Source organism: Mesoplodon bidens (genome assembly GCF_964165515.1).
Source record: "Mesoplodon bidens genome assembly, chromosome: 3".
Classification (NCBI taxonomy): Eukaryota; Metazoa; Chordata; class Mammalia; order Artiodactyla; family Ziphiidae; genus Mesoplodon; species Mesoplodon bidens.
The window spans coordinates 51874460-52162817 of record NC_138178.1 but is presented as its reverse complement, the minus strand read 5'-3'; the positions used below and the strand labels follow the sequence as shown (position 1 = coordinate 52162817).

Sequence of the window (288358 nt, the reverse complement as noted above, 5' to 3'; positions counted from 1 at the left end):
GGTTTTTCATCACAGAGAGTTTGAGAAGCTTTGGTTTAAACCAATTTTTCCAGACCTATTTGACCAAAGAAACCCTATTATAGGTCACCCTCTTAGTAGCCTGAGGAACTAGAGTTTTGCAAACTGTATTTTGGGAAATGCTCTGCAGAAATTTAACCATACATAATTTAATCTTTAATAATTTCAAAAGCACTTCAGGATTTTGAGTGTTTCAAGTTCATAATTCAGACATAATTTTTACCCTGCTGTATACAGCTGGGTTATAGTTTTAATTACTAAACATGTGTACTGCACAGATGACCAGGCTGCGGTATTTGCTGTGTGAAGAGCTTATAGGGCACATTAAGGGTTAGAGACAGTTCCTGACAGCCTGAGCAAGGGGTGAAATTTGCAAAAGGTAAAAACATTAAAAAAAAGGAGAGACATGAGATGAAGTACTTAGTGTAGTTAAAATTTCATGCTTAGTCAAATCAAGTGCTCACATTTTAAAGAAATTTAAGACTGCAATACGTTATGAAAATTCTATTTCATTTTATCATTCCTTCAAATCTGAGTTGAAAGGATTTTCTCTTTTTAAGATGTCCTTGTTTCCCCCAAATTACCTTAGTTCAATGCTAATTTAATGTATTCTAATTTTTTTTTCTTTTGGCGGTACGCGGGCCTCTCACTGCTGTGGCCTCTCCCGTTGCGGAGCACAGGCTCTGGACGCGCAGGCTCAGCGGCGATGGCTCACGGGCCCAGCCACTCCGCGGCATGTGGGATCTTCCCGGACCGGGGCACGAACCCGTGTCCCCTGCATCGGCAGGCGGACTCTCAACCACTGCATCACCAAGGAAGCCCTAATGTCTTCATTTTTAATTCAAATTTGCAAAGTTAAAGGAAACCAGTTTCTGTGTTGCTGATGAAAGGAAAAAGAAACGGCTTTACTTAAGTAAAGTACGTATACATACATACATATAAGTATATACTAATATACAATATATCTATATAGTATGTATGTGTATATATAATAATTATACAATATAATGTATTATATATGTACATATATATTACATATAGTATATAATATATTATATTATATTTTAATATCCATTAAAGACCACCCTTGAATATATTTTAAAATCCACTGACAAGACCTCCCTCTGCCAAAATTTGTACAAAGATTCAATTGATCACAAACTAATGAAATAGACAGACAAAATAAAGGTAGCTAAAGGTGGTAGGTGGATGGGAGTGAAAAATCTTCATTTCATAAAACATATAATAATAGACATTGGGTTTTAAAATGTATTTCACTTCTGAATGGGTTGAATAAGAGTTTCCCAAAATGTGTTCCAGAGAACAGTCAGTCTTTACGTAGGAAAAAAGGGATTCTATGTTCATATGAGTCTGGCATTTAGAGGACATTATACCACTCCTCTCTAAGATTCACAAGACTCACGGTGTCTTATCTATTGGGGCTGCTATAACAAAATACCATAGACTAAATAGCTTGTAATCAACAGAAATTTATTTCTCACAGTTCTGGAGGCTGCAAGTCCAATGTTGGGGAGGAAGAAAACTTTCCTCTACCCTTCTAGGTTCTTCCGGCTGATCTAAGAATTGAATTGACATGAGACAGATTAACGGGAGAAAATCAAATTTAATTTTGTGTATATAGGAACCCCATATACACGAGAGGTTCAGAGACTGAGAGGTAAAATGAGGTGTACATGCCACCCTGAGCTAAGGAATGGGATAGGGGCCTGGGGCTTCCAAGGACAGAAGGGTCATTCACAGGACGATAAGAAGAAGAGCAGATGTTCGGTAATTAGCTGTTTGCCCTGCCATATAGATGGGGCCATTTAGATAAAAAATTATCTCTAGAAATAATGATTTTCTGAGAAAAATCCCCCATTTAAGTTCTTCTAGGTTGCTAAGGGAGGGACAGTAGTTTCCCTGGAACCGCAGGGTCTTTATTGTCTTTAGCTCAAAATAATCCTCATGCAAAAGTGACACATTTGGGGGAGGCTTGTTCTGAACCTCTACACCAATATCAAGGTGCTAGCATGGTCAGGTTCTGGCTAAGTCCCCTTCCAGATTGCAGACTGCCAACTTCTGGCTGTGTCCTCACTTGGTGGAAGGGGCTAGGGAGCTGCGTGTGGTCTCTTTCATAAGAACAATAATCGCATTCATGAGGGCTGCACCCTCATGGCCCAATCATCCCTCAATGGCTCCACTTCCTAACACTATCTCATTGGGCGTTATGATTTCATCAGTAAATGTGGGGACAATACAGACGTTCAGCTGATAGGAATTAGCATATAAATGGCTCTGAGACACACTGCAGTAAAGATACCTGCTTAATTTTGTTTAAATAAAACTTTGCAAAATTTAATTGACCATGGGATTTAAAAAATTTTTATCTGTAGTTAACTACCATATTTTAGAACTTATTGTGGCCCAGGCATTTTGCAAGAATTATTTTCTTCAATCCATTGCTTCAAACACACACACACACACAATTTCTTTTTTTAAATTGATATATAATTGACATATAACATTGTGTAAGTTTGAGGTGTATAGCATGATGATTTGATACACATATATTGCAAAATGATTACCACAGTAAGCTAACCTCCATCACCTCATATAATTACCTTTTTCTTCTTTTTGTGGTGAGAACATTTAAGATCTACTCTCTTAGCAACTTTCAAATATGTAATACAATATTGTTAACTATGGTCACCGTGCTGTATGTTAGATTCCCCAGAACTTATTCATCTTATAACTGGAAGTTTATACCCTTTGATCAACATCTTGCCATTTCTCCACATGCCAGTCCATGGAAACCACCATTCTACTCTCCGTTTCTATGAGTTCGGTTATTTTAGATCACACATATAAGGGAGATCATACAGTATTTATCTTTGTCTGTCTGACTTATTTTGCTTAACATAATGCCCTCAAGGTCTGTGTATGCTGTCGTGAATGGCAGGATTTCCTTCTATTTCATGACTGAATAATATTCCATTGTATGTACATATATCACATTTTCTTTACTCATCCACTGATGGACACTTGTTTCCATGTCTTGGCTATTGTGAATAATGCTGCAATGAACATGGGAGTACAGATACTTCTTTGAGATAGTAGTTTCATTTCCTTTGGATATATATCCAGAAGTGAAATTGCTGGACCACATGGTAGTTCTATCTTTAATTTTTTGAGAAACCTCAGTACTGTTTTCCATAGTGGCTGCACCAATTTACATTCCCACCAACAGTGCACAAAGGTTTCCTTTTGTCCACATCCTTCCCAGCATTTGTCTTCTCTTGTCTATTTGGTAACAGCCATCCTAACAGGTGTGAGTGATATCTCATTGTGGTTTTTACTTGCATTTCCCTGACGACTAGTTATGTTGAGTGTCTATTCACTTACCTGTTAGCCATTTGGATGTCTTCTTTGGAAAAATATCTATTCAGGTCTTCTGCCCTTTTAAATTGGATTATTTGGTTTTCTGTTATTGAGTTGTATGAGTTCCTCGAATATCAGATAGATATATATTTGCACATATTTTCTCCCACTCCATAGGTTGCCTTTTCATTTTGTTGATTGCTTCTTTTGCTGTGCAGAAGCTTTTTAATTTGATGTGGTCCCACTTGCTTATTTTTGTTTCTGTTGCTTGTGTTTTTGGTGTCATATTAAACAAAATCATTGCCAAGACCCAAGTCAAGGAGATTTCCCCTATGTTTTTTTCTAGGAGTTTTACGGTTTCAGGTCTTACATTTAAGCCTTTAATTCACTTCGACTTAATTTTTGTGAGTGGTGTAAAATAGCGGCCCAATTTTGTTCTTTTGCAGATGATTATCCAGTTTTCCCAACACCATTTATTGAAGAGACTGTCCTTTCCCCATTGACTATTCTTGGCTCCCTGGTCAAATATTAGTTGACTGTACATAGTTACTCACACTCAGTTTCATCACTATCCCTACAAAGCCAGTGCTGGTTCTTTGGATCAAAAGAAATGTTAGGTGAAAAGATAAATATTTCATCACATATTATGCCTATCTCCTTATACATTTTACTCTATAATGTATTTGACTTCTTGATATTTTAATTATAAACATTTCCTTGTGCAGTATAAATTGCATAAGTAGCAAGTATATGGTTTCCCTTAGCCAATGCTGGCAACACAACGCAATTAATAGCATCTACCCCAGAAACTGCTTTTCTTCACAAACTGTCTTGGGATTAAACCACAGAAAGAGGTAGGAGTAAAGAATTCTTTGGTGCTTTCTATGTTTGTATTTAAATGCTCATCCTAATGTGATAAATAAAAATAACCAGAGTCCTTCAGGAAATAAAAGGAAAGCACAGCATAAAGTCTTTGTGCTTTTGAAACCATGCACCTCGGGTTGGGACTTGAACCCACATGGCCGGGACTTGAACCCGGCCAAAACCCAGACTGGGACTTGAACTGTGGGACAAAACCCACAGTCTTCCAACTGAGATCACACACCTGGTTTCAGGACTTAATGAAGCTCAGGTTCTTGATGTTTCATTGCAGAAAGAATTCAGTGAGAGACAAAGTGATAGGTAAGAAGTGGATTTATTTAGAGAGAAACACACTCCACAGACAGAGTGTGGGCCATCTCAGAAGGTGAGAGCGGCCCCAGGGTATGGGGTTGTCAGTTTTTATAGGGCTGAGTAATTTCATAGGCTCATGAGTGGGAGGAGTATTCCAGCTATTTCGGGAAGGGGTGGGGATATCCAGGAATTGGGCCACTGCCCACTTTTGGATCCTTATGGTTGGTCTTGGAACTATCATGGAGCCTGTGGGTGTGCCATTTAGCTTGCTGATGTATTAACAGTGAGTGTATACTAGGCTCGAGGTCTAGTGGAAGTCGACTTGTCCGCCATCTTGGACCCATAGGTTTTAATCCGTTTATGTCATGTCCTCAGGCTATGTTATTCTTTCAAAGGTTGTGCCCTGCCCCCTTCCCTCCTGCAGGGTAATAACCGAAGCAGTACAACATCCTGTGTGCCAAACGGCCTCCTGAGTATCCAGCAAAGCTAAGCCAGTTTCCACTCTGATCTCAGGACTTCTGTAACATTTCTAGGGTAAGGTATAGAACCACAGCCCCATCAGGGGAAAGGTTGCTTTCTTTTTTCCTCTTTTTTTCTTTTTTTTTTTATGTTGAAGTTAAATCAGCTGTTGGAAAGAGGATTTTAAAATTTCGTTCATGTAGGAACAAGCTTTAGCACATTCTGAAGCTCCAGAAATGTAAACACAACTTGGAATTTGTATCTGTATGATTCCTAACAGGACCCATGATTTGGATTTGGCTGAAAATTCTCAGTCTGATTTTCCAGGACAGGCTGATGACGGCTGCTGGCCCACACTCAGGCCCAGCCTGGCAGGGCCTGCTCCTAACCCCTCCTGTTGCCCTCCCTTTGCTCGAGCGTTTGAAATGCCCACAAGCTAACAGCTGCTGGAGGCGCAGAAGGGCCTGGCAGGGACAGGTGGCCCCACCTGTGTCTCCATGGTGCCAGCTCCAACAGCTGGTCACCCGGCTGGGAGAAGGGCAGAGGGATGGAAAGACAAAAACGAGAGTGGGAGGACGGGGGAGCCACGGTGACAGAGTGGGAGATAGAGGCAGGGGAGAGGAATGAACGTGGGGCGAAGCCTGTTCAGCAGCTTTAGCGTGAGGGGCTTCGCTCCTCTCAGGGATTTGCTGGAATCACTTAGCACCAGTGAAATCAGGAAGCCTCACGCAAAAGTGAAAGTGAACAATAATTCTCTTTGAAAAATATGGCCACCTAGGTAGTATTCTTAAATCCTCTGATCCTGCAATCCCAAGCAGGGTTTGAAACTTGATGACCTTTACTGACTCCACCAGAGGTAAACAGACCACACGCAGGCTCCAGGCTGGGAGGTGAAGCTCCACTTGGTGCTCCCCTCAGGTGGGCAGAGCATCCCAGGAAGCCCAGGCTTCCGAAAGCCATGCCGAAGGCCTTGGGGGGGAAGCCACACAGCCAGGGGCGGCATCACAACTGAGGGGCAGTCTGAGCAGACTCAGGCTTTTCAGGGTCCCCAGCCCAATCACCTAGAATTCTCCTACCACTTCTTTTTTTTTTTTTTTTTTTTTGCTGTACGCGGGCCTCTCACTGTTGTGGCCTCTCCCGTTGCAGAGCACAGGCTCTGGACGCGCAGGCTCAGTGCCCATGGCTCACGGGCCCAGCCACTCCGCAGCATGTGGGATCTTCCCGGACCGGGGCACGAACCCGTGTCCCCTGCATCGGCAGGCGGACTCTCAATCACTGCGCCACCAGGGAAGCCCTCTCCTACCACTTCTTTTCAGGTAAGGCCCTGTAGGGCAGGGTGGCACACCTCTGGTGCTCCCCTGTAATGCTTTTGCGAGCCCCTCCCCCAGGCTCCGGGAGCTATGACTTCAGGTACCTGTGACTCACATGTGATTCTTCTTTGGAGGACTGCCCTGGGCTACCGGAGACACCTGGCCACCTGCTCACAGAGTCTGAAAGGCCTGGAAATTTCTGCCTGTGCAGCCCTTAGCCAATGACACTGGAACCCGGTTCCCTTGCCTCAGATCTGGACAGACTCTGTCCAGACTGAAGCCACCTTCTGTAGGATTTTGTTTGAGCTAGCACCTGTAGGGCAGGAGATATAATTTTCCCTCTATCCTTCTAGTTTCTTGGCTGAGACTTCCCTGTAATAAAATACAGATTAATGGGAGAAAAAACAGTTTAAAGTACATATGGACATATATACCTATGGGAGCCCCACAAAGATATGAGACTCAAAGAAGTGAACAGACCAGGAAGCTTTTATACCTTTTAGACAAAGAAACGATGAATTTGTGAAGAATTGACAAGGGCTTCGGGCTAGGGATAGTAATGTGGTGAAGAGGTAACAGTGGTTTGTTTAGATAGACTTCTTGGCCCTAAATTCCCTGTCTCTGGTGATAAGGATGCCTCCCTCCCTCCCGGCACAGGGAGGGCACCTTTCACATGGGAGATTTATCTCCTGCTTTCAGGGAAGAAGGGTGAGTTCAGAGCGACCTTCCTGTTTCTGCCGGGTTCTCAAATTCCTTTATCTTAAGGTAGTCAGTGTGCTAAGATGCCATATTTGGGAATAGCGTGTCCTGAACCCCACCCATACCTTTCCCTCTCCTGCTTCCCCATCTCTTTACCAGTTTCTTCTGGAAGCCCTTTGTTCATAAAGAATTTGCATCTGAATTCTCCTCTTGGCGTCTGCTTCTGAGGAAACCGACTTAAAACGGGCAGGTTTTTTTTTTTTCTGCTCAATTTTTATTATCAATGCTTTATTGATTTATTTTTTTAATTAATTAATTTATTTTTGGGGCTGCATTGGGTCTTCGTTGCTGCGCGCGGGCTTTCTCTGGTTGTGGCAAGCAGGGGCTACTCTTCGTTGTGGTGCACAGGCTTCTCATTGCAGTGGCTTCTCTTGTTGCAGAGCACGGGCTCTAGGCGCGCGGTCTTCAGTAGTTGTGGCACATAGGCTCAGCAGTTGTGGCTTGCAGGCTCTAGAGCGCAGGCTCAGTAGTTGTGGTACGAGGGCTTAGTTGCTCCACGGCATGTGGGATCTTCCCAGACCAGGGCTCGAACCCGTGTCCCCTGCATCGGCAGTCAGACTCTCAACCACTGCGCCACCAGGGAAGCCCGGCAGGCGGATTCTTAACCACTGCACCACCAGGGAAGTCCAACGGACAGTTTTAAAAATCTGGGTGTCCCTGAGAAGAGTAGCGCCTTTAAGACATGAACGGGCTAGCTCTGATTATTTAATAAGGGCAGTCCCATTAAAAAGCTTCCCTTGATAAAACTGAGCTTCATATGGGTGAGTTTCAGCCATTCGTTTACCCTTCTCTAGTCTTGCTGGGGTGGGGCATTCTCTCAGGAACAGCCAGAGGCTCTGATGGCTTTGTGGACTGGAGGCTAAAAGGACACCTTTGCCTAGGCTTGCCTCTCCCCAGGGGCACTGAACACAGGCAGTATCCCTGGTACAGGGGAAGGGCTCAATCAATTATCTGGGGACCACTGGGCTGGCCAGTCAGGGTTCTAAGCTATGACTTCAAAGAAAAAGGGCTGCCCGCATTTCTGGCTGTCTTTTACCATGACTCTGATTCTCTGTATAATGAGAATGCAAACTGGGAGAAGTTGAAGGCTGTACCATCTGTACTATTTTAATGATTTTAGCAATGTTTTACGCTGTCTTAAAAGCGTAGTCTATAGCAGTCAATCAAAAAAGAGAAATCCTTGCAAATGGTGTTTTCCTCTAGACACCCAGGTATTTGGTTTTTAACTATATGATATTGCTCTGTTATATATGTGTAAAAGTTATGTATAAGCAGGCACCATTTACTGAATATAAAGGGAAACCATTTGATTTGAGCAGGACAGGAAATATAAACAATTTATACCTTGAGGCACAAGTGAGAAAGAATGGTAGAAATTGTAAAGTCGGAGTAAATGGAATCAATTCATGTTGATGGTGAGTAGCCTGGGACCAAAGCATAAAGAATGGGATATGAATTTAACGTAAGTCGGTCCTAGGGCTGAAAATATAGATTATTGCTTCAACATTTCAAATTCTCCTAGGCTGTTCTAAATGGAAAGAAATGGGTAAACCTCAGCTGAGCTAGTTCTTTTTAAAGCAAGTAATGAGTGAACAGGTAAGGAAAACCGTTTGTCTGTAATGAGTTGTTCTATATGAATATCTGGATTTTCCACACAGCTGAAGTTCAGACCAATTAAAGGTCTAAAATTTAAAAATAATTAACTGATTTCTCTCCCTATCCTTTTATTTTGAAAAATTTCAAACCTATATATATTTGAAAGACTAGTACAATGAAAACACATAGAACATTTACACCCTTCTTCCAAATTCACCAGTTAATGCTTTGCCAAATCTGCCTCCCCATCTCCCTACATATATATATATATATATATATATATATATATATATATATACATATATGTATATATATAATTTTTTTTTTTTTCGGTACGCAGACCTCTCACTGTTGTGGCCTCTCCCGTTGCTGAGCACAGGCTCTGGACACGCAGGCTCAGCGGCCATGGCTCACGGGCCTAGCCGCTCTGCTGCATGTGGGATCCTCCTGGACCGGGGCACGAACCCGTGTCCCCTGCACCGGCAGGCGGACTCTCAACCACTGCGCCACCAGGGAAGCCCCCCTACATATATTTTTTTAGTTGAACCATTGGAAAGTAAATTGCAGACATCATAACACTTCACCTGTATATGTTTTAGCATGTGTCTCCTAAGAACAAAGATATTTTCCTAAAGAACCACAACACCATTATGACATTGAAAAATTTAATATTCATTCAACAGAATTACCTAGGATATAGTCATATTAAAATTTTTTCATATGAAACCCCAAATGTCCTTGGTTAGTCATTTTTTATTTTAAAAATTAGTATTAAAGTTCCCATTGCATTTGGTTGTCATGTTTCTTTAGACACCTTTTCTTTTGAACAGCTCCGCCCTCCCGTCCTTTTTTTGGTCTTTCAATATGTTGACATTTTCAGAATTCGGGCCCCTTGTCTTGTAGAATGTCCCATTAGCTGGATTTGTCAGATTGTTTCCCAATGGTTAGATGTAGGTTATTTTTATTCTTATTTATTTTTTTAGAATAAATTTAGTTATTTATTTTTGGCTGCATTGGGTCTTCGTTGCTGCGCGCGGGCTTTCTCTAGTTGTGGAGAGAGGGGGCTACTCTTCGTTGTGGTGTGCGGGCTTCTCATTATGGTGGCTTCTCTTGTTGTAGACCACAGGGCTATAGGCGTGCAGGCTTCAGTAGTTGTGGTTCGCGGGCTCTAGAGCGCGGGCTCTAGAACACAAGCTCAGTAGTTTTGGCGCACGGGCTTAGTTGCTCTGCAGCATGTGGGATCTTCCCGGACCAGGGATCGAACCCATGTACCCTGCATTGGCAGGTGGATTCTTAACCACTGCGCCACCAGAGAAGTCCAAGATGTAGGTTATTTTTAGCAAAAATACTACAGAGGTGATATTTCCTATACTTCACATCAGGAAGCACATGATATCATTTTCCCACAGTTATTGGTGATGCTAATTCTTTGGTTAGGTTTATTAAAGTATAATATACGTACAGTACAATTCACCCTTTTTAGTATAAATGTATACATGAGTTTTGAATAAATGTATACAGTTACATAACCATCACTTCAATCTGGATATAGTGTTTCCATCATCCCCCAAATTTCCCTCATGCCCCTTTGTACTCCCTCTCTTCCACCATCCCCAAATCCATGAATATAAAATAAATGGAATCATACAGTATATAGGCTTTTGTGTCTGGCTTCTTTCATTTGGCCTTGTCAATAGTTTGTTACTTTGTAATGTTGATTAGCATTTCATTGTATGGATGTAGCAAACTTTGTTTATCCGTTAACCAGCTGATGGATACTTGGGTTATTTCTAACTTTTAGCTATTAGGAATAAAGCTGCTGTGAACATTTGTGTGGACTTGTTTATATTTCTCTTAAGTAAATACCCAAGGAATACCACAGTATGGGACTGCTGGGTTGTCTGTTAAGTGTATGCTTAGGTTTATAAGAATCTGCCCAACTGTTTCCCAAGTGACTGTATCATTTTGCACTCCCACCAGTAATGTATGAGAATTTTAGTTGCATTACATCGTGGGCAGCACTGGGTATTGTCAGTCTTTTTAATTTTAGCTATTTTAGTAGATGTGTAGCAGAATCTCCTGGTAGGGTGATGCTAACTTAAATTACATGGTAAGGCAATGTCCATCACATCTCTCCGTTGTAATTATTCCTTTTTTCCTTTGTCATTGATAGGTAATTTGTAGGTGAAACTTAGAGATCATGCACATGTTTTCTTTCACTCAACAGTTTTGGCATTTATTGATGAAATTTTCCTGAATTGGTTCATGATTATTAATTATTACATCAGTGATACGTTGGCAAAATAGTGATTTAAGAAAATTTTATGGTTTTTCTACATTTATTAATGGATATTCTCTTGTACAAAAGAGTTTCTCCCCTTTTCCTCACCCTCTCTATCTCTCTGGTTCAGTATCTACACAAGTGGATTCTTTTTTATATAGTCTATTATAATCCATTACTGTCACTATTCATTTTGATGCTCAAACGGTCCTGGGTTTGACCACGGGAGCTCTCCAAGCTGGTTCCTGCGTCCTTCTGACATGCCTCCATCAATCTTTGAGCATGTCCTCGCTTTCTGGAGCAATAAGCTTTCCTAGGCTCATCTCTACTTCCCTGGAATCAGCTGTTTTTCTAAAGAGCCCTGATTCCTTTTAGTGAGGAATGATATTTAAACAACAAATTCTGGGCATCCAGTTACTGGAGTGTCATGATTTCTAAGCCCATTTAGTGGGCAGACCTGGAACATATATTTTTAAAAACAATATTGAGTTTTTATAGATGTCTCCAATTCAAATTCATTACAATATTTTTTCTCAACTTCTCACATTTCAAATTCTCCCACAGCAAGAGTCGTGGTTCCAAAAACATCAATACATTTACTTATTTGCTCTCCCATACAAATATACACAAAATAGTTTCAGAAGTTGTAAAACTGGTTGCTTTACTAAAACAAACCTACTGAGTAAATTCAAGATTTTTTGCAGTTCTTTTTGTCCTCGGGATGTTTTCAACTCAGATTACATTGTTTTCAATAATTACTTGAATTAATTATTTTTCTCTGGTGTTATGTTAGCAGTTTGATATACAGTTATTATTTATTTGTTTAATTTACTTTTGGCTGCGTCAGGTCTTAGTTGTGGCACGCGGGATCTTTCATTGCCATACGTGGGCTCTTGGTTGTGGTGCGCGGGCTTCTCTCTAGTTGTGGCATGCAGGTTTTCTCTTCTCTAGTTGTGGCGCACGGGCTCCAGAGCACATGGGCTCTGTAGTTTGCGACATGCAGGCTCTAGTTGAGGTGTGTGGGCTCAGTAGTTGTGGCACGCAGGCTTAGTTGCCCCATGGCAAGTGGGGTCTTAGTTCCCTGACCAGGGAATGAACCCACGTCCCCTGCATTGTAAGGCGGATTCTTTACCACTGGACCACCAGGGAAGTCCCTGATATACAGTTAAATGATTTCTGTCTGGATTTAATTTTAGGGTTTGATTCATCCTTTTTAATTTAATTTTTGAATGTGGAAGGCATTTTCCTGGTTTAATAATGTAGGCCTTATCTTGTTTTCAACAGGGCACCTGATAAATTTTGGGAAAGTTATCATCTGATAGGACCATCCCAACCAAACAAGGTTGGGGTATGGGTCAATTCAATTTTGGAGGAGGATTTCTAATGACAATCGTAAGGCCCTGTGATACTATGAAAACAATAATCAACGTCCTCCCATTAGACAGTGAGCTCCCATGGAACAGGGACAATGTTTCTGAATTTGTGGAACCTAACAAATGATCAACACATAAAAGTTGTTCAATACATCTTTATTGAACAAATGGAGGGATGAACAAAGAGGTGGGTGGAAGAAAGAGAAGAGTATCTCAATTGGCTAAAATGATGGGCTAACACCAGCTAAATTAAACTTACTGGGACTGAATAAAGTGTGATGTTCATGTTATAAAAGAAAAAACAACACATATACAAAGGTATAGATTGTGGGGATCTTGTTTTTTTTTAAATGTATTATTTATGTATTTATTTGGTTGCATTGGGTTTTCATTGCAGCGAGTGGGGGCTACTCTTCACTGTGGGGTGCAGGCTTCTCATTGCGGTGGCTTCTCTTGTTGCGGAGCACGGGCTCAAGGCGCGCAGGCTTCAATAGTTGTGGCTCGTGGGCTCTAGAGTTCAGGCTCAGTAGTTGTGGCACATGGGCTTAGTTGCTCTGTGGTATGTGGGATCTTCCCGGACCAGGGCTTGAACCCGTGTCCCCTGCCTTGGCAGGTGGATTCTTAACCACTGCACCACCAGGGAAGTCCAACAACATTGTTTTTTGTTGTCTTTTTGACCTGAGAGATTTCACTGACTCAGGATATTACTGTTCAGAAAGCTCAAAACCCCCAATAAATTTTTAGACTTCATTAACATAAATATTTTTTGTATTTGTACAATATCCAGATTGTCCTATTGCGTATTGCTCTGGTCAAATGACCCCTGAAGTGCTGTATCCAATTCCAAGCTGCAGACCCTTTTTTTTTTTTTTTTTGGCTGCGTTGGGTCTTCATTGCTGCGTGCAGGCTTTTCTCTGGTTGCAGTGAGCGGGGTCTACTCTTCATTACGGTGCATGGGCTTCTCTTTGCAGTGGCCTCCCTAGTTGTGTAGCACTAGCTCTAGGTGCGCAGGCTTCAGTAGTTGTGGTGCACGGGCTTAGTTGCTCCGCGGCATGTGGGATCTTCCCAGACCAGGGCTCGAACTCGTGTGCCCTGCATTGGCAGGCGGATTCTTAACCACTGTGCCACCAGAGAAACCCCAAGCTGCACACTCTTGAAACAGGACATTGATACAAAGGAAGGATTTTTAGGATGGTGACTATGAGCCTGAGGGGTCTGAAAACCACCTCGAGTTACCAGATGGTGGAAGGTACTAGGGAAGCTTCGCTTGGAAGAGATTTCCAGATGAAATAACAACTCTGCAAATATGTGAGAAACTGTCATGGAGAAAAAAGATCAGGCACTATGAGGAACTACAAATAGCAGAACTAAGACCAATTCACGGAAGGTACAGAGGCTAACTTCAGCCCAGTATAAGAAAATATTTTCTAAAAATAGAACTACCATATGATCCAGCAATCCCACTCCTGGGTGTATGTCCAGAGAAAACCATAATTTGAAAAGATACATGCACCCCAGTTCATTGCAACACTATTTACAATAGCCAAGACATGGAAGCAACCTAAATGTCAATCAACAGAGGAATAAAGAAGTGGTACATATATACAGTGGAATATTACTCAGCCATAAAAAAGAGTGAAGTCATGACATTTGCAGCAATGTGGTTGGACCTAGAGATTATCATCCTAAGTGATGTATGTCAGACAGAGAAAGACAAATATCATATGATACTGCTTATATATGGAATCTAAAAAAGTGATACAAATTAACTTATTTACAAAACAGAAACCAACTCCTAGACTTAGAAAGCAAACTTATGGTTACCAAAGGGGAAAGGTAGGGGGAAGGGATAAATTAGGAGTTTGGGATTAACATATACACACTAATATTTATAAAATAGATAATCAACAAGGACCTACTGTATAGCACAGGGAACTCTACTTAATATTCTGTAATAACCTAAACGGGAAAAGAATATGAAAAAGAATGGATATTTGTATAACTGAATCACTTTGCTGTACATCTGAAACTAATATAACATTGTAAATCAAATATACTGCAGAATAAAATAAAATTTCAATTAAAAATTAAAGAAAAAAAAAAGAGGGGCTTCCCTGGTGGCGCAGTGGTTGAGAGTCCGCCTGCCCATGCAGGGGACATGTGTTCGTGCCCAGGTCTGGGAGGATCCCACATGCCGCGGAGCGGCTGGGCCTGTGAGCCATGGCCGCTGAGCCTGTGTGTCCAGAGCCCGTGCTCCTCAGCGGGAGAGGCCACAAGAGTGAGAAGCCCGCGTACCGAAAAAAATAAAATAAAATAAATTTTTTAAAAAAGGAAAATATTTTCTTACAGAGTTGAACGGAAAGGGAACAAGTTACCTCAACTTGGTGAGCTCCAAAGATGGTGAGGTCCAAGGCATGTCAAACACAGACTGGGACCATCTTTCAGGCATGTTTGAAGGGAATGCCTTGCTTTGAGGTATTCCAAATGTGCTTGAAGGAACTGTCCAACTGAAGGATTCCACACCCTGATACTTTGAGTTAGTGTTATCATTAAAGACCGTTGTTGTTCTCTAATAATTAGATTTCTCTAAGATTGGAGGAATACTCTCACATATAGATAGGTGTGATTTCTTCTCATTCGCCATGTGGCTCTAAACTGTTTATCAGATTTAAGTCATAAGATATGAATCCTTGAGACACTTCGTATAAAAAAATGGCTCCCTGATCAAATCCTTTTTAATTGAAGTAGAGTTAATTTACAATGTTGTGTTAGTTTCAAGTGTACAGCAAAGTGATTCAGATGTATATATATATACACACACATATATATGTGTGTGTATATACATGTATGTGTGTGTGTGTGTGTGTGTGTGTGTGTGTGTATGGTTGGCTAAAAAGTTCGTTCGGGTATTTTCCATAAGATCTTACGGGAGAACCTGAATGAAGTTTTTGGCCAACCCAATATATATATATATATATATATGTATATATTCTTTTCTAGATTCTTTTACATTATAGGTTTTACAAGATATTGGGTACAGTTCCCTGTGCTAGACAGTAGGTCCTTGTTGTTTACCTATTTTATATACGGTAGTGGGTATATGTTAATCCCAAACTCCTAATTTATCTCTGCACCCCTCAAATCAATTTTTAAATACTGCCTGATTTACTACTCTGAGAGAGGACACACTAGAGGGTCAGAGAAGATATTTGTTTTAACTTTAACTCAGCATTTAAACTTAGTTGCCAATGGAACCCTACCCTTTTTTTGGAAACACAATAAATATCTCTTCTCCCAAGCTTCCTTGATACTGGGTCCTGCTTTCCAGTCTTTATTCTCTCTCCTGCCTCCAGGGTCATCCTCATTTAACGTTTTTTCTTCAAGACCGCAGCCTCAAACACAATTTTCTAAATCGACCACAAGGTGGCTCTGCTTGTCTTACAAAAACTTCTGCTGGGCAGGGCCTTAACACAGGAAGGGTTTAAGTCTGTGCTACACAGGGTAGTCAGGACTTGGGAAACCTGGGGTGTTACCTGTGTGCACGGGTTAAGTTAGAACTATTGTCTTCTGATCCAGATGGGGCAAGTTTTCAGAAGAATGTTGTACGAACTGGAGTTTTCTGGTTGTCCCTTCCAAGTTTCTGGTTTGAGGGTACATTTCCATAGAGTTCATGAATGGGACGCCCTCCTTCCAGGTCAGTGACGAGCAGAGCACCTGAAATCTGGGAAGAGACTTTTCCTGCTAAGCCACTGTTTTCAACTAAGCATATTTTCATTTGCTTTTAGGTCTTTGAGAACAAAGCCATGATGGAACAGGAAGATGTTAGCACTGAGCTCTTTTGCATCCTAACCTCCATCCAGCTTAACCCTCAGTGCTGAGGAATTCATTTTAATTAGCAGCAGCAGGAGCAATTCAATGGTGCTTCTGTCCTGATTGCGTCGTTTCCGAAGAATTGCTTTTTGCAGGTGTATACCTTTTTAATGAACGGGAAAAATAATTATTGTCCTTAAGGCCAAGAAAGGGATATTTCTCACTGAGTTGAAAGAGCTTATAAGGTAAGCTGTGCTGTGGGTGGACAAGAAGTGTTAGTGATTTCCACGGGCTGGCAGTATCCTTGTGGTCACCAATTCTAAGAACATCTGTGTCCATAGATGTTACCTTCAGGTATCTTTAGGAAAAAACTCTTTATATCAGCTTGTTCTCAGTTACCCACTCTGTTCTTTTTTAAGTCCTCGCTCACTTCAGGTTTTCATTCATTCACTCATTCACTCATTCATGCAAAAGATTTAGGGCTTCCCTGGTGGCGCAGTGGTTGAGAGTCCGCCTGCCGATGCGGGGGACACGGGTTCGTGCCCCGGTCTGGGAAGATCCCACATGCCGCGGAGCGGCTGGGCCCGTGAGCCATGGCCGCTGAGCCTGCGCGTCCGGAGCCTGTGCTCTGCAACGGGAGAGGCCACAACAGTGAGAGGCCTGTGTACCGCAAAAAAAACAAAAAACAAAAAACTGAAGGAGCAAATACCCTATTACTAGCTAGTCTATTCCTAGAGATGTACTCTAGAAAACCTTTGCACGGTGACTAAGAAGACCTGTATACCAGTGCTCATACCAGCAGTGGAAAAACTGGAAATAATCCAAGCATCCATCAGCAAGAGAAGGAAGTATGTTTACACAATGGAATGCTATACATCAGTGAAAATAAATGAACTAGAGCTATACATGCACACATAAATGAATCTTACAAACAATGTAGAGTGAAGAAAAGCAAATTGTGAAAGAATATTTACAGTATTATCATTTTTATAAACATCAAAAATAGAGAATGAACAATAATTTTTAGGGAGATATATGTATATTTGTAGTAAAACTAATATTTAAAGGGGGGAGAGAGAGAGAAGAGGTGTGAGAACAATAATATGTTCACTATATTATGCTTTGAGTTTTTTTCAGATATAAAATGTAACATATTTTTTTAAAAAAACCTAAAAAAGAAAAATTGAAGAAAATGTGAATGGAGTGTAGATACCGTGGACAGAGAACAAAAATAAGCATTCAACAGGAATGTTGCTTTTGGTCAACGTTAAAGTAGTTAGTGATGGGAAGGAGAATGGAATACTTAAAACTTTGGTTGTTATTCACAGAGAAAAGACAAATAAATCAGTGACCAACTAGGATCAAGCATTTGGCTGGGAATCAAGACTAGAGCAGTTCATTTTCTAGACAGCCCATAAGGAAGTATAAGCTGCTAATTACTGTGTTCATCAATTTCATGTCATATCAAGTACTTGATTTAATATGAAGGTATCATAATTAATCACTTCCATAACATAAATGTACCTACATGGTTGAAATTTTAAAAGACTATTTATTTGACTTAAGGAGATTCAAATAACATTAATGACACTGTACATAACTTGGATTAAGCAATACTTAAGACAAGCACCACAGGAAAGAATATACTAACTTCCTTAGAGTGGAAATTAAAAGTTAATACTACAACAAGGTCCTACTGTATAGCACAGGGAACTATATGCAATATCCTGTAATAACCCATAATGGAAAAGAATCTGAAAAAGAATAAAGAATATATATATATATATATATATATATATATATATATATATATATATACATATATATATATATACATATATATATAAAATATAGGGACTTCCCTGGTGGTCCAGTGGTTAAGACTCCACACTCCCAACGCAGTGGGCCCGGGTTCGATCCCTGGTCAGGGAACTAGATCCCACATGCCACTACTAAAAGAAAGATCCTGTATGCCACAATGAAGATCCTGCATGCCACAACTAAACCCGGCCCAGATGAATAAATAAATCAATCAATATTTTAAAAAAGAATATATATATATACATATATCTGAATCACTTTGCTGTACTCCTGAAACTAACACAACATTGTAAAACAACTATTTTTCAATTGAAAAAAAATATTATCCCCAGCCTTCCCACTAGAGCTTCTTTAACTGCTTCCACACCTTGTTCTTCTCATCCTGGGGGCATAGGTATTGGTATGTGTCAATTTGTGACCTCACTCCGGGTTCTTTACTTAGCTAAGTGCACTTCTTATCCATCTTCACCGTGTCAGGCTCTAGCTGACAATAAATTCCCTGAGTCTTTATTATGTAAATCACCTCAAGTCCTGTTTTGGAACAAGGTATGGTATAAACAAAGAGAATCAGTACACTTCCTGAGAGGACAAAGATTCTGTCTACAAACAGTACAGCACTACTATGCATAACCAGTAATTTTCTGCTTATGACAATTGCATGCTTTAATCATTTAGGTGCTGGTATAATCAATAAGGTGTACAGTTTCAATTCAAGGCCTTGCGACAAGGGTCTCTTTTTCTTTTATCTAACCACCTAAAGAGGAGATGGAGTCAGGAGAAGTAGCTTTGAGGCAGGCACTGTGGGGAAGTGGTTATAAGCACACAAAATAATGAGCCAGATGGATATGGGTTTGAGTCCCAGCTCTGCTCTCACTGGATGGGAGACTTTGGACAAGTTGTTTATTCTCTGAGCTTCACTGTCTACATCTCTGCCTTCTTTAGGGAGTTGTTTAGAGATTAAATAAGACCCCAGTATATAGTGAGGGATCAGTAAACATTATTAATGGTGTAGTTTCTTTAAAATAACGGTTTCAGAGCTTGAATACAAACGAGATGATAGTGAACCTTTTGTGGTCATAAGGCACAAAATAATGAAACAACTGGTGTGATCAGAGTTTCCACTGAGGGGGTTGCTTTTCACTTTTTCCTATTGTGATTTAAGAATCAGGAGGGACACCAGGCCTCTGACGGTGGTTACAGCCTGCAGCTATGAGTTTAGATGAATGAATGACTGGAGTGTATCCCTGCGTAAGTAAGTTAAGTTCCCTGTATCTTATTTCTCTTCTGTAGAATATTGATCCATGGAAAACTAATAGTTTTGGAAAACCCTCTGCATAGAGATTGCGTTTATAGCCATGCTTATGGTCTTCTGTGAACATGGATGTGGTGGGAGCACAGTTTCTCAAATCCCATGTCCTGCTTCCAGTGGATTTACTCACTGCTGAAATGTTTGTGTGTTCGTGTCACGAAGGCCCTTTTCACTGAGGTCTCGCTGGAAGTGGGCTGGCACATGAGCAGGATATAATGCTAGTTGCTCTGCTTCAGAGAAGACCATTGGCCCACGGATTTGCAGACCAGCCTGCAGAAGCAATAGGAAAGGATCCAGTCCGAGACCCCCTGGGGACTCCTCCAGTTGCAGGTGTGGCTGCAGCGGGTCTGGTTGCTGCTCCCTGGCTGCATAGGGATTCATGCTTGCCGTATCAGAAAGCACACAATAGAGGGCAGCAGTGATCAACTTAAAAAGAAAGTATTACTTATGAATCCATGGAAAACACTCATTCTCCTTACCTTTAAATATTTGGAAATTATGGTACTTATTCCAAAGCAGAGATAATGGAAAATACTTAGCACACTGAGTTGCTTTAAGAATTAACATTCTGGGTGTCAAGTGCAATACAAACCATGCACACATGCCCTGACACACAGTGAACTCAGTGAATGATATTGCACTGAGTGGAAGGATGGAGGGAGGAAGGCAGGAAAGAGAGAAGGAAGGAAGAAATAAGCAAAAAGCTAGGACTTACAATACATGGGCTGTGACTCATAATTTGAACGACCTTAGACAAGTCTCTTAACCTGAGCTTCAGCTTCTTATATCGTAAACAGAAGCAATGTCCACTGCACTGGTTTGTTGTGAGAAAGACATTGAATAAAGCAGTTAGACAGATGTGGTTAAAAGCACATGACAGTCATAAGACCTGGATTGTAGATCAGGCTGAATTCAACACAGTATAATTCATGAAATATTTACTGAGCAATTATTATTTGCCCAGCACTGTATCTCCAGGTGCTGAAACTGGAGGAGTTGAATAAGACAGCCAGGCTTGTCCCTTAGAGAGGTCTGCTTTGGGATGGAGGCAGACCCAGGTTCTGGATCACAGCACTTCTATTTATTTTACATGTATTCATAGTAGGTCTGCCAGACTCCTCTCCGGTTGCGTTACTGCAGTCCTTGCCCTCAAGAAACTCACAGTCTAGTAGGGGAGACAAACCTGTAAACCCAAAATTCCAGAGCAGCCTGCTAAATGCAGCAATGGTGGTCCATAGAATGTGTATAAAGGGAATGAGAAGCGGCTGAGAACTGTAGTGGGGGAGTTGAGTAAATGTTCTGAAGGGGATGATGTCTGGCTGAACTAAAAAAAAGGAGTTCCTATAGAGAAAAAAAGCAGAGGAGGGCATTTCAGATAACAGGAAGCATCACATACAAAGCCAAATAGACAGGAAATTGCTAGTTCCAGCTTCTGCCATTTACTAGCTCTATTGAACTTTTATGGAATTTCCTCAAGTCCCACTGGACTTCAGTATTCTCATCTTGGAAAATGAAGGTTGGGGGCGGGGGTGGGGAGAGAGGCCACCTGGGTTTTCTGTGAAGTGCTTTCTAGCTGGATACCTCCATGCTAGAGCAGAGAGAAAGGGGTAGCTTTGGAAATACCAAGTGTCATTTTTAGGGCGTGAGCTGGAAACCCCACCTTTTGTGACCATCAAGATGATAGGCAGAGCCTGTAGTCATTCAGAAATTTTTGCATACATTAATTCACCCACTCCACCAATACATATGGCACTGACTGAGCCAGGCCCTATACTATTAAGAAGGCCACTGTCTAGCCGAGGGGGACAGATGCATAAGTAAGTACACGAGTACCATGGGAACTATATGTGTCTACATACTGCAGGTTCGTGGGGGCACTAAAACAGAAAACGCTAGTGCGTGTAGGTCACCTCCGGGGGGGCGGGGGGGCAGGATTTAGCTCCCAGCAAAAGGGAAATTCTTATTTCCGTATCCAGCTGCATCTTCTCCAAGAAACCTCCAACATTTTCAGCCGCCGATTCTCCCTTGGCAGGCCGACGAGGCAGCCTCCCCACCGGCAACCTTTCACGGGCGATTCCCTGCACGCACAGCGGATGAAGGTCCCAGGGCTGAGCAGAGAGTGCCGGCTCTCGCCACAGCTTCGCTCCCACGAGAGCCCCCGCAACAGGGACCGGCGCTGGCGAGAAGAGGCGGCCGGGAGGGCGGGCCGTCCAGCGACTCCAAGGGTTTGGCTCCGGGCCAGCTGGGCGGGGCTCAAACTCCGATATAAGCAAGAAGCGCCCATCTCGCGGCTACAGTGCAGAAGCTGGCGCGCCTGTCTGGACCGCGAGGTGACGGCCACTGAACTTGCAACTCAGGAACCAGAGGGACTGAAGAAGAGGCAAAGGTCTAATTTCTACTTCTTCGTTTATTTAGTAACAATGAACGGAAGGCGGGTGGCTTTGTGGGCGCGCGAGAGCTCGGCCCGAACTGGCAGGGGGTCGTAGGCGCATTGGCACTCCCAGAGGGCTCCGGGGAGAGTCCAGGCACTCCCGAGAGGCCCCCGGGCGTCCAAACTTAGCAGCTTCTCTCCCTCGCAGGAGCGCTTCTCCCCCCCACTCCCAGCCTCAGCCTCGGAAGATGCGGCTCCTCGGGAAACTCCGCGCCTCGGCCGCGGGCCGCGCGGCTCTGGAGCCTGCCTTCTCCAACGTGCTCACCCCGGACCGCATTCCCGAGTTCTGCATCCCGCCGCGGCTGCCCGCGCCCTGCGCGCCCGTGTCCTCTCCCCAGGCCGCCGCCCTGCCCCGGCGGTGCGCTGCAGAGACGGACCTTTGGCCTCGAGGAGCCTACGACGGCGCGGGGCACACGGACTGGGACCCACGCTCGCAGGCCGCGCTCTCGCTGCCGCACCTGCCCCGGGCGCGCACCGCCTACGGCTTCTGCGCGCTACTCGAGAGCCCGCACACCCGCCGCAAGGAGTCGCTCTTCCTCGGGGGCTCGGGCACCGCCCCGCTCCTTCCCGCGCCCCGACCCCGGGCCCGCACCTACGGCGGCGGCGGAGACACCCCCCTCGCGCCCCCGGGAGGAGTCCCTGCTGCGCCTCCCGCGGCCCCCGGCGGCCCCCGCCCGACCCCGGTTGCGCTCGCCCCGCGGCCCCACGGCCGCCGCCTCCTGCGCGCTCCCGAGGGGCTGCTGCGCCGCGCGCTGCGGGCCGGGAGGAGCCGAGGCTTGGCCCGCGCCCGCTCGGTCTCCAGCGGGGACGGGGATGACGACGACGACGACGGGCGCCGCGCCGGCTCCTGGTCCCCGGCCCGGGCCCCCGCCACGTCCCCTCCGCCGCCCCCCGACCCTCGGCCCGAGCGCCTGGAGGCCGAGGGCACCGTGACTCTGGACCGCGCCGGCAGCGCCCTGCGCCTGGCCGTCGAGTACAGTCGGGACAGCGGGCGCCTCCGCGTCCGGCTGCTCCGCGCCGAGGGCCCGGCCGGAGGGGCCGCCGAGCCCCGCGCCCCCGTCGGCTGCCGTGTCAGCTTCGTCCTGCAGCCGCCGGGCCAGACGCGCCGGCCGCGGGGCGCCGTAGTCCGGCGGAGCCGCCGGGCGGTCTTGGAGCAGGACTTGTGCTTGGACGGGCTCTCGGAGGACGAGGTGCGCCGCCTGGCCGTGCGCGTCAAGGCTGAGAACCGGGGCCGCGGGCTGGAGCGGGGCCGCCTGCTGGGCCAGGGCGAGCTGCTGCTGGGCCCCCTCCTGTTCCTCTGAGGGCGCGCGCCCTGCCCCTGGGGCCTCTCGGACACTGCCAGCCGCTTTGTACCAAATAAATGTTATTTATTCATTTTTCTAATCATGTTCTCGCTTTGTTGCCATTTTAGTTCTTAGGTATCTGCTTTTGTCATCGTTTATTGGTAGGGAAGGATAAAATAATGACTCCCTCCTCTATTCAAAACACTCAATCCTTTTTTCCAGACCATTTTTTACATAAAAAGGTTGTCTTGTGTCTGAAAGAGAGAAGAAAGAAGTACACCCCGTCTGCGTTGTTTTCCCATTCCTGATTTATATCAATGCCAAACGGCTTATGGGTTTAAAAAAATGTCATTGCTTCAGAATCATGCCCAGCGCTAAGATGCGTATAGACAGCTTTCCATATTTGATGTGGTGTGGATTCATATCCTCATTTGTGCACACGCACATCAGGGTGGGAACCTTCCTGTAACACGGATACCTTGATGGGAAAATAATTCCTTTCCCATGAAGAAAGAACAAGATTCTTTTGAAAGTGAAGTCTTCAAAAATTGCGGAGGAAAAAGAAAACGAAGTGAAGGATCTTCCAATGGATTGTATGTGGGGAGTATATTCCTGGCCTCTCCCTCTACCTTCTCCAGAAGGAGCCCTGGGAAATCTTGCTATTTCAGAAGGGAAATCATTCCTATCTCTGTAAACAAGGTGATATTTTTTGTGGCTTTATTTCTACTCAGCTATGTATATGTACATAGTAATTAATGACTTAGCAATAGGATTTCTCAGATGAGTTGAAACGTAAACTGTCAGTTTTTTGAACACGGGGTTATGAGAGAGTGTTTCTTAATCCAACTTATTTTCATTTGTTGATTCAACAAATAGACCTGAGTCCACTGGAAACTGATTATACCCAAGGGGGTATGCCCTTTATTAGAGGCATCTATGATGTGGTGGAGAGCGCAAGGAGGGTGGGGGGAGATATAGATTCCAACCTTTTATCTGCCACTTGTCACTTGTCTGAACCATGGCAAATCAGTTCATCTCCCTGAACCTCATTTCCTATATCAGTGAAAAGGGGGGTATTAATACCCACCTCACCCGGTTTTGTGAAGATATGCCTTAATACCCAAATAACCCTTAAATACATGTGAAATATGCTAGCATCCCTGAAAAGGCTTGAACTGGGCTAGTGAGCAGGTGCTCAATAATGTTCCAGAAAATGAACTCCTTCACTTATTCTCCTTCCTTTCCAATTGTTTCTCCCTGGTCTTGGAGGCTAACAAAATGGATGGCTACCTGAGACTGAGGACTTCCGGTGGCCCGGAGTGGGATTACAGACCCTTCAGGATCTCTGTGGTGAATTTCCCCAGAAGCAGTAGTTTGCACTCATGCTACTTCAAAAAGCCCTTCAGCATTGTTATTACCAGAATGAAGTTCTGGGTACAAATTTGGTTAGAGTAAATACATAAAAATCCTGGATTTTAAACATAATTTCAAAGTGGACAAATTAACCCTTAGAAATCATCTAATCAAACGACTTCTGAAACTGAGAAAGTACCACAGAAGTGACTGGTCCAAAGCCACATATCTAGTGACTAGCTGGGCTCAGACAAGAACGAGGTTGTCCTGACTTCTCCAGAGGACTGACCTACCCTTTGTTTTTTCATTCAACAATTAGTTGTTGAGTTCTTCCATTGTGACAAGCACAGTACTAAGGCCTGGGGATAAAGCTATGAATAAGGCAGACAACATTCCTGTTCCCCCCAGCACTTAACTTTTGTGAGGGTAGCCAAACAATAGCCAAGTTTTGTTATTACAGATTGAGGTGACTATAATGAAGACAATAAACTAAGGAAGGTGCTAGAGATTCTGTGGGCTAGGGAGGTGGCCAGTAGGATGTTCTCAGAGACAGAGTGGTCAGGAAAGGTCTCTCTAAGACCTGAGGAAGGAATCATCCACATCAGGAAATTAATCTATCCAAATAACCACTTAATGTGTCCCTATGACCTATCGATGCATCCAAACCAGAATTCTTGATTTTCCCCTCCCAAATCCCTTCCTCCCCTAGGCTTCCTTATTTCAATAAATGGCACCATCATTCTTTCTTTCACTCAGACAAAAAACCTGCAATCATCTTTAACTTTTCTCTCTCACACTCCACTTTCCACAGATGTAAATGTTACCTCCTTATCACATCCTCCCCTGGCCATCCTATTTTTAAAAAGCATCATTGTCACTGGCACTGCTTTATTCTTCTCCCTATCACTTATCACTACTGGACATTATATTATACACTTATTGTTGTTTTTGGTTTGTTATCTCTTCCACTAGAATATATGCTTTATAAAGGCAGGGATTTGTTTGTTTATTCATTGCTCTATTTCCAGTGCCTAGAACAGAGTCTGGCATATAGTAGATATTCGATAATTATTGATTTAGTGTTGAATGAATATAGGAAGAGATGGAGTAAGTAGAGGAGAGTAAAGGACCTAGGACAAAGCCTTGAGACAGTCCAACATTTAGAAATTTAATAGAGGAGGAAAAGTCAGTCTAGGGGACAGAGAAGCAGCAGCCAGTGAGGTAGGAGAGAGGCCAGGGTAGTGTGGAGTCCTGGAAGCCAAGATAGGAACATATTCCAAGAAAGAGGGGATGTTCAATTCATTTATATCCTGCTGGAAAGTCTAGATAAATGAAAACAGAGAAATGCCCATTGGCTTTGGGAATGTGAATGTCAGTGATGAACTTGACAGGAACAGGTCTAGGAGAAGAGTGACGTCAGGAATCAGACTAGAATGGGTTAAAACATGAGTGGGAGGTGAGAGAGTTCAAAGTTTTGGTAGAGGGAAGGAGAGAAAAAGGGCTGTAGCGGGAAGAGAATACAGAGTCAAAGGATAATCATTTTGTTTTAATATGAAAGAATCCAACACGTTTGGAATATCCAGAATGGAGGGAGACATTGATAATAAAGCGAAAGAAAATCAACAATAATTATAGGAGCACAGTCTTTGGAAAAGCAAGAGAGGGTCCAGAACACAAGTGAGTAGACGCAGGATAAAGAACCCACATTCCTGATGCATATCTTTTTTCCATCGCTCCATCTATGCATCATTCCATCCTGGGATGGCTCACACTTGTAGTCCTAGGATGTCCTCCCCCTACAGTTTCTCATCAGAGACCAGGCTGGAGAGAAGACCTTGCTTCTACAAACATTCCCGTAAGACCGAGAAAGAATTTCCCTGGAAAATCCCAGCGAACTTCTCCATGTATTTTACTAGCGCAAATTGCATCTGTAGCTGAGTGTGAGGTCAGCGTCTGCTGAGGCCCATGCTTCTTCCTGTTAGGAAGTAAGATGGGAAATGATGTGGAGTCTGATGCCGGAAAGACATAGCTTCAAATCTTGGCTCTGCTGCCAACTAATTGTATGACTTGGGGCAAATGTTTAACTTCTTTGAACCGAGGTTTTGTCTTTTCTAAAATATCGGGTGTGAAGATGGCCAGGGTTAAATACGAGAATTGCATTTAGTCCCAGCAAGCTTCATATTAACAGGGGAGGTGCCCTCCTGTTTTCAAATATGATGTGAACACCCTTCTTTAGTGCATGCAGATGAATATCATTTTGCCGAATGGCTTTATGCTCACCTGTGGTTCTAGTCTTAAGTCTGTACAAAGGGCAGGCTACTGAGAACTTGTCTGGGTGGCTGCACTAAATGACACAAACAAAAATTGCATCTTTCCTTTCCACTGGTTATGCCCTTCAGACTCCATCTGCCGTGTTCCTGAGAGGGGAGCTACAGCTCAGCTGATGTGTGCTTCTAAAATCCAGCCATTACCATGAGGAGGTTTTCATCATCTGTGAACATGAAGGCCTTGATAAATATCCCTGAGTGATCACAGTAGTGTTTGTGCTGACAGGGAAAATCCATACTTTACTTGGCAAAAAGAATAGGATTTATTTTGCAGATTGATAACAACTCGATGTAAAAAAGAACCAGTGTCTCCTGTCTTCACCTGTCTGTCAGGAGACGGTGCCTCGTTTGTCAGCACTGTCCTCACAGCACTCAGGACCCTTGTCTGTTCCTCCTCCCGGTCCCCGGGCTGGAGCCACCCTATCTTCGCCTGCTTAGTCTGCTCTACACTGCCTCTTCACCATCATCAAATTTTTAATTTTAATTTTGAAATAATTTCACATTTACAGAACAGTTGCAAAAACAGTACTAAGAATTCCCATATACCCTTCACTCAGATTCTCCAAGTGTTAACATTCTCCATATTTTTTATCATTATCTATCTATATCTCTATATATCTACGTATCCATCTGTCTATCTTTTTTTTTTCATGAAGGATTTGGGAATAAGTTGCAGATATGTGCCCTTTCCCCCTAAAAGCTATTTTAAGGGCATAATATGCTGAGAGCTAAGTGCTGAGGAGGCTCCCACGCAGCCCCTCTGTGTACAGAACCCATGTTCTTTCCTGAGAACCTCTGACACCTGGACCAACGCCAGGCACCAGTGACAGTGCTTACAGTTCATGTTGGTAAAACTTTATTTCTTGCTTTTAAGATGAAAATATAAACAAGTGTATTGATATCTTCCTCCCTGCAATGGATTATCATGCCCCTAGGGCAGGGGTCCCCAACCCCTGGGCCACAGATGGATACCGACCTGCCTGTTAGGAACCGGGCCTCACGGCAGGAGGTGAGTGGCGGGCAAGCGAGCGAAGCTTCATCTGCCGCTCCCCATCGCTCTCATTACCGCCTGAACCATCCCCACTGTCCCCGCCCCCGCCCCGGTCCGTGGAAATATAGTCTTCCAGGAAACCAGTCCCTGGTGCCAAAAACGTTGGGGACCGCTGCCCTAGGGTGCATAGAATACATTTTGAAGACCAGTACTCTAGATTTTCAATTATCAAGGAGACCAAGTACTGTCATTAGGGAGATAAATCTATCTACTCCTTGAAAGAAATGAATTTGATCTTTAATAGAGAAATTGAAGAATTTGAATATGAGCAGATGAATTCCTAGAGAATGAGCAGATACTTAGTGTAAATGTTGGCCCTTTTTGAGGCTGCTAAACATGGTAATTGTTTGAGACCTTGTACTTGTGACTTGCCTGACAAGTGGTCCCTGGCCATTCTCTTCTTTTTTTTTTTTTTTTTTTTTGTGGTACGCAGGTCTCACTGCCGTGGCCCCTCCCGTTGTGGAGCACAGGCTCCGGATGCGCAGCCTCAGCGGCCATGGCTCACGGGCCCAGCAGCTCCGCGGCATGTGGGATCTTCCCAGACCAGGGCACAAACCCGTGTCCCCTGCATCGGCAGGCGGACTCTCAACCACTGCGCCACCAGGGAAGCCCCATTCTCTTCTAATGAGCACTCTGTCCTTTATTTGAATCAGTAATGGATATTTACTGGTCTTGATCACCTGGTAAGTAATTACTCCTTGTAGCAGCAACATCTTGATTTTCTTAAGTGGAATCACTCTATCAATTCGCTCAGTTGATACGTTTCAGATGATAGTGATTCCGTATCATTTCAGGGACGGGTCTAACTCAGGCCTGGCCAATGAGGATATTTCATACTCTTGGCCACAGTGATTGGTTCAAGGATGTAATTGTGATCCAGTGAGATTCACGTTCGGTTCAGTGAGATTCAGACCCGGTAGTTGTATTGAGAAAGAGACAAACTTTTCTGCTGAATTTGAACCTGACGGGTGCAGTCCTGAAGCTCTTGTTTGCTATCTTGCCAGTACATGGAACCCAAGGAACCAAAGCCAACATGGAGAAGAGCGGAGTGATAAATGGACTCAGTGTCCCAGCGACATCACTTGCATTCTGAAGCTAACTGTGACTGTAGTCGGGTTACCCTAATCTCTTTTCAGTTGAGCTGGGTTTGAATTGGACTTTCTGTCACTGAATCAAAAAAGAGCCTTGGGCTTCCCTGGTGGTGCAGTGGTTGAGAGTCCGCCTGCTGATGCAGGGGACACGGGTTCGTGCCCAGGTCCGGGAGGATCCCACATGCCACGGAGTGGCTGGGCCCGTGAGCCATGGCCGCTGACCCCGCGCATCTGGAGCTTGTGCTCCGCAGCGGGAGAGGCCACAGCAGTGAGAGGCCCGGGTACCGCGAAAAAAAAAAAAAAAAAAAAGAGCCTTGATTGGAGCCTTCACGAGAACCTGAGCTCACTTTATTTCCTGTCTCCTACCCATTGTGGATGGCACTCGTATCCTTGATTTCTAACCCAGGAAGTCAGCAATGGAGTGCGGTGAAGGATAGAGCAAGACTCAAGGATGGGGTAAGTATGTATATTTCATGCATTGATTAGTCACTAAAAAAAACGTCTAGAAGCTTAAAGATTTGTTTTGTGGGCCAGGTCAAAACATGCCCACATCAAGATGGCTGTCAAAATAGCAAATACTTTACAGGTAAGACTGCACCTGGCAGCAGCTTACCTGAATTACATGCATCACATCTTGTAGGAAACAGGTCTCTGAAAGGATAATCTTGGAAAATTCGACTTGCAAAGTGACAAAAACCTGAGAGGTGCTGTTTTGAGTTATGAAAACATTTTGTATGAATAATAATAATAATTTTCTGAGTATCACTTTCTAGTCTGTAAAGTGCTTTCACAGAATTTATTCCTTTTGATCTGAACAGCAACCCTTTAAGTCAGGTATAGGTGCTATTATTATTATTGCTATTTGCCCTATTTTACAGGTAAAGAATTGTAATAAATTACTGCTGCAGACCCAGTGAGTAAGTGAGGGAGCCAGGAATCAGTCCCAGGTCATCTTATTATTACCACCGTGTTGCAGTGGAATTGTAAGTTCCTTGAATCAGGGTCCACTTCTTATACATCTTTATATGTTCCTACCAACACCCCCCAACCCAGCTGTATGTGCAGGAGGTAAGCCTGCAATGAGTACCGATGAAATGTTTCAGTGCTGGGCATTTGGTGACTAAATCAAAGAAGGCTAGAATAGAGAAAGATCACATGGAGCTTCAGGTAAACAACAAAACTACCCCAAAAAACAAACCCCACCCCACCCCCCAAAAAAACAGACTTGATATGTTTGGTTAATAATACAGGGGAGAGCTTCCCTGGTGGCGCAGTGGTTGAGAGTCTGCCTGTCCATTCAGCGGACACGGGTTCGTGCCCCGGTCGGGGAAGATCCCGCATGCCGCAGAGCGGCTGGGCCCGTGAGCCATGGCCGCTGAGCCTGCGCGTCCGGAGCCTGTGCTCCGCAACGGGAGAGGCCACAACAGTGAGAGGCCTGCGTACCACACAAAAAATAAATAAATAAACAGGGGGAAAAAGAAAGAGAATTAAAGTTCATATTTTAACTTTGGTTTTGAGTTACTGAATACATTAGTAAATATATCACTGGATTATATGCTTACATAATTTTAGCAGTTCACATAGAGCCTTTGGCTACAGTGTAGTTCAGATTAAAAAAATAACGGCTCAAGGACTTCCCTGGTGACACAGTGGTTAAGAATCCACCTGCCAATGCAGGGGACACGGGTTCGATCCCTGGTCCGGGAAGATCCCACATGCCGCGGAACAACTAAGCCCGTGTTCCACAAGTACTGAGCCTGCGCTCTAGAGCCCGCGTGCTACAACTACTGAGCCCGCGTGCTGAGAGCCCATGCTCTGCCACAAGAGAAGCCACCGCAATGAGAAGCCGGCGCACCACAACGAAGAGTAGTCCCCACTTGCCGCAACTAGAGAAAGCCCGTGCACAGCAACAAAGACCCAACGCAGCCAAAAATAAACAAATAAATTTATTTAAAAAAATAATGGCTCAGAGATATTGATCATAGGGTACAACTTTCAGTTATAAGATGAATAAATTCTGCAATCCTAATGTACAGCATGGTGACTGTAGTTAACAGTAATATATTACACACTAGAAATTTGGGAAGAGAGTAGATCTCAAGTGGTTTCACCACACACACACACAATAACTGTGGGAGGTGATAGGTATGTTAATTAGTTTGATTGTGGTAATTATTGCACAATGCATACATGCATCAAAACATCACCTTAGGGCTTCCCTGGTGGCACAGTGGTTGAGAGTCCGCCTGCTGATGCAGGGGACGCGGGTTCGTGCCCCGGTCCGGGAAGATCCCACATGCCGCGGAGCTGCTGGGCCCGTGAGCCATGGCCGCTGAGCCTGCGTGTCCGGAGCCTGTACTCCGCAACGGGAGAGGCCACAACAGTGAGAGGCCCGCGTACCGCAAAAAAACAAAAACAAAACCAAAAAAACCCCCATCACTTTATAGGGAATTCCCTGGCGGTCTAGTGGTTAGGACTTTGGGCTTTCAGTGCTGGGGCCCAGGTTCGATCACTGGTCAGGGAACTAAGATCCTGCCTGCCACACGGTGAGGCCAAATTAAAAAAAAAAAAAGAAATCACTGTATATACCTTAGATATATACAATTCTTATTTGTCAAAAAATAAATTAATTAAAATACTTTTTAAATTAATGGCTCAAAGAGACTGATTTGTATCTAAAGGGCCGCTTGCTTGATTCAATTATATATCCATGTTTGATTATATATTTTTTTCTCCCAGGGTCAAACTGGAGTCATTCTGGATTTATTCCATGGTCACTCTTAGAATCCTCAGGGAGTCTTTCTGGGCCAACCCAACACTGCAGTGAGCAGTGCTCTGAGCTGCTCCACGGAGACAGTGAATCAGGAGAAAAGTCAGTCTTTGCAGAGATGGACAAAACTTGGTGAGTAATGCATAACATGAATATCACTGCTATTAGGAAAGTGGCATTGTGGTCATGCTGTTCTTTATTCATAATACTTTTTCAAAGCTGAGTTTATAATTAAAAAACAATTAAATCAACTATACGTCCACAAAAAAATAAAATTATTAATAAAAAAACAAAGCACTCCACTCGATTTTAGAGATGTCTTAGAACCTGAAAGAATGATCTTGAGCAACGTACTTTTAATCTTGCTAAGCTTCAGCTCGACTTACGTTCATAATAGCCTGAAAACTAAGGTGGAGGCAGCCTGGGAGTAACTGTGAGCTGTCAGAGGCATACCTTAGTGCAGGGAAACAGGCAAACCTGGCAACATGGACCTGTGGGCATTTGGCACTTAGTAATAGTAATGATGATGATGTTGTTGATAGCTCACATTGGTTGTGTTTACCAGTAAGGCATCATGCTGAGGACTCTACATGCTGAGACTTATTTAATTCTCACAACAAACTATGAAGTATGGGTGTGAAGAGAAAACTAAGCCTCAGAAATAAAAGCCTAGATTTTCAAGCGAGGCAACTGCAGGGCTGGGCCTCTGAGCCAGGTTGTACAAGGTAGTGGTTAAGAGCATGGATTTTGGATTTCAACCCTCTCTCTTCTACTTATAAGCCATGTGACCTTCAGAGGTTTACTTTTTCCCCTGTGCCTCGGTTTCCTCATTTTGAAATAGAGATGTAATATCACCTACTCTGGAGACTTCTTGGGAGGATTATATCAATTAATATGTAAAGTACTCACCTATTCAGAGCACCTGTCAGATGGTTCCCGTTATACCAGGGCTGAAATGAAAGGACGTCTGCAGACTGAGAGTCCCAGCGGGCCCTCCTTCTTAGCTGCAAGTCTAGAAGCTCAGCTCTGCTAGCTGACTCTGCCCACGGTGGACTTGTGTTTTGGCACCCAGCCCTGTCCTGATGTATCCCCCATCCTCTGACTCTGGTACCTCTGGCGTGCTCTACCTGATCCCAGCCTGTTGTGGAGATGCTGAGGCTGACTCTGCATATCCTGTCAAGTCCCTGCCCCTGTAGTGATCACCAGGGACTACAGGTGTCAATCACGTGGGTGCCTGTGCCTGCCTTTGGGAGAACAGAGTGTGGGGAGAGAACCCCTGTGTGCTCCCCACACCACCTGCATCAGGACCTTAGGCACTGGATGGGGATGGGGAACAATGCTGGGAGAAGAGACGCTGTTACTGGACAAAACCCTGAGCTGGGTGCGGGGCAGATTTTCATCTATGGAGGGGTGTGATGAAGAGATAGAGAACATTTTCCCCTTTGGGGTGTCCTGGGCTGTGCCCTCCTCAAAGCCAGGAGAAAAAAGTCAGTGATGAGGGATCTCATGCACTGGGATGATCTAGTTTCTCCCCAGCATCTGAGCAAGGAGGGCTTGGACTCTGTCCCACTTGGCAAAGGCCAAAACTTTTACCTCTGGAAGTGAGGTTCTCTAGGTAGGAGAAAAAGGGCAGTGCTGGGGAATCTCTCAGACTCCCAGAGCAGAACCAACCTTGGCTTCAGAGGATCAGGCTTCCAGCTTACCTCATTCCCCTCTGCCAGCTAGCAAGCCTGTCCTGAGACCTTATCAAACCCCCTGGGGATGAAAGCCTTCTGTGGTGGGTACCTCTTGGGATGGGCTGCAAGCTTCCTGGTGAGCCTGGCAGGAGAGGCCCAGCTGTGGCTGGTGCGTGTAGCCCTTACCCAGAGCTGCCTGGGAGCAAAGAAAGACAAGGGAGCGAGGGAGCCGAGGGCAGTAGCAAAGGAGTGGGTGGTGCCAGTGCACAGGGACGTGAAAAGGGGAGGGTTGATGGGCAGAATACAGCAGCCCTGGAGCCGCTGTGTCCTTCTCCAGCTGCCAGAGCGTGATTGGAGGAAGGGTGAGAAAGGAAGGAGAGGAAAGTGTGATCAGGGGTGGGAAGATCAGGACTCTGTCGAGATGGACAATTTTTGGCACTGCTTTGAGAGGTTTTATTTGTTTGTTTGTTTGTTTTGCGGTACCCGGGCCTCTCACTGCTGTGGCCTCTCCCGGTGTGGAGCACAGGCTCCGGACGCGCAGGCTCAGCGGCCATGGCTCACGGGCCCAGCCGCTCCGCGGCATGTGGGATCTTCCCGGACCGGGGCACGAACCCGCGTCCCCTGCATCGGCAGGCGGACTCTCAACCACTGTGCCACCAGGGAAGCCCCCTTTGAGAGGTTTTATTTGGGTGGAGGGTCACAGTTTTTAAAAGTAGTATTATTTATCAACTCATTCAGAGTACAAGGCATTGTTCTAGGTGCTTGAAATTTATTCAGATATTTCATGATCGTTGGCAACCTATTATTATTTTTTTTTGGTTTTTTTATTAGTTTCTGCTTTATAACAAAGTGAATCAGTCATACATATACATCTGTTCCCACATCCCTTCCCTCATGCATCTCCCTCCCTCCCACCCTCCCCATCCCACCCCTCCAGGCGGTCACAAAGCACCGAGCTGATCTCCCTGTGCTCTGCGGCTGCTTCCCACTATCTATCTACCTTACGTTTGGTAGTGTATATATGTCCATGCCTCTCTTTCGCTTTGTCACAGCTTACCCTTCCCCCTCCCCATATCCTCAGGTCCATTCTCAAGTAGCAACCTATTATTGTTCCTGCTTTGCAGATGAGCAGACTGAGTGACAGTGGAATCTAGTAACTTGCCCAAGGTCACACGACTAGGAAGGGGTAGAGCTTGGCTTTGAACCCAGGATGGCTGGCATGAGAGGTCAAGCTCTTAACCCTAGTTCCTCTCTATGGAAGACTCCAGACGTGGGCTAGGTTGCCTGCTGCCAGCAGGGACAGTGGTTTGGCAAAGGAGAGAGCATTTGAAAACAAACTTGACCCACCTCCCAACTTTCTTCCTGGCACTAACCTGAAAAAGTAAATCCTGCAGAAATCAAGGCTTAGAGAGAACGTCCTAACGCAATTTACCCTGAGATATTAGTGCTATAACTACACCAGGAATCAAACATATGTCCACATTCCAGAAATTTTTTCTGAAGATGGATATCCTAAGGACGCTTTAAAAGAAATAAAAAGTAGATACATTCTTTGAAAGGGGGACAAATAAAAATAATTATTAAAATAACTAACGTGCTGAAGAGGAGGCTAAAAAACTTCAAGAGGCGTGAATGGAACATTTGATGTGGATTTGTTTCCATGTACATCATTTGACAGGAAACTCCAAACAGTTTAATCAATTCTGTTCTTTGTGTTTCCATTCACTGTAATGTGGTCATGGTCACAATGTCATTTCTGTTCCAAGGAACAGAAATCCAGAAAGGGAAAGGATCAGGTGAGGAAAAGAGGAGAGGGTGAGGGCAGAGAAGAGGGAGGTTTCCTGACACCCTGAGCTTACCCTAAAGTGCGTTAGTCTGAACTGAGTTTTCCTTTGACAACAGGCCACTGTTGGTTCCTCCTCTTCTAAAGAGAACATGTTTATGGAAACTTAGAGGTTTATGGAGCGCTTCCTCTGAGCTGCCTTCAAGAAATTTATAATCTTATGGAAGAGAAGGCATGTCTACAAGGCAAGACAAAGGGAAGGTCCAACAGGGGCAGAGGCCAAGATGCTGAAGGGCTAATTAGCTCCAAGGCCCCCTCAAGGGCGGAGCTGGTCTATGCTCTTACCTTCTGCTTTCTCCCTCGGGGCTTCCCAAGTGGGAACACAGCACCCAGGACTGGCCCCCATGGAGTTTAACTCAGTTCCCAGGGTACTTTCCTTGCACACACTGGAGGGCACCACAAAGGAAGGGAATACAGGTGGAGAGTTTGATTTTCATAGAGCTTAACCCAGGACATGGGGAGGCCTGGGCTAGTGAAATAGCCTGGGGTAACCTGCATGTGCCTGGGGGGCTGAGACCAGGGCCAAGACCAAGGATGAAGGGACAGAGGTTGCCATCTTTTTGGGACGCTGACTTCCTGGGAGCTGGAGAGGACACACTCAGTTTTGGGGTGTGAGGAACAATGGAAGAGAGCATGGTGTGGACAAGGGTTGTGAGGTAAGGCCTGGTGCAGGATCTATGACCACACAAAGGTTGCCCTGGGTCAACTTTCTTATCTCCTCTCCCACCTCCTCAAGATCTGGTCCCAGAAGCTTATATGGGAACTGAATATTTGCAAAATGGATTCTATTTTTACGCCTTCCCGTATTATGCTTCCTAAGATGTTTTACCATTTCTGTTTCATTCTCAGTTGTCAGTGTTTCCACAAACTTCAGCTTTAACAAACTTTATTTCATCCTCTCCTCTCCAAGCCAAACGTCTCCCTAATACTTCCAGTTCACATGTACACGCTCTAAAATATAAAGGCACGGTTTTGTTTAAAGGAACACTCCAAGAATTCCTACTTAGAATTTTGCCTTTCTTTTTATGCATTTCCCTACTATTTGTATGGAGGCAGAGTGATGTCAGACCATCTGAGTCCCATTAAGGCTCATCCACTTAATACCTGAGTGACCTCAGGTAATTTACTTAACTCGTATCAGCCTCAGTTTTCTCATTGGCAAAGTGGGGCTACTAATAATAACAATACCCACTTAATTTAGGATTGCACTGAGAATTAGAGATAATACATGCAAAGACCCTGGCATCGTGCCTGGTACATAGCAAGCAGTCAGTAACGGATAACTATGTTATCTCAAAAGAGGTCATTTCTGTACTTTTAATACCTTGGTAGATAATCCACAGCACAATCCTGGGAATTTGTAACTCTTACATCGTGAGAATTGCTCAAAACTTACAGAGCTTTTAGGCATGTCCTGTTTGGGGGGAAGTATAATATTTCATGGGTTGTTTAGACGTAAGAATTAAAATAAGCTCTATTTTCACTGTGGAATGAAATCCTGTTTATTGTCTCTCTTGACACATTAGAATCTAATTTCCATGAGATCAGGATTTATGTCTTGTCTTGATTATTACTCTATCCCTGGTACCTAGAATAGTCCTTGGCACATAGTAGGCACTCAAAATATTAGCTGAAAGATGCATGTCAGGCTATTTCCAGGAAACTGTTTAGGGGAGCAAGGAGACGTGTCTATATCTGTATATCTATATGGCCTTCCTTTTTCGATCTCTGACAACATCGGTCATCACTTTAAATGTTACTGGATGAATGCCTCATCTTGGGGCCTGCTTGGGAGGACGGCAGAAGCTGATAGAGGAGTGCCAGCCTGTGGAATTGGGGAAAGCTCACTCTGTGTGAAAAGGCACAAGAAAACACATAGAATTCCCCAGGGCACCCAAAGAGGGGCTCAGCAGTGACTGAGGGCCATCCAGTCCACCCAGAAAGGCCTGGTATTGGAACCAGGAAGAAGCAGAGTGAGTGGGCCCAGTGAGCAGAGGCCATGGTGAGGCATGACCATCTATAGAGAGGTCAGTTCATAAAAACAAGGACCAGCTGAGGACCACGAAGCCACCACTCAGCACAGCCAGCCACCCCTGACAACAATTCTCGGTGCAGATAACTCCCTGTGGGAAAGAGGAATGAAGGGTAGAAAAAGGTGGGAAATTTTGAACTGATGGAGTTTAAACTCCGAATTCACCATGTTTAAACATGGAATTGTGGAGTTATCTTCAGCCCAACACACATGTACACGCACTATGCAGGAATCCCACCAGACAAAAAGCTTTCATGGTATCTAAAGTCAAGTGTTTAAAATCATGTGATTTTGAAAATAACAGGAGTAACAAAAGAAAATCTCAAAACACGAGCTTTCTAAAATCCTTGTGAATTGGTTGGGCCAGGCAGGTGTCAGGGTCACAGTTAATTTGATAACTAATTATTTATTGGAAATGCAGCTGCTTTTGGGAATTATAAACTGAACTTTGGTCTGAGTTGGCAGTTTCTAAAGAAACAGGTGGCTGAGGTGAAAACCTAGGGTTGGGTTACACAAGCCAATGTCTGGCTTTACTCTCTTTTTTTTCAAATTGAAGTATAATTGATTTACAATATTGTGTTAGTTTCAGGTGCACAGCAAAGTGATTCAGATATCACTTTGTGTTATATATATATAGACACACAATATATATATTTGTGTATATATATATATACATTTTTCCAGATTATTTTCCATTATAGGTTATTACAAAATATTCAATATAGTTCCCTGTGCTGTACAGTAAATCTTTGTTGTTTATCAATTTTATGTATAGTAGTTTGTATTTGTTAAACCCATACTCTTAATTTATCCCTCCCCCATCCCTTTCCCCTTTGGTAACCATGTTTGTTTTCTATGTCTGTGAGTCTGTTTCTGTTTCGTATATAGATTCATTTGCATTATTTTTTAGATTCCATATATAAGTGGTATCATATAATATTTGTCTTTCTCTGACTTACTTCACTTAGTATGATAATCTCTAGGCCCATCCAAGTTGCTGCAAATGGCATTATTTTGTTATTTTTTATGTCTGAGTAGTATTCCATTATATATATGTACCACATCATTTTTATCCATTCATCTGTCAATGGACATTTAGGTTGCTTCCATGTCTTGGCTATTGTAAACAGTGCTGCAGTGAACATTGGGGTGCACGTATCCTTTCGAACCATGGTTTTCTCAGGGTATATGCCCAGGAGTGGGATTGTTGCACCCTATGGTAGCTCTATTTTTAGTTTTTTAAGGAACCTCCATACGTTTTCCATAGTGGCTACACCAGTTTAAATCCCCCCCAACAGTGTAGGAGGGTTCCTTTTTCTCTACTCCCTCTCCAGCATTTATTATTTTTAGACTTTTGATGATTGGTTTTACTTTCAGTGGAATATTATGATTCTGAGGGCAATGCCCTGCAGCTCTGCAGGTGTTATGATGCTCACATGGGTGACATGAGACCCTTGAGGTTCAATAGCTACTATATCTTATCATTTTGTTGCTCTTGCTTTTCCACAAGAGCCCCACAAAATTCATTGTTCAGCTGTAGATAAAACATGTGGACTGGGAATCTGGGTTGGGGGACACTCAGGAGGCCACAAGGACAAGTGGATGGTATGAATAGGGGCCTGGAAATGGAGGAAACTTCCATGCCTTAGAGTAGAATGGGAAATACACAAGAAATGAGGGCTGAGTAAGAATTGGGGTGTTCCAAAAGGAGACTGGTTGACACCAACAGTAACCCAGTTATCAAACCTGGGGCTAAACTAGTTGCCAGGAAGACTTGGTGCTGAACTCCACAATGTGTGGCTGGTCTGATTAAATCTTTTTGCATTGGATCAAGATAGGGCCCGGGATCTGGAGGAAGGGTGACCCTGCTGGTGCAGATCCTGCAGCTTTGGCCAGGAAGCAAGCTGTGTCCAAGAGTCTGTACCAGCATCTGCTGCCTTGAATTGCAGTGTAACAATGTGATAAGAGTCCTGCAGGCCTGTGTCCTATCACCCCAGCTAGACTGGAAGGCAGGGACCATGCTGCATACTTCTTTCCATGAAGCCCACCGCTCATCTTGTCGTTGATGCTCAGTGAATGTGTGCTATGGATTGATGGGTCTTGGTTCCTTCAAGTTACAAAAGAAGATTGAAAAATCACCTTCTAGGTAGCTTGGCTCTGGTTAAAGAAGTTGTTTTTCTGGTTTCCTGCATGGCAAATGACGAGACAAGAATCATGGAGCTGGAAGCAGGGTCTAGGAGGCCTCCCTGGGGAGGGGAAGTATGTGAGGCAGCGAGGCTCACAGTCAAGCCAGGGACACTTTGCAGATGCTCTTAGTGTTTCCTGCCACAGACCCCCATGGGCTGTATTCCTCTGGAAGTTGGATCTACAGCCCCTGCTGGACTTCAGACTCTGCCTCACTTCTCAAGTCTCCAACATTTACAGTCTTGGCACACGTGCCTTTCATTTTAGGTTTTGCTCACCGAACACTTCATGTCCCCTGTCTCCCAGAATCCTCATGCTCAAGGACCCTCCCTCCTCCCCTGAAACTTCTGGGTCCCACCAGTTTGATTGCATAGAACAAGGCCCAGGCGTCCTTGATTCCCCATGATTGTCATTGTAAGGGAGGTCTAAACTCGGGCTTGGTGTGATTCAGAGATAATGGGAGAGAAGGCAAGATTCTCCATCCAGGCCCAGGAAGTCCAAAGAATTTGGTGCTGCCCTCTCCTCGGAAGCCCCTTGAAGGGGCCACGGCCAGAAATTCCAGAGCAGAGTTGGGGAGGTCAAGAGAAGCTGATGGGCCCTGAAGTGCTGGAGGCAGAAGGAATCAGGGAATGGATGTGGGTCTTAGGGAGAGCCTGAGGTCAGACCAAAATCGGGACAAGGGTTGGAATGGAGGGTGGAGTTGGTCAGGTGGGTTGGCTTGATTCAAAGGCAAAGGTGCAAAGAGACACCAAAGCTCTGACAAGATCACGGTTGACTTTTGAAACACTTCTGTCCTTGGAAGGTGGAAAGAAACTATATGAAAGTCCCAGTGGAGAATATTTAGAAATAGTTGAGATTTACACCTGCATCGATTCTTTTACTGTTTGTAGCCTCCATGTTATTGCCATGATAATGCCTAACTATGCCCAGTGTGGCAGTGTGGAAACAGTCCTAGCCAGGTTTTGGGGGGGCCTGGTCTCTTTAACAGAAAGCCACTTATCTTTCTGAGCCTCAGTCTACTTATCTGTAAAATAGGACAATAATAATGCTTTCAGGGGCTTCCCTGGTGGCGCAGTGGTTGAGAGTCTGCCTGCCGATGCAGGGGACACGGGTTTGTGCCCTGGTCTGGGAAGATCCCACGTGCCATAGAGCGGCTAGGCCCGTGAGCCATGGCCGATGAGCCTGCGCGTCCGGAGCCTGTGCTCCACAATGGGAGAGGCCGCAACAGTGAGAGGCCCACATACTGCAAAATAATAATAATAATAATAATAATAATAATAATAATGCTTTCAATGTGCTGTCAGAATTGGAGGTAATTAAAGTTATTTCTTAAGAAACCCAAGGGCCAATACCATTGAAAGAGAAACAGTTTTAATTATTTATTACCCCAGCTATGGAAAGATGTGGATTGAGAGGGGCTGTTATGCATGGAGATCATGGACAAAATACTAAAATTTTAAATTTATTTCACATGTTTGGTTTTTCTTTTTTGTGTCAGATACTAGTTGGGGCCTCTGAGGCCAAATTTTAAAAGGTAGAGAAGGACATCAATAAAATGTCTGATAGGCCGTGAGCACAGCCCAGTCTCCTGATAAGATATTTACATTTCCACTGGATATTAATGGACATGTGTTTTAACAGAAAAAAAAAAAGTGCTTTTCCAGATCTTAATAACAGGCTACTTGAACCGTATTTCTTTTTTTTTTTTGCGGTACGCGGGCCTCTCACTGCTGTGGCCTCTCCCATTGCAGAGCATAGGCTCCGGACGCGCGGGCCCAGTGGCCATGGCTCACGGGCCCAGCCGCTCCGCAGCATGTGGGATCCTCCTGGACTGGGGCACAAACCCGTGTCCCCTGCATCGGCAGGCGGACTCCCAACCACTGCACCACCAGGGAAGCCCTGAACCGTATTTCTTAACCAACTGTATTTCTGCTTGCCCAGAGAAACAAGATCTCTGTTCTTGTTGGTTGTTATTGATTTTTTGCTAACTTTGTTGATAATCCTGTTACAATTTCACCTCTTTTTAGTATTTTGTAAATAGTATCTTTATGGCATATTTTACACTACAAAGGTTTCAAAGAATTCTGATGACATCGTTGTGCAGCCAGTGTTTACAGTGTGGACCTGTATCAAAATGAGGATTTGTGATGGAATACAGGGTTTAGGGGCTTAATCATAAATTGTCAAAATGCAAAAGAGAGTGAAAAAAATTGTCTATTAATTAAAATAAAAATAGTTCTTAAAGAGCTGGTTTAACCCTAATGAGAAAAATTTTTAATGTGACACCAGGGGGAGATCTGGTAAAAACACGAGGAATCCTAGTAAAAATTTGAAGAATTAAGAGAGCAAGAGTGGGAATGATGCCCAGTAGAAAAGCTTACGAAATGGGATCAGAAGTTTCAAGGCCCCCAGCTGTAAATAATATGCCTTTGTCTGTACTGTTTTATCAGAAGTAACTTATTGAAATTATTTTAATCTGAAGTCTGGGCTAACATTTCAGGAAGTTCGAAAACAAAGAGGCGATATCAGCCACAATTCTACCACCTCATCACAACAGTTAGAATCTTTTCATATTTCTTTCCCTCTCTATTTGCTTACAACAAAATTACAGTTGTACACTTCCTACAGTGTTGTACATTTCCGCATTTTACAGTCTTCATAATTATAGTTTTCATGGGCATGTTTTGCTTTTTTTGTTTTCTTCACTGTTTTCTTTTCCTTGTCCCACAAACATATTCAGATTTCTTTTTTTTTGTTGTTGAAGTATAGTTGATTTACAATGTTGTGTTAATTTCTGGTATACAGCAAAGTGATTCAGTTATACATACATATATATATATTCTTTTTCATGTTCTTTTCCATTATGGTTTATTATAATGGTTTATTAAATATAGTTCCCTGTGCTATCCTCAGATTTGTTCATCATAAAAAGAAAAAAAAAGGTATTCCTTAACTCTTTACTTTAAATAGAAAGATTCAACATACAGTATATTGCCAGGTGAAAAAAAGCAAAGCTCAGGAAAAAAAAAATGTGTAAGGAATGCTCCTTGCCCCTTAGAAGTAAGACATCCTCTTTGATTATAGCCAGTATTGATTTTTGAGATTCCTCTAGATAGGAAGGGTTATAATTCTACCAACAGCAAAGCTTTTATGCTCTTTTTAGCAATTCTTTGGCAGCTTTCTCTTCCCCCTAGGAATTCCTATGTTTCCTATATTGCTTCTTAATTTAATGAAATATTATTTCTACCTGGGGAGCCAGATCCATAAAGTCACAGCCTCAACTTCCTGATTCAACATCTAGTAGGTACCCATTGTTAAAAGATAAAGTGAGGCATATTAAAACTTTGAAGAGTTTATTTGAGCAAAAGTCTATTCCAACTGGGCAGTGCCAGACCGGAAGTGGTTAGGAACCCTCTACCGACAGGAGCTCAGGGAGAGGATTTTATAGAGAAAAGGCGGAAGCAAAGTAAGGAAATCATTGATCGGCTCTAACTGAAAGCCTCCGTGGCTGTTTGTGATTGGTTGTCCTTAGGTTTCAGTTTTGTAACCTGGAGACGTTCACCCGCGTAGACTTCGGTTTGCTTACATAGGCTGCCGTGGCATTAGAGCCACCTCAGTCTGATGGTCTCCCAGTTTAATTAGCTTAACACCATTTAGAGGACCCAAGGGATATAAACCCCTTAGACCTGAGCCCAGAACTTCACCTTACTACGGTACTTCTGTGTACTAAATTGCTTCCAGACTGCAATCATCGCTCTGCCTGAGTCCCTTTAAGCCTCAGAATTACTCTCTACAAACGTCTAAGCCATGACAATACTTTGCATTTAAATTTCTGTATCCTATTAGTACGTATACTCAGGCCAAAATTTCTTTCTTTTTTTTTTTAAACATCTTTATTGGAGTGTAATTGCTTTACAATGGCGTGTTAGTTTCTGCTGTATAACAAAGTGAATCAGCTATACATAGGCCAAAATTTCTTGAAAAGCAGAGATGAGCCAAGTATTTTAATGAGATACCCCCACCAGTTAGATCAAGTATCATCAGTACTTGATAGAATCAACCAGGTATGGCTTCACTTTTCTGAACCATTTTTCCAGCTCCAGAACCTACTCCTTTAGAACAGCCAAAGCCCTTGCTCTCTCCTGCCTTCCCCTCTATTTAGCAATGTGTATTTCAGCACTCTGAACGCTGCCTGGGACAGAGTAAGTATTTAACAAATTTATCAAGTGAGAGAATGAAAAGTATGAATTCTTACAAAGCACTTACTGAGGTGCTATACAGTGTTTCACATCAGACCTCCTTTAAGTCCTGTAATCTTGTAAAATAGGTATTATTATCCCCATTTACAGAGGAAAAAATGATTCAGAAAATAAATTAACTTTTTTCAGGTTCACTTGTCTGCTTGTGGTAGGCTGGATAAGGGCCCCTCAGAGATGTCCACATCCCAATTCCTGGAACTTATGAATATGTTCAGGGGTCTCCAACCCCCCGGGCCACAGACCAGTACTGGTCTGTGTCCTGTTAGGAACCGGGCCGAACAGCAGGAGGTGAGCGGCGGGCAAGCGAGCGAAGCTTCATCTGTATTTACAGCCGCTCCGCATCGCTCGCATTACCGCCTGAGCTCCGCCTCCTGTCAGATCAGCGGTGGCATTAGATTCTCATAGGAGCGCGAACCCTACTGTGAACTGCGTGTGCCAGGGATCTAGGTTGCGCGCTCCTTATGAGAATCTAATACCTGATGATCTGAGATGGAGCTGAGGCGGTGATGCTAGCGCTGGGAAGTGGCTGCAAATACAGATTATCATTAGCAGAGAGGTTTGACTACACAGAGACCATAATAAATCAACTGCTTGTAGACTCATATCAAAACCCTATCAGGGAGTGGCAAGTGAAAACACGCTCAGGGCTCCCACTGATTCTGCATTATGGTGAGTCATATAATTATTTCATTATATATTACATTGTAATAATAATAGAGATAGGGACTTCCCTGGTGGCGCAGTGGTTAAGAATCCGCCTGCCAAAGCAGGGGACACGGGTTTGAGCCCTGGTCCGGGAAGATCCCTCATGCCACGGAGCAACTAAGCCCGTGCACCACAACCACTGAGCCTGTGCTCTAGAGCCTGCGAGCCACAACTACTGAGCTCACGCACCTAGAGCCCGTGCTCTGCAACAAAAGAAGCCACCACAATGAGAAGCCCGTGCACCGCAACAAAGAGTAGCCCCCGCTCACTGCAATGAAGACCCAGCACAGCCAAAAATAAAAAAATGTAAAAAAAATAATAATGGTAATAGAAATAAAGTGCGCAATAAACATAATACGCTTGAATCATCCCAAAACCATCCCTCCACCTCCGGTCCGTGGAAAAATTGTCTTCCATGAAACTGGTCCCTGGTGCCAAAAAGTTTGGGGGCCGCTGACTATGTTACCTTACAAGGTAAAGGAGACTTTGCAGAAGATTTACATGAAGGGTATTGAGATGGGGAGATTATCCTGGATTATTTGGGGGTCAATGGAATCACAAGGGTCCTTTTAAGAGGGAGGCAGGAGGGCCAGCTAGATGGAAGGCAACATAATGATGGAAGCAGAGAAAGAACCAGAAGCGGTGATGTGATTTGAGACCACAAGCCAAGGAATGTGGGCAGCCTCTAGAAGCTGGAAAGGGTAAGCAGACAGATTCCCTAGAACCTCCAGAAGGAACATGGCCTTGAGTTTAGCTTGTAAAACCCACTTTGGACTTCCAGTGTCCAGAATGGTAAGATAATACATTTGTGTTGTTTTAAGACACTAAGTTTGCAGTCATTTGTTACAGCAGTCGTAGGAAACTAGTACACTGCTGTATCTGGTCATCAAAACGGCAGGACTCATAAGAACAATGCTACAGCAACTTAGTCTTTTCTCACCACACATGAGATAAATCTCATGCCAGTGCCATAACTTCTCCTTTGTAATAAAAGTCCCCAGTCACCTTAGCCCTTTAAATGGTCTCAGATAATAATTAAAATGTCCAGTGCTATGTAATTTAATTATTAAAACACAAACCCTAAACTTTGAACATGAGTCTTCTCCCTTTCCCCAGCCAGGACCTACAGTGGGTGCAAAGCCTGCTGTGGACGCTGGCTGTCCTGATGTCACGCTTCTTCCCGCATCAGACTTGCTCCAAGTTCTGATGACTGCAGAGTTGCAGTGGCGAGAAGAAGGAAAGGCAAAGGACAGGAAGGGTCTTATTTGACCAGCACTTGTCTCATCTCAGTTTCCTCTGACCTGGCAAGTGTTTAAGGATGATTTTCTCTTTGGTGGATTTCTTGGAGATAGGCTTCCAGGCTGAAAATCCTTTCCCTGCCATTCCCTTGTTGGCAGTGGATATGTCTCTTCTGGCTGGTCGCTTAGTAACTCTTTCCTCCACCCCTCTGTTGCTCAGTGCAACTTTGGCCTTTGTTCTTCCAAGGTGAACCCCTGGGGTGGAACCCCAAGGTCTCCAGGCAAGGTCTTTCTGCCAGGGCCCCCATCTGATCCTGGGCAGATGCCAACACATCTGGGGCCTCCAGGAGTGCACTGACACCATGACAGCAGCCCCTTCTGCTGCCCCAGGCTGCTTTCAACACCTTTCCTCTTTCGCTGTCTGTCTCCCTGGCAAATGCAGCCCTCTGAGCAAGCCTGTCAAGCCCCTCTCCGCCGCCCGCCGTCACACACACACCCCTTCCTCTTTGGCGTGAGGGCTGGGACTCACAGCACACTGGCAGTTCTCCAAAGAGATGCTCCAATCTCCAAGTTCCCTCCAGCTCTCCCATGTTAACTTTTTGGTTTTGCAAGTGGTAACAGAATTTGAGCTCCCTCCTTTAAAAGCAATATTGACACTTAGCCCTGCTGACATTTTAAGTAGTGTGTACCTCATTTTTTCCACAACCCAGGAGGGAAAAAAGTACAAATCAGGTTGCACTGGGAGATAAAACAAAAATAAATAGGTCACCTCCAGTTCTGCTCCCCTAAATAAAAGAAGCCTTGACCTTCTCCAGTAAAGACAGGTTTCCAGCCTCTGTAATCCCTTCCTCTCCCAACAGAGGTAGGGCTGTCATTTGATTCTTACCTGACTTGAACAAAAACTTTACTCTGCTGACATCTGACCATAAGCTATGACTTTTGAGGATATGACAATCACGTGAGAAAGCTGCTGCTTTTCCATCATGACAGCTAATGTAAGCTAGGTAACTTTGCTGATACTGAGGGGTTTTTTCTCCTTAACTATCTATACGTATTTTTTAAAATTTTTTATTTTTGCCAGCCTGTCCTTCTGAAGCCTGACTCCCTTGAATTCTTTTTAAAATAAACTTCTTTCTTAAATGCTTTTGCTCTGAATTTTTTCTCAAATCCTGCATAGGCTGTGTATGCAGCGTATGTGATGGGCACCTATTCTCTTGGACAAACTGTCTTGTCTTAACCGGAACCGAGACTGACATTATTGCATTGTTAAATCGGCCCACGAGTCGGGTGCAAGCCTGGAGTTCATAGCTGGGTCATCTGAAGCCAGTCCATTTTCTCCCACACTTTGGTCTCCTGGGCATCATGGAGAGCAAGTGCCCAAGTCTGTCTCCTCGGTCTAATTGGGTTTAGACTTTCATCCCTCCTGGTGCTGGACAAGGTGGGCTGTTGTCCCCAATGCGTCCGTTTCCCTTAGGTGACCTAATAGCTTCATCGGAAACACACATTTGCTTTTCGAGCTCTGGGCTGAAGGGGGCAAGGCAACTTCGGGATGATGTGCGGTAAGAACGGACCAGAGAGAACCCTCCCCTGCTGAAGGGTCACCCACGGGACCTTAGTGGATGCAGGCAGACTGCCTGGCATGGTGTCTTCCAGGTGCTGTCATACCACTGCCCTCTCAGCATCGCCCACCAGTGCTGCCATTGTGCAGTTTGGGCCTCTCCCCTGTGTCTTCCAAGATGTCTCCTGTTGAACTTCCTGTCTCAGGACTGGCTTTGCCCCCTGCCCGCCTCCCCACCCTCCGCTTGGCACCCAGTCCCCCGATGCCCCTGCTCTTCTCTCTGTCTCCGCTCACCTGCTCAACGCACCTCCATCATACTGGCCTGACCTGAGGGGCTGTGAGTGTGCTGTTAACTGGGCAGCATTAGCATTAGCACAATAGCCTGAGCAAGGTGACCGAAGCGGTGGCAGTTTACCTGTCCTCATGCCTTTCGTTCTCATAACTTTTTTTTTTTTTTAATGTGTTTTTAGGATCAGTGGTGTGCTGGGAACTGTGGAGACCTGAGTAGCTCACAGCCTGGTGAGGGGAGCTGACCTGCAGACAGATAACTGCCATTCAGTGTGATAAAATATACTGTCAAGTTCATTTGTAAAAAATTGATGGTGATCTTAGGGTGGTCTCCTTCCCAGATGAAGGCACTGTGCTCAGTTCTTTGGCTCATTCAATATGAGGGTTTGTGTTTTTTTTAAGATTTTTTTTCTTTTGTTTGATGTGGACCACCCTTAAAGTCTTTATTGAATTCACCACATTGCTTCTGTTTCATGCCTTGGTCCCTTGGCTGCGAGGCATGTGGTATCCCAGCTCCCCGACCAGGGATCGGACCCGCATCCCCTGCACTGGAAGGCGAAGTCTCAACCACTGGACCACCAGGGAAGTCCCCAGTATGAGGTTCTTTTTTTTTTTTTTTCTTTTTGTGGTATGCGGGCCTCTCACTGTTGTGGCCTCTCCCGTTGCGGAGCACAGGCTCCGGATGTGCAGGCCCAGCGGCCATGGCTCACGGGCCCAGCCGCTCCGCGGCATATGGGATCCTCCCAGACCGGGGCACGAACCCGTATCCCCTGCATCGGCAGGCGGACTCTCAACCACTGCGCCACCAGGGAGGCCCTGAGGTTCTTAAAGTGGAACAGGTACCATGATAGTTGTGAGTGTGTGTGTGTGTGTGTGTGTGTGTGTGCCACACGTCTCCTGGGGCTTCTCAAAGCCCTCCATCCTCTCTGTGATGCCAAGGGTAGGGCAACGCCCACAGGATTTAGGCAAAAGTCATAAATGCAGGTCATCTGCATTTAGCCAGATGACCTGGGGAAAGCCATTTAAACACTCTGAGTTTCGGTTTCCTCACCTTTGAAACAAAAATCGGATCCTGCCTGGCAGGGTTGTTGTGAGGATAAAGAGAGGTAATGTATATGACGAGAGCTTTGTAAACTCTGAAGCGTTGAACACATACGACTTGCAGTGACTCCAGCCAAGGTTGGAAGTGTTTATTTAGAGTAGGCCGCAGGCTGGCTCCCCAGGCCGGCCTTGTAAATGCCTCTGGCTCTTGGAGAGCTGGGAAGAGCCCTGCTATGCCCGCCAGGGTGTCTCCTCCCACACGCCTCGTCCTGCACACACCTGGGTAGAACCCGCCTGCTTTGCTGCTCAGGTTGCCAGGGATATTGGCCGCTGCTGGGAAACCGAGGTGAAAAAGAACAGACAGCAGGCCAGGGAGAATAGGAAGTTGGCGCATTTGAACAATGATGGGGATTTTTTTTGGGGGGGCTGGGAGATAAGGGTGTTTTTGTTAGTTTAAGAGGGGCTGGGGGCTCATGGCCATGATGTGAACGGAATTTGTTTGTGATGGCTCTAGGCTCCAGAGCTGGCAAGTGCTGGCACCAAGTGAAACTGAAGTGTTTTGAACCCAGAGGAAAACCCCCGAAGTCTCCTGATTATTGCTACAGCACTGAAGTCTGCAGAGGGCACCAACACTCAGGACAGGTTATACCCACTGCGGAGGTCGCAGAGATGCTGCAGAGGCCCTGGCACTTGTGTTGGGCTTTTGCTAAGATGAAACCAGAAGTTGTGGGGAGCCCGGAGAGTGTCAGGGTTGAGGCCTCTCCTCTCTCTAGTCTGCAGTGAATGAGCTGCAGTAGCTAACTGGGGGACCAGGTAAGCATTTCCCGAGGCCCCAAGGCTTCAAGGGTGAATTCCTAGACACGGGTACCCCTTTGCTGACTAGTTCTGCAGTCCAGGGTCAAAGCCCTCTGAGAGCTGGCACAGTCTAGCCCACTCTCAACCTCACATTGGCCCTCTCAGCTACATACCCTTCACTCTGAAATTCCCCGATCTTGCACGTGCCCTTCTGTATCCCCGTAACTTTGCCCCTGCTTGACATCCCCTCCCACCTCTCCTGAGCCTGTTGACTTTCTCATTTGCAGCCCAGAGGGGCTGTGAGGCCTTCGTGTTCTCAGGCAGAGCTGATACTCCCTACTGGGTTCCCGTGGGGCTTTGTAGCCTTTGCTGCAGCCCACACATAGGCGTCTGTCTCCCCCAGTAAGGCTGAAGGCACAGCCTGTGTCCCCTTATTTTTCTATTATTTCTCCAATAAATTAAATCTCTGATACATTAAACCTCTGAAGAAGTATTCTTATAAACAGTTAGAGATATGGATAGAATTTTATCTTTTTTCCATATGGCTATCCAGTTATCCCCAGTACTAGAATATTAACAAGCCCAGCTCATCCTCACTGACTTGGTATGCCTCTCTGCTAATTACAAAAGGATATTTAATTAACAAACAGATTCTAACGTTTACATGAAAGAGAAAATGTGTACACTAGTTTCCCCCTCCCGAGAATTTTTGCCAGAAAAGAACAACAAAGGAGGACTTACTAAATATCAAAATGAAATGAAAAATTATAGCACGTAAAACCATATGATATTGATATTGGGCTAGAATTAGAGATCAAAGAATCTAAAAACGAAACAGAGTCCCGCATAGTTGAAAATTACGTGTGTTTTTTTTAAATAAATTTTTTATTTTTGGCTGCGTTGGGTCTTCGTTGCTGTGCACAGGCTTTCTCTAGTTGCTGTGAGCGGGGGCTACTCTTTGTTGCGGTGCGCGGGCTTCTCATTGCGATGGCTTCTCTTGTTGCGGAGCACGGGCTCTAGGCGCGCGGGCTTCAGTAGTTGTGGCACGCGGGCTCAGTAGTTGTGGCTCGTGGGCTCTAGAGCGCAGGCTCAGTAGTTGTGGCTCACAGGCTTAGTTGCTCCACAGCATGTGGGATTTTCCCAGACCAGGGATCGAACCCGTGTCCCCTTCCTTGACAGGCGGATTCTTAACCACTGCGCCGCCAGGGAAACCCTGAAAATGAGGTTTTTGATGAAGGTAATATTTTAAATCTTTGGGAGAAGGATGCGTAACATTTATTAAATTTTGTCAAGACAACTGGCTATCCTTTTTCTTTTTTTTTCATTTTTATTGGGGTATAGTTGATTTACAGTGCTGTGTTAGTTTCAGGTGTACAGCAAAGTGAATCTGTTATACATATACATATATCCACCCTTTTTTAGATTCTTTTCCCATAGAGGCCATTACAGAGTATTGAGTAGAGTTCCCTGTGCTATACAGGAGGTCCTTATTAGTAATCTATTTTATGTAGTAGAGTGTAAGTGTCAATCCCAATCTTCCAGTCTATCCCTCTACCCTCTTACCCCCCGGTAACCATGAGTTTATTTTCTATTTCTGTAACTCTACTTCTGTTTTGTAGATAAGTAACCTTTTTTAAGATTCCACATATAAGCAATATCTCATGATATTTGTCTTTCTCTGTCTGACTTAACTTCACTTAGTATGATAATCTCGAGGTCCATCCATGTTGCTGCAAATGGCATTATTTTGTTCTTTTTTTATGGCTGAGTAATATTCCATTGTATATATGTACCACATCTTCTTTATCCATTCCTCTGTTGATGGTCATTTAGGTTGCTTCCATGTCCTGCCTATTGTAAATAGCGCTGCAGTGAACATTGGGATGCAGGTATCCTTTCGAATTATGGTTTTCTCTGGATATATGCCCAGGAGGGGGATTGCTGGATCATATGGTAGCTCTATTTTTAGTTTCTTTAAGGAACTTCCAGACTGTTCTCCATAGTGGCTGTACCAGTTTACATTACCACCAACAGTGTAGGAAGGTTCCCTTTTCTCCACACCCTCTCCAGCATTTATTGTTTGCAGATTTTTTGATGATGGCCATTCTGAACGGTGTGAGGTGATACTCATTGTAGTTTTGATTTGCATTTCTCTAATAATTAGTGATGTTGAGCATCTTTTCATGTGCTTTTTAACCATCTGTATGTCTTCTTTTGACGCACCTCCCAGAGTAATGAAAATAAAAACAAAAATAAATAAATGGGACCAAATTAAACTTAAAAGCTTTTGCACACCAAAGGAAACCATAAAGAAAATGAAAAGACAACTTTCAGAATGGGAGAAAACATTTGAAAACAAAGCAACCAACAAGGGATTAATCTCCAAAATATACAAACAGCTCATGCAACTCAATGTCAGAAAAACAAACAACCCAATCAAAAAATGGGCGAAAGGTCTAAGTAGACATTTCTGGCTATCCTTTTATAAAGAGAATTTCTTTCTGATTTTTTTTTGTGTACATACATAACAATACAATCAGAGGAAATTTGGGGCCTTCCCTTTTGGTCCAGGGATTTACTGGCTTAATGTGTCATATTGAGACTCCTTTTAGAGGGTCACCAGAATAAATGAGAAGGATATTAGGCTTAAAAATACAAACAATTTTTTATGATGATATATGATGTAAGAGTGAACACATAAGTATGATTGGTTGACCAGGATGGAGTAGAAAAGTGAGCTTGCTGGGCATGTCTGGTAGTAATCACAGTTATACCCTGACAAGCTCTTGACAAAACAAGTGTTTACCTTGGCAATGACCAGCTCTCTAGCTGTGCTGAGTGCTCGGGGGAGCACTGCCCATCCTGGGAGCTCCAGACATGAATGCTCCATGTCCCCCTGGCAGGAAGGAGCTGCTCCTTACATTTAGGGGGCCCTAAATTGGTCTGGCTGGGAACACAGCAGAATGGGTATAACTGTACAGGTGGCTTCTAGTTTCCTTGCTCCTACTTGCAGCTCTCTGGATCAAGGGTAGTAGAAGGCAACAATAAAATACACTTGGGTTTTTATTGACACACTTGGTGTAAATATGTGCTCTTCGTGTTAGGTCTAACCCACATAAACAAAAGCAAGACACGTTGTAGTGGAACTGCAGAAGTTAGAGGATACAGAGAAAACCTTAAAAGGAGTGAATGGGAGGAGAGGAAGGAAAGAGGCAGGTGGTAACTGGAGAAATATTTAGGAAAAGGGGAGATTTTTTTGGCTTGTTTTCTTGATTTTGTTTCTGAAGATGAGGCTATTTATGCTGAGGGGAAGAAACTGTTTTTACAAGGGTTTAAGATAGAGGAGAAAATTCTCTCTAGAATCTCATCGATGGTCATGTCTTCAATGACCACTTAAGCTATTATTCCCGGTCCCCTCCTTCAAAATCCATATTCTCAACTACCATCCTGACTTTAGCCTTATCTGTAATATCTTAATTTCTTAAATGGAGAATCCATTAGTGTAGTTAATGAATAATTGGAAATTAATTAAAAACCCCCAATTCAGGAGGGAGGCAAGTTCTTTTAAAGGATGAGGTCCAGAGCATAGGGGACACAAAGTTTAGTCTTGGGTAGAGAGGAGTCAATGCGGTATTGATGAATAAAGATAGAAGAAAACTAACATACAAAATACAACAAAAGATAGCATCTTTCTGTGGGAAGCAAAATGCACCTCCTTTCACACACTGGGCACCAGTGGGAATGCCTTTCTCTAACCTTGGCAGGTTGGGGGAGGGTGCTTCTCAGGTTTCCATGAAAGGAAATGTGACCGGGTCCCATGTCCCACCTATTGGTCGGTTAAATTTGGGGAAACTGGTCCTTTATAGCCATCTCTGGTAATTCATTGTGCTAAATGGTGTGAAGCCTCTTCTGAGCTGAGCCGAGAGAAGATGCTAGCAGGTGAGGCTTGCCTTGATGGGCTGACTGACAGGGTCGTAATGCATGGGTGAGTCTACTTGGCCTAAAGGACTAGGAACAAAGTGAGCAAATTAGAGTGGGGATCATCTGCTGAGAGTCACGGAGTGTGGAACAGAGAGGGGCTGAGGATGGTGTGTCAAGGAAGTTGCTAAAAGAATTACCTAATAGCATGCAAGCGCCAAGTGAAGTTCTTAACCCTTCTCTCCATATGTAAAAGGGAGATAAGGAATGATTTCCTGTTTCATTTTACCTAAAATATCATCACTTCTTTCACTCACTAGTACTACTGCAAAATGATTATGTGTCTGAATCTTCCCAGAGACTCATGCATTTCAAACAGCTGGCCTGTAATATCAGGGATTCAGGAACAGTCAATATTTGTACAGCCTTGTGTTACTTAAGGTTGCAAATCATTGCCTCTCAGTAGAATACAAGCAGTTTCCTAATCTCTGAATGGGCTTATTTTTTTCTTATTGCAGACTTTATCTTAGTCTTTTGTTGAGAAAGAAGCTAAAGTGGAAAGGCCCCCTTGACTTAGTGATTAAGAACACAGTTTCTGGAGAGAGACTCTCGGAGTGTGAATCCTGATTTCACTATTACAGCCCTGGGATCTTGCAAGCCACTCAGCTTCTTTGGGTCTCAGTTTCCTCATCCTGCATAATGTGAATAATAATAGCATGGGCCCCATCACATTGTTGTGGGAATAAAATGACATAATCTAGACAAAGTGCCTTGCACAGTGCCAGGATCTAGTAAACACTGAATATATCCTGGCTGTATGTAACATGTGTATTATTAATGTTAAAAGATTCGGGGTAGTCTATGAATTACTAAAAAATAAATCAGAAGTTTAGAGCTTGAGAGAAGAGATGCTTGAGATCATTTATATGAGGATGGTAAATATCTAGCTTACTTTCCACCGGCAACACACAGCAGATATCTCTAATCAATCCTGAAATTCTTTCCTGCAGAACTCAATTAGGAGTTCAGAATCCTCCAACCTGATATTTTATGTGATCGCTACCAACTGATTAGAGTTGACCCTTAAAATGAAACCTATTTGCCACCCCTAGTTGTACTCAACAGGTGAGGAAGTGACCTTCCTAGTGTGACCCAGGTGTTTAGTGTCAGAGCCTGGACAAAAATAGAGCCTCTTCTTGCGTTGTTGACTACAGCCATCATTGTATAATTTACAGCCTTATATAATACAAAATCTTAAAAGGATCTAAAGAACCTCTTTGAAGGAAAAGAGCAGTTGGAAGAAAATTTGGGGGCTGAAGGAAATGGGAAATGGGAAGTTATTATTGTCTATACTTGAACTCTTTTCAAACTTCATTATTGGTTGCAGTTTGGATAATGGAAAAAATTAAGGTGGCTGCAGAAACCATACATTCTGCACCATTCCAAGAAACTTTGTTTACTAATTCAACAAACATATATTTGGTAGAAATGAGATTGCATGGAGATAGAGGTTCCTCTCTATCCTGGACAGAGAGAAAGAGAAATAATTCCTACAAGAGAGATATGGACAAAACTGGGTACATCAGTAATGTTCATTTCAGTAAAGGCATGTACAGGGTACCATGTGGAACAAAGTGGTCAGTTCTACCCAGGGGAATGGGAATCAGGAAGACTGTTTGACCTGAAACTTCAAGGAAAAACTAACCTCATAACCAAGAGATCCTGGAAAATGTTAGCAACCGTTACTGGCAAGACAGAAGTTACATTTTTAGGTGATGAAATATTTGTGGACTTGAATTTACTTTGTTAAAAGTGACTCGTAATAGTCCATGTGGTTTTGTTAAGGAGAGGTCATAGTGACTGCTGCTGCCTGCCGTAAGACTAATATCACAAAGCAATGTTTGCCACGCTCACATCTTCAGGAGCAGATTTTTTTGCATATTTGCCTGAGGGGCAAATACACTTCCTAGTCTAACTGACTCTCCTTGCGTGTCTGTAGGGCTGATGTCAAGGAGTTCACAATCTGACACAGCGTGGTGTCGGGGTTCACATAGGTTTGAACCCTGTAGGCTCAAACCTATGTGAACCCTGTAGGCTCAAAGCTGCAAGACCAAACTGCTGCTTTACCCTGTTTGACGTCATGGTCTTAAAATCAAATTTGCTTACCCTCATTCTTTCATTGTTAAACACTCTCTGGTTATTGTTCTGCTGTTTACATAAGGGAAGAAGATAAAGAGCCTCTATCCTGAAAATCCTGGTCTATAAACAAACTCATGGTGGCTGCAGACCAGCCATCCAGATGCCCTTGGTCAACTGGTGGACAATGAAACCTAGGGCCAAGTAGGTTACCCAACCTGTTAAGGCTAAAATTGTTGGACTGACTTCTAAAAGTGTTTTTCCATTCTCTTTGCCAGGGATAAGGGGAAATGCATTCATTTAGAGAGGTCGAGAAAATCAAGCTTGCCTAGAGCTTCATGGCTAATGAAAGGCTCTACCCCAATGTGGACCATGGCCAAATATCATTGACCCAAATCCTATGCTGAATCAACACCACTGAGGGATGCTGACCTAGCTTCCACGTGGCCTTTACTTTCTCCTTTTACATTTGGATTTAGGTTGCTGCAGATGCCAAGAGACAAAGGTTCCTCTGGGTCAAAGACTTGGTGTGAAATGTACAATCACTCCATTAGGAGCCATTTACATGAAATTTGAGGCTGAGCCTGGGATGCCCTTGGATAGAATCAGATGTAGATTGGACTCTTTCAGAGGAAATTTAGCTAAGACAAGTGTCAGTTTTACCCAGTGGTAGCTCTGAGTGCTTGAGACCACCATGGGGTTGGGGCCAAGATTGGAAGTTAAGATAGATTAGGAGGAATGGCGCGTTTCAGGGTACAGTATGAGGGAGGGGGCAGGAATGGACAGAGGTGCATGGATACCGTGAGCAGGACAACAGTCTAGAGTCCCTTCAAGTGTTGTTGAACACTTATTTGGAGGAACAGCCTGCCTCGGGGAAGAGCAAAGAGGCAGGTCTGTCACCACCTAAAGCCTCTCCTCTCTATTCTGGGCAACGCAGATGTGCATCCAATTTTTTTTTTTTTTTTTTTTTTTTTTTTTTTTTGCGGTACGCGGGCCTCTCACTGCTGTGGCCTCTCCCGTTGCAGAGCACAGGCTCCGGACGCGCAGGCTCAGCGGCCATGGCTCACGGGCCCAGCCGCTCGGCGGCATGTGGGATCTTCCCGGACCGGGGCATGAACCCGTGTCCCCTGCATTGGCAGGCAGACTCTCAACCACTGCGCCACCAGGAAAGCCCTGCATCCAAATTTGTAGACCCCTCTCAGCAAAACAAAACTCTAAGGCAGCCGAGGTATTTACTGCCTGTTGTTACCAGAGCACACCTCTTGGGGCTCTACATCCTACATCAAGCAGTTTATAACGACATACAGTACAATGCTGCAGTAACTATAATGTTATTCGCATCACTGCGTTTCTGGTGGGCCTTCAGTACCTTGTATAAAGGGCTGCCCTGGGGGGACGACTGGCTGGCAATTCCTATTAGAGAGAACCAGTAGTGCCCGGGAAGAAAAGCCAGGATGGTTGCTCTGAGCCCGCACGCTGGCCCAGCTGCCAGAGAGGAGGGGTCTCTGAGGCCCCTTTCATCCAGCTGAGCATGGGTGGGCAGGGCTGAGAGCTGAGTCCTGAGAACAGAAGAGCAGCCAGGAGGCTGAAGCAGCCAACTCTGGCTGCAGGGCTGGGCTCACCAAACGATGGTCCTATTGTGCTAAGTGTCCTGAAGTAGAACATCTTAAAACGTGATAAAAATATAATTTTTAAAGAAATATGAGTCTCAGTATTCAGAGCTTCTCATATTAGTGACAAACTCTTCTGTGTTCCATTTTGGCCTTTGACCTCATGCCACTTTTCTATGTTCCTGACTCTCTCTTCTCTGTTTATTCAACACATTCATACAGCATCTAATTTGTTTAGGCACAGTTCTAGGCACTGGAGGTGAGACCAACTCTCCACTCTCTTGGATACTATGTTCTAGTGGAGGAACAGACAAAAACAAAGACATAAGTATATACTACATATATTATGTTACACCATATCGCATCACATTGTATCATATCATATCACACCACATCACATCATATCATATCATATACACAGTTTTTAAAAAGGTGTTGCTGAGTCTCTCCTCCCCTGGGGAGGAGAGAAGGAGGGGTCAGAGAGAGGTGTCCCTTGCACATTGCACCTTCTCTGGCCTAGAGCATGAATTTCTTCCTATGGATGAAAACTTGGCCTGGGGAATAAGTGTTCCCTTCAATAGGAGCAACACAGGAGGCAGGAAATGTGGGTGGGTCCCGTGAGTGATACTTCTGCCCTAGGCAAGGGGCACTGCCGTGTTCATATTCCCTGAGGCTGACTTGACGGATGCTGGAGAGTCCATTTCTTGAGTGTGGTTGGGTGGCAGAGAACCATGTCAGTAGTCAGGGCCAGCTCATGCTCTGGGCTTCCCATCCTGCTCTGACTGCTTCTCTATCTGTTCACCTGAATACCAGTTGTAGCAAGGTGGTGGAGGTTCTCTGCCGTCAGGGATGACATTGTGCTAGACAGCAGAGCCATCCTTATGGTTAGTGAAATGACAATGATCCTGGCCCTGTGCTCAGCCAGAGGGACTTCATCCCTGGTGACCTGGCAGGTGATGACAGGGGGGATTCAGGGACAGAGGGCCAGAGAGAGAAGGTGAGGGGTGCGAGCAAGTCTAGGTGGTGTTGGCACACAGTAAAGGGCATGGGGAGTGACTACTAATGAGAGTATGTGACTACTAATGATGAGAAAATGGTCTGGAATTAGAGAGGGCTGTTGGTTGGATGTATTAAAAACCATCCATAAAGGGTGAATTTCATGGTGTGTGAACTATATCTAATTTTTTTTACATTTTATTTTATTTATTTATTTTTAAAAATTTTATTGGAGTATAGTTGATTTATGATTTTGTGTTAGTTTCAGGTGTACAGCAAAGAGACTCAGTTATACATATAGTGTGACTGTTTCTTAATTAACAAAAACAACTTCACATTCAGTAGAAAGAGGGGAGGAGACCTGGTCTCCTGACTTCAGCTTTTATATTCTTCCCATCAGGCTGCAGCCACCTCTTAATTATATTATTATGTTACCTTATTTTCCATCAAAGGAAAACATCATAAATTCAAAACCATCTGACCAATTCTGCCTCAGGGTTGCCAGGGACTTTTAGTTCCACTTTTGCTATAAGCAAAGTCATTTAATCCCAGTTCAGGCAAAAATAAAAGCAGTGCACTAACAGGAAGTCACGGCCAACCCCTGTACACGACAGCACAAGCATGAATTACCATAAGAACAGCATGTTTCTGATCACTGGTGTGATGAGTAAGTGGAAAAAAGGCAAATGGGGTCACAGTATTGCTGGAGGTGAGGGCTGAATTACGTTTCCTAAACTGTTGAATTCTGGAGAGGCCTGGGGTGGGGCTATGATTAAAATCAGTAACCCCGTATTCTAAACACAAACGGACAGCACCGGCTTGACAGGAGACAGAAAGGTAGCACACTGTGCAGAAGGTGAAAGCTTTTTGGGGAGAATGAAAGGGTCTTCCCACTGCTTCCTACAACCATAGTAACACCTAGAATCCAGCGGGGGTGGGGAGCCTCACAACCATTACCCCTCGACTTACTGGGAAATTCAGCAAAGGATTATCCCGCTTATGCCACTTACACCTTTAAGACCTAAGGGATGTCACATGCCCTTCCTGAGCCTCAGTTTCCTTATCTGTAGAGTGGGGATATTAATTGCTCATCCCTGGTAAGGTTGATATGAGGGTTAAATGAGATACTGTCTGTGCACCCTGCCTGCACACAGTAAGATGTCAAAAATAAGGTAGCTCTTCTTGGCTAGGAGGTAGCTGAGGAGGTATTGTGGCCTGATTTAACAGACAGAGAAACTGCAGCCAGAAAGAGTGATTCACAGCTTTTCAGGGACAGAACTGAATAAATTCCTGTTTTATGACCTAGCCTAACAAGACTGCCCATGTTATCTTAAAGGTAATATACAAAAAAGGTATAACAGAAGCAAAGCAGAACATGGAGCCTCCCAGAGCCACTCCCCAGAGAACTCATGTTGCAAACTGTCCTCTGCCTTGTCTTTTGAAATCACAAGTCAGCTCAAGACATACTACCCAGAAGGCTCACAAATCAAGTTAGTTCCCCTCTCCTTTCAGGAGAAATTCTAGGCTCCCTTCTGGGACATTTGAGGCCCTTCCAAGATGGGCCCAATTCCACTGCCTGGCCTTCCCTCGGGCTGCTCCTTCCCTGGGTCAGCTCTTGGCGTTTCTGTGCCATGTGGGTTACCCTACATGCCTTAGCACCGGCCAGGGCCTCTGCCCAGATCACCCCTTCATCTCCCGCTCACCCGTGAAAGTCCATTTTGAATGCTGCTGCCCCGAGAAGCTTCTTCACTCACTGGGCTCTCATCAGTTTCTCCAACTCCCGTGCCCACATGGCTTCGATGCATCAGTGACTCCTTACACCCAAGGACTAGGGCCTGAAACCCCTGGGATGGGATAGGATGGGACAATTTTGCTGTTAAATAACTTAAGGCCTTAAGTGAAACGTAGAATTGGAGACACTGAGGTCACAGATCTATATGACAACCTTATCTTAATTTTTATGGTTAACTAACCAAAATAACAAGAAGTAATATTATTACTAAACCATCGGTAATATTTTTGCACATATGAAGTAATAATTCCTTAGAAATGTTTCAGAATCTACCTCTATTGCAGTTTCAGTGAGAAGCTTGTGTATGCATTTACTTTACACGCATGCCTAGAGGTATTTTGTTTTTCTCGTCTGATTTTATGACTTGAAACTGGTGATTCTTGTCATCCACCAGAAGAAATCCACTTAAATGCCAGCTTTAACTCTCTTCCTTCTCACGAATGGGGGAATGTGGTTTAAATGCTAGGGTTTACTTTCCTTGTCATTCTTAGTCTCTCCCCAGGAGGCATTGTAAATACCTTTGCTCCTGCCCTGCCATATGGACTATACTTCTTTTTTTCTCCAGCAACCTTTTTTCCCCCTAATTATATCCAAAGGAGTGACATGTGATATTCTGGGTGCTGAGAAAGTGTGTAGAAGCAAATAATGCAAATACCAAAATTTGGCAAAAAGAGAATGTGTCACTAGGATGTAATTACTTTAAGTATCTTACTTGGGGGCAAGATATAGATTTCCTAATAAAAGTTCATCCAATGGATGAATGAATGACTAAATTTGTAAAGATAGAGGCAGGACGAATAAAGTGCAGCGTGAACTTAGGGTTGAAGAACTAGAATAATGACTGTTTTTATTTGGTTCAGAGCAGGAAGAACTACAAACGCATGAGCCTATTGTTTGGGGTAGATGATGTCATGTTTACAGATGACAAAGAGAAAATGCAACTGTTTTTTAACTTTGCCATTGTATCAAGGTTAATGATCAACACAGTGAAGAACATGGAGACCAGGAAATGGAAGCCCAAGATAGGGGAAGGAATGGGGAAAAAAAAAACCTAACTGTTTTGAATAAGTTCATATCCTCATTTACCCGCAAATTGTGGGTAAATGGACTAGAATGCCTGTCAGTCATCTCTGAGGAATTATGGAAAACAGGAAAGTACTAAAAGACTGAAGTTCAGAAAACAGTGCCCTAATTGTCAAAAAAGGAAAGAAGGTGGAATCTAGAAACTCTCTAGGTAATTGTTAAATGAATGTTTTGTGAATTCTTGGTAGAAATTCACCAAGAGACAGCAGTGGCTCGCTGTAAATCATGCTCAGTGATCATTTCCCCTTTCAAAAGAACTATTGGCCAGTCAGATTGGGGGTGTGCAGCAGGTATGGTGTATCTGGATTGTAAGTAGGCATTAAATGGACAAGATGAAGAAATGCTGATTGAGTTACGAGAGAGTTAATCTGTGACTTTTTTGAAAGATGGATCCTAAGGCATTATTGATTGAAGAATGAGTGACAGACTGGAAGAAAGTTTCTAAATACACTCTGTAGAGCTTTGGTCTTGAACAGTCACGTTCAATGTTCATATCAATGACTCGGGTGCACACAGTATGTCTTATCAAATATGAGGTTTATATAAAGATAAATGATAGTGAGTTTAACAGTAGAATTAGGACCCAAAATAATTTCAGCAAGGTGGAACAGCAGCCTGATGTCAACAAAGTGGAATGTCATGGATGGAAATGTAAAGTTTTGCATCGATTGGTGAGTGGCTCTGTGAGAGCCAACAGTACGTTCTGGATACCAGAAAACTGAATACAAGCCTTGGAATCTTGTTGGAAGTATTTGTATCCAATAACCAGAAAATAATTGATAATATATATTTTTTTAAATAGGAATATGGTGTTTGGGTGAAAAATATTCCATCCTTCATTTGCAGGGCAAACAACGTCTGGAGCACAGGGTTCAGTTTTGGGTGCTGAAAGTTAAAAGGGACTTTGATACACTGGAGGATATCCCAGAAGAGACACTGGGATGTCCCGGGGCCCTGAAAACACCCTGCGAGGGAATACTGAAGGTCCCGGGAATGCTTAGCTTCTAAAGGAGAAGACCTATGGGAACATGAAGAGTCATTTTCATAAATCTAGGTAAGAAGGTCAGGACTACAGGTGGGTGAGAACGTTGGTGTGGTCTTTCTGGCAGTGGAAAGAGGTAGTAAAGCTCCCTGTCACTGGAGCTATCAGATCAGCAGGGCTGAAGAACCCCTCACAGATGATATGGCAAAGTGATTTCCTGGACTGAATAGGGGTTGTGCTCTGTGGCCTCTAAGGGGCACCAGGGCCAGGCTCTATAGACAGACAGGGAGTCGTCTCCCACACAGGCTGAACGGGCCCCAGCCATGGGGGAGGAAGTCAGCGGAGAAAGCTGGGAAGACAGACTTCTTGGGCTCCAGGCCCTCTCCTCACTGTAGGTGCTGTCCCGCCATGGGCGGGCCTCTTAGTTCCCACGGATTTCTGGGGTGCTGACAGTTTTGTTCACTGTGTATTTCTTGTACCTTTAGCTGTCTTCTTTGGCTCTCGGGAGTCCAGTGGAGGTGGGACCAGAGCAAAAGCGAGTGGGAGCCAGAGGTCATGGGGATGGCCTGGGTCATCTTATGGGTGGAATGGATGGGATGCGCAGGTGGTGTGCTGACCTAGAGGACCAATAGTGGCGCAGCCATCGGCAGGGGGTGACTGCTGACCATAGGCTGGCAGAGCCTGATCTGTGTTGCTGTGTGAGGGTGATGGTAATGGAAAGAATGAGACGTGAGGGAATTGCAAGGTCTCCTTGACAGCCAGACAAGAAAGACGAGATAATGCCCAGGAGTGGGGACAGTGATGAGTGTTCACGAGCTTTAAAGTCAGAGAGCCTCAGGGTGGAATCCTGGCACTGCCACTAGTCAACTGTGTGTCCCTGGGCAAGTCATTTAACTCCTTGAGCCTCTCTTTCCTCTCCAGTCTGAAGGGCAGAGTAATACCAACTGCCATGTTGTCGGGACAGTCGTGGATTCTCAGGTGCCTGATGGGAAGCATGTGCCTGGCACAAAGGGAGTCTTGAAAGGAAGTTCATCTACGCTCTCCTCCTTTCCCTGGTTTCTTTGTTCTCCTTTTTTTTCTTTTTCATTTACTTTTCTTAACAACGATAGGCTGGCCGAAGCCAGATGCAGTGCCCCATTTCTAAGCAGGGTTGGGGCAAACACTCCTGTGAAAACCTGACAAAGAGGGTGGGTCCAGGGTTGACAGCTCCATGGCTGGCGGGTCAAAGCCACCAGGTGTCCTTCCAGGGCCATTACTTCAATAGAATATTCCCTTGTGCAAGAGATGAAATACCATCTCCAGCAACATGGTGGTTGTACCTAACAACCCCCCTACCCCTCAAGGAAACCACCTGGAGCTCCAGGGGTATTAGTTCAAATGAGATGTGTCTGTCTTTCCTATTCACATGGCAAGTCGTGCTTAGACACTAGCCATCTTCCTTGTGGCGGCAGCCATTTAAGCCAAATTTCTTGCTCTTCCCATGTCCCCTTTCTTTTCAAACTACCCCCATATCCCTCGCCCATCAGACATCTAGCCAACTACTCCACTCTCTTCCACTCATGAACATTGTCCATCTATATTTTTAGTAGTATCTTGGAAAAATGCACCCATCTTTTGAAGAAACACAACCTGAAATCCAAATGTAAACATGGGGTATCCCTCCAAGCATGAGGGAACATGCCACAACAGCACTGGTGTGTGCTGCATTAATGATGGAAAGCTTCCTTTTCATCCTATACAAGCCTTAGGTCTTCCATTTTGGGGGCAATCATAGAGCAAGACTACTTGTACATGAAGTCATAAAATTGCCCCCCAAAATGAGCAGGACATGGCAAGCTAATAAGAAACGATTGAGAAAAGTAAAGAGAGAAGCTAACTGGATTCTAGGCAGTTTGGGGGTTTCTGGGGACCAGAGTGTAGCCACAGTCTAACCCTGGGGAGCATTAAAACATCAATAAGCCTGGCACTGAGTGTCTGATGGTGAGCTTGGGGCCTGGCTGAGTGTAGGCCCTGAAGTGCTGGTGGGTGGATGTAGGTACATTGTGTACCACTGTTTGACCACCTTCTCTACAAGCCACAGGTTTGACCATTGGCATGTCAGTTGTTAGACAGTATTTTGTTGTTCATGGTGTTTTTTGGCCTTTTTTAACACAAACTTCTCCAACAGATTTTTTTTTTCTTTAAAGTAATGGGTTTTGAAGAGAAAAAAATGTGTGTCAGAACAGTATAGAATAGAAAATAAATACAAATGTAAGCTGTTTTGTTAATTGCTTTATAACCACAACAAATTAGTACAGAGAATGCCCTGTACAAAGCAACACAATAGGGACTTCCCTGGTGGTCCAGTGGTAAAGAATCTGCCTTCCAATGCAGGGGACACAGGTTCGATCGCTGGTCAGGGAACTAAGGTCCCACATGCCATGGGGCAACTAAGCTCACATGCCATAACTCCTGAGCCCACGCACCTCAACTAGAGAGCCCACGTGCCACAAACTACAGAGCCCACATGCCCTGGAGCCTGCGCGCCACAACTAGAGAGAGAAAACCCACATGCCACAACTAGAGAGAAGCCTGTGCACCACAACGAAAGATCCCACATGCCCCAACGATGATACCGTGTGCCGCAACTCAGACCCGATGCAACCAAATAAATTTAAAGAAAACAAAAAAAACCCAAACCACAATAAAGGTTCGAGGATCGAGCTGTTCTCTTAGGCAAAGCTGAAGATTTCAGTCTCTGGTATTTGGAATTTAGGCTGCAGTCCTTGTGTTTGGATGGATCACTGGGTGTGTGGCACAGTCCATGCTTTTAACCAGATTTGAACAGAAGAATGGCCACGTGGCACAGGTGGAAGTAGATGAAGTGTTGATTTCACGTGTCACATAACTACCTCCCCATGATGCAGTGCCAGGTGGGGTTGTACTCCTTGTCAAACTCTTTCTTGATATCACACTTTTTCCTCTAACCTTCCAACACAAGCTCAGTGACCCTCCTACCAACAGGTCTCCTTAAATTGTTGAAAAGGTACCTCTTTAGGGAAGGAACTCTTGCTCCCCCAGGTATGCCCTGTCTTCTCACGAGCTCAGCTTCCCGAGAGAACTCCAGTTTCCTTCCAACACAGTCCCTGTCTTTTGTTGAGCTAGTTGGAGAGGGTTTCTGTTCTTTTGGCCTGAAGGAAGGGGAGTCTGAACAAAGTGGAAGGTGCCCAGTTGCTTCCTGAGCCTGGGGCGGCAAGAAGATGCCTGTGGGTAGGAGGGAAAATTGGCTTCACTGAGGCGGCACCAGAAAGGCCTTTGCCATAGTTGAGGTGTGGACAGAGGTGGAATTTCTTTATTAATTCCAAGTTTGGTCATCGTTCCTTTGTTCCATGATTAGAAAGTGTAGGTTGACCCTTTAACCACAGGGCTTCATAACCATCGTTGGAAACGCTTTGCATTTTATTCTCATGTTTACCATGTCTCAGCTCAGCTGAGAGAAAACAGAGCCCATCGGTGACATTAATATTCACATGGTCAAAGAGACACATGAATAATGTTTGTCTCTGGGAGAGAACATACAATAATGATGAGAGAGATGTGAGTAAATTATTCTGACAGTGACTTAGTCATTCTGCTGCCCCACATGAATCACTTGTAGAGGCCAAACAAGTATTAATACAGAGATGTGTCCCAAACAGAGGGACAGATTTGACATTCTGTAATAGCTCTCTTTGTCATTTATGGTCCAAAACAAATGAGCTTTGGAACATGTTATTTTATTGCTGAAATCAATCAAGGCTGGCCTCAGGCCAGTGCTTAGAATAGCTGTTGCAACTGTCTGACAGATGGAGAGATTGCTGCCCCAGGCCTCCTGGGCTTGCCCTTCTGTTGGCCCAAACTCAAAACCAGCCCCCAACCCCCCACCTTCTGCTCCAATCCACAGTGGTTGCATCCCCTCCCCACATTTACTGAGGGGCCCAGCGCAGACCCAGCATGACCACACCTTGGCATGATGTAACTTGGTTCCCTCTCTTTCTCAAAAACTAAACCAAACCAAACAAACCATGCTCTTTCCATACTCCACAGGACAGGCTGAGTCATAAAAGCCACGGGTCATTTCGAGAATTTTCTCTCCCCTATGGGAAAGGATTTCACGCTTGGCTACAGGCTGTTGTCTACCGCTGGCCTTACTGTGGGACACAGGGAGCCTCCCAGGACTCTGGTGTCGTGCTAAGAGCACTGACCGCCAAGGAGCCTGAAATTTCAGGTTCTTGTTGTAGTTGTGCCACTAATGGGCTGTGTGAGCCGGGCAACACCCTGTGCTTCTCTGGGCCTGGTTCCTCCAACTGTATTGGACTCAGCTTGGGCCGGGATTGGGGTCCTACAGAGATGCTTAGGGGACTCTGCAAACTCTTGAGTCAAATTTCATTAAAAAATGAAAGTGCCTTTAAACAGTAATAAAAGACAACAATCAAACAAATTTATTGTCATTTTAACCATAAGAGGTATAAGCACATTAATTTATAGTTCCATGTGAACTTCTTCTGTGGCCTTGGAAAAATCTTGTTGGAACGTCTCCGCTGTGCATATATATATATATATTTTTTCAATTTTATTTATTTATTTATTTTTGGCTGTGTTGGGTTTTTGTTGCTGCGCACGGGCTTTCTCTAGTTGCTGCTAGCAGGGGGGCTACTCTTCCCTGGGGTGCACGGGCTTCCCATTGCGGTGGCTTCTCTTGTTGCGGAGCATGGGCTCTAGGCACGTGGGGTTCAGTAGCTGTGGTGTGCGGGCTCAGTCGTTGTAGCTCGTGCACTCTAGAGCGCAGGCTCAGTAGTTGTGGTGCACGGGCTTAGTTGCTCTGCGGCATGTGGGATCTTCCCGGACCAGGGATTGAACCCGTGTCTCCTGCATTGGCAGGTGGATCCTTAACCACTGCTCCACCAGGGAAGTCCCCTTGGCTGTGCATATATTGAAATCTCTTGTCGATGTGTATTGACCTGGAATTGTGTATTGACCAGCCACTCCTCACTGGTCTTGTGTGAAAGTCAAGGCTATGCATGTGTCTTAGCACAGCCCCATGGACCATGCTGGATTCAAGGCTGGACCAAGCTCAGATGCATCATTACAGAGTAATTCTCACTTGTGGGATAACTAGTGAATTGCAAACATGTGGCAATGGGAAAATATTATGTTATAGATAATTTAAGCAATTACTGTGCTTTCTGGGTGCTTTTTGCTATATAGGTATTTATGTCTTCAAGCTTTAGGGACAGTTTTCTCAAAGGGTCTCCCAAGATTGCCAGAAGAGCTGTTAAAAGCCTGGGACCATTAACAGTGTGCAGCAGGGTTTCCTTGATACTGAGCAACCTAAACAACAAGTTACTGAAGATGATAGAAAATGTAACTGTCATCTAATGTCCTAATTTGAATACAGTCTCCTGTTCATACATTTTTGGGTTATAATGAGCAAAGCTTATACATTTGCACAGAAATTTTTTATATTAATGAAATAGGATACATTTCTGTTTCATAAATATCAGTATCTAGGGTAAGATTTAATTTGAAAGAAGAGAGATGTTTCCTACTGGAAATGTTTGCAGTCCCCTGGGGTGATGACCCTTCCTATTTCTACTGCCATTCCATCTGCAGCCACCCTTGTATGAGGGGGACGCCTATTTGATGTGATTTGAGGCCACTAGAAAGGTCCTTGCTATTGATGTGGTTTTCTTTACCAAGAGGTAAAGCCTTTCTTTTCTCTGATGAGGCTAAATAGTTATCATGCCATGCTTCTGGAAGGAATGTCCAGAGAAGTAGAAATTCACATGAGGTTGAAAAGATCGACATTAGGACCTTCCCGGAGAGTAGGTTTTGGCTGCTATGGAATCTCCCAGCTATATAAATGGGGTAAAAAAGGGAGAATTTCAAGGACAGTGGAAACTGGAGTTTTCTGATTTCCCCAGTGGTTTTGACAAGAGAATTTTTGTTCTAACTCTAGAGAAAATAATTTTCTGATGATTGGGGTGGGGGGCTCAGTATTCATAAAGTACCAACTATGAACTCACTGGGGTAGGAGACATTCTTACCTGTGTGATCTCTTTAATTCTCACAACAACAACTTTGCAAGGTAGTTACTATTACTTCCAAATTACAGGTGAGGAAATTGAGATGTTGAGAGAGCAAATAATTTGCTCCAAGGGGTCTGCCTGGTAAAAGGCAAAACGGGACTGAAAAGCCTGGTGTTTCCTTCACGTTCCACGTCAGGGCAGAGGCTAGAGGCTGTAGCCTTTCTTCCCTTTGCTATAAATAGGAGGGGAATGTGCTTCCATGACATTGGAGATTTGTGAACATGGCCAAGATGGTAGCCACCAGATGAAGCTGGAGGGCAGCTGGGGACGCACTGTAGGAATGAACATGTTGGTACTGGGGTTTCGCCTTTGCAGGGAATCACACGGCAATCTGAGTTGAGTCATTTCTCCTGGTTTCAGCTGGAAGAAGTATAGATTAAGCTCGCGGCAAGGGAGAACTGAGGGAGAAAGCAGGATGAGCGTGAGCCTCTGAACTTATCCTCTTGGGACTTTATATTTGTTACTGATTGATAAGTCATAACAAGTCTTTCTTGCCTCCAGCTGATTCTAGTTACTGATTTAACCAGGGCATGGTAATGTGGCTGCTATTCTGTGCACGAGGCTTTTAAAGATGTCACTTTCATCCACTGGCCCAGAGCTCCTAGTGGGCAAAGGCTGTCCTATTCAGCACCCTCCTCACACCAGCTCTCAAGCTCAGTGACCCCCTGCAGAGATGGGGCCCAGAAAAATGCACTGGAAAACAAAATCTCCACTGCTAATTTTGTTGTCATGTAATCAGGGTTGAGACTCACTCACCTAGTACCTAATAGGTGGTCAATTTATTTTTCTTGAGCAATTTAGTAAATGAAGATTGAAGGTCGCAGTGACCATGGAAATGAGCCACAGATCTCCTGCCAGCAGGGGGATATTTAACTGACGGCCCCAGCTGCAGCCTCTTTGAATCCACCATGGTGTTTGCACAAGGCCAAGCTTCCTGTGGGCTGCTTCCAGCCAAGGACAGAACATGGTGGGGATATTCATGGAGTCCCATTGCTGTGAGATGCATGGCTCCTCTAATGGGCAACTTTGGCTTGAGGACACCCTACCTGTCTGTTACAGAGTGAATTGTGTCCCCCCAAATTCATGTGTTGAAGTCCTAACCCCAGTACCTCAGAATGTGACTTCTTAAGAGGTAATTAAATTAAAATGAGATCATGATGGTGGGCCCTAACCCAATATGACTGGTGTTCTTATCAGAAGAGGAGATTAGGGAACAGGACTATAATGCCCTGCCCAAGATTTCTACAATTCCTGGGTAGGTTCTTCTATACTCATGGCAGTTATTTTAGGGTAGCACAACATCTATTCACCCTATTTCTAGTGACAGTATTTTTGGTCTTTCCTCTCTTCTCCCTTTATTAGTCTGTATAGTGGAATGGGACCTACCTCCAAAATTCAGGGTTGGAGTACCTGTCCCATATCCAAGACCTCCTGGCCACCACCTTTGGCTCTGGGATGGACACGAGACTCAGTCAGAATTCATGATATTCAATTAGTCTTTTGTTGAAACTTTTGGGAAAGAGATGTAGGTGTGAGGTCTGATAAAGTATTAAAAGTGTCCAAGGGATTGCAGCACCGTGTGACCTAGTTCAGAGAGAGGGAGAAAACTTGGCTAAATTCAGCCTTCTTTGCTCCTTCGTAATATGTGGGAAAAGGGAATTCATGTTCCATTGTTCAATTGAAAGACATCAAGATTACTACCAAAGGAAAGAAGACACCAGAAAGGGAAATGAGGAGGATGAATAAAAAACTGAATTTGATTCTCTTAAAAAGGGGAAAACATCCAGCTTGTTGACCTTTAAGAGTAAATAATGAGCCCAGCCAAGGGCAAGACAAGCCAGTCTCTTTATAGCAAAAAAGGTTCATAAACCTTAACCCAGTGACCCATCTATTTCGAGTCACATTTAATACATAGAATGTTTGAGTTGGGAGGGACCTTCTTATGAGGCAAGGCTTGGAAATACTAGGATTTCATTACTAAAAAATAAAGTTCATATTCAATAGGAGTCTGGCTTGTAATTTTTCACTTTTTTTTTTTTTTTTTTTTTTTTTTGCGGTACACGGGCCTCTCACTGTTGTGGCCCCTCCCGTTGTGGAGCACAGGCTCCGGACACACAGGCTCAGCGGCCGTGGCTCAGGGGCCTAGCCGCTCCGCGGCATGTGGGATCCTCCCGGACCGGGACACGAACCCATGTCCCCTGCATAGGCAGGCGGACTCTCAACCACTGTGCCACCAGGGAAGCCCTGGCTTGTAATTTTTATTAATCTTGCTTCTCAAACCTCTCACAACACCAAGAATCCCTATATATAAATAGAGACAGAGAGAGAGAGAGAGAAAGAGAAAGCACAAAAACTCATGACAGAATTAGTCATTTGGACTTTTGATCTCCCACACTACTTTGCCCATTCCATATTCATGAGAGCTCTTTTTTTAGTCTATGTCAGTGTGTTTACGGACCTATCTCCTCCTCCACTAGACTTCAAAGTCCTTCAAAAGTTCTTTTTATATTGCATGTTCCCCAACAATGCCTGGCCACATAATGGGCTCTCAAAATAAGCAAGACAGACTTAGAATCTCAGTTCTTTCATTGGCTGACTAGATATCCTTGGAGAAATTATTTTAACCTTTATGTAAGCTCTCAGCACATGCTTGGTGCAGAATATATGCTCTTCCCTCTGAATGAATGAAGCTGAGGAAAAAACTGATGATTCCCAGAAAACTGTTAAGGATATGTGTGACAAGAATCCATGACTTTTGCACTCTTGGCCCAAGAGTCTTACCTGCGAATCTTTCTTCAGTTAAGAGGAAGCCATTGCTGGAACTCATCTCCCAAATCCAGCTTTTTCATGTTTGACAGGAGAGCTGTAACCCATAGCAACTCCTCGCCATGGTGGATAGAATGCTATACAGAAGGAACCATGTGGCTGGGATTTATGCACAGCTGATTAAATATTTGAGCAACTCATTTTATAATGTGACTTCACTAAGTGTGTACTTATCGCACCAAACCTATTGGCAATTAGGGGGCTCAGAAATCACCTTGAATGCAAAGGCAAATCCTTCACTGCTTAAAACAGAAAAATCACTAACACGCTCCTGGTGGATGCAAATAGAGATGTTGGGACATATGCCATTTTTAATGACTCAGCCAGAGACAAGTCCTTGTCAATGGGACTCCTCCAAGCTTGCCCAAATGTTACATGACAAGCAGTTGTAAAGTGTGATTTAGAACTTGTATTCTGGTAGTAAAACCCAGTGAATGTAGCTAAGGTTGGGGTTTACATTCATGTTAAGCCCCTGGCGAGCAATAACTTCCTTTTGAGTTGTCCATGGCTGCTTGACTTCCTCTGACTTCAAAGAATCAGGCAGACTTCCTTCTAAACACATTTTTTAAAAAGAATGCATAGAATAGAAAACATCAGCATCCTTCACATGTAGTAAGAGTAGGAATGTTCCATGTAGTATTTATTTTAGTTTTCATGCATGAAATATATTATGATATAAATGTATTATTTATTGTGGGTCATGATAAGAAAAAAAATTGAAAGCCACTGGGTTTGACAATACAGGATCTTAGGTCCCCGACCAGGGATTGAACCCGTCTACACTGCAGTGGAAGTGTGGAGTCTTAACCACTGGGTCGCCAGGGAAGTCCCAGGACTCTTCTGTTTTTAAGATGGTTTTACCAATATTTGTTTTCAGCTAGTGCCACAAATCTTTCAGTGAAAATTAAATACTGTCACAGATCATTTTGGTAATAACACCTACTATTTGTTGGATACCCACTATATCCCTGACATTGTCGTAGAAGTTGCTTCCCATAACTTATTTGCAACGTAAGCTTTAATATCCCTATTTTAGCACTGAGGAATCTAAGGTTTAAAACTATTCATTGGTGTGCCCACCATAACACCACTTGCAAATATCTCACTTTAGGACTCACCTCCTTTTACTTATGCATAGCATTTTAATGAAAAAATAATAAAATAATAGTTAAAGTGCTCCAAAAATCTGTTAATTTGGGTTTGGAAGAGATCTGAAACTCTTTGGATGCAGTTGTTTGGGAATTTGCCCTGCACACACAAAATCTGGATCTATTGGGAGAATACTGGGAAAGAGAGAGGCAAAAGAATGGATGTCCAGCTGCCTACGCTTCCTAGAAACTGACTCAGATGATCTAAGGAAGATAAAAATAGAAGACACTCTGCATCAACTCTGAAACCACAGAAAGTGTCCTCTGTACTGTCAGCTTGGAGGAATTTCTGTCACATGTAATCATCCAGGGCCAAGTCACAGCTCTGTTTACTGAGAAAGTAGTACTAAGTCATGGAAAATCCTAGTAGTATCCCTGGTCCCTGGCTCAGACATCCTTAAATTTAGAGGGTTGATAAACTGTCATCTCTAGCTCTAATCTCTCTTACTCTTCCTCCCAGATCTTCTTCTTCCAATGCTTATCAACATATGCAAAGAGATACCAGGGTGGGTTTGCCTCTCCTGAGCTTGCTTGTTCTTAGACCACTTTCTTCTGTTGGCTCCTTGCTTTCCCAACACCTGTGTAATTTTTTCCTTGCCTTAAAGTCCTGTGATTTTAAGTACTCAGGGTTGTTTCTGTTTTCCTGGTTAGACCCTGACTGAATCAGTGGGGTGGGTGGGGCACTGGCCCACCGCCATTCTCTGAATCCCAGTTAGGTTCAGCTGGAAATCCTTGCTACATGTTTACCTGAAGACAAATAAGTATGGCTGAGTGAGTGGGTAAACAATCAAGTGTCTCAGAAACTACCGACATGCAGGTGAGATGGAGAATTCAGGCTCTGGATCTCAGGTAACCTATTTCTTACTTGTTTTTAATTTTTTTTTTTTTTTTTAATTAGAGGCTTCCCTGGTGGCACAGTGGTTAAGAATCCACCTGCCAATGCAGGGGACACGGGTTCGATCCCTGGTCTGGGAAGATCCCACATGCTGCGGAGCTATTTATTTATTCGCTCATTCATTCATTCATTTATGGCTGCATTGGGTCTTTGTTGCTGTGTGCGGGCTTTCTCTAGTTGCGGCGATCGGGGCCTACTCTTCGTTGTGGTGCGCGGGCTTCTCATTGCGGTGGCTTCTCGTTGCGGAGCACGGGCTCTAGGCGTGCAGGCTTAGTAGTTGTGGCACAAGGGCTCAGTAGTTGTGGCTCATGGGCTCTAGAGCGCAGGTTCAGTAGTTGTGGCGCATGGGCTTAGTTGCTCCGTGGCATGTGGGATCTTCCCAGACCAGGGATCGAACCCGTGTCCCCTGCATTGGCAGGCAGATTTTAACCACTGCACCACCAGGGAAGTCCTCAGGTAACCTATTTCTAAAGAAGCATCATGACTGCTCTCCAGGTCCGACTTTGCAGTAGACTCCCATCTACTGCCTGCAGCACTAGCTGGACCTCGCTAACCATGGGGAAGGAAGGAAGTACTCTACCACCACCTCCACTGCCCCATACTTAATTCCTGTCCAGTGACTGTGGGCCAAATAAAGGTCTTGCCTGGTTGTAAGAAGGACAAGGATCCAAGATACTCTGGGATTTCCAGCCAAAGTGTATTCTTCACCTGGCCTTGGCAGTTCATATCTTTAGATTTTATAGCAACTAAAATAGGTCCTGAGGGCTTCCCTGGTGGCGCAGTGGATAGGAGTCTGCCTGACAATGCAGGGGACACAGGTTCGATCCCTGGTCTGGGAGGATCCCACATGCTGCGGAGCAACTAAGCCCGTGTGCCACAACTACTGAGCCTGCGCTCTAGAGCCCACGAGCCACAACTACTGAGCCTGCGCGCCTAGAGCCCATGCTCCACAACAAGAGAAGCCACCGCAATGAGAAGCCCGTGAACCGCAACTAAGAGTAGCCCCCACTCACTGCAACTAGAGAAAGCCCGCAGCAACGAAGACCCAACACAGCCAAAAATTTTAAAAAATTAAGAACTCTTTTAAATAGGTCCTGAAATAAAATTCATAAATAATAAGACCTACCTATACTTATAACTTTAAAAAAGTAATATAATACCACAACTATAATAGAGAAATAAATGTAATAATGATAAAATTTATTTCAACATTGAAATGGTAAGGAACAATTTCACTAAAAGACATAGTGAATTGGTCAGATGGTTGCACCTATGCTTGATAAATGAGTCAGGCTTTAAGAGAAGGAAACAGATAAGATACCACCCAATATACAAGATATAAGGGAGAATGAAAGAGCAATAGTAGCTGGGCAGGACGCTGAAGGAGGAACTAGTGTGAGGATACATAGTAGCAGACCAGAGTCATTTGTCTGTGATAAGAGAAAGCAGGAGGTAACCTTAACTGAAGTAGGGATAACATGCCAAGATAAACTACATACTAATATAGTGCAGAAAATGAAGAAGTGTGACACCATCTCCCTAGTAAGCTGGGACTTATTCATAAACGTAGTATCAATTGTTGCTTTTGTTATGAGATGAACTGAGGAGGGACAGAGTTTTATGGAAACCTTCCTATTTTGAAATCCTGCCACATGGTGAGTTGTTTTGTTTTTTGGGGTTTTTTTTTGCGGTACGCGGGCCTCTCACTGTTGTGGCCTCTCCTGTTGTGGAGCACAGGCTCCGGATGTGCAGGCTCAGCGGCCATGGCTCACGGGCCCAGCCGCTCCGTGGCATGTGGGATCCTCCCGGACCGGGGCACGAACCTGCGTCCCCTGCATCGGCAGGCGGACTCTCAACCACTGCGCCACCAGGGAAGCCCTTTTTTTGTTTTTTATAGATTCCATCTCTAGTATGTGAGAACAACTTTGAGGACGATATACTTCAATAGTGTTGGAGGGTAAAATACTGGAAGAAGAACAGTCATTCAAGGGTAGACATTGAAGGTCCTTGTAGAGTAAGATGGAAAAGAACGCAGGCAACCCTAAATGTATAATTGCAATACTAGGTTTCTTATCATTGTTCTAAAAAATTATAAATAAGTGATAGTAAAACTGTAAATATTAAGAAAAACTTTTATTAAGGAAATTCCATGATGTTTGTGCATTTAATATATATCCATATGTTAATAATATTTGGATCTAAATCTGCTTAAGAATCTACTAAATTCTGCAAAAGGGAGTCTCAAATGTCTTCTGTTACATTTTTACATGAGACAGTTTTAAGTACAAACTAACACAGCTGTGTGCAGTACAAAGCCAGCAAGTGGAGTGATTCTCCACAGTGATGAACAACTTTTGATATATTTCCAAACAAAACAAAGCACGGATTTGCGTGGTAGTTGTACTCTTGGAAGAATCAGTGTTTCTATTAAAACAAAGCAAAACCTACTTCATGTTGGATGGACCTAGAGTTTGTCATACTGAGTGAAGTAAGTCAGACAGAGAAAGAGAAATATTGTATGATATCGCTTATATGTGGAATCTAAAAAGAAATGATACAAATGAACTTATTTACAAAACAGAAACAGACTCACAGACTTAGAGGAAGAACTTATGGCTACCAGGGGGAAGGGTGGAGGGAGGTCTAGTTAGGGAATTGGGGATTGACATGTACACACTGCTATATTTAAAATGGATAACCAACAAGGAACTACTGTGTGTAGCACAGGGAACTCTGCTCAGTATTATGTAACAACCTAAATGGGAAAAGAAAAAGGATAAAAAACAAACAAAAAACCTACTTCATGTTATATGTAAAAACAGAGGTAGGTTCTAGGCTTGTATAATGATAAAGAGGTTTTTTCAGTATGTGAATACCTGGTGGAACATTCAAACGTCATGCCAGACTTGGGAAAATTCTTCGTTGTCTGGGACTGTCAAATTGCAGGTCATTTAGCATCCCCAGTTTATCCACCACATGTGGACAGTGTTCCTATAATCATCGGGCTGACCAAAAGCCCTTCTTCAAATTACCAAAATGCCCCCTGAGATATATCACCCCATTAAGAACCACTGCTTGAAGCCATGAAATGATCTAATCTGCCTGTTCCCCAGCTGTTCTGTCAAGAGCCCGTCTTCCCTCCCCACGCTGATGCGGGTGCGACCTCAGGGCCTGAGCTGAAGGCTGTTGACCAGTGCCTGCCCGGATGATGTGGCTTTCCTGGGCTGTGACCCAGCTGCTGTGGTTCTGAGCGTCACTAACATCCCACTCTCTCACCTATCCCCTCCTTCTAGAGGCAAGTGGCACAGAGTCCACTGACTGGGATGTGAGCCAGGGAGAGTGAGGAACAGAGGTTTCTATCACGTACCCCACGAGAGGATGAATATTGATTGACTCCTAAACTTTTCACCGCAAGTGTAACAACTGCTTATTCAGCAGGATTCCTCTTGCTGTTCCTCCCACTTGCAGTGATTTAAAGATTCAAGATCTCTTCAAGGTTGAATGCCCATCCATCAGTTCCTCTGTCCAGGGCCTTGCTAACCCATACGATGGTGATGATGGTGCCTTCCTGTAAATTACTAATAGGCACCCCCTAGACACTTCTGTAGGAAAATGCCGTAACATGCTGATTTTGTCCTAATAAATCCACAGATCTGTACTGTCTACAGTGTGAATGTTCCCCTCCCCCACCCCCAGTACACAATAGGCTCAAACCTAGAGGCAGTCCTGGACTTTTTGGTCTGTATGATTCAGGCCATAGCCACCTCCTGGTCACTGCTGATTGTAATCATTCTGACTCTGAATTAAATCAGCAAATGCTGGGACTTCCCTGGTGGTCCAGTGGTTAAGACTACCCGCTCCCAATGCAGGGGGCCCAGGTTTGATCCCTGGTCGTGGAAGTAGATCCTGAGTGCTGCAATGAAGACCCAGCGCAACCAAATAAATCAATCAGCAAACAACTATTAATCACCTATTATGTGGAAGGAGGGAAATATAAAAGGGATTAGGACATGGCCCCTTGAGACACTCATAATTTAAGTTTGTGAAAAGAAAGTGTGCTGTATATTTCCCTGGCTGCTGCTTTTGGATTAGCAACTTGTAGATAATTTACTTAACTTTATTGCATATGGTTTTCCAATAGGGATTCAACTGGTCTCCTACCAATATCATAGTAATCATGTGAGTTATGAGGATTTGGAGAAAGATGCACGCACCTTAGACACTTGAAAAATTGGGGCTTACATGATTTTCTCCTACATGAACATGACTGCTTTGGAATCAGAATCTTGCTCTTGCCTTGAAAGAGACTCAATTTTATCTTGAGGCCAGTTGAAAGATATATCACTTTTTAGAGTGACTACTGAGCATTTTTTTTCTAGTGATTTCCTGGTGAGATGCTTTTATTTTTCAGCTGACAATGCACATAGGATGTGACCTTCTCAGAAACTAAGAAAAAAAACTATGGCTTTAATTAGTTCTTTGACATAAATACAACAATCATATTTTCCTTTAGGAGCACTTCAATACTGTTCTCATGATTAAAGTGCACTAATAAAGTCAAAGGACCACTCAGAAAGTCATAAGAGTTCAAGGGTTAGAACAGTACTGACTTGTTCACATTCCAGACTCCAAATGATGTCATTTAAATTGGTGAAAACAACATAGTATAACTTCAAGAAAAATGCACTGAATCAAGCAATACAAATTCGACAAAAGGTATGAGATATATTTCAAATAGCCTGCACATCATTATCATTTACCCAAGATCATCAAAAAGAGAAATTGAAATTATCTGTAAATGTGCTACGATAGCATTACATATCGTGAAACAAGGGCAAGGTTTTTTTTTTTTTTTTTTTTTTTTTTTTTTTTTTTTTGCTGTACGCGGGCCTCTCACTGCCGCGGCCTCTCCCGTTGCGGAGCACAGGCTCCGGACGCGCAGGCTCCGCGGCCATGGCTCACGGGCCCAGCCGCTGCGCGGCACGTGGGATCCTCCGGGACAGGGGCACGAACCCGTGTCCCCTGCATCGGCAGGCGGACTCCCAACCACTGCGCCACCAGGGAAGCCCAGGGCAAGGTTTTTTGAAGCATATTCTTTGCAAGTTTTATTTTTGACAACTTGCATTACTAGCAGAATAGTTTCCTTCTTCCCAAATAAAAATTCTTTAAGGAACTCTGGAGGACAAGAAAATTTAACAAGTTACCGCAACTTAGAATTAAAAGCTAGGCAGCTGAAAAAAGGAAGTTAGAAAATTATCAGTGATCTGATTCACATTTTAAAGTTTGTTTTGTATTGACAGAATATCTTCTTTACTTTTTGCTGCTGTTGGTTTCAAGCTTCCAAGTTGACAAACATAGTAATTTTTCCTTCACCACAAATAATGATATTTGGTTATTAATAAAGTTATGTTCCCATGTGTGGCAAAGTAAGCCTATTTTTAGGTACTAGGGGTGGGTGTGGGAGGACTAACATCTGTTGTTTTTGCTTCGCATCCCTGTGCTCTCTCTCCTGAGATAACACCCCCTTCCTTGGAGGAACTGCCCCTCCACTACTCCGTGAGGTTCTTGGTTCTACTGCCAACAGTGGTACCCTTCCTTGGCCATGGTGATTGGCCCAGGGAGGGTCCCATGACTATGCTGAGCCAATCAGAGGCTTCCTTGGGGACTGTGTTGCTCTTCTTTCCTCTGGGGTCATTAGGCTAGTTGAATATATGCTGAAAATGTTGGCATCCATGGCCTCTACCCATCATTTTCTCCACTCCATGGAAGAAACCTGATCACAGTAGGAGAGTTGGAGATGGAGAGACAGAGAGAACCACAGACTGTGGTTGCTGTGGCCAAATATCTTTTGAAGATCCAAGTTCCCATCCTGCTTGACAATACCCTGTGCACCCTTCTTGCCAGCATAAGGCAAAAGTTATCTGAACCCTGTACCTAACTGTAAACAATAATAGTAATAGCAATAACAGTGAATACTCCCTAAGCTTGTATGATGTTTAAAGCTATGCTAAGCCCTTTACTCCCAGTGTCACATTTTGTTCTTACAACCACTCCAGAATTTGTATAGCCTAATAGAAATAGTACCCCCAGTTTATAGCTGAGGAAACAGACACAGAGAAGTTAAGAAGTGTGTCCAAGGTCACAAAGCTAGTAAGAGGTAGAGCTAACATTCGAAGTTAGGAAATTGCACCCCAGAGCCTCAGTCAGGTTTCCAGGATTCCAATATGAGAGATGCAGACATAGGAATTCATGCCTCCTCCTTGAAGCCCTCCTGCATTACACAGGCTACATTAAATTCCCCATTGTCTCAGCTTTATTTACCCTTCTGGCCACTTCATCAAGCAGGTAACATAAGAGGCAACACAGAGTGTGGTTAAGAGTCTGGGTTCAAATTCTAGCTTGACCTCTGCTAGCAGTGTGACCTCAGCCTCAGTTTCCTTGTTTGTAAAATGGGGATAAAAAATAGTACCTAGCTCTTGATGTTGTTGCATGTATTAACCTGTTAATATATGTAAGGCTTTTAGAGCAGGATCTGTCTCTTACTGTATAGTGTTAGTTGTTATCAACCTGATGTTCTCCAAATGTTTTCGGTGTCCATGTTGCCTCTCCGGGTAGAGTTTAAGGTCTGTAAATCCTGGGTCCTTTGTCCCCCTTGCAACCTCTAAAGAGGCTGATGACTACATCACACAGCGTGTGAGGAAGAGCACATAGTAGGCATTTATGGGTTAAATGCTTGTGGGTGAAGCCTGCTATATTTTGACTCCGTGACCCCTCTCACAAGCTTTATTAAAGATGTGTAAGGCAAAAGTACTCATTTGGAATTTTGCTTTTTATGCCCTAAATTCATATTATCTGTGACAGTGGAAACCTGCAATTAAATGTTTCTGCCCTATAAAATCAGAACTGTAGACCTGAATATCAGGCACACTTTCTGGGAAATTTCCCAGTCCTGGCTCAGCATCTGGAAACCTGACCTTCTTCCCAGCAACCATCCAACAGGTGGTGGCTTGGGGAGGAGTGGGGAAGGGAGGGGACCCGAGAGGAAATATGAGCTCTGAGAAAACAGTCATCTCTTTCAAGATATCACCAGCAGAATGAGGTGCGTCACATCCAGCTGACATTTCCATTTTATTGAAGGATGCAAACAAATGATTGGGTAAGGGCTTCAGCATTTATTGAATCAGTGTTAACAGCCCTTGGGGCTTTACTTAGTGAAATCAAAAAGATCATCAGGCTTATGCTACTAGAGTCATCTTTGAGATGAACAACTTCGTCATTTTGTCAGCTGGTGACATCCATTAGTAGATAATTTGCCTCTGCAAATTATGTGCATGAGCTCATAGTGCCAATTTCAAATTTGAAAAGAAAGAGCAAAGCGTTGGAGGTGGGTTCAGAACCTTTATCTGCCACCTGTACCTGTGTGACCATCCAGAGTCTTCTCTGTAAAACAGACATAAGTCACATCTACTTTGCTGGATTGTGGTGAGAATTTGAGATAATATATGGAAAGTACCTAAATCGTGCCTTGAAAACACTGGGTGCTCAAAAAGTAACTTCTGTGAAAGATATGATGCCAAAAGGCAATAGACAAAACAGCTGGGTTGAATGTTATCAGATTTGCATTCAACAATTATTTCCTAATCAAGCAGATTTGGGCCAGGCTACATCCAATTTAAGGATTCAGATACATACTTAAGAAATGGAGTTTACGCCTCAAAACATACATAACATGTGAATGGATGTTCAACTGGTTTCATTACTAGTAATTTTTTTCTGTCCATTTCTATTTTAAATGGTACCTTCTAAATATAGGGCTTTTGTTTGTTTGTTTGTTTGTTTGTTTTTGCGGTACACGGGCCTCTCACTGTTGTGGCCTCTCCCGTTGCGGAGCACAGGCTCCGGACGCGCAGGCTCAGAGGCCATGGCTCACGGGCCCAGCCGCTCCGCGGCATGTGGGATCTTCCCAGACCGGGGCACGAACCCGTGTCCCCTGCATCGGCAGGCGGACTCTCAACCACTGTTCCACCAGGGAAGCCCTAAATATAGGGCTTTTGAACATAAGAGAAAGGCTTAAAATAGGAATAAAATATGTAACAATACCTTCTTACCACATCCATGGCAGACACTATTAATCAATTACAGTTCTTTTTTACTTCTTGTTGTTGAACCTGGATGTGGCTTCACTATCCTTCTCAACACATTGCTCCAGATAATCTTTACTAATTGATCACATTTGATATTTGAGATAAATTCTATCTGTCATTCTGGCTTAAATTTGGATAATTGTAGAAATAATAGAAGCCTATGGGATAAATAATTTAGCCAGGTGGGCCCTATGTGCTCCTCAGATCAATTCACAAGCAGCTTATAAGGTTCGACTAAAGTGGACAGAACCCAAAACTCCATCCTCCTTTATGACTCTGCAATTTTGCTGCTTATAATGTTGTTTTTATATGGAGCCACTGGTATGGATTTGAGTCAACACAACCTATTTCCTTTGAGAACTTTCTGTATGTAATACATGGAGTTATTACCAATATGACAGTGCAGAAAGCCCAGAGGCCATCTGCAGAGGGATCTGGGTCTTGAGTGCATGAGGGTCCCTTTCTGTCATTCACAGGAGGAGGAAAGATGGAACACATACATGAGGGCCTACTGCACATTTGAGGCCCTCATTGGAATTCTTGCCTGCAGTGAGGCACACGAGGCTGTCCTCCAAGCCAGAAGGGCTGGTGTGGAGGCTTGAGGTAGACTCCAGTGATGACTTATAAGCCAAAATATTTCTCATTATCCAGAATTTAAATGTTTGGGCTAGAGAAAAAGTTAGGTCCAGCAGATCACACCATTCCCTGGGCAGCTCTTTGAACATTCGTGATTAGTGCTCTGGCTCTTTTGGAGATAGGAGCCAGGGCCAGTAGGGAAGCTGGCAGGTCAGGACGCCCATGGATTTGCAAACTGTGCTCTAGAAGTCCAAGGGATTCCAGGAGGACCTCAGAAGCAGCTATGGGAGTGAGTAGGAGGCTAAGGGGTGGGGCCTTGAAACTATGTCCAGACCCCGGACATATTTCTCACCATCTCCAATGCTACCGCCCTGATCTGGGCCACCTCATTTCTGACCTGAATTAGTCTCTTTGCTTTCATCCTCATTGCCATCTAGCTTATTTTCAACGCAACAGCTACAGTGAGCCTGTTAAAACAGAAGTCACATTAGGCAATTCCTCAGTTCAAAACCCTGCCGTGGTTCCCCATTTCACTCAGTGTAAAAGCCAGATTCCTGGCCAGACTCTTCAAGGCCTTGCACAGTCTAGTCCCCTTTACCTCTCCAATCTCTTCTCCTGCTCCTCTCCTCATCACTCACTGCCCTCCTGCCACCCTGGCATCGTTGTTGTTGCTCCACTGTGCAGGTGTGCTTCCATGCAGGGCCTTTGCTCAGGCTGCTCTCTCTCCTGGATGCTCTTCTCCCAGACACCTTCTTGGTGGTCTCCTCGCTCCCTTCTCAAATCTTTGTTCAAACCTCACTTTCTCTGTGAGAACTTCCCTGAGTACCTTCTGTATTGCAGTTTTCCCCATATCAGCTGGGCACTCTGGATTCCCCTTCCTCTGGTATACTTTTCTGTTTCCTGTTATATTTATCACCTTCTAACATACCATACATATTTACTATATGTTGATTTACTCTGTTTATTGTCTAAACAATTTACTCCCCTTGCTAAAAAGTAAGTTTCATAAGGGCAGGGATATTTATCTGTTTTGCTCACTGATGTTTTCCAGGCAGCTAGAACACTGCCTGACACATAATAGGATTTCAAAAAATATCTGTTGAATTAGTGTCTGCATGAACAAATGGGTTTCTGGGTCCATCACTTCTTCATCAACCAGAGCAACTCCATCTTTAAAATTGTCATTGATGTTAGGTTTCTGCATAAGATTATATTTGAAGAAAAGATTCAGCAGCTAAAAAGTCCATTTAGAAACCACTGCTCTGGTCCAGTGCTCCATTTACGTATATTAGGGGGCCTGGGCCCAGAGGACTCACACATCCAGCTGGAGCAGAACCAGAAGAGGAATCATCTCTCCTGATTTATGATCTCAGCCTTCTTCAGTCTCTTTCACCCTCACCATGCCCGCCTAAAACCTTTCCTACTTCTTCCTTAAATTTTTACCCCTGCTTTGAAAGAAGAATCATTTCACAGTTATTACAATCAAAGAGTTTCACTGCTAAGAAAGAGTAACAGGAGCTGCTCTCTGAAAAGCTTTCGCCTTCCCCCACCTTCTTTTTTAAGCTCTGGTTACCACAAGTGACAGGTTTACAAGTATGTGATAGCTGGGTTTTCTGCTTCCAGCTCAAGCACCTCAGGTGTGGTTAGGTTTATTGATGCTGTTATTACTAGCAATTAGCTTATATATATATTTTTTTCTTCTGGCAATGCCCGGTTCCAAGAAATTTCGCAAGCACTTCTCACATATGCAAAGGTTAATGAAGTAATAAACACCACCATCTGTTCTGTATTTTCCTCCCCAGGATTTTTTTTGGTTGCTTTTTTTTTTTTTCCCCTTCTCTTCTCCTTTATGGTATCTTATGGGAAAAACAGTTGGCTAATCAGCCAGCCAGACACTTTCCAGGCTTTGTCCTGTTTCCAACTTTAAAGAAAAAGAAAAAAAAAATCCACAAAGGAATTGTTAATGCTTATCTCAGTGAGATTTTGACGTTTTGGAGTGAACAATTTGACCCAGAGGGACATCATGCTGCTGGTGGCACAGCATTATAATGGTAGTAGGGTTGGCCTGAGCTGCCTCAGCCTCTGTATTATCACCTTCACCTGAGGCAGGGCTTCCCTGACCCCAATCTATCACATCACTCCGTTGTGTCATTTCATGTTACTTCCCGTACCTTGTTTAGCTATTTTTAAAAACTCATTCACTGTTCGTTCTCAATCCCACGGGAGCTGGGATCTCTCTTCCTTGCTCCTTTCTGTATTCCAGTGCCTGGAAGAAGGGTTGGCATGAGTTACATTCATGTAACCAATCTTTTAGAAGCTTGTACCTCATCTAGAATTATTCATCTCTGGGTCATCTCAACATCCTTTTTTTGCAGACGCAATCCTTCCCACCCCGTGGAAGCAATCCTCTGTATTTTCTTACCTTTGTTTGAAATATCCAAAGCGGCTTTGTTTTGACTGGACCTCGTCAACAAGTGATGAGACCACCACTCAGTATCTGAAATAAAGAACAAAGCCGAGGGCTTCCCTGGTGGCGCGGTGGTTAAGAATCTGCCTGCCAATGCAGGAGGCAGGTTCGAGCCCTGGTCCGGGAAGATCCCACATGCCGTGGAGCAACTAAGCCCGTGCGCCACAACTACTGAGCCTGTGCTCTAAAGCCTGCGAGCCACAACTACTGAAGCCCTCGCGCCTAGAGCCTGTGCTCCACAACAAGAGAAGCCGCCGCAATGAGAAGCCTGCGCGCCGCAACGAAGAGTGGCTCCCGCTCGCCACAACTAGAGAAAGCCCACATGCAGCAACAAAGATCCAACACTGCCATAAATAAATAAACAAACAAACCAAAGCTGAGATTATTGCTTACTATAGTAAGGGAGGGATATGCTGGTCAGGCACATTCATTTTGAGCTAGAAGTCTGCTAATATCTTTTAGGGGTTTGGAGAAGCACGGAGCTCAGGAAATTGGAGGAATTTTAAAGGCAAAACTGATGACGTTCTCCGCAGCAGCTTGGTTACTCAGCTGAGACTGTTGTTGATTGGCTGTCACTCAGAGGTAGGCTTAGTGAGGTGAGTCCATCTCTCATTGGCTGGCTTCCAGAAGTGAAGGTTGACACTGATTGGTTGGCTTGCAGAAGCATGTTCAGTGAGGCAAGTTGCTTCGAAAAAAGACGTTTTTGCGACTTCTCATTACCGTAGTTACGTACCAGTCTTTTCCTGAGTTAAGGGGGAATTTTTTTTTTTTTTTAAATGCTCAGCCCTAATCAGTACACCTCCCTTAGTCTAGTTCTAAACTGTGGGTAAGGTAGGTTTGTTTCCCACTATACCCCTTATTAACTTTGTGACATTTCTTGAAAAGTCACTTAACTTTACTAAATGTCAGGCTCCTCATTTGTAAGTTATGGCTAATGATACCTACTTCTAGGATTATTGTGAAGATTAAATGTTACAATGGTTGTGAAAACTCTGTAAATTATCAAACATCCTGAAAATATGAAACACACTTGGAATCTTCTCAAAATCTGATAATATATGCCAAGGTGATGTGTAAATTCTAAAGTGCTAGAATCATAAATATATGATGTTTTTTAGTATTTATGTTAGTATTATCTTTCCCTGTTCAAGACCCAGTGCAAGTGTTCTTTCCTCCAAGAAAATACCCCTAACTACACGAGTCTGAATTGATAAACTGATCTTTGTATTCTCTGAATTTTGACATTTATCATCTGTGCCACACAAATTAGCCTTCATATTTATTCCACCTCGATTTATTCAATTTATTTAATTTCTGGTTGTGGGTCTTACTTCTACAAACAGATTTTAACTTACTTAGGGCAAGAATCTTATCTTCATTAACATCAAAGAATATCAGAGTTGGAGAGCTCATGAGCCCAGGGTCGATAAGTAGTAGCACATGTGTCCATACTTCAATGTGAACCTATACAGACATAGCTAATCAGTGAACCTATACAGACGTAGCTAATCAATCACAGAGCTCTCTCCCCGTAAGCCCAGATGTTGTCTTAGCATTCTTTTCACTATAGCACTCCAGACCACCACTATAAGTTCAGTGGAGCTTACACCTGAGATAAAATCCACTTGCTATCCTGGATCTACTCCAAGCCTCTCATTTTCCAAATGAGGAAATTAGGACCCAAAGAGGGAGTGACTTACTCATGGTGTGCAGAGCCAGAACTAGAACCAGTGTCTCCTGTTTCTTGTCATCTTCTTTCTTCAGCATCACTAAGCATGCTGTGTTGTTAATATCCCCAATGGTGCCCAACACAGTTGCTGGGTTCATACCGGGTGCTCAACAAACACTATGACCATCTTTATTAGGGCTGAGTTTACTCAGGTATTTGGAAAGCAGAATATTTCACAATGCTATTGACATTGTAATTGAATATCATTGGGTCTGCCTGGGGTGGCAGCTTAATTCATGACTGTGAATTATCTGACATTTCAGTTCAAATTTGTAGTTTTCAAACTCTTTTCCTTCTGTAATGAGATCCACAGAGGATATCCCAAACCTATTAAAGTATATGCCCCTCTCACCACTTGCCATAGTCTATACCAGTCATACACATGGAAAGAGTCTGTAGTTGTACAAAACCTTCCTGGTTAAATATGGCAGGTTAGATATAAAAAAAATACATCAATCACATTCATAATGAAAATTAGATTTAAAAAGCATAAGTCTAAAAACATATTTGCATGAAATCAGTTTACTGTCCTCCAAGTTATTTAAGATGGATGCATCTGAGCAAATTGTTCTTCTTGGTTCTTTCTCCAGGCACTTAGAAGGGCTCTTAACAAAACAGTAATTAAAGAGAGTAGGGTTTTTAAAATCCCAACAGAAATAACATTTTTGTGCTTTGGAGGCTCTTGCTGCAAACTAGACCCTGATACAGGAAAAAGGAGACTGGAGAGGAAGGGGACCCTTGCTCAGAAGCAGCCCAGGCCAGCAAATCCTTTGAGAAAGAGTCCTTAATATCAATAATTAATATGTAACAATAGTGTTACTTACCATAGCAACCAAGCCATACTCAGTCCTTTTCACTTGCTATTTTATCTCTGGAAACACTGTGCCTTCTACAAACATGTTCAGTTCTTTAGTTACAAACCTATTAAATTTCGTGTTTTTCTCTCCCTTCCTCACAGTACTTCTCTTCCCCATTTCACTTTGTAAAAGAAAATATTAACAAACTGGAAAAGGCAGTTTATTAAGGTGTATTAGGAGACATAACCTTGTTCATAGCCTTTGATCCTGAAATCACATCACTTAGAATTTATTCAAGAAAAAAATCAAAAGAAGAAAAAAAATTGGGAAGAGTAAAAAGTGTTCAACAGTAGGGACCTAGTGATATTTATTATTATATATCTACTTCAAGGGCTATGATACCAAAGGCCAATGGCAACATGAACAACTCAAATTATAATCATAAATAAAAAATAGAAAAAAATGCTATGTGTGTATACACTATTCTTGAAGCTATATAAGTACTGGTATACTTATGAACAAAGACTGGAAAGTAGTGAATAAAGACAAAAATAATTTACATCAGAGTGGCAGGGGAATGTTTGTGTTTTGATGGTGATCATTTTTCAAAATTTTCTTTAATAATATAAAAAATTGAGAGTTCACCAGTGTAGTTAGTATTATGGCAGATGAAGCAAGAAGGGGCTCTAATTTGGGAGTCAGGATATGTCACTAACTGGCAATATGACCCTGCAAAATCCTTTCATTGTTTGATCTCACTTTTGTCATCTATAAAATGAAGACACTGGGGCTTCCCTGGTGGCGCAGTGGTTGAGAGTCCACCTACCGATGCAGGGGACACGGGTTCGTGCCCCGGTCCGGGAAGATCCCACATGCCGCGGAGCGGCTGGGCCCATGGGCCATGGCCGCTGAGCCTGCGCGTCCGGAGCCCGTGCTCCACAATGGGAGAGGCCACGACAGTGAGAGGCCCCCACGTACCGCAAAAAAAAAAAAAAAAAAAAAAAAAAAAGAAGACACTGAGCAGCTTTCTTCTAAGTTGATCTAAATTCTATTATCTTCATGGACTTACCTTCTTCTTTATTTAAATTGACATTTGAAAGTTTTTACTACTGTGTATAAAATAGATAAATAATAAGGACCTACTGTATAGCACAGGGACTCTACTCAATACTCTGTAATGACCTATATAGGAAAAGAATCTTATAAAAAAGTGGATATATGTATCTGTATAACTGATTCACTTCGCTGTACAGCTGAAAGTAACATAACATTGTAAATCAACTATACTCCAATAAAAATTTTTTTTAAATTTTAAAAATAAAGTGTTTTAAAATGTTTAAGGATGGTAAATACGTGTCAAATTTCAGGGCCTTGGTCCAAAAAAGAAACTTTCAAGCCTCACTCAAGCTTAGAGAACTGGGTTACCTAAAATAAAAAGTAATATATCTGTCTTGGCTCAAAACCAGTCATTTTTTCTTAAGCTAAAAGCTGTTATTTATCCATTTTTCAGAAAAGCTCATACTTAAAACCTACTGCTGAATACATAGTTAATCATGCAGTAAAATACCTTTAAAAGATGGAGAAATAGTGTTGTCCAAGGGCGATGTGATATCATGAGTGAATAAATCATAACTGCTAACATAGGATGAGCTGTTCTCTTCTAATTGTTGCAAGGCACAGTGATATCTATACTTTACTTTTATGTGCCAGGAAGTCGGCAAGTCAAAGTTCTCCACAGGTGGGACAGGATCACCAAAGATGATCCCAGGGGCTGCTGGAGATCTAAGAAGCAGTGTTTCCACAACACAGTTTATTAATTCTTATCTTGATCCAAAACTTAGTTCCTTTTCTAAGGCTGCTCTTCTCCCATTTCTCTTTGCACCTAAATCCAGCCCACCTTGAGCAAAGGCTGTGTGGTCATATGTATCCCGGCCGTTCCAAATCCATGTCTTCCCCTTTACCAGCCATATGACCATACGTCTTCTCTGAGCATCAGAATCTACTTTTAAACTCTTTCCTCACTCGGCAGTGGCACAAAGATGCCTAATACTGAGTGTGTCTCTAGTATAATGTCTGGAACATCAATATTAAATAAATGTCCGAGCCTTTCTCGTATCCCAATACCCTTTTTAAAGAATCCTTGTCTGCTTGCTTTGGCACTTTGTATTGTTCCTGAAATGACTCATATGTGTATAACTTATCTCCTAAATCCCTTAGATGTAGGGTCCCACCTATAGGATAAGCACCTATTGAACATGCTAAAAGCTTGGAGGTAAGTCCAGAAACATCATCCATTATGAAGAAGCCAAAAATAGAACTAGGATTTATTGAGTGATTCTACATACCAGGCCCCGTGTGGAGGACACTGAATTCATTACCTCCTTTAATCCTTACACAAATCCCATGTGGTAGGTAATATTACTACATCTTTACTAATGAAGAAGTGACATTTAGAAAGGCTAATTGACATGACTGAGAGACACGGATAGAAAACAGCAGCTGAGATCTGGAACCTACATTCCTCTGATTTTGAATATAAACTCCTCTTTTAAAAAATGAATTTGCTATCAGCAACCAACACTTGGAGAGTTGCTGCAGAATATCCAGGCCCAGATTTGAATGTGGAATGGCACCTTGGAATAATGATTGTCAGAAACTGGCTCTGCTCTGATGTCACCAGATAGCTCATATTTCTGCTCCCCAAGCTTCAGGGTGATACAGATAGGAAAGAAGAGATTGTCAATTCTACCTAGAAGAAGGATAAATACAAAAAAAAAACCTATACCTAGGAATATCACATTCAAACTGCAGAAAACCAAAAACAAAGGGAAAATCTTGAAAGAAGCCAAATGGGGAAATACCTTACCTATAGAGGAAAAAGTATAAGGATTATATTAGAATTCTTGTCAGGAATCATGCAAGTAGGAAGCCAGTGAAATGAAATATTTAAGTAATGAAAGGAAAAAAAACCATTAAAGTAGAATTGAATATCCAGTGAAATTATCCTTCAAAAGTGAAGAAGAAAAAAGTGAAGAAGAAATAAAAATAAACAAAAATTAAGAGAATTCATTGCTAACAAATCCTCCCTGCAAAAAAAAGTCATAAGAAGTTCTTCAAGAAGAAACATTTTATATATCAGAAACACAGATTAACATAAAGAAAGGGAGTGTGTCAGAGAAGAAATAAATGATGACAAAACAAAATATTTTACTTTTTCTTAACTGATTTGACAGATAATTTGACAGATAATTTTTTCAAAGTAACAATGGTAATAATATTTTGGATGATTAAAGTATATAGATGAACGAGATGAATGAGAACAATGTTATCAGAGATGAGAGAGAGGTATTGGGAATACTCTTTTTTTTTTTTTTTTTTTTTTTTTTTTGCTGTACGCGGGCCTCTCACTGCTGTGGCCTCTCCCGTTGCGGAGCACAGGCTCCGGACACACAGGCTCTGCGGCCACGGCTCGCGGGCCCAGCCGCTCCGCGGCATGTGGGATCTTCCGGGATAGGGGCACGAACCCGTGTCCCCTGCATCGGCAGGCGGACTCTCAACCACTGCGCCACCAGGGAAGCCCGGGAATACTCTTTTATAACATAACTTTACTACCCACAAAACAGTAGAGTGTTATTTGAAAGTGGATTTAGAGGATGTACAGTTGTAAATGTATACTGCAAGCAATAGGGCAACCACTAAAGAATTTTTTAAAGAAACATAATTGATATGCTGAGAGAGAAGAGAAAATGGTATCCTATAATATGTTCAATTTAAACTAGACAATGCAGAAAAAGAAGGGAAAGGAAAAAAAAGAAACAAATAACAAGAGCAAGGAATAGAAAATAGTTACAAACAGGTGAATGAATAAAAGAATTGTGGTTTATCCATTCAGTAGCTCTTCATTCAGCAATATAAAGGAACACACTACTGATATGGGAAAAAATATGGATACATCTCAGAATACTAATGCTAAGTAAAAGAAGCCAAAACCCGCCTCCAAATATATATTTTTTCCATTTACATAAAATTTTATAAACTGCAAACTAATCTGTACTGAAGAAAGCAGATGGTTCCCTGGGGACCAGAGAGGGAACGTGAAGGGGACAGGAGAGAGGGATTACAAAGGAACATGAAGAAACTATTAGGAATCATGACTGTGTTCATTGTCTTGATTGAGGTATTGGTTTCATGGGTGCATGTGTATGTCAAAACTCATGAAATTGTATACTTGAAATAAGTGCAATTTACTGTATGTCAATTGTATATCAATGAATTCGGTAAAGTAGCAGGATACAAAATTAATGCACAGAAATCTCTGGCATTCCTATACACTAATGATGAAAAATCTGAAAGTGAAATTAAGAAAACACCCCCATTTACCACTGCAAAAAAAGAATAAAATATCTAGGAATAAACCTACCCAAGGAGACAAAAGACCTGTATGCAGAAAATTATGACACTAATGAAAGAAATTAAAGATGATACAAATGGAGAGATATACCATGTTCTTGGATTGGAAGAAACAACATTGTGAAAATGACTCTACTACCCAAAGCAATCTACAGATTCAATGTACTTCAAAAAAGTAGCTTTTTTTTTTTTTTTTTTTTTGCAGTACGCGGGCCTCTCACTGTTGTGGCCTCTCCTGTTGCGGAGCACAGGCTCCGCACGCGCAGGCTCAGCGGCCATGGCTCACGGGTGCAGCCGCTCCACGGCATGTGGGATCTTCCTGAACCGGGGCACGAACCCGTGTCCCCTGCATCGGCAAGTGGACTCTCAACCACTGCGCCACCAGGGAAGCCCCAGAAAAGTTTTTAAAAAATAGCTTACATGAGGAAAGATGGTGAGGTGAAAAAAGCAGTGAGCATGGAGTTTTGAGAGGTCTGTAATTAAATTCATGATTTACTTGCATGATCCCAGGCAACTTATTTAATTCTTCTGAATAGAAGTGTCCTTCTCTGTAAAATCGACACTGTCTCTGTCAGTTAAGATTGTGTTCATATATATCTGAAAACTTAGCAATGGCTGAAACAAGTAAAGGATGTATTTGTCTCATGGACATGAACTTTGGGTGTAGGCTGTCCAGCACTGGCATGGAGGATCAGTGATGTTACTGGTGAACCAAGATCATTTTACTGTCCTTAGTGCTGGCTGCCATTCCTCAGGCAACTTGTGTATCCCAGCAGGGAGAGGGAGGAAGGGGAAAAGGCACCATCAAGTGACTTCTCCCCATCTTTCATTGGCCACAGATGAGTCGCATGTCTATGCTTAGCTGGAAAAGGGCCTGGGAAGGCAAGTTTTTGTTCTCTAGCCTCTATAGCACAGAAAAGAAAGCAATAAGGGGTTGGATTGCACGTTGAAGGAGCCAACCTACAGCATCTACACCAGGTACAATAAGAGGAACTAGCCCAAACTGTCGTTGAGAAGATTTAAGCATATACAGGATTAAAAATTTGCTTGAAAACTACAACATTGCAAACAAAACAAAAAACATGTTGCTATTTGCTTCCTAATGTCCTGAAGGCCTAATCTGACCAGAGTTTGTAATCCTCTCAAAGTAATGCCAGAGCCATCATGGCACCATAATAAAATTCTTAGCTATGGGATGCACGGTAGTGAAAACTGAGTTTGTAAACCCCATGGGCTGTCTCAGGTCAATTCCATCTGTTGAACTAGTAAACTTGGAGGCAGAAGATCTTCTACATAGCAGGGCTGAACCCCACAGGAAGTATTTCTCACTAGTGATAACATACTAGCAGAATTCCTAGGAAAACCGTTGTCAGGTTTCCCTGGGAGGTCAGAAGTCCCCAGATCAGCACACTGGATTAAAACATGATAGCAGTATGTACATGACCATATAAAAGAGGCTCAGTGTTGGGTCCTCATACAGGTCTTTCTTAACCATCCAATCTAAGGTGCCCCTTCACCCTAGTCACACTCGTTCCCATTAGCACATTTAATTTTCTGAAGCACTACTAAAATTATTTGTTTGTTGTCTATCTGCTCCCCTGCCTTTGAAAACTTAATTCCATATGAGCAAGGACCTTTTGTGCCTTATTTACAGCTATAAATCTAGAATCTTGAATATGATAGGTGTTCTAAATTAACATTTTGGATACCTTTCTATCCACTTATATATTTTTATTGCTTTAATGTCATAGAGATCACATAGTACCCACATTGTGCTCTGTCTTTCAAATATCTTTGACCAAAAGAGTATTTTTACCTACGTCCTGGGGATGGATATGGGGAAAATGTTTAGAATTGTTGAGTGTGGGTAAAAGAAAATTAGATTCTAAAGAAACAATCTTCTGGCAGATTTCAGTCATATTAAAGCTAGTATTTTAGGTGTAGAATGAATTACCTTTGTAAGACTAGGTGACAAAATGATTTGATTTTAAATTTGTACTTAACACTATTTAAACTGACATATTTCCCATTGTTGTATAGGGTTTTTCTTTGAATATGTTCAGATATTTTAACCTCAAAGAGAAAAGATTGTGCTGTGTCATTTGTGGAAAAGATATGGGTACCTAAAGCCCAATGGGAAACATGAGAACTCTTAAAGCAGTTTTCTGCAACCAACATGCTGTTTGCCACACACGCCCAGCTTCATTATTACTGGGAAAAGTTTTTTTTTTTTAATCTAAAATATTTTGGCACCTTTGCTCAGATAGCTATATTTAGTTATTTTGTGATGTGACTCTTCCTGTAATCTGATATTAGCACACATCTTCAAGGTCATTGGGTCCTGGCATTAGATTGGTTGAGATGGTCTAATAGGAAGAAGATAGACCCACTGACAAAACACATGAGGGATCCACTAGAGGGCAGCAAAATGCAAATCAAATTTAAATTTGCCCCCAGAAAGGCTGCTACTGTATTATCACAAAAATTTGTACTGCAAGTAAGATTTCTTAAATGCAAAAAATTCAGATTAGATCGGTGATGTAAAATAATTTATGCACAAGTATTTTTCCTTTCTTGGAAGTAGTGGTCCAAGAGCAAAATGAAAATAGAATTGGTTTCAGTCCCAGCTCTTTCACTAACTACACGATATGGGGCAATCTACAGTTTGCCTCTCTGGTCCCCTTCTATGATATGTGGATTTGTACAAAATGATTCTTAGCATTCTTTTCAACTCTGAAGTTCCATGGTTTTATGATTAATGATTCTATTTAAGTCATTTAAAATCTTGTTGATTAGGCTATTACATTATTCAATCAACCATAACTTGATATTAGTGGAGATTCTGTTTGGAAATACCCACTGTTATTTCATGGAAAACTTAGGTCCGTGATATGCATTGATTTTCCTTCTTAGTAAAATGACACTTCTGCCCCCAAACTTTAAGACCTCTCATGTTTAAGAGCTTTAAGAGTTCTCATGTTTCCCATTACTTGTATATAATCTAGTGACAATAGTGGTTGTAATGTTTTCTGCAATAAATTTTATGATTTAAGCTATCAATACAATCTGTTTTTATTAATACAAACAAACAAAAAACCCCACAATGATCTTGTGCATACCCAGGTTGTTCTCACTCTCCATTTATTTTCCTTTTAAAGCACTACACATGTGAACTCAGTATTAGTTACTCTACCAAACTTCTAAAATCATTAAGGTTATATGTGTGTGTGTGTGTGTGTGTATGCATATTTTTAAAAATCGTTGGCTTGAAGACCAAGGAAACTGTGACTGAGAGTAGATAAAAAAGCATGTTAAATATCTGAACTACTGTGATATCATCATTCATTTGGTCAACCATTTTGAGCTTCTGGATGTGACTGATTTTGACAGTCAATTAATTCAGTTACTCTTCGCATTTGTTCAATGAATGTCATTATAAATATCTACCACAATAACCCATTTTCAGTTTATGCTTGAGCTGTTATTAAAATTGAAACTCTTTTCTAAGTAGCATTTTTCACGAGCACCAATGGATAAATCTGTCAGCAGTTTAGTGAAAGCAGAAACCATTTCTGAACCCAGACTGGTAAACTAGTCATATTTAACAGTGCACCACATATTTAAATATTTTCAACCCTCATTTAGGACACATTTCCTTCCTATATGCCTAAGAAAGGAAGAAATATGCCTGGCTGGCAATGAATCTGAGGGATGAAGGAAAATCATCCTTTAAAACATAGTAAACCTATTATTACTATCAGAAGCCAGAGGAGGGAGAACAGTGTTACAGGTACTCTTGACTCTGCCCTGGTACATTAGCTCATCTGGTGCCAATAAGGCTGGTACCCCTTTTTCTATGACTCTGAAGTCTGTAGCTTCTGCCTCAGTCAGTTGTAGACCCAGCTCATCTCAATGCCTGAAGTCAGTAGCTTGAGATGATAAACCACTCATTTTAATCTATTTGCTTTTCTATTAGAGGGTGGGAAATGCGAAGAGACCTCAACCTCAGAGTCAACAATTGCAGATATAAGTTGCAGTTTCACGGCTCTAGTAAGATGAGCCTTTCCGACATTGTAGTGTTACTAATACAGAGGAAAGAGTAAAATACTGATTACCTAGGTGCAAATCCTGCTTCTGCCTTTATTCTGTGCCTCCATATCCTCCTCTGTTAAACGGGGATAGCTGTACCAATTTTGTCGGTTGTTTTAAGATATAAGTTGATACTTGTAAAACTATTATAATAATTATTTAAGCTTATAATATTAAAATGGTTTCACTTCTTCCTATGCTCTTCCAACAAGATGTAGCCAAGAGTATCAGATTGGAGCTTCTACTCATAATTCACTGTTGACCTTGAACAAGTCACTTCCTCTCGGTCTCATTTTCTTATTCAGGATCTAAAACAATGTTTCAAAAGTAATACATGTTCTAAGATTGTCTCAATGGATGTTGTGGAATGAACAAACTTCAAAATGAGGATATTGGAGCAAATAGATCACCAAGAAACCCTCTAATTTTAATACTTCATGTGATTCATTATCTCTCAATAGTACCGTGGGGAACACCTGACATGCCATTGGCTATCTACATTGGGAAACGCCACTGCAAAACAACATACTGTTTACTTAAAAAGAATATTGACAATATGTACACAAAATATAACACCCTTTACAGTGGTAATTAATACAGTATTTTCTCTGCCAATACTAGACTGAAACAAAGGCCAGAGTAGAAGAATAAAAACATGTTTATTTTGTACAAATCGGCTGTGTCCGAGGGGCAGAGCAGGGGCAGGGCGCGCCCTCAGAGGAGCAAGAGGGGGCCCAGCAGCAGCTCTCCCTGGCCCAGAAGGCGGCCCCGCTCCAGCCCGCGGCCCCGGTTCTCGGCCTTGACGCGCACGGCCAGGCGGCGCACCTCGTCCTCCGAGAGCCCGTCCAAGCACAAGTCCTGCTCCAAGACCGCCCGGCGGCTCCGCCGGACCACGGCGCCCCGCGGCCGGCGCGTCTGGCCCGGCGGCTGCAGGACGAAGCTGACGCGGCAGCCGACGGGGGCGCGGGGCTCGGCGGCCCCTCCGGCCGGGCCCTCGGCGCGGAGCAGCCGGACGCGGAGGCGCCCGCTGTCCCGACTGTACTCGGCGGCCAGGCGCAGGGCGCCGCCGGCGCGGTCCAGAGTCACGGTGCACTCGGCCTCCAGGCGCACGGGCCGCGGGTCGGGGGGCGGCGGAGGGGACGTGGCGGGGGCCTGAGCCGGGGACAGGGAGCCGGCGCCGCGCTCGTCGTCGTCGTCCCCGTCCCCGCTGGCGACGGAGCGGGCACTGGCCAGGCCGCTGCTCCTTTGAGCCCGCAGCGCGCAGCGCATCAGCCCCTCGGGAGCGCGCAGGAGGCGGCGGCCGCAGGGTCGAAGAGTGAGCGCGTCCAGGTGCGGGCGGGGGCCGCCGAGGGCCGCGGGGGGCGGAGCAGGAACTCTTCCCGGGGGTGCGAGGGGGGCGTCTCCGCCGCCGCCGAAGGTGCGGGCCCGGGGGCGGAGCGCGGGCAGGAGCGGGGCGGCCCCCGGGCCCTCGAGAAAGAGCGACTCCCTGCGGCGGGTGTGCGGACTCTCGAGCAGCGCACAGAAGCCGTAGGCTGTACGCGCTCGGGGCAGGTGAGGCAGCGAGAGCGCAGCCTGCGAGCGTGGGTCCCAGTCCGTGCGCCCCGCGCCGTCGTCTGTCCCTGCTTTTTCGCCCCTGGTGTCTTGGATTGCAGCCAGGGTCGGGCAGGGCGCGAGTCGCGGGGGGATGCAGAACTCTGGGATGCGGTCCGGGGTGAGCACGTTTGCGCACCGGGAGGGCCCGAGAGCAGTGGCTCGGCCGGCCTGATCCTGGAAAAGCCGGTTTCTGCCCCGCAGGAGGTGCTCGGGTCCCAAGCGGAGCCGCTCCAGGCGCCACATCAGGCAGCAGGTGCCGGTTCCAGAGGAACCTCTGCTGGATCTGGTCAGCCTGTAATGCACAAGCACACACGGATCGTCATAGTGAGCCTTGCAGGGCGCAGCAATGCCCGTCTCTTCTACTCATGGGGTGCTTCCTCCTGCCTCCCCCAGACCAGGCAAATTGCCCCTCACGCTGCTGTTGCAAATGTTTCAGTGTTTCCCTGACGGTAAAACAATCGTTCTTCTCTCTTCTGTAGTAGTGTACACTTTGGGTTTGTTGCCTTACTCTAGACCTGTCCTCGCTGGCCTAAGGAGGAGATTCTCAAAATGTTTGCTTCGCGCTGTCCTCGGTGCCAAGTGGCACTATGCTTGTGCAATAGTTTCCTGAATCCTTGGATTATTGCACTCAAATTCTCAGAGAGAATTAAAATAATTATTATCCTTTCCAAGATATTCGGCTTGCTCCCCGCTTAAAGCGCAAAGAGCCTCAAACGAGTCCCTGGGGGAGTTAAGCAAAGCTATAGGTCTCTCATAATGTACCTGGGGTCCAGCGTCATATAGGTCTCCGCACCGATCCGCCTGGGGCACCAACCTCTAGAGGCGCACAGCCTCTGGGAAGATCAAAGCTCGTGCGGCGGGGTTCTGTACAGCTTAAAGGCAGTCGGCCTGAGCCTTTATACCTGGGGCCTGGGACGCCCGCCAGTGGGCGGGCCGGATTGGCACTGATAGGTAACCTGACGACAGGCCTCCCAACTTTCCCTCTGCCACGTGGCTGGATCCACAGCGGAAATTCTAGGCATGCAGTTCTTTTTCTCTCCTGCTTCAGCTAGGGATGTTTCTGTTTACTCACGTGCAAAAAGAGGGCTAAGTCTTTACTATATGGCAGAGTCATTGTGAGGACTCTCACAATGGACATATCGATGGACATAATGAGTGTGAATCACAGAAGCACTCTACACCCACCAATAAGAGGAGATAGAAGTCGAATCTGTCTTATTCTTACTTAATATCCTCCCCCAAATCCAGCCTTTAGTTTGCCCAGCTTTCGAAGTTCCTTACCTACCTTCTGGTTTTCTGTTCTGATTTTAAATCGTTTTTGTTTGTTGATTACAAACCACTCTGGATACAGGGAACCCTATGGACTGCTGTAAATATTCTGTATCTTGATCTGGGTGGGGTTACTGGGGTGTATCCATATGTAAAAAAAAAATTATCTAGCATACACTTAAGAATAGATATAAGATTGTGTCTTATACCTCAATTTAAAAAATAACAACCCACTTCTTAAACCTTGTGCGCTGATGTTTTAATTGGGAAAATATACTCCTGCATACAACTGGGCTGTTGGAACCATCCTTTGACGGAACCTTTGTAGGCTGTGCCCACCGGAGACATCCTTTTCCTCTCTTTTGAAAACTGACCTGTGTTCACTTTGTAAGAGACCTGCTTCCAACTAGCTTAGGTTGAAAGAGATCTGAGGCATTTTGTTCAGCGTTTGGGTGTACACTATTTCTGCCTAAGATACCGCCTTGCAAATTAATTGCTTATCCAAATGATGTTCAGTAAATTAAACTGAACTCATGCAAAGGTGATTTTAGGATGGGGTATGTGCATTTTGTTTCCAGGATATATACGTACACAGCCACTGTACTTGATGATTTACATATAGTCTCTGGAATAGTCACATAAACCCTGCAAATTATGATTATTCCTAGTAAGGCATCCAAGTTCACATAATGATGGGAAATGGAAGAAAAATACATACTGATGGGCATAAATGAGTTGTTTTGGGGATTAAACAACTCTTATAAGGTAAAATACTTAGCGCTGTGCTTGGAACATGGTAAGTGCTAAGTACATATAAGCTGTGATTATTATTATCATTAATAAAAATAGAAGGGAGGGACTTCTCTAGTGGTGCAGTGGTTAAAACTCTGCGCTTCCAGTGCAGGGGACATGGGTTCGTGCCCTGGTCCAAGAAGATCCCACATGCTGCGGAGCAACTAAGCCCGAGTGCCACAACTACTGAGCCTGTGCTCTAGAGCCCGCGAGCCACAACTACTGAGCCCATGTGCTTCAACTACTGAAGCCCGCGCACCTAGAGCCCGTGCTCCACAACAAGAGAAGCCACTGCAATGAGACGCGCAGCGCAACGAAGAGTAGCCCCCGCTCCACACAACTAAAGAAAGCCCACGTGCAGCAACGAAGACCCAACACAGCCTAAATAAATAAATAAAATAGGAAAAAAAAAGGAAAGAAAAGAAAATTAGGTCCGAAATCAGTGGTTTTGACTCTAGAATGGCTGCTCACTATGTGACCATGAGCAAGTTACTTAACCTTTCCAAGCCACAGTATCAAATGTAAAACTAGGAGGTGGGGCCTTCGGGAGGTAATGAGATTAGTGACCTTATAAAAGAGACCCAGGAGAGCTCCCTTGCCCCTTCTGATAATAATAGTATCTATCTATCTATTTATCTATCTATAAAATAAGATAATGCAGGTGAAAACTTTAGCATAGAGCCTGATATACACAATGTCAGATATTTATTGTTACTACAGAAGAGAGCAAATGTTTGTTAGTCCATTTATTCATTCAAAGCAATATTTACTGAATGCCTCCTGGGTTCCAGCCACCGTGCTAGGCAGGTAGATCCAGGCTGTACAGGATCATATCAACTATGTACATCTGTCAGAAGAGAAATGAAATGATGAGGATGACATATTTGAACTCCATCTGGCTGAGGCAGAAATGAGAAGAGACTATTGCACACTATTTATATATTCAGTCTGGGGGCAGGGTTGGTGTGTCCCTGGGTTTGCCATGCCCTTGACTAGCTACTTGTTTGCCTTTATATGAGCTCCACTCCTGGCCCAAATCCTTGGTCCAGTGCCAAATCTATGGGAGAATGATTACCAAATTATATACTTGAGGGTCAAGTGAATGTGTTTTGACTCATCTTCTCTCAGGAGACAAGATGCTGTTAGCTCAGCAAATGAGAGCCCAGAGACCCCTAGGTTATAATGGTGAGGCTCACAATCTGAGAAGTTGTCTGAGAAGTTGTTAAGCAGAGCTGTGTTGTGAAGGGAGAGATAATTTTGGGGTAAAGAAACACAAACTTTGGAGTTGATCTATCCTAGGTTCAAATGTTATGCAACTTTTTAACTATGGAACTGTGAGCAAGTTAATTAATTTCTTTGAGCCGAAGTTGTATAATGGGGGTTATAATACCTACCACACAAGATTGTTGTGAGGGTTAAAAATGCATGAAATGCCTGGCACACAGTAAGTGTTGGCTATCACTTAGCTGTTATTATTATACAGCTCTGCTTGGCTAGGAATTAGGTGATTCACACATGGATTCCCTTAAAAACATTTCTCTTTCTGGCCAAGCCAAGCAGCATTGCTTTGTTTTTATTAATAATTCACCTTCTTTAATAACACTTTGGAAGCATTTTCTATATAAGGTTTCTTGAAACAGCAGAGACATGCCCTCGCATGGCTGGTCCCCTGTGACCACATTAAGCCTTATGTTTTACTTACCTTGGAAGCATGAGCCATGCAGTACTTGGGAGGATGGTGTAACAGGATGAGGCCCTCTGCCTGGAACACCCAAATCTACTCAGAGGAAGACTGTTATCATAGCTTCATCACAGCTATGGGAACATTCACTGATGGAGCTGAAAAAATTCTGCGAAGTAAGCATAAATAGATCACATACCATCGAGGTCAGAGGTGCTCTTGGAGTAGAAGGATATGGAACCACTTAAAGCAGAACTGCAAAATAATATATAGGAGGTTGGGTGTCAAGGAAAGCAAGAAGAAGAGAGTTTATAACCCAATAAAATACTGGTGTTCTGACTTATCCATCTCATTCAACAGAATTGGAGTGTGGAGTAATGGAAAGTAAACAGACCAGGGAGTTGGGACACCTGGAGTTTAGCACACTGATAGTCACTAACTTCTTGTGGGACCCTGGCAAGTCCCTTAATTCTCTCTCGCATTCAGTGTCCCCTCCATCAAAGGAGAAGGTTGGATTAACCAGATGATATTTGATTGCCTCTGTCTCTGACATTCTGCAATCCACTCCTGTGTTTTCCCCCAGTTAAACTTCCTAACTTTTCTGAAAACCCATGCTGTCATGCTTATTCTCTAGCTTTCTCCTCCATTTCCTTTTCCCCCCAAATCCCTTTTGCTTTTCTCAGCAAACTCCAGGGCTGGGGAATGGGGTGTGGGTATGAGGTAGTAGTGTGACATTGGAATTTCTTATTTTTCAATTTTTAAGCAAGAGTGTTAATTTTTAAAAAGTGTCCCTAATTTTGACTTGTTTTTAACAGGAAGAATATTTTGCTCATCTGTTTTTATTGCTCAGTCCCTCCTTGCAGTTTAGCTTTGCAGTTGCCTTTGTTAACCTTCTCATTGTTCTGAAGCCAGAATGAATGTAAGAGCCATAATTACTAGAATGTTCATTTCCTTTAGTTGACCTTTGTATCCAAATTCCTTTTGGTATCTGTGCGTTAGAGTGCTAATGGTATTTCTTTTTTATTTTATTTTATTTTACTTTATTTTAGGCTGCGTTGGGTCTTTGTTGCTGAGCACGGGCTTTCTCTAGTTGCGGCGAGTGGGGGCTACTCTTCATTGTGGTGCGCAGGCTTCTCATCGCGGTGGCTTCTCTTGTTGCAGAGCACGGGCTCTAGGCACGCAGGCTTCGGTAGTTGTGGCTCATGGGTGTGAGAGTGCAGGCTCAGTAGTTGTGGCACACAGGCTTAGTTGTTCCGCAGCATGTGGGATCTTCCCAGACCAGGGCTCGAACCTGTGTCCCCTGCATTGGCAGGCAGATTCTTAACCACTGCACCACCAGGGAAGCCCTAATGGTATTTCTTAACATTGGTTATGGTTTGTTTTGGATTAGGAGTTTTTCAAGAAGTATGGGATATTTGGGGCATTACTCTGTGCACATAATAACCAATCCCTCAAAACATACTTAAAAAGTAGAATGTTAAAACTTAAAAGCTCTTTATCCTCTATGGTCATAGCATTATTTGTACTTACAATTTTGAGCTGAATTTTTCCACCATGAGAGTTTCCATTCTGTCATCTACGTTTCAGAGCAAGAAATCACCTAGTGGTGATTTAACTCTACTTATTAAAAGAGAAAAAGTGGCAGTGCTCAGGGAACTGAAGGAAAGAAACACTTGCTGTGTAGTTTTATGTAAATCATTTAATTTAATGTAAATCACTGACTTTAATTTTCCTATAAATGAAGACAATACTACTACCTGCATTACTTGTCTCACAGATCTTTCATGAGGCTTACTTGAAAATGCATACCTTGGCATAATAATGGCATGATAGCTCATGAGGTATAACTGGAGAAGTATTAATAAGATGGAATAATGCTTATAAAGGCAGACACATGCATTATTCTTTCAAAAGTGTAACGTACCATAGAAGTACAAGAAATTATTACACAAGGATCAGTACTGCCCACTGTTCCCCAGCAGATTACTCCTCTCTTCCATTTGCTTGGCCTTACTCTTCTGCCCGTGGCATCTTTCATATCGTCTTGCACTGTTATTCATATATCTTTGCATTGTTTGCTTTTTATCTTTTTCTGGTGCATGCCTATCCCAACAAGAATATATATATATTTTATTTATTTATATTTATATATATTTATATATACACATATACATATATATATTTTTTTTTTGCATTCTCCTTAGTACATAGTTGGTGTGCACGTACAAGGGGAGAGGGGGTGTTGGGGAAGCATGAGCCATGCAGTGCTTAGGAGGATGGCGTAACAGGATGAGGCCCTGTGCCTGGAACACCCAAATATTTATCTATCTATCGATAGATTTTTTTTTTGGCATCCTCCCCAGTGCATAGTTGGTGTGCATGGGTGATGTTGTGGGTAGATTAGAAACAAGTTTGGTACAGGTTGAAGAGGGCTTTCTGAACACTGGAAAGTTATTGGGTCTTTTTGAGCAGGGGACTAACCTGAGCTCATCTGTGCTTTGGGAAATTAGCTCCGGTGACAATGTGAAGATGGATAGAGAAGGGAAAAACTGGAGCCCAGGAGGCCAGTTAGAGGGTGATTGCATGGTTCGGATGAGATATAAAGAGAATTTAGGAAATATGGCAAAAGCAGAATAGCCAGGTTTGGCTGTTAATTGTTTCTGGATGGTGAAGGAGGGAAGTATGAAGTGCTTCAAAATACATCCTAGGTATTTTGTCAGGGTGACTAAGCTCGGGAAAACAAACGGTTAAGGTTTTATATTCTGTGTGCTGGAGCGAAGGGTGCAGGTGGTTACTGATAGCACCAGTACTGGTTAGTATTGTTTTTTTCTTTTACATCCATTTTACATAATACCAATTGTAGACATTTTGACTTTTTTTCTTCGCCAATGGACTTTGTATTTAAGGAATGATTTTTCTTTTTGATCCTCTTCGTCCGTTCAGGCTGCTATTACAAAATACCATAGAGTGGGTGGTTTAAAAACAATAATTTTTCACAGTTCTGGAGGCTAGGAAGTCCAAGATCAAGGTGCCAGTTGATTCAGTGTCTGGTGAGGGCCCACTTACTGGTTCATAGAGATCTGTCTTCTTCTGTATCTTCACACGGCCGAAGGGGTGAGGGAGCTCTCTGGGGTCTCTTTTATAAGGGTACGAATCCCATCCATGAGGGCTCTGCTTAATTACCTAATGACCTAATGATCTCCCAAAGGCCTCACCTCCTAATACCATGACAACAGGGGTTAGAATTTCAACATATGAATTTTGGGGGTACACAATGTCCATAGCAGGTTAAGAGCAATTCACACATAGTTTTTCAGACATTATGTGTAGCAAAGCATTTAATAAACTTGTGACTACAAATAATCTTATTATTTCTTAGGTTCATGTCTGTTTACAGTATCTCAACAGTTTTTTGAAACAAATTTTAGAAAAAGAAGTGCCGTTCTCTAAAGAGGATTGGCTTGTCAAAGTGCAGCTAAACTTTACTAACGTGAAAGTCCTTGCATTATAAAAGCCCCACTTTCAAAGCCTTGCCACACCAGAAACAGTTCAATGACTGCATGAAAGAGATAAATACACCTACACCTAAAGGAAAAAAAGGAAGTACTACGTCGTTTTGTTATTTCCCTACCGAGGTATGTAACTAAGAAGTGGCTTATGAGTTAACTAAGAGCCACTTAGCAACAGAAGGGAGTAAAAGAACGAGTTAACGAAATGCACATTCAGTTCCCATTCTATCTGCCATCTTATGATGCGGCTCTGTTCCTCCTCCTCCCACTTGTGAATTATTAGTGTTTTCAGGAAGCAAAAGTAAGCGGAGAGATGCTGCTAGGCGGAGCTGATATGTAGCAGGAGGAGGGTGCAGTGTCTCCTTTTTTCCCCTCTTGAAGGGGTGGTTACTTAGGAGGCGCTCAGGGTGCACTGGAGGCCTGGGAAGCGCAGAGCACGCACAGGGTCGGCTCCGAGGCCGCAGAGCTGCTTCCCGCCGGGACGATTGAGCCCTGCGGACCCGAGGTCAACAGAAGGCGACAGCAGGGAAGCACAGCGGCCACAGAGATGTCCCCGTGCTCAGTAACTCCCGCTCCCCCTTTTCTTTCTCTAACATCCCTTTCTTCAACCGGCTCCTCCGCCCACCCTCGGTTGCCCAGAAAGCGGATATCACGAGGCCTCGGGTCGCCGGCGAGTGCACGCACCTCCCGCTCCCGGCAGCAGCGGCGGCGGCGGTGCGCCTGCGCACAGGCCGAGTCACGCGCGGTGCGGCGCGGCGCGGGGGCGGATCGGCGCCCGGGGGGGCTGTAATTTGCCGCGCTGGTTGCCGCCCTCAGCTGTGCCGGGCGGTTCCGGGTTCTCCTTCTCCCGCGCCTCAGGCCACCATGGTGCTGGAGTCGGTGGTCGCGGACTTGCTGAACCGCTTCCTGGGGGACTATGTGGAGAACCTGAACAAGTCCCAGCTGAAGCTGGGGATCTGGGGCGGTAAGCGAGAGGGCGCGGCCGCGGGCTGTCTGGGGTTGCCGGCGCTGGCCGAGGGGCCCACGCCGCGGGCTGCTCCTTTCCTGGTTCCAGCCTGGGCCGTGCTCCCTTCGCTGCCCGAGACTCCGCCTCCGGGGGGGGGGCGCTCGACTGGGCCCCCTCCCTGGGCCGCAGGTGCGGGCGTGGGGAGGCCTGCGCTGGCCTCCGCCGCCACGGGGTGTCCGCCCGGGCTGCCGGGATTCCCGGGTTTCGCGACCTTGAGGCCGAAGCCCCTGCCCCGTCCCACCTGCCCACCTTGGGCGGCCTCTCCCTGCCCTCAGCCTGGCCCCTTTGGCCCCGAAGCATAAAGAACTCCTCTCTGCTCCCACACCGCGTGGAGCGAGGATGGCTGCGTGGCCTCACACGTTCAAAGTGGCACCAAGGAAGAAGAAAAAAGAAATAGTGTTTCGCAGTGATCTTTTTGGCAGTTGATAGCGAGCAGGAGCTGGCTTCTCTTTAACATTGCAGGGTTTGGGAAAGGATCGGCAGGCAGGGGAGGATCATTACGAAAGGCTTGTCGGTAGGGATTCTTACTCATAATGCTTTGAGCTTCTGAGAAAGTGACAGCTTCCCTTAATATTGCTTATTCTCTCAACAGGAAGAGGACTTTGAGTTTTGTTTTGGAGCGATAGAGAGAAATTCAGGCCACGACCAGCATCATCATAAGGTGCTGCTTGGTTGCACGCCGAAGAATTTACACCAATGCTTCTACCCTAGGGGTTGTGTATAGAAGTAGACTGTTAGTGTGCTTCTCCATTCTTCAAAAAGATTATTTGCACCATTTACATGTTAAGCTTTGGGGACGTTGGGGATACTTTTGCACTCTGCAGAAGACTTTTGGGCATTTTGTCAGCTTTGGAGGGAAATCTAAAGAACTACTCAAGTGGATGGAACTGCTTTTAATTCAGTCAACAAGTAGTCCTAGCCCCATCTGTCCTATACAGTAGCCACTATAGGAGCACTTGCAACGTAGTTAGTGCAAATTGAGGTGTGCTAGAAGTATAAAGTACACACCGAGTTTTGAAAATACTTAGTAGGAGAAAGAGTGTAATATCTCAACAATGTTTTATGTTGATTACATGGTGAAATAATAATATTTGAATATATTAGGTTAAATAAAATATATCATTAAAATTTATTCCCCCATTTCTTTTTACTTTTAAAAAAATCTGACTCCTAAAATTTATAATTACATATATGGACTGTATATATATACATATACAGAGACAGAGAGAGAGAGAGAGAGAGAGCAATTTTTTTGTGCTGCCCTAAATTACAGAGGAGCCTGCTTTTAGTAGTTTACTGATCTTTTTATTGGTTCTGCGTGGTTTGCCCAGCATAACCTATTTTGTTTACATGCCCTCCCCTCACACTTAGTGCAAGAGAAAGAGAAGTAAAGGAGACATTTAAGGAATTAAATGGCCAGTGCCTTCTGCAGGGATTAAGTGTTTCTTCAGACTACTGTCTAATAATACAAATTATTTCTTGTAGTTTGTAAACACTATTTGAAATCTGAAAAGGCTCTGGGCTAGCATTTAGGAAAAACCTGGGTTTGAGGTTGGTGTGTTCGACAATCCATTTACCTCACTGGTCCTTAATTTCTTCATCTTAATTTCACCTTTAATAGAAAAAAAATCATACCAGAAAATATAATATTCCTATGTAATCACTACTCAGAATTGCTTACCCAAGTTAAAACGTTTTGCCCTATTTATCTCAGATTTTTAAAAATTAAATAAAGTTTATGGATACATTCGAAGATTCCTTCCCTCCCATATCTTATTTTCCTTTTTGTTTTTCTTTAAGACTTAGGGGTTGGACTAGGTAACACCTAAGGGTCCTTCCAGGGCCAATACTCTGTGATTCTAACTGTAAATATACTGTGAAATTGTGAAGTATACTGCCTGAGGATTTTGAATTTTTTCATGTTAGAAATTAAAATGCCATTATAATTTTACATCATTCTTGCCCTCTTTTTTGGTGAAGTGTAGGAAAGGAAACTTTCTTTTCTTGCAATTTATTATTATTTTTTTTACAATAAGGTATTCTGCCCATGGCCAACATCAACTTTATAATAGGCCAGAGCAAATAAACCCATTTCTTTTAGGAAATGCCTCCAGTGGAAGTCCAATCAGGTTTATCAGCCCATAGCTGTGCTTCTGGATATATAAAGGTCATTTCTTCTTGCTTTGAACTTCTATGACTTGAATAAGGCCAGAGCAGCGTGAGCTCCTTCATTAAGTTGTACTGCCACTTGCTCTGCATTCATGGTGAGAAATGGTAGTTAGATCATGTTTCTTTCCTTTCTGTTCTTCACTTGGTACCAGTGAGCAGAGAGCCACAGTCATGAAATACGACAAGAAAAATAAAGTTTCAGCCTCATGCTGATTACTTGTGAATCCAAATCTATATATATATAGTCTTAACAGGTAGTTGGAGGGCAGCTTGAGAATGCAAGAAAAAACAGGCCTCTTCTTTTTATCTTGATCCATAAAACATAGCAGTATCTAAGTGTTTCTAAACCTATTGAGGAATTTTTTTTTATTCCTTTCCTCCCAGCCAACGCTTGGTGTAGTGAAAGCCACATTTCTTATTAGCTTGTCCTATAGTATGTAAAGTGAACAACAAAAAGTTCAATATTATAATGTACCTAGACTTAGGTATCATTATTTAAAACAACACTTTAAAATTTTATTGAAAACAACTTTCCACATATTTGAATAGTATCATAAATTAAAACTTCACCTCTTTTCTACAAATAGAGCTGGAAGGTGGTACTTGGGTAACCATTCTGCTAGGAGGCTCTGCCATACTACTCACTCTTACGAAAGCCCTGAAATATACTTGAAAAGGAGAAAGTTCAGTGGTGACATAGCAGCTTTCCAACTTTCTTTGCCAAAACTTCCTGTTTCAATAGGGAAATGGAAGAGTGAGAGTCAGTTGTTTCTTCTCCTTCCCTTAGCTTCCCCTCCCAAGATAAAGTTACTGTGAACTCCTATTAGAATGAGTCTAGATGGGTTAATTTGGGTTAAATATTGAGTGAGCCAAAAGGTTTGTTCGTTTTTTTCCTGTAAGATGGCTCTAGTAGCACTTAGTTCTTTAACTTCATTTGAAAACATTTTGTTAGATTGTATGTGACAGCTCTCACATCAGCATGCATTTAAAAAAAGAGTTTTCAAAATTGGTGAATTTTTGTGTAGCTGTTTTAATATTGAAGATGGAAGAAAAAAAGCAGCATTTTCGGCATATTATGCTTTATTATTTCAAGAGAGGTAAAAACGAAACTGAAACGCACAAAAAGTTGTGCAGTGTATGGAGAAGGTGCTGTGACTGATCGAACGTGTCAAAAGTGGTGTGCGAAATTTCGTTCTGGAGATTTCTCCCTGGACGATGCTCCATAGTCTGGTAGACCAGTTGAAGTTGATAGCGATCAAATCGAAACAATAATTGAGAACATACAACGTTATACTGCACAGGAGATAGCCAACATACTCAAAATATCCAAATCAAGTGTTGAAAATCATTTACACCAGCTTGGTTATGTGAATCGCTTTGATATTTGGGTTCCACCTAAGTTAAGTGAGAAAAACCTTCTTGACCATATTTCCGCCTGCGATTCTCTACTGAAACGTAATGAAAACGTTCCGTTTTTAAAACAAATTGTGATGGGCGATGAAAAGTGGATACTGTATAGTAATATGGAACTGAAGAGATCGTGGGGCAAGCGAGATGAACCACCACCAACCACACCAAAGGCCGGTCTTCGTCCAAAGAAGGTGATGTTGTGTAATGGTGGGATTGGAAGGAGTCCTCTATTATGAGCTCCTTCCGGAAAACCAAACAATTAATTTCAACAAGTACTGCTCCCAGTTAGACCAACTGAAAGCAGCACTCGACGAAAAGCGTCCAGAATTAGTTAACAGAAAATGCATAATCTTCCATCAGGATAACCGTTTACTACATTGACATAGTATTCTTAGGCCAGTCACTTAAGCTCTCCAAGCCCCAGTTTCTTTCTCTGTCCTGCCTCCTTCACCAGGAGGCTGTGAGGATCAAGTAATGTAATAGCTCTGAAAGTGTTTTCTAAAATACAAAGGTTTATGTTCTTATTGTAGTCATTCCTATTTCAGTACAATATGCATTCTAATTAATTGAGTCAAGACTTATTGAGTACCTACTATGAGGAGAATCAATAAGGAGTTTATGATCAGGTTGGGGATTTAAATAGTTAAGTGTTAAGTGCCATAAGAAAGGTGTAGTGAAACTTCTGTGAAAGTTCAGATAGGTTATTTCTGACTGGAGGTATTTAACATCAGCACTATATTTCTTGTGTTTATTTTGTAGGTCATTTTGTGTTTTAAAGGCCATTCTTGGACTGAGGTGGGCTTGTTCCAAATTATGCCAGTACCATTTGATTCTTATTCATAAATATACTAACCTTGTTATTTTCTGTAATTTAGCAACCATTTTTCTATTGAACTTTTCTGAGATGGCTCCAACTCTGCTTGCCTTGGTTTTATTTGCTAATTTAATGGATTTACTTTCATTCCCCTCTTCTGGTTCGTTTGTAAAGATTCTTAGATAAATTTTGATCCAGGATTTACTTTTTTAAGATACTTCTTAAAATATCCTTCAAGATTAGCTTTGAAACTGTATATGTGACTCTAGTCATGTATGCTCATCCAAAATGTTTCTGTTTATTTATGAGTATCATACAGGGTTAAAAATTAGAAATTTTGTCTTCTGAAGCCAGACTACACTTATTGCTTGCTGTCATCCTTTAGGGTTGCCAGTCCATCATAGAAGGAAATCATTTCACAGAACTTCTCTACTTGTCTCTCACCTTGGTTTCTTTAGAAATTCATGGGATTAGGGACACTTGATCGTGGGATTGGCTTTAGTGCCTTCCTTGCTGGCAGAGTTAAGTCATCCATCTCCAATTATTAGTCATTCTCCCCTCGCCTTTTTTTTTTTGGTTATTGTTAAAAGATTAGACATATTTACCCTTCGTCTAGGTTTTCAGGAACTTCCTATGGCCTCTTTGTGTTCTTAGCCCAGGGTGATCTGATTATAGTTATTAAAGTTATTTGCATGTGTATAGAATTATGTTATCTTGAATAGAAATGGAAAGCTAAATCTTAACTTTTTCCTTAGTATTGAGTTAAATATAAGATGGTTGATATTTAGGAGGGAGTCTGCTTTCTGTATCTGCAGAAAAGCATGCATTTTAGTGGAAGAGTACTTCTTAGCGCAGTGCCTTACTTAGATAAGGCACGCATCTACTGGTTGAATGAATGAATGCACTTTTACCCTGGTGTTAATCAGAAATACACTGCTGTTCCTCCCCTTTTCTTTGTGTTAGGACTAGTGGCTCCTCCTTCAGTGCAAATAACTCATAGACTGTATCATTCTTATTTCATTGTTATATTTACTGTTTGTTAGATAACATTCACATTTTTCAGAGAGGAAGTGTGCATTTGTTTGCTGGACTCTAAGTAGTATAAATAGATCTTTTTTATGTGTCTGTAGAGAAGGTAAATAGTAAATATAGAAAGAATTTATATAATACATATTGAGGTCATATTGACATTAGAATTTACCTTGTTTTGTTCCCCATTTCATATTACAATTTGTGTAATAGTTTTTAACATGAAAGTAATACATGTTTATTGTAAAAACTAGAAAATACTGAAGAACAGTAAAAAATCCTTAATTCTACCTCCCAGCAATAATCGCCATTTCCGTTTTTTATCTGCCTTTCTAAATATACTTGTTTAGCTCTGTTAACCATATTGGTAGTTTTCAGTATTTCACATGTTAAATACCATCTATTACTTCATTAAAGAACGAGAAAGTAGAAAGTGTGCTTTTTATGAGGGCACTTATTATGTTAGTGCCTTAATAATTATTAGAAAATACTTCATATCTACTGCAGGTTACTTGTGAGCACTCCTGGTGACCCTTGACCCACTAGTTGAAAATTAATGGGTAGGACAATCAAAATTCATGAACAAGTTTACAAGTCTCCATATGGTCTTAGATCATGTTAAATTGGTTTGGATTCCTTCAAATATGCACTAGCTTCTGTGCAGATCGATTCTTTTGGCCTGAGTAGAATTCCCAATTGTAATTTTTTGTAATTTGCCATCTGACAATTAAACCCAGGAATATTTTTCCACTTTATGTAATTTTTATACATATAATGCATTTTAAGGATTTTTTCCCAATTCTCAAACACATCAGTTTTCCATGACTACTGTATTATCCCTATATTTGGTCAGTGATGACATCTTGTCATGTCTGCCTCCAGAGTAACTTGTTGTTGGTGTTGTTGAATTGGTTTTTATTTTTACTTCTTTTTTTTAAATTTATTTAATTAATTTTTTTATACAGCATGTTCTTATTAGTTATCTATTTTATACATACTAGTATACATACTAGTGTATATATGTCAATCCCAATCTCCCAATTCCTCCCACCACCACCACCTTGGGGTCCGTACATTTGTTCTCTACATCTGTGTCTCTATTTCTGCCTTGTAAACCGGTTCATCTGTACCATTTTCTAGATTCCACATATATGTGTTAATATACGATACTTGTTTTTCTCTTTCTGACTTACTTCACTCTGTATGACAGTCTCTAGATCCATCCACGTCTCAACAAATGACCCAGTTTCGTTCCTTTTTATGGCCGAGTAATATTCCATTGTATATAGGTACCACATCTTCTTTATCCATTCGTCTGTCGATGGGCATTTAGGTTGCTTCCATGTCCTGGCTATTGTAAATAGTGCTGCAATGAACATTGGGGTGCATGTATCCTTTCGAATTATGGTTTTCCCTGGTATATGCCCAGGAGGGGAATTGCTGGACCATATGGTAGCTCTGTTTTTAGTTTTTAAAGGAACCTCCATGCTGTTCTCCATAGTGGCTGTTATCAATTTACATTCCCACCAGCGGGGTAAAAGGGTTCCCTTTTTTCCACAGCCTCTCCAGCATTTGTTGTTTGTAGACTTTTTGATGCTGGCCATTCTGACCGTGTGAGGTGATACCTCATTGTAGTTTTGATTTGCATTTCTCTAATAATTGGTGATGTTGAGCAGCTTTTCATGTGCCTCTTGGCCATCTGTATGTCTTCTTTGGAGAAATGTCTATTTAGGTCTTCTGCCCATTTTTTGATTGGGTTGTTTGTTTTTTTAATATTGAGCTGCATGAGCAGTTTATATATTTTGGAGATTAATCCATTGTCAATTCATTTGCAAATATTTTTTCCCATTCTGAGGGTTGCTTTTTCTGTTGTTTATATAGTTTCCTTTGCTGTGCAAAAGCTTTTAAGTTTCATTAGGTCCCATCTGTTTATTTTTATTTCCATTACTCTAGGAGGTGGATCAAAAAAGATCTTGCTGTGATTTATGTCAAAGAGTGTTTTTCCTATGTTTTCCTCTAAGGGTTTTATAGTGTCTGGTCTTACATTTAGGTCTCAAATCCATTTTGAGTTTAGTTTTGTGTATGGTGTTAGGGAGTGTTCTAATTTCATTCAGTTACATGTAGCTGTCCAGTTTTCCCAGCACCACTTATTGAAGAGACTGTCTCTTCTCCATTGTATATCCTTGCCTCCTTTGTCATAGATTAGTTGAACATAGGTGTGTGGGATTATCTTCAGGCTTTTTATCCTGTTCCATTGATCTATAGTTCTGTTTTTGTGCCACTACCATATTGTCTTGATTACTGTAGCTTTGTAGTATAGTATGAAGTCAGGGAGTCTGAGTCCTCCCGCTCTGTTTTTTTCCCTCAAGATTGCTTTGGCTATTCGGGGTCTTTTGTGTCTACATACAAATTTAAGATTTTTTGTTCTAGTTCTGTAGAAAATGCCATTTGTAATTTGATAGGGATTGCATTGAATCTGTATATTGCTTTGGATGGTATAGTCATTTTCACAATATTGATTCTTCCAATCCAAGAACATGGTATGTCTCTCCATCTGTTTGTGTCATCTTTGATTTCTTTCATCAGTGTCTTAGTTTTCTGAGTATAGGTCTTTTACCTCCTTAGGTAGTTTTATTCCTAGGTATTTTATTCCTTTTGTTGCAATGGTGAATAGGATTGTTTCCTTAATTTCTCTTTCTGATATTTTGTTGTTAGTGTATAGGAATGCAAGAGATTTCTGTGCATTAATTTTGTATCCGGCAACTTTACCAAATTCATTAATTAGCTCTTGTAGTTTTCTGGTGGCATCTTTAGGATTATCCATGTATAGTATCATGTCATCTGCAAACAGTGATGGTTTTACTTCTTCTTTTCTGATTTGGATTCCTTTTGTTTCTTTTTCTTCTCTGATTGCCGCGGCTAGGACTTCCCAAACTATGTTGAATAACAGTGGCGAGAGTGGACATCCTTGTCTTTTTCCTGATCTTAGAGGAAATGCTTTCACTTTTTCACAATTGAGAATGATGTTTGCTGTGGGCTTGTCATATATGGCCTTTATTATGTTGAGATAGGTTCCCTCTGTGCCCACTTTCTAGAGAGTTTTTATCATAAATGGGTGTTGAATTTTGTCAGAAGCTTTTTCTGCATTTATTGAGATGATCATATGGTTTTTATTCTTCAGTTTGTGAATATGGTGTATCACATTGATTGATTTGCATATATTGAAGAATCCTTGCATCCCTGGGATAAATCCCACTTGATCATGGTCTATGATCCTTTTAATGTGTTGTTGGGTTCTGTTTGCCAGTATTTTGTTGAGAATTTTTGCATCTATATTCATCAGTGATATTGGTCTGTAGTTTTCTTTTTTTGTAGTATCTTTGTCTGGTTTTGGTATCAGGGTGATGGTGATCTCGTAGAATGAGTTTGGGAGTGTTCCTTCCTCTGCAGTTTTTTGGAAGAGTTTGGGAAGGATGGGTGTTACTCTTCTCTAAATGTTTGATAGAATTCACCTGTGAAGCCATCTGGTCCTGGACTTATGTTTGTTGGAAGATTTTTAATCACAGTTTCGATTTCATTACTTGTGATTGGGCTGTTCATATTTTCTGTTTCTTCCTGGTTCAGTGTTGGAAGATTATACCTTTCTAAGAATTTGTCCATTTATTCCAGGTTGTCCATTTTATTGGCATAGAGTTGCTTGTAGTAGTCTCTTATGACACTGTATTTCTGCGGTGTTTGTTGTAACTTCTCCTTTTTCATTTCTAATTTTATTGATTTGAGTCCTCTCCCTCTTTTTCTTGATGAGTCTGGCAAAAGTTTTATCAGTTTTGTTTATCTACTCAAAGAACCAGCTTTTCGTTTTATTGATCTTTGTTATTGTTTTCTTTGTTTCTATTTCATTTATTTCTGCTCTGATCTTTATGATTTCTTTCCTTCTGCTAATTTTGGGTTTTTATTATTCTTCTTTCTCTAGTTCCTTTAGGTGTAAGATTGGATTGTTTATTTGAGATTTTTCTTGTTTCTTGAGGTAGGATTGTATTGCTATAAACTTCCCTCTTAGAACTTCTTTTGCTGCATCCCATAGGTTTTGGATTGTCGTGTTTTCATTGTCATTTGTCTCTAGATGTTTTTTGATTTCCTCTTTGATTTCTTCAGTGATCTCATGGTTATTTAGTAATGTATTGTTTAGCCTCCATGTGTTTGTGTTTTTTACGTTTTTTTCCCACTGTACTTGACTTTTAATCTCATAGCGTTGTGGTTGGAAAAGATCTTTGATATTATTTCAGTTTTCTTAAATTTACTGAGGCTTGATTTGTGACCCAAGATTTGATTTATCCGGGAGAATGTTCCTTGTTCACTTGAGAAGAAAGTGTAATCTGCTGTTTTTGGATGAAATGTCCTATAAATATCAGTTAAGTCTATCTGGTCTGTTGTGTCATTTAAGGCTCATGTGTCCTGATTACTTTTCTGTCTGGGTGATCTGTCCATTGGTGTAAGTGAGGTGTTAAAGTCCCCCACTATTACTTTGTTACTGTCGACTTCCTCTTTTATAGCTGTTAGCAGTTGCCTTATGTATTGAAGTGCTCCTATGTTGGGTGCATATATATTTATAATTGTTATATCTTCTTCTTGGATTGATCCCTTGATCATTATGTAGTGTCCTTCCTTGTCTCTTGTAACATTCTTTATTTTAAAGTCTGTTTTATCTGATATGAGTATTGGTACTCCAGCTTTCTTTTGATTTCCACTGGCATGGAAAATCTTTTTCTGTCCCCTCACTTTCAGTCTTTATGTGTCTGTAGGTCTGAAGTGGGTCTCTTGTAGACAGCATATATATGGGTCTTGTTTTTGTATCCATTCAGGCAGCCTGTGTCTTTTGGTTGGAGCATTTAACCTATTCACATTTAAAGTAATTATCGATATGTATGTTCCTGTTGCCATTTTCTTAATTGTTTTGGGTTTGTTTTTGTAGGTCCTTTTCTTCTCTTGGGTTTCCCACTTAGAGAAGTTCCTTTAGCATTTGTTGTAGAGCTGGTTTGGTGGTGCTGAATTCTCTTAGCTTTTGCTTGTTTGTAAAGCTTTTGATTTCTCTGTCGAATCTGAATGAGATCCTTGCTGGGTAGAGTAATCTGGGTGGTAGGTTCTTCCCTTTCATCACTTTAAGCATATCATGCCACTCCCTTCTGGCTTGTAGAGTTTCTGCTGAGAAATCAGCTGTTAACCTTATGGGAGTTCCCTTGTAAGTTATTTGTCATTTTTCCCTTGTTGCTTTTGATAATTTTTCTTTGTCTTTAATTTTTTTGGTGTGATTAATATGGGTGTCAGCATGTTTCTCCTTGGGTTTATCCTGCCTGGGACTCTCTGTGCTTCCTGGACTTGGGTTGCTATTTCCTTTCCTATGTTAGGGAAGTTTTCGACTATAATCTTTTTACATATTTTCTCGGGTCCTTTCTCTCTCTTTTCTCCATCTGGGACCCCTATAATGTGAATGTTGCTGGGTTTAATGTTGTCCCAGAGGTCTCTTAGGCCGTCATCATTTCTTTTCATTCTTTTTCTTTATTCTCTTCTGTACAGTGAATTCCACCATTCTGTCTTCTAGGTCACTTATCTGTTCTTCTGTGTCAGTTATTCTGCTGTTGATTCCTTCTAGTGTATTTTTCATTTCAGTTATTGTATTGTTTATCTCTGTTTGCTTGTTCTTTAATTCTTCTAGGTGTTTGTTCTTTAATTCTTCTAGGTCTTTGTTAAACATTTCTTGCATCTTCTCGATCTTTGCCTCCATTCTTTTTCTGAGATTCTGGATCGTCTTTGCTATCATTATTCTGAATTTTTTTCCTGGAAGGTTGCCTATCTCCACTTCATTTAGTTGTTTTTCTGGGTTTTTTTCTTGTTCCTTCATCTGGTACACAGTCCTCTGTCTTTTCATTTTGTCTGTCTTTCTGTGAATGTGGTTTTTGTTCCACAGGCTGAAGGATTGTAGTTCTTTTTGGTTGTTCTGTCTGCCCTGTGGTGGATGTGGCTATCTCCAAAATAACTTTTTAATCTATCTCTTCGACTCTGAAGTTACTGTCTACTTCAGGTTTTAATTTCTCTGCAGTATATTGTAGATGCTTTCTTCCTATTATTATGCTGTAGTATTTTCTTCCCATTTGTGAGGCGTCTTACCTCTTACTTTCCTTTTGAAGTTTTTAAGTTTATCTTAGGAAATTTACAATATACTTATGCAAAGGAAATGAACTTTATTATATGGCAATAACAACTGTGATTATTTTAGTATCTAGTCTTGTAGTTGTTATCTGTGCATAGGAAGCATAGTATTTTTTAAATAATAAATGTGTCATGAGTGATTAAGAAAATGCATAACTGCATAATTTATACTTGTATTTAGTGTTGAAACTTTAGTTTTAGTAATCTTTAGAGAATTTAAGTGAAATGAAAACTTTTTTCTTTTGCTTAAGTTTTTATGTAAGCAAGAATACTTACATATTGTGTATCAACATATAAGTGCAGTGTTTAAAATTTGAGTCATGTAATCCTGTCATTGTTGCTTTAGTTTTTTATAACTTAATATCTGAATAGACTTTTAAAAAGTTGGACTAATGAAAGAATATTAGAATCATAAACAGTAATTACTGGGAAAGTAGGATGTTTGAAATTTTAAAAGATTAACACTGTGGTCTTGTAGAAAAATTTCACTGACACCATGATTAAGGAAAGAATCCTGGGTTACAGGATAATTGATCTGTTATAATAGTCAGCTCTTTACTTCCTTCTTTTGAGATTTTGGCTTAATCGTTAAAAATGATGGATACTTTCTTTGGTTCTAAAGTTCTTTAGTCTGAAGTCTTCAACTTCTTTCTTTTTTTTTAACATCTTTATTAGAGTATAATTGCTTTACAATTGTGTGTTTCAACTTCTTTCTCATTAAATGTTAGCCTGATTAACTATTTTGTAATTTGTTTTGCATTGGGCTAGCCTAAAATATTTACAGTAAGTAGCAGCTCTTTTGTGCCAGTAGCTCCTTAAGTTCTTGAAGTTTGCTTTGCTGACTTCTTAGCATTTAGCATAGTATCATAGTGTTTGGTTTTGCATTAAGACAGGGTAACTATTTGGTGTATTAACTTCATATTTTTGTCTTTTATTTTTTAAAGGTAATGTGGCTTTAGATAATCTACAAATAAAAGAAAATGCTCTGGTAAGTTTTTTTTTTTTTTTTAACTATGTTGACTACTCAGTTAATTCAGTAAGCTCCTAGAAACCCTGGTTACTAGGTATCTGGTACCAGGTGCCAGATGAAGTGATTGAGTCGCTCAGAGAAGGATTACTTTTTTAACTGTTTGCTCTAGGAAAATCTGAGATTGAAGATTTAGGAAAAAAATTTTTTTACTAATGATAGAAATAGTATCTCTTTGAAAATAATGTTTTTCCCTTTTACATATTTGACTGTATAGCTTTGTAGTAGACATTTGTCTTAATGAAATAGTTTTCTTCAGAATTATCTTTAAATATTTTTCAGGTAAATAAGGACTTTATTTTAACAATGTATCTAATAAATAATTGTATTTTTTAGAAATATATTGGCAGTCCAGCCTTATAATACTATGGTAATGTTAAGACGTAAAATAGATTTTTTTGGAATCTAGCTCTAGACAGTAATTTGGGTCATTTGCTATTGAGCTAAAAACAAAACTCTCCCCATCTTCCAAGACTCCTACCCCCCTTTGTTTTTAGCCTCTTGGACTTAATTTGAGTTTATGAAATGTCTTAAGAATGAGTTTATTCTTTAATCAATAGGTCAGATTTATAATTAAACTACATTATGCTTTATAGTCCTAGCTTTGACCTCTGGTTGAATTTCTACATGATGAACTGTGTAATTAAGGAGAGCCTTATACACAGAGTTCTCCCATGACTGGTCTCATGGAAGCCAATTTTGGATGCTGAAGATCTAGGAGTAGAACTCAAGAAGTAACAGTTTATTTTGTTACTGGCATAGTGGAAAGGTCATGGACCTTGTACTCTGGCCGACCTAGGTTTGAGTGATAGCTCTGGCTTTGACCAGCTGTGTGACTTCTGGGAAGTTTCTCAATTTCTTTGAGCATCAGTTTAACCATCTTTAGAATGAAGTTAATAATACAAAACAGTATAATATTTGTGTACCTTTATGGCTTGAATAAAATAAAAAGTAGAGCCTGGCAAGTAGTGGACTCTCAAAATATTTAAATTTTCTTTCTCTCCCTTTATATAGGATGCTATAATTAAAAAAATTTTATCCAAAATTTTAGAACTTAAGGTTCCATTGCTAGAGATTGGAATAAAGTCTATTTTTACTCTACTTATGAAAATATTTTAGAAGATAATAAGTCTAAATAGAATTGTGGTTGCAGGGTATAGGTATCTAATATACTTAGATGACAGATTGCATTCTGTTAGCCTAATTTGAATTTTGGTTATGATTAAATCTAATAAATTATTTTGTAATTTATATTCTCCATTAATTCAAACTAGCCTCCTTTCCCCAGTTAATCCAGCTTGGTGAGGTTTTACTTTGATATGGGTTCTTTACATTTATTTTGTGTGAAAAATTATTTCAGGAGGATTAAAATGAGTGTGAGACCACACTTTTAGAAGTGTATAGTTTTCCATTGGTATCCTGTATGATATGAAGACCCTTGAATTTATTTGTCCCCTTCCCCTGCCCAACCCCTGGAGGGTAGAGCTGCTCTCTCATTACCAGTGAGGATTTTTTGTTTGGGTCTAAAAAAAGGTTTATTGTCAAAATCTGTTAGTGTTTTGTTCAGTTTCTGTTCACTTAGAATAGTTGAGTAATCAGATGAGTGGGTAAATTGATTATTTTAGTTAATTATTTATTTATTTTTTAGTTGAATTTTAATTGATTGGTTAATTCTTACCTAAAGTACGTATTTAAGTTGCCAGATTTCCATAGTATTAGCATGTAAGGTACACCTAACAGAAAGGCTATTCTGACTGGTTGAATTTTTAATTATTTTAAAGACTCAAGCGAACATTGTGAATATCAGTTATTGTTTAGTACTCTGTGAATAAAAAAGTTATTTGAACTTTCTAGTGATTTGGAATCTAGATAAGTGAAAGTTCATCGTTATTGATTGGTACCTGTTAGTAACTTATCTAAAGTAAATGCTAATATGGTAGATAATATGTTGGGAATCTGCCTTTTAAGATTTGTTTATTTATTTACTGAATATTTTACTTGAAGAAGGTTGTTGTTCAGTTATTGTCTTCAACTTATTTAAGTGAAAAAAATCTTCCTTTTCCTTCCTTTTAGTATTTCACATAAGCAGTGTCCATCTGTTACTTTAAAAATTCATAGAATTTCCATCTTGCTTGGTTTGGTTTATTAAAACAACTAACCAGTTTACCCAATTACTTTCTTTAACTACAAACTCTTTTTCTGTTGTTCTCATTTATAATTTTGCTTCTCTTATGAATTCTTTCTTTAAAGTCAAGTGTAAGTTAATAAAAACTTTTTTTCAGCTGAGAAACATATCCTTTATGAGTTACTCAAATATAGAAAATTTATTTTGTTTTTCCTTAGAGATGATTGTGTATTTAAATTATGATAGAAAGGTGATTTGGGTGGGGGCTTAATAATTTAAGATGTTCTTTAATCTTTTTTCTTTCTTCTGAAGAGTGAATTGGATGTTCCTTTTAAAGTCAGGGCTGGCCAAATTGGTAAGTACTTCACTCTTCATTTGAATTTTTCTTTGTCCTTTTGGTTTTTTATTGTTCCTGTTATTTAATCTCAAACATCATTTTTAGCTTGAAAAAAATGTGAGAGGTTTTTGGTTTATGTTGATTAGAGCTTTCTGAGTTCTGAGCCTAATGTATACTATACCTAGTACATACATCAAAGTTTTTGACAAAAGTTTAGAAAATTACCCTCTAAAGTGGAAGGACATTTGAACTGCAATGATGTTTTTCAGACTTGGTTCCACCACACAAAAATACCTTCACTTTCAAAATCGAAATGCAAATTTTGTGTGATTTTTCTTCATATGTCAAAGTAGTGTAATTTGCAAACTCTAGTAAAGAGAATTTAAGTGTAGCTTATTTCCCTCATCTTTTGTTCAGCCATTTCACTTGATACATTGTGCAGCAGTGTGGCATAGAGGATATGTTTTGTTAAGCAGACAGTCTTCCTTTGCAGCTAAACTCTTACACTAAGATCATCCATAACTAAGCATACATCTTTGTTGGAGAAATTTTTTAATAGGAAGTTTAATATATCAAGTCCTTTCACCTAGTCCATACTACTTGGTTTTTACTTTTTTAAAAAATATAAATTACAACCCTAGATGACTTACCCTTACTTTAAAATTTTCACTTATGCCACCATCCTTCCTTCCATCCCCATCACCCTGTTACTTCACCACATCACTTTCCTTCTTCATTCATTATTTTGTATTCAAGGGAGGCTTTGTCTTTTACTCTTCTAGTATCTCTTAGTAATTACTTGAATACTTCTGTGAATCCACATTATTTCATATATATGTGTTCGTTTTATAAAAATTTAAATATTTTAATATAAATTTTCCTATTTTTTTTCCTTGAAAAAATTTCCCTTAGATCGAAAGTATCCCTAGGGCTCGCATTAGATTTTTTGTTCGTCTGTTACACAGAGCCTTGTGCTTTGTGAGGCGGTTATGTTTAGCAATGTTCTAGAAGTATTGTTGTAGCCCTACATGCTTAATCGAAATCCTTGAGTGAAGTTATAGCCATTCATTCATTCTTTTCCCTTTGAGATACATAGCTGTGGGAGAAGCAAGGCTAAATATGATACCCTTGTCCTCAAAGAAGTTATAGAGATCTAAAATTAGTACAAAATATTGCAATGTCATTTCCAGGGTATTGGATAAGTTATATTTGACTAAAGAACTTATACGTTATTCATTATATTATTACAACTAGATTTATATTTTGGAAGAGGTTTTCTAATGGTTCAGAATTTATTCTCTTTACTTTTGAAGTATTATAAGAATTTAATGGCTTCCTTCAAGGTTACTCACTGAGTTATGAGAGACCCTTTACATGTAAGGATGCAAAGCATATTTTCTTTCTACTTATCCCTGTTTTTGGGTTTACGGGGCATTTATATTAGTTATTAAATTACTGTTAGGTTAAAGTATTACACCTAACCTGTAGAGTTAGTGTGGCTAAGTGGGCTCAAGGATGTTTTGGTTTTCTAAGAGCTAGACATATTTGTGGATACTCCTTTTACTTAAAAATTTAAAAAATTTTGTGATCTATAAAAGGAAGGCAGTAACATAACTAACTTAATTTCAGTGGAATACAGAATAATTAAGGATGGGAGGATAATGAGTTAGGGTAAAAGGAGAGAAGAAAAGGTTTAGAGAACAGGTAATCTCTTTTTGGTATGTTAAAGGGGCATTTCCCACTTTTTCAGTGTCATGCTCACCAAGAAGGCAATCAAATCAGTTTTTTAGGAGTTGGTGAGATAACTACAAATAAAACACTATCCATTATAAATATAGGTGGTACTCACTATAAAATCAGCAGACTTAGAAATGACTACCTCTAGGCATTACCTCTAGGTCCTCTGAAGTGGGAACCATTTAAGAAACTCATCAATTTTATAAGCTGGAGAAAAATAAAAATTTAGATGGAGAAATGATTCGAGATTTTAACCTTGGTAAGAGATTCCCAGCTAAAACTGGCTTGCGTCCATAGCCATTCAGGTGAATCAAGATATCCTCCCTTTGCATTGCATTATTTTATTTCCTCTTCAGCTTCTTATCCTGTTTAACAATTTTTTGAGCTTTCAGCATCTTTATTTAAAAGTGCCAATGATTCTGGTGGTATAAGTAGCTTAGTCACTCACATATTAGCATGAGTTAGTTGAATCAGATTCTTTGTCTTAAGAGTCTGATCGGCAGCACTGAGAGAACTATAGCTCTCAGTATAATGACTGTAGGGTCATTTTTTAAAATTGTGATGAGAGAAGGTATTTAATTTTGGAACATGGAAAACTGTGGGGTAGAAAAGGTTTGGATAGAATTGTTCTAATACAGTTGAGGGCAGATTGGGACATTGGCTACCTGGGGACCTGGAAAGAGGGCATACTGAAGATTGGGAAGAGAGTAAACAAATAAATGTGGAAAGATACCAAAGACAGATTTTGCCCATTTCAAAATTTAGCTGAGAATATGCCCTTTTGTCTTCTCTCCTGCTTTGTGTAGCTTTTTTCTGTAAAACTCCAAACTTGGCTTAGTGACAGTTAGGGCCATAGTTCATCTATTATTATGGGTGAGAAAGTTTCCGTAGGTAAATTTCTGAAGGACCTGATATTAATACCATTGTTTCTAAGAGAGAAGATGTGTTCTGCCTTCCATGAGATTTATAAGTAGATATTTGGAATATAACTGGTCTGAACTCCTGTAACTCATAATACTAGTAACCATAAAACAGTATACCTTGCCTTTAGGGTTGGCCTCTTCCAGTTGTAGCAATTTGGCATACTGTCAAAGTTCTATTCCTTTGGTACTCTTCTCTGTGTTGCCGCTTCAATTCCTGAGATCTTGAACAGATTTTTTTTTTTTATACTAATGCTGTAGAGGTGAAGTAGTAGGTGTGGCTAGAACAGCATGTACAATATTCAGACCATCAATTCTGGTTCCATTGATGTATTGGGTGGACTTAAGCATACAATTTAACCTGTCTGGGACTGAGTTGCCTTTTTTTTCAAAACTGAAGTAATAGTTGCCTCATTTTTCTTACAGTTTGGGAATATTAAATGAATTAATAGTTATCAAAAAGTTTGAAAAATACAAAGCACAATGTGAATAGTCACCTTAATGGTAATATAATATGGAAAAGATGTTTTAAACTGTGTTGGGGTTTTTTTTCTTTTTTTTTCTGAGTGATGTACATACTATATGTATGAAGGGTTTTGTGTACTTTTTCTCTTAATGAAAAGTGAGAAATGTATATCTTCTTGAGCATCCAAATAAGAAGGTTGAAATTATGTTCCTTTAGATAAATTAACTTTGAAGATTCCTTGGAAGAACCTTTATGGAGAAGCTGTTGTTGCGACCCTAGAGGGATTATACCTGCTTGTTGTCCCTGGGGCAAGTATGTTATTTTAGGTTTATAAGCATTATAGTAAACATCATAGTAAAATTATATAGCATCATAGTAAAATTAAATTGTTACCTACGTTAAGTATTTTAATATGTTTAGTAAAAAAGAAGATAATAGAAATAAACTAATCATATTCATATATGTACACATATACAATACATACATTTTTACAGATACGCATATATTGCCACATTTTATATAAAATATTCTTATGCTATTGTTGGAAAGAATAATTTCAACCATTTGTGAAATTTATTCTATTCTCAATGAATAATTATTCTACAACTAAGGCTTCCTATTAAGTTGAGATACATTAGACTTTTACTTTTGGGAATGAAAGTAAATAAGTTTTTAAAAATGTGTTAATCTACAGACTGGAAAATTTTTTTCCCCATTTTGTTGCTTCTGATTTTGAGTGAATGTTCTTTCAAAAACGTGTGTAAAGTAGTTAATTTTTTTCATTATAAACTATAGTATTTTAATTTTTAAAGTACTGATTTTTTTTTTTTTTTTTTTTTTTGCGGTACGCGGGCTTCTCACTGTTGTGGCCTCTTCCGTTGCAGAGCACAGGCTCTGGACGCGCAGGCTCAGTGGCTATGGCTCACGGGCCTAGCTGCTCCGCGGCATGTGGGATCTTCCCTGACCGGGGCACGAACCCATGTCCCCTGCATCCACAGGCAGACTCTCAACCACTGCGCCACCTGGGAAGCCCAGTACTGATGTTTTTTTAAAGTGGTATATTTCATTATTAATGTTTTTTCAGTTTGAGTACAATATTATGTTAAGAAAAGTTTGGGTATTTTAGGGAAAAATTACTTATATTTTCTCAACCATAAAAGAAACAATTTTTATTTTTACCTTTTGTTTTCCAGTCTTTACTGTATACATACTTGATTTGATGTAGCATTTATCACACTATATATGCAACATGGATCTGGATTTTTTGGTTAATATATATATTTTTGATATGTTTCACAGTTTTCATGGTGATAGTGACAGTTTTGAAAGGCTATATGATATTACATTATGGTCTGCCAACTGTTTTTTGCTATTACAGTGAACATTATAAACTCCTCCTTCTTATAGATAATCTTACTCATTTTGTGTTACTTCCTTAGGATACATAATCAGAAATGAGATTACTAGATTAAAAGGATATATATGTTTTATGATTGTTGATACATGTTCTTGAATTACTTTCTGAAAGTCTTTTCATCAATCTTACATTAATACCAGCGGGTATTGAATATTACATGTTTTTTGTAGTTACTCAAAATTTTACCACTCACATATAATAACTGGAAATTTTTTGGTATACTTTCTGCCTTCTGTTTGTTCCTCTCTTTCACCTTTCTACTCACCCTTTTCCCCAAATATCCTTTTTCCTATCTTCTTTCTCCCTTTAATTCCTTTCCTTCTGTCCTTTTCCTTTTGATATAAGCTTTGTAAATAAATAGGAATCATTTATGTTTAAGCTTTTTTTAAAACCAATCTAAAGAATATAAATGTTTTTTGACTTACAAAAAATTACTTATTACACACACAATACAATATTATAATGAGGCTGAACTTTTCTTACTTATTTATTAATTGCCTTTCTTGATGTGTGAATTAACTATACATTTTTAGGTATTAAATATGATGCTGAAAAGGAAGAAAAATCCTTGCAAGATATTAAACAGAAAGAGTTATCCCGAATTGAAGAAGCCCTTCAAAAAGCAGCAGAGAAAGGTACAATAAGTTTATGTTTTAGATAAATGTACATATACCTATATTTTAGATATATTTAATGCTCTGTAAAGAGAGTTCTTTCATAGGCCTTCATAAGTTGTAGTTCCAAAGAAAGAATCTTCTTTTAAAATCATATCTCACAATATTGTTTGTAAAGATTTTAATGACTCACACTTGGGAATCACTGCCTTTGTGATTATTTTATCTCACTGCCAGTTAAATTTTCTTACTTTTCTTACCAGTCATTTCTACTGTGCTACTTAATGGAGACTTCCCAAATTCTTTGAGTTCTTGCAAGCCTGTTTGGTTTTTCCAAAGGTTAATGGTTTCTTTGTCTGCATTTTCATATGTGTTGTTGAAAGATAATAAGGTTTGGTATATTAATATAGTGAAATAGTGTTTAGAGGGAATGGTGCTGTAATTCTTTTCCTAGCTATCTCTTTATATTATACATGATAGTTTTAAAAACTTGATTTTTCAGATTTCAGCATTTTAACATCTTGTCTCAAGTTTTAATGTTTTGTTTTTATCTAAAAATAAATCTGGTGACTATTTTAATTTGGTTTATGGAGCAACAATAAGGATAGGATGGAAAAGAGTAGTCTATAGGATGGTGAGTTGAAGGACTTTTCCATGCCTTTCCAAGTTTGGTTTTCGCTTTCAAGTCAAATCATACCCCAATTGCAGATTGGGGTGTGAGAGTTATAGCATTTTACATCATTTTTGTGTCATTCGGTAGCATGTTTATATATTTCTGTGATGAAAGAAGATGGTACTAGAAATGCTAAGGCATTTCTCTTTGGTCTCTCTTAAAAGATATGGCAAATGTTGAGTTAGAAATGACAAAAATTATATTTAGATATTATAATAAGATACCTTTCCTAGCTTAAGCTGCTGATATTTATTTAAATCAATAAGAAATCTCTCTTAAAAATAGCTTGCTGATTAAAATTCTTTATCAATGATTCTAATTCTTTTTGCCACAAGCGTTTTTCTCTTATTCAGAATTACTGGTTCTTTTACAAAAAAGTACTAAAATACTTAAAATACAGAGGCTATCTTAATGGTAGAATTTTTTAAAAGCCTAAACATGTTTTTTCCTTTTGCTTTTCGTATTTAACCATATCTTATGTTTCTGCTGAAACTTAAGGATCTATATTTCCATGAAAACAGTTTTCTTCATTTCTAGTACTTTTATGTACCAAATAAAACAAAGTGGTAGTGGTTTTGTTTTATGACAGTTCAGTGTGAGTATTTCTTTTTATTCAATTTTGGTTAATTAGAAGTAGTTTTATAAAAATGAGGAAAAAGGCTTGGAGAGCACTAAAATTTTATTTCTTTCTCAAATCAATTCAGATTAAATCTGTTTTCTTAACACAAATGTATATAATTATATGTAGTCATCAATAGGTGTATTTATATATGCTTGGATATATTGCTATAACATGTAGTTATACACTTATAATAATTTATAATATGTATAATTAAGTTATATTTTCCCTGTTGAGAAACAAACCCCAAACTCATTTTTTTTAATGGAAATAGCTGTGATTACTTAAAAAATATTTTAGTGTTTCCAGTGAACTATAAGAAAAAGCATGGTATATACTCTCTCCTGTTTTAGTAGTTGACAATCAGCAAAATGATAACATGCTATACATTTTGTATTAAGTGCCTATGAAATTTTGACTCCTGAGGTTTTTTTTTTTTTTTTTTTTTTTTTTCTTTTTGTGGTATGCGGGCCTCTCACTGTTGTGGCCTCTCCCGTTGCGGAGCACAGGCTCCGGACGCGCAGGCCCAGCGGCCACGGCTCACGGGCCCAGCCGCTCCGCGGCATATGGGATCCTCCCAGACCGGGGCACGAACCCGTATCCCCTGCATCGGCAGGCGGACTCTCAACCACTGCGCCACCAGGGAGGCCCACTCCTGAGTTTTTAATACTTAGGAAACTTATATGTTTGTGTCTGGCAGAGAGGCTATTAAGGATGATTTGATAAATCTATAGGGGATGAACATCTGTAGTATTAAGCTTGTGTAAATGGGGCTGTTAGGCTTATATAATATATAATCATTACATTGTAGCTTCTTGGATGATAAAATTTAGGTTTTGTTGGGTAGAACTAAAATTCAGAAAGTGAAACTCAGTTTTAACATTATTACATTAGATTTGTCAGGAAAATGTTTTGAGTATAAAAGATGAATTCAGGAATTGGGAAATATGTTGATAGAGGTTTTTTCCTTTAATTGTCAAGAAATACATTTAATTATCTTGACTGCATATAAGTATTTTTTCTAGTTTGTGTGAATATGGATCCTATGTAATGTTATTCGTACGAATGATAAGACAACCCTGGCCTTTAGGTGCTTTCTATTTCACCATTATTAATTAATAGTTTTGAGTTGATTACCATACTTTTTCATACTTATTATTTTTCCATTTATTTCTTGATTTTAAAAGCACAAAAGCATTATTGTGTATGTATAGAGACTAGGAGGTAAGGAGAAGAAGTGATTCAATTATAAGCACCAGATGATAAAAATGAAAATAGAGTCATCAGGCTGATCTGCTTTAAAAAAGTATTTTTACTTAATTTGTTTTATTTGTTAAAATAAAGTGCTGCCCACTATTATGTGGGAAAAAAAGAAAATTGAAATATAACTATAAATTCATTTCTAGAGAGCTTGCTTAACTGTAAAAATAAACTTTCTTGATATTTTTCTTCTTTTATTTCATTGTAGTGATTTTATTTTCCTGGAAAGGCTATTGTAAAGTAAAGGGAAATATTAAATTCCTAGTGAGGCCAAAAAATTTTCAAATGCTATATAGATTCTGTATTTTAAAATGTTAATTTTATCAAAAACTCTAAAATTTTAGAGTTAACATTAACTCTAAAATCAAATAGTTTTTCCAGAAAGACTTATGAAAAATGTCAGTTTCGTATTCCACCATTCTCTACCCTCTAGACCCACTCCTTAGAGGGAACCGTCTATTTTAGAAATATTAACTTTCTGTGGTTGTCTAATATATTAATGTAAGGCACTATCTTGGATTTCCTGTTACAGTAGTTAAGGAGTTCACCTCTCCTACAATTTTTTCACCCTAAATTCCCCTTTCTGTCTTCTCATAATATGGTTATATCATAATTTTGGGCCAATTACGAGTCAAAATTTACATTACTATGACAATATAATTATTGTTCACTGCATAGGTCAAATAATGTATTGTGATTATATTTCCTTTGCTATGTAGCCTTTTGTTTTTCTTGAATTTGTAAATGCTTCTTTCCTTTTTGCCTGGTCTTCTTTGTAAATTTATCTTCAATTCTTTTTGTGTACTACATGAAATCTATTTATCATATATGACTGGCAGTGTTATTTTCCAATTGGCCAAACCCATTTGTTGGTCCTCTCCCTGTCCCCCTGTCCCTCCTGGAGATCTTTCTCTGAACTGGTTGTTTTTTTAGTTCTGCTACATAATTGTCATCCTGGAACTGGTCTTCACTGCTCTTCTGTTTTAATTCATTGGGTCCCTTGCCTTTTGTTCTTTGTTAGTTTGTTCCTTTGTTTTGCTAGAACATTTCTAATAGCTTTTAAGAAAGGATACACTGGATATAATTTTAAAAATCCTTTCAAGTCTGAAAGATTTGTAATTTACTTCCATACTTGTTTGATTTGGCTGGGGATAGAATGCTGGGTTTAAAATGAGAATTTTGAAGGCAAAAATCTTCTAACTTCCAGGTACTTTTGAGAAGTCTGATGCCATTCTGTTCAAAAGATTGTTGGAAACACAAAAATTAGAAAATTCCTGGAGCCTACTGTTGAAAGACTTCATGTATAGTGATAAATAGGAGAGAGTGTTGAGTCTCATCAAAGAAGTATAGATGAGAGTGTTACGGGAGTTCATAATGGGCATATTACGTTCAGCCAGAGATCAGGGTGGACACTGTGAAGGTACATATTTCAGCTGAGTCTAAAGGATGAGTATGCAGAAAGGAGAGAGGGCATTCTAGGTAAAAGGGACAGTGAAATGAAAAAATGTAGGGCATGTATGGGGAGCAGCTAAGAATTTGGAAGTTTGATAGCATATCTGGACGTGAGTTGGAAAGCTAAGTTTAGGTCAGTTTTAAGAGATTTGAATGCCATGATGGTGATGACGATAATTATTGAGAATTTACTATTTGCGGGTCACTCTTCAAAATGCTTTATGTCAGCTTACTCATTTAATAGTCATAATTCTATGATATAAAGGCTTTTATTGTTTCCATTATATAGTTGAGAAAGCTGGAAGTTAAATAACTTGTTCTAGGTTATGCTGCTAGAAAATGACAGAGCTAGAGTTTGAACTCAGTCTGGCTCTTGACTCTGGTTTATAATGGACTTTAATTGGTAGTCAGTGAGAAAGTAAGTTTTACTTTTTTAAAAAAAATCCGGAGAGTGATGTGATCACAGCTGTGTTTTAGGAAGGTAAGCTTGTAGTGGTGTCTAGGCTGGATTTGAGGAGGGAAATGGAAGATGGTGCTACCTAGCCATCACTGACAAGAATGGATAGAAAGGATTCAGACAATGTGTCTGAAAGGGAACATACACTAAAGTAAGATGAATTCATTTCAGCTGACTCTAAAATTAGCGTAAATATCACAGCAATATTTCATTCTGAAAATGGTCAAAATGGTGGGGAAAAAGGGAACCAAAACAGCAGATTTTTGCTTTCTTTGAAAATTTGGCACATCAATGAGGCATTAGCCATAATTGATATTTGTCTGTTTTGCTTAATTTGAAATTATTATAATTTTAATTATTAAGAATTTTTGTTTTAATGTTATGAAAACAAAGTTTATATGTTGAAAGAATGAAAATGGTGTCACTGAAAATATTTCCTTAGAAGTAAGTTGTTTTGGTGTCACTGGATTTTCTTTGTTCTGTTACATGATTTCTAATTCTTTGAACTAAGTTTAGACATATTTTATGTGTAAAATTAAAGGTGTCTTAAACGCTTTGCATTTTGGTTATCGCTGCCATGCGGATGCAGGCGCACGTTCAGGGGAGTTCATATATGGCTTGGAAAACTTTGTTTACAAGGACATCAAGCCTGGTGGGTATGCATGGTTAATTATATTCAGCTACATACAAAATTATATTCTTATCCATGCTTGTGCTTTTAATAGAGTTCATGTGACATGTCATCCTTTTAGAAAATATGGAAATGTAATTCATGTTTTTCCCCTTTACCATCATTTCCTTTTCTCTACCTTCAGCATTTATTCATTCACCAAATACTTAATGTCTTCTAGTAGCAAGCACTATGCTGGATGCTGAATATTCATGAGGTGAAACAGACACAATCCACTGCCTTTATGAAGCTTACTGTTTGATCTATAGATAACTTTCAAATCTGGACTGCCTTTTTGACTTTAGTTCTGTAGAACAGTATTTTCTCAATTAAGCAATTCCTGTCCTATAGCAGTGGTTTTCAGACTTTGTAAAAAGCAGTAAAATGGAACCTTTTATTTTTTGAGTGAGACTTTATTTAGAACCTTGATAAGAGATGTTTCTGTGACTTCCTTCTCATGTCCTCCCTGATTTGCTTCACCTCTGTAGTAGCTTTGGAGGCACCTATAGACTACTGTCCTGGACAGCCTCACAAAAGGCAAATTTGAAGGCTGACTGCTTTAGGATTTACAGTAGGATTCTTTTGTATCCTAGGAAGTTTACCAAGCACATTAAAATAATAATTTCTAATATTTTGCAGAGTAATTTGATTTATTTAACTGTATTCCCTATAACTTTTCAGGAATTTGTTATATTAGCTCAGTCACACTTAAAATATCTTTTGATTAAATGGCAAGTGGGGTCTCTATCTCAAAATGTAAACAATAATAAGCACTATGATATAATTACTTTTGCTGCTAGAAACTTCTTTAATGTTTAGGTTCATTATGACAAATGGAAGAATAAGTTGCATGCAGATTTCACAGCATTGAATGAAATTACCCTGAAAGGAGTTTCTCTTTGTACAAATTTGCCCCTTGAGTAAGTGTGGCTGACTATGTTAATTTGTCTTCGAGTCACTTTGTTTAATATAAAAGATAGCATGGAGATACTCATGGTTCACTGTCCAGTTTTGTAGGTTGTAATTGAACCAGCTTTCTATAGTCTGCCAGGGGCAGTGTTTTCTGATCCTACTAGGAGCAACCTGCCTCCAGGATACAAATGAATTCCAACTGGCCCATTCAAACATGTAACAAAATCATTGGGCAGCATTGCTCAAAACAAAACAAAACAGACAGAGGTCACTATAAAGTAAAACCTCATTGATTGAGAGTTTCCTTTTATTCCAAGAAGGTATATTAGCCTGGATAAAAACACTAGGCCTAGAATTTGATGATTCTGAAATGAGAATAATTTTGTTGATGATATCTTTAGTTGTCCAGGACTTTGTGTGTACTTCATAATCCTTTCGTTGTTTTCAGTTTCTGAGTGTATATTCCTTCCTCGTTAAAAAACAAACAAGCAAACAAACAACCCAAAACTTCTAGAGCATTGGTTTTCCAAAAGTCAGAACTATTTTCATAATAATGCTAAGACATTATTTGATGTTTCACTGTGTTGACATTGGTGCTGATGGTGCAAAAGCAATGTTGTGTAAAATTGCTGGCTGCCTTAGCATGAATCGAGGCAGTGGCACTAAACTATACTATTAGGAGCCATTGTATTGTTCCTTACCAATCACTCACAGTGAAAAACAAAATAAAATGGAAAAAGCACCAGTTTTACTGAAGCATGTCATTGATGAAATAGAAAAATTTTAATTTTAATAAATTACAACTCTTGAGCATATGTGTCTTTGAAGTTTCGTGACAAAAGAGGAAGCATACACAAGGTACTTCTGCAGACTGAAGCAGGATAATTGTCTCAAGGAAAAATACTTGTGCAGTTGTTTGGGTTGTCAGTGAAACCAGTTGCTTTTTTCATGGAAAGCCATTTTATTTGGAAGAATGGCTGACAGACTATTATTACTCAGATTTGGGTGTTTGGTAGACATTTCAACAATACAACTTTAAGAAAAAACAACTGACACTGTTTGTTGCCAGCAAAAAGATTTGAGTTTCTGAACAAAAATTAGAATTTTGGGGAATTTGTATTTGCCACTTTGAGCTTGATGGCTTCCCATACTTAGAAGACTTTCCTGATGAGATTTGTGGTGGTATTAACAATGTGATTTTTGATATTAAATAATAAGGTGACTCAATGTTTGTAAGATCTGCATAATTCAGTGAAGCAATATTTCCATATTATCAGTGCGTGGTAAAAATTTATGAATGTATAAAAGAGCAAGGTAGACTGATTTTAATTCAGATGAAAGATACACTGATAGAGTTTCAGTTTCCAAGGTGCAACTTTAAGAAGCTATTACTAGTTGAGTTTGGTGTAGTATCCATAATTGCATGAAAAGACTGTGAAGATGTTCCTTCCTTTTCGTATTACATATCTGTAGTTAGGTCAGATTTTCTTCACATACTTCAATCTAAACAGCATATACCAAAAGAGCAAAGGCAGAAGCAGATATTTGAATCCAGCAGTCTTCTACTAAGCCAGACATTAAAGACATTTGTAAGATTGTAAAACTATGCCACTCTTCTCACTACAACTTTTTGTTTGGAAAATATAGTTATTTTTCATAAATACATGTTAACTGTACTATCACATAATGGGTTTTTTTATGAGTTAATATTAAAAAGATTTTCAGTGTTGATTTCCAATATGGTAAATATCAATAGCTGTAACCCACACTAATGAAAAGCTGTTTAAGGTTCTTAAATTGTAAGTGTGTTAAAGGAACCCTGAGACCAAAACATTTGAGAACTGCTTTAGACAGTGACTGGGGATCATGAATTTATTGTCCATCCGATTAAACAGAAACTCTCTAAAGAAATATGTAGTACTCAGATTAGATTTTGCAACTATTTGTAGATGTTTAAACATGGTACATCTAACACTGAGATCAAAGACAGAACAAGGTGCTAGAACAAATGTGAAACCAGAAAGATAATAGGAGGTCAGGTGAGAAGAGTGAGTTATGGTAGATACTAAACCCAGGCAGCTGAACTCCTGTCTCTGAAAGCTTTCTACTTAAGTGGGATGGTTTTCAGGGCTACTCTGGCTTTCTTAGCTGTTTCTTTTCAAATGGTATTTCTTTGAGAACTTAGTCTTTTTCTGAATGTTTAATTTATAAATGAAAAAGACTTAGGGAACATCACTGTGACAAGAACTACTGGTAATAGCAAAGTCCAGATTTTGTTATACGTTTATTAAATATTTTCTTCTTGAAACGTAGGGTTTTATTCTTAAAATCCAGGATTTGATTCTTAGTTTTTTGTAGTGACAGGACAATTTGCTTTAAAATATCAAGGAAGAACGAATTAAAAATTTCAAGCTAAATATCATGTATATTCTCTCAAATATATGTAACATTAACTGAGCTTATATTTTTATTATAATGTTCAGATGTGGATTTTTTTGATTCATTTGAACAGATACGTATCGTGTGCTTTGTGCCTAGATGTTAGGATAATTCCTGTCCTAATGAAGACTCCTGCCTGGTAACAAGACAGTTGTGCAAACACTTCAAATACAGTGTAATCACTGCTTAATGGAAGTCTATATAAGGTGCAGGGGTAGATGGCCTTGGAGATGCCTGGAAGAGTCAAAGAAGGCTTCACACAGGCTGTAGTGCTGGACCTGAGGTTTGGAAGCCTCCTAGGAATTTGCCTGGTAAAGAACTTCAGGGAGAGGAAACCAAGTTCAGGGAATGAAACGTGTAGAGGCATTAGGCATTAGAAAGTTACGGTTTGTTTTGGAACGTATAAGTAGTATTCCTGAAGTATCCAGTGCAAGGATGAGTGGCAGGAGATAGAAGAGGACAGGATGATAGGGGTCGGATCATGAAAGGACCTTTGTGTCATGCAAATACTTTCTCATTTTATTTGGCAGGCTGCAGAGAGCCTTTAAAAGCATTTTGAGCAGGGAATTAACAGGCCTGAATAGTATTTTAGAAGATGTAAGTCTGGTGGCGGTATAGAAGGATGTTAGGTTGGAGGTAACAGTGGAGACTGGAGGCAGGGGAGACCATACAGAGGCTGCCCCAAGAGCGTGGACTGGAGTTGATGTGTAATAGGCAGTTGAATGTAACGATTTGTAAGTTGGCTAAGATAGGTTTGGGTTAATGCCATGAAGTGAGGCAGTGCCAAATACAAGTGGATGAGGTGTTAAAGGAAGTATTAAGCTAATTTCAGTGTACAAGTCCATGTACTTTTTTTGCCCTTTTTGTATTCTTCATGTCCTCAAGTTATTAAAGTATTCTGCTTGTGAGCTTTATCATCCAGAGGAAGTCATCTGTTGGCAGCCTACCCATTCATTTCATTTGTGTTCCTGTGTTCCTACCGCACACTTATCAAAACCTTTCTCTGAAAGTCTTTTTATTCTGTCATTATTACATTTCCAATATTTTGGTAACGCTGAAATGAAAAATTAAACTTCATAGTGTAAACAGTCATAAATATTATAAACGGCATTCTGTATGGATATTTTACCCAATTTTTATATAATTGCACCTGCCAAGTTATTTTCTACATTAAAGAAGGTTATTCTAGACTAAAGAAGGTTTGTGAATTTCTGCTTGTATTGAAATAACAGATCAGTTTAGAATAAAGTAAGGTGAGTTGTACCAAAATTTGCTGTCAGGAAGAAGTCTCTTGTTTTCTTTTCTGTCCTCTAGTCTGCTAACTTGAATTTTATCCTTTTCTCACTAAAATGCTTCCACTGAGAAGGACGTAAACGTAAAAAGCACAAAAAACATTTTAAGAAACCTTTTAAAGGTCTTGATCGCTCAAAAGGTAGGTAAAAGTAGTTTTTATGCCATGTGTTATTTATGCACATTGCCACTTGATTTCTGTCTTCAAAGGTCAAATGAATGTTAGATTACAATGTAACTTCAAAAATAAGTTTTAATTTGGAAATGCATATTAAAATCTAAAATAAAAGAAGCACACTGGAATAGGTTGTAATTTCCATTGAGTAGTGCCTTAGCTATCATTTGGTCATTGATTATGAACTATGTGAGAATTTCAACTTTTTTTTTTGAATCTTATTTTATTTATTTTTTATACAGCAGGTTCTTATTAGTTATCTATTTTATACATATTAGTGTATATATGTCAATCCCAATCTCCCAATTTATCACAGCACCACCATCCCCCACCACTTCCCCGCCTTGGTGTCCATACGTTTGTTCTCTACATGTGTCTCTATTTCTGCCCTGCAAACCAGTTCATCTGTACCATTTTTCTAGGTTCCACATATATGCATTAATATACGATATTTGTTTTTCTCTTTCTGACTTACTTCACTCTGTATGACAATCTCTAGATCCATCCATGTCTCTCTAAATGACCTACTTTTGTTGCTTTTTATGGCTGAGTAATATTCCCTTGTATATATGTACCACATCTTTTTTATCCATTTGTCTGTCGATGGGCATTTAGGTTGCTTCCATGACCTGGCTATTGTAAATAGTACTGCAGTTAACATTGGGGTGCATGTGTCTTTTTGAATTATGGTTTTCTCTGGGTATATGCCCAGTAGTGGGATTGCTGGGTCATATGGTAATTCTATTTTTAGTTTTTTAAGGAACCTCCATACTGTTGTTCTCCATAGTGGCTGTATCAATTTACATTCCTACCAGCAGTGCAAGAGGGTTCCCTTTTCTCCACACCCTCTCCAGCATTTGTTGTTTGGAGATTTTCTGATGTTGCCTGTTCTAACTGGTGTGAGGTGATACCTCATTGTAGTTTTGATTTGCATTTCTCTAATAATTAGTGATGTTGAGCAGCTTTTCTTGTGCTTCTTGGCCATCTGTATGTCTTCCTTGGAGAAATGTCTATTTAGGTCTTCTGTCCATTTTTTGATTGGTCTCCTGACCATTTTTTGATTTGGTTTGTTTTTTTAATATTGAGCTGCTTGAGCAGTTTATATATTTTGGAGATTAATCGTTTGTCCGTTGATTTGTTTGCAAATATTTTCTCCCATTCTGAGGTTTGTCTTTTCGTCTTGTTTGTAGTTTCCTTTGCTTTGCAAAAGCTTTTAAGTTTCATTACGTCCCATTTGTTTGTTTTTGTTTTTATTTCCATTACTCTAGGAGGTGGATCAAAAAAGTTCTTGCTGTGATTTATGTCAAAGAGTGTTCTTCCTATGTTTTCCTTTAAGGGTTTTGTAGTGTCTGGTCTTACATTTAGGTCTGTAATCCATTTTGAGTTTATTTTTGTGTATGTTGTTAGGGAGTGTTCTAATTTCCTAATTTCATGCTATTACGTGTAGCTGTCCAGTTTTCCCAGCACCACTTATTGAAGAGACTGTCTTTTCTCCACTGTATATCCTTGCCTCGTTTGTCATAGATTAGTTGACCATAGGTGTGTGGGATTATCTCTGGGCTTTCTATCCTGTTCCATGGATCTATATTTCTGTTTTTGTGCCAGTACCATATTGTCTTGATTACTGTAGCTTTGTAGTATAGTCTGAAGTCAGGGAGTCTGAGTCCTCCAGCTCCATTTTTTTTCCCTCAAGATTGCTATCTGGGAGAATGTTCCTTGTGCACTTGAGAATAAAGTGTAATCTGCTGTTTTTGGATGGAATGTCCTATAAATATTAATTAAGTTTATCTAGTCAATTGTGTCATTTAAAGCTTGTGTTTCCTGATTAATTTTCTGTCTGGATGATCTGTCCATTGGTGTAAGTGAGGTGTTAAAGTCCCCCACTATTACTATGTTACTGTTGATTTCCTCTTTTATAGCTGTTAGCAGTTACCTTATGTATTGAAGTGCTCCTGTGTTGGGAGCATATATATTTATAATTGTTATATCTTCTTCTTGGATTGATCCCTTGATCATTATGTAGTGTCCTTCCTTGTCTCTTGTCACATTCTTTATTTTAAAGTCTGTTTTATCTGATATGAGTATTAGTACTCCAACTTTCTTTTGATTTCCACTGGCATGGAAAATCTTTTTCCATCCCCTCACTTTCAGTCTGTATGTGTCTGTAGGTTTGAGGTGGGTCTCTTGTAGACAGCATATATATGGGTCTTGTTTTTGTATCCATTCAGGCAGCCTGTGTCTTTTGGTTGGAGCATTTAACCTATTCACATTTAAAGTAATTATCGATATGTATGTTCCTGTTGCCATTTTCTTAATTGTTTTGGGTTTGTTTTTGTAGGTCCTTTTCTTCTCTTGGGTTTCCCACTTAGAGAAGTTCCTTTAGCATTTGTTGTAGAGCTGGTTTGGTGGTGCTGAATTCTCTTAGCTTTTGCTTGTTTGTAAAGCTTTTGATTTCTCTGTCGAATCTGAATGAGATCCTTGCTGGGTAGAGTAATCTGGGTGGTAGGTTCTTCCCTTTCATCACTTTAAGCATATCATGCCACTCCCTTCTGGCTTGTAGAGTTTCTGCTGAGAAATCAGCTGTTAACCTTGTGGGAGTTCCCTTGTATGTTATTTGTCATTTTTCCCTTGTGGCTTTCAGTAAGTTTTCTTTGTCTTTGATTTTTGTCAGTTTTATTACTATGTGTGTCAGCATGTTTCTCCTTGGGTTTATCCTGCCTGGGACTCTCTGTGCTTCAGGGACTTGGGTGGCTATTTTGTTCCCTATGTTAGGGAAGTTTTCGACTATAATGTCTTAAAATATTTTCTCATGTCTTTTCTGTCTCTCTGTCTCCCTATAATGTGAATGTTGTTGTGTTTAATGTTGTCCCAGAGGTCTTAGGCTGTCTTGATTTCTTTTCATTCTTTTTTTTCTCTTCTGTGGCAGTGAATTCCACCATTCTGTCTTCCAGGTCACTTATCCGTTCTTCTGCCTCACTTATTCTGCTATTGATTCCTTCTAGTGTAGTTTTCATTTCAGTTATTGCATTGTTCATCTCTGTTTGTTTGTTCTTTTTTTTTTTTAAATTTTATTTATTTATTTATTTATTTGGGTCTTCATTGCTGTGCGTGGGCTTCTCATTGTTGTGGCTTCTCTTGTTGCGGAGCACGGGCTCTAGGCATGCGGGCTCCAGTAGTTGTGGCTTGCGGTCTCTAGAGCTCAGGCTCAGTAGTTGTGGCGCATGGGCTTAGTTGCTCCACGGCATATGGGATCTTCCCAGGCCAGGGTTCAAACCTATGTCCCCTGCATTGGCAGGCAGACTCTTAACCACTGCGCCACCAAGGAAGCCCTGTTTGTTCTTTAATTCTTCTAGGTGTTTGTTCTTTAATTCTTCTAGGTCTTTGTTAAACATTTCTTGCATCTTCTCGATCTTTGCCTCTATTCTTTTTCCGAGGTCCTGGATCATCTTCACTATCATTATTCTGAATTCTTGTCCTGGAAGGTTGCCTATCTACCCTTCATTTAGTTGTTTTTCTGGGGTTTTATCTCATTCCTTCATCTGGGACAAAGTCCTTTGCCTTTTCATTTTGTCTATCTTTCTGTGAATGTGGTTTTCCTTCCACAGGCTGCAGGATTGTAGTTCTTCTTGCTTCTGCTCTCTGCCCTCTGTTCGAGAATTTCAACTCTTGAACTTGTATTTTCCTGTTTTTTATAGATAAACCAAAAGAAGCCAAAAAGGATACATTGTTGGAAAAATTGGCAACTCAAGTAATTAAAAATGTACAAGTAAAAATCACAGACATTCACATTAAATATGAAGATGATGTAAGTAACTTAGTTTACTTGGTTTAAGTTAGTAATTAAGTGTGTATTTTATGACATTAATTCTTGATTTGCCCATAAATAGCAATTTTGAATCCAAGACAGATTTTTTTTTCCTGATTAGTACACTACCATATCTCCTTCCTTGTGTTAGGCTTTTTTCATCTGGCATTAATGTGTGTACATATATCATAAGACTTCCATATGTTCCTTTCTAAAGCTAATTTAAGAGATTTTTGGATTTTTCTCTATCATTTATTTTGAATTTTGCTTAAAGACTTAGACTAATATAACTTTAAGGAACTAATTTTTTTTAATAATGACAAAAATTAGTTTCCAGAGGTGATGAAGTAATCGTTTATAATGGTAGTTGGTAGAGAGGGGACTAAAATCCAGGTCAGTTGGCTGCTAGTCTCATTCACTTTACTTTCCACCATGTTGGATTTTAACACCCACAGCTACTCACACACATGTGTAGCAATATTTAGAAACCACACTTCACTTATAAGCAAAACTTTAACATTAGTTGATTAAGAACTATTTTACTGATTAATTTTAGTTAAAATGTAACAAATATTTTGAACTTAATATGCACTGCTTTGTCTTAAAGTTCAAAACATACATGAGAAGCCTTGAATTTTTTTCATTTACCTAACAAATTGGAAATGCTTTTTCGTCTTTTCCAAAAATGAGTTTGCTTTCCTTTTTGTTTTTAGTTTGCTTTAAGCTTGGATTTAATTAAAGTCATACTGCCATATATAGAATTTATTTTACTTTCCTCATAAGTTCCTTTTGTAACTTAATATTCAGTAAGACACCTTTGTAGTTTCTCAAGATACACCATCTCTATCTTACACTGACTTTTATCTTTTGGTTTTTCTGTAGTCATTAGACTGAATTTTGCTAACAAATAATGTCTAAAAACCAAATTAATAAATCACCTTGTTTAAAACAAACTTAGGAAAATAAAATTGACTCAACCCATCATGGAAGTAAAAGAATTATTCTTAAAGCTAATGGCATGTTGGTGAATGATAATCTCAGTTTAAACTTAAACTAAGCTTTTTTATTGAGCAAATACAATTCAAAAGGTACATTATTTCTTTCTCTTTAATGAAGAAATACAGAGATGCATAGGAGTGGGACAAGTAATATCAATTACATTTAAATTGGTGTCAGCCACAAAATTATTAAAATAACCTAAAGAAAAAAATTAAAAGCACAAAGGGATCTTCCTTATATTACCTCTTTAAATGTGATTACCTTAATTATTGTGTCTAGAAGGATAGTGAAAAATATAGAAATGGGGGGGGAAAAGTATAATAAGTTATCATAAAGATGTTCTTTGTATGATAGCAATAATTTATGGGTAGTGCATTAGCAGCTGAGGAGTTGTGTTTTATTAAAGTTCCTTCTGAAATAGCTGCAAGTTATTTTGAGATTGATATCCATAGGTATAAAAAGATGAATATGGGAATGAAAGGAAATACATTTTGCCACAAATCATAATATATCTAATAATAAAAACAAAGCTCACAAAGCTCTTTGTGCTTTGCAGCTATAGCAGAGCATGCATTTAGGTGACTAAACTCAAGTCTCTGGTGGATGATTTAGAACATGATTTTTCTCCTCTCTCTAGTTTCCCTATTTTCTTTCATGACCAAAAAACATTGACTTTTGGACATCTTTGAGATATCGAAAACAATGACATCGTACACACCATGGCACAGTTTAAGCACTGTGTATAAATATAATTTAGGTATTGAAGATGAGAAATAGAAGTTTAACATTGGCATATTTTGAGTTAAGGGATTGAGGAAATTAAAAATTAAGAATCTTGAAGCATCTTCTAACAAACCATTTTTAAAGTGTCCGGGAAATTAAAGGCTTAAATAGACAGTTCACATTTCTAAATGTGAAAATCTTAAATGTTTTAAAAATAATTTAGTGGCATGGTTTTATCTACAACTCCTTGTTTTATTTATCTATGGAGAACATCTTTAATGGTATATACATAAAGAGACTGTCTCTTTTCAACTATGTAGACAAGAGTCTGTTTAGCCCTAGTGAGTGAATCTTCTCACTTCTAGTAAGAAAATAGTTCCACTAGGAAAGTATCATGTTAGTGTCATGCCTACAGAATGTGTAAAATCCCAGCCATGTTACTGTCTTCCTTCACTTTCTTTTACACAAATCCATTTGGTTGTGTTACTTTTAAACTCATTGTCCTATGTTGCCTATTGTAGAGTGGAGAATGGATTTACCCTCACTATCAGTATATTTTAATGTCACCTTTCTTTCTTTGATAGGTAACAGATCCAAAGCGGCCTCTTTCATTTGGTGTCACACTGGGAGAACTTAGTCTATTGGTAAAGTGACCTTATTTAAAATTTCTGTGGAACCTGTGAAATATTATTCTCAAGTCACAGGGTGAATTTCCTAAAATCAGCTATTGCTATAAATAGCTGTTTTATTTTTATGTGTAATCTTTCTACAGCTCTTCTAGGAATTTACAACTTTTAGTGATACTTTTATTATAGTCTCTAATTATTTTGATTTATCTTTGAATTTAACAGATTTCAAAATATCAAGAACAAGTGTTTTGAAAGTATTAAAAGCTGTACATTAAATCTTTAGTAAATTAGGGGAAGATAGATTTCTATAGAGTCATGTTCTTATCCACAGTATAATTTCCAAATAGTTTATACATGTGTATCTGTTTATTATATTGAAATGTACATAAGCTAATTTATTTCGATTAAGTATTTTATAATGCAGTTTGGTTTTCCTCTTAAAGGTCTTTAAGGATATAGAGTGTGTATATCCAGGTTGGACATTCTTTTACTATGATGGACAAGTAAGTGGTAGGAAACATGTTTTAAAGTTTAGGACAGTGAGCAGTAGATCATACTGGGTACATTTTTGCCTTTTGATTAGTTATATGAAGAGGGTCTTAGTAGGGAAAGAAGACGAAGAAAAAAAGAAAGAGAAGTAGACTATTAAACAGAAAAAGGACATTGTTGCATGGAGGCCTTAAGAAGATACATGCATGCAGAGAAGTAGAGGTATACATCAGTTGAAGATCAAAGCAGAAAAATTAAAGAAAAGGTACTGGAGAAGCAAAGGAAAGGGAGTCAAGGAAGCTAGTGTTTAATACACTGTTTATCCTCTGCTTGTTTCCAAAATGAATTTGAAGTAGCTTTCAATAAAAAAGGAACAATACTATAACACTTCTAAAGAAACCAGAATCTGTGTTCTGAAAGGCAGAGAGATAATTGTTCCAGAAAAATGAGACCAGCAATATTAGTCATAAGTGAGCTCACTGTTTAATGTTGAGCTTCTAACAGACCAAATGAAAAATACAAAGTAGTCACATAGTTCCCATTGACTGATAACAGGCATTCTAAGGATGGTGTGTAGTTTCCTTAGTGTGTGCTGTTGTTTGATCCTCTGTATCTTTGCTCAGATTGTTCATATGGTTTTCTTTGCCTGCGTTATTCTTTTCCCTTAATCTGCCTGGCGATTCTGTTCCGGTTTTAATAGTTCCTTCAGATGTTACCATCTTTCTCATTCTTTTTTTTTTACTTCACTCTTAGAAGTTACCATTCCTTCTTTTATGCTCCCTATTATATTTTATCAAAGCACCTGTGACACATTACTGAACTGGTTATCATGTTGGTTTCCTTCTATCCAGCCTTCATTCATTGATACAATAGTACCTATATTTTAGTGTTTTTGTGATGATTAAATTAGATAGTTTGTGTAAAGCATTTGGCACATTGTCTGGCTCAGTTTCTGCTTCAACTACTACATTGACTATTATAACAACAGTAATAGCAAACTTAACTCTTTCTGTATCTATACCATTCCTTCTTCCCATCTTTCCACTTACAAACTAACTTTTATATCTAAGATAATCTTCCCACCTCTGATCTGGATCCCTTCGTCCCTTATGTCCTTAGGAGCCTTTTCCCCCCTTTTCTCTCACCCCCTCCTACCTTTTGCCTTTTCTTCCTTATTTCTGTCAATTTCCTTCTCTTTCCTAAATCTTCAACTCTTCTTCTTCCCTCTTCTCCCTTCCCTACCTCCTTCTTCTAAGCATTTAAATGCATTCAAGTGTCTCTTTTATATTAAAATTAAAAAGCCTCTCCTTAACCTTCTCCCACTGCACCCAGGCCCCATCTAACTATTGCCTTCTCCTTCTCTTCTTTCTAAGTTTGTGAGAAAATTCTCTACCTTTGCTGTCTTTATTTCCCCACCTCCTAATGACTCCCTACCCACTATACTCTTATTCTGCTGCTCCACTGAAACTGCTCTTAACAAGTTCATCGGTAATGCCCTGGCCGCTTAAGTAAGTTTATTTTAGTTTATCTCACAGCAGCTTTTGGCATTGCTGACCATACTGACTTTGTAGAAACATGGTCATGCTGTGATTTCCATATTCTCCTGGTTTTCTTCCTACTTTGCAATATTTATTTATTTATTTATTACAAGAATGTGGACCTTCTTCAATAGTTTATAGGCTAGCTGTTTTTATTCATACCCAGTTCCTTCCACACACAGACACAGAGTAGCTCAGTAATTATTTTCTGAATGAATGAACTCAGTTAAATTAGAACCTCCTCAATTCTATTTTCACTGTTCCTTTGATTTTGTAATATAAATATGTAAAGAAACAGATAACTAACATTAGCCATCATTAGCTAAATGTCTTGTTATTCCCAAGTTATTTTGTTATGGTTATTAGAGCACTGTTTTGTTGATATATATACTTCATTTCACAGTTACTCTCTTTTTTTCTTTTAGACTGCAAATGAACACTGGACTCCGTGCATATTAAATGAAGCAGAAAAAATTATATACAAGGTATTAGACTAGACTTTTTAATCCACTTATTTTCCTAAGTACAAACACTTAATGTATTTTCTTCAAGAAACCTTGATGGAGCATAATATACCATTGGAATGTGGGTTAAAAGTTTTGGGTCCAGTTTTGGCTCTGATACTTACTATGTGACAACCTTCTGTAACCACTTACCTATTCTGAGGTTTAGATTCTTCACCTAGAATATAAAGAAACTGAATAAAATTAATGTTTCCCAAATTGTACTTCATGGAACATTAGGTAATTAAGATATTATCAGATTTGTTGAAAAAATATTCTCTGGTCAAGTAAGATTACTGACTAAAGTAGAAAGCTGTACATAGTTAAACAGATATGTTTTATTTTGTTTTAAACTCCAGGACTTCACAGTACTTTAAATATGCTAATAAACATTGTGAATCTTTAAGAAGGATATTTAGTATGTAGCTTTCCCCACCTTTGTTCATCATAGAATCCTCTCCCATCACCCCTCCCTTGAAACAGACATTTGTAACCACTGGAAGAATCATGTCTTTCTTTCTTTTTTTTTTTTATAAATTTATTTATTTTTATTTATTTATTTTTGGCTGTGCTGGGTCTTCGTTGCTGCGTGCGGGCTTTCTCTAGTTGCAGTGAGCGGGGGCTACTCTTCCTTGGGGTGCACGGGCTTCTCATTGCAGTGGCTTCTCTTGTTGCGGAGCACAGGCTGTAGGCACGCAGGCTTCTGTAGTTGTGGCACACAGGCTCTAGAGCGCAGGCTCAGCAGTTGTGGCACACAGGCTTAGTTGCTCCATGACATGTGGGATCTTCCTGGAGCAGGGCTTGAACCCATGTCCCCTGCATTGGCAGGCAAATTCTTAACCACTGCGCCACCAGGGAAGTCCTGAATCGTGTCTTTCTTATTCAATGAAATATTTACAGTCTGTTGAATACTAAATTCTCAATAAATATTTGATCACTGAATGAATGAATCCCCTTGGGAATAGTGTTCCTGGAAGCACAATTTAGCAAATGCTAGGTTAATAATAAAGTCTCTGTATAACATACATATATTTTCCTCCATTTTTGCAGTATCTCCTTTCCTTTAAAAGTTCAAAGTGGCAATTGGAGAATTTTGGGGTAGTGAACATGAGAATAATCTTTTAATATTGATTCATAATTTCAGTGTGTTAGTTACCTGACCTTTTCCATTTTCTTCTGTAGCTTATACGGCTTGATAGTCTCAGTGCCTACTGGAATGTTAACTGCGGCATGTCTTACCCGTGGTCAAGGGAACACATCTTGGTAATTTCAGTTCGTACCTTGAAGAGCTAACCACACTCCCTAGATTTGTTTTACATAGCGGTCTTTAATGAGGACAGGATATCAGTCTTTTGTTTAAGTTGTATGTAACTAAGTCAGAAGTGTGCAACACAGTTTTTGGAATCACTCTATCTTTAAAAAAAAGCACTTTTGATTTTGAAGATCTTTGTGAAATCATTCACTTGACAGTGAGATGAGAACCTATACTATCACATTAAAACTGTGTTTATGATTTTTTACACTCTCATTTTGATGGCATTCTGGTTGCATTGTGGAGTTTCATATGAGAATGATTACTTGAAGAGTATTGTAACGAAAGATGATACCTTTCAGATCTAAAAAATGTGTTCTTAGCAAATGTTTTAAGCATTTGTGATGATGCATTCTTGAATAGTGAACTATTGATTCAAAACTAAGCATGCTAAGCCAGTCTTAGTCATGTTTATTTACTTAGAGGAGAAAGGAAGAACAGTTGAATTTTCTGAATTGAATTAATTCCAAGATTCTATCTTTTATTTCTCAGAAAGATATTGTAACGTTAGGTTAATTTGCCTTTGTCTAGAAAGTGTTTGAGATCCTAATTCATGGATGTGTGTGTGTGTGTGTGTGTGTGTGTGTGTGTTTGGCTGAATATGTATGCATTTTCTTTTTCATTCTCATATAATTCAAATTTTTTGTTTAGGGTCAGCTGAAAAGTGAAATTCTCACAAGTAACAATATACCCCCAAACCATCAATACAGTAAGTAATGGTAAAAGTTTATTTCATGTTATAAGAAGCATGGAATTAAATACTTTATTTTAAACTACTTTTTCTGATAAAGTTATTTTGACAAAGAGAAAGTATTAATTTTTTATGTTAGTTTTATTATACAGCATATTTGGTATATAATTTAGTATTTAGAAATAGATTATAACACTTACACCACTGGAGAGTGAGAAGGGCACTGTGGCTGTAGTTCACTCCCAACAGTTAACCCCCTTGACCTCCACGTTTTCTTCCTACCTTGTTATTGTCTACTTTGTTTTAGGAATTAGGTTTTCTTTTCTTTGTTTAATAACGAAATCTCTGAGATCTTGATATTCAGGATCTGAGCATGTCAGTATTGCAGTGTTAAAGACAGACTGACTACTCCAGAGATTTTTTTTTTAATGAAGTGTAGTTGATTTACAATATTATGTTAGTTTCAGGTGTACAGCGTAGCGATTCTGTATTTTTATAGATTATACTCCATTATGGATTATTATAAGATAGTGGGTATAATATCCTGTGCTATACAGTAAATCCTTATTGCTTATCTGTTTTATGTATAGCAGTTTGTATCTGTTAATCCCATAACCCTAATTTGTCCCTTCTCCTTCCCTCTCCTCTTTGGTAATCACAAGTTTGTTTTCTACATCTGTGAGTTGTTTGTCTTTTGCATATACATTCATTTGTATTATTTTTTAGATTACACATATAAGTGATATCATATAATATTTGTCTTTCTCTGTCTTATTTTACTAAGCATAATATTCTCTAGGTTCATCCACACTGCTGTAAATGGCAGTATTTGATTCTTTTTTATGGCTGAGTAATATCCCACTGTATATATGTACCACATCTTAATCCATTCGTCTGTTGATGGGCACTTGGGTTGCTTCCATGTCTTGGCTATTGTAAATAGTGCTGCTGTTAACATTGGGGTGCCTGTATCTTTTCAAATTAGTGTTTTTATTTTTTCAGGATATATACCCAGAATTAGAATTGCTGGGTCATATGGTAGTTCTATTTTTGTTTTTTTGAGGAACCTCCATATTGTTTTCCATGGTGGCTGCACCAGTTTACATTTCCCACCGACAGTGCACAAGGGTTCCCCTTTCTTCACATCCTCTCCAGCATTTGCTATTTGCAGACTTTTTGATGGTAGCCATTCTGACAGGTGTGAGGGGGTACCTCACTGTTGTTTTGATTCATATTTCTCCAGAAATCTTTTTTAAGTAAGCTTTTCTATCTCTTGGCAGCCTCACCTTTACTTATTTCTAAATAGATCTCTAACAAAGCTGCCTCTGTATTTATCCCATTCATTTTCGCCATTTCAGTTTTGTTCTAAAGATGCTGTTCTTTTGTTTTTATTTAGTGTACCTCTTTATGTTTGTTCTCAGCTTTCATGCCCATGTTCTTCTATACTCCATACTACTCTCGTTCACTGTTGTTTTCTTCTTATTCTTTTATAGCTAATTGCCTTTATATGAGAGCTGGCTGGCACTTTCTCTTTATGTCCACAAACCTCTCTATTAAACGATGACAGAGTTTTCAGATACTGTTAGTTTGTGAGAGCATTTAGTTTCACTCATGAAAGAACTTGTTCAGAAAAATCTACAACTTTATTCTGAGACATGTTTCATTTATAAATAACCTCTAAATAAGTTAAAATTTTTATACAGTCTTACGCAAATTGTAAATACTGTAAGATACCACAATTTATATAATTTTAATACTATTTGCAATTAAAATTTATTACATTACTTTGCTCTGTCATCTTCCCTAAAACTTTTTCTCATACTACTTCTCAACTTCAAAAATATTGCCTTTAGTTGAGTCTAAGATTATATATGTAATGATCATTTTGAAAATTATAAAGTAGTAGGCAATTTTTTTCTGGGTAATACGAATTTCATTCATGATTCTGTTCCTAAATTCTGACTATGATTAAATAATATGGAAAGTAATCAAATTTTGTTTCCTATCTTGTATTAGTATTTTTTTTGGGGGGCCATGTCAGGCAGTACTTTATAATTATTTTTAAAGTTTTATTGGAATGTACTTGATTTACAATGTTGTGTTAGTTTTAGGTGTGCAGCAAAGTGAATCAGTTATACGTACAGATATCCACTCTTTTTTAGATTCTTTTCCCATATAGGCCATTACAGAGTATTGAGTAGAGTTCCCTGTGCTATACAGTAGGTTCTTATTAGTGATCTGTTTTATATATAGTAGTGTGTATATGTCAACCCCAATCTCGCAATTTATCCCTCCTCCTGTATTATTATTTTTAATGAATACTAAAATCATTAAATGTCTTGTAGCAAGGAAGGGAAACATAATTTTACACAGACTGTGAATAACCAAGATTAGATTGTCTATATTTTGTACATTTCTTACTTAGAAGCATAGAGCACCAGTTTCCTCCTTGGAGATTCCACTTTTACCATTGAGTTTGACAGTTTGTATTATGCAGATAAGTAGATGCTTAAATAGTTTTTGGTAGTGATTTTTTTACATATTTTTGATCATTTTTCTTTACTTTCACAGTAACAGTGTTCTCATAATTATTTACAGTTGCTCATATGTAAGGGCATGTAAACATATCTTACGTCTTCCCATGTTATATAAGTTTTCCAGCCAATATCAGCCTCTGCAAAACTCTACATGAATCCTTATGCAGAAACAGAGCTCAAAACACCTAAACTTGATTGGAACATAGAAGTACAAAATATTGCCATTGAATTGACCAAACCTCAGGTAAGATTCATTTGGGTATTTATAGCTTTGATTAACCTTGAATTTCAGTGGCTTTTGTTCTTTGTGATTATTCCCTCTCCAGTGCTCTGGTGGTTCTTTTGGTTTGTTATGTTGAGATTTGATATATCTCCTAAAAATAGATTATATGTGTAATTTTAAAAGAAAATAAATACCATATATAAGAAATAGTTTTTCTTCATTTTATCTGATTTCTCCCTTATTGGTGGAGAATCTTACCAAATTATAGTGAATGACATGATTCCTATTTAATTCCCAATTCTTGATGGAGGGTTTTAATAGTTTTTTTCTTCCTCAGATTTTAATAGCAGACACTCTTACATTAAATATTGTTCACTTAATTTTTAGAATAGCTGTGTTGGCAAGCTTTTTTTCCTTCACTTGTTTCTCAAGTTTGGTTATGTGCCTGAGGAGTTTGGATAAGACATCTGGAGAACTGGAAGTGAAAGGAGGATGGGAGATTTAGCTAATTGAGCTTTTAGCCCAGTACAGTCCAGTACAAATATAATGCAAGTCATATGGGTAATTTTAAATTTTCTAGTAGCTACATTAGCAAAATAAGAAGAAAAGAGGAAAACAATTACTAAAATGAATAACATTTTATTTAACTTAACATACACAAAATATCATTTCAACATGTAATCAAAATTAAAAATTGTTAAAATATTTTATATATTTTTTCTTAAGTCTTCAAAATCTGGGGTTTATTTTATACTTACAAATACATTTAAGTTCAGACTATATGCATGTTAAGTACTGAATAGCTGTGTGGTAACTCTTAGGTAGAGTTGCGTTAAGAAAAAATGGAGAAGAAGCTGGACTTCCCCTTTCTTTATTTTGCCTATAGTTGTGTGTGTGTGTGTGTGTGTGTGTGTGTGTTTCCCTCCATTTGAGCTGTTTACCAGATACACACAGAGTTGTTGTATTGGTGGTTAAGATGGGTGTTTAAATAGCTTTATCTTGCTTTAGTTATGCAATAATTTTCTGGAGCAGTTTGAAATTCAGCTTATAGATAGCCACTGCTTGAAAGGATGGTCCAGAGGAAAATATGTAGTTTTAGGAATCAGCATGTTTCATGTTAGTAGTTACAGATACCATATTTCATTGGTTCTAAGATTTACATTTATTTCACACTTTAATATATTTGAAAATAGGATGTATATTATTATTGGTGGTATGACAGTTTAGTTGGCAGTACTGTTTTCTTTTGTAGTAGAACTTAAAATTGTCTTACAACTTATCATCATTGTTGTCTTAAATCTGATGAAATATATTATTGAATTATCGGACAGCTGTGATATTCATTGTTCAGAGAATTTGAAGTCTCACTATACTGAAAATATAACAAAATTTGGTGTTTATTCATGTGTGTGATGTAACAAACATAACTTGGTTTTTGTTTTAATAGTACTTAAGTATGATTGACCTTTTGGAATCAGTGGATTATATGGTTAGAAATGCTCCTTACAGGAAATATAAGCCTTATTTACCACTTCATACCAATGGTCGACAATGGTAAGTTAGAATTTTTTTTTAAATGTTTTATGAGAACCATGTAATCATATAGTTAGGGACTCTCAGAGCTAAGAGACCTTTAAAGCCATGTAATGAAGCCACTTTATTTTTTTAGAGACATGAGAGGGATATCTTTTATATTATGTCCTTGTTACTTTTTGTTTTTAATAAACACGTTCTCTTGTACTCCTGCTCCTAGATTATTCCCAAATTCTTAACTCAGTATTTAAGACTTTCAACTGTTTTTTGATCTTATTGCCCTTCAGTAATGGATATGAACTCCAATGTGGCAACCATATTGGGATACTATTAATTTCACACAACATGTCATTTTGTGTCTTTATGAGTTTGCTTTGGCATATCCTCTTCCTGGAGTGGTTTGCTCCATTCATAATCTATTTAAGTCAGAGAATTGAAGTACTGGGGAATTGAAATGTTATCGCTGAGCTTTTATAGGAATACAGTTAATAAGAACAAAAAGAGTAACAGTGTAGCTCTAAAACGTCAAAGCTATTTTCCTGCTGTTTCTTAAACCTTCATATTCAAATGTGCATTAACAACATTTGATTTGCAGGTGGAAATATGCAATTGATTCTGTTCTTGAAGTTCACATAAGAAGGTATACACGGATGTGGTCATGGAGTAACATAAAAAAACACAGGCAATTGCTCAAGAGTTATAAAAGTGCCTACAAAAATAAGCTAACCCAGACTAAAGTCCCAGAAGAAATACAGAAACAAATTCAGGTATATCTTGCATATATTGGTGAGAGCTATTATTTGTTAAATCATCCTTTAATGTTAATTTAATTTAATTTAAATTTAAATATAATTTTAGAAAGAACAGAACTGAGCTCTTTTTGAGAGAATTGTATGGAAAATGCAGAGTATTTTTTCCCCTGTTATTTCCTCCAAAAAAAAGCTTCCTAATATCAGGGTACTTGTAAACTATTTGGAGAAATGTGTTTGGTTTTTATAATAATGTTTAGAAAATCAATATCAGAGCTGTTCAAATATGTGTTTAATATTAGCTAGATGTGTATTGTTAGTTTTGTTAGTGGCTTTTTTTTAAGAGTTCAAAGTATTATTTGTAAAAAATAGTTCTTATCCTCAAGATAGGAGTCTTATTTACCCCCTTCTGAAATATAGAAAAACACATAATTTGCTTAATATCATCTGATCTTGATTATATCACTGTTTTTGCTACAAATTCATAACATAAAGAATTAATCAAATTGTTATTCTGAAATATATAACAATCACTAATATTATATATTAAAAAAAGCATCAAGTTTATCAGTATCTTAGATCTGGTATTCTCATGTATAAAATGGAAACAGTATCTGTCTTACAGAGTTGTGAGAATTGCATGAAATAACAAATAGAGCATGTGACACACAGGTCACCCACTACATGTTAGATTCCTCTTACATAAATTCCCCAAGTTGGTTTCTGCTTTAATGTACTTGATTTGAAGAATTTTACATTCTTAAATTTTGTGTTTTATTAAGGTGCCTTTAGTACGATGATTGTGAAATAACACAGAAAAGAGGGAGTCAGAAGTAACAACCATAAGGCTAATACCTAAAACAGGTCCCCCTCCTAAATATTTTTGTTTCCATTTGCATGTATGGCTATCTCTGTATTATCGTGGTCTCATTAAAATTCTTATTTTCATATTGTATTTAACAAGCATTTACTTTCTTGAAAAGCTGTTTCTCACATTGCAAAAAAGTAAAAATGTAAAAGCCAAGTGTACATTCAAATTTATACTTATACTTTCAATAGATCACAAATGCTGTTTGTTCATGGACTAGAATAAGCCTAGAAATCATAGAAGAAAAAAATTTTTTTAATCTAATGACCATTTTCTTTGTTTACAAGTGTCTCTTTGTTTTTTAGGATTTGGAGAGGCCACTAGATGTTTTTAACATAATTTTAGCAAGGCAACAAGCACAAGTTGAGGTAATCTTTTTTTCTTTTTCTTTCTTCATGATAATTTTTTTTTTTTAAACTGGAGTATATTTGCTTTACAGTATTGGGTTAGTTTCTGCTGTACAACGAAGTGAATCAGCTATATGTATACATACATCCCCTCCCTCTTGGACCTCCCTCCCATCCCCCCATCCCACCCATCTAGGTCACCACAAGCCGAGCCGAGCTCCCTGTGCTGTACAACAAGTTCCCACTATCTATCTGTTTTACACATGGTAGTGTATATATGTCAATCATTTTTATTAGCTGATTTTATGTTTTAAACATGTTAATACTACTCCTTTAAACCTGGGATCAAGAAATTTAAGTTTCATGGGAAGTTGTTTAGATTTACTCACGTGAGAATAAAGGTTGAGTTTTCATGTCTTAATTTAGTCTCAGGAGAAAATTAATTGGAATATTGGAGGAAAAAACCGCACTAATATGAAGGGGCAAATTTTCTAATTTTATAACTAAAAATTTGCTAACCCCCAAAAGAAAGTAAGTAAAAGTCATCCATAATCCTAGCAACACAGAATACTGGTGTTAACATTTTGATATGTAGGCTTCTAGTTTTTCTCTCATGCATATGTACCTATTTATGCTTTGTATCTCCCATTTCTTTCCCTTTATTTCCTCTTCCCTCCCTTCCTTTCTCCTTTCTTTTTTTTTTTTTTTTTTTTTTTTCTTTTTTTTTTGTGGTACGCGGGCCTCTCACTGTTGTGGCCTCTCCCGTTGCGGAGCACAGGCTCCGGACACGCAGGCTCAGCGGCCATGGCTCACGGGCCTAGCTGCTCCGCGGCATGTGGGATCTTCCCGGACCGGGGCACGAACCTGTGTCCCCTGCATCGGCAGGCGGACTCTCAACCACTGCGCCACCAGGGAAGCCCTCTTTCTCCTTTCTTTAACCCATTTTCTTTTTTTCCCCCCTTCCCTCCTTCTCTCCCTCTTCTCTTCCTTTCTTTTTTTTTCTAAAATTAGACTCAGTCTGTTTGTAATGTTTTGTAATTACTGACTTATCCCACTTGGTACCTTGTCCTCATTGTTCCATGTCATTTCTATTATTCTGTAACATGACTTTTTGGTAAACAAAAAAATAAATGATAAGTGCAATAAACTCATTATAGAAAAGTTAGAAAATAAAGATCCACAAAAAAAGAAAATAGAAATACCCATTATCTCACACACTAAAGATAACTACTGTTAATACCTTTTTGTGTATTCTTCCTGTCTTTTTTATAGTCATAGATCTTTATACACATACTCATTTTTTTAAATGGGATTAAAGTATATGCACTTGTTCATTCATACACTTAGTAAATGCTCATTGAGTACCTGCTGTACTAGCATAATAGTTAAGAGTGTAGGCTTGGGAGTCAGATGGTCTGGATTCTAATCCCAGCTTTGCTATCTGCTACTTGTTTGACCTTGGGTTGACTATTTAACCTGCCCGTGCCTCGGTTTCCTCATTTGTAAAACAATATTAATTCACAGTACCTACATCATAGGGTTATTGTGTGGAGTACCTGATAAACCATATAAACCACTTAGACTGTTATATGCCTGGCACAATTCTATGCACATAATTATGTACATCTCATCACCCTTGCCGTATTCTATTTGTTAGAAACAAGTCACAGGTCATGCCCACACTCAAGGGAAGGGGACTGTCCAAGGGTAAGAACACCAGGAGGGAGAAGTTTTAGGGCAGGTGGGGGATGAGTACAACATGTGAAAAAAAAAAAGTGAGGAAACTCACTATTGAGAAGGTCACTTCTCCAAGTGTTGACTTCCCTCCACCATCTGCCTACTTTGCTAACTTTTCAGAGTCTGTGGTAGATGCTTTTTATGTTTTGTCCAGAATTTTTTGTTGTAATAAACAATGAAGGATGTGTTGTAGAGGGCTTAGGCCATCATGGAACTGAAAGTTCATCATTGGATTTAGCCATAAAGAAATCATTTAAAGAGCAAGTTTTATAGAATAGTATGGGTAGAAATTTGATAGGAATGAGAGGGAGTGGAAGATGAGGAATTGGAGAGACTAAGTACAGACAGTTATTTCACGGTAAGTGGAAAGCAAGATAAAGGGAGTGGCAACTCGTGGGGATTGTGGAGTCAAGAAAAGGTTTTGTAAGTTGCTTTTTTTTCTTTAAGTTACAGTGTTCCGTTTTATATAGTATTCCATAGAATTGTTTATCCAACATAATTTTAAATGACTGACTAGTACTCAGTTCTGTTTGTATACCAGAATTTGCTTACTATTTCCCATTGGTTATATTTGATTATAAATGACACTACAATGAGGAGCCTGGTCTTTACATTTTCTCAAACATCTCATTTTCTTAAGGACAAATTCCCCAAGGTGGGGCAGAGAGTGTGAATATTTTATAAGGTATTTGCTACTACTGTGAATTTGTTCCTATGAATTAGAGAAACATTTTGCCAGAAGAAACATAATTCTAATCTTCCCTAAATTAAGTTGCTTCAGTTTAATTGGGTGTTCTTAATACTACTTATCAGTTGCTTCGAAATTGAAGGAAGAAGATAAATTATTGGACGCTGTGGCTAAAGAAGGATGGGATGTAGATGAAGAGAAGGCAATTAGATTCATCCAAGATTGATGTTTTTTCATTATAGTGGAAAATCTGCAGGGCCAGAGAGTTTAAAATGTAGGCAGAGGATTGGATGAAGTTATTTACCTTGGCCTCTTAGCTGGACAGGGAAGGGAAGTGAAGGCAACAGAGGTGGTATATAGGAAAAAGTGAAAGGGTTTTGCATACCTCTTCATATTAAATTTTATACACATTTTAAAATTTATGGTCTCATAGATATATTTTACTGTGAAAAATAAAAACGCATACTAATCTTCTATGCTAGGAGAATAAAGAAGTTAAATATTATTTCATATAAAATATAAACTAATCAGCTATATAATTTTTTACCCATTACATTTCTGACTGCTGAAAATGGATTAAGCTTGACAAAAGTTAGAGCTGAGATATAACTGGGACCATCAATGATTTTGTGGGCAGATATAAACCTATTCCCCTATTATTTGTTTAATGTCTACTTGTTAAAGATAACTTATTTAACTTAGCTTAAACTGAGTTGTTAATCAAACTTATTCTCTTTACTATAGAATTCAGCTCTTTAACTTGTCTTTTGGATTATTTCATTTTTTGGTACACACAGAAGCTTGTAGTATGTTACCAATTTACTACCAATTTAAAATATTTTAAAGTTAAAGTGGGAAAATTATTTATTTATTCAGGAAATGAGAAGATAGAGTCTAAATTATTTAAGCCCTATATTCTTTTAATCCTTTTGTTTTCCACTTTTGAGTTATTCATCTGTATTTTACTGAAAAGTGGGTAAAGACAAGAAGCAGCAGATGATCAAGCCAGGATTTGTTGAGAAACAGGATGAAATGAGATTTGACGACTTTCTAATTTTATTTATATTCTGTCCCCCAAACATGTTCATAGTTAGCAAGTCAACAATGTATGTGAATTATGAAATAGGATTGTTAAATTTTATTTTTGAGTGTGGAAGTGTCTTCTTTCAGGGAACTTTTCATTTTAAAAATCTGCTGTCATAGTAGCTCCTTACCTTGTAAATTTGGAAGACACATTGCTCAGAAGAATTTTACTTGAAACCTTAACTTACTCACAAAATGCAACTTTGTCAGAAAGCTATCAGTAGGTGTGACAAGTATATAAATTAATAGACTGTGTTAACCAAATAATGTTGAGAATCGTTTCAGAAGGAACTAGCTTTATTGACTGCTTTTAACTGAATTTAGTGTTAAAAAAATTAACCATTGTTCTTACCTGGCTACACCTGAAAGTGAAGAGGGCATTTATTCTTTAATTAAATGTTTTGATTTTTATTTTTTAGGTGATTCGATCTGGGCAAAAATTAAGGACAAAGTCTACTGACAGAGGCGAGAAACGTGGAGGCTGGTTTAGTGGGTTTTGGGGTAAGAAGGAATCTAAGAAAAAAGATGAAGAATCTTTGATTCCTGAAAGTAAGTTCCAAGTCAGATAGTTTATTGTACACTGATAAGGAAAAAATATATAAACTATGTTTTAGCCAGTTAGTTGAATTTTATTTCATAATATTTTTGGAATAAAAGTAGTTTAGTATAGTAAACATATAAACAGATACATCAGGATGGAACATTCCCATGTTTATGTAACTAAAATAAAACTTTGAATTTTTGAGAAAAGTTATTTGTGTGAAATTTTAAAACTTGAAATCCAGAAATCTCACAGGTAGCATTCCTTATTGTTACTTTTTTACATGGATATTTAATTAGATGTTTCACTTAATTTTTGAAATACTTAGGGAATTATAAAATTATGTGACACCTGAATTCCCTTAATGGTGTCTCTTTGCGTTTTCTTTTTTCTTTTTTTTTTTTTTGCGGTAGGCGGGCCTCTCACTGCTGTGGCCTCTCCCATTGCGGAGCACAGGCTCTGAACGCGCAGGCTCAGCAGCCATGGTTCACGGGCCCAGCCGCTCCGCAGCATGTGGGATCTTCGTGGCCCAGGGCACGAACCCATGTCCCCTGCATCGGCAGGTGGACTCTCAACCACTGTGCCACCAGGGAAGCCCTCTTTGTGTTTTCTTGACCTAAACAAGCAAATACATGATGTTTAACAAGTCAAAATAGTATATTAGAGGAAATTACTTTGCTGCTTTTGCTTTAGCATTGTGTCTATTGATTTTAGGCCACTCGTTAGTTTGGTTTGATTTTTTTTATTGTATCTGTAAGACTGAAGCAATTGATTTCTTAAAATATTATCTTTTTGTAGCTATTGATGACCTTATGACACCAGAGGAAAAAGATAAGCTCTTCACGGCTATTGGTTATAGTGAGAGCACCTACAACCTAACTTTACCCAAGCAGGTAATTATTTAGATGGTAATTATTTAGGTGGTTTCATTTTTCTGTGTTATCTTGAATTGGGTTAAACAAGTTATTGATTTTTAAAGTAACTAATAAAAATACGTTACAGTTTGTTTCTGCTTTACTTTTTGTTACATGTTTCAGTCAGACCTTACCAATTAAAACTGTCTCCAACTTTAGATTTAGTTGATTTAATGAATGTGAGAATAACCTGATAAAAAGTACTTATAGAGGTAAATTAAGTCTTTTAAAAATTTTATCTTAAAAAAATCTGTGTGTGTGTGAAATGTAACTCATGTATAAAAGAGTCATCAAAACCAAAATGTATTGCTCATTTGATGTGTCATAAAGAACAGCTGTGTAATTACTATCGGTTAAATTATGGACTGTGCAATAGATAGGGCATTATTGTGAGATCTATCTCTGTTCTTTCACTGTGTGTATTTTGCTCACTTTCATTGTTGTGTAGGTATTTTCATTTGAAAATACCACAACTTATTTATTCATACTTTTGTTTATGGGCATTTTGTTTTTAGGTTGTTATGCTGCTGTTAACTTCTTGTAAATGTCTTTTAGTGGGCACGTGAGATTTTCTGCTTAGTATATCTTTAGGAGTAGAATTGGTGTATCATAGGATATGAGTATGTTTAACTTTAATAGATTCTGCTAAATACTTTTACAATGTGAAAAAATTTCCATCAGTGGTATATGAGGATTCTTATTGTTCCACATCTTTACCAACTCTTACCATCATCAGTCTTTTAAATTTATCCATTCTAAATGGTGAGTATGTAGTATTTCATTGTGGTTTTAATTTGTGTTTTCTGGATGACTGAAGAGGTTTTTCACTTTCTTGTACTGTTGTAGGCCTGATAGATATCCTCTTTTGTGAAGTAGCTTTTGAGTCTCTTGTTCATTATTGGGTTGTCTTTTTCTTATTGGTTTGTAAGAGTCTTTTATGTATTTGTTAAATTACATCACATCCCTAGAAATGAGTCATTTTATAACTGGAAGTTTGTACCTTTGACTACCTTCACCAATTTCCCCCATACCCTGCTCCCTGTTCCTGGCAACCACCAGTCTATTCTCTGGTCTTTTTAGATGCCACATATAAGTGAGACCATACAGTATTTGTCTTTCTCTGTTCGACTTACTTTACTTAGCATAATGTCCTCAAGCTACATCCATGTTGTTGCAGGATTTCCTTCCTTTTTAATGGCTAAATAATATTCCATTGTGTATATCCACACCACATTTTCTTTATTTTTTCATCAGTCAGTGGACACCTAGGTTGTTATAATGTCTTGGCTGTTGTGAATAATGCTTCAATGAACATGGGAGTGCACATATCTCTTTGAGGTATTGATTTCATTTCCTTCAGATAAATGTCCAGAAGTGGAATTGCTGGATCATAAGGTACTTCTCTATTTAGTTTTTTGAGGAACCTCCTCACTGGTTCTTATAGTGACTCTACCAATTTACATTCCCACCCACAGCATGGGAATATAAATTGGTACAGAATAATAGCCATTCTAACAGGTGTGAGGCGATATCTCATTGTGGTTTCTTTTTTTTTTTTTCTAAAGAACATTGGCAAATGTATTTCCCTCCATATGAAGTTATTAATGTTTTTTAGTTGAAGTATAGTTGATTTACAGTATTAGTTTCAGGTGTACATCATAGTGATTCAGTATTTTTATAGATTATGCTCCATTTAAAGTTCTTACAAAATAATGACTGTATTTCCCTGTGACGTACAATATATCCTTGTTGCTTATTATTTTATATATAGTAGTTTGTACCTTTTAATTTCCAAACACCTTTTGTGCCCATCCCCCTTTCCCTTGCCCATCTGGTAAGCACTAGTTTGTTCTCTATATCTGTTGATGGACATTTAGGTTGCTTCCATATCCTAGCTATTGTATGTATTACTGCTGTGAACATTGGGGTGCATGTATTTTTTTTTTTTTTTCGGTATGCGGGCCTCTCACTGTTGTGGCCTCTCCTGTTGTGGAGCACAGGCTCCGGACGCGCAGGCCCAGCGGCCATGGCTCACGGGCCCAGCTGCTCCACGGCATATGGGATCCTCCCAGACCGGGGCACGAACCCGTATCCCCTGCATCGGCAGGCGGACTCTCAACCACTGCGCCACCAGGGAGGCCCGCGTGTATCTTTTTGAATTAGTGTTTTTGTTTTCTTCAGATACACATCCAGGAGTGGAATTGCTGGATCATATGACAATTCTACCTTCAGTTTTCTGAGGAACGGCCATACTGTTTTCATTGTGGCTGCACCAATTTACATTACCACCAATAGTGTAGGAGGGTTCCCTTTTCTCCACACCCTCTTCAACATTTGCTTGTTACTTGTGGACTTTTTGATAATAACCATTTTGATAGGTGTGAGGTGATATCTCATTTCAGTTTTGACTTGCATTTCTCCGATGATTAGCCATGTTGAACTTTTTTCACGTGTCTTTTGGCCACCTCTGTATCTTCAGTGAAAAAAATGTCTACTCAGGTGTTCTTCCCATTTTTTAAATCAGGTTAGTTGTCTTTTGATATTGAGTTGTATGAGTTGTTTATATATTTTGGATATTAACCCCTTATTGGTAATATCACCTGAAAATGTTTTCCCTTATATGGTAGGTTGCCTTTCCATGTTGTCAGTGGTTTCCTTTGCTCTGCAAAAGCTTTTAAGTTTAATAGGGACTGTTTATTTATTTTTGCTTCTGTTTCTTTTGCCTTAGGAGACAGATCAAAAAAATATTGCTGCAATTTGTGTCAGAGAATATTCTGCCTGTGTTCCCTTCTGTGAGTTTTATGGTTTCAGGTCTTAAATTTAGGTCTTCGGTCCATTTTGAGTTTATTTTTGTATGTGGGGTGAGGAAATGTTCTAATTTCATTCTTTTACATGTACTATCCAGTTTTCCCAGCATCACTTATTGAAGAGATTGTCTTTTCTCTATTGTATATTCTTCCCTCTTTGGTCATAGATTAATTGACCGTAAGTGTGTGGGTTTATTTCTGGGCTCTCTATTCTGTTCTGTTGATCTCTGTGTCTGTTTTTATGCAGGTACCATACCGTTTTGATAACTGTAGCTTTGTAGTATACTCTGAAATCAGGTAGCATGATACCTCTAGCTTTGTTCTTTTTTCTCAAAATTACTTTGGTAATTTGGAGTCGTTTATGGTTCCATATACATTTTAGAATTATTTGTTCTAGATCTGTGAAAAATATTATGGGTACTTTGATAGGGATGGCATTAAATCAGTAGATTGCTTTGGGTAGTATGGCCATTTTAACAATATTAATTCTTCCAATTTAAGAACATGGGTTATCTTTTCATTTCTTTGTATCATCTTCAATTTCCATTATCGGCATTTTATAATTTTCAGAGTATAGGTCTTTCACCTTCTTGGTTAAGTTTATTCCTAAGCTATTTTATTCTTTTTGATGTGATTTTAAGTGAGATTGTTACCTTGCATCTGTTCCTGATCATTCATTACTAGTGTATAAAAAAGCAACAGATTTCTGTTTATTAATCATCTATCCTGCAACTTTACTGAATTCATTTATTCTAAGAGTTTTTAGGCAGAGGCTTTAGGGTTTTCTATATATAGTGTAATGTCATCTGAAAACAGTGATAGTTTTACTTCTTCCCTTCCAATTTAGATACCTTTTATTTCTTTTTCTCGTCTGATGGCTGTGGTTAGGACTTCCAATGGTATGTTAAATAGAAGTGGTGAGAGTGGGCATTCTTGTCTTGTTCCTGATTTTACAGGAAAAGCTTTTAGTTTTTTGGCATTTAGTATGATGTTAGCTGTGGGTTTGTCATAAATACTCTTTATTATGTTAAGATATGTTCCGACTGTACCAACTGTGATGAGAGTTTTGTCATGAATGGATGTTGAATTTTGTCAAATGCTTTTCCTGCATCTATTGAGATGATCGTGTGATTCTTATCCTTCCTTTTGTTAATGTGGTGTATCATATTGATTGATTTGCGAATATTGAACCATCCTTACATCCTTGGAATAAATCCTACTTGATCATGGTTTATGACCCTTTTTATATATTGTTGAATTCAGTTTGCTAATATACTTTTGCAACAATATTCCTCAGAGACATTGGCCTGTAGTTTTCTTTTTTTGTAGTGTCTTTGTCTGGTTTTGGTATCAGGGTACTGGTGGCCTCAGAGAATGAATTTGGGAGTGTTCCTTCCTCTTCAGTTTTTTGGAATAGTTTGAGAAGGATAGGTAATAACTCTTCTTTATATGTTTAGTAGAATTTCACTCCGAAGCTGTTTGGTTCTGTACTTTTGTTTGCTGGGAGATTTCTGATTACTAACTCAATTTTACTACTAATGGTCAGTCGGTTCAGATTGTCTGTTTCTTCTTTTTTTTTTTTTACATCTTTATTGGAGTATAATTGCTTAACAATGGTGTGTTAGTTTCTGCTTTATAACATAATGAATCAGTTATACATATACATATGTTTCCATATCCCCTCCCTCTTGCGTCTCCCTCCCACCCTCCCTATCCCACCCCTCCAGGCTGTCACAAAGCACCGAGCTGATCTCCCTGTGCTATGCAGCTGCTTCCCACTAACTATCTACCTTACATTTGGTAGTGTATATATGTCCATGCCTCTCTTTTGCTTTGTCACAGCTTACCCTTCCCCCTCCCCATATCCTCAAGTCCATTCTCTATTAGGTCTGTGTCTTTATTCCTGTCTTACCCCTATGTTCTTCATGACATTTTTTTTCTTAAATTCCATATATATGTGTCAGCATACAGTATTTGTCTTTCTCTTTCTGACTTACTTCACTCTGTATGACAGACTCTAGGTCCATCCACCTCATTACAGATAGCTCAATTTTGTTTCTTTTTATGGCTGAGTAATATTCCATTGTATATACGTGCCACATCTTCTTTATCCATTCATCCGATGATGGACACTTAGGTTGTTTCCATCTCCAGGCTATTGTAAATAGGGCTGCTATGAACATTTTGGTACATGACTCTTTTTGAATTATGGTTTTCTCAGGGTATATGCCCAGTAGTGGGATTGCTGGGTCATATGGTAGTTCTATTTGTAGTTTTTTAAGGAACCTCCATACAGTTCTCCATAGTGGCTGTACCAATTTCACATTCCCACCAGCAGTGCAAGAGTGTTCCCTTTTTTCCACACCCTCTCCAGCATTTATTGTTTCTAGATTTTTTGATGATGCCCATTCTGACTGGTGTGAGATGATATCTCATTGTAGTTTTGATTTGCATTTCTCTAATGAGTAAAGATGTTGAGCATCCTTTCATGTGTTTGTTGGCAGTCTGTATATCTTCTGTGGAGAAGTGTCTATTTAGGTCTCCTGCCCATTTTTGGATTGGGTTGTTTGTTTTTTTGTTATTGAGCTGCATGAGCTGCTTATAAATTTTGGAGATTAATCCTTTGTCAGTTGCTTCATTTGCAAATATTTTCTCCCATTCTGAGGGTTGTCTTTTGGTCTTGTTCATGGTTTCCTTTGCTGTGCAAAAGCTTTGAAGTTTCATTAGGTCTCATTTGTTTATTTTTGTCTTTATTTCCATTTCTCTAGGAGGTGGGTCCAAAAGGATCTTGCTGTGATTTTTGTCATAGAGTGTTCTGCCTATGTTTTCCTCTAAGAGTTTGATAGTGTCTGACCTTACATTTAGGTCTTTAATCCATTTTGAGCTTATTTTTGTGTATGGTGTTAGGGAGTGATCTAATCTCATACTTTTACATGTCCCTGTCCAGTTTTCCCAGCACCACTTATTGAAGAGACTGTCCTTTCTCCACTGTACATTCCTGCCTCCTTTACCAAAGATAAGGTGACCATATGTGCGTGGGTTTATCTCTGGGCTTTCTATCCTGTTCCATTGATCTGTATTTCTGTTTTTGTGCCAGTACCATACTGTCTTGATTACTGTAGCTTTGTAGTATAGCCTGAAGTCAGGGAGCCTGATTCCTCCAGCTCCATTTTTCGTTCTCAAGATTGCTTTGGCTATTCGGGGTCTTTAGTGTTTCCATACAAATTGTGAAATTTTTTGTTCTAGTTCTGTGAAAAATGCCAGTGGTAGTTTGATAGGGATTGCATTGAATCTGTAGATTGCTTTGGGTAGTAGAGTCATTTTCACAATGTTGATTCTTCCAATCCAAGAACATGGTATATCTCTCCATCTATTTGTATCATCTTTAATTTCTTTCATCAGTGTCTTATAATTTTCTGCATACAGGTCTTTTGTCTCCTTAGGTAGGTTTATTCCTAGATATTTTGTTCTTTTTGTTGCAATGGTAAGTGGGAGTGTATTCTTGATTTCACTTTCAGATTTTTCATCATTAGTATATAGGAATGCCAGAGATTTCTGTGCATTAATTTTGTATCCTGCTACTTTACCAAATTCATTGATTAGCTCTAGTAGTTTTCTGGTAGTATCTTTAGGATTCTCTATGTATAGTATCATGTCATCTGCAAACAGTGACAGCTTTACTTCTTCTTTTCTGATTTGGATTCCTTTTATTTCCTTTTCTTCTCTGATTGCTGTGGCTAAAACTTCCAAAACTATGTTGAATAAGAGTGGTGAGAGTGGGCAACCTTGTCTTGTTCCTGATCTTAGTGGAAATGGTTTCAGTTTTTCACCATTGAGGACGATGTTGGCTGTTGGTTTGTCATATATGGCCTTTATTATGTTGAGGAAGGTTCCCTCTATGCCTACTTTCTGTAGGGTTTTTATCATAAATGGGTGTTGAATTTTGTCAAAAGCTTTCTCTGCATCTATTGAGTTGATCATATGGTTTTTCTCCTTCAATTTGTTAATATGGTGTATCACGTTGATTGATTTGCGTATATTGAAGAATCCTTGCATCCCTGGAATAAACCCCACTTGATCATGGTGTATGATCCTTTTAATGCGCTGCTGGATTCTGTTTGCTAGTATTTTGTTGAGGATTTTTGCATCTATGTTCATCAGTGATATTGGCCTGTAGGGTTTTTTTGTGACATCTTTGTCTGGTTTTGGTATCAGGGTGATGGTGGCCTCGTAGAATGAGTTTGGGAGTGCTCCTCCCTCTGCTATATTTTGGAGGAGTTTGAGAAGGATAGGTGTTAGCTCTTCTCTAAATGTTTGATAGAATTTGCTTGTGAATCCATCTGGTCCTGGGTTTTTGTTTGCTGGAAGATTTTTAATCACAGTTTCAATTTCAGTGCGTGTGATTGGTCTGTTTATATTTTCTATTTATTCCTGGTTCAGTCTTGGAAGGTTGTACTTTTCTAAGAAATTGTCCATTTCTTCCAGGTTGTCCATTTTATTGGCATATAGTTGCTTGTAGTAATCTCTCATGATCCTTTGTATTTCTGCAGTGTCAGTTGTTACTTCTTTTTCATTTCTATCTATTGATTGGAGTTTTTTCCCTTTTTTTCTTGATGAGTCTGGCTAATGGTTTATCAATTTTGTTTAACTTCTCAAAGAACCAGCTTTTAGTTTTATTGATCTTTGCTATCGTTTCCTTCATTTTTCATTTATTTCTGATCTGATCTTTATGATTTCTTTCCTTCTGCTAACTTTGGGGTGTTTTTGTTCTTCTTTCTCTAATTGCTTTAGGTGCAAGGTTAGGTTGTTTATTCGAGATGTTTCCTATTTCTTAAGGTGGGATTGTACTGCTATAAACTTCCCTGTTAGAACTGCTTTTGCTGCATCCCATAGGTTTTCGGTCGTTGTGTCTCCATTGTCATTTGTTTCTAGGTATTTTTTATTTTCCTCTTTGATTTCTTCAGTGATCACTTCGTTATTAAGTAGTGTATAGTTTAGCCTCCATGTGTTTGTATTTTTTACAGCTCTTTTCCTGTAATTGATATCTAGTCTCATAGCATTGTGGTCGGAAAAGATACTTGATACAATTTCAATTTTCTTAAATTTACCAAGGCTTGATTTGTGACCCAAGATATGATCTATCCTGGAGAATGTTCCGTGAGCACCTGAGAAAAATGTGTATTCTGTTGTTTTTGGATGGAATGTCCTATAAATATCAATTAAGTCCTTCTTGTTTAATGTATCATTTAAAGCTTGTGTTTCCTTATTTATTTTCATTTTGGATGATCTGTCCATTGGTGAAAGTGGGGTGTTAAGATCCCCTACTATGAATGTGTTACTGTCGATTTCCCCTTTTCTGGCTGTTAGTATTTGCCTTATGTATTGAGGTGCTCCTATGTTGGGTGCATAAATATTTACAATTGTTATATCTTCTTCTTGGATCGATCCCTTGATCATTATGCAGTGTCCTTCTTTGTCTCTTCTAGTAGTCTTTATTTTAAAGTCTATTTTGTCTGATATGAGAATTGCTACTCCAGCTTTCTTTTGGTTTCCATTTGCATGGAATATCTTTTTCCATCCCCTTACTTTCAGTCTGTATGTGTCTCTAGGTCTCTTGTAGACAGCATATATATGGGTCTTGTTTTTGTATCCATTCAGCCAATCTGTGTCTTTTGGTGGGAGCATTTAGTCCATTTACATTTAAGGTAATTATCGATATGTATGTTCCTATTCCCATTTTCTTAATTGTTTTGGGTTCGTTATTGTAGGTCTTTTCCTTCTGTTGTGTTTCTTGCCTAGAGAAGTTCCTTTAGCATTTGTTGTAAAGCTGGTTTGGTGGTGCTGAACTCTCTCAGCTTTTGCTTGTCTGTAAAGGTTTTAATTTCTCCATCAAATCTGAATGAGATCCTTGCTGGGTAGAGTAATCTTGGTTGCAGGTTTTTCTCCTTCATCACTTTAAATATGTCCTGCCAGTCCCTTCTGGCTTGTAGAGTTTCTGCTGAAAGATCAGCTGTTAACCTGATGGGGATTCCCTTGTGTGTTATTTGTTGTTTTTCCCATGCTACTTTTAATATGTTTTCTTTGTATTTAATTTTTGACAGTTTGATTAATATGTGTCTTGGCGTATTTCTCCTTGGATTTATCCTGTATGGGACTCTGTGTGCCTCCTGGACTTACTATTTCCTTTCCCATATTAGGGAAGTTTTCAACTATAATCTCTTCAAATATTTTCTCAGTCCCTTTCTTTTTCTCTTCTTCTTCTGGAGCCCCTATAATTCGAATGTTGGTGCGTTTAATGTTGTCCCAGAGGTCTCTGAGACTGTCCTCAGTTCTTTTCATTCTTTTTTCTTTCTTCTGCTCTGCAGTAGTTATTTCAACTATTTTATCTTCCACGTCACTTATCCATTCTTCTGCCTCAGTATTCTGCTATTGATCCCATCTAAAGTATTTTTCATTTCATTTATTGTGTTTTTAATCGTTGCTTGATTCATCTTTATTTCCTTCTAGGTCCTTGTTAACTGTTTCTTGCATTTTGTCTATTCTATTTCCAAGATTTTGGATCATCTTTACTATCATTGTTCTGAATTCTTTTTCAGGTATACTGCCTATTTCCTCTTCACCTGTTAGGTCTGGTGGGTTTTTATCTTGCTCCTTCTCCTGCTGTGTGTTTTTCTGTCTTCTCATTTTGCTTATCTTACTGTGTTTGGGGTCTCCTTTTTGTAGGCTGCAGGTTCGTAGTTCCCGTTGTTTTTGGTGTCTGTCCCCAGTGGCTAAGGTTGGTTCAGTGGGTTGTGTAGGCTTCCTGGTGGAGGGGACTAGTGCCTGTGTTCTGGTGGATGAGGCTGGATCTTGTCTTTCTGGTGGGCAAGTCCACGTCTGCTGGTGTGTTTTGGGGTGTCTGTGGACTTTTTATGATTTTAGGCAGCTTCTCTGCTAATGGGTGGCATTGTGTTCCTGTCTTGCTAGTTGTTTGGCATAGGGTGTCCAGCACTGTAGCTTGCTGGTCGTTGAGTGAAGCTGGGTGCTGGTGTTGAGATGGAGATCTCTGGAAGATTTTCGCCGTTTGATATTATATGGAGCTGGGAGGTCTCTTGTGGACCAGTGTCCTGAAGTTGGCTCTCCCACCTCAGAGGCACAGCACTGACTCCTGGCTCCTCAATTTGGGCTTATTCGTTGTCTCTTCATGTATTCCACAGATGCAGGGTACATCAAGCTGATTGTGGAGCTTTAATCCGCTGCTTCTGAGGCTGCTGGGAGAGATTTCCCTTTCTCTTCTCTGTTCTACAGCTCCCGGGTCTGAGCTTTGGATTTGGCCCCGCCTCTCCGTGTAGGTCTCCGGAGGGCGTCTGTTCTTCGCTCAGACAGGACAGGGTTAAAGGAGCAGCCGCTTTGGGGACTCTGGCTCACTCAGGCCGGTGGGGAGAGGGGGCACGGAGTGCGGGGCAAGCCTGCAGCAGCAGAGGCCGGCGTGACGTTGCACCAGCCCAAGGCGCGCCGTGCGTTCTCCCAGGGAAGCCGTCCCTGGATCCCGGGATCCCGGCAGTGACTGGCTGCACAGGCTCCCCGGAAGGGGGGCGTGGACAGTGACCTGCGCTTGCACACAGGCCTCTTGGCGGTGGCAGCAGCCCCAGCGTCCCACGCCCGTCTCTGGGGTCCGCGTTTTCAGCCGCGGCTCGCGCCCATCTCTGGAGCTCCTTTAAGCAGCGCTCTTAATCCCCTCTCCTCGCACACCAGGAAACATGGAAGAAAAAGTCTCTTGCCTCTTCGGCAGGTTCAGACTTTTTCCTGGACTCCCTCCCGGCTAGCTGCGGCGCATTAGCCCCTTCAGGCTGTGTTCACGCCACCAGCCCCAGTCCTCTCCCCGCGCTCCGACCGAAGCCCGAGCCTCAGCTCCCAGCGCCGCCTGCCCCGGTGGGCGAGCAGACAAGCCTCTCGGGCTGGTGAGTGCCAGTCGGCACCGATCCTCTGTGCGGGAATCTCTCCGCTTTGCCCTACCCAGGTACGTGGGGAGTTTCTTGCCTTTTGGGAGGTCTGAGGCCTTCTGCCAGCATTCAGTAGGTGTTCTGTAGGAGTTGTTCCACGTGTAGCTGTATTTCTGGTGTATCTCTGTCTGTTTCTTCTTGATTCAGTCTTGGAAGGTTGTATGTTTCTAGGAATTTGTCCATTTCTTCTAGAAAAATTGTCCAATTTGTTGGCATATAACTGTTCGTAGTATTCTCTTATGATTTTTTGCATTTCTGTGATAATGGTTGTTATTTCTCCTCTTCCATTTCTTGTTTTGTTTGTGTGGGTTCTCTCTTTTCACCTTGGTGAGCCCAGTTATTGGTCTCTATTTTATTTATTTCCTCTCTGGTCTTTATTATGTTCTTCCTTCTGCTGACTTTGGTCTTTATGTCTTCTTTTTCTTATTACTTTAGATGGTAAGTTTGGTTATTTGAGATTTTTCTTATTTCTTAAGGTAGGCCTGTATTGATATAAACCTGTCTCAGAACTGCTTTCACTGCATGCCATAGATTTTGGAAAGTTGTGTTTCTGTTTTCATTTGTCTGGAGATACTTTATGATTTCCTCTTTGATTTCTTCATTGACTTTTTGGTTTTTTAATAGCATATTGTTTAGTCTCCATGTGTTCATGCTTGTCCCCGTTAGCTTCCTGTAGTTGATTTCTAGTTTCATACCACTGTGGTTGGAAGAATTGCTTGATATGATTTCTGTCCTTTTAAATTTGTTGAGACTTGTTTTGTGGGCTAGCATATGATATATCATGGAGAACATTCCATGTGCATTTGAAAACAATGTGTATTTTTCTGTTTTTGGATGGAATGTCCTATAGATATCTATTAAGTCCATCTGGTCTGTTGTGTCATTTAAGACCACTGTTTCCTCATTGATTTTCTGTCTAGATGATCTGTCCATTGATGTAAGTGGAGTGTTAAAGTCCCCTACTATTATGGTATTATTGTCAGTTTCTCCCTTTATGTCTGTTAATATTTGTTTTATATATCTCGGTGCTCCTGTATTTGGTGTATATATGTTAATGAGTGTTATATTATATTTTTGTATTGATCTCTTTTTCATTATATAGTGCCTTTCTTTGTCTTTTTTAAATAGACTTTGTTTCAAAGTCTGTTTTTTCTGATATGAGTATTGCTCCCCTCCATATCTTGTAATTTCCATTTGTGTGAAATATCTTTTACCATCCCCTCACTTTCAGTCTGTGTGTGTCTTTAGCTCTGAAGTGAGTTTCTTGTAAGCAGCATAAAGATGGGTCTTGTTTTCTTATCCAATCAGGCATCCTTTGTCTTTGATTGGAGCATTTAGTCTATTAACATTTAAAGTAATTATTGATAGGTGTGTACTTATTGCCTTTTTGTTACTTATTTTCCAGTGTTTTTGTAGTTCTTCCCTGTTCTTCTTTTAGTTTCTTCCCTTTTGGTTTGATGATTTTCTTTAGTGCTATGCTTGTGTTCTTACTCTGTATTTTTTGTATATCTGTTGTAGGTTTTTGACTTTTGGTTACCACAAGGTTCACGTATGTGGACCTATAACTGTACTTACTTGTTCTAAATAGAAAGTCATTTAAGCTCAAGCACATTCTAAGTGATACACATTTTTTTCTCCCCTCCTTCACATTTTGTGTTTTTGATGTCATATTTTACATCTTCATGTTTATCCCTTTACTGATTGTTGTAGTTATAGTTGATTTTATAATTTTTTTCTTTTCATCTCCATGATAGCTTAATTGATTGATCCTCAGCCTTTACTATGTATTTGCCTTTACTAGTAGACTTCCCTTATTACCTGATTCTATGTGGGTCTTTCTTAAAGCCTTGGTTTTGCAGGAGTCTTTTTGCCAGTCTGCAGTTAGTTTTCAATGAGAATTGTTTACATGTAGACATACTTTTATTTTGGCGGTACATGGGCCTCTCACTGTTGTGGCCTCTCCTGTTGTGGAGCACAGGCTCTGGATGCGCAGGCTCAGCGGCCATGGCTCACAGGCCTAGCCGCTCCGTGGCATATGGAATCTTCCCGGACTGGGGCACGAACCCGTGTCCCCTGCATCAGCAGGCGGACTCTCAAACTCTGCGCCACCAGGGAAGCCCTGTAGACATATTTTGATGTGTTCATGTTGGGTAGTTGAGTTCATTTCACATCCTCCTACTCTGCCATCTTGATCTTCTCCCTCATTGTGGTTTTGAATTGCATTTCCCTGATGATTAGTGATGTTGAATATCTTTTTATATATCTGTTGGCCATTTGAATATCCTCTTTGGAAAAATGTCTATTCAGGTCCTTCACCCAATTTTTAATTGGATTATTATTATTATTATTTTTGCTATTGAGTTGTATGAGTTCCTTTTATGTTTTTCTTATTAACCCCTTATCAGATATGTGGTTTACAAATATTTTTTCCCATTCTGTATGTAGTCTTTTCATTTTGTTGCTTCCTTTTCTGTGCAGAAGCTTTTTAGTTTGATGTTGTCCTGCTTATTTATTTTTGCTTTTCTTGCTTCTGCTTTCAGGGTCATATCCATAAAATCATTGCCAAGACTGCTGTCAAGAAGCTTTTTCCCTGTGTTTTCTTCTAGGAGTTATGGCTTCAGGTCTTACATTTAAGTCGCTAACCCATTTCTAGTTAATTTTTGTGAGTGGTGTAAGATAGGGGACCAGGGACTTCCCTGGTGGTGCAGTGGTTAAGAATCCACCTGCCAATGCAGGGGACACAGGTTCAATCCCTGGTCCAGGAAGACCCCACATGCTGTGGAGCAACTAAACCCATGCGCCACAGCTACTGAGCCTGTGCTCTAGAGCTTGTGAGCCACAACTACTGAGCCCACGTGCCACAACTACTGAAGCCCGCGTGCCTAGAGCCCATGCTCTGCAACAGAGAGAAGCCATCGCAATAAGAAACCTGCGCACCGCAAGGAAGAGTAGCCCCCACTCGCCACAACTAGGGAAGGCCTGTGTGCAGCAATGAAAACCCAACACAGCCATAAATAAATGAATTAAAAAAAAAAGTTAGGGGACCAGTTTCATTTTTTTTTGCACGTGAATATCCAGTTTTTCTCGCACCATTTAATAAAGAGACTATCTTTTCTCCATTGGGTATTCTTGGGGTTTTTTTTCAAATATTAGTTAACCATATGTGCATGGATTTATGTCTGTGCTCTCGATTATGTTCTGTTGGTCTGTGTGTCTGTTTTAATGCCAGGACAATATTGTTTTGATTTCTATAGCTTTGTAATATAGTTTGAAATTAGGAAGTGTTATGCCTAGTCTAGCTTTGTGGGTTTTTTTTTTCCTCTCAAGATTACTTTTGCTATTCAGGGTCTTTTGTGGTTCCATGCAAAATGCCATTGGAGTTTGTAGGGATTGCATTGGATCTATAGATTACTTCGGGTAGTATGTACATTTTTAAAAGCATTAATTTTTCCAGTCAAGAAACAGAGCATACCTTTTCTGTTTATGTTTTCTTCAGTTTCTTTCATGAGTGTCTTACAGTTTGCAGTGTAGATGTCTTTCACCTCCTTTTTTAAATTCATTCCTAATTATTTTATTGCTTTTTGCTGTTGTAAATGAGATTGCTTAAAATTTTTCTTTAAATTAGTGTATAGAAACACAAACGATTTTTGTATGCTAATTTTGTATCCTGCAGCTTTACTGAATTTTTTCATTAGTTCTAACTTTTTTTTGGTGGAGTCTTTAGGATTTTCTCTACGTAAGACATATCATGTACAGAGAGAGGCAATTTTCCTTCTTCCTTTCCAATTTGGATGCATTTTGTTTCTTTTTCTTGCCTTATTTCTCTGGCTAGGACTTCAAATGCTATGTTTAATGGTAGTGGTGAGAGTGGGCACCCTTCTCTTGTTTGTGATCTTGGGGAAGAACTTTTTACCTTTCAACATTGAGTATGGTGTTAGCTGTGGGCTTGTCATATATGGCCTTTATTATGTTGAGGTATATTCCTTCTATACCCAGTTTATTGAGAGTTTTTATTATGAATGGATGTAGAATTTTGTCAAATGCTTTTTCTGAATCTACTGAGATAGTCATGTGATTTTTATCTTTTTATTCATGTGATATATTACATTAATTTCTTTTCGTATGTTGAACCATCCTTATATCCCAGAGATGAATCCTAGATGATTATGGTATATGATCTTTTTACTGTGCTGCCGAATTTGGTTTGATAATATTTTGTTGAGAATTTTTGTATCTGTGTTTACCAGTGATATTGGCCTATAGTTTTCTTTTCTCATAGTGTCCTTTTCTGGCTTTGATATCAGGGTAATGCTTGACTTGTAAAATGAGTTTGGGAGTATTCCTACTCTTCTGTTTTTTTGAGGAGTTTGAGAGGATTGGTGTAGATTCTTTAAATGTTTGATAGAATTCACCAGTGAAAACATTTGGTCCTGGGCTTCTTTTTCTTGGGATATTTTAAATTACTCATTCAATCTCCTTCATTATTGGTTTATTCAGATTTTCTTTAATGATTCATTCTTGGTAGATTATGTTTCTCAGAATTGATCAATTTCTTCTAGGTTTTCCAATTTGGTGGTGGATAGCTGTTCATAGTAATCACTCTTATGGTCTTTGGTATTTTTGTGGTATCAGTTGTAATGTTTCTTCTTTAATTTATAATTTTATTTATATGTGTTCTCTTTTTTTTGTTATTCTATCTAAAGGTTTGTCAGTTTTGCTTTTCTTTTCAAAGAACCAACTGTTGGTTTTGTTAATCTCCACTGTGTTTCTGTTTTTCTGTTGTATTCTCTTTTTCATTTATTTCTGCTGTAATGTTTATTATTTCCTTTATGCTTCTAACTTTGGGCCTAGTTTGTTCTTTCATCGTTCTTTGAGGTGTAAATTTAGGTTGTTTACTTGAGATTTTTCTTTTTTCTTGATGTAGGCATTCATCACTATAAACTTTCCTCTTACAACCGCTTTTGCCGCATCCAGTCAGTTTGGTATGTTGTGTTCCCATTTTTTTTTTCTTTTTTTTTTTTGCGATACACGGGCCTCTCACTGTTGTGGCCTCTCCTGTTGTGGAGCACAGGCTCCGGATGCGCAGGCTCAGCGGCCATGGCTTATGGGCCCAGCCGCTCCGGGGCATGTGGGATCTTCCCAGACCGGGGCACGAACCCGTGTCCCCTGCATCGGCAGGCGGACTCTCAACCGCTGTGCCACCAGGGAAGCCCTGTTCCCATTTTTGTTTGTCTCATGATACTTTTTATTTTCCCTTTTGATTTCTTCCTTGATCCAGGAGTGTGTTCAGGAGTGTGTTGTTTAATTTCCATGTATTTGTGAATTTTGTAGTTTCATTATTATTACTGATTTCTAGTTTCATTTCCTTGTGATTGGAAAGACACTTGATATAATGTGTATCTTCTTGAATATTTTGAGACTTTTTTGTCGTCTAATGTATGATCTATCCTAGAAAATATTCCATTTATTCCAGAAGAGTATTTATTCTGCTGCTGTTTGGTGGCATTTCTCTCTATGTCTCTTAGGTCCATTTGGCATGTAGTGTTATTCAAATCCATTGTTTCCTTATTGATTCTGTCTGGATGATATCTCTTTTGTTGAGAATGGAGTCCCCAACTAATATTTTATTGCTGTCTATTTCTTTTGGTTCTGTTAGTATTTGATTTATATATTTAGGTGCTCCAGTGGGTACATAGCATATTTACAGTTGTTACCTCTTCTTGATGGATTGACCCCTTTATCATTATATACTGACCTTCTTTGTCTCTTCTGACTATTTTTAACTTAAAGTCTATTTTTTTTCTGATGTAAATATAGCTACTCTGTCTTTTTTGGTTAATGTTTGCTTGAAATATCTTTTTCCATCCCTTCACTCTCAGTCTGTGTGTGGCCTTAAAGCTAAAGTGAGTCTCTTATAGGCAGCAGATCATTGTATCTTTTTTTAAAAAAAAAAATCCATTCTGTCAGTCTGTGTCTTTTGATTGGAGAATTTAATTCATTTACATTTAACTACTGAGAGATAAGGGTTTACTATTTACATTTTGTTAATTGTTTTCTGACTCTTTCATAGATTCTTTGTTCGTTACTTCTTCTCTTCTTGTGTGGTTTGATGAGAATCATCTCTCTAGTTATCTGTCCTACCTGTATTATTGACCTATCAATTTTGGGGGCAGAATTTTTTTTTCTCAGTGTCTTACTGACTCTCCAAAGTCATCAAGCAGATATTCTTTTTATTTTGTTCAGTTTATGAGCTAGAGGATTGGTTTGAATTAATTTGCTTTAGTGAAAGCTGCTGAATTGAATCTTTAGGCCACAAAATATTTTATCAGATTTCATTTTTATTACTTTTAAAACTAAGAGAAATTAATTTTGAATCTTTTGTAAATGTCCTATTTGAGCAAGCAATTTTATATTGAGTTTTCTAATGTTCTTTTTTTACAATGAACATACGTTTTTTAGATCATTTTATCATTTAACAGATTTAAATATGAAGAAATGAAAAAATTACTTAAAATTTAACCATTTTCATTCATTCTTTCATTTAGTATGTTGCTTATATTGTGGCACTGAAGTTAGTAAGCACCTCTGTTACAATAAGAGAAAACAGAAATATTCCAGAAATACTGAAAATTCAGGTAATTGGCTTTGGCACCCAAGTATCTCAGCGACCAGGAGCACAAGCACTTAAGTAAGTTTTAAAAACTTATTATTTTAATTTTTATTTCTATGTTTGACTTCAGGCCAAAAAAATATAGTGTTACTTAGCATGAAAAAACCTGATTAATAGTAGTTTGTCTCTAATTTCTTTTCCTTTTGTGTGTGAAGATAGTCATTTTATATTAGAGTTTGTTTTGTTACGGAACTATGCGAGGAGCTCATCATTTGTTCTCTCCTTCCTTTTTTCCTTCACAAATATTTCTTGTATACTGTTTAATTCATAGATTTGTTACTATGAAGGCTATGCATAGAAACAATACCTTTCTGTTTTCAAGGTGTTTATGCTGTAGTTGATAAGAGAGGAAACAAAAAGTTGATTTAAGATCTGTATAATATTTGAGAGCTCATAAGTAAGAAGGTACTGTAATGTGAAATACCTTAGGGTTAATGCTACACAAGCTCTGTTGTAGAAGGGAATAATTTCGGCTTGGAGATCTGGGGCTTAGGCTAACTGAATGGAAAGGACCAACAGATGCACGGATAAGGGAGGAGAGTGTGCAGGGTGGCATGAAATAGGGAGATGAGTTCCATGAGCATGTATTCCATGTAGCATGTATTCATGAGGCAGTTGGCCAAAGCGGATTTTTCATGAGGATAAGGAGAATAAAAAAATAAACCAAATCCCCAGATTGTGGATTGGGGATTTTGAAAAAAGCCCCAGATTGTGTGGGTAATTAAATTCCAGGCTACGGAGTTTGGACTTCAACTCTGGGTGATGGGCATGGTCCTGGCTCTCAAAGGAGTTTTTTAAAAGGGAAATTTGTATTTTAACTTATTATATTACAAGGATCTTATTTGTAATACTTCTTTTTTCCGCATTGGGTTGTAGGGTGGAAGCAAAATTAGAACACTGGTATATAACAGGTCTGAGACAGCAAGATATTGTACCATCACTTGTGGCTTCAATTGGCGATACTGCATCATCCTTGCTTAAAATTGAATTTGAAACCAATCCAGAGAATAGTACTGCTGACCAGACTCTGGTTGTTCAGTCTCAGCCTGTGGAGGTCATCTACGATGCTGTGAGTACAAGGAGAAAGTGAATCCTTATTAAACACGTCTTATGCTTCTGACATATGGTTTTCTTCTTTTTTCCTTTTCATATTTAACCTTAATTTACTTAGCAGCTCAGTTTACTGACACTTTTTTCTTGATTAAAGAGCAGTACATGTTTAGCAGTTAATTTTGATTTTTCATATGCTACAGATTTTTTTCTACTGTATGCTTATGTTAAATTTTTTAAAAAAGTAATATACCCTTAAAGAAGTCTGTGTTTATTATACTGGCTAACTACTGACAAATAACTTACACACCAGTTTCCTACTCCGGTTTCTTTTTGCTTATTTTCCCTTTCTCTTCAATGTTTGGAACCAATTTAAAGAGCTTTAGCAGCAAATGAAAGAATTTTAGATACTGTTCACGTGAGAAAAAAGCATTGCCATTTCTTTGCTGTTTAAAATGCTGGCTCCAGTTCTGTATCTGTAGCTCCATCTTTATTCAGACTCTCTTAACTCATCTTGAGCATCACTCGTTCCATCACTTGTAGGTTGACCCCACTCTGTCATTGAGACCCCTGACTTATTTTTACTGTACAGTTTAGAAGTAAATTCACAGTGTGGGTGGGAGGCAGAACTTACTGTATTCTGTGATTTTTTAAAAAAATTTTTTTAAATTTAAATTGTGGTAAAATACATAGAACATAATTTCCCATCTTAGCCATTTTTTAAGTGTATAGTTCATTAGGGTTAAGTACATTCACACCATTGTACATCCAATGCCCAGAACTCATTCTTTCTTGCAAAATGTCTGAATTAAGTTCAAGTTTTGGGTGTAGGTAAGGACTGAACAGCTTTCTTATTTCCTCTCTAAACTTCAAAGTGCGGGAGAATCCAGTTGCAGTATAGAGAGGTGGAGTTTCACCTTCTAATCTGGAGGCTAAGTCTAGAAGTAATGCCCCATTGCTACATCAACATGATACCGTAGAACATACTTAAGGTCACCTTAACGATATGCACACATTTGTTGCCTTTCCAATAAGGTGAAGTGGGCTATACCTTTTTTCAGGTTCCCTTTCACTCCAGAGGGAGATGTAGTAGGGTAGATTGTCTTTGGAGGTACCACCTCAGTTCAGAGCCAGAGTTGATTAGAATTAAACTGAAACTTTAAATTTTGTAATATAGAAAGTACTCTGTATAACTTGTTTATATTTTAAATGATTTTACAGAAAACCATCAATGCAGTGGTTGAATTCTTTCAGTCAAATAGGGGATTAGATCTTGAGCAAATAACATCAGCTACATTGATGAAGCTGGAAGAAATTAAAGAGAGAACAGCTACAGGTGAAGAATTTGACTGCATAAATGTCATCTAAACTCTCAAAATTTTTTGCTCTTCTAATGTAAATACTGTGTTTAAAATAGTGTAGGTAGTTTTTTTGTCAAATATACCTGCCAGACTGGGTGAGAAAGAGAATAATATGGGGCACAGATGATTCTGTCTGCTGTTACCTTCAGGAACCTGTGCTGCAGAGTGAACTTGAGCTGGAAAACATCCTTTTCTCGGTTCTTAAGCGACTGTTCACCGTACTGTGTGTGAATCAAGTTTTAAAGATACATACTTTTGTGCATTATGGCCTCTAATCTTAAGCCACCTACTGTATCTGGTTACTTAACTAAAGAAATAATGAATTTTTCTATCTCTGGCTAAAATACTAGCTGTGTTGGGTTTATTATATTATGCGATATGATTGTTTCTCATTGACCATATGCAATTTCACCTTACATGCTGAATGGAGAATCTAATCTGTGAAAAGAACTTCTCCAACATACTTTTCAAGTGATCTTCTTACTCTCGTTGTTAATAATATGATTACATATTTCAATTTGACTGCATAATCTTTCATCATTTCTTTTTCTTCTTTTAGGACTTACACATATTATTGAAACCCGAAAAGTTCTTGATTTAAGGATAAATCTGAAGCCCTCATATCTAATAGTTCCACAGACAGGTTTCCACCATGAAAAGTCAGATCTTCTCATCTTAGATTTTGGTACATTTCAGGTAGGTGTATATGCATTTCTGTCTGCCCATTTTTGCTCAGTTTAGTAGCTAACTGTCTGACAGTATGCTGTTTTTCCCTCAGAGTTCACTTAAACTAAACCTAGACTTATTTCTTGTTAGCATTTTGTCAAGCCTAGCTTAGATTGTGTAGTTTGTATGTATCTTACCGCTATTAAAAAAAAAAAACTAACATTTTCTGAAATGGTGGATGATTTGACATTGAGGACTGGCTTACTGCTGTCTTTTTCTAATTAGAGAGAAGCACCCCTAGTTTTCAAGCACTCCTAGGTTTCCAGAATCTAATTACATAGTTTTCTTTGTTAATTTATATGTCTTGAGAATAGAAAATTATACAGATATGAATATATGTTTGTTAAATCACTGACATCAACGAAATAGGGTATGAGAACTCTAAGGGTTTGGGTGTTGAACCTCCTAGAAATCCAATCTTCTGAGAAAAAGTGAAGATTTCAAAAAATGTAGTCCTGAATTGATCCTTGTTTCCTTTAGGAAGAGGGAAAAGCAAGTCAAGATTGGAGCTGAATTCTAATGGCCTAATTATTCTAGTTATATAGTGGGGAGAGGAAGGAATAAAACTTTCTGTTTCATGGTGAAGAGTTTAGGATAGCTGGTAGGGAAGCTTGAGCCACAAGTGGTGACAACTCCTGAGAGTCAGGAAGAGTCGCATGTCTAGACGGGTTATTTGAGATAGACAGCTGTGTAACTCATCTTGTCATTAATTTAAATGTGCTGAGCACCTGTTACCCAAACGTAATAGAGATGTATGCTGAAATGGTATATTCCTAATAAAATATTTGCTAATAATTATTAGAAAATTAAGCAAAATATGAATTCACTAAAGGCAATGTTTTAATTTTATTTAGGCTTTAAGAAAACACAACTAAAGTATGTTGATATAAAAATTTTTCTGTTAAAAAAATTGAAAGTTTTTCTCCATTTCAGCTTAACAGTAAAGATCAAGGTTTGCAGAAAACTAGTAATTCATCTCTGGAAGAAATAATGGATAAGGCATATGACAAGTTTGATGTGGAAATAAAAAGTGTGCAACTACTCTTTGCAAGAGCAGGTAAACTGTTGCTCAGTTTTCAGGATCTTGAAATTATGTTGAGTAGTGTTGGTAAATAGATATGCATGTTTACATGTATATCAACCCTGATAACATTTTGAGCCCATATACTGTTGGTCACTTAAGAGAACCAAATAGGAGCCCATCAGTGAAAATCTTTGTTACAATTACAAAGAGAGATGTGGCTATTCATCTTAGGGTACTTAGTACCATTTGAATCTAAGTCCAGTCACTGCCTGTTTTTTTTTAAAGTGACATAAAGATGCCCAGAATACAGAATAGAAGTTTCAGTTGGCTCATGTTCCTCTGTCCCGGTGTGTTTGGGATGTCTCAATGTTGTTTTCCCTTGCTGCCTTTATTTTTAAATATTTTACTATTAGCCTAGTCTTTATGTGAGTAGTAGTATGTTTTTTACTTTTGTAGATACCTGAGAAGTATGGATATAGCCTTTAAACCCTAAAAGTAGTGAATTTAATTATTTTCCAAAAGCTTTGGTGGTTTCTACTGCTTAAATGAAGATTGTTGGTTCTCTGTATTTCTTTAGTTTCTAGAAGCAATAATAAGTATTTGCAAAATATCCTTGAGTATATCACTCTGTGGTAGGTCACTGGAGGAAACAACATAGTTTCTGTGTGCAGAGTGTATAGTATAGTGGGAGTGATGAGGTTTATTAAAATGTAAATATATAAGGCTCTACGTAGTTTTATAGATTGAGCCTATTAATTCCTTGAAGAGAAGTACCTATACAGACCATTAAAGCTGCCTTTTCTTTTGTATGTACTTAATAATAATTGTTTGAATTATAAGCAATAAAAGATATTCATTCATTGCCATCAGTTAAGATCTGTGTAGAGTTCTTTCAGTCATTGGAAGTCTGTCTTTGGAACCTTCTTATTTGGAAGAAAAGTGACTGTTACACTTTTTTGTCATAAAATCTTGCTTGATAAAACTCATTTTTGCTTTAGAATTATTGCATTTAGGACCCCCAGAAACCTCTTTTTTTCTTATCTTTTTTTCCCTGTTTTTTCCTTTTTTCACTGCAACCCCCCAACCTTGATCTCTAATTCTGGAATCAAGGCAGTAAATTCTTAGGTTTTTTTCCCTGTTTGCTTTAAAATGTAAGATGTTATTAGAAAACGTTCTTCAAATAAATGTTTAGAATTATTTTTATATCATAGTCTTTGACTTTTGTCAATCTGTGTTAAAAAATATAGGTCATTTAGCTTGTATGTTGAAAGAAGTAAAAGTCATCATTGAATATATTTGTTAATTATTTTCTAATAGGTTACTTTTCCATAGAACATCTGATAATCTAAAACTAATTAATAAATAAAAACTAATCATTTAATTGAAAAAAATTTTTTAAGATGAAAACTGGAAAAAGTGTCGATTTCAGCATCCATCAACTATGCATATATTGCAACCCATGGATATTCATGTTGAGTTGGCCAAGGCAATGGTGGAAAAAGACATTAGAATGGCTAGGTAATGTATGCGTTTCCTTTATATTATAAAATCAACAAGGTGAAATATATCTGCATCAGTTACTGAATTTTAAGAAAGCAAAGCTAGATTTCTGAAGGACAGAAAAAAATAATGATTATCTTACAGCAGAAATACATTTTTAAGGAAATGTTTATTTGAATTATATATCACCTCTCTTATTTCAGAAGTACTTGGGCTTTTACGTTTTGTGAAAGTTGGTTATCCCTGTTTTTGAATGGATTGAATTCAAGGTTCAATATTGAAATATAAAATCTTCAAAAAGTATAGGCTCTTTTGATTATGGAACCATATAAAATCTTGAGAATAATCTAACGGAATGGAAAGTAGAAACTGAATTTTGAATTTAAGTAGATAATTTTGAAATTATCTGCTGCCTTCTTAAAAACAGCTTTGTTGAAGTATTGTTGACATTTAATATGCTATGTTTGTTTAAAGTGTACATTTTGATAAGTTTTGACATAAGTATTTATCTATGAAACCATCACCACAGTCAATTAATGAACACATCCATCATCTTCAAAAGTCCTTGTGTCCTGTTGTATTCTCTCCCTCACATCCCTACTGCTAACTCCTCTCCCCTCAATCCCCAGGCAACATTGGTCTTCTTTCTGACACTAAAGGTTTGTTAGAGTTTTCTAGAATTTTATATAAATAAAATCATAGAGTTGTAATTCTTTTTTTTTTTACTTCTTTCATTCAGTATAATTGATTTGAGATTTATTTGTATGTGTATCTTTAGTTCTTTGATACTCTTTATCAGTTGGAGGTTAAACCAACCATGCATTACTAGATAAACCTCTTTTAGTAGTAATGTATTATTCTTTTAAAATGTTGGACTTGGCTTGCTAAAATTTTGTTATGAGGTTTTAAAACCTTACATTTCTGTTTATGAGGGATATTGATCTGTGCTTTTATTTTCTTGTTTTGGCATCAGTGTATCAGGCTTCATAGAGGGAAGTTGTATAGAATTGGTATTTTTTTCTCTTATATGTTTGGTAGAATTGGCCCGTGAAGCCACCTGGGCCTGGAGTTTTATTTTTGGGGGGAGGGTTTTTAACTACAAATTAAGTTTCTTTAACTTAAATTCAATTTCTTTAATAGATATAGGGCTGTTCAGATTATCTGTTTTTTTGAGTGATCTTTGATAGCTTGCATTGCAATGAAAAAGTTTGTCTTTCATGTCTTAGTTGTTGAGTTTATTGTTTTAAAATTGTTTATAATATTTCCATCTTACCTTTTTAATACCTGGAGAATTTGTAGTGTTGCTGTTTCTCTCACTCTTGATATTAGTAACTTGTGCCTTTTCTCTTTTTTTTTCTGATCAGTCTGGTTAGAGGTTTATCAATTTTGTTGGTCTTCTGAAAGAATCAGCTTTTGGTTTCAAATATTTTCTCTATTGTATTTGTTTTTTATTTCGTTGATTTCCACCCTCACATACAGTATTGCTTTTTTGTTTTGCTTACTTTGGGTTTCATTTGTTTTACTCTCCTAGTTTCTTAAGATGGAAGCTGAGACCATTCAATTGAGACCTTTCTTCTTTTCTAATACAGGCATTTAGTGCTTTAAATTTCCCTCGAAATGCTGCTTAACTGTACCCTACACATTTTGAAACTCTTCATTCAGTAGACTGGGTATTTGTATGACTTTAGTCATTTGTTTCCCATCTTTCAACTTTCCTTTGTTGACTGATGTCCAGTGTCTTTGAAACAGTTCTTTCACATATTTTGTCCATTTTTTTAGTTATTTTAGTTGGGAGGGTTTATCTAGTCCCTCTATTTGGGATGATATTAGTTTTATGCAATGTTTCAGAAATAATAAAGAAGCATCTCACATTTTTACAGCGCTTTTCAATTTACAGAGTACTTTCACAGAAAGTTCAATCCTTTGAGGTAGGAACAGCTAACTGGCCTCTTTTGAACATTAGTGGTTGCATTATACAGAAAAATCATTCTTCGTTTAGTAGTTAGGCATCTGTCAACTTGAGATGTTCACAGCTTAGTTAGGAAGTCAAAGATAAACAACCTGAAAGAGCTTTATGAGCAGCAGATAGCTACCACAAAGTTATTAGGACAAGCAAACCCAGGCAGTTAGGTGTAATAGGGAAGCAGAAAAGCACGTGCTGAAAAGTAAGCACCTGATGAAAGCACAACAGTGATTCAGCAGTGAGTAAAACAGATACCCTTCTCATGGAGCTTATATTTTAACCAGAGGAGACATAAAATAAACAAGTATACATATGCTATGTCAGATGCTGATAAATGCTATGAAAGGAAATAATGGGAGGTGAGGGGATAGAGAATGATGGGGTAGATACTCTTTGATGTTTAGAATGAGAAATCTTTGATACCAGGAAATGTTCTGTATAGTGTTTTAGGTTTTAAAACATTGATAGTTTGTATTTGAAAATATCTTCCTAAAAATTAGTTAACTTAAGTTTTGGCTGCTTAAGAAGGATACAGAACTTGGCTTACATAGAGCTTCCCATTCCCTGACAATGGTGAGACATTAATGTAATTAGATTAAAACATATCCAAAGTAACTTTGACCCCAGAATGTAGTCTCTTGTCCATTCCCTTCCCCACCTCCATAGTATAGAGAAGCTGGACCTTGAAACCTTATAGTTGAATTAATTATGTTTTTAGATTTAAAGTATCTGGAGGGCTTCCTCTGATGCACGTGAGAATTTCTGATCAGAAGATGAAAGACATGCTACATTTGATTAACAATATACCCTTGCCACAGAAATCATCTGCACAGTCTCCAGAGAGACAGGTAAATGGAGATAATAAAAATGCTAAATATCTTTATATTTGTATATATGGTGATTTTTTCCCATCTTTTTGTGAGCTGTTTTGTTTTTCAATATTGTTTAGGGCCAGTTTCATTTATTTGGTACATTTTTGAGGTTTAATGTGGTTGATTCTGTACAGAACTGCATATGGCATTGAATAAATAAAGACTGTAGCCTATTTTCGTTTTGGAGTGGTGGTAGAAAGTCTGTTATAGGGAATAATGGAAAGAAAGATACATAAAGGAAAGGAAAAATGTTTTTCAAATTTAGGAAATGTGTTTTAAATAAAGCTAAATATAGAAATCTTCTTTAAAATGTTGCAATTATATGTTAGACTTAAAAGTTCTAGATCACTTTACTTGGAATTGATCTTTACCACATGAATGTTGGACTTCCATTTACTTTGAAATGAAATTTGAGAGCCAACTAATGTCGATACCATTTTCGAGGAACCTGTCAAAAAGATGTATAATTAATATTGTAATAGACAGCAACTGAATGCCACACAATGACAGGTAGACTTACCTACTAGAGTTTTACATGGCTCTGCCCTTGTAAATGCAGGTGGTGGTCTTAATAATAAGTGAACTCCAGCCAGCCATTAGTTGACTGCATAACGTTCTTTGTTGGAATATTTGTGTGCTGTGTATGTGTCTTTCCATCTCTCTCTATCCTCTGTTACTTTTTCAGTATTTCTCTCATTTATGTACATTTAATCCTGCTAAATTAGTACGTTTAGAAAACTTTTTATATTATTTTCTAGGTATCCTCAATTCCTATTACACCAGCTAGGACAAAAGGCCTACTTGGTACGCCACTGTTGCTAGATGGAGTGGAATCAGGTGAGGAAGGTAAAATGTTCTTTATTAAACCAAACCTAGAGATAAACTTTTCAGAAAATAAAGGAATTGTGAAAGTGTTATAGTAATTTACTGGCTTTATTTCCAGTTGTGCTCCTAACCAACAGTGAGACTTCGAGTCATTTATTTTTATTTAAGGCCAAGTTTCTTTGTTTGAATAAAAGTATTTTTGTGATTGACAGTGTTTAAGATTCTAAATAAGCTGCTTTTTTTCCCCCGATCTCTACTTGATTCTTTACTCTATCTCTGGTCTAACTGATCTTTTTTGATTTTGAACTAGAATGTAAACTTTATGAGGACAAGGATAATGTCTGTCCTGGCCACCCTGGTGTCCTTAGTGGCTGGTACAGATGGATATGTGATACATGATACCCAGTAAATATTTTATTGATAATTGAATGAATAAACTAAAGTGAAAAACAATCAGAAGTGTTGAAGAAGAAAATAGAAGGGCTGTTTGATTTTATATATGATTATCCCAATGCCAGGTTGAGTCACTCTGTGAGACTTAGAAAGAAGCTATATTCTGATTCTGAATATGAAGGTTATGTCTAATAAATGAATTTTACTTTTGAGAGATTTCAGTTTGAGTGTTTTATGCAGTTTTCGATGGACATTCTCTCAAGTCAATTGTCTTCTTCTTTTAGAGTCTGATGATGAGTATTTTGATGCTGAGGATGGAGACACACAGACTGGTAAAAGTATGAAAGAGTCAGACATAAAAAAGGTTGCTGAGGCCCCAAATGAGGAGCTCATTAATCTTCTACTGAAGTTTGAAGTTAAAGAGGTATATGTATTTGTTTTGTCCATAAACAAATATATTCTTGTTACTGCTGTCCTTATAAACTGTCTCATGCTAGACCCAAACATTAAGTATATTTAAAATGTGGTACTCGGTCTTCCCTACTGCTCCCCCCCGCCCCACACATACTTCTAAGAAAATGAAATGTTGTTTTGTAAAAACTGATGTAAGTGTGATCTGTGGTATATCTGATCTATTCTGGAAAAGCTCAAGACTCTTAGTTAGGATTTTCTTTTCTGTAGAAAATTTCTGTGACATATTTACTTTAATATTTTTCAGCTTTTAAGCCAAATAATATAGTTTATTGTCGTGTTTATAATTTAGAAAAATGTAAGCAACCTAAATTTGCAACATGGCTTTTACAGTTATTGAAAATCTGGTAGTAATAAAAGAAAACATCGACATCGAGAGATGGTCACCGCATATCTTTATTTGGGGAAAAAAAAAGCGATTACAATTCCAAGGATATTATGATTCCATTTAGAAAATAAACACATACACACACTTTTTTTAAATAAATGACAGTCTTCATCTCTGTGTGGTGGGATTATAGTTTTTCATTCCTGCGTGTTTGCTTTTATATATATTAAAATTTTTTTAAATAAATATTCATTGCTTTGAAATAAAACACAAAAGGTATAAAAAGGAGGTATTTCTTATTGACTGCTTTATATCTAAGTATTATTGGTATTTGTTTAAAGAAAGATATGTTCTCCATGTTTAGACTTCTTTGACTTCTCTCCTTCTCTCATATTCCCATCTAACATATCAGAAAACCCCTTGACTTTACCTTCAAAATGTATTCAAATGATTGCTCTTCCCTTCCACAGCTATTGCACTGTCCACATCACCATCATATCTTGATTGGACTATTGCAGTAGCCTCCTGTCTCTCTGCTTCCATCATGTACTCTGTTCTCCACACAGTAGCTAGAGTGATACTACTTTTAATCTTTTCTTAAAAAAGTATTTATCTTTTTGACTGCGTTGGGTCTTAGTTGTGGTACGTGGGATCTTTTGTTGTGGCACGCAGGCTTCTCTGTAGTTGAGGCGTGCAGGTTTTCTCTTTCTCGATGAGGCATGTGGGCTTAGTTGCCCCATGCCACGTGGGATTTCAGTTCCCCGACCAGGGATCGAACTGCGTGCCTTGCATTGGAAGGCAGACTCTTCACCACTGGACCACCAGGGAAGTCCCTAGAGTGATTGTTTTAAGGGAAAGTCAGTTCATGCCATTGCTTTGCTCATATCCCTACACAGGCTTCCCATCTCACTCACAGTAAAGAGCTAAATTCTTCCCATGGCCTACAAGGCCTTACATGGTCTACAGGTCACACCATGTGACTTCTTTGGCTTCATCTGCTGTTCTCTTCTTCCTTGCTCATTTTGCTCCAGCCATATTTCATTTATTCCTTCCATAAATGTTTATCAAGTGTCGTCATGCACCAGGCATTATTTTAGATACTAGAGCTACAGCAGTAAGCAGAGTTCCTCCTCATGGAGCTTACACTTGCCTTTTGTTCTTTCTTGTATATACCAAAACATATTCTTTGTGCTTGCTGCTTCCTTTGCCTGGAGAACTCTTTTCTTGCATGACTTGCTTCTTTACTTCCTTTAGAAATGCCATCTTATTGGAAAGGCCTGAGCACGCAACACAAAATAGCAACCTTTGCTTTTCCCCATCCTCCCTAGAATGTAAGCTTCTTGAAGACAAGGACTTTGTCTGTCCTGGTCATTTTGATGTTCTTAGTGGCTGGCACACCCTCATACATGGAAGATGATGCTCAATAAATATTTTATTGAATACTGAATGAATGAACTAAAGTCATAAACAATCAAAATCATCTAAGAAAAAATAGTAGTGCTGTTAGAAATATTTTTCCCAATTTGACCTTTTTTTGCCATGCTGAAGTTTTAAATATTTCCGTGGTGAAATCTATCTAATTTTTTCTTTATATTCTAGTTTTAGTGTGTGTTTAGAAAATGATCCTCCATTACAAAAATATTTACCCATGATTTTATTTATTGTTTTATGATTGGAATGCTTTCATTTAAATCATTGATTTATTTGAAATTTATTTTTGTATATCAATTCAGTACTGAATATCTTACTGTACTGTTTTATTGTTTCTAGTTTTCAGTTGACGCTCCTGATTTTTCTTAGGTATATGATTATATCACTGCTAATAGTATTAGTTTTTGCTTTTTTTTCAGCATTTATATTTTTCCAGTTACTGTGGCTGGCTTATAGCTTTTCCCAAAATGTGATAGTTCAAAACAACTATTTTATCTTGCTAACAGTTTTGTGGGTTAGGAATTCTGGAAGGGCCCAGCTTAGTAATTTTTGCATGTAATCTTTCACATGCTTTCAGTCACATTTGACTAGAGTAGCAGTGACCTGAACTCTCAGTGGGCCTCATGGCTCACTCATGAGGCTGGCAGTTGATACTGGATGTTGGCTGGGACCTTGGCTAGGACTGTTGACCACAGTACCAACTCACAGCCTCCTGACCATGGCAGCTTCAGGGTAGTTGAACTTTTTACATGGCAACTAGCTTCCCCCAGAATGAGAAATCCCAGGTGGAAGTTTCATGGCCTTTTTTTGTGGTATGAGGGCCTCTCACTGCTGTGGCCTCTCTTGTTGCGGAGCACAGGCTCCGGACGCACAGGCTCAGCGGCCATGGCTCACGGGCCCAGCCACTCCGCGGCATGTGGCATGTGGGATCTTCCTGGACCGGGGCACGAACCCGTGTTCCCTGCATCGGCAGGCGGACTCTCAACCACTGCGCCACCAGGGAAGCCCGGTACTCTGTTGATTGAAGCAGTCACAACCCTGCCCAAATTCTGCGGGGGTTGGGCAAAGACCTCCATCTCTTGACCTCCATCAAAGAACTTGCATGTTTTAAAAATGGCAACATATATGTTTTATTTTTCATTGGCTAAATATACTGGCTATCATTTCTACAGTAAATTTGAATAGTAGTGTAATAGTAAATGTCATTGTTGTACTTTTTGACATTAATGGAGATGATTCTTATATCACCAGACATGACTTTTAGTTTGGAGATAAAGGTTTTAAAAAACCATATTCAGGAAGAATTCATACATGCCTATTTTTACTAAATTAAAAAAGTAAATCAATAAGGATATAAAATTTCATCATGATTTTTAGATAGATGTAGTTATATTCTCAATAATAGAATTTAAGATAACTTCCAATCATGGTAAGTAACTTGATGGTAATAGAAGAGTATGAGCAAAATTTCTACTATGGTCATGACTGTATATATGAAGAAGGATTTTGTATTTTTAAGTATGATTCAAAGTACTTATCTGCCTTTCATTGGCTGTCCTGATTGTTTTAGGTGATTTTGGAATTTACCAAACAACAGAAGGAAGAGGATACAATTCTAGTGTTTAATGTTACTCAGTTAGGAACAGAGGCTACAATGAGAACATTTGATTTAACTGCAGTAACTTACTTAAAGAAAATCAGCTTGGATTACCATGAAATTCAAGGTAATAGCCATAAAATTAGAAATAATAGACAGTAACAGATTTAGTATCACTTTTGAGTATCTGAAACACATTCATTTATATAGTAATAATTATAATAAATAATAGCTAGCAGTGTTCTAAGCATTTTATATATAATAACTCATTTAATCCTTGTAACAATGCTATAAGATAGGCAATGCTATTATCTCCAGTTTACACAAGAGGAAACAAAGTCATAAATTGGTTATATAATTTACCCAAGGTCACACTGCTAGTTAGTTAGTGGCTGAACCATGATTAAAACCCTAGAAATCTGGCCCTAGGGTCTGTATTCTTAACTACTATGATCTACTCAGAGAGTCCATATAAATCCCCTTTTTATAGGGAGTATTATTCCCATTTTACAAACAAAGGAAGGTTAAATAAAAAGAGATTAAGTGAGTTACTCAAGATCATGCATCTTATGAATAGCAAAACCTAGAATTTATCTCTGGTCTTATAATATTGAAGTTCTTGTTCTTTTTGATTCAATAGTGTTCATATATCAGAAGCAGCATCAGGTTATGAAAATGAAAATGGTGGGACATAAAATTAATTCTTTCAGAAGCTTTTATGGTTTATGCATTTCAGTGTACATCTTGTATACTCATTGGATGAAGAATGAAGGAATGGGTGAATCTACAGTAATTAAGGTTACCTAATATTTGCCTAGTATTTTAGTCAAATATAAAGACCTATTTTTTTGTTATTTTTTAAATAGCTCTAACTAAAATTAACCTTAGCTTAGAAGAAAAATGCTTTGTGTTAGTAAGTTCCTATAAGTACTGTGGAGAGGTGGAGTTTACATTACTGTCTTAAGGGGAAAAATACAAATAATAAATTTTCTAGGCTATTTTTTCCTTTAGAGAAGGTTATTTCAGTGGAAAATTCTGAGATATCTCAGAAACAGGAGTTATAAAACTGCAAATAATACAAGATGGGTAAAAGAGTGGATAAATCACTTCTCCCTCCATGGCTTCTGGAGGTAGTTCCTTGGGACATGTACATGAGGATATAGAGGACATCTGGTGGTACCTGTTGTTTTTAAATTTAAAGAAATTTAACAATTCTCCTCCCTTCAAAAAACTATTTCCTCTTTTGTGTAAGCCTTCTCTTAGTCTAAACAAAGGAAAATTATTTAAATTTCTTTAATATGAATGAAATTTTAGAGCTCAACAGAATACTACATGTTTTTCTAGTTCAACCTCATTGTTATGTAATTGAGAAAACTGAAGTTAAATAGCTTTTGGTAAAGGTAGAGATGAATTAGAATTCATATTTCCTGATTCTTAACACCCATAGTCTTCTACAGCCTTATGAATGCACATATGGTCTTAAAAATATCTAGAGAAGTTTTGATTACTTTTGAACGCAGATGTAAGATCAAAGAAAATAAATACAGTATGTATGTTTTTAAGTAAGTTGGATGTCAGAGGTAAGGTAAGGATTTGGATTGGCTTATTTCTTTACCAGTGATGACCTTAATAACCATGAAAATATGTGCATATAGTCTTTTAAAGCTTAATTAATAAAATTTTTTAAGAAGAAAAGGACATGTTGAAAATTCCAAATGTAAAAAAGAGCAATTTATTTGAAACACTTTTTTTTCTTTTTCTTTAATCTAGGGTCCAAAAAGAAGCCCCTTCACTTGATTAGCTCTTCTGACAAACCTGGATTAGATCTCTTAAAAGCGGAGTACATTAAGGTAAGGGTCATAGAATGTTTATATATTTATTGTATACTCTAAACTATCCTCTGGAAGGAAAAAGATGACAGTAGGTTATTAAAGGCTCTTGTGTATCATAGGTTTGAATCATAGGGATATCTACTGTTTCTCTTTCCATTTGCACACCTTTCTCTTTCACTCAAGTAAGGACTAGGATTTTACAAAGTCACACTTCTTGTCCACAAAGATGGAAGCCTGGGGTGAAGTAGGTCCTACTACTATCTTCTGGGGCACATTCACCTACCTACATTCATTGTATGTGTAGGTGGTATTTGGCTAAGTATCCTACATCAAAAGGGATAAAGTCAAATTGAATCTGGTTCAGAAGAGAATTGCTAGGATTCGGAAGGACTCAAAAATATATTATATGAAGAATGTTGAAGAATGTTATATGAACTGATGGTATTCAGCTTCATTCAAGATTAGTTGATTTATTTAATTATTCAATAACTGTTGAACGTCTTTTGCAGGTTGTGTTAGGATACAGAGATGAAAAATATTCTCTGTTCTCAAGGAATTTATAAACCAGTAGGGAGATAGGTAAACAACAATTAAAATATAATGTGTTTTATGGACGCCAAGGGGGGAAAGTGGCGGGGGGGGTGGTGGTGTGATGAATTGGGAGATTGTGATTGGCATGTATACACTGATGTGTATAAAATGGATAAGTAATAAGAACCTGCTGTATAAAAAACAAAATAAAATTCAAAAAAATATATAATGTGTTTGATTCTTTAATAAGGAGGAACACAAAGCATTATGGGAGCAGGGAGGCAGGGATATTGATCTAGCCAGAAGGCTTCTCACAGCAGGTAAAACTTTGAATTTACTGTGTATCTTCCCAAGGGACATAATTTGAACCAATTGGTTATTATGATAGGAGATAGATTTTTAAAAATATGTATTTATTTATTGATTGATTATTTATTTATTTTATTTTTTTTTGGCTACACCGGGTCTTAGTTGTGGCACGCAGGATCTTCATTCATTTCGGCATGTGGGATCTTTAGTTACGGCATGCATGTGGGATCTAGTTGCCCAATCAGGCATTGAACCCGGGCCCCCTGCATTGGGAGCCCGGAGTCTTGCCCACTGGACCACCAGGGAAATCCCAGGAGACAGATTTTTGATTCAGTGTGAAGACCTCATTAAATCAGACTTCTCTAAAGTTTGGATTTCTAAGAAAATTAGGTTTCTTTCACTGGAGATATCCTAAAATAGACTTGCTGAAGACTTTCTAAAGGTATTTAAACATTAGGTGATAGATGGGCTAGACTACCTTTAAACCTTCTAACCCTCAGAGTTTATCATTCTGATCCCTAGCTGCAGTTTCCCAAAAGTGAATGATGCCATGCTCTCCTCTGTTTGAAGAGGAGGACAAGTTTTTACTCTTATGATAAATAAATGGATTTGGATATAACTTTATAATAATGATAATAAAATTAAATATATAATGTATTTAAAAATAGTTATAACTGAATATAAATAAAGTAAAGATTATAAGTAAATGATTCATTTACTTTGGTCTTAATTCCTTCTTTAGAACTGTTTTTTTCTTTCTTTTTTTTTTTTAGGCTGATAAGAATGGACCCAGTTTTCAAACTAGTTTTGAAAAAACTGAACAAACACTTAAGGTAAGAAATTCTGTTAAAAGAATAGATCCTGTTGGAAAATAACCTACTCTGGAAGTCTTCAGTATCCTTTGAGGAACCATTAAAAGTTATAAATTAGCCTCATAAATGTCTACCATGCTCTGTGTTTATGATTCAGGATAATAATACTGTTATTTAACTCATTGTATCGCATCCTAATTATTTCTAAAGGAGGGAATGCTGTAGATGAGGGAACTTTGATTTACAAAGAACCAACAGGATTCTGAACAAACCAAACTAGATACTGTCTTTTAATGCAGGGCTCAGAAAGTATGTGAAATACAAGGAGAGATGTTGAGTACTTCTGGAGCTATACTAAGGTACTCAAGTAGAGGAAGAAGTGGCAAAATGTAATTTTAGGATACAGTAAAAAGAAAATGAGAGAAATGAGTTTCAGATTATACTCTTGAGAGATAGGAAAATCTGTTGAATATTGAATCTTCCTTTTAATAATTTTTATATCCACTTAGTGTCTTGAAGCAATGAAAAGAAGTCCTTTTGTATAAAAAGTGATTTTTTTAAAATTTCAATTTGCTATTAGAAAATCATGTATTCTTTAAAGCAATTTGTGTTGCTATTTTAGGTTTCTGGAGTTACTGTTTTTAAAAATATAATATTTTCTCCTATAAGCTATATATTCTTTTTTTTAAATGATAGGACCATAATTGTGGTTTAGAAGATTATTTAGTGACTGAGAACTCACTCTTAATTGCATATTTTATATTTAAATCTCATGAATGTCACATTTGAAATCTTTTTAACATCTTTATTAGAGTATAATTGCTTTACAGTGTTGTGTTAGTTTCTGCTGTATAACAGAGGGAATCAGCTGTATGCATACATATATCCCCATATCCCCATACCTTATGGGGATTCCCTTGTATGTTATTTGTTGCTTTTCCCTTGCTGCTTTTAATATTTTTTCTTTGTATTTAATTTTTGATAGTTGGATTAATATATGTCTCAGCGTGTTTCTCTTTGGGTATATCCTGTATGGTACTCAATATGCTTCCTGGACTTGACTGACTAATTCCTCTCCCATGTTAAGGAAGTTTTCGACTACAATCTCTTCAAATATTTTCTTAGACCCTTCCTTTATCTCTTCTTTTTCTGAGACCCCTATAATTCGAATGTTGGTGCGTTTAATGTTGTCCCGGAGGTCTCTGAGACTGTCCTCAATTCTTTTCATTCTTTTTTCTTTATTCTGCTCCCTGGCAGTTATTTCCACCATTTTATCTTCCAGCTCACTTTATCTGTTCTTCTGCCTCAGTTATTCTTTTATTGATTCCTTCTAGAGTATTTTTAATTTCAGTAATTGTGTTGTTCGTCATTGTTTGTTTGCTCTTTAGTTCTTCTAGATCCTTGTTAAATGTTTCTTGTATTTTCTCCATTCTGTTTCCGAGATTTTGGATCATCTTTACTATCATTACTCTGAATTCTTTCTCAGGTAGGTTGCCTATTTCGTCTTCATTTATTTGGTCTTTCGTTTCATTTTTTTTTTTTTTTTGATGGGTGGTGCTCTATTCCTGTCTTACTGGTTGTTTGGCCTGAGACGTCCAGCACTGGAGTTCGCAGGCAGTTGGGTAGAGCTGGGTCTCAGTGCTGAGATGAGGACTCTGGGAGGCCTCACTCCGACTGATATTCCCTGGGGTCTGAGGTTCTCTGTTAGGCCAGCGGTTTGGACTCGGAGCTCCCACCACAGGATCTCAGGCCTGACCTCCAGCCTGGGAACCAAGATCCCGCAAGCTTTTTCTTCGTCCTTTGTGCTTAGTGTAGATGCACTTGCTCATAGGGTGCTGCGTGCAGAGGCCTCACACCCAGCCCTTCACACCAGAGTTCCTAGTGCGAACCGGCTTCTGCTCACACTGTAGCTTCAACGGCCATTTGCAGAGCCATGTGCAGAGCCTGAAATCATTTCTTAACACAGTGGTAATACATGGTGATTCTGGAGTTTCATGTTCTAACTTATATGTTTTATATAATCATAATAATAGTCATTGAAGATTCAAAAAAGTGATATATATATTGAATATTGGAATGGCCATGACAGGCAGGTTGTAGGCTCTATGGTAATTAGGATTGGGAAATGGAGTAATTAGGTTACCTTGATACTCAAATGAACCCCCAAAATGTGTAAGTATAATTTACTCTCCATATATTCCCTGTTTAAGGACTGTGAGTTGTGAGTCTTCGTCTCTTCTCTCTTCCTTTTAAGTGGTGTACGGCAGTGATGCAAGCCTCGTTAGGAGCCTTTTGCATACATCATGCAGACTACTGGTATAATTGGCCTGGGAACTAATTTTCTTTTTAAAATATTTCTAGGTGGCTTTTTCATCTTTAAACCTGTTGCTGCATACACAAGCTCTTCTCTCTTCTCTTAATTACCTGACAACCATTATTCCATCAGATGGCCAAAACATGGGTGATACCAAGGAAGTACAAGTTTCTACTGAAAAGCAACAAAAAACTTCAGCTCTGCAGAAAAGTATGAAAAACACTGTTTTGTTTCTTGTTAGTAAGGGTTTTAGAATTGTAGAGCTAAATGGGGAATCTTAGAGACCATCTGGTTAGTCATGTACATACCATTTTGCCTACCTTTGTTCTTTCCTTCAAACTGAGTCATACGTGGGTGCCTGATATGTAAGATAAATGTAATTAATACTGTTGTTTAAAAAAAAAATGTTTTTTGGGCTTCCCTGGTGGCGCAGTGGTTGAGAGTCCGCCTGCCGATGCAGGGGACGCAGGTTCATGCCCCAGTCTGGGAGGATCCCACGTGCTGCAGAGCGGCTGGGCCCGTGAGCCATGGCCGCTGAGCCTGTGCATCCGGAGCCTGTGCTCCGCAACGGGAGAGACCACAGCAGTGAGAGGCCCGCGTACCGCAAAAAAAAAAAAGTTTTTGTTCTTATTCTGGTGGTGATGGGGGATGCCTTTATATGGGTATTAGGGGAAGAAGACCTGTATTTATTCTGAGCTCTTCCTCCTCTCAGTGGCTCCTGAAAGGACTCCATAGAGGGTTAATCTTCCCTAACATTTTACAGATAAGGAAGTCAAGACCCAGAGACATGAGGGCCAGGGTGCAGGGATAGCTTCGAATTGGATAAGAGCCCAGCTTTTGGATCAGAAAGAACTCAGTTCAAATCCTGACTCTGCTACTTAAACTATGGGACCATAGGCATGTTATTTAATATTCAGTAACTTCCTTGAGTTTCAGTGTCATTATCTTTATGTATTTTAAGGTTTTTTTTGCTTTTACATTATCAAAGTAGTACATCTCACTATTAAAAATGCAAACTATATATAAAGAATATATAAAGCAAAAAAAAGTATTTGAAATACTTAAGAATTTGAGAGTTTTAAAATTATTTTAAGCAGAACCATGGTTCACTTGATATAGGGAAGAAACCTTAATAGAGTGTATACTACTAGAATCCACTATGATAGAATTGCTTTGTTTATATGCAGTGATTGTATCCTCTAAGGAGAGTGACATTATTCACTTCAGGCTGTTTGCCATGTTGAATGCTTTCTGTGTTATTGTTTGTGATGAGAAGAACAGTATTGCTGAAATCAAGATTCAAGGTAAAAGTTCTCATGATATTAAAAATTGTTTAAAAGATAAGCTTTTTTTTGTTTTTGTTTTTTGCAATGCTAAAGTATATATAAAATGGAAGGCTCTGAGCTGTGAAAACTGGATTATTTTATTTTATGACATAATTGGATTGCATGTTTTCTTAACTCTTTGAGAGTTGAACCACACATACTGGTGTTTTGGACCCTTCTGAGAGTTGTCTCAGAGGTGAAAGGAATACTAATGTCAATGTAGAGATGCTGTTGAGGAGCTAAGTGTCAACCCAGAATTCAGTTTAAGGTCTGTGAATACACTTTATCTTGGTACAAATGCAAAGCAACCTTATCATGAAGAACAAATCCTATGAGCCCATTATGTTCTTTTAGGCAAAATCTGCTAAAATGAATGTAGCTTTTTTCTCTGACTCTATCTTTACCAGCTCATTGTGATCTGGTAAAGGTAAAGAATATGTTTAATACAATTCTTGAAGAACTTAAAACCCAGAAAGCTAGGGTTTTTCTTTGTTCTTTCTAAACTGGCAGTGCATCTACTAGTCTGAATTTGATTCATGAAACTCTTACAGTCTCTATGTAAATGACTGGATATAAGGTGTAAAGAATTTACTAAAATCCTAAGATAATCTATTTGCACTAGATGTAGTTTTTTCACAAGGTTGAAAATTCAGATAATTATTTTTTAATGAGTTTATAGGTTTCATTGTTCATAAAACTAAAAATATCTAATATTGCACTTATTTATCAATTGTGAGTTCAAACATTGCTAAATTTATAAAAAATATCACCTACAGAATAAAGTTATGCAATGGAAGAAAAATCTTCAGATCTTATTATGGTATCTATAGAAATTATAATAATATAATTTTTTTACAGGACTTGATTCTTCCCTTTCTCTTCAGTCAAGAAAACAGTCACTATTTGCCAGATTGGAAAATATTATTGTCACAAATGTTGATCCTAAGACAGTTCATAAAAAAGTAGGTGATAGTAAATCATTAATATTTTTTGATGATTGAACGTGAGATTTTATTTTTAAATATATTTTATTTTTTAAAATACTAATGAAATATATTTTGATAGAAAAATGTTTCTGTAATGATTATAAACCCTTTTAAATCGGGATTTTATTTTGTCATTGTCCATTGGATGGAGTGCATTCAAATCTCTGCTTTTCAGGCTGTGTCAATAATGGGAAATGAAGTCTTTCATTTTAACTTGGATTTGTATCCAGATGCTACTGAGGGGGATTCCTATACTGACATGTCCAAAGTGGATGGTGTGGTGTCACTGAACGTTGGCTGTATTCAGATTGTCTATCTCCATAAATTCCTCGTGTCACTTCTGGTAAAATCACTATTTATATATAGATTTTTTGACTTAGAAATACTTAAAATAAGTCTGATAATTATGATTGCAAATCTTAAAACTTTGAATGTTAGGTTGTGCATTGATTTGATTATTGATGGTATTTTATGGATTAATGTAGAGGTCAAAACCTCTCTTTAACAGTTGGAATCTGAATCATATAATGATTTTTGTCTAGCATTGTCTAGAACTGGAATTATTTTTGCTGGAATATAATGAATCCAAATTCTCAAGTGCAAAAACTATTAAAACTGTTTTCTTCTCTGTTCCTCAGCCATATAAGTCTAATTATAATTAGCCCTTGTCAGGTAGCTCATAAATATGGATGGATAATCAGTAATTCTTTCCTAACTAGAAAGATAGGACTAAATTGAAAGTTATTTATTGGAAAAAAATTGGCACATAAATAAAAAGAAGATGGTGTTAGAAATGATGTGCTTGTCCTCCTTTTTGAATTGCTCCTTTTATTTTGTGTCCACAGAACTTCCTGAACAATTTCCAGACAGCCAAAGAGGCTCTGAGTGCTGCCACTGCTCAGGCTGCAGAAAAGGCTGCCACAAGTGTGAAAGATTTTGCCCAGAGGAGCTTTCGTGTTTCTATCAATATTGATTTAAAAGCACCAGTTATAGTCATCCCACAGTCTTCCATTTCCACCAGTGCAGTAGTGGTAGATCTTGGGTTAATCAGAGTTCAGAATCAGTTCAGTCTGGTATCTGGTGAAGACTACTCAGACCCTCCAGTAATTGATAGAATGGATGTGCAGCTAACAAAGCTTAAGCTTTCTAGGTATACTCTTTCAGTAATTATGTATTGATATTTAAGTATTATTTAATATCGTCTATGAAATTTTATGACTATTGAAATTCATGCTCAACATACTTCTGTTGCATAGAACTGTTTTTTTTTTTTGCAGTATGTGGGCCTCTCACTGTTGTAGCCTCTCTCGTTGCGGAGCACAGGCTCCGGACGCACAGGCTCAGCGGCCACGGCTCACGGGCCCAGCCGCTCTGCGGCATGTGGGATCCTCCCAGACTGGGGCACGAACCCGTGTCCCCTGCATCGGCAGGCGGACTCTCAACCACTGCACCCAGGGAAGCCCCAGAACTGTTTTTTTTTTTTTTTTAATATTTATTCATTTATTTATTTATAGCTGTGTTGGGTCTTCGTTTCTGTGCGAGGGCTTTCTCCAGTTGCGGCAAGTGAGGGCCACTCTTCATCGCGGTGCGCGGGGCCTCTCACTATCGCGGCCTCTCTTGTTGCGGAGCACAGGCTCCAGACACGCAGGCTCAGTAATTGTGGCTCACGGGCCTACTTGCTCCGCGGCATGTGGGGTCTTCCCAGACCAGGGCTCGAACCCGTGTCCCCTGCATCGGCAGGCGGATTCTCAACCACTGCGCCACCCGAAGGGAAGCCCCCAGAACTGTTTTTGAATCAACTTTTTATTTTGAAAAATCTCAAGCCTACAGACAAATTGCAAAAATAGTACCTATAATTTTTCAAATAGATTCACCAATTATTTATATTTGCTTTAACTCTGTATATATGTATTATCATTTAAAATATTTAAAATTTTTAAATTTTATTTTTATTCAGGTGTGACTGACATGTTAGTTTCAGGTATACTACATAATGATTTGATAGTCGTGTGTATTGCTAAATGGTCACCATAGTAAGTCTAGTTAACATCCATCACCACACATATTTACAGAAAATTTTTTTCTTGTTATGAGAACTTTTAAGATATATGCTCTTAGCAACTTTCAAATATACAGTACAGTGTTACTAACTATAGTCACCATCCTATATGTTACATCCCCAAGATTTATTTTATAATTGGAAATTAAAACATTTATTGCTAAACCATTTGAGAATAGATATCTTAACCATTTGCCCCAAAGTACTTTAACATGTGTCTCCTAAGAACAAGGACATTAATCCTCTTACATAATAACCACAATTATCAAATTCTGGAAATTTAACATTGATATAATCTATTATCTAATATGCATTCAATATTCAGATTTTACCAGTTATTCCAAGAATTTTCCCCTCAATCCAGGATAACATGTGGCATTTAATTGTATCCTATATTAGTGAGGGAGATTTCTGTACTGATAGACATTTATTCTGGGATAGTTCTTCAGCCTTTCTTTGTTTTTCATGATGATGACAGTTTTGAAGAGTTCAGTCTAGTTGTTTCATAGAATGACTCTCAGTTTAGTTTTGTCTGAGTGATTTCTCATGATTTAATTGAGCTTATACATTTTTGGCAGGAATGCTGTGTAAGTAATGATGTATCTCTAGGGCTCACACCCGAGGACATTTGAAAGTGTGTATGTTCATTTTAAAATCATTTTCTACCCCGTCCAAGGAGATTTAATTATCTTAAATACAAAAGGAATGATTATAAAACAAGTCCAGAAAAGAATCCTGGTTGAAGAGCTTTATAAACTTAGAAATAGCTTACTTTTCATCTTGCCATTTTTTTCTCTAATCTCTGTACCAGCACACATATCAGTCCTTGAACAACTGTATTGATGATTTCCCCCATAGCTTCAAAAATATCAGTTTCTTTAAAAAATTTACTCAGGTTGTCATCTATCTTCTGTTTAAAGAAAAAAGTTTTCTTAAAGGCATTTAATTGTATATCATATACAGTTGACCCTTCAACAGCACGGGTTTGAACTGCATGGGTCTGCTTATGCGCAGATATTTTTTTCTAGTGGTAAATAACACAGTATTTTACAACCTGTGCTTGTTTAGAACTGTGGTTATGGAGGAACCACATATACAGAGGAACCGGAATATGAAGGGCAAACTATAAGTTACCTGATTGCATGGAGGGGTTGTCACCCTAGTCTCCCGTGTTGTTCAAGGGACAGCTGTGTTTTAATCTGTCCATGCTAGTATATTGTAGATTAAATTAATTATAGACCAAGTTTAGAAAACACTAAAACAGTTTTGTTTCAAATCAATGTTTAGAGCAGCAACTTTGGGCTTCGTGTTTTTTTAATGATATGTTACATTTACCCCTATGTTTATACATATATATCAATTATATTTTTCATTAGGACAGTGATCCAGCCAGGCATCTCCCATCCTGATATTCAGCTGTTGCATCCAATTAATTTGGAGTTTTCTGTAAATCGGAATCTAGCTGCATCTTGGTACCACAAGGTGCCTGTTGTGGAAATTAAAGGTCATCTTGAGTCAATGAATGTGAGTATATGAGTGAAAAAAACTTTTTTCTTTTAAATTATTTTTAAATTTTATTTAGTTTTGGCTGCACTGGGTCTTCATTGCTGCGTGCGGGCATTCTCTAGTTGCGGCACGTGGGCTTCTCATTGTGGTGGCTTCTCTTGTAGTGGAGCATGGGCTCTAGGCCTGCAGGCTTCAGTAGTTGTGGCACACGTGCTCAGTAGTTGTGGCTCACAGGCTCTAGAGCACAGGCTCAGTAGTTGTGGCGCGCGGGCTTAGTTGCTCCGTGGCATGTGGGATCTTCCCGGACCAGGGCTCGAACTCGTGTGCCCTGCATTGGCATGCGGATTCTTAACCACTGTGCCACCAGGGAAGTCCCAGAAAAAAAATTTCTTATTGAAAGTTCAGACTCTGAAGACTTTCTCATTATAAATCTAAATGAAATGTGGAATTTTTACTGATTGTTGTAAGGAAAATTTCAGTGTGATATTGTCCAACAGGATCTTTATTAATTTTAGTAGAATTTAATCTTCAGTTAAATGTTACTTAGCTTTTAAATTTGTTATGTGTACACGTTAGCAGAGATCTGTTTGTAAATTATTTATTAGTGTATTATAATTATAGCTCATTCTATATATTATATACATACCCTTTTATTTTAGGGATATCTGAGTACCCCTCAGATAATTAGAGCATTGAGTGAAATGCCTATTTTTCATATTGAAGGTGGCCTTTTTATTACATTGAAATTGTTATTGTTTAAAAAGTAGAATTTATGTGTGTTCTGAAAGTCACTTATTTAAAAAAGTGATCTGATTTCTTTAATAATTATTAACTTTCACTAAGGGTCATCATATTGGTTAAGTAGATGAAACTAATATTGACTTGTAAGTCACATTGTTTTTCTCCAAACACTGTCTCATATTTGAAAATAAAATTTTTAACATGAAATAAGTAGTGAAATACTTGAGTGTACAGTGATTATATAATTTTTTAGTCAATGTTAAGAGTATCCTGTCCTTAGTGTTTTGTTACTAAGGATTTGTTTTCCATATTAAAATTGTTTCATTTTAAAATGAAATATCTTTTTCTTTTCTTGGAACATCATATTTCACAGGTTAATCTAAATCAAGAAGATCTTAATCTTTTATTTAGAATACTAGCAGAAAATCTTGGTGAGGCTACTGAAGACTTGAATAAAGTGAAACCAAGAGTGCAAGAGACAGGTAAGAAGTTGACAGTAGGTGGTATAATAAATGTTTTTTTACAATTTTGTAGGGGAGACAAACAATAAAAATGAAGTAAACAAACATATATTTACAAATTGTGATTTGTATTACCAAGAAAACAAATAAGATGCTATTGAATAAAACCATAGTTTGCTTTTAAGTTGAGTAAAGTCAGTTATTTCTAAGTTGCATGAGTTAGGAGGAGGCCATAAAGAAGGGTTTCAGATCAATGGTGAATTCCTGGAAAAAATTTTGAACTTTCATGTATAGAGAAAAAAACATTTTAAGTTGGCACTAGGCTATGTAGCATACTTGATCTGACTTTTATTTTTTAATTTTTTTAAAAATAAAAAAAAAATTTTTTTTGCCGTACTGTGAGGCATGCAGGATCTTAGTTCCTTGACCAGGGATCGAACCCATGCCCCCTGCAGTGGAAGTGTGGACTCCTAACCACTGGACTGCCAGGGAAATCCCTTGATCTGATTTTTAGCTGTACAAAGTGAAGTGGTTGATAAATTACCACTGAACAAAGATACTGAAAAAATTGTACAGCAGTAAAAATGCAAATAGTATTTAAATTATTAGATACAGTGGCCCTTAAAGGCAAAGTAACTACCAGACTTATTTTTTAAGCTGTTTTATATGTACACATATACACATACACAGTGTATCTTGGTGTTCATTCCATATCTATATATATGCTGTGTATAGATCTGACTCATTCTTTCTAATGGCTGCTTGGTATTAAATTCTGTTGAAGTATCATAATTTAGTTAGCAAATCCCTATTGATGGACATTTCAGGTGGTTTTCAGTCTTTCACTCTTACTATGTTGCATTAAATATCCTTGTACATACACTTTTTTACAAGTGCATGTTTATCTGTAGGGGAAATGCAGGACTGCTGGGTTAAAGGTATTTAGTTTTTATTAAATTAAAATAATAATTGAATTCAATCAATACATTTAATAAAATTAATTTTATTAACATTTTGACAGATTTGCCAGTTGACTCCCATAGAACTTATACTCATTTTGTACTCCCATCAGGTGATTCTTCTGTGCTTTTTCTAACACAGTGTATTATCAGATTTAAAAATTTTTGCCAGTTTGCTGCTGAGTGAAAAATGGTATCTCACTGTACTTTTTCAATTTTAAAAAACGTTTTTTACCTGAAACTAATGTAATATTACATGTCAATCGGGTCTCAGAAAAAACCCAAAATACTGGGGGGGAAAACCTTTTTTACAGTATGTTAATACATATAGTAAAGTGTGCAAATCTTCAGTGTACAATTCAGTGGGTTTTTATATATGGCTACACCAGTGTAATCACCATGATTAAGATATAGAACATTTCCAGCACTGCACCCTTGAGCTCTCCCTATGCCTTTACCTATCAATACCAAACACCCACCCTGCCCCTGAATCCACCCAGAATTAAGTACCGTTCTGATTTGTAATATCATACATTAGTTTTGCCTCTTTTTGAATTTCATATAAAAGGAATCATAGAGAATTTACTTTCATTTTTGGCTTCTTTCTTTTTTTTATTTTCACATGTTTTTATTCCATTAAAAGCAAAACAGGGCCTCCCTGGTGGCGCAGTGGTTGAGAGTCCGCCTGCCGATGCAGGGGATGCGGGTTCGTGCCCCGGTCTGGGGGGATCCCATGTGCCGCGGAGCGGCTGGGCCCGTGGGCCGTGGCCGCTGGGCCTGCGCGTCCGGAGCCTGTGCTCCGCAACGGGGGAGGCCACAGCAGTGAGAGGCCCGCATACCGCAAAAAGAAAAAAAAAAAAAAAAAAAAAAAAAAAAGCAAAACAAAATCTAAATCCATACTCATAGAACAGAATACACTTATTTAAAGTTTTGACAGTGTGCAAAATTAAAGTTTGGATATTTAATCCAAACTTTAACATGAGTATTCTCTTGTAAGGTGATTTCTTTCCTTTAATAAATAATATATTAAAATATATATTATTCTGGAAGCAAATCATCTCCTAACTGTTCATCAGCAAAATCATCCTCGTTGACTCTCTTTTTGGCTGCGGTTTTGGGTCTTTCTATTTGCGGGCCAAGCGGATCCACATAGGAGGCATCTAGCTCCTTGTTACTGCTGCTCTCATAAGGCTCGTCTGTCCCAGGCAGGGCTCGGAGCTGGGCGCTGAGCTGCTTGCCTCTGCTACCGGAGCCACACTTCTGGCCACTGTCACTGCCAGCGCTCCTGTCTCTCCTCCCATGGAGACCCCCGCTGCCATCCCTGCCAGACTTGATGTGCTGTTCCCTGATTTCTTTCATTTTTTCCAATCTCTTGAGTTTTGTTGCATATTCTTGAACTTCATTTAATCCAGTGTCTGTGCAGAGATGTACCAAGAAACGTAGACATTCAACATTTTCTGGAAAATTTCTGTGAATATCTTTGTAAGTATCTAATGCTTTTTGGTAGTTACCACTTCTTCTAAAACAACTAGCTACCATCAGCTGCCATTTCACCTGTGTAGGCTGTATAAGAGAAGCTCTTTCAAAGTACTGAATGGCTTTTTCACAAAACTGGGTTTCAATGTAATAGGCCGCGAGCCACTTGTTGACTTCAGTGTTGGACGGGAAATACCTATATGACTCATAGTAATATTGGAATGCTTGGGATTTATCCCCCTCAGTGTCATATAATCCTCCCAGTTTAGACAAAGCTCTGGAGTCAGTTGGAACAACGCTGATCGGCTGCATTAATCATTCCATAGCTTGATTGGGATCTTCCATTAATTCGTATACATTTGCTATCTGGTAAAGGACTTGGGTGCTGTCTCTTAGGACTGCGTGAAGTTTCAGGAAACAGTCCAAAGCTTCATCAAGCTGGTTTAGCTTCTTATAGGTAAGGCCAATATTATAAAGTGCTGTAGTAAGAAGAATCATTTCTTAGAGCCTCATTTTAGAATTCAGCTGCCTTCTCATAATCACCATTTGCAAAAACTGTATTCCCTTTATGAGTAAGAGCTGACGGATTATGTCTGTCAGAGTTCACAGCTAAATCTGCATAGCTACCGGCTTCTGCAAATTCATTTTCCAAATAATACAGGAATGAGAGGTTGGGTGCAGCTGCACTCTTCACTCTACTGTCCTTTCTTTCAAACATTTTAAAGGTCTCTACAGCTTGATTAAAGTCCTTTTGTCTCAGGTATGTAATTGCGTTATTTCCAGATCATTTGCCAGCTCTACATACTGAGAAGCTTTCACAGCTTCAACACACCAATCATAACCTACAGCAAAAGATGTTTCAATTACAGGAGCAATGAGTTTTGCAACTGTCATGATGTATTTTTCTGCCATGTCTTTCCTTTCATGTTCCATTTGCCTTAGATGATCATTTTTTATAGATTCAATCACTAAATTAGTATGTGGGTCATCACTTGGTGAAATGTATTTATCATCTTCATCAGTTTCTAATGGAACAGCAATCAAGTTTTGGAATGCCTTCTTTTTTTCTCGATCTCCAACAGCAAAGTAACTAAGAATTAGGTTGAAGCCTGCCTTCATATTTGGTGCCATGCTCATTATGTGCTCAAATAAATTAATGGCATCTGAATACTGCCCAGTTTTTTGTTTGTTTGTTTTTTGTTTTTTTGCGGTACACGGGCCTCTCACTGCTGTGGCCTCTCCCGCTGCAGAGCACAGGCTCCGGACGCGCAGGCTCAGCGGCCATGACCCACAGGCCCAGCTGCTCTGCGGCACGTGGGATCCTCCCGGACCGAGGCACGAACCTGTGTCCCCTGCATCGGCAGGTGGACTCTCAACCACTGTGCCACGAGGGAAGCCCTGCCCAGTTTTAATAAATGTTAACTCCAATGTTCTGCATAATTTTAATCCTCATTTCTTTATGGACACTTGGAATTTGATCTAAGGCTATTTGGTAGAATTTAATGGCTTTGGAATAATTTCTTTGCTTTAAATAAATATTTCCCATATTCACTTTCAACCGTCCTGCATTGCTAAACATCTTATTTTTCAGTGTAACTTGATAGGTGTTTGGTGCTTCAGCATACATTTCATTAGCTGAATATTGACTGGCCAAGTTGAAAAGAACTGATTAAGTTAAATCCAAATTGATGTTTTCTGGACTTGTAACTTGTTCTCCTTGTTTCACCAGGACTCTCTCTTTTCTTCCTGCATCTTTTGCCTTTTCTAAGGCGAATTTTAAGTCTCCACGACTGTTAGCAATACAGCTTTCTTCTACCGACTCATTTACTTTCTTCTCTACTTGTCTCATCTTTTCTTCTCGGCTGTCTTCATTCCTGGCCTCCAGGGGCAGTGCAGGGCCCCACGACTGACCAAGGGGGTCGAACGCAGAGCCTCTCAAAGCTGCTTTGGTAAAACCAGCTGCCCTCACTGCTGTCATGGGTCTAGTAACTCCATCCTGAAGAGCCCCTGCATTGGTCTTCCCACTGACAATGCCAGGGATGTCTTGGACCCATACCCAGTAGCTACAGGTCTAGCAACCAATGTGCTTGGTATTTTAGCAGTTACAGGAGGTCTGCCATGACTAGTTCTCACAGCTTGCTGAAAAGCTGTGTCATTCTCCAGTTCCTCGGTATCATAGGTTGGATTGTAGTTGTTATAGCCAGACTAAAGATCATCTTCATCTGTCTCTGGGGCGAGGTATCCATTTTGCATCATTTGTACCTCCGTGAGAGCGGGCCGAGCTCGTGCCTCCGCGGAGTCTTGCCGGGGATTTTGGAGCTTCACGTCACGCACTCGGGGTCAGGGGCTCGAGGGCCGCGCGTGGCTCCGGGCGGGGCAGGGCACGGGCTGGGGGCAGAGCCCCCGCGCCCTGTCCCCACGGCCCCCTCGGAGGGCGGCAGGCACCCACGCTGCCCCGAGCCCTCTCCTGTCTCGCGGCGAGGGGGCAGCGCGACCACGAGCGTGGTGGGGCCGGCGCGGCCTTTCTGGGGCTCCGCAGAGAGCTGCACGGCTGCAGCGCTGCCCACGCTCGGATGCCTTGGCTTTCTTTCATTCAAATTTTGTGGGATTCATCCATGTTGATGTCTATAGCGCTGGTTTGTTCTTTTTATTCCTGTTTCCAGTATTTGACTATCATGAGTGAAATTGCTATGAATGTCATTGTACAGTCTTTCGGCACACTTATATACTGTTTTCTTTTGGACATATAGCTAGGAGTAGAATTACCGGGTCATATGTTAGCTTACATTTCACTTCAGTAACTTACGCCAGGCTATACTGAACAGTTTTCCAAGGGGTTGAACCAATTTACTTTCCTACTAGCAATGTATGAGAGTTCCAGTTTTTTCACATTCTCACCAGTGCTTGCTATCCTCAGTCTTGTAAAATTTAGCCATCCTGATGGTTATATAGTAGTATGTCTATGGTTTTTATTTGTTCCCTGATAACTAATGAAATTGAAAACCTTTTCATATGCCATTTGGTTATCCTCTTTTATGACATGATCATTCAAGTCTGTTGACCATTATCTTTACTGAGGTATGGTCTTTTTTCTAATTGGTGTATAGGAGTTGTTTATTCATTCTGGTTAGGAGCCCTTTGCTGGTTATATGTGTTATATGTATACATGTTAGTGTATGTGTAGAAATATCTTCTCCCTATCTGTGCTTTACCTTTTCACTCTCTTAATAGGCTTTCTTTTAATAGAATTAGTTAATTTTAATGAATTCTAATACACAATTTTAAAAAATTATCAGTGCTTTTTTTTTCCTATTTAAGAAATCTTTGCCTGTTCCAGGAATTGTTTTGTAGAAGCAAAATATTTGGTAGAATTATTTTCCCTCAATCACATTATGTTTGGAACAGTGCTGAAATAAGGTGATAGTTAAGAAACCTTGCCCTGTGCATTGCTTTCTCAAAGGTAATAATTAACAGCAGTGGTTTTCCATATGGAAAACACTAGACAAGGTACTGAATCTGTCTGGACCTCAATTTGCTCATATGTGAAATAAGGACAGTGTAAAGGTTTTACCTTAAAGTGTTGTTGTAAGAGTTAAATGAGATAGTCTGTGAACATCTGTTAGCACAACATCCAACACAGAGGTTAAGTACTTTGCAAGTGATAGCTATTATTAGTGTTGTGTATTACAGTTTAGAAAGCAATTTTACTGCATTTCAGGATACGTGAATTTCAGGACAACAGGGTCATATTCATATGGTTTTACTTTTGATTCTTGGTATGGCATAAGAGGCTTTAACTCCCCCCCCACCCGCCCCTGCTTCTTTCATATCAAGCCTTAGCTCTTATTATCCTCCTTATGATGTAACCATATCAAACTCCATTCTGTTTGCAAAACCTGTCCTGATGTGTTATCTCTCTGTGGTTTTCTACTACCTCTTATTTTATTCTTCTCTGTGTGAGGAGCTCCTTCAGTTCTACTTGAATTATAACTCTCCTAGTAAGACTTTCTTGACCTTCTCATGACAGTGTCATGCTTAGTTCTGTGCTTTCTACGTACTTTATCTAGAGACTATTAACATTTGTCCATTTAATGTGACTAGGTGGGGCCTTCTTATTTTGTTTGTATTTTAAGTATATATGTTTCTTCTACTAAGCCATGAGCTTTCTAAGGACTAGAGCTGTGTATGACTGATTTGTGGATTTTCAATGCCTAAACCAAGTCCAGAGTACTTGTATAAGTCCTTGTTGAGTATTCATGTAAGAAATGTGTGAATAGGAGTGAATGAATTTCTTTTAAACATCTTTAGGTGAAACTAAAGAGCCACTTGAAATCTCTACATTAAAACAAGATACGCATGTTTCACAAGATAGTTTAACAGCTGGAGTGGAAGAAATTAGATCTGTAGACATCATTAATATGCTGCTGAAATTTGAAATCAAAGAGGTGTGTAATTTTCATCTGTTTTTATAAAATGAGGTGGATAAATAATGGATATTTGGAATTACCTGTAATAAAGTAAACTTGTAGATTATTGATATGGATAGAAAAAGCTTACAAAGGCTTTTCGTAATTTGTATGTAGAAATGTTTAAAAATTTGAGAGTTTGCTAAAGATGAGTTGTATTTGGGGGATATAATACTTACAGAGAAAATGGTAATATGCCCTGTAACAGGCTTTTCAAATGATTTTAGGACAGTTGGCCTGCTTTGGATTTTATATAGGGAAGGCAGGAAAGGGAAAAATGACAGAGAAATTCTTTGCAAATTTTAGAAACCATTAATAGAATAAAACACAATATGCCTACATTTTAAAATGTTATATTACCATTACCTGCTTTCCATCTGCAGATTCTTAAGGTTAAATGAATTTTCCTCTTCTGTGTTCACACACATGACAGGTATTCATTGCATGTACTAAGTGCTAAGGATACAGAAGTAAAAGACATAAACTCTGAACTCAAACAAGAAAACAATTAAAATTTTTGTTAAGTACTCCCATTAAAAATGTGCCCAGGGAGCTTGTGGCAGTGATGGTAGGAAGAGGGCATCTAAGCAGTCTGAAAGAGTCAGGGAAGATTACCTGGAGGAAGTGAGATTTAGTTGAATTTTTAAAGGAGAAGATACAGTCTGAGGAAAGGAGTTTAGGAAAGGGGCTGGGACAGGGTAGAAAGAGGGACAGGCATACACGTGTGTATGTGGGAAAGCATCGCGGATACAGGGACTTAGAAGAACTTTCTCCAAAATCCCTTCATTGTTAAATAGCTGTGCAGAGGTTATGTTCTATCTTTGAGTCAAAAATAAACTTTTGAACAAATGAGTGCTACTTTTTTGATCTGAAATATATGTTTTGAAACTAACTTCCTTCATGCTAAACCTCTGCTGTTTTTCTGGTTAATGTTACAGTTATTGAAGATTTTTAGGCTTTGATAATTGAAACATTGATAAATGAATAATTCTATTTGCAAATGGGTTTCATTAACATATGTACATATAAAACCTGTAAGTCCTTTTTAATATTATTTGTAATACATATAATTACAGTTCCCTTCCCTTAGGACAGTGATTAGGGTGGGGGGAAGCAATTTGCATCCTTCCCTCAAGCTGATAATTAGCATTGTGTGAAGACATTTTTGGTTGTCACTATCCAGAGAGAGAGTGGGCTACTGGCAACCAGTGGGTAGAGGCCAGTGATGCCACTAAACAGCCTACAGCGCATGGGACTACTCCCCACTGGAAAGAATTATCCAGCCCCAGATGTCAGTGGTGCCAAGGTTAAGAAACCTTGCCTTAGGAGTAGTTTAAAAATTGACTGTTTATCTCAGACTTTCAGATCTAGTCTGACACCATCCATCAGACTAGGACTTCTGGGAATTAGGCAGAACAACTTTTTTTTTTCATAACTATCTTGAAATCCATTAAAATATAGTGACAGTACTTTAAAAGTCTTAAAAGTAAGTAGGCCTTCCAAAGTAAATAACCCTAGGTAATTTCCAGGCACAAATAGAAGTGAACATCTTTACGCTGTGTGAATATTTTGATAATATCATTCTGGATGATTATTAAATTGTTAACTTATCTTCAATGTATATTATTGAAATAGTTTGTGGTAATAATGGTACCTTTTTCTAGGTCGTGATTACTTTGATGGAAAAAGCAGAAAAGAAAGGAAGGCCTTTATGTGAACTAAATGTCCTGCAGCTTGGACTGGAAGCTAGAGTTAAAGCCTACGACCTGACTGCTGAAGCTTATCTAAAAAAAATTAGTATGCGATGCTTTGAGTTCACTGGTAAGTGTGAAGTATAGTCTCTGTAAACTGTGCATATAATAGGCAGATGGTCACTACCTTTTTATCAACATGAAGCATATTTATTAGTGTCACCATAATTATTCAGTTAGTTTAAATTTATTACATTAATATAAAGTAATTTGATAGTTAAAATTCATTATGTAGTTATTTGTCATAAAGTAAGTCTATATCTAAATATTTAGCACAGAGTAGAATATATCTAAAAGAAAAATGAGGCATATGTCTTCAGTACATAACGCTTCAGTACTTATGAAAAGCAACATTACATTATAACTGTGCTCTGAGAACAATACCCAGGTATAGAGCCCAGGGACCCTTTTTGAAAGGTGAGTTAATTTACTAGGAAGTAACTTCTTTTCTTTGGTTTTTTATTTATTTTAAAATTACATAAGTATTTTTTATTTGTGTTTAATGACATTAATATATACTTGTAAAAAATAAAAATTAAACAACCCAGAAATATATAGAGGAAAAATTTAACATCACCTTGTAGTCTCTTCAGCCTTTCAAATTCACTTTCTAAATTGCACCAAGCCAACTTTTAAAGTTGGTATGGGTGTTTAAAGTTTATAGGAACTCTGTGGGGTAACTTTAAGTAAAGCAAACTTGTATTGAGAATAATCACTAGTTTAAGTATTTTATAGCTTTGTTCTTTAATATATTATGATTTGTTCAAATAAGTAATACCAGTAGTACCAAATGTTATAGCATTTCTAATTGGCCAGTGCTGGGTTTTTTGTGTTTTTTGGAGTTTCTTTAGTTTTTTTTTTCAAAGCCAGCTTTATTGAGATATGATTTATATACAGTAAATTCACCCATTTTAGCGTACAACTCGGAGTTTTGACAAACTTATATTTGTGTAACTGGCTGGTCTGTTTTTAAATACATTTGAAATGTCTAAACGACTTAATAATGGATCTGCCCTCTCTTTTTTCTCTTTTAGACTCTAAAGGAGAACCTCTTCACATTATTAACTCTTCTAATGTAACAGATGAACCCCTTCTGAAAATGTTATTGAAAAAGGTAGTTTCATTTCTAGGATTCTTTAATGTTTGCATATATGAAATTATGTCATTCCCCTGTATATAATATCTTGGTTTTCTCCCCTAAAATTTTTCATCCTAAACCTGGTTGATTATAGTGATTTATGCAAGCATCTGACAATCCTGGATAATTTCAGTAAACTTCTGAGTTAATCCTATGTTTTTGAATAAGTAGATGTATACAAAGTTCCATTGTAATTTGAAGCAAAATCTATTATAATCTAGATACACTGACAGTTTTCCCTACCTTTAGCATTTCCTCCCAAGTAGGATAAGGAGTTCGGGTTTTTGCTTCTGTAGAATATAAGAAATGCTTACGTGGTCATGTTTTTGGCATGTTCTTCTTTGCCTTTAAGAAATATGTTTATAGTGTTTTCATAGCATACTTTGAAAAGTAAAGAATATATATATATTTTTTCAGTGTGTGAATTTTTAGTGTTTGCAACCCAGTGGCTTTGTCCTCCATTATTTGTAGGCAGACAGTGATGGACCAGAATTTAAAACCATCCATGACAATACCAAACAAAGACTTCAGGTAAATCTTTTCTAATTCACCATAAGGTTAGATTATATTGATTAAATCTAGCTTCAAAGCCATCTTCAGTTGTGAGATTGTGAGCTCTAAAATTAGCATAAGGGTGGTAATAATAATAGGTTTAATTTTGTAGATAAAAGAAATGGATGGAGAGTTGAAATAAAGTTATTACAAAAGTTGATTTGATTTCCTAAAAGACTCCTTGTTTCCCAGATATAAATTAATGATTCCTTGTTGTACACAAAGAAAATATTGTTTAAGGAAATTTTGTTCACTATGATTATTTGGCGTAGTGTTGATGGAAACATTAAACATTTGAATGAATTGGCTTTAGGATTAGAAAAAAATTAAGGGTAAGGCTAAAAGTATGGCTCAGTACAGACATTGGTCACCATCCATTTGAGCGTGTGTAGTCTGTCTTGGGACCATCTGTAAGGGGACCGACCAACCTAAGGCTGATAATACTTCTTGTATCTTTACTTAAAGCCTATCAAGTTCCGTTGAGGTTAGAATTATTGTTGGGTGTGGGAGTGGGCAGTGTTGGTTTATTGTCTGGTAAAGGTTGACAAAGTAATAGTGAGTTCTTTCTCAAAAAAGAAGTCCTTAGTTGAACTATTCTTGTGCTACTTGTATACGTTGAGGTTTGACATAAAAATGTTTCTATATCTGAAATCTGCCTCTCTAATTGTTCATTATCTTAGGTTTCATTTTCATCCTTAAACTTGGTTCTTCATTTGGAAGCTTTACTGTCCTTCATGGATTTTTTATCATCTGCTCTTCCATCCTCTGAACCTTCTAAGAAGGAATCGGAGCTGAAGCCACTTATGGGGGAGTCCAGAAGTATCATTGCCAAAACTGGTATTAACTTTTGAGTCATGGTTTAATACTTTCTATCTGAACTTTAATAATCATATAATAACATGTATTTTCAAGCTAAGATAACTGTTTATCACCTTAATGTTTTAGCTGCTTTGACAGATGAGGTTGGTTTCAAAAGAAAGCAGATTTTATCCCTATGGTATAATAAGGTAATTTAGTGAGAGATTTTAAATAAGTGTTTAATATTAATCACGTATTTATATTTGATTTCACTGCCTAGCTTTTATGTAAAATAAAGTTGTATGTACTTTGCATTGATGTCTCTGTAACCTTCACTCCAGTGAAAGTGAGAAAGGAAGTAATTAAAATATGAACACAATCATGCATAGTAACAAAGGCCCATTTCAGTCAGTCAGTTAAAACTACCTGGTGCTCAACAGTTTTCAGCTTTGCAAAACACAAAAGGAACAATCTCATGGAAGAGACAGACTCACTTTGGTTTCTAACCAAAACTGTATTTAAGTCACATAGAGATATGGGCACATGCCACAATTTGTACCGTGAAATATTAGATGTGGTGTAGCGTGAGTGAACATGTGCCTATTTTTAAGCCAAATATCATTTTAATTATTTTTCTTTCATGTCATATGGTGTGAGTATCTAACATCTGGTAATTTAATTTTCAGACCATTACCTAGTTGTATTATATCTATATTACTGGCATCTTTAAAATGAATACTGTTAGTAATATTAGATCTGATACAAGGATGAGATTTTTTTTTAACCAGGGAGCAGAGCAGTATTTTTGCATTAAACTAGAGTAAAAGAGTTTTACCTTCTTCGTCTTTAATGTACTTGTTACATTAATATCCATGGAAATACTTACATAACATATACATACATACACACGCACGTGCACACAGTTGAATAAATGAAAAAGCAATGTTTAAGCTCACAATAAACTACAAAAAATAGTAATCCAAAGAAACAATCTTCTAGTTATGCCAAATAGCTGTTTTTTATGGTTTGATTTTGCTACTTTAAATCTTAAAGGGGAAAAAAACCCTTTTATCATCCTGGTGATTAAGGACTGATGTCCCCATACTTTTACAGTTTTATAGGAAAAAGTGTTTCCTTCAGTCAAGACAAATCTCTAGGAAATCATATCTTAAATTTATCAATCAGGGCCTAGACTAAAATAGATTAAGGGAATCCATTTGATTGTGATTTTTATACACGTGCACAGACACAAATACACATTATAAAATAATTTTTTGTTTTTTTCTTAACTTTAGCCCTTTATGTTCATCTCTTATAGAACTTTTTTTAGGATTCTTCATGGAGAAACATAATATAATCTAGGGAAGTTGTCTCTATAGTTAATAACATGTATGTGTCATAGTTAATAATACATATTTTACTGTCATCACTATTTCAATTTTTCATGAAATATTTTTCTTTGATCTAATATATGGTATGAAAAGGAGTTCCAAATCAAAATTTAGCTCTTTTGGAATCTTAGAATTCTAATATAGGGGGTTTCCTTTTTACCCACAAGAAAAATTATAGTAAAGTTTCCATCTAGCAAAATTATACTTGTAAGGTGCTAGTAAACGTTGCCTTTATTTTTAACTTGGATGGAAATATACTACTTTCTGTCTGATTGGCATTTTAAAATAATATTAATTATATGTAATCTTAATGGAGACCTTTTTGGTTCTTCATAGTTCATAATGTGCTTTTAGCGATTTGGGGATTATTTTATGTTATATCATCTTTGCACTTTGCTAATCACTAGGATTCTATTACTTTTCAGTATCCAGCAACACTTCTCAAGATGATGTGTTTGATTTAAAGGTCATAGCTGAACTAAATGCATTTAATGTCTTTATCTGTGATCAGAAGTGTAATATTGCAGATATTAGAATACATGGTAAGTAACTTTTTCTTGGTGTAGGTATTTCTGTTTCTTTACATAGACCTTCAGGAAGAATGAGCTTGTTGCATGGTAGATTTCTCATGAGTCGTCTTTTGGTTTACTTACATTGAAGATTCTTGCAAACTTTTCAAAGATGTGCTTTGAAATGTTAGAAGTAAATTTGTTATGATTCATGACTGATGTGAGACATTCCTTATGTTTAAAAAATTTTTCAGAATAAGTCTAAAGCTTAATCTCATGTTCTGTTTGCATTTTCAGAATAATATAACTTTAAACTGAGAAATGAATATCATAACATCTCACAGAGTAAAGAAAATGTCATTATCCTATTTCCCTTGTCTTTTGTGCTTATATAGCATCAGGAAGAGAAGTTTCTAAAGGAAATTTTGTAAGCTTTACTCATCATCAGCCTCATATAAAGATGAGTTCAGATTATACCATGGGTTCTGGAGCCAGCCTGCCAAGGTTCAAATTTTGGCTCTAACGCTTACTGGCTGACCTTGAGCAAATTAATTAATGTTTCCGTGCCTGAGTTCCCTCTTCTGTAAAATGGAGATAGTTATAGTAATTATTCATGGGATTGTTATGAGGATTAAGTTTACAAATTTACATGTATTAAGAAAAGTGCCTGGTATGTACATAATAAGCAGTTAACAAGGGGTTAGAAAATCAGTTCAATTCAACAAATGTTACTGAGTATCTATTTATGCATAGCATAGTAATGATTTAGGTTCATTCTTGGGGCTTAACTTAGTAGGCATTCTCTCATTCACTCTGAGGAGTGGTTTTAGAAATCATGCCTTTAGAAATTATGAGAATGACAAACATTTTTTTGGAGAGACATGTTAAAAGATTGTGTTTTAGATACAGTTTACTGTAGGAAGAATAGTATTTATTCATCAAATTATATTTAATTATAATTCCAATTCTTTAGTTTTCAGAGTAATAGTTTTCATTATATAATGTTTGTAAAATAACTGTTTAACAAATGTTAGGTGTCATCATAAATGACCAATTCTGATCTTTCTAATAATGCACAGGATACTTGTGTTTGGAGACCTGTGATTAATTTTCTTTGACATTTGATTTCTTTTGTTTTAAAATTTCCACAAAGTTTATGTATGAGATGCTTCTAGAACTTAAAGATATTATAATCTTTCTTAGGTATCTCATACATAGAAGTTGTTACCTTTGGGACTTCCCTGGTGGTCCAGTGGTTAAGACTCTGTCTGGGCTTCCAGTGCAAGGGGCATGGGTTGTATCCCTGGTCGGGGAACTAAGATCCCACATTCCCACATGCCACTTGGCGTGGCCAAAAAAAAAAAAAAAAAAAAAAAAGAAGTTGTTCCCTTTAATATGTCTAATAGTAATTTTTATCTATGCTCTATCTTGGTAGTATATTATTGAATTAAAAACCACTAAATTAGTTCACTTGGATTAGGTGAAAAGTGTTGTGTTTCCCACAGGAATGGATGCCTCTATTTCTGTGAGGCCAAAGCAGACCGACATGTTTGCCAGACTTAAGGATATCATAGTTACGAATGTTGATTCAACTTCCATTCACAAAAAGGTAATTAAAAGATACATTTCTATATTGAAATTTATTTTTGTTTTTTGGGGTTTGAGCTGCCTTTAATCATTTGTTCAGTGTATATTTATTATCTGTCATGTGTCAGGCATTTTGTTAGGGAGTAAGCATGAATATGGTCATCATCTGCTTTCACAGTGTATATAGACTAGGTGATTTGTAAAAGTTATTTCTAACCAATTAAGTGATTGATACCTCCATTGATAAAACTTCTTTTATAGATATAGGAAAAAGTTATTGTCAAGTTAAATGTTTTTAACTAATAATTTGTTGAAGGTTGAATTTAAGTGATGCTTCTTTATATATCAAGGATTCTGTAATAAGGAAACTTATTTATAATACAGTGATACAGCTCTTTTGATATAATAACCAGTTAATTTAATACTTTTAGGCTGTCTGTATTTTGGGAGATGAAGTCTTTAGGTTCCAAATGACTCTTTATCCTGACGCCACAGAAGGAAAGGCCTATGCTGATATGTCTAAAGTAGATGGCAAACTTACTTTCAAAGTGGGTTGTATTCAAATTGTTTATGTTCATAAATTCTTCATGTCTCTTTTGGTAAGTTTATTTTTAAAATATATTTATTTCTCATTGACACCTAAGTATCTTTGCCTATAAATCTGAACCTAAGTAGTCAAAATCTTTACTAATAGGGCCGTGTGATAAACTCCCAAATGCTGAATAGAATATTACAATTAAGGAAATCCTTTACATGATGGAAAACTAAATGAATTTTTGTAATCATTGTTTTGAACCTGTGAATGATCATTCTTTAACATTTCCATAGTTATATATTTTGAAAGTACTTTCTGATGTTTTAATTAGGCTTTTCAGTGTTATTTATTTTATGAGAGACCCTTAAAAGGTACTTAGCGAAAAGAATCTTTTAAGGAGGTCATCAGGCATTTGAAGGACTAATACTGGAACTTACAGCTTTTGATTATAGTTATGATCAACAAGGCCATAAAATTCTTTTAATTATTTATTTCCATGTAAGTGTCATGGGCTGAAGAGTTTTGCCTATGCCTCTTAGTAGGGCTGTTAATCAAAGCTTTTAAGTTATGGATTTCTACCTAAACCATCATGTTTTATTTTTCTGGAAAGTAATTTATTTGGAGGGGGGTTAGTTTAATAAACTAAATAAACCATTTGCATTATTAATGGAAGAATATTGCTTCCAGTTCTTTTCTGCATTGGAAAAAATCTTTCTGTTTTTAGTTGAAATTGAGGTGAAAGATCTCACTGTAAATAAAGAATTTTTGACTCTTATTAATGATTGCAAGATTGTAAACACTTCAGCACCTTTGCTCATGTTAGAGTACACTTAAGAAAAGAACCTTTAGAAATAAGCAGGCAAAACCTTAGTTTCTAAAACTAAGGACTAAAACTAATAGACTTTATTCCTATGACCTAGAGGTACAGAATTAAAGCAGCTTTGGGAGATGTAAAGAGTTCTCCTTCATCTTTTTATTTAAATTTGAATTAAGATGACAACATTCATGAGTAAAAGGGATATTTTAAAAAGTATTGTTACCAAAATTTGTCAAAAAACAAATAATTCTGAAATACATAAAGTGAAAGTTAAAGGATTCTTTCTTCCACTTGTTAATTATCACAGAGTGTATCTTACTAGACTTTACTCCATGTACACAGTCATAAATAACGTCTCTTTTATATCACCTCTTTTATTTAGTTTTTCTTTTTTAAAGTTTTTCCTTTTAAAAATAAATTCTGTTTCGGGGGAACTCTAAATACCAGTATTTTCCAACAGAACTTCCTCAACAATTTTCAAACTGCCAAAGAAGCTTTGAGCACAGCTACAGTCCAGGCTGCAGAAAGAGCTGCTTCCAGCATGAAAGACTTGGCTGAAAAGAGCTTCCGCCTTTTGATGGATATCAATTTGAAAGCACCAGTTATTATCATTCCTCAGTCTTCAGTATCGCCTAATGCTGTTATAGCAGATCTGGGTTTAATCAAAGTTGAAAACCAATTTAGTGTAGTTTCTGTGGAACAGTATTCTCTTCCCCCAGTCATTGATAAAATGAACATCCAACTCACTCAGCTGAAGCTGTCCAGGTATAAATATATAATCCAATGGCGAATTGCTTACTAGAAATAGAATTTTCATAAAATCTTTGCCAGGGGTAAAACACTCTAGTGATTTATGGTTCTTATTGCTTATTTCTTCTAATTATGAAACCTTGACTGTTGGTTTTTGGTTAGTGGTTTATAATGGTGGATCTCATAGAATCTACATCTTGTCTTACTAAATTTATAACATGTTTTTTTTTTTTAAGTAGGTGTTTTTTTTTTAAATTAATTAATTTATTTATTTATTTTGGGCCGTGTCGGGTCTTCATTTCTGTGCGAGGGCTTTCTCTAGTTGTGGCAAGTGGGGGCCACTCTTCATCGCAGTGCGCGGGCCTCTCACTATTGCGGCCTCTCCCATTGCGGAGCACAGGCTCCAAACGCGCAGGCTCAGTAGTTGTGGCTCACAGGCCTAGTTGCTCCACGGCATGTGGGATCCTCCCAGACCAGGGCTCGAACCCGTGTCCCCTGCATTAGCAGGCAGACTCTCAACCAGTGCGCCACCAGGGAAGCCCCTATAACATGTTTTTTTCACTCTATAAAAATTTCCTATTATAAAATTATAGTTTACTCAGTAATACTTAATTTAGATTTATTTTTATTTATTTGCTCTGCACATAGCTATTTTCATTTCTGTACAGAGACAAAGACTTCTTAAAATGTAATATAATTTAAGATTTATTTCTCATTTCCAAACCTTGTCACATTTAGGAATTTTCAGTAAGATATCTAATGGATTATCAAATCCAAATGGGAAAGTGTTTGCTCTGTTGAATGACAAGAGTAAGTTATTTGGTGGTTCAAATGTTTGTTGGCAGGCAGGCTAGATATGACTGTTATAATATGCTTGTTTAACTTCTAGGTTTGGTGAGTTTTTCCCTTTGAGTTTGGAGAAGTACTAATAAGAGAGTATCACTTTCTTTGTCCTCCAATTTTAGGAGGAGGTAACATTTGTTTGTATGACGTTGGACTAGTTGCTATTAAATATCTTTGTGAAAGATAGTAAATAGTGTAATAGTCATGCTTCATAAAATTTGTCCCTTTGAAATCAGCATTACATAGGCTTTTACATAGCTCTGCATATAAACTTGAATTATTCTGATGCAGATTGATTTGTGAAAAGAAACATGTTCTAAAAGAACTCTGATAGCAGCCTTTAGTGTTTAGAAAAATGCTCTGTGGAAACTGTTACCCAGTATGATAGTCTTCATTTTAAAATGTAGATTTTAGAAATGTAAAATAAATTCTTATTTATCTTTCAGAACAATTTTGCAGGCTGGCTTACCACAGCATGACATTGGAATTTTAAAACCAGTCAACATGCTTTTATCCATACAGCGAAATTTAGCAGCATCATGGTATGTGAAAATTCCAGGGATGGAGATAAAAGGAAAACTAAAACCTATGCAGGTAAGTATATGTATAAAATACATGAAAATTGCTAGATAGGCTTTTATCGTTGATCACAGTGTAGTAGTTCAGGAGGACATCAGAAGCGATAATACATTTAAAGGGAATGCTTTGTTAACTGGAAATGAAGTTATCCTAGTTTCCCACACTTTTCTTTTTTTCACATTAATTGGATATTTGGTAAAACCAAGCAAGAACTCTGAGGTTAAAAGCTATGGAGTCGGGCTTCCCTGGTGGCGCAGTGGTTGAGAGTCCGCCTGGCGATGCAGGGGACACGGGTTCGTGCCCCGGTCTGGGAAGATCCCACATGCCGCGGAGCGGCTGGGCCCGTGAGCCATGGCCGTTGAGCCTGAGTGTCCGGAGCCTGTGCTCCGCAACGGGAGAGGCCACAACAGTGAGAGGCCCGCGTAATGCAAAAAAAAAAAAAAAAAAAAAAAAAAAAAAAAAAAGCTATGGAGTCTACAGAAAATATTATTAGTAATTTTAGAAAATTCTATTAAAGTTTTAAGGCAGTTAAATTATAAGACACTGTAAAGTGATATTTAGATACCACATTCAAAGCACCTTGGTAGTATTTTTAATGTATAGAAGCACTCTTTTATAGAAAAGTGGACATTTTCAATAAGTGAATATGTTTATTTGGTAAGCATATAAACTGCAATACTTTTTTTTTAACATCTTTATTGGAGTATAATTGCTTTACAATGGTGTGTTAGTTTCTGCTTTATAACAAAGTGAATCAGCTATAAGTATACATACATCCCCCTATCTCCTCCCTCTTGTGTCTCCCTCCCACCCTCCCAGTCCCCCCCCCACCCCGGGTGGTCACAAAGCACCAAGTAAACAGCAATATTTTTAATACTGTAGTTAGCAGGTCATATGTAGGCTCACAGGAAGAGATGATACTGGTCGAAGATGGTCATGGAAGTGTAGGAATCTTACGGTTCTTGTGCGCCTGTGGGTGAAACTGTTGAAGCCAAACAGTAGGGGATAGGGAAAGGGAGGGGGTGGCTAAACAGAATATGTGAAAGACAAATAAAAATTTAGTAGTTTAGTGGGTTTTGATGTCTGTGATTATTTCAGAGTTCTAAGATTAAACAAGAAGGGTCAAAGGAGCAGAGTCTTACTAGGGAAGATGTTAAAATTGAAGTTTGTTGTAGGAATGAAAGATCCCTATCTGTAGTATGAGTAGATACGATATATGAGGAAGAACATCTGTTCAGGGTATTGATAGAGACTTTTCTATTCCGGAATATGAGACTGTTCTCTTAAATTCTCCCTTGCTAAGGTTAGCTCTCAGAACTAATATTTGATCCTTTTCAAATACTAGGAGGTGGTGAAGTTAGCTGTTCTTCAGGCAGCTATGATATCTTGGTTGGTGTCACAACTGGGAATGAATATACAAAGAAGTCCTAGGGAGTTAAAGTGGCATCTGTTATCTAAGGACTGGGGCTTGGAGCAAATAAGAAATCACTGGTCATTGTCTCTTGCTAAAATATCTCCCCAGTTTCATTTAGGCTGGGAATCAGGCAATTTCCTTGGTGATAGGGACCTAATTTGGGGGACATAGGGAACTCTGATGTTCAGAAGAAAAGGTGCTGTGAATGTATCTGTGTGAATTTGTGTTTAGGTCCTTGAAAAAGGCCTTTTGGACCACTATGTGTGTAGGGGAAGTGTACAAAAGATGGAAGGATTAAAAGGTTTAATGGATCTTAGCAGCCAGTAGCATCTTTGTTTGTTCTAGCAGCTTCATGTTGTTGTGTAGCCACCCATGAGGTAGATGATATTATTCCTATCTTAAAGATTAAGAAACTTGAGTTAGGGACTTCCCTGGTGGCGCAGTGGTTAAGAGTCCGCCTGCCAATGCAGGGGACACGGGTTTGAGCCCTGGTCCGGGAAGATCCCACATGCCGCGGAGCAACTAAGCCTGTGTGCCACAACTACTGAGCCTGCGCTCTAGAGCCTGTGAGCCGCAACTACTGAAGCCTGTGCGCCTGGAGCCGGTGCTCTGCGGGAGAGGCCACCGCAGTGAGAAGCTCACGCACCACGAAGAGTATCCCCCGCTCACCCCAACTAGGGAAGGCCCGTGCGCAGCAATGAAGACCCAATGCAGCCAAAGATAAATAAATTTAAAAAAAAAAAAGAGCTGCATTGCAGGAGAGCATCTTTTTCCTTCTTGGTGGAGACTGGAAACTGAACAGCATTCTTCCTGTATTGAGCTTGGAGGAGAGTAAATAATGTGGAGGAAAAATCCAGTAGTGGATGAAGAGAGAGAAGCAGAATGGAGATGAGGAACTAGGGAGAGGGGAGAGGGACACAGGTCCAGGAACAGGACAAGATAGATAGTAGCAGTTAAGGCAGGAAGAAGGGAGTACCGGAAGTAGGGACTTGGATATGAGTGGAGGCAGATGCGTGTTTACACACAGGAGTAATGTCTAATACTGTACAAGATGAAATACTTTTATCCTGGTATTCATGGTCACAACTTGCTTTTTTTTTTTTTAGTTAGATGTACAATTAGTTAATTTGAAGGACCATAAATTAAGACATAGATATTATATTTTGCATTTTTTATTACTTTGTATTAACAACAGCCTATTGTTGCTTTCTAGGTTGCTCTCAGTAAAGATGACTTAACAGTTTTAATGAAAATTTTGGTAGAGAATCTTGGAGAAGCTTCTTCACAGCCAAGCCCTACACAGTCTACCCAGGAGGCTATAAGAGTAAGAAAAGACGTTTCCAGTAGACCTGACCACCTCAAAGGTATAAACTGATGGTGATTTTTGCTTTGATTATAGAGAAAAATTAGTATTAATGCCATATTTAGTGTTGTTTTTAGTTGTCCAGCATAATGTGGTGTGAATGATCCAGCCTTTTATTGTATTATTTACTGTGGAAAATCAGCTGAGGCTGCCTTGAAGCTCCCAGGGGAAGGAGATAGGCTCATTGCTCTAAAGGGAGGGCCCACCTCTTATCGCCTGCATGATGCATATTTGCCCTTTATTTGTGAAAGGTGAATTTGTCCAATTCAGGGGGCACTGAGGGGGTGTACTTTGAGAAAAAGCAAAGTAGGCATGTAGCATAATAAGGTCCCAAACTAATTGAGAGAAAAGGACCTTGGTGTCATACTCAGATGACTGGTCCATAAAAAAGGAAGGTATTCTTGTTTAGTAACAGCATTACTTATCTGGCTTCACTGGGGAGTGTGATATAGTCAGATACATAAGGGAGTTTCCCAGATTATTAAAATTGAATTTTTCAAAAGCACTGAACCTTTTAAATTCAGCCATTTTTAAAAGATAATTTTTCTAAAATATAAGGTTTCTTTCTGCTTTCTTGAACAATTATATAGAATAATTTTATAATTGCACTCTTTTCATCATTTAAAATCATTATGTGAATATCATATGTTTTATTTTAGACTGTGAATAGGTTAATATTTCCATGGCTAAAAAGAGATGAAGTGTTCCTTGTCCATATAATAAATGGCCCCAGACTGCTGTGCTTTTATAATTCTCAGGTCATCAGCTGTTACTTATGACAACAGTCGGTAAAACTGTCAGTTAATAACACTGTACCAGCACTGCTTCACCTATAGTTAGGTCTGGTGTGGTTTTTTTGTTTGTTTTTTGTTTTTTTTGCGGTACGCAGGGCTCTCACTGTTGTGGCCTCTCGCGTTGCAGAGCACAGGCTCTGACACGCAGGCTCAGCGGCCATGGCTCACGGGCCCAGCCGCTCTGCGGCATGTGGGATCTTCCTGGACCGGGGCACGAACCCGTGTCCCCTGCATCAGCAGGCGGACTCTCAACCACTGCACCACCAGGGAAGCCCCGGTCTGGTGTGTTTTGAAATCACAAAATAAATGACTAGAGCAGTGTGAAAAATAAGGTTTTTCGTTCAGGATAGTTATGAGTACTACATGAGTTTAGTGAGGTCAGCATCTTCTCCCAGGTTAAGTTCATGCCACTGTATAGACAAATGCTAGATAAGTAGGCTGTAGCTCAGGTTAGACAGGAACTATGTACACATGAATAAACTGTAGCAGGCAAGCTTTATGTGATTAAGGATCTCATTATGTTCAGCTATGGTCAATTCGTGTCTCTGGTTCAGGCTATACAGTTAATGTGGTACTTGGGAAAACTTGTGAGTTCAGATGGAAAAGCTACAAAGATGATGAAGATTGGAATGTAAATTATTTTCAAGAAAGGTAAAGGAAAAAACCCTAGAGCTTTCCAACTTGGAGAAGCCTTTATCTGATTAAAGTTATGCAGTGTTTGCTCTTCCAGTAACTTGTACAGTAAGAATAGACTTTCCTATAAATGACCAAAAGAATAGAATCAATCTCCAAAAGAGATTGCAGAATGACTTTGTACGAGTGATTGAAAGCAATATCTATTGTTCTTTGTCTAAAAAGTTTCTGCCTAAAGATGAGGGGAGAGACTGAATTATTTGTCGAGGTCTCTTTCACCTCAGAATTCCGAAGTTTCCCTGTCCCAAATTATATTTGAGCTCTCCTCGACTCTGCTTTTGAATTACATTCTGTTCTTCTTGTAAAGGTAATGGATTGGGTGATATAGGTAATTAAAGATAGTGAGACATGAACTACACTAGCAGAGGATCTTTTACTGACTGGCTGTCTGTTGTAGGACAAAGTATTTTACTTTTCTCTACCTCCAATTTCATAATCTCTTGAGAATGGCTTGTAACCAGTTAAGTGAAATGCTTTGATAATTATAAACTATTATGAAGTAGTCTTGCTCTGGATGGGCTTTTTTTAAAAAGTTGTCTCGATACTCTTTGCAAGACCCTCTCTCTTTTTATTTTTAATGTAGATAGTCTGTCTGGCTCTGTCACTTTGCCTTGTATTAAATATATGGAATACATGCCATTTTTGTTAATTGTCTCATAATGATTTAAAGAATCCTTGAAAATATGATATAAATTTAGAATCTTAGCTTTTAAAATATGTATAAAATCATATACATACTTAAAAGCTTTTTAATTTTCATATTTATGTTTGAACCATCAGAACAAGAAGATGGGACAGACTCAAAGCTTTCTTTGGACCAGAATGTCACTCTCCAGTTTGACTTTCACTTTGAATCTCTTTCTATTATACTTTATAACAATGATCCCCACCAGGTATGTAGTTAATGTCTGCATCTAGGAATATGTCTTTAGCTCTTGATATTCAATTTTAGAATGTTGTCATTTTTTGATGTGACTTTTCTTCTCAAAATTGATGTGTCTATTAAATTCTATTTGGCTTAGAGAATATGCATTGGTCTTGCTCTCTGTTTTCACTTTGTAGTGTTTTTATTTTATTAAATATTTTATTTGTTTATTTTTATTTTTGGCTGTGTCAGGTCTTCATTGTGGCATGCAGGATCTTTTTGTTGCAGCACACGGGCTCTTGCAGCGCGTGGGCTTCTCTCTAGTTGTGGTATGGGGGTTTTCTCTTCTCTAGTTTTGGCGCACAGGCTCCAGGGCACGTGGGCTCTGTAGTTGTGGCACACGGGGTCCAGAGCGTGTGGGATGTGTAGTTTGTGGCATGCAGGCTCTTTCGTTGAGGCGTGTGGGCTCAGTAGTTGAGGCGCGTGGGCTTAGGTGCCCTGTGGCATGTGGGATCTTAGTTCCCCGACCAGGGATCGAACCTGCGTCCCCTGCATTGGAAGGCGGATTCTTTACCACTGGACCACCAGGGAAGTCCCAGTGTTTTTAATCTTACTAGGCCAAGGAAAAGTTCTTACTTTTTTCCAAGTAATATCAGCACTAAAACACAACCTATCTCTAGGAGAAGAATTTTATATATGAGTAATTAATTTTATGTACAATTTTATTACATAGCTAGATATATATGCATATTTAACTAAGGAAAATAATTTAGTAGTGGCTTTGGAACCTTAGAGGATTATTTTTAAATTCATGATTATCCATTATATATAAGCATTAATTATGTTTCTCTTGAATAAATTTTATATGTAGTAGATACATTTTAAGGGTACTGATGAGTGAATTGAGGAACCAGGGTCTAGTGCCATTATGATTTGAACCACATAATGTGTAATTGATATTTTAGAAAGCTATTTTTTTATTATATAGGTAGTGTCTTCTAATAAATGTTTTTGATTATATCAATTAATATCTCATAATACTCATACATATAGTACCCATAATATGCAGTGATTATAAGTATTATATCTGTTGTTTATGTCCATTTATATGTTTTCTTATGTTTCATATTGTTTTCTAAACGTTATCCAATATTCATATATTGTTGTTGTTGGGCCTTGGGCTAGTGTCTGTCATTGGTGCAATGGACTGCCTTAATTTCATTTTTTTTTCCAAATTTTATTGAAGTATGGATGATTTACAGTATTATGTTAATTTCTGCTGTATATCAAAGTGATTCAGTTATATATACATATATTCTTTTTTTATATTCTTTTCCATTATAGTATATCACAGGATATTGAATATAGTTCCCTGTGCTATACAGTAGGACTGTGTTGTTTATCCATCCTATATATACTAGTTTGCATCTGCTAATCCCAAACTCCCAATCCTTCCCTCCCCCTTGACAACCAGAAGTGTGTTCTCTTCATCTATGAGTCTGTTTGTGTTTCGTAGATATGTTCATTTGTGTCATACTTTAGATTCCACATCTAAGTGATATCGTATGGTATTTGTCTTTCTCTTTCTGACTTACTTTGCTTAGTATGATAACCTGCAGGTCTATCCATGTTGCTGCAAATGGCATTATTTCATTCTTTTTATGGCTGAGGAGTATTCCATTGTATACATGTACCACATCTTCTTTATCCATTCATCTGTTGATGGACATTGAGGTTGTTTCCTTGTCTTGGCTATTGTGAATTGAATAGTGCTGCTGTGAACATAGGGGTGCATGTATCTTTTCAAATTATATTTTTGTCTGAATATATGCCCAGGAGTGGGATTGCTGGATCATATGGCAACTCTATTTTTAGTTTTTTGAGGAACATCTATACTGTTTTCCATAGTGGCTGCGCCAATTTCCATTCCCACTAACAGTGTAGGAGGGTTCCCTTTTCTCCACACCCCCTCCAGCATTTGTTATTTGTAGACATTTTAATGTTGGCCATTCTGACTGGTGTGAGGTGCCTGCCTTAATTTCTGATGTTTAATGTTAAGAAAAAGATCAGAAAATGATGTAATGGAAAATGAACAGTTAAATGGGTTCTTCATTTCAGTTAAGGTACTATCATTCTACTGGTTTCTCAGACTTAGAATCATGGTGTCTTCTTTTACTTCCTTCTTTGTAGACCTTCTTTATTCATTTAGATAGAGTACTGTCAGTTTTTTCTTTGAGTGAACATTTGTTCTTTCCTGGCAGTTTTCACTGCTGCTTTATTTGAAACTTCTTAGCTCACACAGTACTGCAGTGGCTTCCTTGTTTGTTGCTCTTTTTCCTTTCATCCATCCTAGACATTGGCACAAGTCAGTTTCCTCAGTTAATCTTATGTAGCTGTTTACAACTTCCCATTCTACTTAGAAAGCATTCAGTGTTATGTTATGTGAATTTTAACTTATTAGAAAAATTCATTGGCTCCAAATTGTCTACATCAGTAACCATATCACAAACGCTATTATATTGTGATAAGTAGACGTTTACTGGTCATTTCTATTAATAGTTACAGATCACAAGTTTGTGAATTATTTGCATTTTTATAAATTAAAGGCATTCCAAGTTTTCCAATAATAATTTCATTCTGACCCACTTACATGCATTGTACTCTTTTGAGTGAGAGAAGATAGGGAGTTATAACCAGTGTGCCAAGAACTGTGCATCACCAGTACCCTCATATCAATGCCATGGTCTGTAGTGAGCAATTATGACTGAACTGATCATCTTTACTTCCCCGAATTTTTGGGTTTTTTTTTTTTTTTGGTTGGTTGGTTACAAAGATTGAGGTCCTTTTTCCTTAAAGTTTAAATATTTGGTTTAGGATCTGAGACCACGATTAGACCTCCACATTTCTTTCCAGACATCATTCTTTTATTGGAATATTTAAGCCTAAGATGCCAGTCTGTACCTTTTGCCCTCAGAGCATCTTGAATTGTTTGCTCATGTTTTTTCCCCATCTAGAATGTCTTCTACCCCTCATAGCCTATCTGATTCCACTCAGTCTCTCAAGCTCAGTTAGTTCTCAACCTTCTTCATGAATTTTTCCCAGCCCACAATGATCTCTTTGACCCTAAGAGCTTTTGCTGTTTATATTCTTTACCTAATCACTTAATATCCTTTGTGGCATATGGGAAGATATAAGTATGAATAAATAAGTGACGATATATCATTTTTTAATTATTTACAACTTACAGCATCTCCTTGGGATGTTCCTTGTAATGTATTTCTATTGTATTTTTTCAGTTAGAGTATAAGCTCACTGAGATCACCTACCATGCCTTATCCTTTCTCATAAAGCCACTAGTTCCTCTCACAGAGTGTTTTACAGAAGAGCTCATTAAATATTGGGTTGGCCAAAAAGTTCGTTTGGTTTTAAATAAAAATAAAAGACCGTTTTCATTTTCACCAAGAAGCTTTATTGAACAATGTATTCATTAACCAAGCGAACATTTTGGCCAACCCAATATTTGTAAGTTAGCATGATTGATTGACAGTTTCCTGGGGTTTTTTTATTTTCATTGAATTGTAAATTAGAAATTTTTATGTATTAACCCTTGTTGAAGATCAGCACACACACTTATATATTTATTTGTATGTGCGTATACAGTCACAAACATGCATATTATTCTTTGTTCCAGTTTTAATGCCCATACTTTAAAAATTTGTGGTATGGATTTGCTTTTAACCTCTGAGTTAAGAAATATGTTTAAAAGTAATTACATAACACCTGAAGATAACTGATTCTTTTGCTTGAAAAATACACCACAGGAATCCAAACTTTCATTTCATAATGACAGTTTCCGGCTTGGTGAACTCAGACTACATCTTATGGCCTCTTCAGGGAAGATGTTTAAGGATGGCTCAATGAATGTCACTATTAAACTTAAGACATGCACCCTTGATGATCTCAGAGAAGGAATTGAGAGAGCAACATCAAGGTTTGTCATCTCTGAATTTGCCGCACGTTATATAAGGTTGACATTGCACTTGGCCTTGCTACCAGGCATTGATTGCTCAGCTTAAGTCAGAAGGCGTCTTTTGATCATCCTTTCTGGGATTCTGTTCCTTGGGATTATCAAAAGACGTCTTTGGTCATGTTTCAGTTTGAAGTGCATCAAGAAGTAGTGCTAATTTCAGGTTCAGTTGCTTTAAAGTTTGAATAAAAGGAAGTTAATAATAAAATAGAGTATTGTCTTAAAAGTGGGAACTAAGAAACTGTAAGAATTTTAATAGTTAAATCCACATGGGGTGGTTGATTGGTGATATATTTTTCTAAATTGTTCACAGTAGGCAGAATCTTTTTTTCAAAAAAGCCTTAAAGTTATGGGTCTTTCTTTTGTTTTATTTTGTCTATATATTTTAAAACAGTTTTGTGAAATTTCTTTAAAAGTTTTAGTAGATCAACTATACTTAAAAAAAGACCCTACAGGATTAAAAATAAAAATGGAATCCCTAATTTTCACATTATCAACTCATTTTTGAAAGATTAATTTATATCACCCTACTATAAAGTGAGAAACATGCAACTTCAATAGCCTAATTATATTTTTATTCCTTTCCCAAATAATGAGATGCATAATATTTTTGTCCTTGTTGTTTTTTGGAGAAAAACTATTCTGCTACTTGAAGTTGGACCCGTTGAATATGTATTGAATACTTCTGAGCCCTTTGTTTTTCTAAGAGATGAATAAATGAGGAAAGAGTGCTATCATGCAACCAGCTTTTCTGATTTGCAAATTTCATGTCTTGGGGTAGCAATCTAGGCAAGGGTGATAAAGGCCATCCTTCTGTTTCATAGCCTGCTCTTTGCAGTGCACATGAGGATGTGTGGGAATTATTATATCATTGCAGACGCTTGATGAACACTGCCTGATTTGAATTACATTGAATAATTTGGGAGTCAGTTGTATAGGATGATCTTTGGAAACAAATTCTTTCAGGGAGGTTTTATTTTGTAAAATAATATAAAGAGGTTGTCTTTTAAATTTTGTGGGACCACATTAATGTGTTTTGTTAATTGCCAAACTTGTTTTCAGCAGTCATTGATTTGTTTTTCTAATATTGCATTATAATTATAAAATATTCTATAATTACTTATTATCATGAACCTTGCTGTGGAGATTAGGAGACCATGTCTTGGTTGCTGATTGGCTAATTAGACTCGAGTTAACACTGATCTTTTTTCTATTCACAGATTGGAAACTGAAAGGTGAAAGAAAAATTATTAAAATGTATAGGAAAATTTTCATCTTTTTAGTTCTTTTAGAAGAAATAAAATAACGTATATATTTTTTCAGAATGATTGATAAGAAGAATGGCCAAGATAACAACAGTTCCATGATTGACATAAGTTACACACAAGACAAGAATGGAAGTCATATTGATGCTGTTCTTGACAAGCTGTATGTTTGTGCCAGTGTGGAATTTCTGATGACTGTGGCAGATTTCTTTATCAAAGCTGTACCTCAGAGTCCAGAAAATATGGCTAAAGAATCACAGATTCCACTGCGACAGACTGCCTTAGCAAAAATCAAGATGGAGAAAGGTTAGCAGAATTTATCTGTCAACTTGTATATTTTACCAAAATTACAAACTGGAAAAAAGAGAAATGGAGAACTTAAGAATGTAAAATTACTCTTTCAAATTTAAATGTATTCAGCAGAAAAACCTTAGTAAGCATAGATTTTTTTAAGAGAGAGGTGGAATAAAAATATGTATCGGATCAGGCACCAGGAAACCTCTGCTGTGGTTCCAACTCTGCCATTAACATTTCTTTACCCATCCAGAAATACAGCCTGTTTTATAAAAAGGGAATCTTTTATTCAAAGAAAATATTTGGAAGAATTAAATCATATTGAAGAGCAATTAAACAGCTGAAAGCAGAGGGTGGAAATATTGGAGGATCCAGCATGACACCCCTGGACATCACCTTAGATTCCTTAAACTTAGCAGAGGGTTTGCACAAGTCTGGTCTCCGTGTATGCTGGTGCCACTCCCTGACCCATAAACCATTTATTCCAGCATTGCCAAGTAGATCAGTGATTTTCTCTGTTAAATTGTGATTGTCTGAGGTCAGTCATTTTTCTCTCTAATGTGCAACTCAGCAAGATTGGAAAACTGCCGTTTACTGGCAAGGTCAGAATTTTATTTTTCCATTTACCTTTCTTAAACAGTAATCATGTGATATCTCTGTATTCATATATGCATGTAATTTGTTTGTACTATAGATTGTATGACACTAACTGTAGACTTAAGGTTGAAATCAAGGCAGACAAGTAATAATGGCCTGTGTACGTATCAGGGTTTCCTGTCCTCTTCCTGATACTCCCCTCGCCTGTTTTCCCTTCCTTGCTCCTGCAGCATAACATAGGACACACTCAGACGTATACACACATGCATCGCATATATGCGTTAATTCTGACAAAAAGAACTTCAAAACAAGATGATTTCTGCTAGGTCAAAGTGAGAATGATCTTCTTAACAACAGATTGCATTATCCCACGTAATCAACATTTGTTAATAATCATTTATCGTCAGTCTTTACCGATCAGTTGTTAATATTGTTACTTTCACCATATCCATAATAGCAGGATATTACAAGCAACTTAGCAACTTACAGATAACATGTACCCAAGTGACAAGATTTACTTTACTAGAACTTTTATGGTTCTTATTTTTGTTTCTTCAGATGACTCTGTGAGACCAAATATGACTTTAAACGCCAAGATCACAGATCCAGAGGTGGTGTTTGTTGCCAACCTGACAAAGGCTGATGCTCCTGCTCTGACAGCCTCATTCTGGTGTAACCTCTGTCTATCGACATCCAAACTCGAACAGATAATGAAAGCTTCTGTGAGAGACCTTAAAGTGCTTGCTTGCCCTTTTCTCAGAGAGAAGAGAAGAGAAAACATTACCACAGTAAGAATTACCTTGTATTCTAAGCTTGGATTGAAGGATGGCAGATATGGTTGATTCATAGAATCCCAGAATGTGAGAGCTCTGTAGGACTTCAGAGAGTATTTACTCCAGCTTGAGATTTTACAGATAAGGATGTTGAGTCCCAGAGATGTTAAATGATTTAGCCATGTCTGTAGTGACAGAACTGTAGACCGTCTCCAGACTCATTTTCATTATACTGTCTTTTGCTGAACAGTATTTGAAGTTTAGTACAAAGCAACATTCCTTTTCAGCTGTTGCTTTTGTTCACCACAGTATATCCAATGAGTGAGTGGATGAATGAACGAAAAAGTTCATTAGTCATGTGCCCAAAAGAGATTATGTTTTGCTTTATTACAAATTAACTTCAGTTGTGCTTTCACATTATAGTTGAAAAATATGGTTTTAGTTAATTAAATTTATTACTGTACCAAATGTTTTTTAATGTTAAATTGATAATTTTATGTTATAGAGCATCATTATATAATGTGACTCATTTGCAGTGTTATTTTAAATTAAAAAAAATTCATGGACAAAGTGACTTGCATAAAGAAGTGCAGTGCTAGGCTTAATCTATACTGTATCATGAAACATTCTTTTTAGCAGGATCATCTTTTTTTTTTTTGGTTGCACCGGGTCTTAGTTGTGGCATGCATGTGGGATCTAGTTCCCTGACCAGGGACCCCCTGCGTTGGGAGTGCAGAGTCCTATCCACTGCGCCACAGGGGAAGTCCCAGGATCATCTTCTTTTGACATGTCACAGAAAGCTTATATTAATCATTCTATTTAAAGCTCATCCTACTTTTTTAAAAATGAAAGTTATGCATACTAGTTCCCCCATTCAGTTCAGGTGCATTTTATTTGTTTCTTTAATGGTATTTAATAACATAGCCTTCATGGTTTTAATAAATCGTCAAATTTGAAGATTTGAAATCTATTCTAATAAGGACCTTACAGGAAATTCAAGACTGACCTGTTGTTAATCATCTGGAAGCTGTTCATTTACCTACCTTACTATAGTCTTTTTAAAAGGTGTTAACAGAACTGTTTGTTTAGAATAACATTTTCAAGTGATTTAGTGACCATAAAAATTATAATGAAATACCATTTCCATTTCCTCATTTACCTCTTTGCAAATGTAAGACCTTAACCATAGTCCTTAGCTCGTTTTTGTAGATATCTTAAAAGTGTATTTTACATAGGGCATCATTTAAAAGACATTTTAGCAAAAGGAAACATTTTAAACTTCTAATAGTAAATGTGCATTACTACTTAAGAATTTGGCATAAAGGAATTCATCAGAACCGCTTAAAGTCCTTTCCAACGGTCATAGACTTGTTATACTTTGGAGGAGCCCTCACAAGAGATTCTCAGCTAATTTAATTTGCCTTTTAGCTTCTAGTTGTAGACTATAGTTAAAGATCTCAAATTAAGTTAAGACATGTTCATAAGTAAATTTCATTTATTTGTTTCTAGGTCTTACAGCCCTGTTCTCTATTTATGAAAAAATGTACATGGGCTTCAGGAAAAGAAGATATAAATATTGAAGTTGAAGAATTTATAATTAAGGTTAGTGCCTATCATATTATTTGGGTGAAGATCAATTCTTTTTTTTTTTTAATTAATTAATTAATTTATTTATTTTTGGCTGCATTGGGTCTTCGTTGCTGCATGCGGGCTTTCTCTAGTTGCAGCGAGCGGGGACTACTCTTCCTTGCGGTGCGCAGACTTCTCATTGCAGTGGCTTCTCTTGTTGCAGAGCATGGGCTCTAGGCACGCGGGCTTCCGTAGTTGTGGCACACGGGCTCAGTAGTGGCTCAGGGGCTCTAGAGCACCGGCTCAGCAGTTGTGGCACATGGGCTTAGTTGCTCTGCGGCATGTGGGATCTTCCTGGACCAGGGCTCGAACCCGTGTCCCCTGCATTGGCAGGTGGGTTCTTAACCACTGCGCCACAAGGGAAGTCCCACAATCAATTCTTATTTTTCTTATCTTTTGATGACTCTCACATCTAGAGCATTATGCTAGTCACATAGTTAGTAATCAATAAAAACCTCTAATATTAAAATACATTTTTCTTTAATGCAAATGTTTGTTTCTGTTTTCTTTGAGAGAGTGCAGGTGACTCTTGAGCAACGTGGGGATTAGCAGTGCTTTAACTTTATAGTCAGGCCTCGGTTTATGCGGTTCCTCAGAATCTGCATTCCTCCATGTCTGAGGTTCTACATCTGTGGATTCAAACAGCTGTGGCTCGTGTAGTACCATAGTATTTACTACTGAAAAAAAATCCACATATAAGTGAACCCCCGCAGTTCAAACCCATGTTGCTCAGGGTGAACTGCACTTTTAAATGATCAGGATAGTTTTTATCTAGTATATTTGTGTGTGTGTTGGAGATTGGGTTTGGGTGGTGAGAGCAGAGATGAAGTGGGAAGAGAAGGAAAGGAAGGATGGAGAAATGAGGTTGTTCTTATTTTATTTGCAATGTTATTTTTAGGCTTTTATTTGAGGTGTAGTTTGGTTGAATTTAATAATTATGTGATTAAATGTTTTATTTGTCTTATAAAATATTTATAATGACAGATGTATGCCAGAAATAAATTATTAGAATTTTTTTATCTCTTACATTGGTAGTATTGAAAAAGCAATCTGCTCTCCAAAGTACTTTTCTCTCAATATTTTAAATTACTGGTTTGTCTTAGATGGTATTTTGTTAACAGATTTACTTTTCTACAGACTTAAAATGCTAAATGGGGAGAAAACTTGGATTTGCATGCATTTTGCCTGCAACAGTGGGTTATGGTGCTGAGGGTTTGTTTTTCCATGTCTTTGTATATCACTTTACTTATGTATTGAGCCCACATTTTTTGAGCCTTTACTGTGTATGAAGAATGTCCTGTACAAAGCACTGAGGGTACATGGTCCCTACATTCAAAAAACTTAGTGATATATGTGAGAGAAAGAAGTAAATGAGTGATTACTTTCAGCTTCCAGTGCTAGAGTTGTGCATGAGGTGGTCTTGGGGGTGCAGGCAGGAGCCTCCAGCTCAGACTAGGACATCAGGGGAAGCTTTCTGGAAGTGGGGCTACTTGAACTGAGCTTTGAACATCTGAGGGTGGTTAGATGGAGAGAGAGGGAAAGGGTTACCTAGACAGAACCAACAATATGCATAAAGGCAAAGGCTTGAAAAATCCTTTAAGGACTTGGAGGGTTGATCCCATGTGGATGGGGAGAATGGTGTGGTGGAGTCGTAGGACTGAGAACACTATTATAGGTGACATTAATAAGGCAATGAAGAAAAGGATTCAGTTGACAGGTAAGTTTGGGAAGTACTGCATACTCGCTCCTTCTTTTGGTGATGTAATCATATCTCCTTAGCATATTAAACAAGTAAGGGTTGTGAGAAGTGAACAGTAAAGGAATCCACTTAATTTCTTTAACCCAGTATTGCTGAAACTTTGGGAAACCATGGGTAGCTTAACTGATTAGGCATCAGGTCACAAAGAAGTTTGTGTCCTACGCTAAAGAGAGTTTTAATCTTACCCTGAAAGTTATGGGGAGTTGTTGAAGATTTTAAACATAGGAATGACATGCTCAGATTTGGGTTTTAGAAAAATCACATGGTGGGTGGCCCGAGATGGTGCTGACAGGACATGGAAGACATCATCGTTGCTAAGAACTAAGACACAATGATTGGAATGAGGAGGTGAGCAAAGATACTATCCAAAGATAATAGGAGGTGGAATTTTCAGATCTTAGGGTGAAAGGAGGTCCATGGTGATTCTCAGGTTTCCTATGTCAGTAAGACAAATGAAAACCATGTGTGTATATCTTGATGAGGATCACATACTTTGGTTTAGTTAATGCAGCTGGTTGAAAAATGAAAAATTCAGTTACACTTCTACATTTTTCTGTTCACATAACACTGTTTCACTCTGAATTAACTGATTTAACTTTAGGTTTCAACAATTGACATGCACATTAGTCACTTAATTCTAGAATAACCTGGGCAGAAATCACTGTTTTGAGGTTAGTTGACTTGCCACATGATTTTGTGTGTTCTCTTTTGTTTTCCTCAGTTATTAATTTAATATATTTAAAATTGTAATTAGTTACTTTAAATTTTGTGTGTTATGTATTAATTCTTCTCATCTGCGAAATAATTTATTCTAAATCTTTTTCTCCTTTCTTTTTTAAAGATTTCACCCATAATTCTTAATACTGTGATGACAATAATGGCTGCTCTGTCTCCAAAGACAAAAGAAGATGAATCCAAAGATATATCTAAGGAAACGGAACATCTTTGGGGTGTCAAATCTATTAGTGATTATAACTCTTGGTTTCTTGGTATTGACATGGCCACAGAAATAACAGAAAATTTCAGAGACATTGAAAATCCACCGATAGACGAAAATTGTGCTGTTGTTGTCCAGTCAGTTCAAGTTACCTTAGAATGTGGCCTTGGGCATCGAACTGTACCTCTATTATTGGCAGAGTCTAAGTTTTCAGGAAACATTAAAAATTGGACTTCCCTAATGGCTGTTTCTGCTGACATGACACTAGAGGTATGACCACATGAATTATTACCCACCTTCAGAGGCAACTTCCTTAGACGTACAATGGAGGAATTAAGAAGTGAGCTTTTTTGTGTGCATGACCACAGCAAGTATATATATGAATAGATAATACATTCTAACATTTAATTTATTCATGTATAGTACTATTTATTTGGTCATTACTTTTGTTTGTTTGTTTGTTTTGGTTTTTTTAATTTTTTGCTTTATAACAAATTTAATCAGTTATACATATACATATGTTTCCATATCCCCTCCCTTTTGCGTCTCCCTCCCACTCTCCCTATCCCACCCCTCCAGGCGGTCACAAAGCACCGAGCTGATCTCCCTGTGCTATGCGGCTGCTTCCCACTAGCTATCTACCTTACGTTTGGTAGTGTATATATGTCCATGCCGCTCTTTCACTTTGTCACAGCTTACTCTTCCCTCTCCCCATATCCTCAAGTCCATTCTCTAGTAGGTCTGTGTCTTTATTCCTGTCTTACCCCTATGTTCTTCATGACATTTTTTTTCTTAAATTCCATATATATGTGTTAGCATACAGTATTTGTCTTTCTCTTTCTGACTTACTTCACTCTGTATGACAGACTCTAGGTCTATCCACCTCATTACAAATAGCTCAATTTCATTTCTTTTTATGGCTGAGTAATATTCCATTGTATATATGTGCCACATCTTCTTTATCCATTCATCCGATGATGGACACTTAGGTTGTTTCCATCTCCGGGCTATTGTAAATAGGGCTGCTATGAACATTTTGGTACATGTCTCTTTTTGAATTATGGTTTTCTCAGGGTATATGCCTAGTAGTGGGATCGCTGGGTCATATGGTAGTTCTATTTGTAGTTTTTTAAGGAACCTCCATACCGTTCTCCATAGTGGCTGTACCAATTCACATTCCCACCAGCAGTGCAAGAGTGTTCCCTTTTCTCCACACCCTCTCCAGCATTTATTGTTTCTAGATTTTTTGATGATGGCCATTCTGACTGGTGTGAGATGATATCTCATTGTAGTTTTGATTTGCATTTCTCTAATGAGTAAAGATGTTGAGCATCCTTTCATGTGTTTGTTGGCAGTCTGTATATCTTCTGTGGAGAAATGTCTATTTAGGTCTCCTGCCCATTTTTGGATTGGGTTGTTTTTTTGTTATTGAGCTGCATGAGCTGCTTATAAATTTTGGAGATTAATCCTTTGTCAGTTGCTTCATTTGCAAATATTTTCTCCCATTCTGAGGGTTGTCTTTTGGTCTTGTTTATGGTTTCCTTTGCTGTGCAAAAGCTTTTAAGTTTCATTAGGTCCCATGTGTTTATTTTTGTCTTTATTTCCATTTCTCTAGGAGGTGGGTCCAAAAGGATCTTGCTGTGATTTATGTCATAGAGTGTTCTGCCTATGTTTTCCTCTAAGAGTTTGATAGTGTCTGGCCTTACATTTAGGTCTTTAATCCATTTTGAGCTTATTTTTGTGTATGGTGTTAGGGAGTGATCTAATCTCATACTTTTACATGTCCCTATCCAGTTTTCCCAGCACCACTTATTGAAGAGACTGTCCTTTCTCCACTGTACATTCCTGCCTCCTTTATCAAAGATAAGGTGACCATATGTCCGTGCGTTTAACTCTGGGCTTTCTATCCTGTTCCATTGATCTGTCTTTCTGTTTTTGTGCCAGTACCATACTGTTTTGATTACTGTAGCTTTGTAGTATAGCCTGAAGTCAGGGAGCCTGATTCCTCCAGCTCCATTTTTCGTTCTCAAGATTGCTTTGGCTATTCGGGGTCTTTTGTGTTTCCATACAAATTGTGAAATTTTTTGTTCTAGTTCTGTGAAAAATGCCAGTGGTAGTTTGATAGGGATTGCATTGAATCTGTAGATTGCTTTGGGTAGTAGAGTCATTTTCACAATGTTGATTCTTCCAATCCAAGAACATGGTACATCTCTCCATCTATTTGTATCATCTTTAATTTCTTTCATCAGTGTCTTATAATATTCTGCATACAGGTCTTTTGTCTCCTTAGGTAGGTTTATTCCTAGATATTTTATTCTTTTTGTTGCAATGGTAAATGGGAGTGTTTCCTTGATTTCACTTTCAGATTTTTCATCATTAGTATATAGGAATGCCAGAGATTTCTGTTTATTAATTTGGTCATTACTTTTTAAAGGTTCTTTTGCTAAATAATTGGTTTATGGAGCAAAGTAAGAGTAAAATAAAATGCACCCTCTTTATAAATATCCTTTGTGTCCTTAGGTGTGTTGTTAAAATGGTTATTGGCATATAACATTACTTAATATTTTTTCCTACTGGTTATAGAAATACATAGTTAATGTTTTAAGACTCATAATTCTGTGCCTTTCCAGGTTCATTATTACAATGAGACCCATGCTGTATGGGAGCCACTGATTGAGAGATTGGAGGGGAAGAGACCATGGAATTTAAGGCTTGCTGTAAGGAAATCATAATAAAATAATATCATTGTGTACATTCATTTATATATATATTTTTTTAGTTCAGAGATTCTCAAGATGTAGTCCAGGATCCTTGAGGCCCTTTTAGAGGATCATGGGATCAAAATTCTTTTCATAATAATATTCAGACATTATATATCATTTTCATTCTCATTCTCTCATGGGCATACAGTGGAATTTTCCAGAGACTATGCAGTTTTGCAGCAGATTGAATACAAAATTAGAAATGAGTCCACCTGTCTTTTCTTAAGGCTTGCACTAAAGAGATTTGTAAATACTCCTCTTCTCACTATGTATTTTTAATGGTTATTTTTTATTAAAATATTATTTATGTTAACATGTAATTGTTGGTTTTAAGTGAATATTTAAAATTTTCTCAGTTTTAGTTTCTCATAGAGTACATACTGATAGATAATAACCCACACAAATGAAGCTTTTTGGGATCCTCAATCATTTTAAGAGACCAAAAAATCCAAGAACTGCTATTCTGGTTCATGAATTCTTTGTGTCATCTCTTTATGGTACTTCCTGAGAACACTACAGAGTCCTACATACTGAAACACATCTTCCTAGATTAACAGGAACACAAGTTTTATACCCTTCACAAATTATCACAGCATACTTCTCTGGGGCAACTTGACTCAAGTGTGAGGCATTGAAATTGACTTAGCAGATTCTTATTTTAAAGATGAGCAGTCACTTAACCTGTGTCCTAATTTCCTCTCAGTAAAGTAGAAGTAATATTTCTGACCTACCTCTCTTTGGAGTAGGCAGGCTAACAAAGAATGTTTTACAAGACTTTTGAAATGCCTTTAGAACGAAAACTATGATGGAATCTGATGGCTGGTTGAAAGCTTATCATATTACTTATTTATAGGTGTTACTGGTAAAAAGTAGAAGGAATTCCAGATGTTACTTCTGATAAGGATCAGTTTAGACTTCAGGGTCCTCTTAAAGTGCTCATCAACGTAAAATGACCAATTAGGTGACACTGGTTAAATAGCTTTCTCTGGTGAATGCACAAAAGACAAATATTGTAACTCACTTGGAGTCCTTCCATGGCACAATTCTAAACATTTCCCTATGCGTGGACTACACACTGAAAGAAAGAATGCTGACTTGTGCTAAGTCAGGGTGAAGCACTGAATATTTTTGAAAATGAGACTTTTGAGGAGCCTTAATATAAAGTGACAATGTTAGGAGAATTTAACCTTGACTCTATCAAGAGTATTTTAATTTTATTATTCATTGGCTAATAAATTTGCTATGTATTTATCGTCGTAGGTAAAGAAGAATCCAGTCCAGGATAAAAGTTTGATGCCAGGAGATTATTTTATTCTACTTCCTGAGCCAGAAACAGAAATTGTTATTTCTTCAGGAGATACAATGAATATAACAATATCCAAAAGCTGTCTTAATGTTTTCAACAATTTAGCAAAAGTATGTTTGGTTCTTGCTTGGACTATTTCATAGTTTGGTTCTTGCTTGGACTATTTCAAATGGAATTTTAAATTGAAACGTGTGCATTATTTTTGTTTGTCATCAACATTTTTTGTTTTGTTTTGTTTTGTTTTTTTGCGGTATGCGGGCCTCTCACTGTTGTGGTCTCTCCCGTTGCGGAGCACAGGCTCCAGACGCGCAGGCTCAGCGGCCATGGCTCACGGGCCCAGCCGCTCCGCAGCATGTGGGATCTTCCCGGACCGGGGCACGAACCCGTGTCCCCTGCATCGGCAGGCGGACTCTCAACCACTGCGCCACCAGGGAAGCCCTGTCATCAACATTTGTTTCTAAAAAATGTGTAGTTGAAATCTAGGTTTTGAAAAAAAAATTTGAATTTTGCAAAAGTTTTATTGTGTTGTTGTGTTCCTTTTCAGGGTTTTTCAGAGGGCACTGCTTCTACTTTTGACTACTCTTTAAAAGACAGGGCACCTTTTACAGTAACAAATTCTGTAGGTGTTCCCATTAAGGTGCAGCCCAGTCATAATCTCCGAGTGATGGGCTCCCTTGAGAAAAGTGATGTGTGTGATGTTGATGCCGGTCAGAAATTGGAATTGGAATATGCCAGCATGGAACCTTCATGTCAAGGGAAACTATCTACACTGAGCCGTCAGGAGAGCTCCCTCTTCTCTCTGACCTTTGGTATGCTATATTTATGCTATTTTTAAGGGTATCTTCAGAATTACTGGTGTCAGCTTATTTTTGATAAAATATGGAAAAATATTTGCTGCAGATAACCTTGAGAGACAACATTTCTAAAGGCTTGAAACAAATAGTTGATAAACTTTTGTTTTCTTCCTCTAAACTTGAGAAAATTAAATGTGATTAATTTAAGAATTACCTTAGAAAACTAGATTATTTCTATGTGCTTAAATAGTACAGTATGTAGTATGCTTCAGAAGGGACTGGAGTTCAGTAAGGAGAGAAAATAACTATATTCAGAAGTCTTAAAATGTTGACAGTAGTTATCACCATTTCAAAAAAAAGCGATTTTTATTGTTATATAGTTGAGAAAATAAGGAACAAGTTGGATTTTGTTTGTTTTAATACATTTAAAACCCCAAGAGAAATTGTTTGGGGTCAAAAAATTTTATAACTAGTTTCCTTTCTTTGTTAGCTGCTGTGTCTTAGAAAAGAATTTTGTGTAGTCTACATTTCTAGACATGAGGAAGAATACTCTTGTCATTATTTTGAGGTGCTGCTCCTGATCTCTTATAAAAACTTAGGTAAATTAGTATTTGGAATGCTTCTCACTTATGCTCTGACTTAGCACCTCATGGATATACGGAAGTTACAAAAGTCCCTGTTGCCAGACCTGGACGGCGATTGTATAATGTATGGAATCCCAATGCCAGTCATTTTGACTCACTTGTGGTACAAATAGATGCAACTGAAGGGAACAAAGTAATTACCCTTCGTTCGCCTCTGCAGGTAATGCATTAAAATGAATTGTGTTCCTTTAAGTATATCAAGAAATATTAAATCATTTGGCTGAATATAGGAATATAATAAAACTTCATTAGGTCAGTACTGATTGTTCAGAAATAAATAATAGTTTGAACTGGGTATTTCCTGTCCAACTTACTTTTGTAATATTCTTCATTTTAAGTGTCTCATGAAATGCTGTTGTTAATTTAAAGCCCATTTTTGTTGTCTCCTGGGTTTAAAATTAATGAAATTTTTGTCTATTCCTTTAAAGATTCAGAACTGAGGAATATTGCAGTAATAGCTGGTTGTCAAATAGGATAACATTCCATTCTCTTTGTATTGTATTTTTCAAGTATGTATGAAGGAATGTTGAAATGGTCTCCCCAGAAAAAAATTTTAGCATATTAATCTGTATAAATATTTTTTTCCACCTTTAAGGCTTTATCGATTTTTCTTTTTCTCTGCATTATTACAGATTTCAGCATATGGTCAGCAGAACAATATTTCTTCCTACCTATAACATCAGATAAAAATGAAAGGATTTCCAATTTTGGTCATTGTCTCTCAGTTTACTGTTAGCTCCAACCTATATTACACTGTAGTTAAGGAAGGATTGTACTGTATTTATTTACCTCATGTTTCCTTTACTATCCTTTTCTGTTTAGTTGTATGGTGCATTGAGAAAAGGTTGTAATGAGGAAAATATTATGACTGAAATCCTCAAAGATTAATACGTATTTGAAAGATAATAGTACACACTAAAAAAATCAGTCTGTAATATATGAACATGTGAATATCCTAATAATTTTTAACTTCTGTTTAAACATCAAGTTTCATATATATATATATATAGCTCCTTAAATATCTTAAAACTTTTCAATTACCATAAAAGTATCTTCCAATATTGGGCTTGAAATTTTTTAGATCTAAAAGTGATTGTGTGTGGCTCACATTTTTCTTTTGAATGTCTACATCTTTTTAAACAACTTGTATGTTTTTTTGTCCAACAGATTAAAAACCATTTCTCTATTGCTTTCATCATCTATAAATATGTTAAGAATGTGAAGTTATTGGAGCGCATTGGAGTAGCCAGACCTGAAGAGGAGTTCCATGTTCCTTTAGATTCATATAGGTAGATACTTCCTTGAATATGTTGATATAAAAGGTTCATAATATACATTTTTAATTCTGTGAATTAGGATCTTTATTCTAGAAAAAAGTAAAATATCTATATTCTACATCATAATAATTCTTATTATTTAAAGATCTGTAAAAGCCAGTTTTGAGACATACAGAGAAATACATTTGTATTGTTGAATTTACCAGATGAAATTTGTTGTATACTTGATGTTTTAGAATTTTCTGAGACTTACTTTTATTAGATTGCCTTTGTATTTGAAATGACTTTTTTTTTTAAGTTGTCATTTTTTACAGAGTATTTTTTCCCAGAAGGTACCTCCATGAGTCAGCTGTGTGACTTTGGGCAAGTTTCTTAAACTTGCTTAGCCTTGTTTTTCTTATCTGTAAAGATAGGAATAATAGTACTTATCTTGTAGAGTTATCAAGAAGAATTAATGAGATTCTTTTTCTTACATTCTCAGTAAAAACGGTTTTCCCACTCTGTTTTCTTCTTCTGTAGATGTCAGCTGTTCATTCAGCCAGCTGGTATCTTAGAGAATCAGTACAAAGAATCCACCACGTACATTTCCTGGAAGGAAGAACTTCATCGGAGCAGGGAAATCAGATGCATGCTGCAGTGTCCGTCAACAGAAGTCAACTTCTTACCTCTTATAGTCAATACAATTGCTGTGCCTGATGAATTAAGCTATATATGTACACACAGGAAAGACTGGGATCCAGCTTACATCATTCATCTTTACCCTACTGTCACTTTGCGGAATTTTCTCCCATATTCTCTAAGATATTTACTTGAGGTATGCCTCTTGCATTTTGCTTGACTTTTATTATTACATGGAGTGAATTCTAATTTGTTTTTTTAATGGTATTTTTAATTGAGGTCAGTGTTTTACATTCACCTACTTGTAATGCTTTAATAATATTAATAATAACAAAAACTGGTATAACATCTACTTTGTGCCAGCCACTATGTCATGTATTTTACATGTATTAACATATTTAGTCCTTACAATAACTTCCTGAAGAAGGTACTGTTATTAGACCCATTTTACAGATGAGGAAGCTGAGTCACAGAGGGGTTAAGTGATACGTCCAGGATCCCACAGCTAATAAATAGTAGAGCTGGAATTTAAACCTAAGCAATTTGGTTCCTTGTTCTCCACCACTGAACTCTGCTGCATCTGTTCTAAATTAATAATTATAATAGTCTTTTTATTATCTAAGTATAATTCTCTTAGCTAAAGTATGGAAAAATGCCAGTGAGAAAATACTTCATCTTAATTTATTATGAAGTTAATTTTAAAGTTTTTTGTTTTAAAGTGATGATTATTTGGTTCAAGTTTCTGTTGAGCTGAAAAATAATTACTGTCTTAAAAAATATTAGGGAACATTTTCTAGTAATGAAGTATGATAAATATTTTTAAATTTCTACATACCACAACATACCAAAATACAAAAATCTGGAAAGTATTTGGAACCTAAATTTATTTTCTTTTTCTGACAATGAGCCATGCCTGAGTTGCGGAGAATAAAATTAATTAGATGAACTAAGTAGTATTTATACAAGAGATGCTTTTGGTAAGGAAGCCTAATTTATTATGTTGCTATTACTCATTTTTAAAGTAGTTCCACCTTAGATAGCTTGTCAGCATAGCTTGATATCACTTTTCTTATTCTACTTGTATGAGAACCATTAGGTGTAGTATGTGAATAAAGGATGAAGCTGAAGTCCAGGCAATTAAGTGGCTCATTTAATGACATGGCTGTTAATGGAAAACAGCCAGTGTTCTGGAGTCCAGCCTTTGATTCTTGGCACAGGTCTCTTTCTCAATTATAACCATTGGCCTGCTAATGACCAAAAGACAGTTTCTGACTTTGGCTATGATATAGTGTTTTATTTGTAATCATTAGTAATTGTTGGATATTCATAATATGTAAGATGGTACCTTGAAGACTTGTCAGTTAATGTGAATCCGGTAGGTTACTTAGTGTTTGTATAAAATATGGACGTTATTGCAGAGGTTTTTAAAAAATTGGTAAGCAAATATAGTTTTTGTTTGTTTGTTTTTAGGGAACAGCAGAAACTCATGAGCTAGCAGAAGGCAGTGCTGCCAATGTTCTACATTCGAGAATCAATGGAGAAATAATGGAATTAGTTCTGGTGAAATATCAGGGCAAAAACTGGAATGGACATTTCCGTATATGTGATACACTTCCCGAATTCTTTCTTGTATATTTTTCTTCTGACTCCACAGAAGCGTTGACAGTTGACCTGTCAGTACATGTCAAGCGAATTGGCAGCCAGATGGAGCTATCCATCTTTAGTCCCTATTGGCTAATCAACAAGACTTCTCGGGTTCTCCAGTATCGTTCAGAAGAAATTCATGTGAAACATCCAGCTGATTTTAGGGATATTATTTTATTCTCTTTCAAGAAGAAGAACATTTTTAGTAAAAATAAGGTGTGTTTTTGTTGATAAAACAAATTACCTGTTTATTGTTTATCTAATGCCATGCTAACCTCTTTGCTCAGTGTCACAGGTATGAATTAGGTACAAGAGGACTTTTAAGGAATACACGGTTAAGTGGGACATTAGGAAATAACAACAATAGTGTCCCAAGGCTGAGTTACCTTTTTCTCTGGTGCCCCTAGAATTACTTCTGTTCTTGACATAGTGTCAAGTAGAAACCTTGATTTTATGTAGGTTACCAGTGATGCAATGGCATTTCAAAAGATAGAACAGTTGAATTTGGTTTATTTTAACTGAGCCCTCCTATGTGTGAAGCACTAAAGCAGGCCTTTGTGAGAGAAACCTCATGTGTAAGGCTTGATCCTTTATGCTCTGGTCCCTTCTTTCCTTTTCATACTCACATCTTGGTATAGTTTGTTTACCTCTATGCCTTTGTATGTCTGCACTCTCTGCCTAGAATGCCTCTTGCTCTGTGCTTTGCCTGTCTGCCTCATGTTTTCTGGTTATCCGCTGTTCATCCTTTGGCAGTCTGCTCCAGCCTGACATGTGTGAAGGATTCTCTGACCATCTAAAGTGGGGCTAGATATTCCATCTGTGTTCTTTTAGAGAAGTGCTTCTCAAATCTCAGTGTGTGTTAGAATCACCTAGAGGGCTTTGAAAACAGATTGCTGGGTCAGACCCCCATAGTTCGATTCAGTAGGTCTGAGTAGGGTCTGAGAATTTGCATTTTCCACAGATTGCCAGGTGTTGCTGATGGTGCTGGTCCAGAGACCACACTTTGAGAACCCGTGTCTTAGAGTTTTGATTAATACTTGATATTGTACTTGTTTATGTGTCTGACCTCTGGTTGTACTCAGGTATTTTATAATCTATTGGGTGGATGGAGGTTAATACAGGAGCAGAATTAGATCTCTTCTGTACAACTTTATCTGAATCCCATAGCCAGAAGTAAACTTTTTACCCTCTCACCTTGATTGCATATTATCCCTTTTATATAGTTGTTATCACATTGAGTCTCGCATCATAATTATTAGTATGTATTTCCTATCTGTTTGTTTAGTTGGAAGCTCATTGAAGACAGGAATTGTGTCTTCCATTCTGCTTATCACAACATTTTTCCTTTATTGTTTGCTGAATAATGTTAAAAGCATAAATTCGCTGTGTGCTAAAACTTTAAGAATTCGTTAGCTCTGTATCAAAAGTCTAACACTGGAAAATATCATTTTACATTTTAATTCCTTTTCAAATAACAGAAGGTCGCATTGGTATACATCTTTAAATTCACTATACTCATTGCATAGGTGAATGGGAAGGTCAGAGCTCTGCTTTTAAATATTACATTGTCCCCTAGAGTTTCTGTGGTTCTGTTACCCATTTGCAGCATGCCTTTGGTTATATTTTTCTGTCTCATGTTACTAAATAAATTTCTAGTGGTCTAGCAGCATTCCATCAAATAAAATCAATATAGTGTTTTAGATTTCTTATATGATTGTTTGTGTTCTCTGGTGTAGGTACAGTTAAAAATTTCAACCAGTTCATGGTCCAGTGGTTTTTCATTGGATACAGTGGGAAATTATGGGTGTGTGAAGTGTCCTGCCAACAATATGGAATACCTGGTAAGATTTTGCTTGCTTATTTACTTCTGATTTCATTCACATTTTCATCAGTAAATGAGCTGGATCCTAAGGGGTACAGAAATGTGAATTCAAAGTATTACGTGGAGGACTGTTATATCTCTCTACTAATTTCTAGGACCGCTAGTATCAAAGCAAAACCTGAATTTGTCAAAGTTTAAGGCAGACAGTTGAATCCATACAAGTAAGCAACTTGGTAAATATTCAGAATATACTAGAATCTGCATTCCATACCACTCCCTGCCAAATGTTTCTTAAATCTTAAGTTTGACTGAGAAAATTTGAATAATCTGATACAAGTTGACTTGTTTTATTACCATTTTGAAATTTTAATTTTATTTTATTGATAGCAGAGTTAATAAAGTAGCAAAAATCGAGCCTGTACACTAATTTTAAAACAATTTATTTTGGAATGTTAAAAAGTAAAGGATTTTTTTAAATTAAGTTTGTTATTATAAGTCATCATTAGTTAAATTACTGAGTGATATTTCTTGAATTTGTTTCTGATGGAGCCAAACTAAGGAACCAAAATTTTTCTTCTTAGTGAGAAGATAATCAGTCATGGAATATGACTCTTAGCACTTACTTTATTTAAGAAATCTTATTTTAAAATATTTTAAGAAGGCTGTATGTGAATGGTGTGTGTGTGTGTGTGTGTGTGTTTGTGTGTGTGTATGTGTATGTGTGTATTTCAAGCTATGTAAAGTACTGGGAAATGATAAGCTTGTTTACTTTTTACAGGTTGGTGTTAGCATCAAAATGAGCAGTTTTAATCTTACACGAATAGTTACTTTGACTCCCTTTTATACTATTGTGAACAAGTCATCACTAGAACTAGAAGTTGGTGAAATTGTACCTGATGGCTCAATGCCAACTAATAAATGGAACTATATTGCTTCTTCAGAGGTAATATTTTCCTTTAATACAACTGACTCCTAAAATGTACAAATAAATATAGACATATAAATAAGAATTATATATACCTCTGTCATACTCACTTTGCTACCATATTTGTGGGTTAAAATATGACAGCCAGCTTTGAAAGACTTTTATTTCATACTATAAGCATATGTTAAAAAAGAAGAAAAAAATTGTGGATAATATTTACCACTAGCTCAGTCTAGACTGTTAACACTCATTCTCTAGTTCTTCCTATATGTATAAACATGGGTATGTACTGTAAAATGTACATAAAGTACTATGTATTGTGTCAATAGCAAGGTAACGTCTTTGTATTCAAGAAGCATCTAATCTTGTTGGAGGGCTTAATACTCATATAAATTAATACATAGAGAAGAAGATAGTGTATGGTAAGTTATAGGTGGTTATAGGATCTCTGAATAGATGAGCTGGAAGTTTCCTTGAAAACTTCCAAAAATTCAACCACCTTGCTTTACAGAGAAGGAAATTGAATCTTACTTTTTTAGGTCAGTAAAGTTATTGGAGGTTGAGATCATTGTGGTCTAGATCAAAAGGAAAAGTTTCATAGAAGAGCTGGCATTTGAACTAAACTTTTGCAGACTCAACAAGATGAAACGTGAAGAGAATAAGGAAAGAGTGGGGAGAGGACAGATGCAAAGACAAGTGTTAGCGCTTGAATTTGCCCGAGTTTTCAACCAAGCCACCTGACTTAAGGATAGGACTGTTCTTCTGTACATCTCAAAAGAATTCTAAAATTATTTTAAAAAATATTTAGCAAAAGCTTAAGAGAAGGATTCCAATTACACTACAAACACAGTTAGACCTCTAAGAGGCATGGCCTTTCCAAGGCACTTGGAATGATCTCCATAGACTTGGCAACAAATAAATGCTCCTTATCTTTTTATCTTTGATGTGAGTTTGATTGCAGTAGTATTTTTTTTTAGAAATAGAATTTACCCAGTATTCTATAACAGAGAGAACTTTCTTTTTAGGAACTATAATCTCAGTTTTACAGATAAGGAAACAGGCTCAAAAAGGTGCATGATTTGATTAAAATCAGACAGCCTGGAGGATAGTGTCAGGACTTCCAGTAAGGTCCTCTGCCTTCAGTTGTCTTCTGGTTTATCTAGGTTAAGATATTCTGTGAAAGAATTCATAGTGATTAAGGAATTAAAATGGGTTATACATAAAAGCAAATGTTATTAAGATTATAATTTTTAAATATTCAAGATACTTGAGATGTTCTTAATAGCACTTCAGTTTCTCATATTGTAATTATTCCATAAGAAAAGACTAATATATCTATTCTTCTGATGGAGTTTTTTTGGCTTCATAAATAATCATTATATTGTCAGTAATCTTAATATTAGATGTAGAGGGGCTATTTTAAGAAACTTAGTAATTGAATCATGATCTGAATTAGAATTGGAAACTTTATTAGCCACTGTTTTATTTATACTATAGTATTGTTTTAAGACTGATATTAACTTTTATACTTTCAGTACCTTCCATTTTGGCCTGAAAAATTTTCAGGCAAACTTTGTGTGAGAGTGGTGGGCTATGAAGGATCCTCCAAGCCATTCTTTTATAACCAACAGGATAATGGCACTTTATTGAGCTTAGAAGATCTGGTAAGTTTTCCTGTTTTAAAATAAAATGTCTTTGATTTTTAAAGTTTGCTTTAAAATATTTTATTAAGACATGCTATAAAATATACTGATAATTAATTGAAAGTATACTAAAATATCAATATATAATGCTATACATATATTTGTAAGAGATCAGAGCCAGTGTGCTTTTCAGTAAGAACTTAAGAAAACCAACTTTGTAATATCTATATAAGTGATTGAAATTCTAAATGTACCATGTGCAGTTTAAACCAATACTTCAAACATACTCTTTTTTTTTTCTACAATAGAATGGGGGTATCTTGGTGGATGTAGATACCGCTCCACATTCAACTGTCATAAGCTTTTCTGATTACCATGAGGGATCCGCACCTGCCCTAATAGTAAACCACACACCATGGAACATCCTCACATATAAACAGAGGTATGAAAAGAAAGGGTTCTTGGAAAATCTGATTTGCTTTTACTGGTCCACAGTCCCTTCTAGGAAATACTTGGAGCTAGGTGTGTTTCACATTCTACATGTTTTCAGATTTTAGAAAGGTAATAGGGATACATGATGTTTATTGCTAATTCCCGTAGCAGGTTTTGAGACAGTACTCTATAACCAAACACATTAGTATTCCTGTAGCAAAAGTTGTGAACCTTCACAGTAAGCGGGATAAATGAAACCGTTAACAGTTCCACATCAGTTCAGATCAAGTTTTGCTGCCACATGACGTTTGACACCAAACTTAGAGAAAAATATTTGGAGTTTTGGAGCTTCTTAAACTTCAGAATTGCACGTAAGGAATTGTGAACCTGTTTAAGTATTATCATTCTTTTGTAGTCTGGTGATGCTCAGTGAACCTCTCCCTGTAAATCTGTGTCTAGTTTTTGGTAGGAATAGTAGAAGATTAAATAAGAGGGCAGAAGATTAAAGAAAGATTAAAGTAGAAGATTAAGTAGTGGTGTTGAATGTATTATAGTACAGTCTGATAGGAGTTTTGTTGTTCTTGTCTGTGCTATCATTTGGCTTGAGTAATGCCATTAAATAATGATATAACAGATAGCTTTAAATCCTTAAAATATGTAATATATATTTGCAAAGAATTATTATTATAAATCTTCAAGGCATTATTTTATATGTATATATAAAATATAAAATAATAATATACATTATATATGTATATATATAAAATAATGCCTTGCAGATTTAACATATTCATAACTCTCATGGCTTGAATCTGCTGAGAGATTTAAAAGCATACATTTGGATTAAACCCTAATTGGGTTACTTTTTGTTTTATTTTAGTTCTCTGGAAAGTCTTTTGTATTATCCAGACCAATACTTCTAAACTTACATATCAATATTAAGATCCCTTAGAAATCTTGTTAAAATGTAGGTTCTGATTTAGTAGGTTTTAAGTGGGGCTCAGAATTTTTCACTTTCCAGCAAGCCTCCAGGTAATGCTAATGCTGCTGGTCCACAGACCACGCTTTGAGTAGCAGTGATACATGGACCCAATTTCTTTTCCTCTGAGCTTATTTCTTTTGCGTTGCATTTGATTAAAATCTTAAATTTGAGCACCAAGTAAAGTTCTTCTGCTACTAAAAAATTTTCTATTGGGACTTCCTTTGTGGTCCAGTGGTTAAGACTCTGTGCTCCCAATGCAGGGGTCCCGGGTTTGATCCCTGGTCAGGGAACTAGATCCCACATGCCGCAACTAAAGATTCCACATGCCGCAACTAAAGATTCCACATGCCCTAATGAAGATCATACACATGGCAATGAAGATCCTGCATGCTACAACTAAGATCAGCACAGCCAAATAATTTTTTTTAATTAAAAAAATTTTTTAATATTCACAGCCTTTTCTATAGATGAACTCTGATGTACCAGTCTGTTTACTTTAATGAATTTCATTAGTGTGATCTTGCCTAGATCAGTTCAGAGTATACTGCAGCTTCAGAAAGGGCAGTATTCTGTTCCCTCAAGCTTCAAAATCGTTAGTTAATTGGACATTTTAGGGTACTTATTTCTAGGCAGAGTTGTGTTTTATTAACAAAGGCAGTTTTATAAGATGTTTGCGCCAGTCCTTTCCTCAATAAATCACGGGTCTAGGTTTCTCAAGGCCAGGATTTTTTTTTTTTTTTTTTTGCGGTATGCGGGCCTCTCACTGTTGTGGCCTCTCCCGTTGCGGAGTACAGGCTCCGGATGCGCAGGCTCAGCGGCCATGGCTCACGGGCCCAGCCGCTCCGCGGCATATGGGATCCTCCCGGACCGGGGCACGAACCCGTATCCCCTGCATCGGCAGGCGGACTCTCAACCACTGCGCCACCAGGGAGGCCCAAGGCCAGGATATTTTAATCTTCCCTCTGTTGCTTGCATTTCAGTGGGTCACAGGAAGAAATGGTATTGCTGCCAAGACAAGTTCGACTCTTTGCCTGGGAAGATCCCACTGGTACCAGAAAACTTATATGGAGTTATGCAGCAAATACTGGGGAACATGATCTGTTAAAGGTACCATTTGATGTGAATGAGTGCTGTATGAAGTACCTGATAACAAAGCAAGTAGACAAGTTAGCTTCATGCAGTCATCTTTGTCTTTACTGAACTAAAAATGAATTGAAAGTATTTTCAAAATAAGTTACTTTTTGGCTTTAGATTGCAAAGAGTTCATACCAATATGTTGTTCTAGATCAGTCAAAATACTTTATTTACAGTTTTAAAAAGTAGGCCTCTTTCAGCTTGCCTAAGACCAGGAAAGTACTTTTTTATTTACTTTTTTTTTAAAGAAAGGAATTTTGAGCCTAAGTGAAAAACAACTTTATCTTGAACATGTGCGTACCACTGTTAGCTGTGAGAATTTTCAGGCATGTTTTCCCTATCAAAGCCATATGTTTTGTTAATTAAAGGAGTCTGACAGTATGCAAATTATCCCATATAAGAAATTTAATAAAATATTTATTGAAACAATATTTAGGTAGCTAAATTAATTAAATATGTTATTTCCTAGACTCTTAGACTTTGGGAAGGGCTTAAGAATTCATCTGCCAGCCTCCCTGTAACATAGCCATTGCTCTTCCATGAGCACCTAGTTTCTGTAGGAATGTATTCTATCCTGAAAAGTTCATACAGTGTCATATTCCATTGTCTGATAATGCCAGTTGTTAGAAAAGCTTTCTTGGTTATTTAAAATAGTAATTGGCCAACAGTGACTGAATTATCCTCTCCTATATTCCCTCTGAAATACCCATAAAAGAGATAGACTTACCCACCTTTGAAAAATCATACTGATAGTTATGAGATTCTTGGAGTTTGCCATGACAATTTGATGGAGCTCTATTGCCTGCTTATTATGCTTTACTTTTTACAACAGAAAAACCTTCAAGGTTTATAAGTGGTAGAGAGGAGCTTAAATTCCCTGTTACTCTTAGGTCTCTGGCTCAGAGACATGGTAGCTCAACCAGGGGTCCCTGTACTATACTGGTGTTATTTTCCTTCTCACATTTCATGCTCCTCAGCAACCACAACTCCTAGAAAGTGGTATACAGGCCCTGGAGAGAAAGTGGCAATGCCATCCTGAAGGAGGATATCCAGGTCTGTAAATTAAGGCAAAATCATGAAGAATCCTGGTAATAGTGTATTCACGGGATTGTGGTTTTAAATGTCTCTATTCTGTTTGGTGTTAGAGAACCAGGCAGTAAGAAAAGTAGATAAGTGTGCCTCAGTCAGCAGGTAATCTGCCAGATTATGAAACTTGAGCTAGAAGCAAGGCAATTAACCCATTTCCTTGTCCCCTGGGTTGATCTGAGAGGGGAATTCTGCTCAGGCCCAGGTGGGAATTCAGAGAAAATCCTTACAGTATTGGAAAGCACTTTCCTCATTAAGTGTGAATAAACAGAAAAAAAACCCATGGAGTTTATGAAAAACAGTTCAGGAGAAAAACTTAACATTATCCTAAAGATTCAGAGGCTGATTATACTTCTGAAAATTTTTTTACTACAGGAGCACCAGAGAAAAATTTCAGAATGTATGCTTGAGATCCCCAAAGTTATAAAGATATGACAACTATGAAAAAGGAGAAAGATGGTGAAATAAAAGACAAAGACAACAAAATAAAGTGAAAGGGGAGCAGGGAAACAGTATATTCTGAACATACTATATTAACACCATTTAATCCTAAATTTTAGGAGATATAGATCAAAGATGATGGGTTTTTTTTAAAGATACCAATTAGTAGAACCAAAATCAGTGATAAAAGAATTCTAAAACAATTAATTGAGAAAATGAAAATAAAGAAAAATTTGCCCTTATAGTAAAAGAAGGAAACCTAAGGAAGTATATAGAAAGTGGCAAATACCTTTTATTGAGTGTATATCGTGTGTTAATGCTTGTCATATAGTATCATTAATTCTTATGATTGGAACTTAGAACTGCTGGTTAGAATTCAAAACCAGGTCTGTCTGGCTTCACAGTTCATGGACTTTCCCCACTAAACCATGCTTCCCATCAATTATGCCAGTAAATGAAAATGGTTTAAATTGTCCTATTAAAAGACCACATTCAGATTAAGTTAAAAATTAGTTTCTAACCAAATGCTACTTACATGAGATCTGTTTTAACTGAACTAATACAAAAGGTTGAAAGCAGAAGACATGGTAAAGATATAACAGACAAACAAAAATAAAAAGGAAAGTTGTTGATTTTAATTTCTGAGCAACTATAATTCAAAGCATTCAAAGTCATTAAATAGAATATGATAATGTGACAAAGAAGGCATGATAGCCATAAACCTTCATGCAGTGAATATTGAATCAAAATGTGAAACTTAAAGTGTTGGAAGTCAACTGAAACACAGTTGCCTGAGGATATTTTAACACACCTCATTTAATTTTTAACAGATCAAATAGATGAAAAACAAATGGGATTAGAGAGTATTTGAATGATAACTAAGACTGAACCAAGCTACATATCAAATTTTGTAGTTTACAAGGAGAGAATTCACCTTCTTAGTAGGTATCTCTGGAACATTTACAAAATTTGATCATGTTAGAGTAAAAAAATTACACAGTCTACTTTGACATATGTTAAAAGCAATACGTAAATTTTAGACAACAACAAATACCAACCATTCCTATGCTTTTGGTAACATCCTTTATTTATTTGGTTTTGGTTTTTGTTTTCCAAGAAAGCATGAAATGAAAAGCACATATTAGGAACTTATACTGCCTGCTGAAACGAACTGTTGTTATATTTATGTTAAGTCCAGAATGAGAGAAAAATCATTATCTAAATCTCTGAAGACACTCACCAAATCAAGCCTCATATTTTTAAATGCTATGCGAGACTGTCAGCGAAGAAGGCTCTTCTTAGTGAAACTTAGTGCAAACTGATCACCATAGTTTGACTATTAAACAACGTGATTTATATACGTATTTGCAGTGTTATAAATTATTAAAACCTAAAAATAAACCAGTTAGTTTTACCTGAGGTTACTTTTCCAATAAATTTCTAAACCATTCTGTTCTCCATCTGGGAGACAAGTAAGCATCTTATGGCATTGATGCCATTGAAGAATACTCTTGTCCCTGCTAAGTGACCTTTGAGCACTAACAAGGTAACTCAAACTAAGGTTTAAAAAAATTAAGCACTATTAATCTTTGTTACTGTTTGAAAAAAATGGTGAGTATGTTTTAAAACAGATTATAACTTTAATTTGTTATTTTGATAATTTTCTGATTTATAGTCATGCTTTCTCAGCTACTACAGTTCAACTTTATGTAATAAAAGCTTACTGTTTGTGGTTTTAATATGAAGTCTCTGTTTCCCACAGGATGAATGTGGACAGTTTCCATATGATGCAAACATCCAGATACACTGGGTATCATTTCTAGATGGGCGCCAGAGAGTTTTGCTTTTCACTGATGATGTTGCCTTGGTTTCGAAAGCACTGCAGGCAGAAGAAATGGAGCAGGCCAATCATGAAATAACTTTTTCTCTCCATAGTCTTGGGCTTTCACTGGTTAACAATGAAAACAAGCAAGAAGTTTCATATATTGGGATAACCAGGTATGAAAGAAGGAAAAGGTATCAGAAATCTTGAAAAGGCATTGAGTTCGTAATATCAGGTTTGATGAGCATAGACAGATACCTGTTCTGAATTTGCTTACTATGCAATTCTTTCAGCAAAACTTACTGAACAACTGTTTTCACTGCTAGTTGAAAAGCCCCTAGGATAGAAAGATGACTAAGATCATGTCTTTGCCCTTATAATACTCATCAGTTGGTGGGGGAAGAAAGAGGTTTGCTTCTTTCTTTGTTGTTTGTTTGTACACTTTTGGAATGAATTATAAAAACACCAGGAAAAGCTACAAAGAAGTATGTGCATGTGCAGTGGTGCTGTAGAGGCTGGAAAAACTGGTGTGGGTGGGGGATGCCAACAACAAGTTGCATACACCGGTAGAAAGGGTTATTTATAGAGCAGGCAGGCAGTAGTGGATGTGGGTACATAATCTTTATTGGCTACTCATTTAGAACTTTTTAATAATGATGGAGCCAGGTATTTCCTCTGATTGTGCTTATACCTATCTAAGAAAAATATTTGAATTTAACTGTTTTGGTGTTTCAATCTCACTAACTTTAGTAAAAGACTCATTCTTCTTTGGAGACTGTTGGGGGGAATGGTTACCAAGTATAACGAGCATAGGGTCTATTGATAATCATGTGTTTGTTCAGTGAAGTAGAAAATTAAGGAAATAAAGAGATCATGTATGTAATGCTCTTTGTGCAACACCTGACAGATTAAGGGTTCAATAAATGGTATTATACATACCATTAATGTAATATTAGTACATTTATGTATGTATGACTGATATATTCTCTTGGCTATACATTTCATTATTGTATAGTATTTTGAACTAAATATGAAAATCTTTTTTTTTAGAATTTTATTTACTTTTTTATACAGCAGTTTCTTATTAGTTATGCATTTTATACATATTAGTGTATACATGTCAATCCCAATCTCCCAATTCATCACAGCACCACTGCAGCCCCCCGCCATTTTCCCCCCTTGGTGTCCATATGTTTGTTCTCTACATCTGTGTCTCTATTTCTGCCTTGCAAACCGGTTCATCTGTACCATTTTCCTAGGTTCCACATATATGTGTTAATACACGATATTTGTTTTTCTCTTTCTGACTTACTTCACTCTTTATGACACTCTAGATCCATCCACGTTTCAACAAATGACCCAATTTCATTCCTTTTTATGGCTGAGTAATATTCCATTGTGTATATGTACCACATCTTCTTTATCCATTCGTCTGTCGATGGGCATTTAGGTTGCTTCCATGACCTGGCTATTGTAAATAGTGTTGCATTGAACATTGGGGTGCATGTGTCTTTTTGAATTATGGTTTTCTCTGGGTATATGCCTAGTAGTGGGATTGCTGGGTCATATGGTAATTCTATTTTTGGTTTTTTAAGGAACCTCCATACTGTTCTCCATAGTGGCTGTATCAATTTACATTTCCACCAACAGTGCAAGAGGGTTCCCTTTTCTCCACACCCTCTCCAGCATTTGTTGTTTGTAGGTTTTCTGATGATGCCCACTCTAACTGGTGTGAGGTGATACCTCATTGTAGTTTTGATTTGCATTTCTGTAATAATTAGTGATGTTGAGCAGCTTTTCACGTGCTTCTTGGCCATCTGTTTGTCTTATTTGGAGAAATGTCTGTTCAAGTCTTCTGCCCATTTTTTCATTGGGTTGTTTGTTTTTTTAATATTGAGCTGCATGAGCTGTTTATATATTTTGGAGATTAATCCTTTGTCGATTGGTTTGCAAATATTTTTTCCCATTCTGAGGGTTGTCTTTTCATCTTGTTTGTAGTTTCCTTTGCTTTGCAAAAGCTTTTAAGTTTCACTAGGTCCCATTTGTTTATTTTTGTTTTTATTTCCATTACTCTAGGAGGTGGATCAAAAAAGATCTTTCTGTGATTTATGTCAAAGAGTGTTCTTCCTCTGTTTTCTTCTAAGAGTTTTACAGTGTCCAGTCTTACATTTAGGTCTCTAATCCATTTTGAGTTTATTTTTGTGTATGGTGTTAGGGAGTGTTCTAATTTCATTCTTTTACATGTAGCTGTCCAGTTTCCCCAGCACCACTTATTGAAGAGACAGTCTTTTCTGCATTGTATATCCTTGCCTCCTTTATCATAGATTAGTTGACCATAGGTGTGTGGGATTATCTCTGGGCTTTCTATCCTATTTCATGGATCTATATTTCTGTTTTTGTGCCAGTACCATATTGTCTTGATTACTGTAGCTTTGTAGTATAGTCTGAAGTCAGGGAGTCTGATTCCTCCAGCTTTCTTTTTTTCCCTCAAGACTTCTTTGGCTATTCGGGGTCTTTTGTGTCTCCATACAGATTTTAAGATTTTTTTGTTCTAGTTCTGTAAAAAATGCCATTGGTAATTTGATAGGGACTACATTGAATCTGTAGATTGCTTTGGGTAATACAGTCATTTTCACAATATTGATTCTTCCAATCCAAAAACATGGTATATCTCTCCATCTGTTTGTATCATCTTTAATTTCTTTCATAAGTTTCTTATAGATTCTGAATACAGATCAGATCTTTTGTCTCCCTAGGTAGGTTTATTCCTAGGTATTTTATTCTTTTTGTTGCAGTAGTAAATGGGAGTGTTTCCTTAATTTCTCTTTCAGATTTGTCATTTTTAGTGTATAGGAATGCAAGAGATTTGTGTGCATTAATTTTGTATCCTGCAACTTTACCAAATTCATTGATAAGTTCTAGTAGTTTTCTGGTGGCATCTTTAGGATTCTCTATATAGTATCATGTCATCTGCAAACAATGACAGCTTTACTTCTTCTTTTCCAATTTGTATTCCTTTTATTTCTTTTTCTTTTCTGATTGCCGTGGCTAAGACTTCCAAAACTATGTTGAATAATAGTGGCGAGAGTGGACATCCTTTTCTGTTCCTGGTCTTAGAGGAAGTGCTTTCAGTTTTTCACCATTGAGAATGATGTTTGCTGTGGGTTTGTTGTATATGGCCTTTATTATGTTGTGGTAGGTTTCTCTCCTATAGTACACAGTTATCAATTGAAATGACAAAGCATTATTTTATTATGTAATGACACTATGTGTGTAGTTAAAGAATACAATATATATTGACATTTGCAAACTAAGTATGCATCAGAATATATCCAACTCACAGGAAAGCAATGGCCAGAAAAGTTAGAAAATCTCAGACAGTATCTCATCACAGAAGAATTTCTTTATAAGATTAAAAAAACAAAACAGAAATGAAGCTGCAACCAAAGTTAGTTTTGGATTGACCCATTTGTTAGCCATGCAGAGAAAGCCTTTTACCTATGGTGGATTAATTGAATCATGTCTGATTGTAGCAGCTAAAGAAATGTGTCCAGAGCATATAAACTTAGGAGTGTTAGCCTTTTGGTGAGAACAGTTGCTTGAAGAATTGAGGACATTTGGAACAACATCAGTAATTAATTAGAAAACAGGCAAATAATTTTGCGTGGTTTTCCTTGGCTCTTCATGAGTGAATAGATGTTACCAATATGCTCAGTTGCATATTTGAGAAGCCAGTACTGAGTTTGAAAGTGAATGAAGAGTTAGCCTCTATAAATAATCAACATAGAACAATACAGGTGAGAATATTTTCAAACAAGTTGAAGTAATACTAATTCAGTACATGAAGTGGAATCTTCTAAGATATATTACAACTAATGATGAGAAAATAATGTGTGAAACACAAGAAGACATAGTTGGACAAATTCACAAAGCTTCTGAAAATGTAGTGTTGAATGTGTATAGTTTCATTATGTTGTTTGTCAGCAGGTACTTTGCAGAAAATATTTGAATTGGTCATTTGTTATCAAACCAGTAGTGCCCAATAAGGAACTTCATTCACTCTTGTGGACTTAATGATCATTAGTTCAGCGAATTTTTGTCAGAGCTAGAAGCCGAATGTCCTTACTTAACACACAGCAATTTGTGTAACGGTAATACTTTTCATTGTACTTTTTTTGAGTTCCCAGTCAAGATTTAAATTTTTCTAAATTAAAAGAACCACCCTCAGCCACTATTATTGAACACTGAATGGCTTTGGAAGTTAGCTTTTGCTGCAGAATTGATAGCAAATTCAACCTACAGGCAGAAAGTAAAACAGCAGAGTCATTTTGATGACAACTAACATTTGAGTTGCAAATAATGTTAGTCTATTTAATATATTTCCTCTGCTGTCCAAAGTTAAAACAAGAAGTGAGATCTCCAACCCCACACAAGTTTGGAGCTGGTGGATATATTCTATGACCTACAACTACAGTTCCAACAACATGTTTTCCAACCTCAGGACAAGTACAAAGAAAATTTCCACATTTCAAAATTCATTTAACTATTAATGAAGGAGCTTCTACCTAACCTTCAATCGGAAGTGATTGATTTGTAATGTATTGACATGCTAAAAGGCAACAATCAAGAGAAGAATCTAATAGAGTAGGAAACAGAATTTAAAATTAGATCTAGAATTTTTCTAATATAGAATACAATTTTACAAATGTATTACAAGCGATACATATACTTAGTTAAACTAATATTCTCTTTGAGATCAGTATTTGACAGTATCTCTGCATGAAAGGACATTTTTAAAGATGCTCATTACAGATCAGCATTAACAGATGAACATTTGCAATAGATTTTGATAATAGGGAACACGAACTTTGAGCCCTAATTAAGTAAAAAGTTGTCACCCCCACAAAAGAAGTGTAAAAAAATTTTTTTGTAACTATGTATGGTAATGGAGGTTAACTGTTACTGTGGTGATAGTTTTACAGTATATACAAATATCAAATCTTTATGTTGTACATCTGAAACTAAGTAATGTTATATGTCAACTATACCTCAATAAAAAGGAAGGAGGGGAGGGAGAAAGTGTTTTTCTCATTAATAGACTTGTTTTTAAAAATTGTACCCAATTGTTATTTTTACATTTTGAATTTCATCAATTAAAAAATGTGTGGAAATGTTTTATCTCTCTTGTTATTTAAGTACCTACATAATAACTTTGATTTTGTCTCAGCTCACAAAGCCTAAAATATCCCCATATGAAAAAAGTCTGCTGGTCCCTTAGCTCACTGATGTCAACGTGTGACAGAAAAAGATTTTCCCCTGCCTCTTTTCCTTATGCACTTTTATAAGACAGATATATTTTGGTGTTTTAAAAAAATCTCATGTATAAATGTGATTTTCATAGGTGGTTGACAGTTGCAACAATTTGGAGTTGAATGACAGTTCCACAACCTAAATATGTATTTAATTTAATTAATTTTCTTTGTGAATTATTTTAGTTCTGGTGTTGTTTGGGAGATGAAACCAAAACAGAAATGGAAGCCATTTAGTCAAAAGCAGATAATTTTATTGGAAAAGTCCTATAAGAAATATCTAGAATCAAGAGACCTTGGCTGGATTAAACTAGATGATAATTTTGAGGTATACCAAAATTGTTTTGTTTTGTTTCTTATATATGTATTTTGTTGCTTCTGGTGGTAGTAAATAAAATTTCACTATCCAAGTAAAAATGTGTATGCAGAAACGAATTTGTAGGATTGGCATAACTAATAAAACTTATTAGTACATTTTAAATTAAAATACATTGTTGAATCATATAGTATGAAACATTATCTAAATATATTTCTTATCTGCATTTTTATAATTTCTTCTATTTGCAAAGCAGATAGTTTCATGTAACTTGTTTTTAGGAAGATTATGGAGAAATTAAGATTGCTTATTGAAACTTTTCCTATTCTGAATGATACCAATATATATTGCTAAATAAAGGCTGTGCAAAATTGTATATATCAGTGATGAAAACTTGCTCAATTAAATTCATTAAATGTGAATGATTGTAGGACATGAGTAGATGTCCACAAATAAATGTGTACTCTACATAGGCCCCTACACTGTTGAAACTGAAAGTCACTTTTGCTCCAAGAAGACCCCAGAAGCTTGACTGCAGGTTCAGTCATACAATTTGGGTTACTCTTTGTCTTTAATGGTTGAGTCTGCATTGTCACCAGATATGCTCCCCAACCCCATGCCCATCCCTGTAAGTGTTGGTCATGCTCAAATGAAAAAACACTCTACAATTAGTGTCAGACGTAAATAAGCTATTAACTATTCCTTGTTTAACTTTGTTAAAACAGTTTAAGTGTTATCTAGAATTATCCATTACAATTGAGGTTTTTAAAATGTAAAAAGCATGGCTTATTTTCTTTAAGTATAATTTATATAGTTGAAAAGTTCTCCAGTTGTTTTCTTGTTTTCCTTATAACCTTGGTAGAAAAGTGATGATTCTGCTTCCAGTATCTCAACTGTAGATCATCTTAAGGTAGATCTTTTGATGAGACCAAGAGATTAAGATATTTTTCCTTTGCAGTTTGTGAGTAAGTGGATATATAAAATGGCCTTCACTGCTCATACCATTTTATCACAAACACATGTACTTTTTTTCCAGGTAAATTTTGGCAAAGACCCAATGGAAATGCGCCTCCCTGTTTGCTGCCCTATAAAGCGAGATTTTTTATCAGGAATTCAGGTTGAATTTAAGCAGTCTCCTCACCAAAGAAGTTTAAGGGCCAGATTGTATTGGCTTCAGGTAACATTATCATCCTATTCAGCAGATATATCTAATCAGTTTGGGAATTTTGGGTCTGAATTTTTTTTTTTAACAAGATTCTATCATGCATCATAGTTGGTATCTTTCTTTTTGTTTATATGTTTATTCTCCTTCTTCCACATATCCTGTAGATTCACCATCCAAGGCTAAATGACCATTGAGACTTTAATTTGACCAGTTAGCCTGCCAGAGTGTTTTCTTACACTGAAATTGTTATTTTTAATATTCCTTTGTATTTGTCATGGGATCCCAAAATAGGATTTTCTTTTGTCCTTCTATATGGGAATGAGTAGGGCTTTAGGAGGCAGTTTTTGTCTGCTTGTTTGATTGCTCCTTTCCTCTCTCTCTCCATCTCTTGCTTTTAACTACCGATTACTGCTATTTAGGACATTTTAATTTTTTTCTTAATACCTAACCTCTAATTTCATATCTGGTCTCTACTTAAATTTTTATTTAAATAATAGATAGATGAAATCTCACATGATCCATAGGTACAAATATTTCCATTAATGATGTTCATGCTGCACAATTTTAATGCAATTATGAGGATGTTTATATATTCCTTTATGTAAAAGCTTGCCCTTGGTGAGATTTATAAGAATTTTAGATTTAAAGTGAAACTTTTAATAGCAGCACATATACATAGATACTTATTTATGATGCAATTAGTGGCATCGTCTATAATATTGTCTCTGAAATAAAAGTATTATTTCAAGTCCTGCTGAATCAGTTTTCTTTTTTTTTTTTTTGGTCAGGTTGATAGTCAGTTACCAGGAACAGTGTTCCCTGTTGTATTTCATCCTGTGGCCCCTCCAAAATCTATTGCTTTGGATTCAGGTAAAAAAAAATTGAGTTATACCCTATATATCAAAGTTGGGTAGACATTATTTTGACCTACTATAAAGCTTGATTGCCTTTTTCCTGTTTTCTTTCTTCCTTTTAGAGCCCAAACCTTTCATTGATGTGAGTGTCATCACAAGATTTAATGAGTACAGTAAAGTCTTACAGTTCAAGTAAGTAAAGATTCCCTTATTTATCTAAAGGAATTTAAAATGAGAATCTACTTTGAAAATAAATTTTACTCTTTTGAAAGTGACTTCTGTATAAAAATTATTATCCACCTGAACATATCAGTCTACTTTTGGTCAAGTGATTTTCTATATTGAAACTTATTTTAATAATATATATTTTAAAGTAAAATTCCTTCAACCACTTTCTCTCCTTTGTAACTTCCATTAGAATAGTCAGTGAAATATAAATGATAAGTGTGTTTGTGAGGTGTATTCTTTAAAGTAATTCCTGTTGACTTTAAAAATTAGGTAATACGTGCTACATCATCTTTGCTTTTGTCTCTTCTATAACATGATAAATATGGAATTTGGGACTTTAAATGCTAAGTGTTAGTACAGCAGTATTACCTCTAGTGAAACCTTCACTATAATGAAAAAAAAAATCTCAGTCTAAGTAGACTTTGATCTTGTTAACATAACACTTTTTTTTAGAGATCAAGGAACAAGATCTTATGGTTTTTGGCCAAAATCAAAGTTTTAACATGGAAAATTACAAGGTTTGATAGAAAGCCTTTTTTTATCGTTAAAAAAACCTTTTCCACTTAAAAATTTTTTTTTCCTTAGGTATTTTATGGTTCTCATTCAGGAAATGGCCTTAAAAGTTGATCAGGGGTTTCTAGGAGCTATTACTGCACTGTTTACCCCAACAGCTGACCCTGAAGCCGAAAGAAAATGGGTAATAATTTTTATTTCTTGGGAAAATTATAAAGTAAAAAAATTAAATCAACCATTCTTTGCACTAATTGTAGTAGGAAAAAAAATTAAAATAGAAATTCTTGATTAATTTTTTTCAGACAGAGTTAATCCAGGAAGACTCTGATGCTATAAACACAGAATTAGTGGAGACCTCAGTGACTGATACGTCCATTCTTAGTTTCTTTGAACATTTCCATATTTCTCCTATTAAGGTTTGTTATAATTACTATTTTGAAAATTTGACAGTATTGTAGAACTTTTAAAGGTTCTGTGTACAAATGTGGGTTTTAATTTGTTGCATCAAGTATTTGGTGGGAATTTTGTTTGATTAATTGAAATAATTAAGACAGTTCTCTGACATATGTACAACCATAATTCCCACAGAGAAACCACCAGAGCGTGCTTTCTAGTCTTGAATTAATAACCCCTTTCTTCAAGGAAAAAGCTGACAAAAGCATTTCTTAATTAAGCGAAGAAGTACTCACCAATGTTTAATGTTTTGGTTGCACTTTGTAACTACTGTCACTGTCTGAATAGAAAGCTATAATGGGTTTCCTAACCAGAATGTGAAAACGCTGAAGTAGGCATTATACTGTTGATGTGGTGTTTTTCACCCTTCCAAAATTTGATTGTAACTAAGAGAGTGGAAAATTGGATACCTTTCACTTGCCTGATTTTGTACTTTATGAACCCATTTCCTTATCTTCTTTTGTTATTCTTTTTAGCTTTTATAGGGGAAGGTGACTGCTTAGAGAATTCACAAATGCTGTCAACCATGAAGCTCTAAACTTGTATAATGGGCCAGATTTACAATTAAATAACTCTTTTAAAATATTGATGATCCTTTACAGTCTCCAAAACTGTTTATAGCACATTATTTTTAGTTGCATTCACCAATCCTTTCAGCTAAATGAATAGATTTATAAAATGCAATTATTATTTTAAATTGATACATTAGTTTGGTGTTATCAGACATATCCATAGTGTTAGGTTTAAAATTGATATTGTTTTATGTGGTATCATACACAACTTCTTTTTCATTATTAAATGAAAATCAGTTCTTTATGAGATTGAGCAGTACCTTCAACAAATTATTTACTGAAGGCCTGCTATCAAAGTTGCAAATTATTTACTGAAGGCCTGCTATCAAAGTTGCTGTGGAAGGTGTAAAATGACTTTATGGAGTTTATAATCTAGGCGGTATTAAAGATTGATGATTTACCTATACGTATTTTTAGGCATTGTGCCATGAAGTTGAATAATTAAGATCATGAACCATGGTCATTTTCTTATTCCATGGTGACTTTGCCCTAGGAAAAAGCTGGATCTCTTTTCACCTAAGATTACTTTCCTGGATCCCAGCAGTCTGTGACTCTGAAGATGGGCAAAAGTCCACATCAGAGAAAAAAACTCAACAACCAGGCTTTCTTGGCTTTACCCCAAGTCCCCTCTGTTGAGCTCTCTGTTGATGAGGGAAAATGCCTAGAGAATGGCAGAATGAGAAGGAAGAGTTATCTGCTTTACTTACACATGTTGAATTACCTTACGTCTGTGTCTTCTGGTACTCTTGCCTTCTGGCACTGTTGCACTAATGATGATGCAGCACAAAGTAGAAGAAGCTAAATGGGAATGTGAAAATCTCATGGTTAAGTACTGAGTTGAAGGGTCTGTGGAAGCTGAAAAACTTATTACTCTTTTAAAAATTTGTTTAGAACTTGCTAATTGTTGCCATAATTGTCAAGTTCTTGTTACTTGTTATTATTGTATGATTATACCACAGTTGTTATTGTTAGTTGTTACCATAAGTTGTTTATCTTATTGAATTAAAATAAATGATTGTCCATTATTTCAAGTGTTAGACTACTTGTGGGCCAGTTGACACGTTTTTCTCCTTAAAATGATGATGCTATTTTTGCAAAATGTTTTGGTCTCCTCCATATAAACACAATGGTATTTATAGGCTTTGAATATAATTATAGTTCAATTTTGGGGATAGACTGATTTGTATTTTATCAAAAGGTAAATATGAGAATCAGAGCTGTTCAGTGTAATTTACTGAGTAACAAATAGTAGTTTTCTTTAGGACTCTAATTGAAAGATAGAACATTTGTTTGTATCTGGACAATCTGGCTTCTATGTATATAAATACTTTTGTTTTTAGTTTTCATTTATTGAACATTATTTTTCTTTTAGTTGCACTTGAGTTTGTCTTTGGGTTCTGGCAATGAAGAGTCAGACCAAGAAAACCAGGAAATGATTCCAATTCATTCTGTCAATCTGCTACTGAAAAGCATAGGTGCTACTCTGACTGATGTGGATGACCTTATATTCAAGTAAGAGTTATGTTAAAGTGTATTGGGGAGGTTTTTATATCAGAATGATGTTTCTGGATATTAATTATCTCCATTTGTGCTAGAATGTTAGCTTAGAAAAATGATAATTCTTACTACTTATTCTTGAATAATTTGGTCCCTTTCTAATTATGCCCTTTAGGTATACTTATTTTACTCATAAAGATAAGGTAAAGAGTCTAATATCTTCTGCAGTTATCAGTATCTAGATAATACATGAATATAGTATAAACATTGAATTAGTTTAGTAGTATATTATAAATTGACCATGTTTTAAAACGAATTATATTTAGAAATATATAGCAACAGGATTAGATTTCAGTATAATTATATGGCAAAGTATAGATAATAGCTCCTTGCTACATTTAATATAAGAATATTTGTGTGTGCCAGACACATATAAATTCAATGAATGTTTATTGAATTGAATATTCAACAGTGGTACTAGAGAAAAAATTCATTAATATTATTTTCACCTCACTTGTACACTATCAAATTTCATAGGAATTGAAGGCTTAAACAAAAAATTGAAATAGAAAAACAAAGACTAAGGAAAAATAGAAGTTAATCGCTATCAAATCTCTGAATAAAAGGAAACCTTTCTGTTTAAAAGCAATGAAAAAATCCCAATGGAAAAATACAAAATTGATTTGACTACATAAAAATTAAACTCTTACAACAAAATCAATGAAAACACTTAAAAAACAAAGGGCTAGAAAAATATGGTGACAAGTATAAGAAAAGATAATAATCTTAATTTTTAACCTAAAAGTTCCAATGCCATAGGTGCCAGAGGACAATGTGAGATAATTCACAAAAGGGAAGATACAGTGGCTAATAGATATTAGAAATGGTTAGCTTTATTATTTATCAAAGAATATATGCAAATTAAAACAAGTTATCAAAGCTTTCAAAATATGAGAAATCCTAGTACTAGAGAGGCGTGGATCTAAGAAATGGGCACTTTTTTTTTTTTTTTTTTTTTACTATTTGTATCAGTGGAAAGGGATCTATTCAAGAGTCTTAAATGTTTTTGTAGTCTTTCACTCATTAATTATTTTGGGCGGGAATTCGGTCCAAAAAATAATCTTGAAACACAACCAAAGTTATATTCAAGATACACATAGCAACATTATTATGTCAAAATTTTAAAATGTCTGACCATGGAAGAATTGTTTGTTATGACATGTTCACACGATGGAATGCTATGCATTATTAAAAATGGTTACATAGAATTTTGAAAACACAGAAGAATATTTATCCACAATGCTGAGTGTAAAAATGCATACAGAATGTTTTAATATTTTTCAGTTGCACAGAAAAGAAAGAATTCAAAGTGGAAAATGAGAAGAAGAAAAAACTTATAAAAAAATCCACTGTGTGGTGGGATTATGGTCAACTTTTTTAAACCTTTTTACTCTTTGTTTATGAAAGATTTGCATGAGAATGCACTATTTTTATAGTAGTTTTGTTATACTAATATTTAAGATCTCAAACAAATTATGTGTACAAACCTAATTGTGAATTAGCAATGATTATCATTGGAATTTTAAGTCTTTTTTTTTTTTCAAAAAATAATCTTAGTACTTTTGACACTTTCTCCTCCCAGACTTGCTTATTATGAAATTCGATATCAGTTTTACAACAGAGATCAGCTCATGTGGAGTGTTGTTAGACATTACAGTGAACAGGTAATTTCCTATCATAGTAACTCATAAGGAATATACTTCATAAAATATCAAAACAAAACATTTGTATGTGATTGTACAGTGTGTGACGTTTACCTAATTTACTGCAGTTCTCAATCTCATTACTTAGTTTTCTTGAATGATTAATTTCTATTTCTTTAGTTTTTCCCCACCCCCGTATAAACTTTTTAAAAAAGTTTCCCTTAGTGTTTTTTCCCTCTGCAATTGTACATTTACCACTTTGAGAAAGAATAGTAATTTAGGAGTCAATACATTTTATTCCTTCAATGACTATAGTTTCTAAGCATAGTCTAGTAGAATTGCGAGGAAGCCAGGTTCCTCCCTTTGCCTGTTACTCCATGGTTCGAGTTCTATGCACAGAAACATAGTAGTTGTTTTGGGGCACTAGGGTTCCATTGCTATACTGTGGAACTCCAGGGTGACGTTTCTCTTTCCTTCCTCTGCTGGCAGGTCCTTTCTCGTGGTGTATAGACATTATGTTTTTTACATGTTCAAATAAGGATATTTTTTCTTTTTTTGTTTGTTTTTGTTTTTAACCCATCTAGTTCATAGAAATAGTGATAATAACAAAAGTAAGTACCAGTTATTGAAATATATATTCATTTAATATGCATACTCAGCCATGCAAGGTCAGTATAATAGACCTCCCATTTTATAGATGAAAAGAGGAAGGCCTATAGAGACTAAGTGACTTGTCCAAGGTTACATAACTGCCAAATGGCAGACTTTGCCCCAAACCTTAGTTCTGTCCAATTTGAAAGACCCATGTAAAAGTACTAACATAATGCCTGGCATATAGTGAAAGATCAATTAATGGTCGTAATAGTGTTTATTCTGCAGCGCTTTCCTTTAACAAACCTAATTTAGTCAGTATCCCACTTTCTTACTGCATCATGATGTTGTTCCTTACAATAGTTGCAACAGACTTCATTTATTTTTTTTTCCCCTGTAGTTCTTGAAACAGATGTATGTCCTTGTATTGGGCTTAGATGTGCTTGGAAACCCATTTGGATTAATTAGAGGTCTGTCAGAAGGATTTGAAGCTTTATTCTATGAACCCTTCCAGGTATTGATCTTTCATTTATTTTAAGTATAGTATAGAAAAATGGATGTTCTATTTTTTATGACAAGTAATTTGTATTTTAATTGTATCTGGGGACTGAATAATGTTCAAATAACATATCAATTTTATATATTTTTTTAAATTACTAGAGATGACATTAAAAGATTGTTTTAGAATTAATTGAGCACTTCTAGTGTCTGGGTAATAGAACATACCCACGTTTTCTAGGATTTAATGTAGTTGTAAGGAAGAGTGCTAGGTGGTTTGAGACCCATTTCAAGGCTGTTTCACCAATATGGAAAGGACTAATGGGCACTAAAAGCTGACTTTGTTACATAGTCAAGCTTTCCTCTAACCTGTTCTCCATTTAAAGGATCCAGGAGCCTAGTGTGGTGAGGGTTTTAGAAGGACAAAGCAAAGAGAATAAATAGGGAGAACAAGAGAGCCGGAACTGTGGGCTCTTAGTCTTGTTGTCATTGTGGCTTGCTTTAGCAGTCAGATGGTACTTGGTCCTGGGAGGCCAACTTCAGATTGTGACTGAAGCCAGTGATTTACTCCTCTCCAATTTTTGTTATCTTAAAGGGCTTGCTGAGATCATGTGGGTTGAAAGTATCTTCAAACACAATAGGTATTCCATCAGTATTTGGGTTAGAAGGTGAAAACTGTCACCACAATGCTTATGTATCTTTACAGATTCTGTATTTTCATGGAGACCCTGAAATACTAGATTCAAAGTCTTAAACTTATTTAAATTTTAAGTAGCAAACTTTTTATTTTCCGGCCAGGGTGCTGTTCAAGGCCCTGAAGAATTTGCTGAGGGGTTAGTAATTGGAGTAAGAAGTCTCTTTGGACACACAGTAGGTATGTATCACATATTTGTGTGTGTGTGTGTGTGTGTGTGTACGTATTTTTAACTATAGTTATTATAAAATGCATTGTTTATGAAAAACATGATTATGTTTAATAAAAGAGGGATTCGTTTTATAATAATCCTTTTAAACGATGTGTTCTCTTGTTCTTAAGTGGAAAATAATTTAACACTGACCTGCTGAGTTTTTTTAATATGTCTTTGTTGTGTTGAATCAATGTACTTTAAATAGTTTTATTCCTCTTCTTGCTAAGTGGGAAATGGAAAAAATAAATGCATTTTTGTATATGAGACAGAATTTTAAGCACCTGTTAGTTTAAATCAGCCGCATGCTGTATATTGTGGTATTGCTCTTTAAAGAAACAGTGTGACTTACTTCTCTTGACCTTCTGATAGGTGGTGCAGCAGGAGTGGTATCTCGAATCACTGGTTCTGTTGGAAAAGGTTTGGCAGCAATTACAATGGACAAAGAATATCAGCAAAAAAGAAGAGAAGAGATGGGTCGGCAGCCTAAAGATTTTGGTGACAGCCTGGCCAGAGGGGGAAAGGGCTTCTTGCGTGTAAGTCTCCTGCTGAATCTTCAAGAAATGCTTACTTTTATATACACTTTAGAATATGTACTGGTTGTTTGGCACTTGGAATACTGCTTGTGAGTAAAAGTCTGTCAGAGGATCAGTAGTGATAAATTGTGGACTTTGTTTCCTTTTTTGTTCTCCTTCCCTTTATCACCATCAGTTCTACCCCCCAATTCCTGGACTTAGTTTGGCACTCAGCTGGAGTGAAAACTGTAATGATGGCAGCTTAGCACTAGTGGCGAGGGGGCAGGTAGAGCGGAGGAATGTGGAGGTAACTGGAGGGGGGAGGAATTCTTCAGGTCATCGTCAGTCGACCATTTCTATGGAAGGGAGGCATACAAGCTACAGGTTATAAACCAGGAACTACCTTTCACTACTTTTTAGGTACAGGTATTATAAATTATATACGAATACTGTTTAATTATACAGGTAATATATGACTGTCCTCATTATATAGGTAATAATAGGAACTTATAAGTTCTTTATTTAAACGAGTAATGGAAACATAGGTAAGGCTATAAAGTACTCTTTGATTACCGCTTACCTCTTCTGAGAGGTATCTAATCTTTTCAATATAGTATATATCCTTCAGTTCCTTTTCTGTGTGTTTATTTAATATGCAGGTATTTTTAGTTACTATCGTTACTTGACAGTTATTTAAAGAATGTACAAATATTATTTTTAAAATTTTGAAAATAATTCAGGAGACTGTAACTGCTGTGTTTGTGCCAGTGATTTGTAATGTTTTGTGTATTCTCTAAAGTGCTTTACTTGTCGGGATATTTGCTGTCCTTCAGAGGTCCCTTCATTTTCAATTTTCCACACTTTCACTAGATTATAGAGTAACCTCATTAGAACTTATAATTAGATGTATAATTTTCTCAGCTTACTCATATACTGATATGGATGGAAACTGAGACTTAAAGAGGTTGTATCAACTGCTAATTGGTGTCAGAGTCAGATGTAGAAAATTTTCACCTGTTTGCTCCTTTGTCTATTATGAAGTTCTACAAAGTGCTCCGTTTAAAATTTGCTATGATGTAATATTTTAAAAATCCTAGTGCTCACTTATATGTGCATGTTGTTCTCTGTCAAGTCCTCATTAAAAAAATGTTATTTCTAGTATGTCTGTAGAGACCTCTAGTGGTTGGTTTAAAATTAAGCACCTTCCTTTTGGGCTTGACTTGATTGGTTTCTCTCTCAGGGAGTCGTTGGTGGAGTGACTGGAATAATAACAAAGCCAGTGGAAGGTAGGTTGAGAATGTTTCCTTCCTGTACAGAGTCTGAGGAGTTGATACATGGTAAATTGTTGTTCAATGAGCATAACTTTCCTCAGGATGTGAAGAGGTTAAGTAGTAGACTGTGTCTCAGACTTTGGATGCTATTTTTTTTTTTTTTTTTTTTTTTTTTTTTTGTGGTACGCGGGCCTCTCACTGTTGTGGCCTCTCCCGCTTCGGGGCACAGGCTCCGGACGTGCAGGCTCAGCGGCCATGGCTCATGGGCCCAGCCGCTCCGCGGCACGTGGGATCCTCCCGGACCGGGGCACGAACCTGCGTCCCCTGCATCGGCAGGCGGACTCTCAACCACTGCGCCACCAGGGAAGCCCTGGATGCTATTTTTAAGAGGGCCATAGTTAGACTAGAGTCCCTTGGGCCATCAATAGCAATTGACTCTTTTTTTTTATCCTATTAAAAAAAAAAGCACATTACTTTATTCAGTACAGTCCCTATCAAAATCGCAGTTAGGTTTTTTGCAGAAATTGACAAGCTGATTCTAAAATTTATATAGGAATTCAGGGGAACCCCGAATAGCCAAAACAATCTGGAAGAAAAGAAGGAAGTTGGAGGACTTACACTGTCCAATTTTAAAACTTACTATAAAGTTAAAGTAGCTAAGACAGGTGGTGCTGGCATACAGGTACACATATAGATCAATGGAATAGAATTCATATTCCAGAAATACATCCTTACTTTTATGGTAGATTGATTTTTGACAGGGGTGCTAAGATAATTCCATAGAGAAAAATAGCCTTTTCAACAAATGGTGCTGGGACAACTGAATATAAACATAGAGTTTATATATGTGACCCAGCAATCCCACTCTTAGGTATATACCCAAGGGAATTAAAAAGCTATATTTGCTTTAAAAACTTGTACATAAATGTTTATAGAAGCATTATTCATAATAGCCAGAATGTAATAGCAACCCAAATGTTCATCATCTAATGCATGGATAAACAAAATGTGGTATATCCTTACAAATAAGTTATTATGCAGCTATAAAAAGAAATCAAGTATTGATATAAGTACAAGATGGATGAACCTTGAAAGCATGATTCTAAGTGAAAAAAGCCAGTCACAAAAGACCACATATTGTATGATTCCATTTGTAGGAAATGACCAGAATAGGCCAATCCATACAGATAGAAAGTAGGTTAGTGGTTGCCTAGGTCTACAGGGTGGGGAGGAAGGAGGTAAATTGCATAGGATTGAGAAGAGGGTTTAGGGGGAAATGATGGGGAATGATTGCTAATAGGCATGGGGTTTCTTTTTGAGATAATAACAGATTTTCTAAAATTGATTATGGTGATAGTTGCACAACTCTGAATGTACTATAAAAAACATTTAACTTGTATACTTTAATGGGTGAATTATATAGTATTTGAATTATATTTTAATAAAGTTCTTATATTTTTTTAAAAGTGCACTGCTTGAAAAATCTCCTGATTTTTGGCAAAAAAAAAAAAAAAAATCCCACAATATTTTCTGGTCAGTTCTTAGATCTTCCATCCATAGGTACTGACTAGACTCCTGGATCAGTAGTTGTAAAATTTTAGTGTGCCTTGGGGTTACCTTGGGGGCTTGTTAAAACACAGATTACTGGCTGGGAATGGGGGCTAATAATTTGCATTTTAACACACCTTGAAAACTGCTGTTGTATCACATGTTAGGATTAAATTCAACTTCTTTAGATAGTCAAATTCTAGGAACTTCCTGGGTAAAACAGTTCAGCATTTGACTTAGGCTTTTGTTGAGTTCAAAGTTACTTATTTTAAAATCTCTATTCTTTCATTGTCTTTGGTTTTATGAAGGTGCCAAAAAGGAAGGAGCTGCTGGATTCTTTAAAGGAATTGGAAAAGGGCTTGTGGGTGCGGTGGCTCGTCCAACTGGTGGAATAATAGATATGGCCAGTAGCACCTTCCAAGGAATCCAGAGGTAACTAAGTGCACACTGTGTGCAAGCAATGTGTCTGTGTGCTAATTGTTGCCAGGAATACATAAGTAGGTTAAATACTCTGCCTGTGCATGAGGACCTTAAAGTCTAATTGAAAGCTCTGACAGGTTCACAAGGTAGAGTGCCCCCAGAAAGGAGTAAGAAGAGATGTTTTTTTTATAGCCAGTTTCTCTTTTATTCAACAAGTGTTTATTGGTCCCTACTATATGCCAGGCAGTGTGCTAGACACCACAGATACAAAGAGTGGATGGCCTACTCCCTGCCTTTATTATTTTGACATTTTCTTTTCTTTAAGAAAAGGTGGGGAACTTGGAGTCAAACCTACTTGGTTTTTTTTTTTTAATTAATTAATGTATTTATTTATTTTTGGCTGTGTTGGGTCTTCATTTCTGTGCGAGGGCTTTCTCTAGTTGCGGCAAGCGGGGGCCACTCTTCATCATGGTGCGCGGGCCTCTCATTATCATGGCCTCTCTTGTTGCGGAGCACGAGCTCCAGACGTGCAGGCTCAGTAGTTGTGGCTCATGGGCCTAGGTGCTCCGCGGCATGTGGGATCTTCCCAGACCAGGGCTCGAACCTGTGTCCCCTGCATTGGCAGGCAGATTCTCAACCACTGCGCCACCAGGGAAGCCCTAAACCTACTTGGTTTTAATACTTTTCACATTATTTTGGGCAAGTTATTTAAAATTACTCTGTTTATCAAATATTGATATACTGTGTTATGTAGTACAGTGTTTAATCAACACATATATATTTGTATTATTTTGAAAGTTTCTCACATGTTTTCTTATATGTACTTACTCTGCTGCCTTACACAGGGTGGCAGAATCAACTGAGGAAGTGACCAGGCTCCGTTCCCCTCGCCTGATCCATGAAGACGGCATCATTCGCCCTTATGACAGACAGGAATCTGAGGGCTATGATTTATTTGAGGTATAAATTCTATTCTTCATGGTCACAAGTGAAATTTAATTTTAAAGATTTCTAGGATCAGGATTTCATGGGTGGTTCCTAAAGTTCGTGATTCATGAACTTCTTTAAAGGTGACACAGGGAACGATGGTAGGGTAGAATTTGATTATTTATTTGTTTATTATATTAGCATAATGTATTAAATGGGAGTAACTCATCATTTTTTTTGCTGCACAGGATCAAAGCTTTTTAGTGCAGAAAGGATAATCTTAAAAGAAGTCATAGGCTTTATTACTATTTGTATGTTAGCTCCTTTAGTTTGCGTTGTTAACTTTGGTCTCCTACTTTGTAGCTAATTATTGGAATTTCACTGCTTCCTTTTCTCCCAACCAAATTAATTTATTTGGACTATATTGTAAATCTAGATTTATTTAGGTAAACAGAAGCTGGAGGAGAGAAAAAAAGATTATGTACAATTTAATCTTTTTAAACCTTAAAAACTTTTTAAAGGATTTTTTTGGCTTTTATTTTAGTTTAATTTTACTGTTTTTAAATAATACACACATATGTAAATTGCTGTTCTCCCATGACTAGCTTTCCTCCAAAATAAAATTAGTAATATTTTCCAACTTTGACTTTAAAATAAAATGACTCTTCATTTTTCTTAGACTTTGATTTTTATAGTATGTGATTATATTTTATCTTTCTGCATGCTTCTAACTTTATTTTCTTTCTTTTTCTGCCTACACAGCAAGAATTGGAAATACAGGAGTAAATGTTTTCTATACTACTACTTGATTTCATCCTTAAAAATCAAAACAAACTGTGGTATTAATTGACTGTCCTGATTTATTTAGAGTGAGAGTCCATTAAAATGAAGTTTCCTTTACATTTCTCACCTCTATCTGAACTTTTTATTGTAGTGGCTTGACTACAGATAAAAATTATGATATTCCTGGTAATACTGTACAGGAATAAGAGGTCAATATAAAAGATGAAAGGATATAGGAAATCAACTCACTTTTACATTTAGTTGGAGGAACACTTTATTGAACTCACAAGTGGATACTTTTACTATCATTTTGAGAATTTCATCTTTTCTTACGGTATTCATGTGCATTTCTGGTAAAGTTGGGGAAAAAAACAATTCTTATGTTCAGTCTATTATGTGTTCTTTATGTATGTGAGTCCTGCTGATAAGAGTTACATAACTATTATATGTTTCACAAATCACCTAAATTTACTCAAGTTACAGAACTATTGACTGGGGCATATATTTTATTTTTTTTTTTTTTTTTTTATTTTTCTTTTTGCAGTATGCGGGCCTCTCACTGTTGTGGCCTCTCCCGTTGCGGAGCACAGGCTCCGGATGCGCAGGCCCAGCGGCCATGGCTCACGGGCCCAGCCGCTCCGCGGCATATGGGATCCTCCCAGACCGGGGCACGAACCCGTATCCCCTGCATCGGCAGGCGGACTCTCAACCACTGCGCCACCAGGGAGGCCCAAGGGCATATATTTTAAGAAGTGAAGTATCAGTTGCTCTGGGTCTGTCCTTAGACCTCAAATAAGAGTTGGCACATGAATTTTGAGAATATGTTTCCTTAATCTCTTTTTCTTTTTTTAACTCCTTGGTACTCTTGCTAGATAAGTGGCAATCATTTTCTCATTATGTTATATATATTCCTAGCCTTTAGTATTTATACCTTTTAAAAATTAAGTCTCCTTATTTGTTATGCTTATTTCACAATTATTAGTTTTAATTAATGTAAATAGAAGTTGAACAAGTAATTAAGCAGATTACTTATGTGGCTTTTGGATTTATAGATGTCTTTAGTTTTAAAAACCAACCACGTTTGCTTTTAAATCCTGCGAGAGGATTCATTATCCTAATGAGAACAAAAAAAATTATAAACTATCATTTTGAAATTAGTGGCCCCATAGTTAATTTCAATATAAGTTATATTTTGATTTTTCTTTTTTGTAAATGATAGAAATGCTTGATTTAGCAGTGTCTTATCTAGCAACTTTCATGCTTCCTCCCAAAAGTGAAACCAAAGTATAAACTTAGATTTAACGTGTTGTAACATTTAAAGAGAATGAAGCTGTTAACGCACAACTGTTCAGTTGGATTATACATTTTTTAAACTATAGTTATCAAAAGAATAAATTGAATCCTTCATATTTAAAACAAGGACTCTTTAAAGAAGAAAGAATGACCTTCAAAGACTAGCCTAAAACTATAGCTGACAGACTTTTCTTGTGCCTGAATAACTGAGGGTTGGCAAAAATGTTGCCTCATGTACAGTTTCTGTGAGAATCAAGCACAGTAACTATTTCAATATTCTGTCTTAAATCATCACTAATAATTATTCTTCCTTCTTAGGTAAAAGTAATGATTTTTAATTTTCCTGGATATATTACAATTTTAATGAGACTTCTGGAAAATCTTATGACTTGTTAAAATTTTTTTCTTTATTGTTTACTTCTTGATTGTTTAGCTCTGTATGTTATTCTTTTCCTCATGATTTCCCTTTTTACAACTGCATGTCGGTAAGCACTAAACTTCAAGAAACTTTATTATTTTAGCTAAATAATAGTCATCCGATTTAGTAGTTTTTGTTAAGATATGAGAACTGGAAGAAATAGAATGATTGTACATTAAGAACAGGACTTGGTAATTTTCTTCCATGGGTAGCAAGGGTAGGCATGGATAATTAGAAATTTAGGCTGTTTCATCCCTTGCCCACTTTGCTGTAATCAGTTAGTTGGGTACAAAGTATTTGATAATCTAGACTGTGTTTGATATACAGAAGAAAGGAGACTTCTGTCCTTAAGGGACCTAGTATAACAAAATGTGTAAATATTAAAGAGCACTTGAGGGTAAAATTATGTCCTCCTAGTGCTTAGTGTAATGTGGGTACATTCTAAATAATTTATTTGGGAATCTTTTGATTTACCCCATTTTCTTTTTCTCCTGAGTATTGCTCTGTATTCTTTAATTTAATACTGAGCTTTGAAAGTTACTGAATTATATACTATGTTTTCATAGGATATACTCTTACTTATCCTCTGTTTTTCTAGGATAATTATCATGACACACACACACATATATATGTACACACAGACATATATATTTATATATAGCCAGTTTTTATTTAATACTCATCTTGATTCACATAGTTATGATTATATCATATTTTAAATGGTGTTCCTTGCTTTTTTGTTTTAATTATATTTTTCCATGTTCTTAGACATGCTTCATTCTTACATTACCGTCTGTTGAGATAAATTTACCTCGTATATTTGACCATTCCCAGTTCTTGACATTAAAATTGTTTCTGTTATTTTACTAACAGTAAGAATGCTGTGATAAACATCATTAAACATAATGTTTTTTCATATCTTATATTATTTCCTTAGAATTTACTTGAAAAAATTGAATGGTTTTGCTAAATATTGTAAATTCTTCAAGTTGCATTTTGGGAAGGGAGAGTAAATATTTTATAAACTAATCTGCCACAAAGACTGAATCTCAGAGTGTAGTGGGTTTTAGAAGTGCTAGAAACCAGGTTTCTATAATGTATTATGGTGATAAATATACTTTAAAAGCTTCAGTTTTTTTAAAGTACAAAGCCTGATAACTAATGAAAATGCATACAAGATGGAAAGTGGGTAGTATTTCTTGTACATTTCATCTCAAATCTAAATATTTTAACATTTAACTTTCAAAGCTGAAAGTAAAAGCACTAAATTGTTATATTCATTTCCCATATTCTCTTTAAAGGAATTAAGGTATAAATGTTAAAAGATTTTAGCTAATTCACACAGGGAAGATGTGAAACAAGCGACTATTAAACTCCACTTCTCTCTGAGACTCATTCCGAGGTTGAGACCCCATTCTCTGGGGATTCATCTTCCTTGTTCATGGCTTTTTGTAATTGTCAAGGAATGACTGGGAACCAAGGATATTTAAAAAAATATGTATTTGAAATAATAACAAGTGTGCTTTCTCTGCTTGTGATTATTATTGATTATATTCTCCTTTTGATAATATTGATATTGTATTCTTGGTTATAAAATGTTAATATCTTATAGGTATGTTTATGTTTTATATTTTCATATATATTATCTCATCTGATTTTTAATTATTATATATAATGTCAATAATATTTCATTAGCATTAATTATAAAAATAACTTTATTAATTTTAATGTGTGTTGACTAAAGTCACAATAGTTTTGAGATGGTTAAAAAATAAATGTATTTTAATGCGCTACTATTTATACTTGAATTATTTTATGCTTGTAATTGTCTTTAGTAATAAATTGTGCCAGCTATTTGAAATCTTAGAAATTCTTCATGTTTGTATTAAGATTGTCATTAAATTTTCTTTTCTACCAGGAATATAATTCAATACACGCTTGTACTTCTCATGCATGTTTAATGTATAAGACCAAATATTCAAAAATATTAAATATCATTTATCTTGGAATTTTATTATGTGTATATCTACCTCTCTGTAAATCAGTGGTTCTTAACCTTTGAGAAGGATCACAGACCCCTTTTAAAAATCTGATGAAAAGTATGAACTGTCCTTTGAAAGAAGTTCAGAAATGCATTTTCAAAATTTTATATTCTTTTATGGTAGTTCATAGACCTCCCAAAGTCCTTCCGTGGACCCCAGGGTAAAGACCCCTGTAAAGTTAATGTCCAGTTTTAGTATAGGTTCATATTAATGAAAATGTCTGATTATTTCTGGTAAATATTTAAAAGCTTCTGAGTTATGCAACAAGATGTATTTTATTAGAAGATCACTTAGTGTTTAATACTTATTTGTCTTTTAAGGCACAGTGAAAGTTAATTTATACTATGAATATTTTTCTAGCTTCACGTGCCAATCTATAGAATTGTGCTTTTGGTTTTAATAATTTTTTCCTAACTGGTACTGTTATTATGATTAGCTAATATAGAGTGTTGGAAATACTATTTGGATGCATGTACAACCCAAATCTTGAGTCTTCTTTTCTTTTCAGAATCATATCAAAAAGTTAGAAGGAGAGACTTACCGATACCACTGTGTTATTCTGGGAAGGAAGAAGGCAAGCCTTATGGTTACAAATAGGTATTGACTTCAAGTGACGTTTTTTAAAATGCTGACTATATAGATTATAAGAATTTTGGAGATTAAAATGGCAGAGGATTTAGATAACTATGCTTCAACTGCAAAATGTTCATTGTCATAGAATCACAGAAATACAGATCTGGATAGGTCCTTCGAGATCATCTATTCTGACCCTCTCATTTTGGAGATGCTGAAACTGAGACTTAGCATGGTTTAAGGGCTTAACCAAGTTACACAACTTCTGAGAGACGGAGTCTAGAATAGACTTTATAAGTGCAGCAGTGATACCTTTATATGTGAATTATAAATCCAGTTATGGAGGGTGAATTCATGAATCAGTTTTTCTCACTAGGTTTTATTTTGGATGATTAGCATACCTTTTAAAAGGATGGTATTATTTCTTTGTGTTCCAGTTTTTTCTAAGTATTTTGGGAGTGGTAGATAATTTTTCCCAATAAAAGAACTTGGGCTAAACTACTAAGTTTATTTTCCTGAGATTTACCTTACATCACTTATTCTAATTATAGATTAATAATTTTCAAAACATTCTAAGTTATGTATTTTGTAGGACTAAGGCAAAGCACTTACAGTAGGTAACATCTGCATTAGATTCCTTACTATTGCATTTAAATATGTTTAGGTGGCAAGGAGAGAAAGGAAAGCATTAGGATTCAGGCTTAAACCTACAAGCTGTTTCTAAGAGAGAGTTAACTAGTCTTCGGATTTGCCTATTAATTAAGAAGTAAAATATTCACAAAACAATCTAAAAAGTAGTTTTTATGCTTTTTATGTAATTCAGCACTAAGCAGTGAAAATCAGTGGGGTTTTTTTTGTTTTTGTAATATGTAATACTTTAGTACTTGTTTGATTTAGGCATTTGGTAGGAATATTAATGTGTACATTATACATCTGTTTTTCTTCTATAAATTGAAAAATCATAGTAATTTGAAATCTAATCCCTTATAGAGCTTTTCAGGAGGCAATTAGAAAAATAATATTCCTGACCAGTGCAATGACAGTCTCTCTTAGATATGAGTGGGTAGCCTTAAGAGACCAGGGTTGGGTGACTGAATATGGAAGAGAAGGGAATACAAGATGACTTTGCTGGTTTTTGGCTTGAGTACCGTTTACAGTAATTTGAGGGAAACGATGATGATTTTGTTTCTGTTTTGAGCTTAGTGAGTTTGACATAGCTTTGAGATATCAAAGTAGAGGTGCCTCAGTAGTCAGGGAGACATACAGATACAGGTATAAGCGTAGGTAATTGTAGTTTGGGTAAACATCTGGAGTTGAGATCTAAGAAACCATCCTGAGAGAATATGTTAAACAGAAGAAGACCAAGATTTGCACTCTGGCAAACATGGTGCAGGAGGAAGAAAGTGAAGGAGATTGAAGGTGGCAGGAGAACAGTAATATTGTTCAAGAGTACGATGGTCAAGCGTAGAGTTTTAAGACAATCAGAATGGTGAATTGCGTTTGATGCAGTGATTTGTAATAGCTATCTTTAACTCTTAGCTCTATCATCTGATTCTCTACTAGGCAGGAGGTGGGGGTTGGAGTCCACTTCCTAGAGACTGTTTGGAATGTGTAGGGGTGTTGGAAGTTGTCGCAATGATTAGAGACCCTGAGGCGCTTAGTAGCCTGGGGCCAGGGATGCTGTACTTCCTACAGTGCACAACACAGTCCCGCAAGTTCAGTAGCACCTGTGCCGAAAAATACAGTGCCAGGGGTCTGAATCAGTCCTTACCCCATTGGTCACCAAGTTCATTTAACTCTACCTTATAAACATCTAGAATCTAGCTCTTCTCACAGCCAAAGTCAAAATTTCTTGAAAGCCTCCCCTACCCCTGACCCCTGCAAAAAAAACCAAAAAACAAAAATCCTTCAAGATCTGGCTCTAAGCTAATTTTCTCACCTCTGTATATATCCAGTAGTCCAGCTACAGACCTCCACATTCCTCAGATAACTCTTCCCTTTTTTTTAGAAATATATTTTAAACATTTTTAAAATTAATTAATTAATTTTATTTATTTATTTTTGGCTGCATTGGGTCTTTGTTGCTGCATGCAGGCTTTCTCTACTTGTGGCGAGCAGGGGCTACTTTTCATTGCAATGCGTGGGCTTCTCATTGCGGTGGCTTCTCTTGTTGCGGAGCGTGGACTCTACGCACGCGAGTTCAGTAGTTGTGGCTCGTGCGCTCTGGAGCGCAGACTCAATAGTTGTGGCGCACGGGCTTAGTTGCTCCACGGCATGTGGGATCTTCCCAGACCAGGGCTCAAACCCATGTCCCCTGCATTGGCAGGCGGATTCTTAACCACTGTGCCACCAAGGAAGTCCCAAGGAAGTCTTCCCTGTTTTGTACTCCTATATATGTTAATGCACTGTTTCCTTGTCTAGAGTATAATTTCCCTTTCCTACCTAGAGAACTTATTCCTTTCAAGAATCAGCTCTTAACGCTACCTACTTTATCACCACGGTCAGTCCCTCTCTCCCGTGTGCTGAAAGAATATTCTACACACTCTGCTATTGTTCTTATCTAACTGGGCTGTAGCATTTATTTGCAGGTTTATTTCCCCTTATAGCCTATGGGTACCTCTCAAGCAGAAACCTTGTCTTCTTTGTTTCTCCAGCACCATACACATTTGTAGAATGAACAGTTCTACTTTCCTAGTTTTGCTTTCTGTAATAGAAACTTTAGAATCAAGTATAGTTATATCAGTAACAAATCTGAATCACACACTGGGAAATCAATGTAGATGCCCTTTAAGGATTCTGTGAATTTTTTTTTAATTGCTGTTGAGTAAAATGGGATACTCTGTGATATAGTACATCAGTATTAAAGTGTTCAAACCTGATATTAGTAGGCCTAACGTGAATCTTTGCTGACATTTGAGGTTTGTGACATTTCTTTCTTGATTAGAAGGCATATGTGATTGTCAGTAAAAAGCAATTAATAATTTTCCAAGTAAAACATTTTCAGGGGCTTCTGCCTTTATTGCTTCCCAGATGAGAGTATAGCCTGTTCCTTACATGTTTTAAAGAGAATGATTTCAGTTTTCTGGTCAGTTAAAAAAAAAAAAGACATTTTTCTGAATTTTGCAAGATTGGCAGAAGGGGAATTTTTGAAGGTCTGCTTTGTTACTTGTGCCATGTTTGCTCTTTATTTGACAGTTACCTTTTTTTTTTAATGTGAAGCATACATTTTTTAGTGTGCCAGGTTATGCTGAGCAAGTAATACCATCCAGCGAGTGAAATATTAGAGTGATTAACTGTCTTTATCACTACCTGTATGTTTTTGTTTCCTTTTGCAAAATAGACGAGTGTTGTGTATAAAGGAAGTTGAAATCCTAGGCCATGTGTCCGTAGACTGGCAATATCCATTTGAAGATTTTGTACAGTCTCCTATTGTTGATGGAAATCTGCTCAAAATTTCAGTTGAGGTGAGAAAACATGAATCACACCTTTAGAACCAGGAGTTTGTTAAATGAATGGAAACCAGTGCTTTCTGACTCTGTTTTGTAGTTAACTGAATAAAATGTTTGAAGTATTATTATTATTATATGCTGAAAAGTAAGGAAAGATGTAATCTATTTGTGTTCTGTACTTTAGTTTCTGACAGTCCTTGATTGCATTGAGTGAAATATTAAATTTGTTCACTGAAAGAATTAGGTTTCTTTTTGGTAGAATAAAGCGTTATTGAGTAGAAGGTTTTTTTTTTAACTTCACATGGATATTATTTTGCTATAATCTTAGATACTTCTGGAAAGATTCCCCATTTTAGGCTTTTAGGAGATTATTACAAATATTGTGTCTAAAACACTCACATTTAATAATATTTGACATGTATAGAAGGCTAATGCATTTTAAGTATGTAATAATGCTTTCATGTCTTTCCTTTACATTTTCTATGGAAAAACTTTTTAATTACATAGCAAGTAATTAGCAAAAATGATACCCCATCTTTTGCTTAGTTCGTAGACTCACTTTACTTTGAAATGTATAATTTTTATTATATATGATATAAATTTATTTTCACCCCTTTCAAAAAAAACTAGAAATTACTATTCCAAAGATGGTAATTTCTATATTTTTTCCTAAACAATAATTGTTATCTCTATTCCTGAAACTATCTGAAAAATATTTATCATAAAATTCAGTAGTTAGAGATGTAAGTACCATTATCCTTTAATTTACATTTACTTTCTTTTCATAGAAGTTTACAAGTAAAAGAAACTACCATGAAACCATTCCATTTTGTATTTCAGCCTTACCTCATTGTAGTGTTTCAAAATTTAAATGCCTTGGTATATGAAACATAGTTTTTAGACTAGGAAAGATTGTGTCACTATGCATGTATATTACAGTTTCCTCAGTTATCACTTTTCTTTCACATCAGTGGTGAGAATTGACTCAGTGTATTTTACATTATATAAGAATTTTATCTATCGGCCAAGGAAATGAAGGAAGGGTTTTTTGATTTGTCAGATGTGATGAGTTATCAAGTGGTATTTCTGTAGGCTATTTATCATTGCCTGCAGAAAGCCATCATTTTATGCAGATAGATATGTACTCATCCAATTTCATAAATTTTAACAACTCACATATGGAACCACTATCCTTGTACCAAAATGATTTATTTCTTATCATACTGAATATGTGTATTTGGTTAGTCTAGTGATTATAAAATAGAGTTGACATTTAAGCACTCAATTAAAGGTTATGATTTTTTTTCTTCCCCATAATAATTTCTTTTCTGTCATTGTTTGTTTTGAAACAGAAACAAGGTCTGTTCCAAAAAAGAGACAGTGCCAATCAAGGCTGTGTTCAGAAAATTTACCTGCAGGATATCACCACAGCAGAGGTAAACGATTTATTTTAAAGAATGCCCTCTCAGTGTTTTCACTGCAAGTTGAAATAAAAATGTTATAATTAACAATACTTATTACTTTTCCCCAAAGATCTACTAGTTATAGCTTTGGGTGGATATATATGCTTAAAATAATATGTTGTGGGCTTAACAGGGCAGAAGGGTCTTAGCATGATGTGTGTTAACTGTGTATTCTTGTCTTTGGACTTGTGTGGAGAGCTCATACTCTTGGTTTTGTACCTTTCTCCTCCACCACGTGAGCCTGTACTTGTCTTTACCATTCATGGTAAATATTTTGTTTTCCAGAGAGCATGTCGTGCTATTGAGGATGCAAGGTCAATGAGACACCAGCAAAAATTGATGAAGCAATCATCACTGAAACTTCTCAGGCCCCAAATACCATCTTAATCACAGATCCCAGGGGGCTGCTGCTGGGAGAAAAACCAATCACAGTCTTGTTTGTAAACCACTCTTCTTCAAGGAAGCCTTTAGTTTTGGAATTTTTTTCTAGAGTAGTTAGTTTTGGATTTTCCATTTTCCCCCCTTAGTTTTGGCTCTAATTTTGTAGCTGTGTGTATGATAGCAGTCCACTTCTACACTGCCACCTGGATGGGTCAGACCCTTAAAGAAATACCACTTTAAACTCAGAGTGAAATTTCCATTAAAATTGTGAAACAAAGGGTAATAAGCTTGTTTTTAATTAAAGTCCTTACTGAAAAATAAGAAAGGAGCTTAGAATGACTAGTGTTCTGTGAGAGCTTTTTTGGACAAATCTTTGAACAAATGTTGTATATTTTGTTCAGTAATTGAACTGATACAACATTTTTGGTAAACCAGGTGATTGCCTTAAGAAAAAGCACTAAAGGGAAACATGACATGTTTCCTATTTTCTTTTCATGAAAGCATTATTTTCTCCTAATGAAAACATGTTTTGATTTGGCGCTTATTTTTCCTCCTTGCACTGTAATATAAAGACAAATGGAAAATCAAACCTTAAAATATCTATACTCTGTTCTCTAGAAGTTTTGGAAATTATTTACATGCTCTTTTGAGATGAACTTATATGGCATGATCAATGTGCTGATGCATGAAAATACTGCACTTTAAGTTTTTCAAGAGTCAGAAACATGAAAAAAATGAATATTTTTATATTTCTAGAACTTGTATTTTATAAGTTGAAAGATTTTAAAGGGCATCATAATTAACACTTAATGTTAGTGCATACGTAAAAATGTATTTTAAATACTTAGTAGGAATAATGAAAGAGCTCTAGCTGCTTTATATATAAATAAAATAAGGCATCTAACAACACTGAGGAAAATCATTGGTAGTATCCTTTGAGCAAGCAGGCCTGTAAGAATCAGCTCCATACACTCTCATTTTTGTTCTTTCTGCATCTCATTTGTGCTGGTCAGAGATGCACTGCCTATTAAAGCTTTTAAAAAAATGCTCAAAAGTACTTAATTTCCTTGGATGAATCTTTAAATTTGCTCATGGTTTTTAACATGGCATTTACTCCAAATCACTGAATTAATGATGAAATGAAGTTGTGCACAAACTTGGTTTGCTCTGTTTTTGTTGATATGTGTGGTAATGTTTCTACTATCCTTATTCATGTTTTTTAAGACTGGCCTTACAACTTTAAAAAATTTTCCTCATTAGAAATTTACTGTAGACTCCAAAATAAAGGGTATAATAACGAATACCCTAAATATTTGATACGTTATGGTGGTCTTTGCCTTTTCAACATCACTTTTTTTTTCTGTCAAGGAAAGTATTATATTCAAAACTTCTAGCTTTAAGCAGAATTTCTGTTAATTGCACTTTATTCAAGTGTACTAATATTTTGTGTCTTTTAAAACTGAATCAGGAATTTGAGGTATCTGATTATATTTTTCATATGAATCACAGCTATTGACAATATCCTAAATATTTAAGTAATTAAATTGTACTGATGGCATGTACAAAACATTGAACTAAGAAAAATTAATTTATAGAAACCCATAAATTCATCATCTCAGTTGGCTCAGAAATAAACTTCCAAATATTTGTACCATTTTCATTTGATTTAATCCCCTGAGATAGAAGTAATTCATTAGTAAAGTGTAATAATGTCTATTGTGTTTTTTTAAATGCTTTGAGAGTCAACTGCTTGCATATGAGAGAAATAAAACATGGTGCACTGTTTACAGGTGTGAAAACTTTGTGGGTTTATGTTACATACTCAATAATATTTGCTTTTACTTTTTGTGAGAACTTAGATTAATAGTTACGGATAGCTTTTTAAAAAAATTTTTATTGAAGTATAGTTGATTTACAATGTTGTGTTAATTTCTGCTGTACATCAAAGTGACTCTGTTATACATATATATGTATATATGTGTATATATATATATATCTATATCTCCTTTTTCGTATTCTTTTCCACTATGGTTTGTCACAGGATATTGAGTTTAGTTCCCGAGAGCTTTAAAAGATGCTAGGCAGGGGCTTCCCTGGTGGCACAGTGGTTAAGAATCCGCCTGCCAATGCAGGGGACACTGGTTCAATCCCTGGTCCAGGAAGGTCCTACATGCCGCAGAGCAACTAAGCCCGTGTGCCACAACTACTGAGCCCGTGTGCCACAACTAATGAAGCCTGTGCGCCTAGAGCCGGTGCTCTGCAACAAGAGAAGCCACCACGATGAGAAGCCTGTGCACCATAGTGAAGAGTAACCCCTGCTCACGCACAACTAGAGAAAGCCTGCGCACAGCAATGAAGACCCAACGCGGCCAAAAATAAATTAAAAAAAAAAAAGATGCTAGGCAGGAAAAGGTTTTTCCTGGGGGTTTGGAGCCCCTTTACCACACTGGAGACCAGTGGCACAGATCTTCAATACTGAGAGAATACAGAGAACAGATGTGACCAGCTGCCACACTTTGAATTTGTGGCCCCACTTGCCATGTCTTCCATGCTTTCTGTCAGTCACTGACTGTGAGTGGCAAGGATGCTGGGCAGGCCCACCCCTGGGAGACAGGGAGCTCCTCTGACAGCCGACTTCGGCTTGAAGACTCCTCAGTGGCCTTGCAGATCCTTTCTTAGACTGCACGGCAGTTTGGGGGGCTTCCACCCCATCTGTTTCTGTCTCCGTTTTTTTGTCTCCCGCCCTCCACCCCCTCCCACTGGGAACTCAGACTACAAGTATGACGGCTTTCCCGGTACTGGGTTATCCACTAGGAAGAATAGCCTGAGGAATATAGCAAAACGGGCATCAAAATGAAAAAAAGAGCAAAAGATTCAAAGACTCATAAGAAAAATCTGATCTAGGATGTATTTCTTTACATGTGTTTCATGATTTAGTATTGTTTTTATTTTGAATTATGTATAAGGGAGGTGACTATCACCTTTTTGGTGCTGTGGGCCTCTGAATGTATTGATGTGGTATTGTCTGGACATCTGTATTTTTAACAGTGGTTTATGTGTATTTCTAAGGTACACCTGGGACCAAAAAGTTAATGCTCTGGATTTAAAGTAATCAAACTCTTGAAGAGCTCTGCAGTTAAATTACAGAATTGCAATTATTGCCAGAGCTAGAAGAACCATCTTTTTACTGGGGAGAAAACCAAATATTTTTAAGGGATAGGAGATTACTCATATCAAAATCATCTATCCTTGAGGCACAAGCCCTTTTGTTTGAGAATTCCTGTGAGAATGACGATTAATACTGATGAAAGAGGATTCTATGCTATGTGTGTATTGACTCTGAAAAGAAATTGAGACTCCCTGGAACAGAGGGAGCCCATTTTTCTCAGTAATTGTGCCTTTAGTAGAATTTAGGCTTATTGTTCTTGAATTTATGCTTCCATTACAAGGCTGTATCATTCAAATACTCAACATTGAACGTCTCTTTGCACTGAAAAAGCCTTCGGAAAACCTTTTTGTTTTGTTTTTACATACTGCAGACCCAATGTCCCTAACAAAATTCAAAAATTGAAAAAAGTTCTGAAAGCCAAAAGGTTTTTTGTAAGTTTGCAACAGAAACATTTGACAGCAAAATCTGAACTGAACTGACATGAGGCTATTTGTGGTCTTTATTCTATTTGTGTAAATGAGTTTGGCTGTAGCAAAATTAATGTATTTGATTATGAGGTGCTGCTCCAGACCTCACTGGAGGGGTACAAGCTATGTGGTATATGAACCGTATTGCCTTTCTAAAATTTGAAAAATTCTGTATTGTGAAACACATCTGGTCCCAGGGGTTAGATAAGAAATTGTAAATCTGTATAACCTTAAAATTATCAGTTTATTAAAGTTGCTTCCCGAATTTTGGAAACGTCATAAACTGTAGGAGAAGCCATGAGAAACAACAGGATTTTCTTCCCTCTTCAGATCGTATCAATGTTTCATTTTAGTTATACTGGCAAATTTTT

General features: G+C 38.1%; 3 protein-coding genes and 1 pseudogene across 5 annotated transcripts; 2 read left to right on the top strand and 2 right to left on the bottom strand.

Moving 5' to 3' along the window:
• Positions 1-21595: 21595 nt before the first annotated feature.
• Positions 21596-23101, top strand: LOC308614311 (C2 calcium-dependent domain-containing protein 4A-like). The gene is made up of 2 exons (XM_081228631.1): positions 21596-21673; positions 21867-23101. The coding sequence occupies exon 2, from the start codon at positions 21907-21909 to the stop codon at positions 23017-23019; it is 1113 nt and encodes a 370-aa protein (XP_081084757.1). The 5' UTR covers positions 21596-21673; positions 21867-21906; the 3' UTR covers positions 23020-23101.
• Positions 23102-95563: 72462 nt separating this feature from the next.
• C2CD4A (C2 calcium dependent domain containing 4A) lies at positions 95564-97297 on the bottom strand. Its single transcript, XM_081228653.1, has 2 exons — positions 97273-97297; positions 95564-96802 (listed from the first exon to the last, which is right to left on the bottom strand). Exons 1-2 carry the CDS (start codon positions 97287-97289, stop codon positions 95632-95634), a joined length of 1188 nt encoding a protein of 395 aa, XP_081084779.1. The 5' UTR covers positions 97290-97297; the 3' UTR covers positions 95564-95631.
• Positions 97298-104545: 7248 nt separating this feature from the next.
• Positions 104546-286136, top strand: VPS13C (vacuolar protein sorting 13 homolog C). Of its 2 annotated transcripts, none has more exons than XM_081228757.1 (83): positions 104546-104725; positions 117341-117384; positions 119861-119903; positions 123225-123320; positions 124959-125060; positions 138682-138791; positions 141098-141157; positions 143595-143654; positions 144855-144935; positions 145636-145693; positions 148329-148456; positions 149883-149989; positions 150564-150735; positions 151891-151953; positions 155860-155989; positions 156780-156874; positions 174230-174372; positions 175231-175423; positions 176626-176740; positions 177325-177461; positions 178425-178548; positions 179916-180033; positions 182697-182826; positions 183609-183696; positions 184353-184492; positions 187869-188022; positions 189666-189745; positions 191341-191400; positions 193741-193903; positions 194881-194997; positions 195877-195980; positions 196180-196347; positions 196850-197154; positions 199440-199587; positions 200684-200792; positions 207515-207651; positions 209337-209493; positions 210458-210537; positions 211033-211092; positions 211794-211950; positions 213728-213844; positions 215317-215420; positions 215830-215997; positions 217211-217515; positions 218790-218937; positions 221550-221700; positions 223967-224079; positions 227873-228042; positions 229402-229649; positions 230793-231022; positions 232517-232609; positions 235237-235602; positions 237963-238049; positions 239355-239510; positions 239945-240209; positions 240838-240998; positions 242006-242127; positions 242635-242929; positions 244204-244593; positions 246114-246218; positions 246978-247142; positions 248660-248788; positions 249076-249209; positions 251162-251288; positions 254605-254840; positions 260160-260301; positions 261326-261466; positions 262243-262324; positions 262431-262500; positions 263122-263233; positions 263352-263465; positions 265447-265586; positions 267214-267295; positions 268266-268379; positions 269162-269237; positions 269641-269804; positions 271024-271069; positions 272911-273034; positions 273868-273982; positions 278994-279082; positions 282399-282522; positions 283860-283943; positions 284256-286136. In XM_081228757.1, the coding sequence occupies exons 1-83, from the start codon at positions 104626-104628 to the stop codon at positions 284355-284357; spliced, it is 11142 nt and encodes a 3713-aa protein (XP_081084883.1). In that variant the 5' UTR covers positions 104546-104625; the 3' UTR covers positions 284358-286136. The 2 variants fall into 2 exon arrangements, with proteins under 2 accessions (XP_081084883.1, XP_081084882.1); XM_081228756.1 differs by having other exon boundaries at positions 104585-104725; positions 183609-183687.
• LOC308614380 (intraflagellar transport protein 88 homolog) lies at positions 202769-205546 on the bottom strand (annotated as a pseudogene). The gene is made up of 2 exons: positions 204605-205546; positions 202769-204376 (listed from the first exon to the last, which is right to left on the bottom strand). The product of its transcript is annotated as an intraflagellar transport protein 88 homolog (transcript).
• Positions 286137-288358: the final 2222 nt, after the last annotated feature.

What these genes read in the sequence shown, in the direction of transcription:
- LOC308614311 (XM_081228631.1), top strand. Translation starts at nt 21,907, where the DNA reads ATGCGGCTCCTCGGGAAACTCCGCGCCTCGGCCGCGGGCCGCGCGGCT.
- VPS13C (XM_081228757.1), top strand. Translation starts at nt 104,626, where the DNA reads ATGGTGCTGGAGTCGGTGGTCGCGGACTTGCTGAACCGCTTCCTGGGG. An exon ending in TAAAGAGAGAACAGCTACAG is followed by an intron (nt 176,741 to 177,324) that starts GTGAAGAATTTG and finishes TTCTTCTTTTAG; the next exon opens with GACTTACACATATTATTGAA. An exon ending in TAAAAGCGGAGTACATTAAG is followed by an intron (nt 189,746 to 191,340) that starts GTAAGGGTCATA and finishes TTTTTTTTTTAG; the next exon opens with GCTGATAAGAATGGACCCAG.